The sequence below is a fragment of the Atractosteus spatula genome, chromosome 3, assembly GCF_055471065.1.
Source record: "Atractosteus spatula isolate fAtrSpa1 chromosome 3, fAtrSpa1.hap1, whole genome shotgun sequence".
Lineage (NCBI taxonomy): Eukaryota > Metazoa > Chordata > Actinopteri > Semionotiformes > Lepisosteidae > Atractosteus > Atractosteus spatula.
In genome coordinates this window covers 52,650,389-52,938,746 of record NC_142708.1, presented here as the reverse complement: position 1 = coordinate 52,938,746, position 288,358 = coordinate 52,650,389, and the positions used below count along the sequence as shown (strand labels likewise).

Genomic DNA, 288,358 nt, shown 5'->3' with positions numbered 1-288,358 from the left:
TAAAAATGTCAACAATTACTCCTTTGTAACAATACAAATCATAAAGTGTAAACGCCATTTTATTTCCATTCCTTACCTGATCTGACAATGGATACTTAGGCCTCATTTTTTAAAGTTTTACACAATAAGGTTAACAAACAGGTTTACACAATAAGGTCTAAAATATGTATCCTTACATACTTGTGTGGGGCACTGCATTTATTCATGTAAAACTGTGGCCGCTTAACCCTTAAGTCACTAACAATGATAATAGTTTTCCAAATCCTATGGCTAACTATCCCTTGAATTGTCACTGTGTTGTAATAAATGGCGGCATTATAAATATAATATGCAATTTCATCCGGTTACAAATCTGACTAGACACCACTTTTCACTTTTTATAAGGCCGAAAATACTAAATATATCTTTAGTATCTTGTATTGTCATTAGATCGAGCCTGAAGATTTCTTTAACACAGTAAAGAAGTGAGTGCAGACGAGGACATCCGCATTGTAATTTACGTAATACTGAATTTAAAAACCATACAGAGCCGATAAGCTGCACCAATATATTTCACAATTGCACCCGATTAACAAACGTTACTTACTGTACAACACTAGCATTAGGTTTTCTAGTTGTACTTTAATATTCGGCTACCCACAAATAAAAACAAATCAGCTGGATTGACTACTGAAAAAATAGTTTGAAATAGATTTTCCAAAGTTTCTGATTGTTTCTAATTATGTTATGCACACTTTTTCGATTTACACTGAAACCTGATTCTCCGCTGTGATTTTGAAGAACCTCTATAACAGGATATTAATTGTACTGTATATGCCACACCTAGACGTTCGTAGTTAAGACCGAGCACGAAATCACTCAGAATTTTAAGATTTTTGAAGACACAATAGAGGGAGATCTTAAAACACTTCAGATCGTTAAATGTCATTTAAAATATATGTGAATATGGCATGCAAATAAATGCAGCATATTGTCTTTGAAAATGTAAACTGTCATAATGTTTAGTAATTTGCGTTCATGTTTATTTATTTTTTTATTTAGAATTTTTGGGCCCTATGTATTTATCGAATAATTGTGCACAATACCATTTGATATTAAAAAATATGATATGGGGATAAGTTGTAGCTTTTCAATGAGACTTCTAATTACTTAGCATTATTTTAACTTAGCATTATTTTATGAGTCAATTCTCCAAGCCAATTCTGTGCATTTTGTTTAAAACAATATTTATTTTGATGGCAAAATGTGTAAAAATATCACACTCCGTTAGTACAATATTCGCCAAGAATTTTACAATGTTTTATTATTGGAAAAGTACACACTGCATATAAACTTATAACTTTCACTTTATAGTGTCTTTTCAATACAAAATCACGAATTCAAACAATAATAAAAACAAACATGTTTCATTCTCTTCACCCTAGAAAAAATGATTTGACACAAAAGTGAAACAGGACTTTGAGACACGTGACACAACTCATTCCTTAAGCTCTGTTAGCCGTCTCCTGATCCTGAGAATCCCTACACGGTGATTTATACGGATCACTTCTTATTAGGTACAAATGGAGTTAAAAAATGTGGGGAGATTGATTTACACTAAAAATGCATACATAAATGTATATTAATATATTTCACAGCATGAATTTAGGCACGAATTCTTAGTTTTTTAAAATGTCCGTAATTCAGCTGCATGTAACAAAAACGTACAAAAATAATCCTACCTTCAACGAGGAGCGTTTGTTTTGTTTTTAAAACTTTTTTTTAGTTTGTTTACAATTAACAGCCACTAGTACCATTGGAAATCCTGTTAGGAAAGTTCTCAACGGTGTGTAAGGCAGTCCCTCGGTGCACGCTCGGAAGAGCTGGCTGGGGTGTGAGAGACGAGGGTAAGACTGGTACGACTGCAGAGGTCCGAGAGGCGCAGTTAGTCGCTGGACTCAGGGATCCCCCTATGATACTCTCAATGGAAAAGGGGGACCGCTGTGCGGGAGAGCTTGATTTGGTAGCAGTCTGTAATGAAGAAGGAAGGTTTGGGCTGAGCTGGGGGTAGAAACGAGTCCTTGACAGGTCAGTGGTTGTAGGCATTAAGGAAGGTGCGGAGATAATAGTTCCCGTATGCGAGTGTCTGGACTGCTGCTGCTGAAATGCGAAAAGCGCTGAATGTGTGTGGTAGGGCTGTAGCTGAATCCCATATCCGCAGCCGTAGGGTCCAAAGCCATATGCAGCAGCCGGGATAAAACTGCCGTGATCCCTAAGCAGGTCTGGTGTTTGCTGTCGTTTAAAGCGTTTCCTCCTCCTCAAAAAGCTGCCGTTGTCAAACATGTCTGCGGATTCCGGGTCCAATGTCCAATAGTTGCCCTTTCCGGGGTTCCCGGGCTCCCTGGGTATCTTTACGAAGCAGTCGTTTAAGGACAAGTTGTGCCTGATAGAGTTCTGCCAAGCCGGGAACTTCTCTCTGTAATAAGGGAAGCGGTTGCTGATAAAATCGCAGATCTCGCTCAGCGTGAGTCTCTTTTTTGGGCTTTGGAGGATGGCCATTGTAATTAAGGCAATGTAGGAGTAAGGGGGTTTAACTAAGGTATTTTTGCTAGCTGGCTTGTATGGGTCCCGAGATGAGGAGCTATCCACGCATTGCGGGGATTCGGCCAAAAGGATATCGTCATGCATCTGAGCCACTTCGTCCACATAGGACCGTCTCTGGCTGTCCCCATCCTCTCCCTCGCCGACCACATCTATATCAGTTTCTTCCGAAATGATGGAGGCATCGGACATCTCTGAGCTCAGAGTCATGACTCGCTGCTGACAGATCCCGAGGCTTCGGAGCACATAGAATTTCTACACTGCCTTCTTTTCGAAGAAGTCATAAGGAACCAAAGGTAAAAAAAAAAACAGGTAGTGAAAAAAGCTCAAGGTCCTCCTTTTTCCGGTATTTTTCATAAGTTTTAAAAATGTTTTTGAAGATTAGTAACATGTCATTATACACCATTCGAACAGAAATGGTATTTTAAAGTATGAAAAGATCTTTAAAAGGCCAGATCTGAATCCAAAAGAGGGCGGACCTTTTCTCGCTCTATATACCAGCTCGAAGATCACATGGGCTAGAAACGTCACCAGAGCGATTGGGTAAAAAATCTCTGCTATTTTTTCAGAAGCAAGCAAAGAATTGGTGAAGATAAAAAAGTTTATCTTCACCATAAAGACAAATGGATTAATCTGTTACATACACACGTTTAGTTACATTCCATGCCAATTTAACCCGTGAAAACGCTGAACTCAAGTGGTCTACAGCGAAAAAAGAATGAAGTGTGTGTTAAAATGCTTTTGGTCTCGTATTTTAGACGGAATTACTGTTACTTTCGAACAAGCGAAAGAATGAGACTAAAGATAATTCACTTACATATAAATTTTAAATAAATATACTTACAGGAACACAGTGCAATTATACTGATCTCGCTGGAAAAAAGGGGAAATGCTGTTACAGAATGTTCATTCTGCATTCGAAATACACGATCATCCCAAAACATCACAAGAAGGGTCAATCGGCACACTGTATATTACGTGTATTACTGTATACTGTATTTTCGTAACATATCTGGAGTGGACCAATTTAAATTCACTTAGAATTGCGCGCAATCTACTGTTCGCTCTCATCACTCATAAAACGTCAATGCTAGAAGTAAAGGTGCAGGTTAAGGATTTCAATTAGTTGAAATCCTTAACGTGCATAAAGGCATGTAGTCACGCCTATTTATTCCAAAATAAGCAAAATAAGTAAATGGTCTGTAATATTATTATATATGAAAACCTTGATCACTTCGGAAGTTGAAAACCAGTTAAACCGTTTTGATTATTATTATTATTATTATTATTATTGCTGTTGTTGTTGTTATTGTTGTGGTTGTGGTTGTGGTTGTTGTTGTTGTTGTTGTTGCTGTTGTTATTCGACGAAATCTTCGTGCTGAAATTTATACAGTACAAGTTTATCGTTTCTATTGTTATTTTATTCGACTAAATCCATTCTGGAAAAAATAACATTTCACCATTTCTTCCCAGGTGCTTTTTTATCATTGATTTAGAAACGTAATTGAAATCAATCAAAAAACTTTTTTTTCATAGAAAACGTTTAGTTCTCCTAATCGCACACACTTTATGTAGTTCTATGGTACAAAGGATACTGAACGGTTCATTTAAGAACACATTTTACATTCATTGCATGCTGTCTTGCTTAAATTTCTTCACTGAACCACACCGTTTCTTTATGGCTAAAGCAGGCTTTGGTCTCAATGGATGCATTTTCTGCAAAACGTTCAGAACATAGTCTTTCTTAGTTAATATAATACTCAAGAATGCAGCAACGAAAAACGAAGAGTGAAGAATTTCATTATTTCATTTTCTTATCAAATAAAGCAAAAGGAGTGTGTAGACGTGAATTGCTTGTTTTATTTTCAGGGTGTTTTCTTTTCAAAAAGTGATTATATTTCCATATGGATGTAATTAAACCGATTTCCAACTGATTGTTTAAAGAAATAACTATTCCTCAGAGTACTGCAGTTCTCAATGTGGTTTCTTAAATCTCCCTTTTCATATAGAAATACAGTCCAAGTTCAAGTTTAGGAAGTACGTTTTGTACCCTTGTAACGTAAAGCATAATTACAGGACTCCAAGTGGATCGTTTCCAGTTTCACACTGGTTTGCCTCTCTCTTATTTTGATTTAATATTCTCACTGAATTACTGTTTATCCGAAACTAGTTTCTGACGTTTTCAATATTTTCATTGGTACCAAGTAATATAAATTGTTAAATTAAAACTAGTAAAGCAACATGCAACACTTAACAACACTTTATAATTAACAATTTTGGAACAATGCAGTTACTTTTGTAGTCGTGTTGTATATCCTTATTGAGCACGATCTGTCCGAGCACTGTCTGGCGCTTCAAAAGAGTAACAAATTAAAAAGAAAACTAAACTAAAACAAATTATCCTATTTCGTTACACCGAGGCATACGGAGTAAATGTATGATACATATCTCCGATCAACAGTCTTTAATGTTGTCATACAATTCTAATGTTCATTTTGCTATTCCCATCGCGTAAAAAGGACTTCAAATAACTACTTAATACTGAACATAACACTTCATGTGTTATAGTAACCATGGCACACTAAGTTGTTACTTTACTCGCGAATTTTACATAAAGAGAATAGTTCAATAACGTCATATTTCTCCTTTTGGGTTTTAATACCCCCTTGTTACACCTCACGAGAAACTGAACTGGGGTATTCTATACAAGTCCATAATAAGTCATCTATATTTTCTTCTCGATAAGTTTAATTAAAAATAAAGTAATACAATACTTTTTGGACTGTCTGGCTGTTTTAGCCACAGTACTTCACTTGCTTTCCGCACTTTTCAAATCTGACAACAAACTTTTAGTTTGTTGTATTGCCGTTTGTAGACTAAAGCACCACCTCGCGGTGGTTTTGGAAAAAAACAACAGTCTAAAACTGTCTACGTTCGACATGATTTCCCACATTTATTAACAGGCATTTCTGCCGTTGTGCGACTGCTAATCTTTTTTATTCAAATTAGTATACATGCGGCATATGATCAACAATTAACGTTTGTTATGTAAGTATTTATACTAAAATACTCTCAAGGACGTTTGTCAACCGAAAACCCCACGACGCTGAATGGTAAAAAACAGAAGAGTAAGGTCTAATGAGAACGCTATTTTCAACTCTTCCCCCCTTCCATACAGACTACAATCTATTTTTTATTGGGATCTTCAGGAGATATTAAATTTAAATGTGACTTTTAATTGATTATTTGAAGGAAAATATGATTAAGAGGCTTAAAGCGTTTTCTTTGACAAGTTGTTGCACATGATAATTATAGCAGCTGTTCATGATCTTTTTCTGACAGGTATTCTGGTTTTGTGGCTGGAATTAATGAGGTATAAAGAAGAATTTAAATGAAGACTTGTTGATTATGATGTATAAAAATAATATATTTTGTAGTAGGTATATGAATTTAAACCGATATACATTTTATATTTTAGAAGCATTACACATAAAAGCTTGCAATAAAAATGCTGCAGCCGTGCGAACTTCAAGGTTGGCGTTATATATTATTAAATCGGAATGTGTTGTAAGCAATGCATCCTAGTCATAACTTCATAACATCCTTAATCAAGGAATTTCTGCAACTTTCAAGTTTTATTCATTCTAAAGCATCCCACGCAAAGCAGTAAATAAGCTATGTCCACATTTATGAAGACATCTACCCAGAAGTTTCACAAGTTTGTGAAACTGTGAGTTCAATGAATCCACTGTTCATATAAAATATGCCACAGAAATAAACATAACAATATTTTAAAACGGAATCTAAGTAAATGCCCTTGTAATAAAAGACAGTTGTGTTTAAAACAACAGCGAGAACACTCGTGGTTTCCTGCCAAGTCAAAAAGAGGAAGAGCAGGCGAAATGCAAACCTGGTAAAATGTCTCTTCACATGCCAGGTTATTTAGAGTCCTTTGATTATTAAACATTATCAAAATATTTAAAAATAAAACATTCAAAAGTAAGACAACACTTATAGAAATCCCTGATACCTAAATACCCTTTAGTCGTCTTCCTCAGTTTTTGACTGTAGTAATTGGATCAGACTAAATGAAAATTTGTAGGGACATCTTAACTATTCTTCAGCAGGCTATAATACTATCACAGCGGAATAAGTATAATTTCGTCACGTTAACAGCCTACAGGTGGAATTAATACAATTATATGAGTGTTAAATGTTTGCTTTGTCTTCTCAACTTACAAACTTAAGACAGTGATTTTACTTTTTTTAAAAGTTATTATCATGTTTCTTTTTTGCGGCGTTCGTTTGTCTTGTACTTCTGAAATGGCAAGGCAAATGCATCTGTGTGAGGTAAACGTAAAGAAGACTTTCACAATTAGGAAAGCTGTTTAGCCCAAATTCATAGGATGCTATTTAGCAAAATCCAAACAATGACAGAGCAATCTGCACTATTGAACTCAAATATTTGTCTTTGCCTTTGAAATACATCGACATGTTCAGTAAATATTACTTTTTGGAAACTGAAAACATTACAAAAAGTAAAAACAAACAGCTGGTGCACAATTTTAAAAATTAATGATGTATAAATTATCGGTTATGTTAAAGTAAGTTACAATATTAACGTTTTAACTTCACAATATTCTAAGAATTGTAGAAACAAACAATAGCAACAACAAACGAGAATACAGACATTAACGAATACAAATACAGGGAAATTACTGAAACAGATATTACACCTATTTGGCCTGTTTGTAGCTGTTAGACTTGAATAACTAAAAAAGATTAACATCAAATCTATGAAACTGACAAATAAGCTTATATGTGTAATAGAACATTATGATTACACAGAAGGAAACTATAAGTCTTGTTCTTCTGTCTTGTCTGTGGTTATTGTTGTTATAATTTTACATTGAATATTTTATACTTTATAATATTTACTTATGTATTAAGCACAATACCTCATTGACCAGAAATACCAAATAATGATTAACAGTTAATTTTGATGCTTAATTATTGATATAAGAAATCATTGTGATCTATTTTATAAAGATAAAGCACGTCTTCAAATGCCAGTTACGTGGTAATTTATCTGACTGTTCAATATTGAAAGAGAGTGGTTTACCACAGTACCTTAAGTACCGAAAGCAACTGAAGTATTGAGATCTCAGAGCTGACCTAGAATATACAAGATTAAGATTTTCAAATTAAGGTTAATAAATGTAAAACACTTAAGCAAACGAGACAGAAACACGGAGAAGCAATCTGATGTAGCACCGTCTAGTGGAAGTTAAAAAAAAGCATCCACCAATTTTCTTTGTATCCTTGATGAGTTTAAGCAACCGAGCGCTCGACTGTGCATAACATAAATATTTTAGTTGATATCCAACAATGCTGTTGAAGTCGTTTGTTTTGCTTTATACAAACATAAAATAATTTTAAAGTTAATACTATATAAAGTATCATATAGTATTGTAAATCGTAACTAATACACGCTATTTATACTTCAAGATACGCTTTAAGAACGTTTGAAAATACTGTAGCTCGCACCACACACCAAGCAATGACCGATCATAAATGACATCCTTTTAAATTCTTAAAAGACTATGACTGATAATGTGCCATTTTCTGTTTTATTCTTAACTTTCTTTGATTCTAGCTTTGATCACTATGGAAGGAGATTTATCTGTGCTTAGGTCCTGAATGAAATTCAGACGTTTTAGAAATTCATTAAGTTATCATTACAATCTTTTCTGTAGCTTACATTTTATTGAACAGACATGACATACAGTAAATAAAGTATTGTGCTTAATATTTGACATCAACTGGGGTGATCAACAGGGTTTCTACTATGAATGTCACAGACTAGTAGAACTGTATATGTGAGCACCATCAAGAGCAATATAAACTGTACAGCTGTGACAAATGCTTGCCACAGGACTTAATCCATATAGCACCGTGTAGTCAGGTTGCGATCGTCCACTGCAAATGGAGATATTAGCAATTAGAAACTCAAGCTCAGACTGTTACACTTTAACCTCAGCACTGATGTTGGTGATCTTGACTCATGGTCTCCCTGATCATAACCAGACCTTTGGACAGACTGTGAATGACTGTAAAGTCTTGCCAGGTTAGAAATTGCTCGTAACAGTCTAATAGAGAGATTACTGTAGTATGACATGAATGATCATTTAATCAAATGCAAAAAACATTTAAACAATGCCCAAATTCCACACACTTCCATTTCTCCACAATATACATAGAGTGAACCATTTCTTTTGATGTTCGATAAATGTGTTGTATATAGTGCTTTGAAAAATTATTCAGACCCTTGCAATGGTGTCTTATTTTGTGAAATTATAAAATGAGGCACATACATTTTTTATAAACTTAATAGTTTATTCAAAGGTTGAATTCTCACACTGAAGACCTCTAATGTTAAGATACGTTACAGTACATGGCAGCAAAAATAAAAGAGAAAAAAATGAAAAATGTGGATTGCATAAGTATTCAGACCCATGAACTCAGTATTTGGTGGAGGCACGTGTGGCATCTACCACAGCCACAAGTCTTTTTGAGCAAGTCTGCCAACTTTGAACACTGGCTTGGTGCAATTTTTGCCCATTCCTCTTAGCCAGTTTGCTCAAGATTTGCATGGGGATGATTTGCAGTTTTCAAGTCATTCCACACGCTTTGAATAGGATTCAAGTCAGGACTTTGGGACACTCAAGGAAATAAAATTCCTAAGTATTAAGCCACTTTAGCGAAGTTTTGGCTTTATTCTTGGGGTCATTGTCCTTCTGAAAGATGAAAGCAGAACTATAACCTTATGCTGCCGCCATGATGTTTTACTTTAAGGGTGGTGTTAACTGAGTGATACACAATGCTGGGTTTGCTTTAGATGTGCTGCTTTGCATTTGGACTAAAAAGCTCCAGTTTGTCTTTTTTGACCGCAAAATCTTTTCTTCACATCACTTAGATGTTTTGATGCAAACTGCATGCGGGATTTTAAATCTTATTTTGTTTTCTCATAAAAGGGATATTAAGGCTCTTTGAAATATACTCCTCTCCTGATTTGTTCCTTTATTTAAAGTATTTATTTGCCTTGCCAGCAGCTATATCACCCTGCAACTCACAACTGGCAACCCACTGAAGCTAAGTATGTATGAGCCGGGTCAGTACCTGGATGTGAAACCTCCTGGGAAAAATTAAGGTTTCTGCTGGAAGAGATGTTAGTGGGGCCAGCAGGGGGTGCCCACCCTGTAGTCTATGTGGGTCTTTATGCCCCAGTATAGTGACTTTGAGTGGAGTGTCCAGAAAAGCACTATATTAGTGTAAGCAATTATTATTTATACAACTTTATCCCTGAGTTATTTTGTAAGAGTCTTGGTTGAAACTTTGCTTTAAATTTACTCAACTATAGGACCTCACAGAGGCAGATGTACTCATTCTGAAATCATGTGATCACCTACTATTTTATTGGACGCAGACAGAAGCCTCTCAAGTGATTGTCTGGCTCGTTACGGTATTTCACATGCTTTCGATGCAAAGATAAACTTTGACAAAAAAATGTCAGAACAACCTAGATTTAGATACATTTTTATAGAGTAAAAACTTAAAAGGATGTCATTGGAATGAGGGTTACAAAAAGAATAGCACACAAAAGAAGCTATTTTGGTGGAAGCATGTGCCACATGCAAGTTATAGCTGCTGTTCTGAGCCTGTCCTACAGGAACACTGACTGTGAAGAGGCATTGAGCATGATGACAAAAATTGAAGACTATGAACGGGAAATCGATGCTTCCAGACATCTTCACAGCATTCCCATTGTGCACAATAAACCTAGATACAGACTGCGTCAATCACATTGAGCTGTCAGATCATTCTTCTGATGATACTAACCGTGCATCTCAGGATTACAATTTGTCACTCAATTTGGATGTTTAAACCATGATTTATAAGTTACAAAATAATAGAGCATTTTGAATATGATATGATGCCCCCCATAATTTTACCATCATGTAGTTTGTGTTTAAAGTATGCATTGTTACATTTTTTTGTTAAAGCTTAAGATCATAAGGATTTCCAGCTGTGAAATACAGCTGGGCACCAGTTTTGATTGACAGGTATATCCTCTTCTTCTTAGTTATTTGTGGTCTTCTGTTATCCAGTCCAGTATTTTCACAGTCAGACAAACCAAGCCCTTCTTGTAACGCAGGGTACATCTGGTTAATGGATGATATGGGCAACTGCCCAGAGTGCCAGGGTCAGGGTGAGGCAGGTTAAGTGACGGGCATATGTGAAAATAATTTTGGAGCAGAGCTATTTGAACGTGTGCTGTGTTTAAGTTGAAAAATCATTTTGCTTAAACTATGTGATGTAAAGTTGACATATTTCAGAACCTCAACGTCAGCACACAGCCCACAGCTCCAGTCCCTTTGTGTTAGCAGAAGGAAACACATGGGCGCCAATTTCACTAAAATGGGCCCAGTTGTTACATGTCTGGTTAATGTCAGTTGAATCACTTCACTCCCCACAGTAAAGTAACCTTCTCTTGTATGTGCTCCAGCCCATTTATACATGTCTCTTCTTTCTATTACTGACATACACCTTTCCTTGCATCTCTGTTGTGTCTGTGGTTTGTTTCATAATTTAATTCAGTGTACAAGGTTTCATATCCATATTTTAACACAAGCAACACATATAGGGTGAAGGCTTTCCTTTAAATGAACAGTGACAGGATCTCATTAAGAATTATTCTTAGTCTTCCAAAATCATTACAATAGAGTTTTTCCTTATTTATGTTACACATGTGGTTATGTACTGGTGCACTCTTAGCTTAGTAAGATTATTCATGGAAATTCTCTTAAATTTCTTCCATTAGAGGAAGCAACCACTTCTTGACCTGCAACTTTTTAGTTTGTACTCAGTTTAAAATGATAAGCCACTTGAAATTAGCTCACAGATTTTTATCTTCGGTGCAATCCAACTCTCAATCAATAATGTACCGCATACAGTGAAGTAATATATGAATACTAACATAAAATAAGTTCCAAGCTAAAGGAGACCATTCATGCTACTGTAGCTAACACATTAGAAACTGCCTGTCTAACACATTACACTGTACACATTAATGGAGAGTAATAGATAACATCCAGTCATTTCTTGAATACGTTAAGGTTATCAGCTCTAGCAACATGGTTAGATAGCTTGTTCCGTTCTTCCACATCCCTATGTTAAAAAGTGACTCCTGTTATCCGTTTTACAGGCATTTTACAGTAGTTTCTGCTTGTGTCATGTTTTAGTCTTGATTCTGAATGTCTGTTGGGTTAACAGACATACAAAAAATGTCAGTTGGTTTCCCTCTTTCCCTCACACCTGAAAAATGCTCCACAGCCAAAACGTTGTGTCTCTTTCCTTTTTCTTTCAGAATGGAATAAACCTTTACCTGTTCCATTGCAGACGATGGATGCTGACGCAGCTACCTACTTGGAACTTCTTGAATAACTTTATCAATGCCTTTGAAGGTATTTATTGTCTTTCAGCCTTTCCCAGTATTATTAACATTCACTCTTGACGTTAAAAATGGTAGAGCTGAGGAGGATTTGCTTTTTGAACCTTGTAAGCATAATTTAATTTCGTAATGGAGCAAATAGTTATTTAAAACGTTTGCAGCTTTAAAGTCCAAAATAAGAGGTAGCCCCATTTTCACCTGCTAGCACCCGCATTTCAGTGGAACTTAATTTTTTGGTAATGTGATTTACGACGACACAAACACTGATGAAATGCTTCGGCCGATCTTGATTTGCTGCATCATCACCGCTGTTCAACTAAAAACTGACAGGCCACACCAACATTTTCCTCGGAAGAGATGAACAGACCCCTCCCGCTACGCTGCGGCGCGTCAGTGCATTTGTATCCCTTCGTCATTTCCTTTCCTCCCTCTGGCTTCCATCTTGCTCCCCGCGTGTGTGTGCTGCAAGTGTGCAGGTCAGTTCGGAGCCCCTTAAACCTCCTCTTTCCTGCATTATCACACCAAAGTTGGACTGGATAAGGTAACTAGAATCCGGTAATGATAATCGGCACGCAAATGGGAAAGCAGAACCAACAAAATCAGTGGTAAATGAAGACGTGGTTTCGCTGAAATGGGCTGAGCCGCAGTGGCAGGCCCGATTAGCCTTGCACAGGCAGAGGGAGTGGAGGGTCTGAGTTCTGTGAGTAGCGCAAGGTTTAAGCGAAGACATTTGCCTTTAAAGTAGGCACACTTTGCCTACATAAGAATAACGCTTGGGGTTGAGTATAAGTATTTGATATTGATTGTAATGGTGCGTCAGAAGAGCATGGAACTCGTGCGTGGTTTCGGCTTATTTCAACGAGTTGATGTTGAACAAAATGATCTTGGGTGTTCGGATGTAGCACGCTTGCAAAGTTCGAGAGAGAGAAAAGCTGTCCCACGTGTAATAAATGAGTAGGTCTTTTTTAATTGCTGATCGCATTGGTATGCTTGTTTTTAGTGCAGTACTAGAAAAATTAAACATGAAACAAAATCGTTCAAGGAAGGTGAATTTCGCTAGGCCCCGGATAAAAAATACCCAACCTGTCGTTCTTGGTGATTTGTGTTGAAGAATCTGGACAGAAATGTGAGAATTGGTGATGGGAATACGTACAATAATGTTTGATCATAAAGCTGAAGATCTGGGGATAGAATACAAGTGTAACAAATGGTCTTTATTGCATATATGATGTTGGAAAAAGGAGCGTATTAAGACCTATCCTCATATGGATGCCGAAATTACTTGGCGGTGTCATTGTATCAGGGTGTGAATTGTGGAGAGTCGATTTGTGTTACAATTCTGATTAGTTATTTCCTCAGCTTTTTAATGGCAAAATTGTATGCAGCGTATTAAAAAAGGCTGGGTTGAGAAATTTTGTGTCTTTTTCCAGCTCGTTGTGTATGTTAGTGACAGTCCTTCTATGGTGTGGTCACTGACGGGGTCCAGTGATTGAAAGCTCGCAGCTGCCTGTCCCTGCATCGTCCCAAGTTTGAACTTTTATGCAGTGTCAGTTAAATATTATTTTAGTTACAAATGAATGATTTTAGGTATGTACTCATATTTCCTGTGATAGCCAGTTTTAAACGATTCGGTGAATAATTGTACCAAGCTAGTAATGTTAAGTCCTCAGTACCGTTTTTACTAGTTACAAGTCCCGATATGGGTAATGCAGATTCTCCTCATGGTGTGCTTAGATGTAACGTTTTGTGTCTGAACAAAGTTGATTGAAAATACATTGTTTCTGCAACTGAACGTGAAAGTTTACTTCCACTATTTCAGAGGACTATTCATGATGTATTAGTTTCAAAAGACAGCAGTACACTGTGTCAGAGACTGCGTTTTTTTTAACTAACAAGGTCTCGTGGGGTTTTTCTTTCCAGATGAAAGAAACAATCATGAATCAAGAGAAACTAGCTAAGCTGCAGGCACAAGTCCGCATTGGTGGCAAGGTAAGGCATCGACATGGACCACACCCAGCTCAGTCATGTTACTTCCAAAAGTGCAATGAGTGTTTCTGGTCAGTTTGCGTGGTCTGAAGTCTTCCAAAAGTTTCTTTGAAATGGCATCTTTTTTCTTCATTTCATATTGAAGCACTGTCCTAGCTGCAGTGCATAAATGCAATGTCTGAAACTCATCACAGCTATTAAAATAACGAAGTTGCATTGCACTGTTAAATAACTTTGGAGTACATTTAGTCCAACCTTGACAAAAACTTGAATGGAAATTGAGATGACATCTAACGGCTGACTTATTTTTCCTTTTTCTCCTTTTTATCAGGGGACAGCTCGCAGAAAGAAGAAGGTTGTCCACAGAACAGCAACTGCAGATGACAAAAAACTTCAGTTCTCTTTGAAGAAATTGGGGGTCAACAATATATCTGGTATTGAGGAGGTACAAAATTGTTTAAAAGCTCTCGTGTGGTCTCCTATAAAAACGAATGCCTCTCCATTCAAGAAACACAGCTTAATTGCTTTGAAAGAACTTGAAATGTTTCAAAATGACAAGAACAGCCCATCTAGTTCGTGGGCTTTTTCAGTAGCTACTTGATTCAAGGATCTCATTCAGCCATTTCTTGAAAATGAAAGCAGATTATCAGTTTTTTGACAGTATGGGGACTCAACAGTGTGTTACACTTTACTGTAACTCTCTATGCAAAGAAGTCTCTTCTGTTTCCATTGTGTAATACAGTATATAATTGTATATGTTAAGCAAATTGGTTCTGCAGGCATTTGCCAGACTCTTAGTGCAGTGCTTAAGATGTAGAACTATAAATACTATTTGTGTATCAGATTCAAGCTTTTCATGTTTGCTACTCTGAATGGAGCTCTAGTTTGCCAGTACCACAAGTAAATGAGGTTGCCTGTCCATCTAGGCATCATGACACATCTGAAGTATCGCACAATTCTGATTGTGAGAGAAGGGAGAGCACAGAATTTCTAGTATGTGGTGTATATTTAAAATGGTCCAAGTTGCTGTGACATGTACAGGGGAGGTTGTTAGTTTGAGTACTTGCAATGGGGTGAAAACTGAGGGTTGGTAGCTTTGTGTAGGTTGAATACCTCACTGTACCTTAAGGTTTTTGTGAGGGAAATTTTTTTATATTGATTGCTTTTTTCTATTTTTCTAAGGTTTTACAATAACACCGTTTTCTTCCCGTAGGTGAACATGTTCACAAACCAGGGGACTGTCATCCATTTCAACAACCCGAAAGTGCAGGCATCTCTGGCTGCCAACACCTTCACCATCACAGGGCATGCTGAGACTAAACAGCTGACAGAGATGCTGCCTAGCATCCTGAACCAGCTGGGTGCAGACAGCTTGACTAGCCTGAGGAGACTGGCTGAGGCTCTGCCCAAGCAATGTAAGTATGAGGAAGGGTAATAAACTGTTGTAACAGAATCTTGCAGAACGCTTGATGCCTTGCTTGAATGTTGCTTTGAGGCTCCTAAGAGTACTTGCAGGATTCTCGTCAGCTCATCCACAGAGCAGTGGTCTGCTTTGGGTTGATTTCTGGCAGCATTGCAGGGCCATCTGTTGTCCTGGCGATTTTGAACTTTAGTTTTGAAAATTAAACTCTCCTCATGCACAGTAATGACATCCTTTTACCACCAAAGCTCAAGAAATTGCCAGAATGGATGGCTCTGCTATGCTACCTGAAATGGCAGAACAGATCACTGCTCTGCCATTTGTATTCAGCCATTCGTAATGTGTAATGGGACAAGGAAAGCACTGCCCCAGTCGATGGCGTCTCTTTCAAATGTGCACTAGTGAAATGGAGATGAACAGGTGCACTACTTCTGCATATACTTTGCAGATGGCTGACGGTTAGACTGTTAATACAGTTATAGTGAGTGTATAATAGTGTACAATAGAAAAGAGAAAAGCTATAGAGCTCTGTGGTCCAAGTTGTATTGTTTGCAATGAACTCTTGTAGTCCTAACCATAGAGGGACACAAAATGGTTTCCAGTTTACTGATTGTTTAGATAGCAGAAGTTTGGTTCTTATAGCAAGGCTTCACAGCTGGGGGCTCATGCTTCTTTGTGTGGTTCACATACTAACATGCTGATGTGGTTGATTAGAAGCTTTCCAGAAACAAGAATTTAACTATGGAGTGGGGTCGTAGTTGATATCTTATTTCTTTTGGGAAACAAACCCAATTTGCTTCTTCAGATTGTTAAGCCTCCAGAAACGAGTTAATTTTTTTTTTGTGTTGCAGCTGTGGACGGGAAAGCACCACTAGCTGCTGGTGAGGAAGATGATGACGAAGTTCCAGGTGAGATGTCGTCTTTATTTTATTTCTTTGTACTATGAATTTAGACCAAAATCTTGTGAAGTGAAATGTTTTGAAAGATGGATTATGGAGTATGATGTGTGCTTTAAATTTGAACACTTCTTACATGTTCTTGCTGCTATTCGTACATTACTATGAGGGTTGCTTAATGAAATAACTTTTTCCCTATATATTTCTTTTACGTGAAACATAACTATTTTGGAACTTTGCATTAAAGCATGTATTGCTTTATCTGGGCAGACTTGTTATAAAATTGGATGAAATGTGAAAATGCTCATTTGTGGGGCAACTCTGTGGACACAGGAATATGGAAAATCTTCATTTGCATTACAGCAGCTGTTCTAGAGTCAATTTAACCTTCTTTCACCCACCAAACTTCACCTTGAGGTATTACTACCCCTTAACCTGAAATTTGTCGAATGCATAAAGCCCACAACAGCTCTCTTTTGTCATTATTCTTTTTTAAACCTCCTTAATTATGAGGAACAGTCATGGCCATCCGCACAGAACGTTTATACATTCCACAGTGTTTGTAATTAGTTATGCGCAGGTGTATTCTTGTGTTAAGCTGGGCAGTTTTATCTGAAAGTGATTTAGCCCAAGCCTGGAGCACATGTGTAAAGTTCAGTGTGGAAAAGTTCTTTCCATGTTTATCATCATCCTGGTTTTTTGGGGTTTTATTCTAATAATTCCTTAGTCAAACTAATTCCATGGAAGTTTGCGATCTTGAAACCATCCGTTCTGGGTGTCATGTCAGTTACCATGTTTTGGAGCTGAAAGATGTTTCTGCATGTTACACATTGTGATAGACCAATATGGAGCCATTAAGTGTGACAGTTGTAACTGACTTGAATTTAAGAGCAAACTGTTGTATACGAGTATCATTTGTGCAAGTGCATAGTTACCTAAATCAATTTATCAAACAGTAAATTTGTCAATAGTATGTATGTCCTTAATACTGGTGGAAAGAATATCTCTTATTTTTACAAATGATTTATCTACCACGATTCTGGTATCAAGGAAATGTTTTTGATGATTGATTAGTTTGGTAGCAATTAATTAAAACATTAGCATATATGTGTAAAACATGTATGTGAAAACTAATTTTACAGTACTGTTTTATTGTGAGCATTGACAGGGATATAGCAGTCAACTGTTTAGCAGTTGACAGTGTTGTTTATCTGCTACATTATTTGTATTGATAGGAAGAATAACTGAAACATTAGAATTAAAGTAGACATGAATCTGTAATGTCTTATGTCACTTAATTTGAAACTATTTTGATGCTTAATGGTTATTTTGAATTACAGGACTGAAAGCCAGTATATATTGATAGGTGGTATGGTTACAATGACAAAAATGTGGTCTAATTTTAAAATACAAGATTTTGTAAAGAACTGAGCTCTTTCCAAATTCTTGGCTTACGAATGAACTGCAATAATCTGACCATTTTTTTCCTGTAGCCTATCAACACTAACTGGTTAAGAGTTGTATGTGATCTAGTAATCAGTGCTTTTCTTGCATTATATGGGAGTGATTATACTGTAGACTTTTAGAGATATTTGAAACATTTGTATTCTATTTGTAATTATTTTGAACTCTAAATATTGAGATTTATTTTTTATGAAACTTGTACAATTTCAGATTTAGCGTACATCATTTTAGTACAGTGTACACCTGTAACATTTTAAATCTTTTTTCACTTCTGGCAAAACCCCATGTAGAAGGAAGATGGGAAGAGCAACAGAATAAGTATGCTTGGAATACCGAACAGTTTGGCATTTCTCAACTACAACATCTGTTAAAACCAAGATTCTTCTCAAACTATGGTCACATTTTCCACCAGCTCTCAAGCCTGGTTATATCCAAAGTTTTTTTTTTTAAGACCTGTTCATTATTAGATGACGGCTTTTCACAATTGTGAAATTTGCCCTCCAGATTTCCATGTGTTTTGACACTTACTTGCCTGCCATGCCTGTTCTTGCACACTTTTGTTCTTTTTTTCCCATCTCTCGGCACCCTTTCCATCTTCCTTGCTCCTTAACTAATGTTTTTTTCTCCTTTACAGTGCAGAATTTACCTCTACTTCTTCTGTTAAAACCGTTACATCACAGATTGCAAGGGGTTATTAAATGGTTAATGCTGAATACGGATCATTGAAGCACTAACTTGGAGTTACCTTCTCTTTCAGACCTTGTGGAGAATTTTGACGAGGCATCAAAGGATGAAGCAAACTAAAGGTCACCCTGAAATGAGATTCCCAACTTGAATTGGCTGTGTGAACTGCTGTTTTGTATTTGTGACCTTATTTTGTAAATGTTTTTTTTTCTACTGTTCCCATATTCCAATCAAGAATGAAATACCCGTATACTACTAATAGTATGAGATCACACACTAGTCAGTCTTTGGGGTCCTCCATTTTGCTGCTTCCCATGCATTATTGAAGCAAAAATCTTTTGCAGCCTGGTTAAAATGAACATGTCTGGAATAAAAGTTTGCATTTATGAAATGCTTATTAAAAATATGAATGTGGTTTTTGAGTTTTTCTTGGGGTGAAACCATAACTTTGACTTAAAAACACCACAAACATTGACAATAATGCTTTGGCATTTCTTGGCTTTGGCACTTGTTTTCCCAGTTCAATTGCCTAAAGGAACCGTAATGATAAGGGATGTTTATTAAGTACTTTCATTAAGTACAGTAAACAGAGGATGTATATATGTTGTGAATAAGAGTTTGTGGGGGAAAAAGGCACATGAACTGGTATCTGGTGAAAATGTGAAAGACCAATTCTAGTTTAAAACTTTTAGAATAAAACATTTCTCTTAAGGTTTTACTAACATAGGCATATGAGTCTGCTCCTTCAAACGTTATATTGCATTGTAAAAAATCTGATCTGTTTTTTGCAGCTGGTGCTTTTTATAGAAGAAAAAACTAAGCTGAAATCTGCAGAAAGAAATGTTTTGTGGCTGCTGAATATAGTTCACTCGATATTTCTGAGTAGCAGTAGAATAATAAACATTATACACTAGTGCGTTTAACCACTACAGTTTTTAAAGAAATTCTTAAGTTTTGTATGGAAAACACATTTGTAGTCCCTTTTAAACGGTTGTGACTACTTTCGTGTCAATAGCAATAGTGCTTCAGAGGTTTTGCATTTACAGAAGCATGTGGTGTTTTAGGGTCCCAGAGGGAATTGTAAACTCTTGAACAAACATAAACTATGAGAGCAAAACAGTACACAAGCGTTTAAGTAGTGGGAAAGCTATGAAAGTCATTAACAGAATTTCAGGTTTTAATGATATTCACATTCTTTTAGTTATTGACACTAGTGAGGAAATGATTTTGTTTGAAATAATACAACCACTTTACAGAAGATAATTGTATTCTTTAAGTTTAAGGTGAAACTACGTCTTTGTCTGGAATTTTCTTTTAGAATCGCCAGTTATTTTTTGTAGTTGGAAATGGCAAATTGTTTTTCACATCTAAACTTGTTTTACAGAAAAATAAAACACCTGCAGTACTCTAGATAGACTTCAAGATGCAAATTACTTAAGCAATAAAGGAAACATTGATTCATTTCTAAAGGAGCTATGGAGTGAATGCAAGGTGTAAATGAGAGTTTTTGAGATTATAATTCCTTGTGTTTATATAGCAGATTATGATCATTTTAATGGCCATCTACAATTTCTTGTATTAGGAATTTGTCTTTTTGCATACCCCAACTTGCTCTCCATGTCTGTGCAGGGGCTCTTGGGCTAAGGATCTGCACCTTGGCAGAAGTTGCTGGAAGGTTGCCGGTTTGTATCCCGGAGCCTGCAGAGGAATCCTACTCTGTTGGGCCCCTGAGCAAGGCCCTTAATCCCAGCTGGTCCAGGGGTGCCGTATAAACGGCTGACTGTGAGCTCTGATTCCAAGCTTCTCTCCCTCTCTGTGTGTCTTATGGAGAGCAAGTTAAGGTATGCAAAAAGACAAATTCCTAATACAAGAAATTGTATGTGGCCAATAAAGTGACCTTATTCTTATTCACCTGCTTCTAATCTACAGTACAGTAGCTCCGTGCAAACAATTTTCCTAGAAGCCAATTTGCCTATTGGACTATGGGAGGAAATCCATGCAAATGCAGGGAGAACATACAAACTCCATGCAGACAGCACTCCAGGTGTGGAACTGAATCCAGGACCCCAGTGCTGTGAGTCACTGTTGCCCCTTCTTCCTTGAAATCAGATTTAACATGGAAAGTTCAGTTGGCCATCATGTAACAAAGAACAACCACACACAGTTTAAATTGATACTGTTTTATAAAATACAACATAAAAGCAGCTTCCCTGCTTTTGCTGCAGTGGTAAAGCAATTTCACTTCTGGTTGCACCATACTGTACATATCTAAAATAATACAGACATAAAACAGGCTGAGACTGAAGCCTACACCTTACATATCTGATTTACAAACACGGTCAATACAAAAACAGTCAATAAATTAAACAGTAACTAGAAAAGAAAGTCACTTAAACCACCAAAATAAAATTATTTTGAACTACTATCATTTATAAAATTGGGAAGAATTGTGAAATGATTTTAAAACATATAAAGTAGGAAATGTAAAAGCTGTATTAATCTTGTATCCTAGCTCACATATCTCGGTGGTACTCTAGCTGAAGTTTAAAATATAATAATTAAATCATTCTGGAAGTAAAAGGTATTTGGAGTAATAAATATTGATTAATCATGTTCATTTATGTAAAACTTCCATTTTCTTCATAGATTTCTTGTCTCACTGTTAAAATATCTTTGAGTGCAGCTATACTATTTGATATACAGTACAATACCACACAAGAAGCACAATAATCTAGTTAATGGTTGCTTTAGGGAACAGATGACAGATTGTGATTTTTACATTAGGTACAATTGGCATAGTTAAAGCAAAACATGCAAAACATCTTCAACGCCATTACCCATTTCACGCTTAAGTATTTTAATAACAGTTGAAGTAATCTCTGTAGTCATCTTTATTCTCTTACGTCACTCCTTGATTCCTTGAAGAAGCTTTAACAGGTGAGTTTCCATTACCTGTTGTACTGAAAAAAAAACCAAAACAAAAAAAGGCACTCAGAATAACATCACAGTTTACATGGTAAAATGTCTGAATGGAACAATGAAAACAAAATAATATTGTATGAAAATGACAAACGTAACAAATGTCGTATAAAACAAAAGCTACAGTACATAGAAATCAAGTTTGACTGTTATTTAAAAAAAAAGAAAATGCTGATAAATACACCAATTACAAAATATGCTACCCTTTTCAAAATCTGGATCACTGTTTCAATATATATATGCACATTTTCAATACATCTACCCATCCATTTTCTAGACACTTAACTCAATACAGGGTTGCAGGGGAGTCGGACTATCCCAGCAAGCAAGTTGCGCAATATATGGTACATCTTGAAGGGGATGTAGTGTCCAACACAGGTCAGCCAGACATACACAAACCGTCACACACTCACACCAGGATCAATTTCTCCAGAAGCCAATTAACCTACCAGTATGTTCTGGGACTATGGGAGGAAACAGGAACATCTGGCAGAATCCCATGCAAACACAATGAGAACATACAAACCCCATGCAGACATCACCCTAGGTCAGTTATTAAACCCAGGGCCCCAGTGCTACAAGGCAGCAAATACTAATCTCTTTACCAGCATGCCTCCCCATTTTCAATCCACTATGCATTTTATTTTAATGAGAAAGGACTTATTAAAACTAGTAAGTATAAAAAATAATCTGAAGCATAACTAATCTAAAGTATACTAATCTAAAAATAAAAATAAGTATTTTTTTTTATTTCTCTTTCATACCTAGCCTATTCCTAAAGAACTCTTCTTTGCATGTAAAGAAACCTAAGCTTGGGATGTGCTGAGATGCAAGAACGGGTCTTACAAAATGATGCACTTTCCCTCCAGCTGAAGAAAAAAACACTTCAACAGATTTCTTCAGCTGAGACAAGGTTGCATTTTTTCCATGAACCTGTGATTAAAATGTTGTACATATTTTATACATATTTTAATAATTGAGGATCTAATTTTCCAGAGGATGAACTGAACATGCTGCAGCAATGACGTGATGGCAGTGTTTAATTCATGAGGTTCACAAATGATGATTCTACACTGACTACATCTGAGCACTGGCATTTTAAGCACTCACATGCACAGTTTGACTCTGAACGGACTTAGTATGTGCCAATAGGTTCTGGTATATAAAGCCAAAATGTTTGATAAAACATTAAAAATGCTTCCTGAATGACTTCACATAATTACAGCTGCTGTGCACAGACTCAGACTCGGGCTACTCAATGTAAAACTGGCACACTGCATAATGGTACATGGACATTCCTGGTTTGTTTCTTAGTCTTGTATTTGTCAAGTATTTCTCTGGGAATCAAAAATCAGCAGCAGTCAGACTGGGACAGGGACAGAAAACATGGCCCAGGTTTGAACATACAGTATGTCCACAGTATTGATAATATCTGTGGATAAATTAAATAACTAATCTTTTCATGAAGAAAAAAAGTCTGCCATTTTTGGCATGCCCATTTGAAGTGTCACATCACCGCTTAGATCAATTCATGTCAATCCAGTCAGTGAATGCAGATGTTTAACTATAAGACACACCAATCTTTCTCTATAATTCTTTATTGCATTTTGGAGCCGAGTTTGTCTTTGGCGGACGTCTTGCCAGAACCACAAAAATAGTCCATGTTCGAATGGATGTTCTCCCTGTGCTCCGATTTCCTCCCACAGTCCAAAAACATACTGGCAGGTTAATTGGCTTCTGGAAAAACTGCCCCTGAAGTGAGTGTGTGCGAGTGTGTGTCTGTGTTTGTTGTGAGCGCAGCAGTTCCATCCAGAGAGTATCCTGCGTTGCGTACATTGCTTATTGGGATAGGATCTGGCTCCCCTGTGACCCTGAATTTGATGAAGCAGTTAGAGAATGAATGGGCCACAAATGCTGTGGTGTTATCAAAAAAGGCACTGCCAGATGAGCTTCGCAGGGAGGGTGAGACTGCTGGAACTATTGATAAGACTAACTTTACAAATTACATCAGATTTTGCAGGAGCAAACTCCTTGCATAGGGGATTCTGATTAAGCCAAATGCTGAAAACAATATACTCACACAGTTTCTGGGTTATTACAACAACTGAAATTGCCTTGGGTTTTATACTTTGGATCCGAAGTTCCTAATGACTTCAACAATGAATTCAACTAGCTGAACTGGAATTAAAACCTGCTTGCACAGTGGTCCTCCAGAATCATAGTTGGGCAACCCTCCTTTAGATCAAGTTTGCATGTTTAGTTCTATAATGTCAGTATTAAAACCTACAAAGAAGAAATGTATTATAACAGATATTTACCATTCCTATGGCCCATAGCTACAGCCATATCCATGGCATTGAAGCCTGAGTCAGTTTCAATTGTTGGGTCTGCTCCACTGTCTAAACAGAAAAGAAAGCAAAGGTGAGCCATTCAAAAACATACAGACAGCACATCAGATTCAAAATATTTTAATTATCATTACCATTGTAATTTAATTGCTACAAACCTTTTCCTATGCAAGTACCTACCATGTTACTGTATTAATTCTGTTTATTGGAAGAAATTGCTCCTTTTTGTTATTCAGAATGCAGTTATACCTGCATTTAAATTGAACTGTAATTCTAAAGGTGTTGTAACACTGTCCCATTGACATAAACACATCTCCATATGAAAACCAAACCCAAGAGCACCAAAGCTAATTAAACGTGCAAAAATATACATCTAATCAAAACTCGTCACAAATTTCAGTTTTATCTAGAAATATATCTATATCTCGCTATCTTTGAAACACATTTTTAAATAAAGCAGTTTAGTATAGCTCATGTAGAGAATCAGCACACACAGGCAGCATTGGCTACTGTCCATAACCATTCTTGTCCACTTCAGTTCGAAAATCTCTAATGTGGCTCTCTCACTTGTGAAGAGAGATTCATCCAAGACTCATTTTCTGTGCCTGGTGTCCTCTTAATTGGTGCAGCTGGAACTAGTTCAGTGTTTTCGAGTGGTTAGTGCAAATATGCCCAGCAGTTTAAGATCCTGCACTTCAAAAGCCCATTGTGTGAGAAGAAATAAAAAAAACAAATATTACCCCTAGAGTTTATCAGAAAGCGTTTCCATCTATCTGTGGTCAGAATGTAATGCCATGCATTTTTTAAGGGCTGTCCTTTTTGTGCTTACCCAGGAGAATTTCCGCACAGCGTACATGATTCCCATGCACAGCATACAGCAAAGGAGTGCCCCCATTCTGAAATAAATCAAGCATGCTTTTCTTAGAATGGAAGATCATAACAGTGAATCCACGTCACAGAGATGAGCAATGGAACATTTGTTTTTCATTCCGTCATCAGTACTGCAAGCTTCACAATGTGTTCCTAAAACAGCAAATATATAAACAAAATACCTATCTTTAGCTGGACAAAGAGACTTAGATCTACATTTTCTCTGATAAAGACAAAAAGGATTTAGAGTCAATGATTCCAGTTGTCCTCTGAATTATACATAATTCTGTGAAAAATATATAAGTATTATATAATAAAATAATAGTAATTCAGATTCAATCTACCCCAAACATGTTGTTTTAATTTGCTTATCTGAATCTGTTCATCATATGAGTACAAAGAACAAGGTTTAGATGCATGAAGACTCGCAAATTAAATATTTTTAAAAAACATTAACCCTCTCTTTCTGCCCTATTTCTCTCACTTTATTTGATTTTTCAAGGCAGCTTTAAATGCCGTGATCAAACCAAGCACTCTTGCATCATCAAACACTCAAAATATGCAAAATATAATTGTCAAATATCATTTTAAATGGAGAAGTTCCCCAGCCTGTGGTCACAACAAGACAGCAATTAGACAGAATGCACATAAAACCATTTATTACAAAACGTGAGAGTTTTCATTACAGTATTTTGTGCATAGCAAAACTCTAAAACTTGAGAAGTACTAAATTTATACAACACTATCAGATGAAAGAAAGAGAAGGGGGGATTTTTCAGATGCCTAAACAATGGCTGCAATCGCCCACCTGAACAGGAAAAAAACAGAAAAGATTTGAAAGGCAGACTTACCCAGTCATACTCATTGACATCCACTCCACAGTCTATGAGCATCTTCACAATGTCAGTATATCCTTTACTGCAGGCTAATGACAGAGCACTTTCTCTTCCTTTTGCAAGGATATTGGGATCTGCTCCCTACACAGAAGGAAAGGTAAGGAAAACCCAAATTTAATATCTTTTGGAGCACAATGTCTTTTATTTTTAAACATTATTTCCTACTTAGAATCAACTGCACTTTTTGGGGGTTATGAAACATGCATTTGAATGTGTATCATTAGATTAAATTGGTGGTCAAAAGTAGTTCCAAAACATTCCAAATAAGAGGCAAAAAATGCATGCAAAATACAAATCTAACCAGGAGACGGGAGGTCTGTTGAAGAAAAGAAAAAAATTGAAAAAGCTGCAGAAGTTGTTGCCTAAGAGGCGGTGCAGCACAGGGACTGGCAACACTCATTTTTAGAAACCTTAAATTATCCACAGGATTCAAAATGGTAATTTAAGAAAATGAATAATCAAAAGTCACTTTGTTAAACTAGGTGTCTATCAAAACATGTCAACAAGTCTGTATTGCTTCCAGATCCAACAACAGATTACATGTTGTGGCTATGAAAAGATTTCTTAATACTTGTTTTAAAAAAACTCACAAATACATACATTCTGTTATTTTTTCATTATACTCTCAATTTGTAAATGGTGTAATCTCTAATACATTATTTAAATAAAGCAATAATATAGCTGCATAATTGTTCACATTTCTACAAGAGCTACGTAATGTTTTACTACATGTCGAAAGACCAGACCGACCTCCTTGATAAAGTCTTGCCTAAGGAGTATATATACACATCATGTTTTCTCTTTCCTAATGTTCGTCTAAAAACACTACCTGCTGGAAGGCAGCACGGTGGTGTAGTGGTTAGCACCGCACAGCACTGATTCAATTTTTGTATACTCTCCTCATGTTTGAGCAGGTCGCCTTTGAGTGCTCTGGTTTCCTCCAGAAAATTAAGGAGTTTTAATGTAGAAAGCACAATGCTGACTTTTTTTTTATAAGAGTTTTATTCAGAGCATTCTAACCTTTCATATTCAGACCTGGGAAGGTGCCTTGTCCTTGCAGAACAAAAACAACTTGAACAAAGTGATCAAAGCTGGTAGCAAGATTACCAGCACATCCATGGACTCAATATCACTTCTAACATAGACATATTATAAATCTGGCACGTAAAAAATCCTAGATGACCCCTTTCATCCACTCTTCTTAGACTTACTTTCCTACCCCCTGGAAGGACTTACCAGATCCTCTGTATGAACACTTTATATCTAAAAGCATTCAACTGTTGAAAAATTTAAAAAAAATATTTGCAGGTGGGCATTGTATGCTGTTAAATGTTGTTTTGTACCATGGTATTGTACAGTTGTTTTATTTTATTATTATCGTATATGTTATTTGTTTATGCACTCTTGATGTGCAAGATAAATTCCCTTAGGGGCAAAAAAGGTTCATTCAAAGTCAATTCAAGCCCACAATCCTTCTCCGGATTTGAGTGTGTGTGTGTTTGTGTCTGTGTGTGCCCTGCGATGGACTGGCGTCCTGTCCAGGCTGTGTCCTGCCTTGTACCCCTTTCTTGCCAATAGAGGAGCCGACTCTCTCACAGCCCAGAACTGGACAAAGCAGTCTGAAAATGGGTGGTGCAGGAGCTCAGACACATTTGATTAAAAGCAAGATCTGCATTCCAGCAACAAACTTGCATGTTTCCCATATTCTGCACATGTTCCTTCAGTGCTAAGAGCAATGGACACCCCCTGTCCTGGTGCAGCACTGTAGAGCTTTGAGTTAGATTCATTCTAAAGCTGTGGTTCTTAACCTGGGGTGCCAGATGCCCTCTCTGGAGGTATGAGGCATGCCAGATTTTTTAAAGATAAATCAACAAAAACACAAATGAAGCACAGGCACATAATGACAACTTTTTTGTTTCATCAAACCTAGGTATTATAAGGTAACCTTCAAAAAAATGTGCATTTTTTCATTTATTCTTAATTTTACTACAAAATTAAAAGATTTCTCTCTCTTTCAATCTGTAGTTCTGATGTATGTTAGATTTACAGGACTGCCTTACTTCAACACATTTTGTTGAGGGGCACAAGAACATATTATGAGACCCAAAGGGGTGCAGGCTCCAGTAAAGATTAAGAGCCACTGCCCTAAGGTTCTTACGTTCTGAAGCAGGAACTCCACAACAGCAATCTGGCCATGAGCTGCTGCCCACATCAGAGGAGTGAAGCCTTCTTCGTCCTGAAGGTTAATTACCGTTTCTAGGTAGACAATTTAAAATTTAAAATCACTAATAAATACTAAACCAAAAGGAAGCAATTGAGTGAAAAAGAAAATCAATGACTTCTAACAATAGAACATTACGGAGTACCCCCTACAATGGCACAATACAAGCCTCACACAACTTAGATAACACCTAAACACATCATAATACTATAACATGTATTAAGGCATTAAGCCATTATATGCAAGAAAAGCCTTTAAATTATTTTTAATAATCCACAACAATTATTCATGGGTTTATGCGAGTCAAGAGCCTGTAATGAACTTGCCCACAATTTGCTTCAGTTGCTATAGAAACCGAGCAAAACAGATGTCAGCCAAAGCTTCTTGTATTCTACGATTTCTCTATCTGATAACACTGAAGAGTACCATGTTAAAAAGGACATGAGTGAGTGAAAAAATCTCGCCACACACCTTGCTCAATCCTGCTTGCCAGGAACACCATTTCTCCTTGAGCTGCAAGCTGGTGAATGGACAATGCTAGAACACAACAGCATATTCAGAGCTTCAGTTAATAAGGGTATTTGAAAATATTGCATGTTTAAAACATTTCTTAATCAATTTAAGCAGTACTTGTTTTTTGTTTCACACAACTTCAGCTTTTTTTTTTTGGTTTGTTTTGATGGGATGGCAAGTATGTACCACCGGTGAACTATCATAAATTGTATATTGATTATAGCACTGATAAACTGAACCTGCTCTATATTTCTTGTAAAATGGTTTATTTACAGTCATAATCTTATCAGAGAAAAGTACTTGAGACTACACTCGCTTATACACCAAGCAAAACTGAATTTTAATTTCACATATAATTTAATATCAGGGAGGCAGAGTGATTAGCATTGCTGCCTCACACAGCTGGAATCCTGGGTTTAATTCCAGATCTGGGATGCTATCTGTGTGGAATTATTATGTTCTTTCCATGTTCGCGTAGCTTTCCTTTGAGTACCCGGGTTTCCTGCCACAGTCCAGAAACATACTAGTAGGTTGATTTTTTTTCTGGGAAAATTGGCCCTAGGTGTGAGATTGTGTATCTGTTTCCATCTGCCCTGAGATGGACTGGTGTCCTATCCAGGGCGCAGCCTGCCTTGGTTCCCCTGCTTGTCCAGGGAAGCTCCCTGAATTGAAAGAAGGAGTTAGAAAATGGATGGATTCATTTAATATCTTCACTTCGTGCTGCACAAATCATATAATCTGGCATTGATAGTACAGGATGTATTCAACACTGTCAGGCCCCCAGTCATGTGATAAAAACGCAGGATACTCACAGTGCACCAGCAAAGGAGTGGAGGAGACTTCATTCCCACGGTGCTTGTTAGTGAGAGTCGTGGATTGCTTAATGGGAGAGAAGTGTTTGGTGGTGGACGGCGTGTACACGTGTCGCACCTGGATTCCAGGTGATGGCGACGTTTGAATGTTGCACTCCGCTGGGAAGAGAAAAAATAAGGTTAGTGATGCAGCTGACATAACCACATTACATTAATCATTCCGCAGTGTGCCACTAGAGCACATTCTTCAATACTACAGAGGAATTTGGCCAGCAGCCATAATACCCTGCGACTCATAGCTGGCAGCCCAGTGAAGTTAAGCAGATATGAGCCTGGTCATTTACTGTATGAGAGACCTCCTGGGGAAAAACTAAGGTTGCTGCTGGAAGAGGTGTTAGTGGGGCCAGTGGGGGGCGCTCACCCTGCAGTCTGTGTGGGTCCTAATGCTCCAGTAGAGTGACAGGGACCCTATACTGTTAAAAGCTGCCGTCTTTCGGATGAGACGCAAAACCGAGGTCCTGACTCGGTCCTGGCCAAATTTCCCATTGGCCTTTACCAATCATGGCCTCCTAATATTCCCCATCTATGAATTGACTTCACACTCTGTTCTCCTCCCCACTGACAGTGGTGTGGTGAGCGTACTGGCGCACCTCATCCAGGTGGGGCTGCAGATTGGTGGTGGTGGAGGGGAGTCCACATTATCTGTAAAGCGCTTTGAGTGGAGTGTCCAGAAAAGTGCTATATATGTGTAAGGATTTTTATTTTATTTTAATTGAGGCACTACATGACGAGAAAAGAGAGAAAGGAATGATTTGTAGGATAGTACAGTTGACCCGGAAAGGGAATCTCTCTGGGGAATCTCGTTACAGATGTCAGAAGATTGAATGGCGGAGACGTACCTTTAAATAAGACCGATGCCACCTCCAGATCCGAGTTCACCTGGTCCTGGATGTTCTTACTGTCCTCCTCGTTCAGGGACTTGACAAAGCGCGAGCAGACGTTCATGTCAAAGCGGTTGGGCAGAATGAACTTTATCCCCATGGCAACATTCTGCGAGCCCTCCTCCTCTCCACCTCCGCCCCCCTGGTGCTCCCCTTTGATGCTGCTCATGTCCTGCAGGATGCAGATGTCCTCCATCTCCTCTGTGACCAGCTGGCACTCTGCACTCTGATCCTCCATTGAATTAATCGTCCTTTACATAGTCCTCTCAGACACAACTGAGCCCCACCCCCCGACCTGCATTACAGAGCTCAGGGTTCCGCTGACAAGACTGGAAGCCTGATGAAAAACCAAACATAAATCAGAGGTTAATGCCAGTGAATACAAGACAGATCTGGTGGTGTTACATAGGAAAAGATTCACATATTCGAAATCTGTTTGTACCTCTTTAATAAATCTAAATGACACCGTGACTCCTAGTCCAGTACTTGGTAGCACAGACATTTCAATGGTTCGCAGTGTAGCCAAATATCTTTAAAAAACTGCACAGAGGTAATAAATTGGCAACTGAAAACAATGAAAGGGTCTTTGAAAATGGATACTTGGCTGCTGTGGAGCACCGTGGCCTTCTTTTTCATTTTATTTTTGTTTTCACAATTAGCAAAAGAAGAAAAAAATCATCTTAGATGTACATACACGTTTATGTAAACTTGTGCTGAGGGGACGAAATGTTGTGGAATAGAACCAAAGACACTCCATTACCAAACATGCATTACAAAACCTCCCAATCAGCCATATCTCCCTGCTAATCACAACGGGCAGCCCACTGAAGCTAAGCAGGTATGAGCCTGGTCAGTACCTGGATGGGAGACCTCCTGGGAAAAACTAATGTTGCTGCTGGAAGAGGTGTTAGTGGGGCCAGCAGGGGGTACTCACCCTGCGGTCTATGTGGGTCCTAATGCCCCAGTATAGTGCTGGGACGCTGTACTGTAAACAGGCGCTGTCCTTTGGATGAGATGTAAAACTGAGGTCCTGACTCTCTGTGGTCATTAAAAATCCCAGGGTGTTTCTTGGAAAGAGTAGGGGGGTAGCCCTGGTGTCCTGGCCAAATTTCCCATTTGGCTCTTACCAATCATGGCCTCCTAATAATCCCCATCTTGGCTTCATTACTCTGCTCTCCTCCCCACTGATAGCTGATGTGTGGTGAGCGTTCTGGCGCACTATGGCTGCCGTTGCATCATCCAGGTGGGGCTGCACATTGGTGGTGGTGGAGGGGAGTCCCCATTACCTGTAAATCGCTTTGAGTGGAGTGTCTAGAAAAGTGCTATATAAGTGTAAGCAATTATTATAATAATAATAATAAGTATGAGCACATTTGCAAAACAATAGAGATTTAAACACCCTATGTTTTATTTATTATTACTGTTATTATCAGTTGAATACACTGAAAAAAAAAGGTTCCGTTAAAAGGGTTAAATTGGAAAGTTGCCGAATGCAACCTGGTGCAAAAGCGTTTTATCACAGAAGGAGCAGGAATTAGTGAAAGAAGTAAATTGATTGGCTGTGGCCTAATTAAAGGACATTTAGGGTACTGATGCTTAGCGTTTAGAAACCTCTCTTTATTTAATGTGGAAATGCCAGAGTTTATTTAACACGAACCTCCAGAAGCATAGACGGAATCTCGATAATGCCTTTTTCACTTTTAGTTACAGTGCATAGTTAAATGCTTCACACTAGACCCGTTTCTGTCTCTTATGATTTTACACTGTTTAGTCCTGTTGCTGTACAGGGAACATGGTGAATTACAAAACATATATATATGTACTATAAACTTCACCAATGTCACAACTTCTATATTCTATTTACAGCAAGTAACAGTATCGCATTCTTGTTTACTCTCCGTTCTTTCTTTGGAGGTGTCAATCTCCTGTCTTGGACACCGGCAACAAGTTTGAATACACATCAGACGGCCTTATGAGAGTAAGCACAGCTATTTAGATTTTATAACAACAACGCTGTATGAATGTGATCGTACGCGTAGCCCCGGAAAAGCAAAATGAAACCAACGAATATTCATTGCATTTATAATCGTACACCTCTGAAAAAAAGCCCGAAGCAGACTACGGAGAAAATAAACACCCCAGCAAATTCTCCACAATATAAATAACTAGAGATACGGCATTTAAACCCCGAAAAACAATAAATGCATATTTGTAAATTCTAATCGGCACCATCAACCTACCAGTGCTCTTCAATGTAACATTTTCATAAATTACGCTCTCTCGTCTTTGTTGTTACAGGAAAACCGAAGCTGTTTGTGTCACAACCATACATTCAGAGCGCAAAGCTTATTGTAACGCTTGACACCTCCGTGCAATCAATAAAGTTTATTGAAGGTTGAAACAGGAAGTGTACTTCATCCAAAATGGCTGCCCCCTGTCGACACCGTAACAACGTGATTGCTTCTTGATGTTCAACAAATTTATTAATTTTAACGATCTGCTTCATCAAATATTTACCTTCGCTTTTTGGAATAAAATATCTTAAGACGCTTGGCCACTTTTCCTTCCTAAACGTAGAAAGTGAGGTAAGGACCTTTTTGAGGTAGGATAACTAGACTGCTGCCGCTTGTTAGGTGAACACGCTTGGATTAAATGATCCCTGTGAGGTGTAAAGCATTTGTAAATTTTTACTTTAAAAAGTAAGAGGTTGATATGTGCTTGAAATATATGGTAAAACGTAGGAAAAAACGGGAGCGAAATTATTGTAAAGATCTACTTCACGTATTACATCCTATTTGTTTCCAGTGCAGACTTTTTAAAATTTTGTTTTAATAATTTTCTCAGTATCGATCACGCCATCCATTTTATATACACTGATAATGAGTAGTACATTGTCTACCGTTTTGTTGTAAAATACATAGTACGGTAATTGCAATTACGGTGATCTGTTCTGTGATTCAAATTAATTAAGGGATCATTTTTGTAACTATCATGTATTTTGGTCTCTGTACACTTCACATCTCGTTCAAAGCTTATAAATGTACAGTATGTCTTACACATGTTAAGCATAGTTTAGGTTTAGATTGTTTTCGGCACATTGCTTCATAGTTGTGATGTCACGCTAATTTTTGTATATCGCATCATGACAGGGGGTTTATATCTGATATGTGGAATATACAGTATACATGCCATATACATGAAGTCTCAGCACTGCTGGCTTTTGTAAAAAAGCACGTTGCAGAACATGAAGATGAAGGAAAAACATTTGTAAGAATAAACATGTTTGCAAGAATACAAATTCAGACTGACAGCATCGTTAATCCTTTCAAGTCTACAGTTCTAGTTTTGTTTTGCAGGTTAGTCCTGGGAATTTTGAGGATTTCAGCACAGAGTAAACCATGTCCTCTTTTAAACCTACACGAATTCAATCCTACCCCAAGCTTGGAGAGAAAGTCACCCAAGACACGTTATATTGGAAGAATTACAAGGTATAAATCTGATAGAAAAAGCTTACTAAAACACTTTAAACTGTATTTAGATGGTAGACTTTTGCAGATGCTGTAAATCTCTTTTACTGATCCAGCAATGTTACAGTTTGTTTATGTGTAATTCAATACGTTTAGTTGTACTTGCCTAGAGTTTCTTGGTTGTTACAGAGAGAAGGTAGGAGTCATTTTAATCTCTTTTGTAGACCATGTTTCTGATGTGAAGGCTGCAAATACTAAATAGTCAGCAATGATAAGGAGTAAAATGATACATTAATGCCCCATTTATTTTTTCAAAAATCTTCTGTCTACCCATGGTCATTATATCTTAGAACATAGTATCCTAGTTTTCCATCTTGTGTAGATGCCCTAAATTACAAGGAGATCGGAGCTTGGGATTTTCCAGAATTTCCAAAGATAAGTCCTTAGGTTCATTGTGTTGCAGTATCGAGAATCACAATCTTTTGTCAATATATGGCTTTCTTTGTGGAAATGATTAAATGAAATATATTTAAATTGAATGACAGACATATCTGTTGCTTTTCCCTTTGTTTATATTTGGAAACAAAATTCAGCAGCTGACAATTTGAACATATGGATTTCTTCTCTCCAGTATTCCCCAATGGAATATTGTGCTTGCATTTGATGGAATTTTCCAAGATTTTGAGCAGCTTTTCCTGGAACCTGTGCTAGCACTTCAGAATTGTAGTGGCTAGTAGTTTTGTTTTTTCAGTTTGTTTTATTTTATTGTCTTTTGGCACTAGTGAAATGCAGTTTTAAATTGTTGTTGTCATATCTCACTCCTTCTGCTGGTCACAGTTTCAACATATAACCTATAAAAGCAGATTTGTGTGAAATATTTTCTGTAATTTTCTGTAATGTTTTAAAACCCTATTCCTAGAGAAAGAATCCTATTCACTTTTGTTCTCTCTAACAAATTGTGTTGCAGACTCCTGTTCAGTTAAAGGAATTTGGGGCAATTACAAAGATAGATTTCTCTCCTCTGTCCCCATACAATTATGCTGTCACAGCATCTACAAGAGTAAGTGCTTCGTGTTGAAGGTGTATTAATGGCACTAACATTACCCTGATCGTTTTGAATATTGCCTGTCAGCATTTTTTCATCCCTCAGTTACATTTTTTAATTTAATAATCACATTATAGATGGAACATGAGTGCTATAAGTAGGTAATTCAGTGTTTAAAGTCTCATTACCTGATAATGAGAAATACTTTTTTTCCTAGTGTTATATCAATTATAGTGGATATGTTTACTTAATTTAAGACTTACATTACTCATGCTCTTATGATCAAACAGTGTACGCTTGAGATGAATACTGTAGTAGGTAGAGCGGATTTTATTATTGCTATTATAAATATTGTGCATGACATATTTGATATAACGGATAAATATGTTTGTTTTAAAGCACCCACAAAGAAGTGGTAGATGTGACTTATTATCTCTTTTAATTTGTAGATCCACATTTACGGGCAGTACTCACAGGAGCCTATCAAAACCTTCTCGCGGTTTAAAGACACAGCCTACGGTGGTACATACCGATCAGATGGGCAGCTGCTTGTGGCAGGGAGTGAAGACTCGGTAGTGAGACTCTTTGATATCAGTGGCAGAGTCGCACTCAGGCAGTTTTCCGGGCACTCCAAGTAAGTATCTGTGTGTTTGTTTTGGTTGTTTGCTATTTTGTGGCACATTGACTTAAAAAATAATGAACTTCATTGGAATGTGTGATAACTGAACTGTTTTAGCAACTCTAATTGCTGGTTCTTTAGATTTGTGGGCTCTAATGCATTAAGTGATTCTGTTGTTGGTGTGCTGTTAAAAGCTTATTTATCCGCAGATAACATGCATGAGCCATTTCAGTCTAGGTTCAGACTGATGTATGGCCCAGAAACAGCTTTTGCTAGGGCAACTAATGATTTCCTGGTGATTGCTGACCCTGGTTTTTTCTCCATTCTTGCCTTGCTGGATCTCAGTGATGCCTTGGATATTGTTGCCTGTACAGTCTTGCTGAATAGCTTTGCGAGATGTTTTTGGTTTTACCGGAACTGCTTTGTCATGGCTTGACGTGATCAATCACTATCTGCCTTATCACACAGCTTAGATGATGTTGAAAAATTGATACAGGAAAACTCATGATATGAACTTTGAAGAGGACAGTGTTAAATGAAAAGAGCAAAGTTCTGCTTTATTGTCCTTCATTGTTAGCTTTGGAGCTCTGTCAACTTTGGTTTGACTATTGATGGTATTCGAATCAACGTTAGTACTTGTTGAATCATGGTGATTCAAGCCTTACATTTGAAACCTCTGTTTGCACTGTTTTTTTCATCATTATAGCATTGCACACATCCATTTGTGTGTCTCACTCTGATGCAGATATGCTAATATATTTTTTAGTCTTTTGTATGCTTGAGTGTACAGTGCTTGCTGATGGACATGTTCTTAAGTTGCAAAATGTTAACTTCAGTTGCTGGGTCTTACATAATACTAGATGTACAAATATATATCTGCTGTTTTGACCTCTTGGCACTGGCTCCCTATGGTTTTAGAATAAAGTTTCATAAATCTACTACTCACCTTTAAAGGCTCAAATTGTCTAGCTTCTGACTGCATCAGTAATCTCTTATTTCCCTAGACACCTACATGTCATTTGTGCTGTTTGAATGCTGGCACTCAAATAATGCTCTGAGCCCTGGGAGACTTTACATTCTTTTCTGTTACTCTAAAGCTATGAAATGATTTCCAAGTCCATATCATTTTATGTAAAACATTTATTTTTTAAATTTTAAAAATGTTATATACTTTCTCTTAATTTTGTTATATGTGTGGCATTAATGTCTGCTTATATGTGTCTCAGTTGATTTTATCTGTGCTTTGTTTTGTTGTAAAACACTTAAAAGGGTATGTAAAAAAATATTATTATTTTTTATCACTCATGTTAGGGGATTATAGGAGTATGCAAAGTAATGTGCAGTCTCATTGTGTGGAAGACATAGATCAAAATGAAAGGAACTGGAGGAGATAATTCTGGTAAGAAATGTGAAAAGAACTTGAGGGCTGGAGGTCTGCAGGGTTATGCCATTCTTTCATATTTTGCTAGAGATGGATAAATTCATGTCCTAGAGTGTATGTCTTTTGCAGAGCTATGCATTTTAATACTTAGATCTGATGCTAACTTTATTAGATTTGTGGCAGACAAATTTCTAAGCTCCTAAGGTTTAGCTTAGAAGTACAGTTTTAATACAATAATCTAGTAAAGACTATCGCGTCTGTGTGCTTTTATTTTGCAGGTCAGTTCACGTAACAGACTTCACATCAGACAAGTTTAGAATATTATCAGGATCAGATGACTACACTTGCCGATTGTGGGACATACCAAACTCAACAGAACTGATCTCCTACAAGGAACATACTGACTATGTGCGCTGTGGGACAACAAGTAAACTGAACCCAGACCTTTTTATCACAGGTAAGACCAATTCCATTGTAACCACAAGAAAAAGGGGGAAACAAATTTCAAGTAATTCTTGATTCATGCTTAATTTATGCATTTGTGGTTTAAATCTAAAAAACCTAATTCAGTGCAAAGAATTACAAATTCAATATTGTTAATTTAAAGAGGGGAGTTGTGTCAGTTTGCATTGGCTTTAAGGAAACAAGTAAAGGTTAATTCCACACTGAAAAGTAGAAAGTAAAAACATATTTCAGCTGTTAAGCTTTCTTAAGGTGTTAAAGATGGCTTAACCGTCAATGTTTTTTCTTTGTTTTTCCTTTTTGTTTTGTTTTCAAGAATGAACAACCAAAAATAAACAAAACACAAAAATAAATTAGATAATGAGAGCTTACAGACAAAGTAAGTGAAAAGTGGGGCAACATAAGCATATTTTAAAGACATTTGACATTTCACAGATTTTGTGTTAGTAAAAAACTAGCCATATTTCCTCAAAAGTACAGTTTCTTGAAATGAATACAACCCAGTGCGATCTAATGCTAAGTCTGCACTGCTTCTGACACCCATAAGCACTGATTTCTATGAAGCTATTAACTTTCCCATATTCCCTCTGGATTAGTTGTTTATTAGCATACACTGTGATGCCTTCTGTAGTTGGACACAGGACTGTAGTTGTGTTGTGTTGTACTAGTTGCAAAGTATCACGTCTGCCCCATATCAAGCAAGAAATAAAAATCTGGTGTCTTTATTTAGCGCTTGCATGTTATTTGTGAGACTCAAAGAGCTCTGCAAAAAGTCACATCAAGAATGGGCAAGGAAAAAAGTTTTGTAACGCTAAGTTAAAAATACTTGTTACTTTTATAAAATGTCTGAAGTTGATGTGTTACTAATGCATGCTTAAAGGACTTTACTACACTTCAAGAATCTCTGAGTAGTAAAGAAGATATGTGCGATTGCTCAGAAGCAGAGCCTCTTGATTTTTTGTTATAGCTAATGTCTTCCTTGTGTTCTCAGGTTCTTACGATCACACGGTGAAGGTGTTTGATGCACGGACCAACAAGAGTGTCATGACCATGGATCACAGTCAGCCAGTAGAGAGCGTCTTACTCTTCCCCTCTGGGGGCCTGCTGGTATCGGCAGGTAACTATGAAAGTGTGAAATGTACTGCCTTAGAATTTCAGCTGCAGCGCAAGGCACTTGACAGGAAGGCCAGTCTGGTCTTGTCATTTTATTTGAGATTTACCCCTCAAAAGCAATGTACCACAAGTATCAGGGTTCCTTTCAAGAGGAAAGTCTCTGTCTGCGTCCTTTCTTCTGTCTTTGTTTTGCACGAGGGATACAACTCAGTTTCTGATTGCTGTTGGCAAGCTTAAATGTTGGTAAGTTACTGAACTAATGAAAACATGTATCAGATTCTGTATGGTTGATTTTTTCAAACTTGCTCTTAACAAGTCCAGACCATGTTCCATTGGTTCCACTGGTCCAGACCATGACATTTCTCTGGTTATATTCTTAATTGAACAAACTAGAGCGCTGCACAGGCTTCTTTTTTACCTGCTTCATCTTGTCCAAGTTAGTCTTGCTTTAGTACATGATTTCAGTGGAGGGTTAGACGAGACCTGTGTGGCTCACTGACTTTTGGGGGAAGAGTTTTGATGCTATGAAACACATAGCCACCACCTATTATGGAAAGTGATTGTCTGGTAGTCTTGATCAAACTCCATTATGTGCTTCTTGATTAATTAAGTTACTGAAATAAGCAACTCATTTATCGTAATCTCGTAAGAAAATATTATCTGTTTGTAATTGCCTTTTTAAAATTCAGCTCTGGAACCCCAGCCTTTCAATTGAGATGATTATAGCGATGCTGTATTTTATTTGTAGGTGGGCGATATGTGAAGGTCTGGGACATGCTGAAAGGAGGACAGCAGCTTGTCTCATTGAAGAATCATCATAAAACGGTAACCTGCCTGTGCCTGAGCTCCTCAGGACAGAGGCTGCTCTCGGGATCACTGGACAGGTGGGTGTGTATGGGTTGTTGTGGCATTCTTAACTATGTACAGGAAATAAACTTTATTATTTATATCCCATTTTTTATTTGTTGCATTTAGTTTCCATGAACTTTTTTGTGAAGTGACTGCAGTTTTCGTTAACATCCAGCAGATGGTGCAGATGACGCTGCGTTTTCCCCAACTGCATGAGTGTCAGTTTAAAACTGGACATAATAGCAGATACAGAAACCTAAACAAATGTGTTGTGCCTGAATGGACCCGTCACTTCATTCCTGAAATGCAGCATGTACATACATTATTTTTGCAATGTTAATGACCATTTCCTGCGTGTCATTCTAAGGTCCACTCAAAAATGTCTTTGCTGGCTTGTGCTTTGTTTAGTGTTTTATGTCCCTGCTGTTGGGTTGCAAGACACTGTCCTTTGACAAGCAAGAACATTTTTGAAGCCAAGGCGTTCAGTGCAAATCTTATTTTATTTTGTCTGTTGGTTCCACTGCTTAGCTTTATGTAGCTAGTCCATTCAAAATGATTTGCTGCTTTTATTTATTTAAGAGGCCAGACGGTGTTTTTCCTTTAAATTATTTATTTGTATAGTGGTAAAATCAGTTGCTCCTGACATTACGGAATGTGAATTTGAATTTCACATTTACTAGAGTCTTTAGGTTTTGGGCTGTCGGTAATTTGAAAAGTGAACTTTTTGTTAAAAATAAACAATAGATCATCAAAACTCAGTAGAGGATCATTTAAACGTTATTAAGACTTCACATGAACATTTCATAAATCTGTTAAGAATGTTCTGGAGTCAGTAAGACATTACCAAGAGCCAAACCAAAGGGCTTCCTCCTATGAATTTTTGTGTAAATACAGTCCATCAAATTATCCTTAATGCCCATATCTATTAAATAATAATTTTCCTGTTAATTTTAATGAAAGAAACACATTTAATAGACATCAAGTTAAAGTGAAAAAGAAGTAATATTATAATAGCATCATATAGCTGACATTTATGTAATGCTCATTATATAGGGTAAAGAAAAGCATACAGTAAATCTGCTGTAACATATACTGTCGTTTGTGACAAAAATGGTTCTACAGGGAGTATGTGTCCTTTTTTCCAGGCATGTGAAAGTGTACAGCACAGCAACCTACAAAGCAGTGCACAGTTTTGACTACGCTGCTTCCGTTCTTAGCGTCGCCCTGGCAGTAAGTATATGTACCAACTCAAGACAGAAGGGATTTTTATTTTATTTTTTATTTAAAAAGGCCATTGCTCTTCAGATAAGTCTAAATAAAAAAAAAATGCATTGAGAAATTCAATAGCACTCGCATTGGCCATTTTTCTAGATGGTTTTATATTATCTGAATACCATAATCATCCTCCTAACTGAAGAAGGTGGCTTGGCACTCTCTCTGTTCTGTGTTTAAGATTTTGAAATGTTAGTATTTTTAAGTTCACGCAGTTGCCATTTGTATACCAGTGTCTATAGTCGTCTCATGTCACTCTTGGTATTGTACTTGCTCCCAGCCTGAAGATGAAGCGATTGTTGTTGGGATGACCAATGGAGTGTTGAATGTGAAACACAGGAAGCACCCAGAGGAGAAACAGGAAGCAGCCAGTCGGAAGAGGCGACGGCCAACATATCGTTTCTTTGTCAAGGGGAAGAATTACATGCCAAAGCAGGTTCTCTGACAATTGCCTAAAAGTTGACTGAATGGCTTTTCTGAATCCGACTTGTTATTTTGAAAGAAAAGGATATTTTTTAATGGAAGGTGTCCTCACATCTGCATAAGCAGGATCTGTGAACTTTCCTAATTAGAAAATGCTCCCAACTGAAATAAATACACATTGGAATGTGTTTTAAGCTGGTTAGCAACAAAATAATGTCCATTATTACTTGTTTTTAATTTAAAATTAAACAGCAATACATCACCTTTTCACACTACAGTTTGTCCTTTTTCCCCATTCCATAACTGAGTGTTTGTTCATTAAAGAGGTTGTTACTTTAATTGTCTCATTTGTTAGGTTCTTAGTCAAAACGTCTTGTCATCTTTTTTTAGGACGATTTCTTGGTCAGCAAACCAGTCAAAATGCACTTGAAAAAGTATGACCAGCAACTGAAGAGCTTCCAGGTTTCAAAGGCTCTTGACACTGTTTTGGAGGTAAGTGGTCTTACATTTGTCTCATTTGTGTAGGGCAGACCTTAAGAGATCAATGGCAGTATTGAAAAGGAGAACAAGGTCAGATACTGTCTTCTCTGTTGGTTGTGTTTTTTTTACTTTGTTGTATTGTTGTATTGGACTGAGCCATAAAACCAGTTTCCCCCAGGGGGTAATAAAGTGTGAATGGAAATGATTTGTCTCTTTGGATGGAGAAATTAAAGCGAACAAAACAGAATCATTGTGTGGTGTGATGGAAATAATATATTGTGTACAAGGCCACATGAGTCAGATTCTCATGCTTTTCCTGTTGAGCACCATGGACTGCACAGTCAACACTGTGTATAAATACAAATCGCCTACTTTCTGTCTGTTCTGCTTACAAAAAGAATGTGCAGTGTGTTATTAAAATACTTATCAATCATTCAGTAAAGTCTTCAGAAGGCACACAAAATTAAATTATAGGCAGGCCCCTGAATTGTTTACTGAGAAACACTGTGAGTTGTTTATTAAATTGGCACTTGGCAATGATTAACGCACCTCTTGTTTCTGTCTGTGTGTGTTGTGTTCAGCGAAGGGTTCATATGAAGAGACCAGAGGTAACGGTGGCTGTGATTCAGGAGCTGAACCGCAGAGGCACTCTGAAAAATGCCCTCGCAGGCCGAGATGAGAAGAGCCTTACAAACCTACTCAACTTCTTGATCAGGTACAGGTTTTTCAATGGGACAGTGTGAGTGGAGTCATTACAGCATCATACTTCCACCCTTACAGACTATTTTTATCTCTGTGACTCCTTTTGCATCACTCCACTATTTGTAGTATCTGCTCTGCTCAATTCCGACGGATAATACAGCAGTATTCTGCCTCGTTCTAGGCAGGCAGCGTTGTTGTAAATACCGGATACAGCATGTAAGATGGCTTACTGTGGCCATGTACCAGTGAAAGGAGAGGCCATGGTGTCTGTATTCACTTAGTCTTCTTTGTTTCATTTTCTGTTCGATTGCCATCTTCCAGCCTTGCTCATGCTGTTAGACATTATCCCCTAACAGATTGCCTTCCCCTCTTGCATCCAAAAAAGACTAAATGTGAAGTGGACTTTAATGAGAAATGAGAGGAACAGATGTGCCTACTGCTGTTAATGCTGTTAGTGACTGAACAGACAGTCTTTAGTAAACTCTTTCCAATACGTGGTTGTGTGCCATTAACCAAGTGGTGGCACATTATTGTCTGAAGGACACTGGGATTAGGGGAGACTGAGTCAGGGTGTCTTGGGGTTGGAGTGTTGTTGGGGTTGGAGCACCGTCAATCCATGCTAAGAACCTCAGCTGTAGATGTGGTGGAGTGCACCAAATGAAGTGCAATAGAAAAGCACTTATTTGTCTCAAAAGAAGCTATCCACAGTTCTGTGTCCAAACAATAAGTATTGATTCCAAATTCAAAACCGGTACTAAGTCTTTCTCATCATTTATTTGAGTTTTGTTACCATCAGTTCTGTACTCCCTCAACCTATTCAAGTATGGGCCTTTAAAAGTAATGTTTTCTATATGTCATGTTTTATTTTACAGATATATGGTTGATCCAAGGTTTACCCCAGTTTTAGTGGATGCCGCAGAAATGGTTTTGGGTGAGTTTTTCACATGGTCTTTATTTGTACTATTAAAATTTAATGATTTGTTTCAGTTTCTGTACATGAGGTGTTTGTAATATTGATGCTGCTCCCTTGATAAAGATGTGGTTCACTGTAAATCTTTCATGCAGATGGATGCAATTTGTTAACCCCTTCAGGGAAGGCACCATCTCCAGAGCTTTATAATTTGTCTTATTTAAGTAAGACTATTATTATTTAAAATAATGGGCATATTACGTGAAGTACAGAGACTGTTAAAATCTTACTATGCAGTTTCAGGCATTAAAACATTGTTAGTGTGTTTTTATTTTTATTCAGCTATACGTTTTCAAAAAGGGGAAACTTGCTTCAGCTTTACTAAAATACTTATCTTTTAATTCTTGTAAAATTGTTAATATTGCATACATTGCATACTCAGTTTAGTCCTCATTATCTTATATTGTGCACTACCTTTTCCATGTACATCCATATGGATGTGTATTTACAGTAAACGATATTCACGTACAACATGCGTACAACAACATAGACGCTTGCCTGATTTCAACCAATATGATTAGAACAAACTGTGCCCTTATTATACTTAATAGAATATTGTCTTACAAGAAATGTACTTAAAGAATGTATACATCTATAAATGTATGTAAATATATAAATATATATTATAAATATATAAAGAACATATATTATCTACTGAATTATAATAATTTCACACCTTGCATCTGATGGTGCAATATATGACGACAAATGAAGACATTAAAAATAAAAGGCTGGAAAATCAGAATATATAAGTAAATCGTAATTACTTTTTTAAGAAAGACAGTATTAAAAGAAACAAGGGCATGGGAGTGATCACAACACTTCAGAATCTCTGTTTTTTTCTAGTTCTTACAGCAGCCTGTTGTAAAGTTGGGAAAACTGCATTGGAATGAAAAGAAATGTGTATCAGCTCAAAGAGAAATGTATGTAGAAAGAAAGATGTAGGCATAAGGTTAAGAAAACAAGTGGTGAGATTTAGTTGAAGTATTAAACCAGCCACCTCTGATGGAGTGTTTTTTTCAAACCTTGAAAGTGAAATCTTTAAAGAGAGGAATGTTCAACAGGCTCCAATGATGTTGCTTGTGTTTTCAGAAACATATTTATAACCTAATGAGAGAAATTCTAAGCTTCAAACATGAAGAAATTTCACATTTCATTCCTGTTGTTCCTTTAATATCATGAGCAGATTTAGAAGGATACTGACACAAGCTATTTATGGTCTAAAATATTTTGGATTATGCGTTTCAGCTACAAATTAGCTTGGAGTAGTGTGCATTTCTGGCATTCCTTAAAGCAGCTTCATATCATGGCTCGATAAAAAGCACAATCTCCACATTGTTTGGAAATTTCCATTTTGTATCAGCACCTTATTTCTTCTAATCACATAGAACGTTTTTGAATCTCACCTTGAAGAAAGACATTTCATGTTCTGATGAACTCTAGTTAGCATGAAAAAGCGTGTAATTGCAGTCCATGAACCTGACAGTGATGTTCTAGAATGTAAATCACAATTTTTCAGAACAAGCACATTAATCCATTGACTACCAAAAGTCTTCAGTGTTGCATTGGAAGGTGCATTTAGAAGCATTGGGATTGTAATTTAGTCATTTAAAAAAGTAATTAAACATGGATGTATTGTCCACTAAAATTACAGAGTAGTACTGGTCAAGGATCTTATGATGTCTGGCAAATGTTTCTGTGGTTCTCTGACCACTATGTAAATCTTTGCAAAGATGTGTTAATTTTGAGCAAACACTCCTGGGCAGTAACTTCTCTTCACAGCTTTCAGCTGTCCAATTAATGGCAGGCACTGTATAGTCTATGTTTCTCATTTTATGAGATTGTAAACGGTTGTTTCTTGCACATCAAAAAGTCTTACAATGTGCAGAACCGAAGAACCTGCTAGTAGATGTGCAAGGATTAGATTCCTTACAGCTTCCACTAACCGACATTGTGATGATGCAACTAGACTAGTCTGTAGACTAGTAATGATTCATGAAGGAAAGCAAATGCTGTTTCCATAATCTTTGCTTGGATTATGTTTTTCGACTGTGGAGAGTTGTTCTTCACGTGTTTAAGTATCTTAAAAGTATTGCTGTGGTTTATTTTCTGTACTGGCTGAAATGGATAACACTAATAATTTAAAGACTTTAGGAGTTTAAAATACTATTGATTTTAATGAGCTCTTGAAAGATAAATTTGTAAAAAGTGAACTCTCAATTGCCTGTTTTGATATTAGATTCCTCTGCTGTTCCAATGCATCTTAATTTCTTCAAAATAAATATGTAAGTCAGTTCATTCAATGATAGCTTTGTCTTTTTCACAAAAGATGTAGAGGATGCACTAAAATGTTTTCGTATTAGTGCTTGGTGCAAGATGTATTGGTCTTGATTGACATTTCAGGATTTAAATACTGCTGGTCGAAAACTGCCAATCTTAAATGCTGACAATCAAAATGTTTTTTTGTATTGTGTTTAGAAAGTGTATATTTACCTATGGAGTTTTTAGTAGCGTGTATAATGTGTGATCGGTGGCTCTGTGGCTAAGGATCTGCGCCTGTGGCTGGAAGGTTGTTGGTTCAAATCCTGCAGCCGGCAGAGAAACACTACTCCGTTGGGCTCCTGAGCAAGGCCCTTAACCCCAGCTGCTTCAGGGGCGCTGTACAATGGCTGACCCGGTGCTCTGACCCCAAGCTTCTCTCCCTGTCTGTGTGTCTCATGGAGGGAAAGCTGGGGTATGCGAAAAGATGAATTCCTAATGCAAGAAATTGTATATTACTAATCAAGTGATCTTATCTTATCAAGGTACCTCGATGTACTTGTGGTGCTTCTGAAGGACCAGTGTAGATTTAGAACTAGTCTAGAAATTTTGTAAGGTCCAGTTTTAACCTCCCTTTTTTCCCTGTTTGCTTAGAAATTTACAGGCATGTTGTGGGGCAGTCAGCACTGATAGACAAACAGTTCGTGAGGCTGCAGGAGACAATAGAGAAAGAGATTGACTACCAGGAGGAACTGGTGGAAGTCCTGGGAATGATTGACACCCTCGTTGCAGCAACAACCACCAGGAAAGAGGCAGCAACCTCCGGAATAAGAGCCGGGAACGTTCTGCATGGAGTGGAAAACAGTGGAAAGGTGGCGGCAGTTTGAAATCCAGAAGAAAACAATTACAGTTGAGTCTGCAGATACAAAATGATCCCCAACTGGACAATGCATCAGCTCCAGCCATTGCACTTAGTGGTTTTCTGGAGGTTTGCAGAGTTTCTCAGAATCATCCCATGCAAAATATCTTAATCTTGAACAGTATGGAAGAAGGTAGCACATGCTGATCATGATGATACATCTTTAAATACTTTAAAGATTGGTTCTTTGAAGTGAACCCTCCCTGTAGTCAAAACCAAGAATTAAAGGGCTGGATTTTGAATGAAAGATCTGCCTAGACCTTTATCAAACACTGGGAATAATGAAGAACTGTCCCATGTTTTTATACCTTGGAATTTTCTGCAGCCCAAATACACTTGATCAAACATTTGTCCACCCAAAGTCTAGCTTCTACAGTGCCTTTCAGGTTTAGTGTGCATTCCGTTACAGAATGCAAATGTCTGTCTTCCATAAAATGTTTGTGAAAGTAAAGGTTTATATTAAAATTTCAAATAAATTTGTGTTGTGTTTTTAAGACTTTCGTTTCTTAACATAGGTAAGGTGTTGTACATAACAGCACACAAAAGGGGTGGTGTCATGATGTGCTGAGATGGAGATATTCTTAGTTTACATATCTTAAAGTGGGGGCAAAACCTGGTCTTGGAGAGCCACAGTCCAGTCGGTCTTGTAGATTGCACTTAAGGTATATCATCAATATCATAACACATGATGTTTGATTAATCAGTTAACCTAACAGGGTGTGCATTCTGCAATGGTGTCCTGCCTTCTACCTTAAGTTTCCACATTAGGCTCCAGATTGATTCAGTTCTTATCAAGAATATGACGAATTCTGGATATGTATAAATATCTCACCTGTACAGAAAATAATTTATTTCTGAAGTCTGCATGTTGAAATGCACCAGTTCTTGATTACGGTAGTTTTTGTGAGTTTCATATACAGTACAAAGTATCATTTTACTGTATATTCTGTCAAAAGTCCTCTATTTTATTAGAAAGGTTATATTCATGTTGTTTCTAAGAGGAGACAAGTAGGTTTGAATTTCCTTTACTTGGGTTCCTGTGAATCATGGAGTATAGAACTGTTAGTCACGATAAATGTCATGGGAAAAAAGGCCTGGGCATTAGAACAATACATAAAAAGATTCAATATGAGGAATGTGAAAAGGGTTTTGAACAGTTGTTGAGTAACAATACAACTGACCAACAGATTCAGGTAAAACTGTTGAATCCACATATTTCCTGCAGTCTGTGAATTTGTGTTTGTTTTACAAAGATTGGAATATCAAGCACAAAAATTGGAAGGTTTTGGTAGTACAATTGCAGGTCAACAAGTTAATATTTCACTATATTAACTTGTATAGCATTGTTTCTGAAACTATCTTTTTATTTTCTATTGTCGAACGGTGAAGTGAAATTTGTCAGTATAGTTGTGTACTAATGAAATTTGTATTTCAGACTGGAAGATTAATATGGGATAGAATTATAGAATTTAAGCATTTATTTCTCGGTAATATTTTGTGTACATATTTATCATTTTAGAACAATCAAGCTGTGTTCAGTTCCCTTCAGATTTTTTTTGTGATTATGACTTCTGTAGAAGAATTAACTTGTCTATCAGTATTTAAGAATGAAACATCACAAAAACATGATTTAACATGTAAAACGTAGAATAAGCAGGGGGCTGAAAATTGTCAGATAAATGAGTACAATGCAATTATGGCACACATAAAAATACATTCTGCTGACGTAAATGGTCTTTTCATTGTTAACTACAGTGGAAATGTTATATTTCTCCAGCAGATGTCAATGTTGTACTCGGAATGAATGATTCACTTTTTAAGATTGGATTCCCTGCAGTGCAAATGCATTCTCATATTGCCAGGTTAATACGCTTAGTTTTTTCAAGCCCTCCAGAAAAATATTGAGTGCAGTCAAGCCACAGGGGCCTAAGTGGTTTAGAAGGTGAGGTCAGAGCTGGTATCTTCTGCTATTAATACTAATGTGATGAAAAATATGCATCTTAAAAACAGTTTTAAAATTATTCACTTAAATGCTATTTAATCTTTCAAAGCCCATATGTTTCCAAGGAGACCAGGTATGTGTGTTCAATATACAAGTACATAATACATAGAGTAGAGTTGGGGTGCTGATCTATGACAGACACTCATAAACCAGGACAATCTCTGGTCAGCAGGTTAAATACCAGGGAAGACTGAAACTATACAAACTTATTACAACAAGCTCTATACCCTCCAAATTATGCGTATTTCTAAACACTTTATCAAAGATTGTCAATCACGTTTATTAGACAACTGGTAAACTGTCAAATTTGATTGGATAAAATATTAATGTTAATATCCCTTTTTAAAAAATACTAATTGTAATAAAAGAAGCCTTTGAGTCAAATGTTAGGTTAAGAGAGGACGATAACAGGATTTACAGCACATCTGCTCTTGAAGCTTTTAAGAGACAAACTACCCTGCTGTTGTATTGCCACTTGCAGCGCTGTAAGAACTGCTTTCTTTTCAAATTTTGATGATGCTTCAATTATTTTAACAGGCAATCATGCTCATTCTGACAGCAACTGAACACATCTGAGAAACACTCTAGTATTGAACAGTGGAAGACGGCCAAATAAGAGAGGAATAATTATTCAAGACTTTTTATAGAGAAAAGATATCAATCACTCAAATACTAATCTTTCTCCAGTAACATTGTCAGTGAAAATAGTGTTGAGAATTTGTGAATTTAATTCAGCCCTGTACATGTTTTATAATTTGTTCGCTGTTAACATAGGTATATAATGCACTGAATACAATACACCGCAATATGAGTCACCATTTTCAGTGCAGCACAATTTGAAATAATAGCAACTTTTTATGCTGCTGTGAAGAACCGGTGACTCATGTGTCTATTCATGCAACTTAATGCTTATGGTAGTTAGGAGAAATCTGACAGGACTGATTCTTACACTGCAGGCTTAGACTGAGACCATTAAACATAAGCTTGGGGAGGATGTGCAAAATAGATAAGAGAGGAATTTTGAATACTTCTAGGGGTGAAATCTTCATGGTTGGCAATATAGGAAACGTAGAAGTGTGAAGGAGTGACTGACCTTGGTCACAGGTGAAAAGATCTGAAGAAAGCGTTCTCATGGCATACATTTAATTTTTATGCAATTTGTCATACTCAAAAATAAGATCTATACAGTTGTATAAACCTAAAAAGTCCTACAGAAACTATAGTTTGAAGATGTTAGTGTTGTCAAAACCTTACAACCAAAGAGGGTTGTCTGTAATCTCTCCAAGTGTAAGAAAGGCACCTGCACAAGAAAGTGAAGCATGATGCCTGATGATTTGGTTAAAATGGTTAAAGATTTGTTTGAAAAGAAAGCATGGATTTCGTACATTTTAATTCTACTCATTTTATCTTTTTTTAATACTTGACACCAGTAATTTATTAAAACTGCTCAATCTCAGGAACATGCAGCAAAAAGTGAAGACACATCTGGACAGTGAAGTGAAATATGTTGTTCTTGCTGTGTACAAATGAAATCTGTATTTAAGATCAGATGATTAACATGAGGCAAAAGTGTTGATTTTCAACCTTTGGTTTCTGGGTATCATTTTGCATACACGTTTAGCTACGTTAGAACAATGTCATTTGACATTTAACTTAAAGTTGTCCCGCACAACGTCACAGTGGTTAGCATTGCTGCCTCTCAGGGCTGGACCCTGGGTTCAATTTTAGATCTGGGGTGCTGTCTGGAGTTTGTTTGTTCTCCCTGTGTTCACTTGAGGTTCCTCCATGTTTACCAGTTTCCTTCCACAGTCCAAAGACATACTGGCAGGTTAATATGCTGGGTAAATTGGTCCTGAGTTGGTGACTTTGTGTCTTTCTTTGCGCAGTGCAATAGTCTGCGAGGGCACATAGTCCAGGGTGTACCCCAGCTTGCACCTGTTGCTTGCCAGGATAGGTTCCAGCTCCCTTGCATCCCTGAATTTGAAAACATGGTTAAAAAATAGATGGTTGGATAACTTAAAGTAAATTAACCTGTGTAATTTGGTTAAGCGTAAGTGTAAAGTTGCATACCACTTATATGCAAGGACTGCTTCAGATCAACATCACTGGACTCTGGATATGTTGCTTTGAGATGCTTCGCCAAGCCTGCAGCCACTTTCAGTTGTTGATTGTGCAGTTTTCTGACTTTAGTTTCCTCTTCAACATGTAAAATGCATGCTCAATCGGATCATATCAGGAGATTGGCTTGTCCAGTTCAAAAACACATGCTCTTAGTGGCATGTTCTCAAAATTAACTAAATATGCTAAAACAATATTAAGCTACTTGAAATATCACTAGGCAACCTTTTATGGGTTGTTCAGTGTGAGAGGGCAGTTAGAAAAGCTACTGCTGCAGTAGTGAGTACTGTTTTAGCCCTGAAGCTACTGTACATTCATAGTGCAGTGGTTAATGAGGAATTCTTTATAAAGGCTTCAATTGCAGTCATTTCATAAAGCTCTTATCAGACTTTTAATTTCATTGGTTCATTTCCTTTTTTTTAGTGAATTAGCTAAACAAATGGCCAGTTTATATTATAACTGTCAAAATACAGTATGTTACTGTACGTAAGTGTTTATTCTCCAAAGATATAACAAGTGGTATTAATAATACACACATTATTAACAGGCTACAGCAAACGTGCTAGGTGAGAGGTGTTTTAAAGGAACAATAACAACTAAAGGAAGAGATATTGAAAGGAAAGAGAAGAAAAGAAGGTACGACAAGTTGCTTGCTATTTTTGTAACTGTTGACAAAATGGGCTCTCGGCATGCAGGCATCGCAATTACTTTGATGCAGAATTCCCCAAATAGTGCGAACAAGATAAGGACCCGATAAAATGACACATTAGCAATGAAATAATACTTGTAATCCAGTGTGAAAAGTACTTCAGCAAGTCAAGTCATCCCCATCCTTGTCTTAATTCAAACCTATTTCTATGCAAATGCATAAGATTTAAGAACAGGAAACACTGCAAATGAGAATTAGCCATTCATTTTACATGTTTGACAGTATAGATTCAAAGATGTCACCTAGCCTTTTTCTTTTTAAGAATTCCAGGGAATCCTTCCACCATATTCTTCACGACAACAATTCTTTGTATAAGTAAATGTCTTTTGCTCTATAACCTAGATGCACATCCTCTTTTCCTCCACTTGTAGCTTTGGGTTTTTTGTGAAACAGTTCTCTGGTTTGCAATTGCCAATGCCTTTTAGCATTTCAAATACCAGTTTCAGGTTCCCTGCAATCCACTCTGTTCACACTAAATCCACTCTTTTCACACTAAACTCATTGGTGAAGCTCTAGGTATTGCAACTGGTGCAGTCCTTACCATACACTCACAGCCCCCTACATATCTAAGTATCACCCTGCGGTCCATGTGGGTCCTAATGCCCCAGTATAGTGATGGAGACACTATATTGTAAACAGGCGCCGTCCTTCGGATGAGACATAAAACCGATCCTGGCTCTCTGTGGTCATGGCCTCCTAATAATCCCCATCTATGAATTGGCTTCATTACTCTGTTCTCCTCCCCACTAATAGCTGGTGAGCGTTCTGGCGCACTATGGCTGCAGTTGCATCAACCAGGTGGATGCTGCACATTGGTGGTGGTGGAGGGGAGTCCCCATTACCTGTAAAGCGCTTTGAGTGGAGTGTCCAGAAAAGCACTATATAAGTGTAAGCAATTATTATTATTATTATTATTATTATTATTATAAGTATGAGCACATTTGCAAAACATGGCATCACACATAGAGATTTAAACACCCTATGTTTTAGAAAAAGTCAATGTTTTTCTAATGATTGTGATTCACTTGTATCTATACTACTGGTACTGAAAGTACTGTTTCTAAGTTACAGAACTTTCTAAAAGTTCTCACATATAATTTGCTTCATGACAAAAGAATTTCGTTTAGGCCAGGTTAAGATCTGGGGTTAGGAGCATGGATATCAAATATAATTTAACCCCTTTTCACCTTATTTAATTGACAAAATTTACATGAAAGACTACAGAGCAAAAGTCTGTGGGAAATATATTGATTGTTGTATTTAAATATGCTAGTTAGACAGTATGATTCTATGTGGAAAACGACAGGAAGTACAAAATCAAATGTTGGTAATTTTTTAGACAATAATTATCAAGAGGTCATCACCACACTACCCAATGTATTAACCAAGTCAGTAAAGCATTAAGGTCCTCTCAAAAGAAATGAGAGAGGTGTGATGCAGCAACAAAATGCACTAAAATAGAGATTTCTGGGCCACACCAAAAAAAAGATGGAGCATGAAGCCTACATTAACTCTAGCTCGCCACTGAGTGAGTATTATGGTGATATAGCACACATCAGTCCTGTGGAGACTGGGGAGGAAATGTTACAGTACTGAGCAGTGATGAGGAATTCACCCACCAGTATTCTGCAGCAACTCCACAGGCAGAGAAGTGGAGTCAGGTAATGTTTATTTTGACAGACAGAGGATATTTTACTGGAAATATAACCTACGGACAAGTGGTTCAGCACATCAAAGGGCTCTTGTAAGCTCCTGGGCCTCTCCTGAGAGACATTCCCTAGACAATTGCTGTCTTGCCCAGACAGGTGAGTAGGCTATTTTATTTTATAATGGTGCTGCTAGTGTGCGGTGTCAATGTAAAAGAGGGGGAGAACAAGAGGGAGCCTTAAAATCTTTGCACAGGGACCCACACTAGTCAGGTTCTGCCGCTGCCGAAGTTTGTTCAGTGTGTTGTTGTATTACATTCATTCCAAAGCAGAAATGCCCTTTCAGTAACTGGATGATCAAAACTGCTATCAAAAATCTAAGTAAAATCTTAACAGTCATGACTAAATGGAATGAAGAAAGACAAAAACAGTAGAGATAAGAAGTGAAACATTCCCTACACAATACTAAATTGAATATTTCATGACACAATTGAATAAGCAAGTTTACACACATACTGTAGAAATGCCAAAACTATATGCAGAGGGTCTAGAACAAAATCAGAGCATACAAGAGCCTCGTCAGTGAGATGGCTGTTGGAGACTGAGAAGAATATATGTAGATTGATTAGCGCATTCAACATGGAGGAGATAGAGGAGAGACCAACAAGTTTACACAACCACTAGTAAAACTGTACAACACAGTTTGGCACAGCACACTACCATAATCTGAGGAGGCTAGGCTGTCCCAAAATGTATTGTATGGTCTTAACATCCTTTTATGTCAATTTTACACCTTTCTTCACGACACAATTCTCCACTAATGTTATAGTATGTTGGCCTACTGTATTATTCTTGCTTCTCCACATTGTTTAGCTGAAGATGTTGATAAAATGTCTTTAATACACTGAGCATCCAAAACATCATCACCCTATTCATGAAACTATTGTTTTAGAAAGGAGACATAGATTAAATGTTTTAGTATCATTTTAATTATTTGATCATTCATGACTAACTGTAATGTTACAGTTGAATAACTGTTGCATAAGCACTAAATCACCTCATTAGGGACACAGTAAATTAAGAGATAATGAGACCATTTAACTTGTTCAATATCAAGCCAAGGGAAGATCATGAATGAAAAACACAGAAAGGAACCAAAATGTTGCTGTATATGAAGAGAACAATGCCCTTGTGCCCTTGGTAAACTGGAGATTGAATGAAGTCAACCCACAGTCTGAGGTGTCTGCACCCAGTAATTTCTTATCTGGAAAACGTTACAGCCACATACAGCCTCGGAATGATAGGTCATAATTTGGGAGAACATGAGTCATGACACCTTCCATAAGCAACATATCATCATCCAAAAGTGAATGTCTGTGCAGTTGTGACTAGTTGGCGCAGAAGTCCTCATTATTCCACCAGGACAACACATTTCTCTTCCTTGAGAGATGAGAATATGACAGGTTTGCCACAGATGCCATACTCACCAAACTTGAACATTTGAAAGATGAGCTACAGTACAATGACAAATGGCACCTAGGGCTCAGAGAGCAGTTAACAGGGCTGTGTTCATCCGGGCACTAGGAGAAGAATAGAAAAGAGTCCCACAAGAAAGCTTCTTCAAGCTGGTGCAAAATATGCGTCACAGAAGGACAGCATGTATTGTTTCCAACAGTTGCCACACATGCTACTAGCCTGGGATCTTCAAAGTAGACCTCCTGATGATTATAATGTTAATCAGCATAAAATGGCTATTTCATGTCTGTTCAGTAAAATGCCATTGCATCTGCTATAGAAAACGTTTTAATTTGTTGCAGTTGTGTGTGATAAGTTTCTGTTGATGCTCTTACTGTATAATAATAAGTTCCTTTATGAAGACCAAGCCTCAGATGTTGTATCAAGAATCACCTGTATTTTACCTGTATTTTTATTCTCTAAGACTAACTAAGGTTAAACCTGTTTGCTTACTTGTTACCTACACAGCTGACAGGCTAACTCACTACACCACAAGCCAGATCATCAGTGTTAATCAGAGAGAAGTCTAAAATAGATCTTTGTGGTACTGCACAAATGACATTATCCGGGTTTGGATTCTTTACTTTATGTTTACCCTCTGTTTTCTATTCATCATACATTCACATATAGTAGCTCTAATAGGTCCACAAAAGTTACATATTTTCCAGGTTTTATCTAAAAGAAATAAAAAAGGCCTCATAATTGTATGCATTTTTTTTTCTGTTACTAAACGAATCAAATACGAGGCCCAGGAACATTAAAATACAGTAAGTTCAGTGTAACTTGCATGCATTATTTCCTCACTAGAAGAAAGAATAACTACCCTCCCACTGACCATATGCATCAGGCCCTGTATGACCATTAAACCAAGCTAGCCCATAAGGATCAGTTTCTTTCTCTTGTTTATTTTAATGTAGCATTTAACTTTCTTTGATTATGGTAACAACATTGTTTATTTTCAAAAAATGTTTGACATCACAATTTTTTTAGAGGAGCATAAAAAATAGAAATACTCAGATACTGTATGCCATTTTGGGTTCTGTGCTTGGGTTATTCCTTTCAAAGAAGCAGGAAAGGGTGGTTGCATAATGAACCATTCTGTTGTTTCCTGTCTTGCAGCAGTTTCTGTGGATATTTGGCCTTTTATAGGTATGTGAGCAGTGGATGGCAAGATATATTGCCAACCTGTGTTTTCAATGAATATTTTAAAAGCTCTTCTCAGTCGCATAGCAGGGTTTAAGAAAGCTTAACACCGAGAACAACTGTTAAATCCATCATCTGAGCAGTGCAGAGAAAGCAGTAAATATCAAGTTAGAGGTTTCAACACTGTCTAGGCATTTGTTTGAAAGCCATGACTTACAGCAGGGCAGATATGTAATTCTAATATATTAACAGGGAGACATGAAGGTTTTATAATGACTATGTTGTTTTTTCTTTTAAATATTTAAAAGAATATTTTATCTATAGGATATAAACTCCCTAGAACTCAAATGTTCTAGTGTACATCTGTAAGAAACATACATCTAAAAAAGACTGTTTCAAACACAACTTATTTTTTTATTAATTATGCTTCTTTAAAATTGCAGTAAGATAATATAGGCATACATATTAACATTATATAATTGTCTCACTAGTACACATACATTGCCTTTTTCAAAATGATCTTCATGATTGTCTCAATTTAAGGGAGAAAAAATAAAATTATACCTACAAGTCTGAATTTAAACTGTTGGATTGTTTTCTCTTTAAAAGTGACACACGCTAGGATTACTTTGAATGTGATGTTATACTGTTTTGTTGGTCACACTTCACTTTTATATTTGGAAATTACACTTTATAAATGTATCATTTATTATTTATAATAAACAAGCTGATAGTGCCTTTACAAAGTATTATATGAAACAAACTATCTTTTGCAAAAAACCCTAGTTTTAGTGATTTCTGATTATCATATTTTTTGTTAGTAACACTACATCCCTATCTACAGTTGTAGCTGGTTTTTATCATAATCGTTCCGCTGTATTAATACTTTAGTGATAAATTCCATTCATGAAGCAATTATAAAGGGCATTTGTAATCCCTAGTCTCTAGTGTTACAACTTAATTTAACCAAACATCCTTCTAATGAAGAGGAGCAGCTGACTCATCTCAGAATATGAAATGCTGAAGCTCTTCATACAGCGAAATAATGTCCTCTTATGAACAAGCCGACATCCTTAAAGCAGTACAATTACTTCATTACTAATCTTGTAATCAATGCTTGGAACGTACTGTTGTTATCATTCTGTATGATTCCCAGTTTTGTCTTCTCTTTTTTTGTATTGTCTTTTGATATTTCAAATGTTTTGACAAAAGCAATGAAACATCTGATAAAACATATCTCTTGCAGTTTGTTGCAGAGGGAAAGAGATTTGTGCCAATCTGTGATTATGTAACAATTATTTAATTCCTCCATCTTTCTCTTGTCATACAGTTCCCATAAGTCTTTTCAGAAAAACTTTTTCTGCAACACTTGTCTGTTAGTGTTTGACATAAATTGTAGACACCAAAGGATATCGGACTAGCCAAGAAACTAAATTTCAGGAACACGGTGAAGATATAATCTAATTCTCTTAATTTAGGGTCAATTTAAGATTCAGAAGTAATAACTAATGTTGTGTATACATTAACCCACACAAAACATTCTGTAGTCAGTGTTGCTGTAACATAATGTAACTTCTTTCAAGCACTTCCAGTTTTCTGAGTTTGTGATTTGTTAAATAGGCATAACGTGTTATTTCAAAGTGATGGATAAACAGAGTTGAGTTTATTTATAGTGTATACAACATATACGATTTTAACTGAGAAGCCTAAGGACCATGATACTGAGGAAGTCACAAAACTGAACATACAGTACAAAGCTTAGGTAGTGGGAGATACAGTATACAGTATGACAACATCTATTCTTCCATCCAGTGTCTACCTACTTCCTCAAATTTAGGGCTGAAGTGTAGCCAGAACCTAACCCGGCAAACAATGGGTGCAAGTTCGGACAGTAGTACAACATGTTCTCACCTAAATTAATTTGCAGATACTGTATGGTATGTTGCAAAAGCATGAGAATAGATTCATGGATACATACATAATTTAAAAAAATATGAAAAATAGAACTAACAAAATGAGAAAATTAAGTATTATCCTTAAGCCTCTACATTTGTTATTTAATGGTTACTGTACCACAGAAACATTCAGAAGAAAATCTACTGTTTTCTTTGAAAGGGTAATCTAATACCTCAGAAATGACTGTGGAAAGCTTACCTGTCAGCTTTCATTTCAGCTTCTAGTAAAGAAATACAATTGGGAATAAACTGTACCCTGTTGAAGAAAGGTGGAATTCCACCAAACTGTTGCTCAACTTTAGTTTACTGGGGAAACAGCTTTCCTTACATGATCAAAAGATTTCTCCTGTGAAACACAGCTTTGAAGCAGTGTTTGGATGCAGGGGTCTAACAGAAATGCTCGCAGAAGGTAATATAAACACTAGAAAGAATCTCATAAGTTAAAAGGGAGTAAATGGGGAGTAAAAAATATTTTGTTATTAATAAGAGACAGAATCAGGCTTAGCAAGTTTATAATTTTCTCAGTACAAATATATGAACACGATCAATATGTTTAAAACTTTAAAAATAAACAAAAGTCCATGGTGACATATACTGTACAATGCAGAAAGAAGCTTTTTTACATCATTTTGTATGTTTAAGTTGTTGGCACAGGATCAATTGAGATTCGTTTTTTAAAATTTTGTAAGTTTGGTAAATATGAGAAACAAATATAGAAATAAACAACACAAGCACTAACATCATCCTCAACGACTTTAATTAATAAACCAATAGTACTTACAGTATTTATTTTTATGAAGAAAGACTTTTTAGATGTAAATTTAGAGGTATTTAAGCAATAGGTTACTTTGGGGGGGATACCCAAGATTCCTTACAATATAAATAAAAAATGTCAAGCAACATCCTTATAATCAACCTGTTGTTCTTTGAATTTCACTTTACAGCTTCTTTTACTCTGGTGTTTTTTGCTGCTAAGATTAAGAAAAATATTATGAACAATAAAATTCAAGAACATGAATCTCCTTTAAAAAAACAACTCCAACATCCATGAAGTTACTTTTATAACAATATTAATTATAATTATAATTGTTAATTAATTATATTCTGTTCAACATGCTGTGTGCTGTAGCTATAGCCAAACAAAATTTGCTGACAAGACTTTATGGAAATTAAATGACTTTTCATTGTGTAGTGTAGTTTCCCTGTTTTAACAAATACCGTATGTAGGTATAAAAATACAGTGTATCAGAATCAAACTTTTTATTAAAAACTGTTTCTTCAAATCTCACTGTCAAAGGGCTCTCTCATTTTATGTTTTCTTTTAAAAACAACGAATGGTGTTCTAGGATTTACTTTTACTTAAAAGATGTTGCTAACACATTTTTGTTGTGTGTAGTGTACAGGTGTGCACTGACATCATTTTTTTTCTGATTGTTGTTTCATTTCATTGCAGTCTTCTTGGAACTATTTCTTTAAAAGTTTCTGTTGTTTCATGTGTGGAGTTGGATTATATTTGAAAAATATGAAGTAAACTTAATACAAAACCATTTGAAACCTTATATTCATAATAGTGGAGAAATATTAGGGTTAGGTTTTTAGTTGAAGTCTGCTTAACAGTACAGACAAATTTAAGTTTATTTATGTAAAATAATTCAGTCTTTCTAAGCCATTTGCCTGTCAAGCCATATGCCATATGTTAGTATAACCTGTAAGAAATCTGAAAGTAAAGGTCCTTAACACTCCTCAGAATGATGATGGATTAGCTAAATTTCCAGTTGCTACAATATCTAAACTACTTCTTTTCAATTTAAGCAAACATGAAATTGTATCATTTCCTTTACACATGTACTATGTATTACGATTTTCTGATTTTAAAAAATTGTGAGCCATAATTTAGAAAATGTGTCTAATATGGGGTTTTGCATACATTGCTTTAGTGAGGCACAGCACCTGGAATTTCTCATGCAAAGACTGTGTCCAGTTCAAAGAACCAGTTAAAAGAAAAATAAATTTAGTAAAATGTATGAAGAAGGCCTTCAATATTTACTTAACTACAAGACTTTAGAACATCTTTCATTATATCAGACTTAAGGATTTCCAAAATATCATTATCATGATAGCCAGAAAGCTCTATTCCAAACCAGGAGCAAAAAACCTTTAAACACACACTTAAAACTGTGGGTGTTTTGGACTATACGTCATTCAGAACAAACAGAGGTTAATTCTATGCTGGGAAGTAAAAAGAGAAAATGAAAAAAAACACTATATTTTGGCTGGGGAGCTTTCTTCAAATGTACAAAATCAAATATTAAATTAAGAAGTCATGTTTATTTTGAATGAATCTTTTCCTTTTTGATGGGTATTTTCTGCATTAGCATAAACTATAATCTTTACAATAGTTTAGCCTGCCAACGATTAAAGGTTTTAAAATAAGCTGGCGTGGTTGATGCCAAACTAGTTGTTTTTCAATGTATGCCTTTTGGAAGAATTAGTTTTACATTTCAGAGCCCTCGGAATTAGTTTTACATTTCAGAGCCACCAGAAGCCACCAAAAGCTGGAAGCCTCAAGCACTTGTAACAGTTTTTCTTTTCTTCATTAGGTTGTTTAGGCAGTTGGCTTTGATTTTGGAAAGCATCATCCTTAGCTAAACAGTTTTCAGATGGAAACAAGATAGAAAGAAATGCATTACTGTGTAAACCAAAGCTGCTTCATCAAAAGAACTTTCAAAATCTTGTTGGGAATGAATGAAGTGATTGATTTGAAATTTGGCTCCCTTCAAATTTGAAAAGAATAAGCTGGAATAAAACATTTTTAAATCGAATTGTCCATTGCCAGCTAATTATAACTGATCAAAACATAGCCCCAACTTCACACTGCTTCCATTTAAAAACTGTTTATCTAATCAAAACCAACCTTATCAGGCATCATCCCTGGAAAAACAGATATGAAAAAAATGTCTGTGTAAATCAAGCTTATCTGCCGTTCTCACCTGTTTTTGTCTTCTTAAATTTCAAACTTCTGTCCAATTACCTCTATACCTGGCCTACAGTATATTGCTTATAGCACAGTTGAACTAGGAAATTAAGCTTTAATTGAGCTAACCAAGATGGTTATCTGATTGATTGGCTTTCTTTATTGATCAATATTTATTTTATTAAATATTGTTTTATTAAATATATAATGTCATATGTTTTTTTTCAAACACCGTACAACAAATAAACAAGACTATAATATTTCTTATACCCTGTATAAAATCCCATCAACTCTCTAAGAAGTACTCTATTCAATGTTTCTGCATAGTGACTGCTAACATTTGGACAAACAACTTTAACAAAACCCCCACAGTGCTTGCTTAACCATTCCGTCATTGACAACACAGAATCTAGCAGTCACAAATCTCCATAAATGATATCCAGATATACCAGGAGAGGGAATATGGAGGCCTCCAGTACAGCACCGGCAAGTTTTTAGTTCTGACCAGACTGGCCAACCACATCCATTTCTGTCTCTGTGAGAAGCCTAAATGAAAATCATTACCTCATGCAAGTATTATGAACAGGCAATATCCCTATTTATGAATAATGGGCAAACAAAAAGGGGCCTCTTTTATGAAGGAACTTCCTTCATGTAATACCATCTATGAGGGGTCAAATACAACCTTGAAGGTAATTTAAGCAAAAATGCAATGGAGGTAGAACACTTATTAATCTAAATATTGTACCAGAAAACGTCTTCACTTGAGACAGTCAACCTCTTAGGGCTTATACTTATGAAAACAGCAATAGAAAAAAAACACAAACAAAGGAAGCCAATCTCTGTGTTTCACTCCTGAGGTCAAACAGATTATGCAATGGCTATGGAGCCCAATTTGTTCCCAAGAGGGTGCTACAGGTATGCAAGAAGTAAAAAAAAGAAAGAAGAGCCTGGAAACTTGGAAGGCGGTTGCAAGTCCGACAACTATCAATTATCGTTCTCATTGTAAAGATCTGTTTGAATATGATTCCCTTTCCCACTCCAATGTAGAAAAAAAGAGAATTGTCTCTAAGGAGTTTATGATTGTGAATAATAAGGGAACAGGAATGCATATCTTGAGTGCCTTTGTGAGTCTTTCTACTGGATGGCAAGTCATAATTAATTGAATAATGTAATTATTAGTACAAACTATTTACAATATCTATGAGGTAACCCCAGTATAAATAACATCTTGATATCTACTGTATATGACAATAACTTTATTTAAGTGGACACCAAGATGCAGGAGTGTCAGAGTTAAACCATAATTAAATTCATGCAAAACAACAGTGTAGAACTAAAATTGAAAGTTGGGTATTATTAATGAAAGGTAGATCTTTCTTTATCTTTTGGTCTTCAATTACAATGGTAAAAAAGTGAAGACAGTGATTTTTTATAATGCCTGAAAAAATGCTTAGTGACAGTTATCCAGCTTTTGATCATTACTCTAATACAAAATTGTCCTTTAATTATTTTACAGATTCGCTCACACAAATTAATAAAGTTAGTGTTTCTAATTAGATCTGATACAGTTCCCAGCACCATCTTAGTGAATTTAATCCTTGGCTGCACTCAGATCCACTGTTCATTAACCATGTCATTAACCAAGAGAGCCCTCTGCTATAGAATAAGCTTAATCCCTTTTAACCATTGTAGAGAATTCTGCAACTGCATTTTGTACAGTTTCATGCTCATGTAGTTAGTCTAGCTACTGGGAGCCACAAAAGCCCTATTAATTCAGGGGCAGGGGTGTCTGTCTTGAAGTAATTGGTGTTTCATAGGAGGGGGGAGGGCTCATTCCCTCTTGTCTGTGTACGAGGGTTGAATGTCGTAATGAGGGTGAAATTCCCCCTACATTCCTTCTCAAATTGAGCACAGGCTGCTTGTAAAAATCCAATTTACTTGTCTGTTGGCTCGGTCCATATTGAATTGCCGTATTTATGCACCATTTCATATCAGAATGGTGAATCTGCATTAAAGTAGCATATATGACTGTAATTGTGATTACCTTTGAGCCTGTTTTGAAAAAATCAATGACAACCAAACACTCTTCAGCAGTGCTTGTAGTGTTTAGTAGTACTAAATACTCTTTAGTACTGGAGTTGAAACCCTTTCCAGGAGCTGTAAAGAAATGGATGGATAAGATTCTGCAAACAATAAGCTATTAACAGCCACAGACTTGTTGGGGAAATTTTTCTGCTTCCCCTTAAAAGACAGTCAGGAGTCCGTCTCAGAAGATAAAAGCAGTTTTTATTTAATGCACATGGGAGTGAACACACAGAGATGCTTGGTGTTTTTCTCATACTGTAGATGACATTCTCTTATTTAGATTTTTATACTCACAGGGTGCTTCTTTTTAAAATCCATTAGTATTAATAATGCTCTGCTTCTTTGACCAAATAAGACACAGAATGAATGCCTCTCAGCATACTGACCAACTGTTGGACAAGAAAAGTCTCTCGTTTCCACAGAACTTCTTAAGCCAGAAATCCAGCCTTCTGATTGTAAAAAGTGTTCATTCAGTGCTTTGTTGTTAATCACCAGGGAACAAGGAAGAAAATGGGATGTCTGACAATGAAGGAGGTGTAAGCACACTCAAGTGGTACCTCTCTTTCGATAATGTCAATACTTCTTTAGATTCTTCTACAGTTGTGTTACAGTACATCCTTAAAGTCTTTTTCCGATCTTAAATGCTTACAGCTTGGCACTTCACATTCCTGTAATACTTTTGCTGTTTTTGAACTACTTTCTTTGCCCCTTACACTCTCATACGGTATGTGTTTAAAATGTATACATACATTTAATCAAGTAATATGCTTGTGTACTTTCTGCTGAAGCATGGAACATGCCTGGAACGTGAAAGTCTTTTCTCAATACCTCTGAGAGAACCACTTTGTGATTTATTTTGTAATTGGAGCTATACTAAAATGTGAATTCCTCACCAGGTTTTGAAAGTAGGTATTCTTATAAAATGCTACAGTAAAACCATTCTTCAGATTCGACAATGTGACATACAATGAGCCTCAAAACAAACTATCAATCTTAAATATCCCATTCATGCCAAGGTATATAGGAAAGAAGCAGCAACCAGCTTTCAACATCAATTTAAAAACTGCAGTACTGGAGGAATGTCTGTCTAGTTATGGTTCCAGATGTAGTTTAGATTACAAACTGACCTCTCTCCTGTTAGTAATGTTGTAAGTATACCAGTTTTAGTCTTATGAGGTCTTACTATTGTCTCGCCACCAAAGATCATTGTAGGAACCCTTGAATCAGGTTGGCATTATGTATCAATCCATCTTAGATTTGTTCTGTCATTCTCAATCCTCATCACAAGAAAATTGCACCTGAGACTTGTACAGCTCACTTTGAAGTTTCACAAGTCTATTGCTAAGTCTTTTATTATTTTAACATATTTAATATTTCTCCTTTTATAACTTTGCACATACATAATTGAGTTCCAATATACTAAGATTATTTTTTTTTTCAGAAAGGGCATTAATGGTGATGTACTGTACAAGTGTGTGAAGGTATACACACAGTACATACTAAGTGTACCCTGAGAAAGCTATGCTTTTCCACATGAAAGCAGAAAAAAGTTCAGATGGAGACCCCCTGTCCAGAGAAAAACTGCATACCATGTGAAATATTTTGTGGCCTCTGCTCAGGTGGTGGTCTCATTATTGCCACAGTGCTTTTGTGAAATTCACTCATAGTGGCAAATAGGTTAAAATATTACAGAAGTTCCGAATTGTAATTGGTGGGTTGTAAAACTCATACTATAGTTTCCTTTCTATTAATATTTTTTTCAGCCCTTTCTCAGTCACTGTAACTGTTAAGTATCTGAAGATTTTTAGGAACCCTAAATCTTATTTTGAAGCCCACTTCATTTCTTTTGTTTAGATTTCCCTTTGATCGTCTAAGCAGCATTCTGAAATTAAAGCCTTAGCTATTGTAGAAAGATGATATGTTGGTGTATGCCTTAATTAGTTCCAGACTAGACTACTGTACAGCTCTGTTTACTAACCTTAACTTCTATTTTTTTGAATTACTGTACAGTAGCTGGAGTCCCCGTTCTTCGTAGCCACTCTATGCATAATAGCGGTCTAAAACAGATTTATTATTACAATAGGAAAGCCTGTACAGTAAACGTTTTAAATGCTCAATTACACATGTAACTACAGTATTTCAAAACATTATACACCATAGGAATGTCATGCAAGATTTAAAACACATATAAGAAAGGATAAATAAAAAGTATAAGGTACTGCAGGCAGCAGTTTGGACTAGTGGTTAGGTTTCTGGACCGACTGTATAACTTGATATTTGGGGGTTCAAATCCAAATTATGACACTGACGTACGCTTGAACAAGATGCTTCACTTGAATTGCGCCATAAATTACTCCGTGTGAATGGATGCAAATGAAAGTTGCTTTGGAAACAAAGCGTCAGCTAGAGTACCATTGACAGACAGGCATAGACCTTGTGCAAACATCAGACCATAGGGATATTCCTTCATTCAATTTGTACACTTATTTTAATAGTGGATAATGAAGTTTCTATGAAAGTAGAGTATAAACATTTAATCTATGAATAGATATTTTTCATGTGGATAGGGCAAAAAAATGTTTCTACCCTGAAATCCGTGTTTTTTTTGCTAATACTGGCTGGCTATGCTGGGATTCTAAAAGCTTTGATATCTTAATCATTTAGATTTCAGTTTGAGCAAAACAGCGCTGTTTTTTTTGTTGAAAATCCAAGTCAAATTCTCTGTCACCTCTGTGTTATGATCATTGGACTGGTTACCTGTAAAATACAAAACAGCTTTAAGATCTCAGTGGAAAGTTAATAAGCCTCACACACAAGTACGTACTCAGTAGCGGTTTCACAATTTTTTACTCGCTTTATTTGTGCAGTCTATTTAGCATCAGCTGTTTCTATCACTAACCACGCTGAGAACTAAGGATGAGCTTTACTCTATGCACCTAAACTGTGGAGCTAGTAAATACTTTTTAAAAACGTGGTTAAAGCTGACCTCTCTGTACTACTATTGTAAGTAATTATAGTCTTTTATTTAACTAAATTTGTGTGCTTTTTATTTTTAGCTTTTAATGTTTCTATGGGATTTTGTACTGCGCGGCACCTGAGGTGCTAGGCATGAGACAAACAAAACACGATTTGACTGAACAGTTGTATTTCCGTGTCCGCACTTTTTCGCACTTGCACATTCTCCTTTTGCCGGGCACACCTGCAGAAGTCAAGGAGTTAACCTGCTGTCGTTGCCTTTCTGCTGTACAAAGCCAGGTTTCTATGCGAACACGTGACGCTGTTCGTCTGCGGCTTTCCATGTGACCTGCCAGTTGCCTTGTGTGGCTGGGTAGACTCCCCAGTTCATTCGCAGCGCCTGGGATCCGGAGGGGGGCGAGAGCCGCAGAACAGGACTAAGGGAACCTCTGAGAACATACAGGCACTGCCCGCACTCAATGGGTAGACATTCTGCACTTTTAATGCTCCCGTGCATTTTACTCAAAATACACCAATACGACGGGGATACAGTATTTTACTGTCAAAGTTTATTTTTTTAAACAACTTTAAGGCTTTTTTTTTGTATTTGTACCTGCCAAAGAGACAAGGATGCTGGAGCCCTGATTCCGATGCTCCGTCGTAACGCGAACAGGTTTCATTGGCTCTTGGATTTGAGGTAATGTGCCGTTTTTTTAATTTTTGGTTTAGTTTGCAACGCTGTAATGAGGGCAGAGTAGGAAAAGCGTTGTGAGCGCTTCATCTGAGTTTGCACGCATTGTACACGGCTTGTTCAGACTGTTCAGTGAAAAATGAAGTAACTAACGAGAAGGGGAAACTAATTGTATCTTTAAAGTACAGTACATGACAGCTACAATACAGAATGTAGTTTGATAGTACTTTTTCGAGCGTTAAACATATTTTCAGGAAGACGAGAGCACAGCTTGACTTTATAATGATTTGAGACACCAAACTAACTGCAAAAAGAGCACTATATTATAGACACTGAAAAAAGAGACACTGTATATTATAGAGTGTATTTTATCCTGCTTGGCGCAGATTATAAGCAAAACCATAAGATTAGCAAAGCAAACCTCAATCTTAATGTGTTTCTATAACGAGTATTAATGATGTATTTCTTAAGTCCTTCACACATAAAGGATCCCATTTTGGAAAATGCATCCATTTTATAGATAAATGTTAATATACTGAGATTAAGAGATGAGATGTCTTTGGTAGCCCTTTCTCCAAAAAAGTCTTGCTGATTGCAGTAACAATATACTGTACCAGCCAACACTATATATATTTGAATAAATATTGAACTGGAGAGCAGTGAGTGTTCTGCTTCACGTATTTAAAAAAATAATTATTTGGTGACAAGCATGTAAAAAAATAAATGTGATGGATTGTGAATTGTAGCCTTAAATCGGTCCCTATAGTAAACATTTCTAGAAAACTTTAGTTTGAGAAGTGCGTTTATTAATTGCAATTGGCTCAAAAAGGATGGAATGGCTACTTTGCATTTTGATGTTGTATCACGTGATCTGTAAAATCAATAGCTGACAGTACTGATCACTCTATTGCATTTTATTGAACTTTTTGGAGCACTACAATACCCCAGAAAATAGTTGTATGGAGCTCATTCTTGTTTAGTGGAGTTAGTTATAAATTCCTCTGTGGAGAGGTAATGTAGCTTTATTAAAATATGAATAGTGATTTATTTTGAAATCTACACTAGTTTATAATTGTGAAATTTCTTGTCAGTGTGTGATTTTATTTGTGGCTAACCATCACTCTCCTTGATTGTAAACTCAATCATTTGCTCTCTACATACTGTGCTAATAATGTGGCCTGTAGCAGCTCATCTAGAAAATCTAAGCTAATTGCACTTTGATGATGACCTTTGGGACAGAGAAGGCTAATGGATCCTCAATCTATTAGGGTTTCCTAAGCTTTTCCTTAGTATTTAACACGTCTTAAAAATGATCTAAAAATGAACTGCACCTGTACTAAGCCTGGAATCTGTGAATCTTGGCCTGGTTTAACCTATCTTTTCTCCTTATGTTATCTCTTTGAGACAATATCATGTATCTGAATAGGTTTATACAAAATTGCAATTGAAAAGTAGTTCCTGTATTAGCCTTTGCAGATAATGCTTTTACTGCGAGGCTGTTGTTTAACAAATTAATTGCTTTCAGAAGCTAAATATGATAGTTCAACTGTAAATTAATCTTATTAAAAATGATTAGTGACAAAAAAATCTTAATCCTCAACCTGCAGTGAAGAAATAGATGTGTGAATGAAGCATTTTGAGGATGAAAACAGAAAAACAATCAGTGGAAATAAAAAAAAGTGTAAATGAAGATGACCATATTGAAGATTGTTACATACATATCTAATTTTGAAAATCTAAATTTTAAGTATGGATGAAATTCAGCAGAACTGAAGGGGAAGATTATCTTCTGAAGTCAGTTTGAGCTGTGAAGAGGAGGAGAAAAAAATGATCATGTTTATGCTTATTGTTCTATGTTGTGAAATGCTCTTGTTGTAACCTATACAGTGCTGCTTTGTATAAGAACACAGGAAATTCCATCTGCCCAGCATCATTTACATGAACTAAGGAAGCTTATTTCCATTTCATTTCAAGCAAATAAGAAAAATGTGCTGCCATGAATCCAGCAGTAAAAGTTGGTACTTTAATCAAACTGGAATAACTAGTGGAAAATGATGGAATAAAGCTGTGCTGGAATTAGATTTGTGCTACTGATTAAGTGTGAAGTATTAAAAGCCATTTGTTGCTGAGAGGAAATGCAGCAATGAGCAGGTGGATTTGAGACCATAATACACTTCATGGCAAACACATTGAAATTATTATAAAAAGCGCAGGGTTCATTCCAAACTTAACAAAGAGGTGTCTGCCATGTAAAAGGTTGTATAAAATGCTAAGTGGAGATACAGTACAATAGGCCTCTGCATTCAGCTATTTCATGTCTGGAAATATTTCCTTTTTGGACGGTGAAAATGGTAGCTAGTGAGTTACTGTAATGGAATGTCGAAAGAGTGACTCCGGCATGATGAAGTGAAGGAAATAAGGGGGTGTGGTGTGGTGGTGGGGGCTGTCAAGTGCAGATCCAAATGGATTGTGCCAGTCAACACTGGGGAGTACCCCGTCTGTTGTTTCTGGTTAGAAAATGTGGGCATCGTAAATTATATCACAGGTTGAATGATGGCCTGGAGTGACAGTGCAGTATAGGGTGTGATCTTGTTCTGCACATAACAGTGACGGAGTGAGAGCATCGCAAATGCAGTGTTTTCATTATACTGTAGATGGGGTCTCAGTTCCTCAGTGGAGCCCTTAATTGGTACTAACTCCCTCAGCCAACTCCTCGAGTGTTTTATATCTGCTGTCATCTGAAATGTTCATTTTTATGTGGTTTGGTCTAGACTGAGGTCTAACAGGAGCACCAATGTCAGTTTTAGATGACTCTGGCAACTAATAATATAATACAAAAATAAGCGTGTAGAAATGAACTTGGTTGTTTTTTCAGATTATCTAAAAATTTATTATTTTCATGAGAAACAGAATCATTGTTCATGTTAATACTACTGTATGTACCTGAGAAGAAATGTGTTTGAATTTGTGGACTTCATTACACTTTGTTGTAATATTATAAATAATGCAAGTCATACACATTAACACTCATAGTTATGTGGCATGAGACGTAATCCTGTTTTAGAGAATGCCTATATTATGAACTAGACTGCACAGGGTTAAGATTATGCTACATTATGCTATGCCTCGTGGCCATCTGTGAACAGTTTTCTTTTAATACCACATTTTTGTTCATTTCCTTTTGAAATACAGAAGCAAGAATACTTTGTTATGTTTTACACAGTACTTGTTGCACAGGGATATGTATCTTAATGTGTAATTTTATGTAGTATCAATACTGACAAAACATTCAAAAAAACTTTACATGGAATTCCAGATTTGAAGTATATTGTCACTATTGGAACCATGTTTTGACAGGAAAGCTGATGTGTAAATGACTGGGATACCGTTTACAGGCAAAATACAGATTTAAATAGTTTGCATTATAAACAGTTGGTATAAATTGCATACTCTTCAAAGACATCTTGTAAACAAAAGAATCATAACAATGTTGGACTGGGGCAATTTTATTTCAATTAATTCAAGAATTTTAAAGATGTGTAGCTTGCTTTAACAGAATATCATGTGTAACGTGACTAAAACAAATCAAAATAGAAAGCTGGAAATCCTATATGTTGTCTTGTATTTACTTTCTTGCTTTTTATTAAATAAGTTTAAAAAAGTTATTTATTTGCATTATGGAAAGCTGTTCGCACAAGGCAGTACTGTACCAATTATTTTTGTATTTTTTATACATGTATTTTGTATTATTTTGCCTTTATTTAGAGTGAATCTGAATCCCTTTAATATGTACAACTTGTTTTCACCATTCATTATTAATTTTATTAATTAATTTTCATGTATTCATTATTCATAAAGGATATATGTATTACATGTACTGTATGTACAGCATCTTCATATTTTCAAAACCTTCACAATTTCTTTATTGTTTAAATATGTGCAAAAAGTCAATATTTACTGGTAACTATCAAGATATTTACTGTCAAGACTAATATTTACTAAAATGCTGGTAACTCTTTTCTTAAAGCATCTATAATCACAAATGGTTTCAGTACATTCTAGGAGGTTTAATGTTCTAAAACTAAGGACATACTGATGAAGACAGCAATAAAATAAAGCGGGCTGGATGACAGCAGAAGAATAGAGACTCCACTTTTATTCTGAGTCAACATGTCTCTGTAATGCAGCTTGATGAAGAATGTTGATGTTACTGTGTTCCTGCAGGAAGTGAGGGCTGATCAATTAAGGCCTCCATTGGATACAGGAAGACTAGGTCTGGCAATGGGTAATAGCAGTGGAGTTGTTTACAGAAAACATCGGGAACTTGTTTTTCTTTTTCGTGTCCTGATTTTCTTTGTGACAAGGTCATCGGGCCTATTCTGTTGTTTACAAACGTCATTATTTATAGAATAATCAAGATAGAATCTGAGCTATAAAAACGACAACACTTTTGTTACATAATGTTCTCTGTGCTACAGAAGAAAGAAGATCAGTTCTTCAAGTGAAGTATTGTTTTATCCTGATGTCAAAAACATTGATAGATATCACATTTATAAATGCCATTAATACTATAATACTATCTATTAAACACCTGGAGGCACACAGGGTATTAAGAGATAAATATTCCTTTTAATGGAACACCCTGAAATTATTTCTTAAAATAGATTTGTCTCGAGAAAAAATATTACTTTACCCATGCAAAGTACTAAGTGACAGCAGTTTTGTATTCACTGCCTCATAAAAATGAATAGGCCTTAAATGGTAACTAATCCCTTGTTTTTCATCACATGTTCCCGATATGTGCAAAATTGTGTCTTTTGTCTCTTGTTTAGAGGTGAAATAGGCGAGCTTATGACAAATCAAATGCCTATTCATGAAACAGGAAACAGTTTGAAGTCTGCTGTGTGAAGCAAATAGCAGTAAAAATAATAAAGGAAAATTGGAACAGACCAAAGCTTTTGAGGATAGCATTTCGTATTAAACAATCCATCCTTTTACCCACTCTCCTCGACATGCTAGCCTTTCAGAATTTTGTTCAAATGATTATATACTGTACATTACAAAGCAAATAGGGTATGCAGAGAAGTGGTGGCCTGAGTCTGTTTTTGGCTACATATGTACAGTATCTTATGAATCTTAGGGCGTGTTAGCAACAGGATCTTCATAAAAGGCTGATCAGAACATGCTGTTTGCTGCCTTTTTTCAGCTGTGGAGCTACAGTATCTCTCCTTTCCAGTTTGTAAAATCAAAACATTTAGGGTAGGTTTATCAATAAGACAGATCAGAAACACAGCAAAATGAATTATTTAAGCTTTCTTCTCTAGTCAAGGGCTCACTCTGCAGTACAATATAAATACTACTGTGCAGGTTCACTTTGCTTTTATTTAAGGTGCAAGCATTTATTTTTGGAAATCGTTATACAAGTTATACAAGTTATGTTTCTTGTAGCCTTTTTTTCACTTCCAGTAGGAACAAATACTGAAGCTGGAAGTGTTGTTCATTAAAGTTAATATGTTTACAGCAGTTGTAGTCTGTAAGTTGCAGAGAAATCACAACAACAGTTTTGTGTGTTGCTTCCTCTCCTACTTCACAGCAATGCCAATGTTGCAGCTTGGATACATTTTCTTTATACAATTGACAGTCACTTAAAGCAACAGTATACCCAGACCACCAAAGTTGTACGCGGTTAGGTTTAAAAGCTGGTTTAGAAACATGAGAGGGTAGTTTAGTGACCAACTGCATCATTTTGCTTATCTCCTTAAGTTAAAACAACTGTGGAACAAAAAGTTCACTGACCATTTGCATACCATTTTCTTAATCTCTTTAGCACAGAGTGTTGAATGAACAGTGTGCTCAATATGGAAAGAAACAGTTTGTTTTAGAAAAACGGATAGAAAATGATAACTCAGTTCTAATAAACATGTCGTGTTTCAGCTTGCTTGAGAACGGATCATTAAGCTGTCTGTCATCTTCAGGGCTTTGTGTTATTGGCAGAGTTTTGACGTAAAACTATGTTGAGCAAGTTTTTTAACAACAGATGAAAATGCTGACAAAGTGAGACTGCTGATATTCATAAGACCCCTTAAGCAAATCTTCTTTCTTTTTTTTAATGATCAGAACCATTTTTTTAATCTAAAGCTCCACTGCACCCTGTTCTTTTAGATGTTTTAGACACTTATATTCCTAAAAAATGAATTAATTTATCATTGACTTGTAGTACATTCTGCTCTACATTGTTATACTGTATATTAAGCGACATGAAACAGAAATACAAGGATTGTGGAACTACGAGAGTAAGAGGCTGTTGTTAAAACTGCCATACCTTGATTTCCAAGCTTTATTTTACAGTTAGATAAAATATTTACCAAGAGACTTTTTATTGTTCTTTTTATTTGCTTCTAAAAATAAGTTGAAAGTTTGCAGCGTATCCGTCTTTCAAAATACAGAAGCATCATATCCATTTATAAAAAAGAAAAGAAAATACACACTCATATGTTATGGGATGAAGGGAGAGAACTGTACAGCGTACCAGTACAAATCCAGTGATGAAGTGAATTAAATGGGTTAGGAGGGACATTCAAAGATCAGGTGGCCAGACCTTCCAGAATTGATTAAAATCTTATGTGCAGATTGTATGTTTTCTGAGGGAAAAAAAACAAGTTACTTTTTAAAGTAGATGATAAATTTATCATTTTTTAAATCCTTATCAAAGAGAGTTTTACTTTTTATAAAGAATGATCAAATGTGATTGGATTTTGTTTGTTTGCAAAGAAATTACTGTCCTGCCCTGTTGCTTTATTGCAACCTACAGCAGTGGCAAACCTTACTTCTCTTTTGTCATTAGATTGAGTGTGTACTCCTTCCTTGTCTTTACAGATGCTGAAAGAATGGAGCTGAGCTGCAAAGAAGTGCCTCTTTATGTAAGTAGCGCCTCATCTAGTCAGCCACAGGTTTAGAAATTAATTGAGTCACAGGTGAAACCCAAGAACACAGAGCTTTGTTTCCTAATTCCCTGGGGAACTTCATTTCATTACACCCGCTTTCCAGATGACGAACCTCATTGAAATCCTGGCTGTCAGAGAACTTGTGTAGCTTGTGTGTGAAAAAAAGGAGAGGGATGAAAAGAAAGAAAATAATTGCTTGTTTGTTGTGTTTATGAAAGGACAGTTCTTTGACAAAAGAATATATTTATTATGTGTAATATGCAAAGGGTTGTGGGAGTGTGTAACAAGTCATGCTGTTGAAGCCAGTACCCTGGTAACTTTCAAGAAAAGGTCGGATGTGATGCTTTGCTGCAAACTACTGGACAGACTAGATGGCTCCTCATTTGTAACCTTTCTTTTATGGAGTCTTAGTGCAGTAAATGGAATGTACAGTAGGTGCACAGAGAATAACATAGTATCCATTTGATTTGCGTTTCATGGAACTTTGTCTTATGTGCCTGAAATTTTGTTTTTTACGTTTTTAAAAAGCTTATGATCCCCAGCTGACAGGACTTTTTTCTGTCTTTATGCTCTAGTCAACTCTATCTTTGACACAATTTTGAAAATTGTTAAATGTCATCTTAGAATTTGACCCACATCAGCCTACTACCCTGCCTATATTTCACGAGGCCCTGCTAATCTTAAAAGTTTAGAATATTTCTCAGAAGTCCTCATTAAGAAAGAAGAGTAAGAACATTTTTCAAAATAGCAGGATCCATATTTGGTACATTATGGAAATTTGCTAATCAACAATTAATTTTTTAGACCCAATCTGTAGTGTAACTGATGTGGTACATTAGCCTTGGGAGACATGGGATTACATAGTTTTTATTTTCATTCTTTCTTAGCAATAAGATCATAATAAACAGCACATATAGTAAGAGGAAGCTGTTCCCTAATTATACTTAATTTGATTAAATAGCCAGAAATAAGGGGAGTTGTATAATCAATTTAGAATTTGCCATTCAGAAAGGTTATTTTCATTATGTCCTTCTTAATACAATACTGTAAATTATTTTCATTTCCATGTTATTTTTTGCAATGCTAAAAAGTATTCAAGTATTGCAGATCATGGCATTTTTATTAAGATTATTCACTGAGTTTTTAAAAGGATTTTTACAAGAAATGAAACAAATTCAGCTTTGCAGGAATTCTTTGTGTTTGATAGCATTGCACAACAATTGAAGCAGCACAAGAGAGCTGCTCAAAGCACATTTCACAGGATACAAAACACGTTAGACAAAACAATAACAGGAAAACATGCATTACAACTTAACTGTTGTCATGGAATTTCTCATTTGAGCATGTGTAATGTTCTGCAGGGAGACATTGTACAACTGATTGTCAGCTGTGTTGTTTATCGAGTGGAGTGACGCAGAAGAGCTTTATACTTTCAGAAATGTCTGCTTCTTCCATTGGGTACAGAGCAACAGAACCACTGTTCTCATCTAGATTTAATTAGGTGGGGCACTCAGTTCCCTTCCACTCTGGCGCTGGGACCAGAAAGGGTGTGAAGCACTGCACCTGGTACTCACGCCACCTGACCCACTCAGTCATGTTGAGTTTATGCCAGAGGTTTTGGAGGAAGGTATACGTCCACTTGCCTATGTATATTAGCCTCACATCCCTCGCGTACCTCTCTTGCATCCCTCCTGCTTCCCCATCTACAGGCAACAACTCCCTAATTCACAGCTAGGCCTCTGTTCCTTCAGCTAGGTGAGTCATGCCAAATAATCTAGACATATTTCATCCCTCCATCACATTCATTAAAGATCTAAGCAAATTACAGAGAAAAGTAATGTGGCATCAGTAAAAAAGTTTAGAAATTCCACATACCACATTTTTCCTTTCCAACTTAAGTTTAAGTTAAGTTAAATTCCTTAAATAGAATCCAGTCTTGCTTGTGTGATGTTCACTGAGACTGCCTTGGGAATTTTCATTGACTGAAAGTACCTCATCACCTGGCTACAGATTTGTCCCAGATTTCAGATAACATGAAAAGAAAGCATGAGACACTTGAGTTTTGTACCTCCTGTAAGTTATCTTTTAAAGTTTACCACTGTGGCACAGGTCTCCATAATTTCAATATCTTGAATCTTGTTCTCCTGCACTTAAAGTTTTTTTTTCTGATTGAATAAACCAAAACACAACTACTGTTCTCTTAGAATGAAAAAGTGTCTTAAACATAAGGGCCTGGCTTATATTACAAACATTTACATTAGGAATGCAAAACATCTGATTGTACTGTGTTCATAGGTACTGCTGGTTTAAAATTACTGTTCTTCATCTTATGAAAATGGGTATTTACTCTACCTAGATTGGTTAATTTTTATGTTTTAGAGTCATTTTATTCTCTTCTTTGATATATACAGAGCTGCATGGATTTAATTCATTAAAAGACAAACCAAGACACAGGTTTCAAGACACAACTTTCTCTCAATTGATTCTTCTTTTATTATCAGGCCAGGTAGCAATCAGTAGATTCTTTTAAAGCAGTGCTCTCTAATTTCTTCAATTTGCCTTTTTATTATTTCTGTGGTATTTTGTTAAATGTATTTGTTTTGGGAAATATGTCATATACTACACAGGTATTAAAACATACAGACATGTAGGGAGTAGGATGGTCCATAATGCCCTCAGCTTGTTTTTTGTCAAACGTGATATCACTACACAGTATAATGTTGATAACATTTTAAGATTTGTGCTCCACCCACTATTAAGCACTAACCAAAGCTATTGTATTTAGTGAACAATGCCCCTGGTAGTCTTGCCATGTACTTGGTGTTCTTGTTTGTGCTAATTGTAGACACAAAAGCTATGGATCATTTAGGTAGGGCTGTTCGACTTGAATTTGCAATGTAAAGTATGCTGTACCTATTTTTTAATCCTTGTTAGACACTTAATAACATAATAACAGTGCAATGGTATGCATAAAAAAACAAATATCAGTAGCAAAAAAAACAGCAAAAATTCAGGATTAAGCTACAGTAACTTCATTCTGGACACTGTTTATCCTAGTTACATTTATAAAGTTAGTTGTACATACACATCTACAAAGTGCAGCCTATGAGTTTCTGTTGAAGTACAGATTAGTCTGACACTACTTTATCCCACATATATTTATGTGAAAAAGAAAAAAGGTATACTACATAGTTTTACTGACTGGTACACAGAACTTGCATTCAATTTGTAATAGCTAATTACAGGCTTTTCAGCATCACAGTTTCATCCCATTAAAATCTCAAAATGTTAAAATGTTCTATGGATAAATCACCTTGGTTGGTATGTCTTTTTTCTACTTGGTAAAATTTCAGTGTTACTAGCAATAAAAAATATTCTTTTTGCAATAAAGATCTTTAAAATAAGTCTAGATTTTGTCACAGTATTGGTACAGGGTGAGAGATACTTATATCGACATCTTCTGGACTACCTTATGTAGTATATTTATGTTTATTTATATATTGTAGAGTTAGTACAGAGAGCTGCAGATCACAAAGGAAATATGGACTGTTATTTGTTTGTTTTTACTAGATTAAGTTACTTAGTTATTTGCACTCACATCTTTTCTACACAGAAAGTAAATTAGTGACTTAATACTAACTACTGGATTTTCAGAACCCTTCTGATTATGAAACCTAAGAAATGTCTGCATGTTAGAAGAATGCTCACATGCTTTAACAGCTGCTTGCTGTTAATTTGCCATGCACCACACCTTAGTATACTGATAATTGCACAAAATTGCTAACCAAGGAAACTGTATACTTGAACTATTCCCACAGTGTCACCTCTAACTTGATACAGGAAATTGCAGGGGTGTGCAACAGCGTGTAATAGTCACTTTCAGACTTGCACTGTTACAGTAATGTGTCTGAATTCTTTTCAAAACAAAAGACTAGAAGAAATGTTCAAAATAACCAGGGCGTTGTATTTGTCACGCAAAACCTACTAGTTCAGGTATAGAATGTTACCCAGGAAGACCAATTTAAAATTTAATAAAAAGTTATGTGTGAACATTACAGTAAAGTTAAGGATATAATATTTCTCATTGAACTTGAACTTGAACTTTATTGCCATATGTAACTGGGACATGTACTGGTACAATGGAATTCTTACAGAAAGTCTCTCGGTTGTTAAAAAATCTCCATCTCTCCATCCTCAGAGAATAGAATATGTGGTTAATCCTCTTGCCTCTGTTGACAAGGTTTTCTTGTCTACCTGTTGGTTTTAAACATTACTGCATGGCTTTTAGAAAACATTTTTTCTAGTTTTCCCATCAAGAGCCAGTATATAATATCAGGGTTGTATTTTTCACTTTTTCAGGTTGCAGGTATAGAAAATACATCCAACATGTGTTCTTGAGTGTGTATGGAATTATTTAACACTCTGAAGTACTTGTGTTCCAAACTGGGTGCAAATTGGTTCAGAAAGAACAACGGTATGACCATTAATACCCACATTTTTCCAAATAAAAAGCATGTGCCATATTCTGTGGATGCTACTGACTAGTTAATATTAAAGACAGGAAGAATCTAAAATATTATTGGGAAATAGCTTTCCAATGACTACAGTTTCTCATTTAGTATTGCACTTGCAGGAATTTTGCTCAAAACCTGGCTCAAAAACAGGCATGCTATGCTCATGGATGTGCACAGATCCAAAAATTTATTTTGTAAATGTTAATCTGTATCATAGAAAAAACACATGTGCAAACAGATGTTTGGTTTTATATAAAAGAACTGTTTTATCCACAGTATGTGCTTGTCCACTTCACCATATTTTTTTTTTCGCTTAAAAACATCTTTCTGTAATTGATAAGCTGTAAACAACTTACACTGCCTGAAATAATTATTTCACATATAGTGCTGCATAAACAGGTACTTTTAGTGCAGATAGAATACATCTACTGTATTTGCCATAGGTATTCATGGAATTCCCTTACTATTTCTCCTCCTGTTAATTGTACACTGTGAGGTATCTGAATTATCGTATAATATCCATTTTCCTTTCTCTATAGTTTCATTTTTCTTTCTTTTTCATCCCCAATTTGTAATATGTCCTTCCATTTAGCTCAATGTGAGCATTTGTGATTAGTCATTTTCTAATTGTGTTGTGCAGCAAATCTGGTAAATTTTCTGAGATGAGGCCCTTCTTTAACAGACTCATTCTGAGCTCACTGATCACCTCCTTAGGTTTGGCTGTACCGAAGGCAGTCTGTCACAGCAGGTATTCTTTTCCTTACTCAGCAGCGGTGGCATTTACTTCTTATTTATTTACCCTTAATCACGACTTCCCTGATAGAACTGTGAGTTGCTTTGCTTCAACCCAGCCTTAGCTAAGTGTCAATTAAATAGATGTATTTAAGCATCATGTACCACTTGTGTAAGTTACATTTTTCCTGGACTGAATATTGGACTGCTCTGCAAACAATCGTTGAAAGATTAAGAATGGTGTGCTCTCTTAAAGCAAAAGCTGGCAGGAGAAAAGGATGCTTGCTAAAGATATAAATTGCTAACCTCAAACAATAAAAGAAGATACAGAGCAAAACTTTAATTTTTATGAATTTCTTAGTAAAGCCACTTGTATTTTTTATTACATTGGGCAAGTATAACAAATACCGGAATATTTATGCTTTTAAGCACACTGTACTCCTTTTTCTTTGCAGTTTATTTAGTTTAAAACCTGTGAGAAGAAACTGTCTACAGTTTATTACATCTGCCACAGTGAGAGGTCTTTAAAGCACTCCTGGTATAAGGCTGGAATTAGTCAGCCAGAGCTCTCTTGGCTTTTTCTTGTTTCTCTCTTTGGTTTTGCAAAGAGCAACTCCTCTGACTTTCTGGGTACCAGTGAGTAAATACTTCTGTAATCGGGGCTCAATCTCCTATTAGGCACTATGGAGCTTGCAGTGTGTCAAATGATAAATAGTTTTGAAGGTGAGTATGTTCACGGCCCATGAGCAGTATAGATTCCAAATTTTAAACCATATTTTTTTGGTTATCCATTAGTGAAAACCTTTATGCTCTAAAAGCATTTGAGTGAGGTGGTACGTCGCTGTCCCACTATTTAATCTGCTTACTCAGAAATACTTATTTCAGGATAAAGCTGCTAAAAGAGTGGCCTTGCAAGGAAGGAGAACAACTTTGTGAAGCTTAAAATGTAATGTCTCCTGAGCTCTCTGATAATAGCTTAGTGGTCTGCCCTCACAATGGGTACTTGATGACCAGCGTCTAAATTTTAGTCGTGATCTCATCTTCTTCAACAGAAAATGAACTGTTTGTTTTTTTTTCTTGGTTGTGATTCTCTGTAATTTTTATTGTGTTGCATTCTCATCTGTGAGGTTTTGTAACCTGCTTTATCACTGTTTGGTTGTGGCTATCATTTCAGATGGATTGAAAATAGAACTCGTCTCTGTTTAGCTTGGCTGTCTGTCAAAGAAAACATTCTAGAATGACATAACCTGTTTACCGTTTTCCTTTTGATATTTTTAACATCTGCATTCACCTGCCAAATGCTTTTCACCAGCGATGGCTTCTTTCATCATCTTTTGTATAAAATAGTTCAAACTCTTACTTGATAGTAACTAACATTAGTAATCATGTTTAAAGGTTGTGTTTTTCCTCAACCTTTCACCTGTCAGTGTATCAGATGAATGCTAATGGTTTTTTTTTAATCAATTTTGCTTGTGCTGCTTGTTCAATTCTGAAAGACTGCTCTGCCTGAACCCAACTTTTGGCTTTCGGGTAGACACGTCCCTTTAACAAAAAAGAAAAGGACAAATTTACTCTAACAAAGTAAATACTGGTAGCTGTGTTCTCTGTCCTAAATCAAAACGCACCCCACAGTTTTATTTGTTTAGAAAAGCAAACCATTTTAAGATTTTTATGCTCTGTTGCCCTGGCTGACAGAAGGTTTAGATCTAGGATATCCCAAGAGAGAAGGGCAAAATGAAAAATATATTGCAGCCTTGTTGTTTTGCACTGTGAGCCCCTGAATGGAAAAAGAAACATTACTGTATCATGTTGGATGGCTGTGATGTGCTAAATGCCCCCAGGTGTTGCAATTGGAGAGAGGAAGTGCTAGTCTGTTGTTAGCCCTCTTTAAAGTGTCTATCCCTGGGATGGCTTGGGTATTTGTACAGTATGCTGATAATGTTCAATTTTAGCCACGTCCCCTGCATTAAAACCTAAAGTTCAACAGACAACACTCCTGTCATCCACTTTTTTTTAGATCGGGTCATGTGTAGGTCATCATGGCCACCACATGTTGGGTTGCTAATGAGACCAATTTAGTAGTCTGTCTCTTTTATCAATCTACAGCAGTTGTGGCATAAATACTTGACTAAAACTTTCTTTCCACATCTTTCCACATCTTGGAATTGAATTACAGCTATAATTTGTTCCCACCCATTTCTTTCCTTGTAACTTCAAAAGATACTAATTATGGGAAGAAATTAAACACCACTGTTGCACAGATTTGGATGGAGTTGAGGAGGGATCACTGTTATTCATTTCTAATCCTGAAAAGCAGTACTCAAGATGTGCTTTACCTGGAGCAGAGAATGTATGAAATAAGTAGATCCCCCAGATAAAACAGTCATGGAGTTTTCTGCACTGCATTACCAGATTTTGCACTTTTTGAAATGCAAGAAATGTAAATGTAAAAGGAGGTAAGGAACTTTCTCTGAGAGGAATTGACAAATTTAATGTAAATGTGAATTTCAGGTCAAAAGCTATGAAACTGTAGATTTTCTTGTAGGCTATACACAAGCAATTTCTTTTTTCTTTAATGTGTTGCAACATTTTTAGATTGATTATATGGAATTAATGCATCTATTCTAACCCATTTTTTGTAAATATTTTTATTGATACAGTTTAAAGTCAAATCTCCCTGCTTTTACTGATCGTTTCTAAGTTGTAAAGTCTTGGGAGTACCTTGCTCTCATCAAATTGAGTGGTGTGTATTTTTCATTCTACAGTACATCATTTGATTAGTTTTCCATTGTCGCTAGGTTATTTAAGGAATTTTGCATATTTTACACATTTTCCAGAAGCTTGGGAGATTATTAATATTCAGGAACAGTTTAGGTTTTTGTACTTTGCAAAATGAGATGAGCATAATTGAGATGAGAGAGATTTTTTTGCATGATTTTAAAAGAATGGATTATATCTTCTTTTATTCGATATTCCTTTATTATTTTCTTTTACCTGTTGACTCATGCTAATATGGCTAATTGCCTCCTGAGGTGCTGGATAAAACAAAAACTTATCATAAAGACCATATTAGGGTTCAAAATATTGTTCAGATGTGTACTTGGTTATGTACTGCATTCCCTTACGTTCACAGATATCTTTTTTACATCTTTTTCATGAAAAGTGATAATATGGGCACAAACAACTGTAGAGTCAGGGGTTAACACAAAATATAATGTAAATATGAAATAAGTGCTCAATGCTCATAAATGCTCATAATGATGAATGATCAAATTCAAGTTATCAAGTTCATATATATTACCACAGAATTGTGTTCTAGCCACAATTCTCTTCATGAGAAGCAGAATTAAAGCTTCTTTATTGGTTGAAAAAATGTTTTTTTTATTATTGAGGAAAATAACAGAATATTGTCTTTCTTTTTTGACAAATAGTGGTGATGACACACACGTGAGCATAGGAAATGCCTATTTTCATAGGTCATCTTATCTATTATCAATTAGCCCTTATTTTATATGATGCCTTTAAAAGCAGTCATTTAAAAGCAAGTAGTTTACAGTACATTAGGAGCACATAACACAATACAAATGAAATATCCAAACTGAGTATAATAACAAAAGCTAACACAGAAAATAAAAAAGTAAAAACATACAATTTTAGGCTAGATTACAAATCATTCAATGTGGCTGAGTCCCTGAATTCTTTTGGGTTGGTGTTCCAGGGCTTGGAGGCATAACAACCAAAGGCCTTGTCACCCTAAATTGTAGACTAACAGTTGGGACACATATTAAACCAGAATCAGAAGAGAGAGGGTTATGTGGAGAGAAGTAAACAGGCAGCCTTTTGGCTAGATACTTAAGACCCATACTAGGTAGAACCTTAAATATAAGAATATAAGAATGAGGATTTTAAAATCAAAATCAAAACGTGACAGGGGCCATTGCAAGACTCCAAGACGGGAGTGATATGATAAATTGCATGTGAGCTGGGCAGGATTTAAGCTGCAGAATTCTGCACATATTTTGTCTTAAATGTACACCTACAAGTAGGGCATTACAATAATCCTTGAAAAAACAATACCTAAACCAGTTTTTCCACTGCCAATGCAGCGTAGGAGACAGACTAGCACTTTTCTAAGATTTACAATATTCTGCTGTGATTTTTAAAAGTCACATCAATATCGAAAATGTACCCCAGCTCAAATGTCATATGACAAGGTTACAGCATCGGTTTTATTACACTAATGAGAGCAGCACAATAACATGACCCCAGACTTATTATTAGATGGAAAAAGTGAGTGTTTTTGAAACTTTTATATCAGAGGCAATCAGATCATACAGAAACCGTTATCTTGATATCAGGTTTAGTGTGAACATAGATTTGAGTATCACCTACATAGAAATTCGAATTCATACCATGTAATTTTAGTATTTGACCAAGGGGAAACATACAGTATAAATATTAAGTAATAGGGGACCCAATATTAGCCATGTGGAACCCCACATGTAATGAAAACAACTTTACAAACCCCCTAAGAGAAGTAAAATGTAGATGCAAGGTAAAACGTTAACCATTTATGTGCAGAAATGCCAGACATTATCTAACAAAGTCAAAAGGTTTTTATGATTTGTGGTATCAAAAGCAGTACTGAGATGTAACAGAATTAAAGTGTGTAGTCCACCCTGATGCCATGTGGAAATCACTAGCAACTTTGCTGGCATCTTTACTAAGAGTTTCAGTGCTATTTAATAGCCATCTTGGAAAGGTTTAATATGGTTATTTACAGTGAGAAGACTTATGAATGTTAGATTAAAAAAGTTAGATTAGGTCTGAAAAGTATTCCGACTATCCAAAGACTAGAAAAAACTGTTTTTTTGCATCACTGGTGTAACTCCAACAGTTATAAAAATGTCCGATATTGGGAAGTCATTTGTTAAGCATGTACCAAGAGACAAAGGGCAGAGAAACAGGAAACATAAAACAAAAGGCATGGGATCCAACAAACAGGAGGTGGGTTTCATCTGTGATACCAATTCACTGAGACATGCACAAGTGAGTTGTTTAAAGAGACCAATAATCAGCAAAGTCCCATAACGAGAAGTGTTATAGAAGCATGCTGTAGAAGGGCAGATGGAATAATCTTTATAAACATATAAGCTAAAAAGTCTCAGAAACAGGATTTACGAGATGAAACAGGTAAGGCAATAGGGTGATTAGGCTTTAGTGATTGGAAAAAAGATATTGAGGAATGTATTTATTATTCTCACAAATGTGAGAATAGCAGCTGGATTTAGCAGTTGTCCAAGAAAAACGAGCCACGTACTCCTTCCGTGACTGAAGCTACTCTCAAGCCAAAAAGTCACCACCTACACTCCAGTTACTGTAAAATTGTCTCAGTGCAAATGGTCAGTATACCATGGAGCATGGCAAGTGCAGAGAACAGAGTTTTTACAGAGGCTAAGCAGTCAGTAGCATTAGGGAGCAATGGAACAGCTGCACTACATCTTCCAAAGTATCTAGACTGGGAAAGTGAAGACAGAGATGGATCAGAACAAACATATCTTATTGTACTCAGTACTTGTACTTGTATGTCTGGACCTTAGGGTGTACACACGACACTATAATCATGGGAGTTGAAATAGTATTGTATCACAATATACTGCCACTAAGTGAAAGATTGTGAGACGACGGATTATACTGGACAACTTAAAGTGAACAGCATAGCTGTAAGAAATCTTAAAAATCATTATTTTCTACTCTGTAATTTCTGAAATCTTTGTTGTACGATATATGCTCAGATTAAAAAATATCTGTTAAAATATTTGTGATTAGAACTGTTTTAGCTTAGTTCTATTAGTCTTAAGTATTCATTATTTACTTAGAATTGACTTATTATCTATTTACTTAGAAAATAGACATTTTCAATTTTAATTTGATTACAGCTCAAGTGTTCAGTAATTCTAGTGTAACAAATACAACCTTATATTTAATTTTAGATAAGGAATCAAAATACAGAACACTACGGTCTACCTTTTGCATGTTCAAACCCTGTTAGACCTATTAGAGCTTTTTTAAGATCTCGGTATTGTACACAGTAAGGTGCAGGTTCCATACATAGTGTAAAAGGCTGAGATGGGGTGCTTTGTGTGTGAACTGCAAACTATCAAATACAAATAAATTCCATACTGAGAAGTCAAAAGCAATAATACAACTTCTTCAGATGACTTTCTTACATTCGGTTGAGACACCTGTTAAAATAACTTTTCATCACGATATCAACCTAGCTGTTTCATTTATTCATAGAACATGTTCTTTGCATGTTAAGACGAAAAACATTCAGATGCTTTTTTATAACACATTTGTATTACAAAAGATTTTGGTTGCTTTTAGACAATTGTGTTCTTTTCTCATGAAGAAAACGGTGCTAATTTAGCTTGATGGTTGAAGTATTATGAATGCCATTCCATGTATGTATAAGATAAACATCAGGCTAAAATGTATGCTTCTAGCTAAAGATGTGTTGGAGAACCAAAGGTTTTAAAAGATTTTTTTATGACCTTCTTCTGAAAAAGTTTTATAACTGCGAAGTTTTCCACAGCAGTGGTTCAAACTTAGTGTATAATAGCATGTGTTTGAAGATACAGAATATGACAAACTAACTGCTTTGCAGTAACCTCTGTTGAATATTCAGGCTATTCACAAGACACTTAGCATGGCTGTTCAGTTCTTTTAATGATCTTGTATAAAATTGTTTCTTGTGTCTTTAAAAAAAAATCTGTACCAATTTTTTAGTAATACTATAAACTAATTTGTAAAAATAGGAAGTTTGGAAAACCTACATATGTATATGTAATATTATTTTATTTTCAATAAAATACATCATTTTATTTGTACTACCGTCTCAGATTTTCAGATTTTTGTGACATAACCACACTGCTATACAATTTGCAATTACTGTATATTTTAGGTAGATAAAGGTTTAGAACACCCTTATATTCAGATGAAAAGAAAGACACTCAGGATAATTGGTCACACATCTCACTGAATGAAGGGTTACATGATGAGTTTCTTTGCATTCAGCCAGTGGAAAATGCATTAGGACGATGGATAATAAGAAAACAATTAGCAGCCTTTCACATAAAATGCCATCTGGAAGGGTAAAACCTGCTGTAGCTCAGCCTAAAGTTACGCTTACTGTATGAATTTTATTGCAAGAGGTGAAAAATCCTGTGCTCAACAAGAAAATCAATTCATTAAAGTGTTATAAAATATGGAACCGTTGGAAAGCCTGTTTGTACAGGCACATCTACATCCTTTTTGTGCAGCAAAGAGCAATGTGCCAAGAATAATCTATCACACAATGCCTTTAAAAGAGACAGGAAGCTGTGCTGGAAAGTAGCAAGCAAATAAGAGCGACTCAACAGAAGGTGGAAACTTGACCAGTGCTAGACTTCCTTAACACAAGGGACATCTTGTCATGGTCTGGTTCTGTTACCACAGTAACCGATAATGATCCCTTAAGTGGGAGAGTCCAGAAACAACCCCTCCCCCCCCCCCACCCGCCATCCCTCCACCTCCTGCCCAGTCTATTTTAAGAAGAGGGGAGTTTCCTTGTGTCCCGAACAAGTACAAACACCTGGATTAGGAAGACATTAATGCCTCGATTTTTACTCACATGGGCACTGTTTCACACAAAATTAGATCAAGCACCTCAAGGTCTAAACCATCGTTTAGAATTATGAACTCTTCTCAGCAACTTGGAGTGGATCATGGTTCTGCATCTGGTTATGTCTGCAAGTTAAACACGCACAGTTTGTGGATTTGTGCATACATTTCAGGTTTAAGCTGACAAGACTGTTCATAATTCTTCTGTTTTTGACAAAGACTGTTAAACAACTATTCTTCTGTTGAAATAGTTCTCACTCTTTTAACTGGAGAGACAGACTTTTCCTTCATTGACAGACTGTGTTAAGGAACTGAAATGTTTTTATTCAGATGTTTGTTGTGGGGAAAAACACTAAGCTAATTTCTGCATACAGTATCAGTGTTTTGATTTCTGAGTCTGTAAGTTCCCTTCAATGTCAGTGAAGTTACTGTATTCTTGTTCAGTTTTTATTTATAGGCAGCTTTCAATTAATCTTTTGTCTCTTTGTTTTTTCTTATTATTTTAAAGATATTCAAAATCTAATAGACAGATAGACACACATTATGCAACAAGCACTTCACTTAGGCCAAACGTATTGTGCTCTTTTTTGTAAATCAGTAATCCTAAAGCATTTATAAACAGTTTTCAAAAGTGTTACAGGGTTGACACAAAAGGTCATATTGTTAATATGTTTCTTCTTGTTTGGACTGTGGAATATCAAGGAGATTCATTCCCAGACATCATTAATGAAAGTTAACAGAGTGAGAGATCCTTCAGGCCTCTGGAACAATCTGATTATGTATACTTTACATTAAAAATCAATATGCTATTCATAGAGCATACTTTATTATTTGGTACAGTGATTCAAAATTTAATATTTGAAATACCTGGAAATTGTAGAGGATATTGCCTTGAATAAATAAGATCTGTGCTTTTATATTTCTATTTATCAAGCTGTGGTTGAAAGGTTGCTTTCATAATGCAGCATGGATTCAAGAAAAATACAGCGGATTCAGATAAAATATATTTCTCAGCTTGTATAATCCATTAAACAGGGATGTGGTTCAAGAACCACAGGGGATGGATAATGGATAAAAACAATGTCAGGAAGAATAAACTGTCAAGCAATTGTAAATATTCACAGCTCTCACTTTCTTTAACACATTTTTTGTAAAATTAAAGGACCATAAAAGGCATTATCGAGATATTTCAAGTTTCTAATGTTTAAAAGTCCCAAACTGTAATATTATCCAATTGTTTGAAATGAACTTTCTTGCAGTTGGAAAAACACTTTTTATACACTACATTCATTTTGATATCCTTATTGTTTTCTGTGTTTTAAGTTAACAAGCTCTTTGTGTTTTCTTTTGTGTTCTGTTATTGACTTTTTAAAAAAAGTATCTTTTACTAAGTGTCGTGAGACCTGTGTTATGAAAGATGCTGTAAAATGTTACTTTGTTATCACTTTGTTACTTATGTTATATAAATATGCCTGTCAAGTCCAAACATGCATTCCTCCTGCTTATCTAATGATCCATTTATATCTACAATGCTCAGCTGTCTATTTTAGGTTTGGCTAAAATGTAACTTGCCTGTAAAATTGACTTTTCAAAGAATAGGCTGTACTCTGAGTTTGTGAAATGTTTTTAATTCAAGCCAGTTGTTCTTGTAGTTGACATTTTAGGTTACACAGTCCTTGCCTTGAATGTCCTAACAGTACATACAACTGGTGTTCTTCCTTAAAGTGTGACACTAAAACTTTTTTTGCCTGTTCTTGAACTAAAAACTTTTAATTGTCTGTCTTTTTGCTCCAGGGGCAGGTGACAGTTTCGGCAGTGTTGACCACAGTAGAATCTTTCCCTGACGAGGCTGAGTTCTTTTTGGTGTTCCGAGGTTCCAGCCTAGAGCACATCACAGAGGCACAGAAAAGCTGCTTTGTAAATACGCTTCACTTTGTTGTGCCAGGTGAGTCTGATTTTTTAAATGTACATTTTGCATTTAGATGTGGGTTGTTTATTCTCTAATTCTTTTTCCTTTGGAGCTAAAAGTAATTATGTTAGAGACTTCTGGTGAAATTTAAGGCTTTCTCCATTTTGTGTTAATCTAGTTCTGTTCTTCATGCTGTGTTGTTAAAACAGTCTACGCATTTTCAGGATTGAACTCTGTAGGCCAATTTCAAGCTACTAAATCTATAATGCTAGGAAGAAAAGATGCTAAGGAAAAGTTTTGTATTAATAATCTTGGAAGTGATATAAATTTAAAAGGGAAACCAAGTGAGATTTAGTTGTCTGAAGAAAAGTATTTCTTAAGATTGCATGACTGGATGTTCTGGAAGTTATGGATGAAGTACTATATAAAATTAAAAAGTTATATTTTTAAAGGAACAAGTAAAGGAACACTGATGAGTAGAAAGAATAAATGCAATGTTTCAGTTGTTCAGCCTGCCTCATGTGTGGTCTTCAGGGTCTTCACGTTCTTCATCTAAGAAAGACTGCACAGTCGACATGTTTTTTTCTTTCTACTTTTCAGAGTGAAATTGACCTTTACTTGTTCCTTTGTTGACGTAGCACCCCACTCGATATTTTTTTAACATTTAGTTTAAATATCCTAAAGGGTCACGACAAACTTCTGCATTGCTATTAGACGTTTCCTGCAATTCAAGAGTGTGACTGGATGTACAGCCTTAATCTCTTGTAACTATATTTTTTGGCACATTAAATTGCAAAAAATGTAGTCTTTCTCATTTAAGGTGAAAACAAATCAGCAAGTTTCTGACATCTGAGACCGAATTTTTTAGACATTTTTCATTGCACCAGAGTTTTAAAAGGTTAAAAAAGTGCCCCACAAAGAGAATCAAATTTAAGACTTATTAATTGCTGTTTCTTTAAAATAGAAGCTATGGAAATCTTGTTTTTAAAGGAGCTAATTACAGTACATTTGGCCATTTCATGTAGTGGCAAACTGCTGGGTGAGCAGTATATTATGTAACAAAAACATTTATTCCTTGTTTAGATTAAAACTGCAGAATGAAAGAGTTTAAATGATCTTTTGGCCAGACTCCTAGTGGAGCACAAATATAAGTCTTTAGTTTTAACTTAACAAGGGAACATCACGTTTTGGTGTGGTAGTGAGTGCTCCCCGTCTACTGTAGGTGAAAGTGGTCATTTGTTTCTGAACTCTGTGGCTCCATGATATATTGTGACTTGCCTTCTCTCACTAGGATAATTGGCTTTCTGAATGTGGCTGGATAAACACCAAGTGTTAGTAAAGTGATTTCTTTCTTCCTATACTGTACATATTGCTTGGTTAAACTTGCTTGAAGTAATAATTTGGTAAATTTAGTTTCCTTCACAATAACAAAGGATGTTCAGTTCCCGGAAATGTAGTGTGACCTGCTCCCAGAAAGCTTTTAATACCTTGCTGTTTTTGTTATGAAGTTATTCGAGAACATTACAAAGTGAATTGGTCTGTTAGTTATCCTAGTTAATAACATTGCTACAGTATATATTGCTACAGTATAGTACACACTGAATACTTATGCTACCTGACATTTTAGAAGTTCACCCTGTGTCGTGTTTACTATGTCAGTAATATCAGCCATAGGAACACCCATAGTTTTTTAGAGGAACACACACCCAAGGATATTCTGATGTGTTGTATTTCTAGTTTTCTGTAAGAGTAGAGAGACATTTAATAAACAATATGCTTTTTTAGGGATTTTGAATAAAAGCTGTCAATTGATTTTGTGTTTCCAGCATCTGAAATGACTATAGAACTTATAGTGCTTGAAAGAAACTTTTGTCTCTGTGAAATAAGACACTTGCAGAATTATCAGGGACAGATCCCACTAGTGGCGCAGGGCACAGGATTTAATTCATCCGATGTTTTAAACAAACGTGAATCTCTCAAAATAGACAGAATGTGTGCCATGAATGCAGTTTCAGAGATCTGCCAGTTACAGTTAAGAGTGGTGCCGCATAGCACAGCAAAGAGTTAGTACTTGGAGAAAGTGCAGTACCGCTGTTAAAACAAAATGATGAGTGATAAGTGTGCTTTTCTTTTGCTGCCTTGAGCTGCTGTGCTTTGAGATTATTAAAAGGAACCATTTGCTGTGGTTTGCACTTTGAAGTGCTTGTTTTTTATCCTGCTGGGGTTTAGAAAACTAGGCAGTGTGGCTATATAACAAGCTCTGTGACCTCAGAAGATTAGTACTAAGAATCTGTTGTGTCTAAAAGAGAGGTTTGGAAAAATGTTTGATCTTATCGTAGAGTTTCAATTTTGTAGGAAAAAAAATATTCTAATGGAAACAGGGCCACCCCTGTTAAGCTGACCAGACTGGGATTCTGAATAGTGCAGAATTGCCCACTACTGTGTTCCTGGTGATTTCATGTTGAAGAATTAAACTAGAATCCAGGTTTTTAGTCTGTATTTGTCTAGGATGAAGTCACAGTACATTTTGCAACAGGTGTTAAGAATTAGGGTATTTTAATTTAAGGAGTTGCCAAGGTGCTATCTGATACTACCACTGGAGATCCATTCTTTGAGTCCTATGTAGTGTAGTATTGCTGAATGTAATAGAATATGCTGTCAGCTAATAGGATACTTTTAACTGATACTTTTGGCAAAATACTGTCGACGAGAACATTTTCATTCCATAGAAAAAGATTAAATACCTTCAATGGACTGATTCAAGATGTACACTGCCTTGTGCCCATTGCTTGCTGGGATAGACTGGCTTCCCCCAACCCTGATGTGGAAGAAGTGGCTAGAAATGGATAGATGGATCGATGGATGTCAAAATGCTACATCTTTGAAAATGTGAAAGTCATACAAGCAATTTTTCATTCTTTTTCTGTTTGTAGTGAAACAAAGGATTTTGTCTTTCAAAGCCAGGTTAATACTAAGATTAATTTGGTCGTCATACAGTAACTTAATCTTTAATAACAAATAAAGTGTCTTTTATAATGGACAGACTTTATTATCCCTTTAGTTTCACATTTCCAGTGGTTCAGTTTTGTAATGACATTGTCAACGAACAGATCTTCTTCATAGAAAAAGAAGACATGCTGTAGATGTCTGTGTGGAGGTTGTATATTCTCTCATGTTCATAAGGGTTTTCACTGGGTGCTCAGGGTCACTGTCCAGACATGCTGTCTAGGTGTGATTGGCTCTTATGAACTGATATTCTGTCCAGAGGGTTAGCTATTGTGTATCCCACAATGCATTCTGTTCTTCATGTCTAAGCACTGTCATGTTGCAATGCTCATTAATCACTGTAAATGTTAATTGTGCTAAGAGTATAAAATACAAAAATGCTCATTTTTGGGTTAGACTTTTTTTTACAATATTGTGTGTATGAATGTATTATAGTAGTCATTGTTACAGTACTACTGTGTATGTTATATGATTTAATTTTCAATGCTTTGTGTTAAAAAATCATCCATTTGAAATCTGAAAGTGTTTAAACTCATTTGTCTCCAAAACCTTCTTGCCAGCAGCGAATTACAGAGTCAATATTTAATTTTTGTTTTCCATTGGAATGAGTAAGATGCATCTAGGAAACAAAGAGCACTGAGAAGTGCCGAGTTTCTAATTTGTAGTCAGTAGATCCAAGGTTTTTATTAAATTTGTGCCTTACTTTTATTATGACTTTGTTTAAAGCATCAGGAAAAAAATAAAAGAAGGCTTAATATGTTGAAATGCCAGATTTAAACCTTTTACTTCTTTTCCCATTCTTGTCTTTTTATCTCCAGGCCACAATATGTTGGAGGATGTCTCCATTACTGCTTATATCTACACTGAAGGGAACCCGGTCTCACCTGTAGGGAAAGCTTCTCTTCTGTATGTTGAGGATGAAGCTCATGAACTTGCTCAGTTTCTGGTTGAGCACTCTCACTGCTTGAGCAGAACTAGCCACCAAGAAGTTATTGCTAGGTTTGGATTACTCGAAGAAAACAGGAGAAGAAAGACAGATGAGAAAGTCACGATGGCTATGGCCAACTTTGAGTTCCCCTACACATGGAATATTCTAGGAAGCCAAGCAGGAGAAGGTGAGTGTTTTTGGATGTTTTAAACACACTGTATTAGTGTTGTGGTGAGTAAGTCTCTGATACGTTGCGTGACAGTTTATGTGTTCAGTTCACCGCTGCAGATGCTACTATTGTGATTTGAGCAGAGAACCAGAGTATGTTGGTAGTAAGTAGAATCTGTGATGTACTGCCATCCTATATGGGGTAGTAACTTACTTTTTGTTTACTCTACGCCAGAGAAACCAGGAGAACCTCTGGCCTGGTGAGACATTCTGTTTTTTAATATAGAGAATAACCCTACCTAGTGGTGTTCTAGACTTAAAACTGGTACACAAGGAGTACGAAACTACACATCAAAATCTTTGTATAGTACATGTTGTGTATACCGAAAAGTCCCATTCACAGGCAGAATAAATAACATTTGATAAAACTACAAGTGTATAAAAAACAAACCATGTTTTGAATAATTGCACAATGTAAATATCTTGGGTTTGATGTTTTCATGGTCTTCATGTTGTCTTCTTGCGAACCTCCTGAATGTGTCTTATCATTAGCCATTATTATTGCTATTTTATTGTCTTGGTAGTGTATGGATGTATTGTCTTTGTGACATATGAAGCTGAGAAGATCTCTGATATTTCTATAGGCATATCACAGCCTCTAATAATTCCTTTCTCTAACAGATAAACTTTCAATATGGCTGAATCCAAAATAACAGGTGTGTGAATGGCACTTATTAAAATCACCCATTGGGATGAGTATATCACACTCCGAGTTCAATTTAACACATACTGAACAGAGTATATTGATTTCTGTGTGAGTTTATTTAATTTTTGTATGAACCAAAAACCAAGTGTCACATCGACCAATAACAGCAATTGGCTGACCAATAGCACCAATAACAATAACAGTCTATGTGTGTGATGTTCTTTCTGACGCATTGCTTTAAGGATTTTTTAATATTATTCCACCTTGTGTGCACAAAGTTCAATAAAACGTATTTTTCATACATTTATCTAATATATGTAATATTATCCCCCAAAATTGTGAATTTCTGAGTTCAAAGGTAGGCGGGAACAGAGAACAGAAATAATTTGAAAGCTGGTAGCTCTGCTTTATTTTTTATGAAAGCATGAAGCACAAATAATCAGTTTTGAAGTTCAGTCAAATTATATTTATCAAGAATAGCAGCATAAAATTGAAAAGGCCAGATCGTGTCTGACTGCGTAGGAACTATAATTCTCTATATCTGAGAGCAACGGCAGTTAAAAAATGCCGCTCAGCTCTCATCTCTTCATCTGAAAACCTGATATGCTGACACAGCAGCCGATTAATACAGTTCATTAATGGGTGATATTGCCAGGTCAAAACAAAAGTGTTTCATATTTAATTGGTTAGTTTTTTTAAACCAATGTAATAGAATTGAAATAGATGCATTTTTCTAATTAATTGAAAACTAGCCTTTTATATCTTGGATATGTACTGTATAGGATTTTATTTTATGAAAGGAAACATTTATTGAAGAGATTTCTAACAGTAAAAATTGACCTGAAATCCAGTATAGAAAATCGGGAGTTACTATAAAAGACCTCAGCTGGTGAAATTCATGTTGCTGAGCAGCAATGAGGAGTGAGGGCTTTGCATGAAAAACACTGGAGCCCTGGACCTGTGCCAGCAGGAATAATGAAAAGGTGCTGTAGTACAAAAGAAAAACATCAGATCACATGCTCTTGAGAAGCAGCAGAGCAAAGAAAATACATTTTCAAAGATTGGGCAATTATAGCCATTAGCAGAGAGAAGATTGATAGACAAGAGTTTCTGCAAAGGTCTCTTAATTGTCATGCCATGTGTGAGGTTGTGCTCTTAGAGTGAGCCATAGCTTTTACATTTGCCCATGCTTGATCAGTATTAATAAAATAATAGGTTTGAGAGATTGAATGTCCTTTAATTACTCTCAAAACTCTATACTTCTGAGTTTTTTTTTTAGTAATGAGCTCCTCAAACATTCAGTAGTCCAATATACTTCTGCTTTTGATCCTCCAAGACTTTTTAAGAGAAGTTATTTCATTGTTAGGAATAAACATACTGTATGTACATATTAAAGCTAAAAGCATTCTCAGGAATCCTTACAATCTTTATGTGATTCACAGGGATTTATTTGATTAATGACGTTAAATCACACCCAGTTTGCTCCAAATGTGGCTGCATTATAATAGAAAACTACTGTGGTTAGATCACACTGTGTTTAATTTGACACGCATTACAACTAAAAAGTGCCAGTGGTTTAGATTAACAAAAGTAATTTTGAGCAGAAAGTGGCATCAAGGAGCATAGAGGGTTTAAAGAAGTAAGTCCTCAATGTGAAACACTCGCACTTGTCCATCTTTATACCAATAGAAATTATAATTTCGTTAATAACCTTGGTGTAAAATATGCCAGAAAACTGAATTCTGTACACCTTTCCATAGGGTCTTCACAGCTATATGAAGCATTCCTCACTGGTGTTCTGCTTTTGTAAGAGACTGACTTATTGTTCTGCAGGGTCTAATTTTAGACCATTGAGTTTAGAACAAATCTTATCAGGACACAGGTCAAACACATTCTATAAAATAAATAAATCATACATGACCAGAAAGTTTATGCAATTGTTAATGGAGATATTGTGAGGGATGGCTCAGCAGTTATTAGCTGAATTTGCAGTTTGGTATGCTGGGACTAAGCAGATTTTTTAACCTGGTAAAAATGCTCACACCCACACTCCATAGCCCTAAGCCAAGGTCACTTAGGTCAGGTCAAATTGGATTACTTGGTCTTTTTACACCTGGGGTTTAATTAGTATCAAATTTTCATAGTTTATGTGATGAATTTGGGTGACATGTTGGTGCAGTGGTTTGCATTGCTGCCTTACAGTGCTGGGGCCCTGGGTGCAATCTGCATGGAGTTTGTACTTTTTCCCCATGTTCGCATGGGTTTCCTCTGGGTGCTCTGGTTTCCTTCCACAGTCCAAAGGCATACTTGTGTTTGTGTGCCCTGTGAGTGGTTTTCCCTTCCTGGCACCTGTTTCCAGCTGCCCTGCAACCCTGTATTGGATAACACATTTAGATAATGGATGATGGATGTGATGAATTGTGATAGAGAGGGCATTAAAGAATTGAAACACTGAGGATTGATGGTTAAAAAAGAAAAACATTTAAAAAATAGAAGCAAATAATTAGAAAAAATGCATTTTGTGAAAAAAAAACTGCATTATGTACAGTATTTAAAATATGTGTTGTATAACCAATTCATTAGATAACAGAAGAAAATATTACGTTCACATTATTTCATATACTGCATCCAGATTCATCCATATAACAAGAAATAGACTTGATGATGAGACCTGTATAATGTATTATACAATGCATTCAATGCCTGATCATGCTTCATTGTGCTGTGTTGTGAATTTTGTTTCAGTGTAATTTAGCGGTGAGATTTTGATCTTTATTAAACTACATATTATATTACATAGTATGCAGTAAGCTGAGTAGTTCTCAATGAAATTCTTTTAAGAACGCAAGAACTCAATACATATTTGTATCCACATGGAATAAAACAGAGGTCAGAATGATATAATGTGTATTGTACTACAGTATGTCTCTGGTGCATTCCCCAATAAATTAGTGGTACGTAGCTGATAAAGTGCTAAAATACTCCACAAAATAAGCAAGGAAGAGTATGAAACAATAAAATTGAGAATGCTCCAGACTAAATAACTCCAAAACATTATGAAATATCCTATGCTTTTTCCTAATGAGTCAGCAGAAAGATTAGATAAAGCCCTCTTCCAAATTCAGGTGTTTGCTACTATGTTCCTGTGTAAGCAATTCAGCTTTATCTGCACTGTTTCCTTTGAATTTCCGAAGCAGTTGGAAAGTAAGTAAGGATTTTGTACAGCAGTAATGGACAAGATACTATTATTTAGGATTGTAGAAACTGGTCAAGGGGGAGCTCCAGCCTGATAGATTAACTTTCATGTTCTTTCCTGCAAATTATCTTGGAATTCCTTAGTGGATATTCCTTTTTTCTGCCTAAGTAAAACCTTAGGCTTAATGACCTCTGTGGGTGTGTTTTTCTTCTATTTACAGTCTAATTCCCTAGATAAGGAATTCTATGGATAAAATGACTTTCAAGATTATTTTTTTGTAGAAATAATAGAAAAGATACTTCTAATTATCCTACAATATAAGTTAAAGGATCTTATTTCACACAAATATGATTTTTGGAAAGTCTTCCAATTGAAAACGTTAAAAATGAAGAAAAAAACGGTCTTCTGGGACAATTGTATTTATATTAACATATTCAATTTTCAGGTGTGCCGTTAAAGAAAGGGGGAACATTTTAGGTCTTCAATATACTCGTTAGAGTATAATGATTTTGTCATGTCTGTCTCATTTTTAAACAAAAAATGCTTATCTGGTAAGGGAGGCTGAGACATTTAACAAGTAAAGGTATCAGGGAGGAATTATACATTATTTAATGTCAGTGTTGGCTTTACCAGACTTTTTTACTGCAGTTGTTGTGGATCATGAAGTTTGATATTGCCAAGAGCTTATGAAAACATTTCAAAAGACATCAATTTAGACAGGAAATGTAGTAGAGGGATGGGATAGATAAATTACCTTTATTGAATGTACTCTCATGTACTGTATAAGTGTGCCTTTAACTGTACTTGTCCATTGATACTGCACAGATCAGCAAATTTAAAGAGCCTTGTGCCATTTATTTGCTTAAGGTTACTGGCCTTGAGCTGTATTATCAAATCAACTGCAAAGAAAGGAAATAGGAGAGTACGGTACACTGCATTTAAATACATTTGTCCTTGGACCGTGGTGTCTGCAAGGTGAATAATAAGAATTTAACAAAGCCAAATCCTTTTAAAGAAAAAAAAACCATAGAAAAATGTGAATGAACTTCACAATAAATCAGTCTTGCTGGGGTAAAATACTACAGATAGCTGAAGTTCATCCAAAATGTCTTACATAATGGAAGGATTGTTCATGCTAAATTGTGCATCATAATTTTTGCTGGTGACTGAGGTTATGAATTGGCCTGCACAGTGTTGTGTCAGTTTGAATTAGCATAGGGGTACTTCATTTGTTTCATTTTCTCTTTGTGTATCTGACAATGCACTCCTGTTGAAGCTGATAGCTTTTTTCACTCGAATAAAAGCTTTTAATATTGCCAAATACATGTAATGCTTTTTAAGACTTCAAAAAGACTTATACGGTGTGAATCTTATTAGCACATATAAATACTGTATAAAATATTATTTACTGATCTGGAGGCCTGCTGGTTTTAATGTCACTTTTTAATTCCTAAATTGCATTTTCTACAGATGAGTTTCTACCGCTGAATGATTCTGAAAACGATGTAAAATGTCATCAGCTGACTTTCTAATGCTGATATGCTCGAGGTGTCCAATTGAAGGAATGATGAACAAACCACATTTAAAATGTTTCCCATAAACATAAATCCATTACATTGTAGGATAAATAATCATTTTATCAATGTATGATTAACAGACACAATTGAAAATGACAATGAGTTAACAATCCAAATAGATGTGTTCTGTTTTTTTATTCTGCTTCCAGCTGGTTAAATTTTGGTTCACACATCTGAATGAGGGTGGTTTCTGAAACTCAGGAAACATCATGTTGATACTAATTACAAACCCAATACAGCATTTTAAGAGTTAAAAGAAAATTTTAAAAGGTGTCTAAAATTGAAATCAATGTGCCTGTGATTCAGGAGTATGCTGGACCAACCAGAAGTGGTCCCATGGGGTGATGTTCTAGACACTAATTTAACATACCAAGTGCTTCTGCATATGACTGCCTCTTTATAAGCATCTGCAAGAAAAAAAATATTGGTTCTTTAAAGTGGTTGTGTAGTAATGTATGGGTCAGTACATTAATATTTGCATCACTAAGTGTTTCCAAAAATGCTTTCCTGAGATATTATTCAAAGTGTGCCAATTTTTCATTATTCATTTTCAAAATGTTGACTTTTTTAAAGTTTCTCTGTTTTTGGAAAGAGAGAAAAAATTGCACTAGAACAACCTAACATCCACTCATGGAATTAAATGCACGAGATTGAGTTATTCTGAAGGATGTTTGTTTCTTTGGTTGTAAGAATTACCATTTGATAAAATTGTGTTTCCATTGTTCCATTACTATGGGAAATGGTAAAAAAATAGCTGGAAATAATTTATAAATGACACAATTTGAGTAGAAGGCTTTTATGAATCTCTTTATTTTCTTGATGTGTGACATTCTTTTCATTCTGCAGCATGAATGTGACTGTGATGCAATAAAACAGTATTTAATAAATAAACTGAAGGCAGTGAGTTTCAGACAGGAGTGTAGAGTTAGGATTCTGTTTGTGACCAGTACACGGCCTAAAATTAACAGGGCCAGAATTCAGAATGACAGTAGCATCATTAAGACCAAGTAGTTTCTGTGAAAGGCTTAGAAGGAATCAGCACTGATGAGTGCATTTCAAACCACAGTAAAAGTAAAATGTACAAAGTAACTTTTATATCAATTTATATCACGAAATAGACTAAATTTCCTGGTATGCAGTGCCATATTTCCATTATTGTCTGCATTTAAGAATGAGACAACAGAACATCCTGGTGAGGTGTAGTGGCCCTGTTATGTTGTAAACAAGGAGGCTTGTGAACACATCTCTTTATCTCTTTAAATACATACAATAAAAATCAATGATGACAAGCTGTCCAGGTCCTGAGGCAGACAAGCAGCTCCAAATCATGATACTGCCCCCACCATGCATGATGGTCATGATGATGTTGTTCTCTTGCAAGACATCATTTGATTTTTGCCACACAAGTCATTCTCGTTCTGACCTAAAAGGTTCCAACTTTTGACTGGTCTGTCCAGAGCACCTTCTTCCACTAGTCTTGTGGATCATCCAGGTGCTCTTTGGTGAACTTGGGTGCCAATGTTCTTTTTAGGGAACAAAGGTTTCTTTGTGGCTGTCATTCCATGAAAACATTCCCGTTCTGTCTTTTCCTCATGGTTAAGGCATGAACACTAGCCGTAGTGAGAGAGACCTGGCTTTGTAACCATCAACAGATGAGCATCGGCTGCTCTTTTTATGGGATCCTCTGAAAACCCTTTTTATTGTGGCATGAAGACCAAACTCACAATGTTTCTGTCCATTCTACAGCATAGGACATGTCTCCAGAATCTCAGTCTTTGTTTCATGTATTATTTCACATACACTAATTCTTAATTATTCATTTTTCTTCTTCATACACCATTGCATCACAGAAAACATTGAATTTTTATTAAGAAAAGAAATGTAATATGTAAGAAAAGAGATTGTAATTCCCATAATTATATTGGCACTGTACCTTCCTAATCTAATCATATAGTCAGCATCTTGTTCCCATGTCTGGTTTTTCTTCCTTGAAGTTTATCAGACCTATTCTGAAAAAGTTTAAATCAACTCATCATCTGTGCACTATAAACTCTCACACTAATAAAGAAAGTACTTGCAGCAAAGTCACTTGAGTGTGCTAATCATGAATTATTTAGCTTTTAATTTATCTTCCTAAATCTGTATACTTAAGTTTTCTAAACGTAGAGGTAGAAATACATTTCTTTTGACTCTCTGTATATATTATTAAGGGTAAGTTAGAAGATGACATACAATTGGTTTAGACATTACAGGTGTAACATGCTATAGCTCCAGTACTAAACTGTAGTATATTTCACTTGCCTGTGAAATGATGTTGCACGTATACTTCTGTCTTATAAAAACACAGGATTTCCCTTTTATTACACTATTCCTGTATCTAGTATACCTGGATACCTGACAGGACAAGCCAGTCCTAGATAATGCAGTAATAAACACTGGGATTTAGAAGCATTCTCTATAATATAGTATACACTTGTTAATTGACTTGCTAGAGAGCATAATCACTAGGTCTATCTTTTTAAGCTTTCCTTGTATGTCTCTTCAATGTACAGTGCCTATAGAAAGTCTACAACCCCCTTGGACTTTTTCACATTTTATAGTGTTACAGCATGGAACCATGATGTTAAACCATGATGACTGAGAATTTTTGCCACTCATCAACACAAAGTACTCTATAATGTCAAAGTAAAAAAAAATCCAGACATTTTACTAAATTCACTTGACATTATAGAGTACTTTGTGTTGATGAGTGGCAAAAATTCTCAGTTAAATATATCATAGTTGCATGCTATAACACAATATAATGTGAAAAAGTCCAAGGGGGTGTAGACTTTCTATAGGCACTGTACTGTATTCGTCTGGCAGAACTGGTTTTGACATACTGACACAAAATTCCTTTTTGCTTTGCTTTTCTAAGAAAATGTTCAGTCTTGTGTAGCTCAGCAATTTTTGTATCTTAAATTTTAAGGGGAATTGGTATTGTTGCTTATTGAATAGGTTGTAAACCCATGTGCATCCATAGAAATGTTCTGTGGATGACTTAATTGTCTTGTGCATTATTGTATAGTGGAACAGTCCTCCAAATTTATATATGCTTGTTTTTACATGTGCAGCACTGTATACATAGTTTTTTTTGTTGATTTAATTTAACTAAAAAGTTTCTGAATGATGGTAAAATATATTTCATTATTTGTGTATTTTTGTTTTTTACGAGGTTCCTTCTTTCATGATATAAAGTATATTTGCAGTTACAGTATTTATACAGTAAAGCAAGGGAATGTCACTACATTACATGCCTTATGTGATTAGCTCCAAATTACCAGTTTAGCAGTTTAACAGGTTAGAGAAGATTATTATAGTTTTCTGAAAAATCAAGGAACAACTATTTCAGATTTTCTTCAGAGGCTTGAGACATCATCCTCCTTTAGAAAACAAGGAAATATACACTAAATATCAGCAAATAGAGGGTTCATTATTTTAACATTACATTTTCAGTCAATATGGTTTGATATGTACACAAAAACAATCTTTTCCTATCTCCATGTTCTTCTTGTTCTGGTTGAGTACTGTACATGTGTTGCATTAGCCTCTTGACCTTATTGTACAGACTAGTACATTAACAACGAAGGAAAATCTAAACAATGTAATATATAATTGCACTAAAGAAAAGGGTGACCTTTCAATGTTCATTCTGTTTTTATCTGCTCATAAAGGACACAGGTTGTGTGACAGCTTTTAATAATTGCCTGCATAAACCTCAAAATGATAAGCGCGACAAAATCTCTTAGAAAAAAACTGCTTGCTTTTGTAATCTCTCTCTCATGCTGTTTCAGAGCTTCTGGTTCCAAATCTGTTGAGTGGCTCGGCACTGGGTTTGTTTATGTGCTCGTGCACTGTTCCTTGAGTGCCTTAGAAGTTGTTTAAATGTACAGTATGAACACAGAAGAGTGTGTTCCCGTATATTTCCAAAAATATATTGTAACGATGGATAGAAGAAACCAGAAAACTGCAAACAACACCAACAGAAATATTGTGTGCATTGTGTTTCTGCACGCAATTACATTCAATTAATGCTTACATTAATGTTTCTACAAATCTATGTTGTACACCAGATTTTGTTTTTTGACATTTTTTTTCTTTTCTGTCTTTCTTTTCTCGTAACTTAACAATGACATTAAATCATATAATGTTGATTGAAGTTTATTAATCCTTGTTTCTGATTTAAAATGCAATCCAATATACTTTATATATGGTACGGTATTTATATATTTATCAAGTGAAAAGAGAGGCTATTATTGTCACATCACTCCTCAGAGCTCTCTGGAGCCATTCACACAGAATGGAGAGTGTCTTTTGATGTGATGGTGTAGGGTTTACACTGGTGTAGGGTTTGCCACCTGTGCATTTTGAGGTTCCTAATATTAATTAAACCAGTGGCCCAGCCACACACACTAGTCATTCTAAAAGCAACCTTCACTTAAGGTTTTTGTTCAACTGAAGTTAATCATAACCCTGTTAGTAAAAAAAAATACTACTATTATTAATATTGCTGTTGATCTTGCTGTAGTGAGTGCTAGAGGTGGTAGATTCAGTTTGATACTGTATTGTCTGAGCCTCCACAAGTTTAATCTAAAAAGGAAAGCTCTGATATAAAGTGTAGTTATAAGTTATAATATACAATAGCTATGCTTATCTAAAATAAATTAAAAAAAATTCTGCATGCTGCACAGACTACAAAAGTAAGTGATTTCCCAGAATGAGTTATTTGTTTTTTAAAGAAAGCTGTTGAGAGAGCTTTGGCACTGCTGGTAAGAAAGGTCTGTTAAAGACTAATATGCAAAAAAGAAGCTAGCAATGCACAGCGGATTAAGCTTTGCATTACATTTTGGCCTTGGTCCTTAACCTGTTGATTAGATAGAAAATGTTTTTATATTTAATATACCAAGGCTTGTTATCTGGCCTGTGAGCTGTAGGCCCAGTAACAAGTAGCTAATACTAAAGTATTTCCTCTGAAAGAGTGTCCTAGGGCGCACTTATTTATAGATAACAAAGCAGCATTTCTATACAGTTTACTTAAATCTACCTTATTATAAGGCATAGATTTCAATTTACAACTTTATGTTTTCTGTCACAGTGCATAGGTGGAGTATGGCACACAATAATATTCCCAGCCAGTTTAACATTATTATATCGAAAGGAAAAAGAAATATCACTTCTCTTGTAACCAGAGCTCAGGTCCATTCATTTGTGACTTCTGACATTTCTTTTTGCTGTGTGTTGTTCCCCAGGCTGATCAGAATGACAGTTTTGGGTGTGTTTGCTGCACAGCCTGCTTTGTTTCGCGCACAATGTAATTTTCTTTCATCTCCGGTCATGTTTTTCTTGCAGAGCCCAAACCCAGGGAGTCCTTGCTCCATCTAGCAGTGAGACTGGGCTTGATCAGCCTCTCTCAATTTTTGCTGTGCCAGCCTGGAGGCCTAATGGCTCTGTCCTTACCAAATGAAGAAGGTGTTACTCCTCTGCAACTGGCCAAGCAGTCTGGGCACCAAGCTCTTGTTGAACTACTAACAAAGTAAGTCATACTTTTAACTGGATTTTTTAAACCTCTTTATGTAGGGGTATCTCTATTGGTATCTACAGGTGTGGTGTGTGTAGGTGTCACTAAAACTAGATGAAATCCTTTCCAATCAGAAATCTTACAAGTTAAACACAGACAGCTGTGCTATAAGGATTTTGAATTTCCCTCTTTGTGTGAAAATGAGCAAATTACAAAACAATATTTAAGTGTGTACTTAGTTACCTAAATGTTAATTTTAACTGCTTAAGATTTAAAAAAAAATCTTTGTTAAAGCCATATCCCTTGCAATTGGTCAATAACAGGCATGCAATTTTTAATTTGTTACATTTTATTAATTACAAATAACCTGCAGGTATTTATGAGTCAGTTTTCTTCCTTTCTTAATATAATATAATTATATTATAGGACACAGGTCTTGCTATTTTGAGTCGTGTCAGAATTTTCTGGACTATTCCAGCATAAACTAATTTAAGCAGGATAACAGAACGGCTAGAAATTAATGAAGGGCGTTTGGCCCATAATTTGAATTGGGAAGAAGCACTGCAGAATCCTATAAATGCTTTATCATCACAACATTTAAAACAATAACAACAGTAATTTATTTTTATTTATGTGTTGTCTTTCATGCCATTCACAAAGTGCTTTAAAAAAGAATAATTCATTCCAAATGATTTAAAAAGCATAATGAAGCAAATAATCTAGAAGATTATTCACGTTTGGACAAGAAACCAGATCAGAAAAAAGTTGTATTACAGTATACAAATGTGCTTTTAAATGAGATTTAAAACATTTAATGAGATATGAATTGTGATTGAAAAATTTAATTCATGGAGACTCTCTAATGCAAGGAGGGTAAAGAGTTCAACAGTCTGGGGGCATTGTAACTAACAGCTACCCCTCCCCTCCTAATGCGATTCACTCTTGGAGTGTAAAGCAAGACAGAACGAGCACAATCTTCAGGCTGATAAAATATGAGCATTTCACAAGTATTAATATTAGCACTGTAGGTATTTCACAAATCATGTGCCAGACTATTCAGTGCTTCACATACAAGTAAAATATTTTTTTAATTAGTTATTGACCAACAGTCAATGCAGTAATGCTTAAGGAGAACAGGTACTCGGGGACATTTAATAATAAAGGGCACTATTAATAATTTGTTATTTATGTTCTGAAAGTTCACATTGTTAAAAAGGAAATGTGAACCTGACAGCCTAACTTTAAATTTTTTATCCTTAAAGGTATCAAAGATTAAGAGGTTGTGACATGAGGAAGGCGACATGGACGAGCCTAATTGTCACAAAAGGCCTTGAGCATATTAGGCTTAGAAAAACATATTTGTGAATGTTGAAGAAAAAATGTAATTATACAGTATATATATTTTTAAGGAGAAAGATTTTATTCATAAAATTAATTCAATAGAATAGCATACAAAACGCATTAAGACTGAAGCTGAATAATTTTTTATTTTCAAAGGCTTGTTTCAAGTAAGATATAGAGAAAGAACTGTGAATCAGTTAAATTGTTTTATAATCAGTATAATGGTACTGATTGAGATAAAGAACAAAAACAGAGAAATTTCATAGACTGGCCATCTTAACTATAGAAATGTGTTATTGCAGTATTTATTATGAGTGGTTAAAGCGGTCATGTTTTAAAAGATAGAACTATATTTAAGGCAACTCCTATGGCAGTGCATAACACAGTAAACACGTAAATTTGTGCGTCTCAAACTACAGAGAACAACAGTTTCAACCAGAAGAGAAATTGAGCAATTTCACTAAAAGGAGTCCATTAGAGCCCCAGGTGAACCTAATAACCTATGAAAAGAAGAAAAAAAAATGCAACTAATCTGAAAGAAAATGTTACATGACCTTGTTACATTCATTACTGTATGACATAGTTATTGCATGGGTTTCCTTTGGTTCTGTCAGCAGGAGATTTTTTTATCAGTTTTTGAGAAAGGATGGTGAGTGTACACATCTAAATGCATGATTATAAGAGAGGAGCAGTCATTTCTTCCTATTAAATACACTTGTCTTCATAGATGCTTAGAAACAGATGATGTAGTCTTTGTGAAGTTAAAGCCCTGACCTTTACGGATTTTTTTTACATGTCCATTATTGTATTTGGGCAACAGACTGGTGTGGTAAATGTTTTAACTAACCATGTTAAAAAAAATATTGTTATTCTTAAGAGATGGATTACCAAATGAAGTGAGCTTCCAGCTTTTGACTGGTAATGATGGGTCTAAAAGAGTTAAAAGTTTTGGCCTTGTATGAGAGCAACTGTTTCTCAGAGTTGTCTGTGTTGGTTTCAACTGTGGGAGTGTGGCATACAGACCAATTAGAGAATGAAAAAGTGCAGGCATTCGCATGAGGCAAAGAGTAAGATCTGTGGCTGTGATCAAACATTTTCTATTTATGAAAAGGCTCAGAACACAGGGCTAATGGCCTAATCGACTAATTGTGAAGACAGACTCGTCTGAGAGTTTCGGTTAGACTGCAGAAATGTGCATTAAAGGGAGAAACAGATTTACTTTGTCATTGGTTTAAAAAGGGAAAAACAAGTTTTGCTTTCCCATACAGGAACCTCTACGATGAGGTTTAAGGTTATGTTTATAGGGGAATCCGGTGAGACAAATTCAGATTAGGGACCAAGTCAGGGTCCTTTCGGTGGGAAGGTTTTGATGCCAGGGTTGGTCTAATCTTAGTCCCTCTTTCACAGTTCCTCAATGTTTGCAATGACGGCTTTTTCAGGTTACACCAAATAGAGTGCCAGTACCCAATAACAGGCTTATTTGTAGATCTTCTAATGTTATGTTAAAATGGTTAGTGGGTTCTGCTCCTGTCCAATTACTTTTTATACTATTAGTAGGTTACTCTTTCAGTAGTATTCCTGCAGTAGTATTCTTCTGAAATGGTTTAACTAGTTGAGCATAATGGCCTATTAACTAGTTAAAGCATATTCCTCATGTACAGTTTCCATGGCAAATTTTGAAAGCTTACCGATTAAGGAGTTTCAGACTTGAGAGAGATTAGATCTGTGGTGAGGCCCTTCAGTCAAGGATTTTGACAGTTGTTTATTTCATTATTTGAACTACAAAGGTGCAATTCTATAGGAAGGTTAGAACCCTGTGATTATTTTCAGCCCTATGTAATTAAACTTCTACCATTTCTAATTCTGTTGCTCTTTCTCATATTACTACTAGTTGTTCTGATAGTTTGTATTTTAAACATAGTTTTTCTTCTTTTAGAAGAAGTAGTTGTTCTTAACAAGATGACTTTTGTAATCATTTCATTCCATAAAACTTAAATTAAGAGGTCTATAGAAGTAAAGCACAACTTTAATCACACCAGAATGTGTTTCAGAATGAGACTCATGCCCGTCAACTTTTTTTGGTGGTTTCTTGCTGTATCTTTCTGGTTACATGTAGGGAAGAGAGAGAAAGAGAGCAAAGCTTATACTGTACATTTATAAAATTTAAAAATGAATAATTTAAAGGCAGCAGAAAATTAATCTGCAGAAGGGTAGGTATAGAAAACATGGCAAATGTAACTTTGAATTTTCTGTACTGAAAATAAACTGTGCATTTCTACAATATTAATGTTTGATTGTATTGCCCATGGCAAAAAGAAACTTGATGATGTAATTTCTAAATTACCCAAAGTAAGCACCTCAATAACTATCATTATAGCTGGTCTAATGTACAGTTAGTGCTTATGGAAATGGAATATCATCAGATTTCCTTAAGTACTTCACAACGTAGAGTTATCAAGTTCACCTCAGCTTTGTCTTTTTGTGTGGTTTATTGACAGTGGAAGATCAGATTCCATTAAGGTCAACTTAACCTGACCTCGACAACAATGGTTTTCTACATTTACTTCATTCACATGTACTGTATGTTTGTTAGCTCAATGCTTCAAAGCAGAGATCTGTAGGATTAAAAAACCAACCCAGTTCTCATTGTTGTGAAAATTCCAAGTCAGCTCAGGAAGAAGCTGGACCTCTCTCTTGTGCCACAGATAGTGTTGTACTTGTCTGATTGAGCACCCATTGAAATCACTGACAGTGTTTGAATGATGGCAGTTATTGCTATCACGTTATTTTAACAAAGAGCATTGCCTATTTTTGAATGTTCTAGGCCATCCACACCTCATTTTGGCCTTGATTAATCAGAAACGTATTTCCTTTACTTGGTTCAATCAATCAACCTGATGAACATTACAAAAACATGAAGGGGTAGTGGACATAGTAGCAGAAAGTTTGTAGTACTGTATATAAGGTGTTTCATACCGTAGATATTTTTGAAGACATTTTTTTTAAGCTTTAGCCATAGATTTATGTTTTCGCTTCATAAAAATGTTACCACTTGCTTGATTTCTGTGTAGATAAACAGTGTTCCTTGAATCATTATTAGACTGTTTTTTATTAAGATGTCAATATGCTGTTTTATAAAGAAATATGTGTCTGGTCAACATAAATCTGTATAAATATGTATGAATAAAGAATTTGTTGTCCAGTGTGAAATATTTCTGTGATGTTTACTTTATTTTCTAAAAGCAGCAAAAGCTGTAAATACTCCTTTCTTGATTATATCCTTTATTGCTGAGGTTATCACCCCCGGCCAGTTATTTAATCGTATCTTGTTGTTAGCAGTGTTTGTGCTTGGCCAGACATGTCCAGACTCTGTGCTGTTAGCAGCTGTAAGGGAAGGGGTTGATAGCAAGGTCATTAAAAGAGACTGTCGTTTAATCTTGTTTTCGCAGCCCTCCAAATCCACTGGTCACTCCCTTGGCTGGCATTTCTCAGATCCAGGCTGACGGCTCTCGCTTGCTGAAGTTCTGTCATTTGTCAGAGACCTTGACTCTGACAGTCAGGCCAGACCCAGAGCGGACACTGGAGTCAGACATTCTGCTCCTGCGGAAACGCTTAAAGGATAATAACTTCCTCAGAGAGGTGAGTGCGGGGCATTCCCCCACATGATAGTGGCACAACAGAGTTTGACAACATGACTTGCTGGGGATTTTAACTCTTTCTAGGAAATGACAGTTTAGGTGACAATTTACAGTTATTTGCAGGTAAATAAAACACGTGCAGCATACAAATAATGGACTTCACATTTGGCAATAACTAATGTCCTTCACCAGCAGACAACAGTGGAAGGTACTTTTAACACTTTAAAAAAAGCCATTAGAGAAGTCTATTCTGAGTTTTATTGTGTTTTTATTAGGCTATATAGACAAATAAATGTCGGTTTATTTAATTATTCAATTACAATTCAACTGTTCAATGTAATTAATGTAATTCAAACCCCTCCTTAATTAGAAACATATAAGAATGACAAGAAAATGAACGGAGGAACCATACCACCCAACTCATTTGGTTGTGGTTACCAAGTAATCCAAGTATTTCATCTTGCTGTTTCTTGAAAGAAAGAAAAGTATCAGCTTCAACAACATGACTTTGTTATAGTAGAGTGTTCTATGCTCTGTCAATTCTGTGTGAAGAAGTGTCTCCATCTCTCAGTTTTCATTCGTGTCCCCTGATTCCTGTTTCACTATTGGTTTTGAAGAAGCCAACAGGGTTGGAAAAAAAAGTTGGTGAAAAATCTATGAAGAAAATGTCAAAAGGCTCAGTCAGGTCTTAACAATAATTCCCACATGAAACCATAGGTCGGAAAAAGCCATAAGCAGTGTCATTGTGTTTCAATGAAATGCGCTATTAAACATTTAATTTAAAAAGCACATAATTGTTGGTCTTAAGAAATAAATAAAATTATACCTGAAAAGTTGTAGCAAAAATGCAAAAATATTTTTTCTCCTCTCAGCTGTCTTACCTCAGGCAGTCAGCCAGGTGGTGGTTTGTTCAGAAGTTCAGGGTTAATCCAGAACAATAATGTTAATTTTGCCTGTAGCTACTTTAAGCGTGTCTTTAAATTTTAAATACGTGTAGCTTGGCAGCAACATCTGGTTTTACCTTTGTTTAACTTTTCAAGAAACCTGGTGTGTTGTTTTATTGTTGTTGTTGGTGGTGGTGCAGTTGCCCCAAGTACAATCAATAAACAATGATTACACTGCATTTGATTTAACTACTCCTGTTTGAATAGTTCAGCCTCTGTTTTGACTTTTAAATCACTCTGAAATGCTCAGTGACACAAACTGCATTCCTTAACACAAAAGCACAAGTATCAGTTTGCAAACTGAAATGGTATTTAAGGAATACACTTACAGCTGTTGAAAGGCAAAGTATTTTAGGTAATTACATGTTTGCAAAAAGTGTAAGAGTCTACAAAGTATTTTATTTGTGTGATCGAAAAAGATTTTATCTTCTGTAGCTCTAACCTATGAATGAGATATCGAGTTAAAATAGTAAAAACCAATGTAATAATAAGATAGAAAAATAGCCATATTTATAGCAATATAGCATATATAGTTATAGCAACTCTTGCTTAGCTCTCAGGATGTGTTCTGGTGAAAGTGCTGTGTGAATCAGCGCTAATAGTGGCAATTATACCCTGGGCTCAATAGGGATGTGTTCCCAGGAGTGCTATTTTGTACATTATGAGTGACACATGAGAGCTTTATAGGAGCATCAGTAATGATATTACTGGTATTTGTACCACAGTACATAATTTAAATAATCCATTTATACGAAAAAGAGTTTATTTTTAAATACTAGTTAAAGATTTAAGATTTGGCTGCATTCAGATGGAACTTAACCACTCTTCCAATTTGGCAACAGCTGGAAAAGTTACATGTTCCAGAAAAGGCAAAACCTAGGGAGCTCGAGATCTCTTTTTGATTAAAGTGATTACAAATGGCACTGGCTGTACAGTAACTATATGTACAGTATAATGCCACACTCTCTTTTGCTGAGAGCTTGCAAGACCTTTTTCATTGCATTTGGCCTTTAACACAAATCGAAGTAGGATGCTCAACTACAGCCTGCGCTGAGTGTATTTCCACCTGGCACATCATACACACACAAACAGACATTCCGCTTTTATGCTGATGCTTTTAATTGGAGTAATGGCCAGGACAGAGTTCTGTAGTGAATCAGACCTAATAGACGCAGCAATCAGTGAGGCATTGCTGTGATTTGTAAAAAACCCTACTGGTCTGTGTTATTCCGTACAGTAAAAGAAATCAAAATGTAATTTGCTTTTATGGTGGTGTCCCATCATGGATTAAGATGTATTATGTCTTGCCTGCCAAGAACCTGAAGTGTTTAGAAGATAATGATCATTTCAGAAGCTCTGCTCTGATGTGGAATAGTATTTATATGGACATCAGTTTTCCGTCTGTGACCTTAGCTTAATCTATGATACATTAAACAAAAACACCAATTTCTCTTAAGATTAATGCATTTGAAGTACTTTCTATGCAAAAAATAAATTATCATTACCTGACTTTTTTATCTAACTTTTTTTTATTTTTTCTTTCTTAGGTCAAAGCTCTTGGTCTAGAAGGAGAATATGAGTGGACCGAAGACAGCAAAGGTAGTTTTTTTAGTGATCCATGTGGTAATTTTTTTACTTTCAAAAAGAAGGTGTACATTTTCACATTTATATAAAAATGTTTAACACATCCTTTGTCTTGGTATTTCACACTGAGAAAATCATTTGAACTCATCAATAGTCTATGTGGTCTTCAGAAAGTTCTGTGGCAAAAATGATAAAAATATATACTGTACGTTAAGTGATTTTGATTATTCAAAATGTTTGTCTTATGATAAAATCCACAATACCTAACAAAGCATTTAAAATTAATATGAGAAAGAAATTGCTTTGGAAAGATATATGAAAGAATCACTTGCACCTTTAGAAAATCTTAAGAAAATATAGGCCAAGTTAAACACAATTCTTATTGGTAGTCCTACCCTACTAAATTTAACATAAACCTCAATTTCTTTTCTGGTCTTGTAAGTCTTCTGCTTACTAAAGAAGAATAAAGACAAATTGAAAACCCTGTAGACATATTTCAGCTGAAGTAAAATAAGCAGAGTACTAGTAAAAAAAGGAACACAGATTTTTTAGGGAAAAGGTAATCAGTGGGAGACACTGCTTATTTGACTTGAACTAGAAATCTTTCTTTACATGTGTAAAAAAAAACTAAATACTGAGCTATCCCAGCCACTCAATTTAAGAAAACAAACATGCATAATGTAGATTCTTTCAGCATAAATAAACCCGAAATCAACCCCATAGTGCACATTGCAGACATTGGATGTTTAACATTTTTTGCTTAATTCAATATTTCTTCATTTCTGTGAATGAATTCTGTATTTTTAAAAACAAATCATGATAGTGTGAATATCAAGAAGGTCAACCTCTTTCCAAGGACAAAATGTGAAATCAGACTGAAATAAATTGATTCCCGTGTACTGCCCTCTGCTGGGTTTTTTCTTGCATGACATTTAGGGAAATAAAATCAACCTTGATGAAATAACTAGGCAGCTAACAAAGACGAAGAATATACAGTTTTCTTTTACAGCTCTTTTATTCTCACTTTTATTCTCCAAACCAGGCTTTCAGTTCAGTTCTACCTTATTTTAAATAACATCTGGCCATACAGATGTACAGTATGCTGCTGAATTCTATCAATGTGTATGTACAGTATGTGAACTTCAATAGGAACAGAAAACATGGGAAATCCTAGATTCATAAGTACTGTCACTTACTGTACTGTCACAGTGTGTATCATTGTGTTCCTCTCCATGTACCACAGTAGAGTGAGCTCTGTAGTGTCTCATTCTGGGTTTCTAGCTTTCATTTACAGAATGACACTATAACAAAGACACTGGGTATGACTGTTAACCATAGTTTCTCTCCTAGTATTTGTAGCACATTTATATACTTTACAGACTCCTACACTAAGAGTAATAATTGTTGGCAATGTCTGCACATCTATATTTGGCGGTATCCTGTGACTGTCACGACTATAGTCCCCCCTCCTTAAGGGTGCTCCAGCCCTTTCACTAAGACTTTATTCTCTGCACCTGTTCCCTATTCCCAGCCCACCTTAAAAGCCAGGCGCTGACGCTCATCCGGGCTCCGCATCTGATTTCCATATCATGCGAGTCCGGGACCAGGAAGCGCCTGGTCCCGTTAAGGTTTTAACCTCTGTTCCCGTTCCTGTTCCCCGTCCGCCGGTTCCGACCCGGCCTTCGTGGTTTTTATCTTGTTCTGATGGATCTCCTGGTTTTGGACTTACCCTTGCGTTTTGGATTATCCCTAAGGACTACTCTCTCGGATTGTTCGCCTCGGCCACACCTTCCCCCGTGCACCAGCGCACCTTGGACACGCCCCCCTGTCTTCAGCCCCGTATTCCTGCATGACGTTTCCCTAGTGTTCCCCCACTTCTTCAGATTGTGTCGTCCGCATAGGGTCCGGAAAGAACTGTTTGTTACAGTGACTAGTGTTTGACTTGATTTGCGGTATTTTAGAACATTTTCCTGAATATCAAATGACACTTCTATAAAAATAATGTCATCCCTTCTTGTTTCTTTTGACTTAATGGAATGTACAATAAGAAAATGAGACTTACAGAACAAGGGTTTACACATATCTGTTTTTGACTGCCCTCATCCAAAAGGTTAAAGCTTCAACCTGATGCATTGGCTATAAACTGATTTTTTGTGCCAAGAGATCGTTTTGGCCTTTTAAGGTCTCTTAGAATCTGTTATTTGATGTTTATATTACCTTGATGTTCAATAAATTAAATGTACTGTATATATAGAAATAACATTTTTTTACTGTGTTATATTGCTTATTTTGTGTAATTGGTGGAGGGGAAGGTGTATATTGTGTTTTTTACTATACTCAGTTGATTTAAGGTAAACAAATGGATATTTCTAAAGATTTCTTACAAAACTTTTCAGTGAAATGGTTCAGAGATACTGGCCTTTCTTTCTGTGCAAATTATCAGATCTTGAAAAGTTGGATGCCAGTAAATCAGGATGTCAATTGCATTATGAAAGGATACAGAAAGTGCTTTGTGAAATCTTGGTCCTGTTTCCAAAACATCTCAAGTCTGAAATGAAACGCATTTACTCACTCTTGGGTGGGCCTAAATCAAGTTTATCAGCGGTGCCTGCAGTTGTTTTCGGTTACGGATATTGGTTCCTGTTGCAGGTAACCTTAGCAACAGGAGGTTTCATTGCAGCTCATTAGCTCCAGTGCGTGAGGCTACTGTAAGGAGATCTGCTATCTTCTGTGTCTCTGATTGTAGAATAGTCATTGGTAGAGAGCTGACAAACTCTCAACTATCTTAATGAGCGATTGCTCAGTTAAAAATCCCATGTTTTGGGTTTTTATTATTCCTAAACAAAATCGTCTAAATGTCTTGCTTGTTAGGTGTTTTTGTTACCATTGAATTAATGATGTACAGTATTAATTAGTGCTGTCACCTTACACTTAAGGTGTAGGTCATGCAATTTTGTTTAGTCTGCAGCTCTTGTGAACAATATTTTATGGTTTAGGTTATAACACTAATACAAACTACTGCACAGTCATTAATATTCCTTTTTCAATTTGTTTTCTGAGAAAAGGAGATGAATTATAGTATTCAGCACAGTACAGCCTTTTTACCTTGCATAAAAATTGTTTATATGTCTGAACAGTGGTAATTGTTTAGACATATAAAGAAATCTGCTGGCGAGGCATTTGATTTTGTGCTTTATTTTCATCTTTATTATGTTTGTTTTGGTACTTCAGCTGCCTTTTTCAATAGTTTTTGTGATTGTTCTCTGGTTACCTGTGGTTTCGTCCCCAATAAAATGAGTGTGACAGGTCGCTCTTAAGTGGTATGTGGTGTTGCAGAACCCATACATTAACTTCCTGAACAACAGGGAATCTCGAACCTGAGGCTGAGCCTGGAGCAACCCTGGTGAAATAAATTATTGTCCCTGACTAATTTAGTCGCAACCTGATTTTCCTGTCCAGTTCCCCCCTTTTATCTTAATCTTTATGTTGGGAGACTGAACTGTGCTTCTCCCTTACAACCTCTGATACATTTAGAGGATGGAACTGTGCTTCTTCTTTCTAACCTCTGATATGAATGGGACAGCAAACCAAGCATATCGCTCTATTAATTTCGGATCCATATTCACATTCACGTATGAATTCCTGCACTTACTTTCTCTCTTAGCTGCTCAAATCGATAAGGACTCAGAGACCCAGCTGCTCTGCTACAATGAGACACATGTTCACAAACCTTATCTGTACTAATTCGTATAGTTCATTTGATTTTCTTTTCTACAGAATCACACAAGAACTTCTGTGGAGGAGACCGTACACTGATAGACAGTGTGAGTACTGTATGAGTTGTTAAATCACTGGGGAAAGAATGAATTGTACCAGAACTTTCAGTGGAACCTGAGGTACACTCTGCAAATTATAGGGTATAGGTCAACTTCTTGGGGGTTCTAGGTGTCTAGACAGAGTTGACAGAAATACTGAATTTGAAAATACAGTAAAGTGTATTAATTATCCTCATATTCTATTGTGACATTAAGCTATTTCATGGGTAGAAGGTGCCATATCTTGATAATCAGTTTTAGTTTTCAGTTTAGAAATTCTAAAGAGCTTAAATCAGCTTTAGAAAATTTCCACTCTTAAAATGTTCATTTTTAATTCCAAATGAAAACTTGAATTTTGTTAGGAACATTCTATTCTGGTGATGGAGGTGGGGGAGGGGGGGGGTGAGGAGACATATGCAGCATCACAAGCTAAGCAGGTCTGTGCAAGAGCTTCAGCAGTGTTTGGAGGAAAGGCACATACCTCATCTGTAGCACTGCAAGCCTGCAGCACCCTGGGAAGTGCCATGAGACAGAACCAGGTGACTAGTGCCAACCGTACCCTCAGTGGCGCTCAGACACTGGTGTCCAGTTTTTCTCTGACTTGTGATCCTTTGACCATAGAGCTCAACCTGAACTCTGGAGAGTGCCTTTGGCAGTAGTTACTCGCTAGCCAAAATAGCCAACTTGGATGTAAAACAATGTGGGATATCATGTCAAGTGTGATGTGAACAATGTGAAAAACTGGAAATGGTGTACAGTTATAGAATAGTTGCAAAATTAAACTGGAATGCAGGGTCCAGTGCACTGTTGTAGAACCCTCCAATATTTCTTCTTAAAATACAAACCCTTACTATGTTGTAGAAGACGTGAGATGTGAATAGGGAGATTTATTGGGGTAACTCGCCTGGGTGAAAGTGGCAACCTGTTTTTAACATCCCCCTCCTTTAATAAAGAATGAGCCAGGGAGCCACTACAATGGTGAATGTAATGTGCAAACAAGCAAGCAAGAAGTGTGATATTTATACATAGGTAGGCAGAAGTGGGCGAGATTAGGGTTTGACCTCCCAAACATTTCCACTGATAGGTGATACACCTGTTGGTTCTGAAATATGGTAAAACCTGACTAAAAGAAGCATGTTTTTCACTTTCAGGTTTTTGAAGAGCCACTAGTCCTCTCAGTAGACGATGATGAAGAACACAAAGACCCCCCAGGTAGGATCTGTTAGATTCACTTTCCTATTGTTCAATGTTGGTACTGTTCCACAACTGTTTTTAAATAATGCTCATGTCAAGGCTCACCCCAGAGAATTGTTGAGTGTCTTAAAGAGAGATGAGTTCTGCAGTGTGCTTGTGTTCCTTTCAGGGAGTAGTAGAACCATCTCATACCCTGTTCTTCTGGGTGAGGCTTGACTCTTACCTGGAATAAATGGCTTCCTGACAATGTTATATGTTAACAATGACAATGGATGAATGTTTTAAAACGATGTTAAAAATCTGTTGGTGGCCTCAGCATGTACTGTGTAATGAAAATCCTGCTACATATGAGCTGATTGAAGAAACTGGAAATGACATCTGAGGTTAGAGCCCCTGTCACTGGCCCTTTTTTGCCTTTTTTCTTTGTCCCACTGTGGTTATTTTTGGTGAGTGTTTGAAATGGCAGGGCCCTGAATTCCTGAACTCCTTTCCCCCTTCCCCTTCCATGTGAGAAGACATTGGTACTATGGAAGTAATGAAAATGCTTTGCCTGCTACAGCAGTGTATGGATTAACAAATGCAGCTTGTGAAAAATGAGAGAGCAGTGATGACCTTGTTAGTTGTAGCATTTGCTGAGAATTTCAGCACCCAAACGACAGCTATTCAGCAAGTGCTGTCTGCATGGGATTGTATGGGGTCAATGATGTTGTAGCTTTGGCGGAGACAACTGGAGGGGCTAGGATGGGAAGAGAAGCAGCCCTTTAACATAATGCTGCCATCACCGTGCATGAGAGTATTGATAGTGTTGGTTGGGTGGTGTGTTGGGTTAGTGCCAGGCATAACATAACATATTGTTCCACTTTTGTCTTGCCTGACCACAAAACCTCTTGACACATTTTTGAAGTATCACTTAAATGCCTTGTTGCAAACTCCATGTGGGATTTGAGATGCTTTTATCCAGAAATGGCTTCCTTCTTGCCACTCGGCCATGCAGGCCAGCTTTGTGGAGTGACCAGATTGTCTCATAGACATTTTCTCCCATCTTAGCCTCTCTGTATCTCTTTCAAAGTTGCCATAGGCCACATGGTAGCATTCCTCACCAGTTTCCTCCTTGCTTGGCAGCACAGATTGGAGGGACGGCCTGATCTAGTCAGGTCCCGTTGGTGTAATCAGCTTTGCAGTTCTTAATGATCAAATTCACAATGCTCAAATGGTATTCAGTATTTTAGGAATTTGTCTTCCTCTCCTCGTTTGTGTCTTTCTGCAACTTTTCCCCTGTTGGTGGAGTTGTTTGGAAAGTTCCTTGATCTTCATAGTTGAATCCTTGACTGAAATTCACTACCTGACTGAAGCACCTTACAGAGGTGTATTTATTCTGTAATCATGTAAGCCACTATTATTGTACACGGGAGACCATTCAATTAATTGTATGACTTGCCAAAATAATTCTTTGCAATTAACTTCTTTAGGGTTGCAATTGAAAGTGGGTTAATAGTTGTACAAAATATTTTACTTTTTTATTTTTAATTGTTGTTGTTGCTGACATGTCTTTTCTTTCACAGTTGAAAGTGTTCAGTTTGACCATTTAAGTCTCAATTAAAACATCCCTTTAAAAAAATGTGTATTTATTATTTTTAATTCAGCAAATTAGGACATCATTGGATGGTGATGAATACTTTTGAAGGGCACTGGTTGCTAGATTTTGTTATGACTTTATCTAGTACAGTTCCTCTTTAAAGCCTTTGTTTAGAGCACTGGAATCCTCTGTCCTGTAGTTTTGTATCCCTACTTAATGTCAGACATTGGTCTGGATACCTTCCTGCAAATAATCCAAATTAATGGTTAAGTAAGTTAAAAATTAGTGCATTGCATAGGCTGTTCCAGTAGGCAATATGTAGATTTAGCATAGCCTTTGTGCTCAGCTCAAGTTGTACTACTGTATATTAATTTCTTACAGTGTCTTCACACTGCTTCTTGGAACTGATCTGAGGGGTCTTCCTCAGTGATCATAACCAGGTTTGGCTCATTAAGGCAAACACATTAGCAGTAGAATCAATTGTGATGCTCCAGCCTGTAGTCTCTACCACAATGACCTTCAGCTGTGAATAGTCCTGGCCATAAAGTAAAGGCATGTGGTGTCTTCAGTTCCACAGGTTCACTGCACAGGCTACTGTCCTCATTGCTTTAGCATCCAAAGCATCTACACCCCTGGACTCAGTACATTAATCAGTAATCTATTGCTCTGTTTAAAAGCATACCTAACAGGAAACTGGATCTTATTTTTTTATTTTATTGATCTTGTTCTGGCACTCATAATTTGTTTGGGAAAAAATGCTCAGAAATAATTTGCTTTTAAGTTTTAATTATTCTCTTTGTGAGCCTTTTGTCTGGTTCAAAATGTTCTGGCCTTTAAGTAAGATTGATTGCATCATAGAACCTACTGAATAAACCCTTAAAAAGGTCACACGAGGGTCTGGACATGATGAGACTCCGTGTTCTGCTTTCAGATGATGTGCTATTTGTGTTCCAAAAGAAAAAAAAAGTCTCATTTGCAGAAAGACTGACAGGTTCAATTCTGTTTGTAGACATGGTCTGTGGTTCTATAGTCTTCATTAAAATAACCATGAATTTAAGACTTGCAATGGGCTTTTTTTGTTTAAGCAAAAATACATTTATTAACATACCTAATGCATTAAGCTTGTTAAAACAGGAACGCAGTTCTCTCCTTCAGTACATTCTATCAAATGTTGCTTGGCTCATTAAAAATCTTTTCATGGTTAGGTTTTCAAGTATAACACTTGGAAATACAGAGTGCAAGCCTTCATACTTTCAGAAAGAGAAATGTACCAAATTAATAATAACAAAATATATATTTTTGCTGAACAAATGATTTCAGCCATATACTACTACCATATAATACTTAAGGGGAGCATAAACATCTTGTTTTCATTTCATCTAGGTGAACTGCATGATTAATTAATTATTTTTACTTTTTACTTTCAGTGTCATTTAAGAGTGTTAAGATGTTAAGATGTTGAGATGTTTTGCATTGTTTGCATTGTGCCTAGAACTACATAATTTAGTTTAACTTGAGGTCCCAGCCTGCTTGGAAAAAAAGAAAATAAAAAAAATGAAACAGATGCTTTGATTTAGTAATTTAATCTCATTGAGGTTGCCAAAACAATGCGTTACACAACCCTTTGTATTTGGCAGTGTCTTCAACTTTTATGTAATTCTCTTTCAAGAATCTACTTAAAGAATATTTATATATATTTATCATAAAAATAATACTTAATTGAAAACTTAAGTAGAAAAGTAGAAACCATAAGTAGAAAACACACATCTGTGTCTCATTGGAGGACAAAAATGTTGTAGTCACATCTAATTTAAAGAATTTAAAGCACATTCTTTTCTCATTTGCTGTATTATTTTAGAAAACTTTCATCTCACTAGGCCTCATTGATCAAGAGGAATTAGACAATTGGCAGCTCGTTAATTTTAAACTGATAGAAATCATTCAAATCAAGGGAGAACCTGTTAATGGCTTGTTACTTCCAAATAAGAGTGTCTGCCATCTGATTTCAGTTTATGCCTTGCTTTCAGTACTGTTCCTGTCACTGGGAATCAGAAACATTGGACTTTTCAATGTGATTTATTATCTTATTTTTTAACAAGTATTGGTTTAGGCAGTGTTAGCAGTTGCTCTCTGCTTTAAGTGAATCATTGAGTTTGAAAAATAGCTAGAAGAGTAATATTTGGAAATCTGTATATAACAGCTGTGTCAAAAGGTTATGAGGCACCAATGATCTTGACTTTGGCTGGGTTTTAATGCAGAGCTTTAGGTTTTTGTAACACATTGTGTTTTTGTACACACTACACAGGTGTAATATCTGTTCTGTATAATAACATTATGCCTGTTTTAATTTTTAAAATTTTAAGTGTTCTAAACAAACTATTTTAGAACTGTATACCGTATATTTTCTAATTTTATTTTGGGACTTGGGGGGTGCTGTAACACAATTGGAACATCTGCTTGTTAATTTTTTAACGACAGTAGCTCGGGGAGATTCATTCCTTGATGTTGGAATGCTGTGGTTGCAAGTTCAGTCTGGAGAAAGTTGTACTCTTGGTAAATGCCATATGCTAGTATAATATTTTGTTGCAGAAGCGAGTCTTTCTGTTTTAGCTATTTTTATTTTTAACTGCTTTTCTGTCTTTGTTGTTTAATGGCTTTAGCCTCAATAAAAACTGTTTCCTTAGGATCATATTCTGAAGCCATAGAGCTGCTCTATGTGTGATTTAATTGAAACAGTCTTATGTTAGTTAGCTTTTACTGAATTTAATCATTTTTAGGGTTGCTACAGTATATCAGAACAAAGGGAATAAAACAGACTTGTTACATTGTTTTCAAAATACAATATTCCCATTTGAGACAATATGTGGCTGAAACTAAAGCTAAGCTTGTTAAGTGACTTTATGATGTTTCTTATTCTGACAATAAAGAGTAATGAAGGTAATTAAAATCAAGAATTACAAAAGAACAACAAAAATGTACATCTTGTGACTATAATTCCTATTTTTTCTTTTGCTTAAGTTGCTTATATAAAAATACAGCCTGGCGACATTGTACATTAGGCTTTTGGAAGAACTTTTTCATAAACCAAAAGTGAGCAAGGAAAGTAAGGTATCATTCAACTTATGTTCTTTCCATCCCACCTACCCTCTCTTCTTGTCTCCTGTCTTCAAAAGACACAGTTCTCTTTTCATGCAGGGTGTTTTTATCTTTGTAATAAATATTTTCTGTAGTCAAACATTTACCACCTCTTTTACCACCTGCTTTGCTGTGAGGGGATTCAGTCCTCACTATGTTTAATATCATTATGCCTTGGTCACAATCAGATTATTGTTGTTTTTCTTGTTGGGCATAAATTTGATCTAGTATCAGTCTTCTTACTCTGCTTTGCTAATTATGTTCCAAGTATCAAGTGTGTTGTCATGTTTTCTGCATTAGTGTATGTGTGTGTTGGGGCTACTTCAATCATTTTTACCTCTTCCCTTGGCCAGGAAGGCAATCCTCAAACTTACATCTTATCAATAAATGCTCTGCCTCTTTCGCATCCAAATTGGAGTTTTTCTGAATCGATACTAACAACAGTTTCTCAAATCTTGCAATTTGTCAAGGCATCACTTTGTCTCTGAAATTCTCCATTAGGACATCTCTTGCCCTGAAAAAAAATATTTGGGTTATTGCAAGTAAATATGATCATATTAAAATATAGATATTGCTGCCTTTGGGCCATTGCCCATTTTGTGCAACATTTAAATCTATTTTCTTGGCTGGTGTCCGTCATGCTGACACTCACAATGGTGACAATTATAACTGATTTTAATGTGATAGGTTGAAATCTGCTTTACAATTCAAAACTTAATCTACAACACCATTAAGAGAAAGCAAGAAAAGATAAAAGCTTATAAGTTGTCAGCATCCATGTTACTTTCCACATTTAAGCTTCCTGAAATACAGGTTTGGAAGATGTTTGCACGATAAGGTGTTAATACAGGACTGAAAAAGTTAGTCATGGCCTCCATTTAAGCAGATTGGTATAGCTGTATAGTGAATGTTAAATTTCTCATAGAGTTGACAGATACCCTCTTAGGCACCTCTGCTGGTGGAGAATTTTTACAGCTAAAGCTGTGTTCCCCCCTGGGGGTCTTCACCAGATGGAAAACTAATTCAAACACAAACAGTCTCTTTCGCTGGTAATTTAACTATATGCTCACTTTCTATTTAAAATGTGTAGCTATATCTTAACTTTTCAGGGCCTGATTTTGTGTTTTTTGTGCAAAAATTAAAAGTACTCATCCATTATGAGCCTCTTTTCACATTTTGCTCTCTGGGAGATATGCCATCTTGATTCTGAGGTTAATGTCATTGCTCACTTAAAATCTTCCCTTTCTCCTATTTAAAGCCCAAATTCTTGGAACTTTTTCTACCGAGATGACTTTCAAGTCTTGACAGGCCATAAAGGGTTAAAGCCGAAAAACAAAAGCTTTACCTACAGGTAATAAATTTGCCTTTAACTGAGTTTAAAGAGACTCTTCAGTTTACAGCTCTGGGGTCTTTAATGGAGAACTTGAAATACTAGTGTTTTCCCTGGAAAGCTCTACAGTATATTGATGCCTGGGTTGTTTGAACTTGTATTGTCAGCAGTGTGGAGTGGTGGAAGGGTGTGTGTTCAGATGTCAGGTGGCACACTGCTGTTACACCCTTGGGCAAGGTACTTCACTCCACTCAGTTCAGTGACACTCCCAGCTGTATAAATGGGTACAAATAGAAGTAGTTGTGGATAAAGGTGTCAGTCAAATTCATTAATAGTAAGCATTAAGTCCCGCACCTGTCCATATTTATTTTTTTTCTCCCTAGAAACAGTTGGTGAGAATTTAGATTGCTCATTTGCATGATCCAGTTTGCTTTTCATCATACAGTACATGTTTATTTCATGTGTTAAGCAGCTTAGTACAGTGATTTTTCAAGCATCTGTGGCTTTTCAAGAAATTATTACAAAGCAATCTTCTTCTATGTCATATGCAAATACATTTTAGTTCTTCACATATACCACATACTGTATAGTATTTGTCTTATTATCAACCAAGGGAATTTGGCATCTTTGCAAAATAAATGTCCTATTTTGCTGTAATCAAACAAGGTTACCAATATTGAAGTAATAATATTTTAGTTTATGGAGGGGCTACACAGATTATTAAGTTAATTTAATATGATAGACTTTTACAGTATATACTGTATACAGGTGTCATATTCATTAGTTTAGTTATTTCGGTTAGTCCATTTGTTAAATACAGTGAAAAATTAATTTTCAGGAAAATATGTTAACAGGAGAATGATAAACTGAAAAATGGATCATAAAAGACAGTTCTGATTTACAATGAAACAAAGAGAATTTAAAAAAATTCTTTGCCATATAAGCAATTTTGTGCTGTATGGGGAAGCTAGCGATTAAAAACTTTTATTCATAGCATTGTTTTTCTTCAATTGGAGTTTTTTTTGCTTCTATTCTATGTCCTCAGTATGACCCATCAGCTAGAGCTACAGTATAAGAATCTGCACTGTCAGGAATAAATAATTTTAAAAAAACCCTAGAAATGATTTCATATACTGTACTGAGGAGCTACTCTAGGCTTCATCTGTTTGAACAGTAATTGAAATGAAGTGAGGAATGTTAACAAGCTCAAATGTCATAGTCTTACCAAAGCTGACATTTAAGATGAGCTACACTTGGGCTCTTGTCTCTCTCTCTCTTTCTAACTCCCTCCCCTTATGTCTCTGTGTTTTCTCTCGCTTACTGCCGACCCCCCCCTCCCATCCTATCCCACCCCAGCCAGCAAAGACACACATCACATTGCGAAGGGAGGCCAACAGAAAAGTTTAATGTGAGTTTAGCGAACAAACAGCAAGCATGCTCTTTCTGTGCTGTGTCTGCAGCGAGCACACACGGTTACTCGAAGAAAGAAGTTTTGTGTGCTCGGAAGATGATGGGGGGAGGGGCTGCCAAGGCCAGGCTGAATGCTAATTGCCAGTGAGTTGTTCGGGGAGACTGTGTAAGAATGGAAGATTTGTTGTAAAACAGTCACTAGTTCTGTTGTGCTGAGTTGAGAGGTTACCCTAGCCTTGTAAAGGTGCCAGACATATGCACAGCTAAAAGAAGGAACTTACCGGAGTTTCTGACATGGTGGATGATCTAGGGACCATAGAAAATTGACAAATCAGATTTATTTAGCAGCACAGAACTCCAAAGAGCTCCAAAGAGCTCCTTAAAGGAACCTGCAAGCAGTCCATGTAGTACCTCTTTTTCTTTTTCCTCTTCAGTGTGCTCAGAGATGTAAGTATGTGGACAATGCAGGGTTTCACATTTCTCTAGAAGGTCATACCATCTCGGCTGCCAGATTGGACTAGGTGTTTAATTTGCTGGCTGACGGAGAACGTAAAGTGAAGGGATCGATGGAATTAAAGCTCAGCATCTCTCCCTGAGGCCCTCCGAGATTTGTCAGTGTGCATGGAAAACGTTTCACCAGCATTGTGAAGGATAAGCCAAGGAGTACATGTTTTTTTTTTACCCATGCTCACCCCCAGGTACACCCGTGGGTGCTGTACCTGTCTTGTTGGTGAGCCCTAATTAACATTCTGTACCTACTGTACATGCTTTGGTTTGTCTTTTTTTTTTTGTTCCTCTGTGGAGTAACCTTCTCCTCACTCTTGATAGCTTGGCCTCAGCAGTTTGATTTGCATAGAAATGAAAAGGTGAGTTAATGATTCATTGGCTCAGGCTGACCTTCCAAATTCTTCTCAACATTGAAGCAGCTCTGCGGTTCAGTTTCTTTTGTTTCCTGCCGTTTTGAGGACTGTCGTCTGGCTGTCTTGCCCCAGCGATGTGCGTGTCTGATTGCTTGGATAGCCCTGTGTGTTTTAGTGTAATTCCCTCCCTGGATTATTAAGCAGTATGATTCCAGCATTGCTGTTTCCTTACTGTAAATCACGCCTGGAGTAGGGACACCTCTGAACACAGCAGAGTTTGGCATTCTATCATGTTTCAGCTGACTGCTCTCACTGATGTGTTTGTTTGAAACACATCAGAAAAAGAAATGGATTCCGACTCGGATTCTCCATTTAATTACTCTTGGCCTTCCTTTCCCAAAATGAGGATTCGACGGAGATCTTCAAAGCAAGGTAAAACAAAACATGCTATCATTTTTTTCTTGTTTTGACTATTTGACGGCACAATAACTTTCCTCTTAAAGCCTGATATTTTTGTTTCATAAATGTTCACTGCACTTGTGCCAAAACTTTAGTTGATGCTGTCATCTGTAAAGAATCTGGAAACAAAAGTCTTTTTCGTTCAATGTTAAATGTATGGCAAGAAATGAACTACTCTTTAAGCGTATCCATTTAAAGATGGATATAAACTATCTTTCAGTGATTCTGTCAAGGATTATAAGAAAGTTGCCCGTTCATTTTCAGATTTCTGGGGGGTCGTTTTAAATGATAACATATTTTGAGCAAGTATTTGCTGTTTTATTGCTATGACTGTTGTCTGTTCCAGTCGAAATAAACTGTCATTATGTACATATGGTTTGGCAAAACTGATGTCCTTCACTACTAAAGTGGGTATAAATTGCATTTTTAAAAATTAAATTTCCCTTCCTTTTGATGGGAGTGATCTGTATAGCACCCAGGTCGCCTTTGTACACAATTCTTTTCATCAGGGGATGCTCTCTTTCTTAGGACCTAAACAGCCACAGGAAGCTATAGTGTCTGCAAAGGCAATCATAGTTCTTTGCAATAAATTACATGCTGGCTGTATTCAGGCTAAAAATAAAGAAGAGCATTCTTGGTGCTTCTCTTTGGCACTACAAATCAAGTTTGAAAAACAAGCTATAAATATAAAAGCCATTTTTCAGTTAAACAACTACAGTGATACTTTTGTTTTGTCCTCAAACATTCATTAATTCTGTTCCACTGAGAATGCTCAACAGGGTGACTGTTAAATCGGTCTTTTAAGAAAGTACCTGAGTTAGAAATACCATAGCAAATTAGCACAAACAAGTTCAAAGGCTTACAGTTGATTAATCAATAAAAATCAATATGTCTGGATCTCTTTTCACATGCTTCTATTTCTATGCACTTTTTATGTATAGCAGGTAATTGGTTCTTTGAAATGTAAAGGTAATGAAAGAGTAAGAATTACTTTGTATTATGCACTTTTACTGTTGTATAAATTACCACATGTTGCATAAATTACAAAATGTACCAATTATTAAAAATGCTAAAAGAATGTGTAGTCAAAGAAACTATGGCAGATGCACAGCTAAATGTAAGTGTTAGACTCATGTCAGAAATTTAGTTACCTAAATGATTTGGCACATTTGCATTTGGCAGTTTTATGGACTGTTTTCAAGCATAATCCATAGGTTTTGTATAATTAAATAGATGCAGAGCATTCGCTGAATGGTACAGGAAATCCCAGCAATAGTACCAGTGCAGTTTTATGCACTGCAGATCCAAACTGCACAGTGCAATCAACCAAGCATTAACACATTATGTTCTGAATGTGCATTGTCCAGGGGCTATTCTGTCTATTCACTTGCTAAACAGATTGTTTTTTTATGATGTTAGCACAATAGCCAGACTGCGCATAGACACTGTGTTTCCTCTTAAGATACGTTTCAGGCTGCTGACGTAGATGAATGAGGACAGTCAGATGATGTCACCTTCCCAAGGCCATGGGCTGAGGATATGGGCCGAGCGTTGCTTTGCTCCCAGAATCTTTCCACCTGTTGGTCTTCTCCAAGAGCCTTTTTACCAAGATAAAATGTAAAAGTGCTTTTGGCCATGGCGTCGTGTGACTCTTTAATTTCTATGACAAACTAGAATGATAGAAATAAAATTAATCTCGGAAACCATATTAAAGGAGTAAAAGTAAAAGAAAACTGCTTCGGGTATTATTTTTCAAAGGCCGATTGCACCAACAAGGATTAACAACTTATCCATATTTGATGAAGGTTTATCTTTTAATCACATTCCACTGGATTCAGAAACAGATTTGATATTTAATTCTTGTTTCTAAGATTAAATATTTTTATATCCTAAATATCCTAGTTTATGTTTTAGTGGTGCAATGTACAGTAACAGTGATTTCAGTAGGTCTGGACTAACGCAGTGATATTCAGTGCATTAGAAGGTGAACAGTTTGATAGAGAATGATAGCCAGGCACTGAGGACAAAGCTGTTAGAGCTCTGGCTATGGAGAATGAGTGATTGAGCCGCTGGAAGGGTGGTTATGCGGAGGAGAGAAGGATGTGAAATAACAAGTGTTGACCTCAAGAAAATCTAATTCTGAATGATCTAATCCTAGTTTAATACTAAATTGAGTTTATTTTTATCTAGATTTCTTGTAGTCAGCACTGAATATCCCGTATACTGTAGAGAAAAGTGTTAAAAAGGAGAATCTAAATACAATACCTATTTTAGACATATAAATAATATTTTTGGGGGTATGTTTCTACATTTGAAGTTTGCCATGTGCATAAATATTGGCAGATTTGCACTTGACTGTTGCATGTAATCATTGGCCAGACTGAAGTGTGCTGTAGTCATATTTTATTGTAAAGACCGTGTGTATTGTATGTAAAGATTGTGACCTGAATTGGATGAAGCAGTTAGAAAATGGGTGGATAGATGTAAAGACAATGTGATAGGTACTGAGCATTTGAAAAATCAGTACGTCCTGGAATTTGAGACAACACAGCATTTTATTAAACATGCCAAATTATGTTGTGCTTTTGGGTGGTATTGGATTTTGACGACAGAGTGCAGAGTATAAATCCTATTTTTCAACATTCAGTGCCTTGCAAAAGTATTCAGATCTTTAATATGCTGTCCCATTTTGTGAAATCATGAAATGATACATACACTGTTTTAAAACTTAAAAATGTATTAAAACCTGAAAAAACTGAAGACTTTTAAGGGTAAGATAAGTTACCATAAATGTCAGCAAACACTAAGGAGAAAAAACTGAAATACAGTATGTTGGCTGCATAAATATTCAGACCTATGAACTCAGTATTTGGTGGAAGCATCTTTGGCAGCAATTATAGGCGCAAGTTTTTTTGGGTGAGACTTTGCTCACCGGGTTGTTGTAATTTTTGCAACTTTGCTTCTTAGGGTTTTTGCTCAAGCTCTTCTGTCTTGATTGTAGATCACTCATTTTTTTTCTGAGTGTTTATGTATACTTGGCTTCGTCATTTTTCCTTCAGTCAGTTTCATTCCCAGTCCCTGCTGATGGGAAATGTCCCCTTAAGATGTTGTTGCCACCGGAATGCCTGACGGGGGATGGTTTTAACTGGGAGTTGTGCTGTGTTGGGTCTGTGCCAAACATAACACTTGACATTTAGACCAATTTGGTCTCATCTGACTACAATACATTTTGCCACGTGTTCAAAGGAAAATTCAGGGGCTTTGGTGCAAATTCCATGCCAGATTTGAGATGGCTTATTTGTGTTCTAGAAATTGTTGACACATGCTCTTTTTCTCCCATTTCAACCACTGAACTCTGTAGCACTTTCAAGGCTGCTGGTGGTCTTACATTGGCATCCATCACCAGTTTCCTTCTTGCCTGGCTGCCCAGTTTGGAGGAATGGTTTTGGAGGAATGGTTTCGTCTAGGCGGTACTTAGATACACCATCGAATTCTTGACAATTGAGTATACTGTGCTCGCGGGGATATTCTTTGACTGTTCTTTGACTGATATACTTTGTACCCTTATGCTGTTCTGTGATTTTCATTGGCTCTGACTGACAGGCTTTGAAAACTCTTAAATAAGGAAAGGATTGTTTCCTTTTCAGTCCCTGCTGAGGAGATGCATCCCCTTTGCATGATGTTGTCATTGGCATGTTTGACTGTAGCATAGCGTTTTATTTCTGAAATAATGACAACCGTGATTATTCTGAAATCATGAGTTGCATGATTTCAGAATAATCACGGCAGAGGCAGAGGCTACTCAATTGTGGGGCTAGTCTAGGTAATTTTGTGCAGCTACACTAAAGGTTACCACAGCAAGTGGTTTGAATGCTTATGCAATCATGACTTTTCTGTTTTTCTTTCATATTGTCTGTTTACTTGTTCCTGGTTGTTTTTATACTTTGAATGTGTAGAATAGGTTGTGCATATACAGTAACAAATATTAATTGGTACTTTTAAGTATTCTAATTGCAATCTTTAAAGTAAAAACTAAGTGAAAACTGTGCAGGATTCTGAATATTTTTGTAAAGCACTGTATGTTATTAAGAAAATAACCATAACATACATTTCCTAATTCTGAATTTTTTAACCCTGTTTCTATTTGTAAGAACAACAGTAAAACCTTGGCAGTTACTCACATCCGAGTGCTATTCGACTCCTGTGCCTTGCAGATTTAAGTTGACTCAAGGGCTTGTTTCATTTTAAATGTCCTTGTTAAGCAACCCTGGCTATGAGTGGCTTCTTTGTCTCACTTCATTGAATGGTTTTGGTAGAGTATTTAAAAGTGGTTTTCTAAACCATAGATCAGCGTCTCCCAAGGAGACTGCCTTGATGAAATTTTAAATAATCCAGATTGGGCCGTAGATCGGTCTTCCAAATAATGGAGACAGGGGCAGTTTCTTTCAGCTGTAAGCAGTGTGGTGATGGCAAAGCATGAACCCAGCAGCACTTTGTGATTAAACAGCATTTTGGCTTAATCATTTCCGTTTGCTCCATGCTGTGATTTTCAGCAAATTATAATGCTTTAGTCAAAATATAAACTGAAAAGATGTGCTCACTTCATAAAATCATTACGTGATGTCATTTTATTGGTTCCCTGGGAAGGACTGGGTTCATTTAAAAACCTTTGAAATGTTATTCTTGTCATCTGATGTGCCAGTTGCATCTATTACTTTTTAAGGCAACTTGGAATCTAATTTCCTTCAGTCCAAATCTGTTGTTGTGAGAGCAACTGTGCTTTGTTAATATGCTGTTGTGGAGGTCATTCCTTAATGCCATGAAACAATGAGATGAATAAACAATCATGGAACATGGAAGTCCATGGCAAGTAATTTAACATTTTAATCGATATGTCTGAAGGATACTTTTGGTATATTGTAGTGAAAATTGAACGTAAGTATGAAATCACATGACTAATATGCAGTATTTCAGTGTAAGTTTGTTTATCTTATTTCCAGTTTCCTTCCACAGTCCAAAGACATACTGGCAGGTTAATTGGCTTCTGAGAAAATTGGTCCTGGTGTGTGTGTGTTAGTGTGTGTGTCCTGTGATGGACTGGTGTCCTGTCCAGGGTGTACCATGCCCTTGTGTTGCTTGCTGGGATAGGCTGAGGCATCCCCACATTCCTGAATTAGATGAGGCAGTTAGATAATGAATGGATAGATTATGAATACTTCTGTTTAATAAGTCAATTATCTGAAGAATTACACATTTTTTAATAGATCTCACTGTCTTGGGGTATACTGTGAAAGATATTCCTAAATGCCGGTTTTCCATTTCATGTTAAACCAATGCTCTGATGCTGGGAAGATTGAAATATTCCAATAATAACAGTAAAGGCTGTTTGAACAGTTAGCTGTTGTTTAAGGATTTCACATCTAGGAAGATCAAGGCACTGAAACAGCACCTTCTCCAGACATTATTGGTTTTAAATTCTCCTTAAGTGTGTCGTCGAATTAGCATGCATATGTCTTTGAGCATGTGATGTATTGCTTGCAACCTGTACATCTAGGCCAACTAGTTTCTTAAGTATTTTTCCATTTTAAATCAAAATAAATTGCTGCCCTTTTATTTTGTAATTTTGTAGTTTGTTGTAAAGGTTGTAAATTATAAATCAATATAGAGTAGGTGTATCCAAAGATCAGCTAGTTAATTAGATGCTGTAAACCGGCACTACCTTAGACTCAGTCTAGTTAGTTATTTACAAAGCATTAATCTGGTGGGAATTATAGTGGAACTGCATAACATTACCTGTGCCATCAAATTTGTGTTTTAAGCAAGATAATGTTGTCACAATGTTCCTAACAGCTGTTTGTACTTATTTATTTTCACTTGAGCTTTGGATGGAGGCATATGATTGAGAATAGCTTTAAATTGGCTTTAGAAATGATGGCTTTAGTCCCCCTTTCTCTTGAATGAGTTGGCACTGTAGCATGAAGTGAGCTGGCTCAATTTCACTTTTCCTTCTCACAGAATAGTTGTTCCTGCTGTGTGTAATTAAATCTGGAAGTTTGCCTTATCTCTAGGGTAAGTTCAAATCCCATGAAATTAATAAAACACTTCTTTATGTCATTTTAACTGGACTTGTTATTTAAATGTTCATCAAACCAATGAGAAATCATTTTGAGGAAGTTATTAAAGATTTATCTGAATGTGAGTTTTTTTTAAAACTATGTCCTGTATACTAGATTGTGCTTGTCACAAAAATCATTTGGTGCTTCAATGTTGCATGTTTAATTTAATTCATTTTTTAAAAGTACGTCTCATGAATACTGACAGATACATTAAGATACATTGTACTGTTGGGTCACAGTTTGAATTAATCTGATGAATATAACAGTTTGCATTTTCTCCTAATCAAATCAGTAATCAGTAATAATAAATTAAAGCACCAGCAAGAAAGAAAAGCTCACTTAAACTGAAAACTATTAAAAAACCTAAATATTAGTTAGATATTTTCTCCTTCATGTGCTGGTTTTCTGAAATAATTCTTAGTTTGTCTAGATTAATACCATCTTTCTTCAGATTCCTAACAATGCTTCTCAGATGGTATGCCTACATCTGTGCTGGTTATGCAACTGTGAGACATAAAAACATTTACAATTAATACAATGATATACTGTACAAAGAATTCAGGATGGGTCCACAACAAACAGTTTGTATCTAGTTGAGGTGGGTAGCTCCGTCAGCATGTGTAGGCTGCAAAGGAACAAGTAATAGATTTATTCCATGCTGAAAAGAGAAGAAAGAAACACAACCCCAAAACGTTGTGTTTCCTTTCTTCTCCCCTTTCAGTCTGTATCTAGTGCACAGACCAAGCCTACATTCTGCATCCATTCTCTTCTGATGTCACAGCTTTGCAGTTTTCAGAAAAAGTCAAGTACCGTAAAGTTGCTACGGTATTTAGATGTCTCATGACACTTAATACGATGATTTTATCTGATTTGTTGTTTTCACCTCATATATGACACGGTTCTGTTCTGGTCAACTGATAGCATCAAATATAGCTTAATAGCTACAGTGCCATGCTGTGGTAAAAAATATCAAAGTAAGACTTTTATAAAGCATTTTGATGACAACTTAATAAGTAATAGGAATAAAATTTGATATTTCCCATATTAAAGGGGAATTTTATAGTTACTCTAGAATAAAAGTAATTCTGTTCCAGTAATAGTACAGTACATTGTTTTCTGGATGGCAATATTTACAGGATCAGCTTTTCTCACATCTTGGAGATATACATCAATCCCATTTACCGGTTGGTTGTTGATGTTGTTAGGGCAAGAAAGCATGTTCTCTTTGTATTTCCTGGTCAGCTGTGTGGAGTGGTGAGCTCTGGACTTACAGTATAACAAGAAGCTTGTGGGTTCAGCAGTGTTGAGAAAGTTCTTCCACCAGTGAATAGTGCAGAGTAATGAAATGTACAGTTTGTATAATTTTGTTAAAAAGGTCGTTGGAATTTATGAACCGTACCGTATATTTTTAAGTGTATGCCTTTTGGTGTTTTTATTTACTCTGATTATAGGTCTTTGAAATGTTTTTTCATTCATTATTACTTAATTTCTCTCACCTATATAAAGTTGAATGTTTCCTTTCTTTCTCTATCTCATGGACATCAAGCTGCTGATAGATTCTCTCTCTTGTTCTCTACCAACCCCCCACTGTGATACCTGTTAAACATTAAAGGAAAATAAATGCTGGTGAACCTGCAGTTCTGCTCTCCTGTCCTCCTTGTTCACTACTACAAAACAGCAAAGGCAAATAAGAGAGAATCACAACAATATCATGAATGGCAATTCTCTATGTGTGTTCACACAATGGCTAAGAAAGGGCAGTTCAGACTTATATAAGAGAAACCTAACTTGTACAAAGCTCTTGAAGTAGGTGTATCTGGTGTAACAGTTTGAAAGCGGGAGGTGCCCGGCGAGCACTGGTAAAAGTCGATGCCCCATGTGAGGGGGCGGAGGCACTGGTGTGAGGTTAGCAAAACACGAAAATAACATAAAAAAGAGGAGGGGAGGGGGAACCAAACCAAAAAGGAAAAAGGAAAATGCGCTGGGAAAAAGAATCGCTTGCAACAGCGGTATCCAGACTGGACTTAAACTATTTAACGGGATCCAATCTGGGAGAGCAGGGAGCGCAAGGCCAAAACAAACCTCTCAACCTGTGCTCATGAGAGATGCACAGTGGGACAGAGAAAAAAGGAAATGAAATGAAGGAAAAACGACGGCATTTCGCCCGGTCACAATCCGGGACTGTCAGTGGAATTTCCTCCCCTTCCGAGGGTACCCTGCTCGTCCCTCCGGGGAGGTGTTCAGTGTGTCTTTAAGTCCTCACAGCTGTGGCTTGTCCCTGATCAGCCAGTACAGCTGTGGTTACAAAGGCAATGAATCACGCTTCATCCAGGGCTCAGCCTCCACACTGAAAATGCCCTCACTGCGTAGTGCCACATTGGGTTATCATTTTGTATGTGATTCTGTTCTCAAATGGCATACATAGTTAAAGGTTTCTTCTTGTTGTTCTTCTTATTTTTCTTATGAAAGTGTAGCATGGATCTGTATAATAGCAATAAGGGACCAAAGAGCAGTAGTGGGGATAAGGGCTTCATAAAATTTACTGGTGGGCAGGAGTGGTCATAGTCCATTTTACAGCCATTATTCAAAATGAAATGAACTATATTAATTGCATATCAGGAAAATAATGCATTACAGTTTATTTTACTCACCTGAACTGGCAAACATTTGTCATGGAAGACTCCTTTTTCCCATTTTGTAAAAAAAGATAACTAAAGATAAGACAAAATGAACCCCATCAGCTTTCAAATAAAATTGTCAAGAATATTCCCCTCTGGGACCACAAAAGTCAACCCTCCCCTGCCTTTTTCATAAATGATATCTCCAGGATAAGGCTTTTCCACATGATTCATGAGGATTAAAGTCTGTATAATTTAATACATGAGTCATTACATTATAAACATTTTTCATGTATGGGTGTATATAACAGTGTTCTTCCCAGTACAGCGATATAGCTTTAAACAGCTGATTAATGGCAAATATGACAATGCAATGCAATCACTACATATCAATGATATTAGATTTGATACAACAAGCTGTAGTTTTAACTTGTACATGCTTTGTCTGTTTTTGTAAATTAAAACAAAATACAGTCTCTCTCTCTCTTTCCTAGTGTTAATCCCGCAACAGCAGGGTCCGCTTGTAGGCACACCAGTCTCCATTTGGTGGTTTGAACCAAATCTTTGAGCTGACGTTGCCATTAACTGCGACCGAGAAATACTCCAACCGACGCGTCGTTCCGCCTGCTGTCGGAGTGGGAGGGGGAGAGAGGAGAACAAAGTAATGTCGCCAATTCATAGAGGGGGATTATTAGGAGGCATGGGAAATTTGGCCAGGACGCCGGGGTTACACCCCTACTCTTTTCGAGAGACACCCTGGGATTTTTAATGACCACAGAGAGTCAGGACCTCGGTTTTACATCTCATCCGAAGGACGGCGCTTATTTACAGTATAGTGTCCCCGTTACTATACTGGGGCATTAGGACCCACCTGGACCGCAGGGTGAGCGCCCCCTGCTGGCCTCACTAACACCTCTTCCAGCAGCAACCTTAGTTTTTCCCAGGAGGTCTCCCATCTAGGTACTGACCAGGCTCACACTTGCTTAGCGTCAGTGGGTTTAAAACAAAATACAGTACATCTTTGTTTTTCGATTTCTCACAACCACAGCACTGAAGGACAATGTCACAAGACCACATGAGAACATAGCAAAATGCAAACATTAGAAAGTTTACAAGTGAGTGGAGGTCATTCATAATATCTGCAGTAGCTTGTTTGGTTGCTAGATGCTGATTGATCTGAGGATCTCACCCAACCATTTTTAGTAATAAGCTAAAGTGTCAGCTTCGACAAAATGTAAGGTAGTTTGTTTCATACTCCCCCAACCCTTTGGATAAAGAAGTCCATCCCTGTTCCCAGTTTTAAAAGCAGCCTGGTGTAGTTTCCACACGATTCCTCTGCCTCATGTTTTACTTTTCATTCTGAAGTCCAGTATTTTGACTTTGAGGATTCATAATACGTGAATCTTATTATAGTCCTCTCTGTTCCATTTCCGTTTCTTCTACCTGTCAGTACAGGACATTCTGTTAAGCTCCAGAATGTATCTGGTTGCTCTTCTCTGCACTGTTTCTTTTTTTGTAACATGATAAAAAAATTTACACAATATTCTAAATGAGGTTTCACTTTGTGCATCGTACAATTTTGACATAAGATTCCTCAATGTAAATTAATTGCCTTAAATACCTAAGCCTTTTTAATAAGTGGCTTCTTCAAATCTCAGTGTTTCCTATTTAGATGTACTGTATTATGTTTCTTCTACCTGCACATAACACACCATTAGATACTATGTACCAAGTGTTTGTCTAGTCTTGAATTTTGTCTACATCTTTTCGCTTTTCTTTTGCAACCTCTGCAGTGTTTGCAAATGTTGCTGTTTTGGTATCATGGGTTAGCTTCACTATTTAGCAACACCAAGAATCTAGATCACTGATATTATTTAACAAAAGCAGTGTCCCTATTATAGACCCCTGTGGTAATTCCGTTAATTGCAAACTCCACAACTTGAGCACTCTCCCTGTGTTTCTCCCCGTTTTCTATCTCTTAACCAGTTCTCAGTCCAAACACATACATTACGTTTAATAATTACTGCCTGCAATATAAGAATAAAGCTTTTATGAGGAACTTTAAAAGCCTTCTGAAAATCTAAATAAACAGTATGTATGTTCTGTGCATGCCCATTACTGTTGTTTTGACTTCAAAGAACTCTAACATGTTAATTCTACAATACCTACCCTTTGTTAATCCATGCTAACTATCCCCTTGGATCCCATTTCCCTATAGAAAATCCTCTAGTTTACGTGTAATTATAGTTTCCATAATCTTACATGTAATAGGTCAGTTTGTGTTGGTACAATTTTAGGTACACAAGGGGGCATGTTTGAGGGCTGAGAAGGATGTCCAGATGTTTATATGATGTCCATGTGTCTTTTCACTGGAGTTTTTTTTAAACATATGATTACTTAGAATGAGCAGTGAATAAGCAAAGTCTGAATAGCAGGGTAGGATACTGTATGTATTCATTTCAGTGTACTCCCTATGTGGCATTCTTGTTAGAGACTGAGAGGCTTGTAGCAAAGTTTATTCAATATATACTGTATATAGTATGTGAACTGCCGTGCTCTATGCTTTGATAAGTGTTTTATTACAGTCAAGGCATGTTTAATTCTGTAATAAATGTATAATGAGGTGTTAATCAGAGTATTAATATTGTATTTGCATTCTTATGTATAATATTTAATATAACTTTTTCTTAAAAGGCTACAATTATAGTGAAAAGTGTAGGATCTGTATGACAAAAAGGAATTAAAAATAATGAAATTTAAAATGTGCTAATATATCTTTCTTGATGGTAGTTCCAGAATGAGGGGTTGATATTTGGATTTTGCTACCAACAGTTAAAAACTGTATCAAAATTGGTCCCAGGCACAAGAATTTCTCTTGGGTTGTATGTTTTGTTGAGGTTTCAAAAAGACAGCCCTGCATGCAGATTTGTAAGCAGGAAAAAATCCATGTTTAAGAAGGAGAACATTTGTTTTCAATTTCCCTGAGACATACTGGTTTCAGTTTACATTGATGATCATATTTGCTTTTAGTTCATACATTTGACTGGTTCACTTGTGAACTAGAGTTGAAAATGTGAAATAATTACATGTTGGTCTTTACTTGAGAATAGGCATAGCTTTGTGAACGTGTAATAATTTACTGTAGGAGGCTTTCTCATATTGTAGTTCATTAAGGCTGATGGTCATATTTAAATGGCTAACGGAGATTTGGTGATTTGCTAATTATCTGCTTTGTTACTATACATGGTTCCACAAAATAAGAAAACCAGTTAGTCAGGACATAAGCTCAGATTTACTGAAAATGTTGACCTACAGTACATGCTAGATGGGAATTTCAAACCTATGTTGTTTATGTTGCTTTTATATTCTATTTATATTTAATATAAAATGTAATATATTACAGTATACATTATATGTTATATATATATATTTATATTATAAGGAGATGCATCTGGAAGTTTGTAAAAGTACTGTAGATGGGTCAAAGCTCTGATATACTTATTGTCTGAGTTCTCATCAGGAATGGGCTACGTTTATGCTTAGCTTCAGATGTGAAGTGTCACGGACGTCCAAAGGGACTAACCGTGGGGAGCAGGAGAGCGGAAAAAGACCCATATGCGTAGCGGCGAGACAGGAAAAAGGCCCGGGCTCATAGTGCAAAGAGTTCAGGAATGCCGTATAGAAACCTATGCCCTCAGGGAGCGGACGTGGGGCGCCCTGGTGCTAGGCGGGTCTCAGGACATCCGAACGTCAATGCTGAGCGAGGACAGAGTGCAAGACCCGGAAATATATAGCCCAAGGGAAAGAGAGGGACAGGAAGGACAGCAGACCAGAAACTAGGGACAGGACAGAGAAGGAGCGCCCTCTGGCTGCAGAGGGCGTGACATGAAGTAAAAGCCCTATATCTTAAAATCGTTAATGTGCCTGATTTGTTACATTATATTATTTGACATCTAGGCCTTGCATCCTTCAACAGTTTTCCCTATCTTTGTACACTGCTGTGTGTTTAGGAGGGTTGTCTGCATATAGTATATCTAATTGCTTTTCACAGTTAGGGCATTGCTGAAATCCGCACCATTTTTAAATGTCAAATCTCTGTAGTCTCTAAACATGTCTCCAGATTGCTTTGTGGTATTATATTGGAAATACTCGGATATACTGTTATAGAGAAACATGTACTAACCATTTAAATTTCATAATCGCAGCAATAACGAAATGACAATTTCTTTGACAATACATTACAATTTTACAACAATACATGGCAATTTGTAAAAATCACTTTTCTTCTAATTTTATGATGACCTTTTTTGAACTGAATTGCAAATTTCAGATTTGATACTTATTTCCACCTATAAGTTTAAATTAGAGTACCTCTTACAAGTCATAGAGGCAGAACTGGTGTTTTTTTAACTGATTCAAATGTGAAATTCAGAGCTCTGACAAAAGTGAACCGGAAATTAAAAAATAGCAACACATCAAATATAAAAAGACATTGAGAAGTCATTATTCTTTTATGGGTTTCAGATGTCCTTTTACTTTTGAGCAGAGAAAGGAATTGTATAGTATAATAAAAGCTTGCAATAAGGTGGAGAAAACAGTATTTGCTTGCCTTGATGGGAAATAGAGATGTCACGCAAAGTTGTTTTGGGATATTTCAAACACCTGTGTAGGTGCTTCTGCTTTTAACTTGCAGTATTGACAGTACTCATGAGAAAAGCAAATATTGGCCAGGTCCCAGTCACAGTTTTGTATTTGAATTAACTCTATTCCTCAATCAATAACAGTAGAAGTAACTAATGCATAATACTCTACATAGAAACGGTAACTTACTACGTAGAAATACTGTAACTGTTGACTTTTAAAATTTTTTTTGATGATCTCTTTCACAAGCTTGGCTGTAAGGGATTACTTTTAAAAGTAATTTTCCCCAACGCTACACATAATATGTTCTATTGTTCATTACTGTAAACTGCTGTAAAGATGGCAAACCTACCTACTGTAACAGTCCTTTGATTGTAATATATTACATTAGAGAAGCCAACATTAACAAAAAATCGTGGTTACTGTAAGTTGGAAATGTAACAAAAGGAAAGTTCTCCTTGGCTCTTCTTTATGATTGTATATAGTATTCCATTGTTATTAGCGAGTTTACAGCTTATCGTATTGCAGTACTTTTCAAAATTATTATTTCATGGATCACATATAAGACTTATGTAGAATAATTAATACTAATAGTACAGAAGCCTATTACCACTACGGAGAAAAAAATCTTTTTTTATCTGTTTGCACAGATATGAACGTAAAAGGATACTGGAATGCCAAAACAGTTCCAGGATGGCACAAAGGCCGTAGCCAACAGAGTAATACATTTATGAAGAGAGTCGTGGTGCTGGCGATATTAGCAGCACTATTGTGTTTAAATGCAAAAGTGTCTAATTGAAACGAAATATTATCTTGTTCAATGGCAAAAAAAAAAAAAATTTCTTCATGGCATAAATGGCTGTTTATGGAAGCCATGGCATCAGTGGGCTTCCATAAATATTGCAAGATAAAATATGTTTTTTTAAATGAAACCAACTTTAATTTTAAGGATGAAAGTTTGACTTCACTTTTTTGAATGGGTTTTCAAGGCGAGTTTGTTTCAATGAGCATAGCTTGATTGAATGCAAGAGGTACCTGAAGCTACTGTTACACCCTTTTAAAACATGATCCATTCTGGTTCCATGGCAAACAGTGTGGGAAGCACTGGTGTGTAGTGTATTAATATATATTTAGGGAACTGAAATGAATTGCTGTCCATCAGTGATCCCCAGCTAACTTGACAAAGCTTGAGTTTGCAAAGAAGAATGGGACAAAACGTGCACCATCCCTGTGTGCACAGCTGTTCAAGAATTACCCCAAACAATTTACAACCTTGTTCTTTTAACCAGGCACTGATTTAGGAGGGTGAATAGTTCTATAATCAACACACTATATTAGCACTTCATTTTTTATGTTACTTTTGCTTTTAACTTCTTTACCCCTAAGTGTTGAGTTAGAGCATTCAAGTTTTGATGATAAATATTCACTTTAAATGTGTAAGCGTCATTTGTGATTGAAGTAATGAGACATTATTGGATGGGGTCAATACTTATGCAGTGCCCTATATTTTAGTTTGTAGTCACTGCCTTGCTCACAGATCAAAATGTGTGCTAGATTATGTAGTGTACCTGCAAAAAACAGAGCATACTGTTTTATGATAGATTGTTATAGCTGAGCACATGATCTCAGGCAACTGCTTTGATAATCTTAGTGATCATTAATAGAACTGTTTGTAATCAGTGAAGACCTATTTCAACATGGATTTATACAAGTTTTACTCAGTTAATGTAATGTGTATTAATTGAATTTTACTAAATTCCTAATTCAGAAACATGCTGTATATGTTATACAGTATGTGTTATGTAGATTAATAACAATTTTAAAATGATAAATTATCTTACTTCAGCAGTATTGGGTCACATACAGTAGGATTTTCTCATATCCAATACTGTACAATTCTTGTCAATAAGCCCCATACAGAAATTATAGTATTTTTAAAAAATGTATTAAAAGGGTACTGCAACTCTATTTTTGTATTTCGGGTTAGAAAGAATCAGTATTGATGTCTGCATTTCAAATCACAATAAAAGTAAAATCTACACAGTAACTTGTAAAACCCCTAATTGACATGACAAAATAGATTAAATTTCCAGGTATGCTCAGCGCCATGTTCTGTGGTTCAGAGTAAAGGACAACAAAACTTCCAGTAACGTGAAGAAGCCCTATTACATTGTAAACAAGCAGGCTTATGAATACATCTCTTTTAATCCAGTAGAAGTATTGTTCTCGATTTTGTGACGGTTTTGCCGACAAATACTACTTACTTTTTAACTCTGCATGCAGATCATGATGGAACATTTCTGCGGTGAAATATCTGCTGTACAACCTGTTCTAATCCACTCGTACATCATATTACATTAGTCATTACAGTGACAAGCGAGCAGGAAGGGCCACAACACATCACAATTCATGGGAATTCTCACTCTCGCCTGTGGTAAGACCAGGGCTTTGCGACAACATGGTGACTTAAGGTACTTTCACAAAGTTCACGATTTTGTGCTTAATTTGAAATTTGTAAAATTTTTCTATCCCGTCAGTGAATTAAGTTTTTTACTGAGATTTATTAAACGGTGTAAGAATTTGGGCCTGCAGTACCCCTTTAAATACTGAAGTAATTTTGAAGTAATTTCAAAAGTGTATCAGAAAGACAACAGGCTGGGTTCATTGCTTCTTGAATGTTTTGTAGGTGAAAATGAGGCAGTGGTAACCTGTAATCCAACAATATCTAGCCAGATAAGCACATAAAATAAAGTATTTTAAAGCATATCAGAAAAGAAAACTGTATGTTGTACTGCAGTAACTCAGAGTTCTTTGATGTGCTTTCATGTTGTCATTTTGTGGCCACAGGTGTTCTTTGACTTTTTTTTCAGATCAAAAAATGAAAAATGCTGTCAGTGTGTTGACATGTTTGGTAGAGTGCACTCAGCTTCCATATTGCTGTGGGGATCATTTGTGAGAATGAAAAGAATGCAGACTCACCAACAAAGTATTTTTTGCACTTTGAATTTTTTTAGAGAAAGTGAAAAGCTATTCACATACTTGCAGTTGGATCAGTGAAAGCTCTCACAATAATGTTACTTAACACAAGGGAGAGTATGATACAAATTGTATGTCTATTTATTGTTAATAATATCATAATCACTGAACAAATACATAAAATATAATCTGTTTTTTTTTTACTGTACATTGGTCCTGTTGTTTAATGGAAGTGTATAATGTAATAATGTCATGCAATTACTAACTGACATAATAAAATCTAAAAATGATTAATTTGTATGGAAATGGAAAATAAGCAAAATAATTATCAGTGTTCAGATCACTAAATACGCATCTCACAGTTGTGTTTATGACAACAATATCACCTTGCTCCTGAATCTAATCTGAAAATAGATGTTAATCTTGTGTAGATCATCTGTAGAGTATGTAGAGTATATGAATATTGCTGGAGACAACTTACAGTACAATTTGCATGGCTGGGTCTTGTACAGTGTAGGTGAAGGAGACAAGCATGAAAAAATAGCATCATCTGTGAGAGAATGACGATGTGCAAAGGTTCAAGAATTCAGATGTTTTCCCAATAGTTATAGAAAATGAAATTATTTTAATTTTTTTTTTTTCAGAAAAAAATCACTCTCCTTCTTTTAAGAAACCTCAGATACACTCCACATTCACTGCAGCTTCCAGACTCTCGGCAGTGCTGAATGGGAAGGATGAAATTTATGCCAACTCCATGCTTGTAGATAAGGTATTATATGGAAGCGTTAGCTTCTTAATGGCGTTCTGGTTTAGGTGTTAATGATTTGAAATCATTTTCTGTTTTATTAATACTGATTCTTGATGTGGTCTACTGACCAGTTTTTATACCTGAACTGTAATGTATCCCATGTCCATCACTTTCCTCTGTGGAAGAACAATACACATTAATGTAAGCAATAAAAAAACGAGTTAATTTGAACATTTTCTTCTTTGTTTTGTAAATATGAAATTATAGAAATAATTTCAGCTGATAGTTCTGTAAGTCTTTGGATTTTTTTTCCGACCAACTGAATAAAAGTTGTGAATCAAGCAAAGACAAATCTAAATAATTTGTGGACAAAATATTACAGTTCAATTCACTTTTCTTCAGATACATCTTGTTTGCTGGTGTTGCTTGATATGACTTCCTCATCAGCTATCTATACATTTAAAGAAAAGCATCTGTGATGATATTTTTTTTTATTCTGTTACTTCTGAATTCTCCCTGAATTGAAAGAAACAGTTAGAAAGTGGATGGATGGATGGACTCTTGAATTCTTGATTCCATTATAGGTGGATGACCTGGATATAAAATACAGCATTGATGGGGTCACCACTGAAAGCACACAGACAGACAGCTGTGCATCAGATCTGAGACAGGGAAGACTCTCTCACTCTGGAGTTCACTTCCCAGAGGAAGCAGGTTCATCCGCCTGCTGTAATCACATTTCCGAACATTGTGGTGACGAAAGGCATACAAGCAACAATGCAGGAGACAGAGAACAATTTCCTTCAGTTTCCCTTGCCAACTTGGCACTGGCTAGACTGAATCAACCACACCGGCCTCATGTCTTCAATAAAGAAGGAAGTCCACCGCAGAACAGCACATGCACACTGAGGTAAGAAATCTTAGGGCAACTTATTTATGTCTCAGGCAGAATAAGCCTAATAGTGATTACAGCTATGGCATGCTATTTCATTCTTTAGTACAGTGGACTTTACTACTGGATGTTCTTCAATGGTGTTTGTTATTTATTTACTGTACTGTAAATAAGGGAAGAATTAATAACATAACAATAACAAGGGAAGAAAAGCTACATGCTTGCACCTAATCCATCAAAATATAATTGTTGTATGGGTAATCTTTTATTCAGAGTGCAAAGCATAAGTGTGATAAAACATCTTCAAAATCATTGATCTGTCTTCCGAATCATTGATCCATGTAACTTGTTCAGAATGAAAGATCAGCTTCTGAAACTGACATTATTACTGAATTAACAAGAATAGTAACAGCAACATAAGTTGTAGTTCATTAGTCTATACCTTAAAATAATAGGTTGAGTTCCAGAATGACATTTGGCCAACAATATATTAGTGATAATGAATAAATATTGCTACAGTAAGTTATCCTTGGAGCATTTGAGGTTGATTCATACAGTTTAAGCAAGAATTCATTTTTTTTATTTACACATTTCTTTGTGGATAAACTGCAATTTTTGTTGCGTAGTCACCTAATTTGGAATCTTCTGTTGTGATCAATCTACATCTCGACTCAGTTACACCCCTTGTACCCATAAGAGGACAGTCTCCTCCAACCTGCTCCCCATCCAAGCTACTAATCTTTTGACATGCGAGTAGCTCTACAGTGTCACACAGGTGGTTCAGTGCCAATTGAAGAAGAGACGTGACTTAACTCCAATGTTGCAGGTGGAATTTGCAGGGGCTACTATTCTGCTGGAGGTTGAGAAAATGCTTGTGATCTAACCCACAACTGATCTGCTGAAACAGTTTCTGCTTCAGGGAATCTGTTGAGTCGCAGCTGTCTAGTGATATAGCCATGGCTTGATCTGTGAATTTCCTCATTTAAGCTAGAAAGTGTTACTACTTATTGTATATACAGTAGCTTCATACAGTACATCTACCAGGATGTAAAAATAATTTCCTTTTCACTTGCTTGAATCTAAATTTATACTGCACTTTGTACTTTTGATTAAACAGATTGCTTGTGAAGTTATTTAGTTGCATTTTGATAAGATGACAAAATATGTCATTATTGTGATGTGTGTTGAAGTCAATGCATACATTTTCTAACCACTTTATTCAAGGTTATTGGGGATCTGGAGCCTATCCCAGCAAGTAGCGGGCACAAGGCAGATTGTGATAAAGTCATTCCTAAGTCTGTCCTAAGTGGACATAATAGGATTTGGACTTGAAGCCTGCGTTTTTACTTTACGAAACACTTTCTCATTTTATTACAGCCCCAATTTGGTCGCTCTTGAAGTAGACAGTGAAGATGACGATACATTAGACAAATCTCCTCTATCCCAAGCTTCTACATCCCCCCAGTCCATTGCAGCTCTGCAGCCAAGCAGTGCGGACGAGCAAGACTCCTTTGACACTTCCCCTGAGCTCAGCTCCAGCAGGGCCAGATCCTCGTCTTCACATACCAGCACCCTCTCAAAGGTACACTGCCCGCAGCTCATTCAGGTGGAGGTAGACTGTCAAAAGGTTGTTTCAATCTGAAGTTTATTAGTAATGTATTTAGAGGATCAACATCTGTCCATTTACTCACTTGGTTGTAAATTTACAGGTCTTAATCTGAGCCTTTAACATTTTATATAGATATTCAAATAACAAACACATGAAACCATTCAAATGATGTTTTCAACATTTTTTTCTGAAATGCCAGAGTTAAAACGTAGTGCTCTTTTTTAATAGTTAAATAGAGTTTTTGGTTGTTTTTGTCAGACGTTACCAAGGAGTAAAAAAGAAAACAAAAAACAAAGCAAAGAAAGTGCTGCTTTATACTAAACACTCAGCGTATGCTTCAGTTTTGATTATTCTACCTTTAAAGATCCAGACTAGACTTAAAACAGAATATGTGATTACATAAGTAAACCAATATAAATTCTCTTGACAATCCTTGGACTGCCAAAAACAATCAACAAATTATGACCTTTACTCACATGTGCCTGAAATAAGTTTATGTTGGGAAATTGTGTTATTTGAAAGGTTGTAGTGTTTGGAAGTGTCTTGTCTGAGTCTTTCATGTCATTACGCAGTGGTAATATAGCACAATCCACATAATGTCTGTTCTTGTAAATCTCAAGGCCTATGAAGTTCACAGTCCGCAGGAGTCAGGGGACCCTGGGATCCGGCTGCGCTCCTACTCCTACTCCTCCCCCAAGATTAGCCTCTCCAGGCCACGATTCTCTCGGGACACCAACATCTCAGATCTCACTGAAGGTCAGTGTCTTTCCCACCTGGAGAAAGCATATAAAACTCCCGTAACAACAACAAAATATTTAAAACTACGACAGCTGTAAGGGACATTGCTAATAGAAAATGGAGCAGAAATGTGTTCTATATGGCCTTCGGATGCTTGTTGGATAACTTAACTTTGATGAGACTTGGGACCTCATTGTATAGTAGCATGTTTAGAAAAGGTTGCAAGTGATATCAGTACTACAATATTTAATACATGAAATGTACATGGAATTAAACTATTTTTGGATTTGAGGGTAATCAGGTCCCGATTATTTTATTTGATTAAATTGATCAGGTTGGAAAACAGACTTTTTTTATCCATTGGTTTTAGAGTTGTTTGTGGCCCAAGAAAATCAAGGAAGTCATTAAAATTACTTTTCACTGTGCATGAAAATATTTGAAATCTAACCTCCATTTTGTCTGTTTGCACAAAGCATGTGAATTTCACTATCTCAGTAGGATTAAAAAACGTGACAGTTTCTAAACCACTCTCTTTCCAGTTGCAATTGGGGTGGGAACATGTTATGTCTTCTGAAGTGACTAAGTTCATTTTCTGAAAGGAAATGTAATCAAATAAAACACAAATTCTAACAGAAGTAAGCATGAACCGCACTGCATGTATGAGAATTGATGTCAAAAGCAAGCAATGTCACCAGTTTAATCAAGCCTTCTTCATTCATATGACTTCTGATTGTTGAGGTATGAGTCAGAGGATAGGAAAGGGACGATTTTAAGCACTGCTTACACAATGCTCATATTTTAATGTTCACATTTCTGGATGTAAATGAAGCAGAAGGAGTAATATAATTCCCATGTACTCTGCAAGTGCTTCATTCTAGTTTAGATGCAAGTGCTCACAAAGAGCATTGTGGAGTAGTTTCTTAAGTACCATGGAACTATAGGGATAGATAAATTGCATGTGTGTTTTCTACAAGCTTAAAAAAAGAAGTAAAACAGAAAACACAAACAAGGAGTTCCAAAAGGGATACAACAAGAAAGTGCTCAACTGGACAGCAGGTTGAGCAGTATAGTTCAGACATCACTGGTTTATGTCAGTAGCTAGCTGTGGTTGGAATTCCTAAAAGAGCAGCACACTGTTGTGATTGGGTGTGTTTAAAATACCCCATACCCTCTATATCCATATGACTTGCCAGGCAAGTATGAGAATGCAGTTTTGGCACTAAGAGCTGCATCATCAAGTTTACCATTCCTTGTCATGCTCCAGTTAGGTGCATAATGGCTCTGATAAGAGTACCTTTCAGAGAACAGTGTGCTGGGTCATTATTCTTGTCTTCTAAAGCAAGGGCCTCAGCAGTGAGCCAGGTTGATTAATAATTAGCAATGCCAAATTGGCAGGGTATAAAAAATACAAACAATTTCCCAGTGAGCCATGTGTCCTTGCTCTGTAGATGGTGTGTTCAACAGCAGCGGCCGATCCCTCCTTCAGGCTCTGTCTCTATCTAAATCAATGTCTCTTCTCAACCCTGTTAGTAAGTACATACCAGACAATCAAATGCTATGCCAACCAAATTAACCGCATGAAAATCAGATGCCTATTCACTGATTCTAGGCCTAAAGCATCTCATAATCATGTAACCAACATTGCTTGTTGTAATAGAAGGTAATCTCTCATGTACAAATACTCATATTTCATATTTGTCTGTGGCAACTGCATTGCTGGGTAAATCAATGGTCTGGTGATGGATGCTACAAAGTGCATGATCTAATCTAATCTTATACAAGTCGACTAACTATATGTTTTTTCTGCAGAAAGTTTGGAAATGTTCTAGTTTAATACAAAGGGCATGCATTTTGTAGCTTGAGACTGCTGGTGCTGGTCTAAGCCATGGTGGTGTCTACATGGGAAGTGCAGTGTCATTAAAAGCCATTGTTTCATTGTTTCTTTGTCTTCTCAAATGTGCCTTGTCAGTCTGCTGAAGCATCTGTTTTCAACACAGTTTTTCTTCAAAAGGAAAAAAAGCATTGGGCCTAGGACACAAACAGCAATTTAAATCGCAGCTTTCAAGTTTGTTGTGACTAGGTCAAAAGTATTGTTTACATCTCTTAATTATTTATTTCACCACAATGTACAGTAGTTTCTTACACAGGAAGAACCCAGCCTCTCAGACTGTTTGGAATTTAATTTCTTTTTCATCTTAATTGAACTGAAGGTCCTTTAAATTGGACTCTTTAAATCTGTGTAAAAATACTTTGGTCACAATGAATTTTAATCTGGATCTGAAGCTGTTTTAGTGCTGAAAAAAGAGATTGAACTCTGTTGATTTAGATGTAAACAGGTTGAAGTTGTTTGTCTTCTCAATCATTATCAATACCTGATAAAAATGTGTGTTTTTGTACTTAAGACATTTTTACTGTGTTACTTTTTCAGAGCAGCGTGCTTTCAGCTTGCCTGAACACCCAAGAGAGAAAAGGTATTTACAAAGACTGATGGGTTAAAGATGTCAGAGAAATTTATAATGTAGAAGTTTTCTGTTGGTGTTACATTTCAGTGTCTTAGACTTTTATTCTCTTTTTGAGGTTTACAGAACCATATACTGTAGGCTTCAGTGTTCTTTTTTCTTTGAGTAAAAAAAAAGGATTATTATTTTCCTGTCTTATTATTATGGCTAAAGATTGCTGGCTTTCAATCCAGTTTTCACCCCTTTTCAAGTCCCAATTTTACTTTTTTTATACAAGAAACCTACTAAGTTCAGTGCTGTTGGCATTTTTTCAGATGCTCAGTCATTAAAAAGTTCAGTAGTGGAAGTTGTTCAGTTGTTGTTGAGTTCTTTACCCAGTGAAAACATTTGGCACAATATTTAGGGCTTATGCATGCAGTATGTTTACAGTATACAGTATGCATAAATTGAACATAAAGCTTTTCTTATATAATGTGTTCAAGTTAATTAAAGTAGCTATTGCTACAGCAATTTCATATTCAGTAGGTTATATATACAAGCATATTGTGCCTGTACCTATGCAGAAAATATCAGTTTATGTTTGATATTCTGAAGCTTTATCAGGCAGTGTGCTGAAGAACACTAATCCTTACAAAGTACATGATAAGGACTATTAAAAGCAAAAAGGTCTGCCTATGAACTGACTGTACCCTAACTATTGCACTTACGAGCTCTGTGGATACTTTCTAAAGTCTGGGCCATTTGCCTGATTGTGGTCATATAATTTTTTTTTGTATTTTAGTTTAACAGTCGAGGAGTTCTGAAAATTATAGCTGTTGGCAAATACCAGCCTCTGAAGTTTAACAGCAATAATACTGATGTTCAGGTTTCTTTGAAGATTAAACTATTTAAAAAAATAAATCTTTTTGTTAATCTTTTCCCCATCTTTTTGTGACATATGTAAAGATTTCTTTATAATGTCATGCTTGCAATTCTTTGTCCTGCAAAGCATGAGCTGTATATTCTGCTAAAAGAGGTACCAAGAATACATCTGTTGAGAAAGAAATTTGACTGGCAATGAACAAATCCTGAAAGATGTGAGCAAATGCAAGCTTGACTTTAATATTCAATGTTTCAGAGTTACTGTTGCCACATCTATATAGTTTTATTTATTTATTATTTATTTTGGGGTTTTTGGAAAAATGTTCTGTGATGTTGATTGAGTGAAAAACAGACATTAATTGAACACAAAGCTTTCCAAAAAGCATGAACTCCTTGGAGTATAAAATTAAATCCAAAAATAGGTATTTCAATTGACTTCATATTTAATTTTCAAACCCTATTTAAGTCAGTATTCAATCAATTAAAATTAAATTTTTAATAAGAATTTATTTGAAAAAGTTTTAAGAATGTAAAACACAGAGTACTCATTTTTTTTCTTTTTAGTTTTAAAGTATGTTTTCTAACAACTGTCATATACTATAGCTACAGGCAACTGTTACTGCTGAAGTACTGAATTGCTCAATCAACATCATTTAACCTCAAACAGTGGAATCAAAACTATTCAGCAGTTTTTATTTCCCCAAGCAAATTTCAAAATACAGTACATTTTATGGAAAACTACAGAATTAACATTATTTAAATACATTTCATTTCATTTGTTAACTCTTATAACTGATATTACCACCAACATTTCTGTGTCCATTCAGCTAACAAGTGTGAAATATAATAAGTTTAACTATTTCATGTTTTAATTCTTAACACAATCTGTTAACATAAAGGTTTATAATCAGTTTGATAATAATAACAACAACAATAATAGTAAAAATAAATACATTAAATGATTTAATGTAATAGTAAAACTCAATAAAATTCTCAGCATTATCACAATTTTACTACTGTACCCATGACTTACATTACATTCAGTTTTCAGATGAGTAGTCAGTTTTTTCCATTGCATTCATCTTTTGTTAGTGGTGTAAATTCAAGTCATTAAATTAATATTATAATGGTGTAAACCTGCTGCATTGTAAAGTGTACACAGCACATAGTACATACAATTCAGAAATGCTAATTGCATTATTTAGTTCATATACTGTATACACTGAGTGATTGATTTGGCAGATTCCAGGAGTGGACATTGATGGTAAAAGCTGTTGTTATTACCATTTTAGATTCAGACTGCCTACACCATCCATTTTCTTTTTTAGCTCTTCTTGTTACAGTGTTCTTTAATTTTTCTACTTAAGATAAGATCACTTTATTAGCCATATACAATTTCTTGCATTAGGAATTAATCTTTTCACATACCCCAGCTTGCTCTCCATGAGACATACTGTAGACAGGGAGAGAAGCTTGGGGTCAGAGCGCAGGGTCAGCCATTGTACAGTGCCCCTGGAGCAGTTGGGGTTAAGGGCCTTACTCAGGGGCCCAGCGGAGTAGGATTCCTCTACCAGCCACGGAATTTGAACCGACAACCTTCCAGCCACAGGCGCAGATCCTTAGCCACAGTGCCACCGCTCTGCCCCCTACTTATCTTAAATACAAATACAAATCAGGTGATTTATGAAGGGAAGACAAATACTGGTAGAGAAAAAAGCTAACAAAACGGTGCTTATGTTTTTGGAATACTGATTATTGGGACAACTTTTTTTCCAAGCAGTTAAGGCTTGGAAAAACTTACTAAGTTAAATTTTAGTGAAAATGCAGCACTCTCCTTTAATGTAGTAATATATAACTAGAAAACTGCTTAGGCTTTCAAGCAAGTCCCAACCTGCTATCTCTAACCACATATAACTGAGAAGAAACTAGAATGACACCTTCCTGGACTGGAGTTTATTGTTTGACCAATGTATGGTCAGTTAAGGGTGCAAGATGTGTTTTCCCAACCAGATAATGTCCCATTATGGGAGTAAAAAGTGTGTCTGAAAGACGTTTTGTTGTGATGAAACCTTCCAAGTTTTTTTTTTTATGTCAGTCAATGTAGAGGTTCCTATGACAGTGGTAGTTTTAGGCTTAAGAAAAAAAATGGTGGCCTATCAGTCTTCTTGGTTGGGGCAGGAGCCTCCTTTAAACATATGTTAATTACAGTAAAATAATATTGACAAGAGAACAAAATAGAAGACAGACAGACACCTTGTTTCACCAAGCAGTTCATAATCCACCAAGGATGAGAAATAATGACAGCTACAGTATACTGTAGGTTTCCAAGTAGTGGAAATTTCAACAATCACTATGGATTTTACTACTTGTAAGGCTAATGGCAGGAGTATGATACCCATCAGTGAAAACAAGTTACTAAATGTTAGTATACAGTAGGCATTTGCATAAGCATAGTCAGTTTGCTAACACACACATTTTGTTTTGTACAAATACTCTACAAACTGTACAAAACTTCACAAAAAATATTTTCCATTTACAGTAGGTAGGTGTAGGTGATCCCTCTGTTACGACCCTGTTGAGAAGCAATTTACAAAGCAGGTTGGGGTTCAGTTACACTCAGCCGACTTGTTTCGGAGTCCATCCTGCTTTTCTTTTGCATGGTCAGGAACGTTAGGAAATGTGTTGTTTCCTGTAGGGAGTTAAGTTTCCGTAAAAGGGCTCAATCAGCCGAGGACGAGGGCAGCGCCGAGCTGGCAGACTCCCTTCAGCACCTCACTCTCTCCGAGTTCCTCAAGGAGTACGTCCCAGTCCTCTTCTACAACACAGTGCATGTGTAGTAGCCATCAGCCATTAACTTCCATTAATAAAACCTTGCAAGTTATAACCCCATTAACTAAACTAAACCAACCCTGCATTAAGTGCCCACTAATTAAAGAGCTCCTACTACAGCTATTCAAGCATTATGCAAAACGTCTTCTGGGATCTTCAAATTCAAGTTAACCTTGAATTTTTAATTTGGAGTGTCTTAGCTATTCCATGTATTTTTATAAATTGAGAAAATGGTGGTTGGATATGGCTCAGTGGGAGTTTTTCTTCTGTGGTTTTGCTTTGTATTGTACTTGTGCCATTCCAAAAGTGATCCACGCACTTTTAGCTGTTAAAACAAGTTAACTGCCTGGACTAACCCATAGCATTGTGTCTGTTTCATTACAAACAACTGCATTCAAGAACTGCTGTGTATTTTGAATGCAATGCAAGATTATACTATTTTCAATCCAGTGAAAAATGCCAAGTGGTGAAACCAGATAACTGCTTTTCTGGAAGACTGCACCACTGCATGAGATTAATTTCCGTATTTAAAAATAACAATATGGCTGTCTTGTACAGTGTTGCTTCATTTAGAAATAAAATATGTAGTCAAATACACAACTGACTGTATGGTGGGGTTGAGAAGTAAGGCTGTATTAAGTTTTAAGTTAATTGTTTGGTTATGCCTGCCTCAAGCATGTTGTTTTTGCAAAAACGTGTTTATATACCAATAGAATTGAAGAGGAAGAATGGGATAAATACATAATTCCTTCAAAGTCTGAATCAGAAAAGTACAAAGTGAGCCGCACCTTCAGTTTCCTGAAAAGCAGGATGTCCAGCACACGGAGCAAGAACAAGGTAAAAACTGAAGCCTGTTGTTCACATGACATGGCCAGTGAAGAATCCTCATACCATTGATGGAATGCTGGCTGAAATTTCCACTTCTGCATTTTCTGCTTTCATATAACATGATACAAGCTTACTTTGCATTTATGGCAGTTCCAACCATTTACCAATTACCAACACCAATGCATCTTTTCCACTTCTGTTTTGATTTAGTTTTTTTTTTTCTGCAGTTCAATATTGGCAAAAGTGGACAACACAATCTTTACATTTCAATTAAAAAAGACATTGGCCGGATAAAGAGAAGCTATTGTTCTGGTCTCTGTCATTTCTCATGTCTTTTTGTCATCATCACATTAATTTCAATAACCACTTATTCAGTTCAGGTCAGTGAGTATTGTGTGCAACTCCAGTTCATAGCAGGGCAAACACACAGACGCTGACACTAACATGCACACCCAGTCTAATTTGTCTGAAGCCAATTAACCTACCAGTATGTCTTTGGACTCTGAGAAGAAATCACAGTACCTGGTGGAAACCCAAGCAAATACAGGGAGAATATACAAACTCCACACAGATAATACCCCAGGTCTAGAATTGAACCTAGGGCACCAGTGCTGTAAGGCAACAATGCTAACCACTGCACCACTGTTATACCCGACTTTGTGCGATGTAAAAGTAAATTCAATGATTTGACGTTAAGGAATAATACATCTCAGATAATTAAGGAAAACAGAATATATTTACTTCAGCCTTTAACTAACATTATGAAATGTAGAATAATGCATATTCCATTCTATAGCACATACATTGTACAACATACTATATAAATTACCTTCAGAAATTCTTGACTATCCTGCCCACTCCCACTACTTCATACTGTCACCGACTAAGAGGTTTGGAAGCTTTTTATTTATTTTTTCTATTTAGAAAAAAAAGACATCTTCTTGGTTTGGGTTCCATACTGTATATAGCCATTAATGAATTAACATGTGGGGAAACTGTAGTTTTATGACTTGTTTATGTTGCTGTATTATTCAGTTGCTGGGTAAGAAAGAACTGAATGTCAAATGAATAGGGCATACAGTACAACTTGACAAACATAACTTTTAGTGAAGTATTGTCAGTTTTAGCATATTCCATGAGCTTTTTGCTGATTGACAGAACTTACATAACCATCAAATCAAAGATGATTTATTACTTCATTTAGTGGTTTTAGAGCTGTTATCTATGAACAGCATTTTGTAATCAGCAAAAAACACAATTAAAGCAACAATACAATCCATTTTCAAGCAAAAAAGAAAATGCTTGGATTTTGTAGTCACAGGTTGTTTTAAAAAGAATACCTTAGCAGCTTGTAACAGAAAACTGTTTCCCAATCTTTTTGTTCCAGGAGCAACAATCCACTTTACTTATATAATCATTAACCCTCTTCTCTTAGCTGGCAACCATGAAAACAAAAACAACACTCATGTGGTCTATAATGTTTATGCATCACATTATTATAATTGTAGGACAGACAAACCTTCCTGTTCAAATCTGAAAAGGGCTTTTGTTTCTCTACTAGTACTCTGTTTTAAAAGTCTCTATATACCAGTTTTGCCGTGTACATATTCAAATATTCATATGTTTTCATACATATTCAAATGTATTATTTTTATTGTGATTTTTCAAGGGGAAAAACAAGGATAAAGAAGGAAAGGAAAAGTTGGTCAATGGACACCAGTTTCTTGCTGGTTCTTGCTCTGGGCTGACATTGTGTTTGGTCTGTGACAAACCTGCCATCGGAAAAGAGCTCCTACAGTGTTCCAGTGAGTATTGTTTAAAATGAATCTGAGCTTTTAGTTCAAGCTAGCATATTCTCAAACTTGCATCAGAAATACACTAAACGGAAACAACGCACATGATCTGCGTGATACAATAAAAAAAAAAGTTTCTAAGCTGAGAGCATTCAGTTTGTCAAGTTTTTCAAGTATTGACTAATAAATTTTAATTGGTCCACAGCAGCTCAATTTTTAGTACAGTGTGGAAACAATTGTTTTATCCAAGTAATGAACAAAAAACAGCCTGTGGTCAATTGAAATCAGTTTCCAAAGGTTATCAGTTTAGTACTATAAATATAATATGTTTAATAAATATAATATGTTTTGCTTTTCTTTGTCAGATTGCACTATCAATGTACACAAAGGCTGTCGAGATTCTTGCACTCCATGCCTTAAGGTAATATCCGATTTTTTAGGTAGTGCATATAGAGCAGTTACTGGCAGAATAGTTTAGAAATGAAGGGAAAACTAGCCACAAAACTTTAGCACAATTAGCAGATTTGCGGAGAGTACTAACATAGGGATAGTATACAGTATGAGTTCGGAGGATTTAAGGTACTTTCTATTCACTCGGGTGATATGAGGAGTTCTTGCCTTTATGATTTAGCAGAGATGTTATTTTCTGGGTATGGCTTTGGGCATTTTTATTGGTGTGGCTAATTTCATTGCCTTAATGTAATTAAGGAAGTGTATGAGCATGTAATAAGATATTACTTAGCTCAAAAGACTAACAGCAGTTTTTTAAGAATAACAAATTCCAACATCAGTGTAAAAGCAGAAGAGTAATAATGAGAACAAACCCATTAATAAGAACACTAGCTGTAATGGTACAGCTGGGACTGAGACAGAATGGTTGTGGATATTAGCAGTATTAGTAGTATTAGCAGGTCAGCTCTTTGGCTAGAGCTGAGACAGCCTGGCCAGGAGGATGAGGCAGTCTGAACCCTCTTTATTCATGTGTCCACTGCTGCATTAGTGGTGGAGAAGAGTAGTGTTAGTGTGATGAACACTGATAGAGTTGACTAGAGCCTTTTCATTCTCCACAATTGCTCTTCAGTGGAGAAATGAACCCATAGAATTCAGGACTGCTCAAGCCCTGACCTCCTTATGGCACCAGCTCATTTCTCTGTTATGACCAACTCGCCAGTACTTCCTTCAAGTGCTCCTTACTTTGTTGCATTAATGGTTTTTATTCTTAAACTGGTAATGTAACTTGTTGTAAACATGCAAGATGTGCCAACAGGATGTTTATATCCCTGGTCTGTATCCACACTTGACTGTTTTAGTTCATTCAGTTTTGTTTGCATTACACATCCAGTTTGTTCTAGCCTTATTGTCATTGTATTCATTTAATTTGACCTTACTGAACCTGTTCAGTCTTTTTCAAATACTTATGTGTTTACCATTGATATACTGTAATAAAGTCTTTTTACGTGCATTATACAGTATACTGTAGTTCTTTTGTGTAAAATTCACAGGTGAATGAATGATACAGATTTTAAAAATAGTGAAAAATTTTATTAAAAACAATTTATTCCATCACCAGAACTCGTTTTGTGTTAATTTGCAGTATTTCTTTTCCATAGAAGCTGCAAGATAAGTATGGAGTAACAGTAAAGTCTAAGACGGCATCTCTCCCACTGAGTAAGTTTAGCACTCTTATTTACAATTACTCTTTCATCAAAAAGCCCTATTTTTCTAACATATGGTTAGGCTAACCTACCATATGAGGAGTAGCACATCCTGTATTAGGAGACAAAGGGAAAGAGAATAGTTACATTATTCTTCTGCTTTTTGAATGCTATATTCTCTCTGTAAGAAACCCTCTTTTGTGCACATCTTAGTTTATAAATACATTGGGACTGTATTGTTTTAAGATACCCCTGAGACGTCTTGTTATAATGTACATCCTCTTTATCCCTTTGGCCTGAGTTGCCTTTTCTATTTGCAGTTCTGCTTGTTGTCTAGCAATTATCAAGTTTATTGTAAGTTAAATAAAAGGGCAGGATTGTATTAAGAAACTCTCAAAGGATAATGACTACAGCACTTGATGCTTTATGGATTTCTTCAAAATTCCTTCATAATTCTGTCAGAAGGCCTTGTAAAGTTCACATCCAAAGTGTGAGCTGAATCATACAATTTTTTTCTTAGCATTGACCTCAATAAATCAGTTGGTCTTCCATATTTATTTCTATAATTCTAAAATAAAGCTTAATGCAAAGTAATTTTACATGTTTATTTCTATGTGCACTGCCACATCTATTGTGAGCTTTAAGGAATTGGTCGTTTCGCTCGTACAGCTTCATCAACAAGAGAAATCCCTCATTATTCTGGTTCACTGAACACTTCGTCTCCATCCCTACCTGTGATGATGGCCAAGGATACGAAGAGAGAACAGTCCTACCAGGCACATCCTCTGTCCAAGAGCGCATCTGCTGTTACTGAGCGGTAAGCAGGTTCCACATAGAGACCCTGAATATATTTAATCAGATTCTGCAAAGAGGGATAAACACAGGCGATTAAAATTAATAGTATAGCGCAAGGGTGAACAATTCTGGATGTTTTAAATCGTCACATTTTAAACACATGGAACAATTCACAAACCTAAACTTGTGAATTGTTCAATTCAGTATCAATCATAAAGACGTGATTTGAAGTGAAAATGCCACCATTTTAAACCTAACCCATGTAGAATTTCCAGTGCTGCACACCTGATTTAATTGAACCTATTAACTTACTACATGAATCTAATCTTACATGTGTTCCAAGTCTTTTCAAGTAGAGGCACAGGGAGATAATTTCAATCCTAAGTAACTTTTTTGAAGTGGATTACATTAATCATTTGTGATTTTTAAACTGGATTTTTCAATACTTATTAATTTAAGGATTATTCTTTTTATTCCTTTTTCAGTTGTACTTTATATACTGGACTTGTTAAGGTCAAAGAAGAGTGCTTTTTTTGTATTCTTTCCTGATTACCCCTGTTTTATGCTTTATCAGTTACTAAGCATTTGAATTATGACAATGTGAGCCACAGAGGTGATGATGAGAATCAACTCTGATATTATTCTATCCCAGGAGGCTGAGTGAGGGTATGGAGGCTGATGGAGACAGCAGTGGCTGGAGGGGCAGGTCTCAATCAGAGGAGATCCTGCAGGTGATGGGGACATCACCCTCCACGGACAGTTTTGTAATAGAAGGTGAGGAGGCATTTTCAACACTGTTTAGATGGCGGTACTGAATAGTCCAGCACAGCACGCAAAGGACATATGGGAAATATAGTACCAAGGACAGGCTGGACAAAACACAGTAAAGGAAGAGAAAAGAGAAATGTCACTATGATTTCACAGCAATAAATGACTTAAAAGAAATCCACTGGTGACATGTAATTGTTCATTTGACATATGATAAATGAATAAAAAGAGTTCACACTGCTCACATGCCGCAAAAGAACATTTTAATTTATATCTCCAATATAAGTGACTCCCAAAATGAAACAGACTTGGCAGAATGAGAAGCAGTGCAATTTCAGCTTTCACAAGCCAAACTGCTACAGTATATTAGGACTTGCTTATTCAACAGTCTTTCAGCGTGTGATTTCAGCAGTTTATTTGGTGATGTTTGGTGCTTTATCTATAAAATATGTCTGGTAACACACAGTGTGTCATATGTCTAGCTGTGTGCTTACATTCTGTACAGTAAATTATGTCTCATTATTCACAGAAAGTGATATTTCTACAGTACCTCATGTGTACTGTAGAAACTGTTGAAAATATACAATTATGAAAACAAACAAATGCCTTTTTATTATGGGAGATTCATCAGTCTGGGTGCTATATTGGCTAAAGAATTGTTGTATGACAGTATTGTTTATAGAATATACAGTAGTTAGAATATTGTGGTTATGCAGTTTGGTGTGTAAAAACAGCTTTGCCTTGTTTTTTAACCATCAGACACAGTGGATGTCCCTTTGCGCAGTGACTTCAGTGCTGATTTGCTAGACTATGAAGCAGAGTCCTGGAGTCTGTATGTAGACCCCAAGTTCTGCAGCAAACAAGAGAAGCGCATTATCAAGAGGCAGGATGTTATCTATGGTGAGTTCTTCATTGCTTTCAAAGAACTGAAATCATCTTTCTAGTTACCACAGTTCAGAATACCATTTCTTTTCACATATAACCAATATTATAATTTAAAAAATTCAATAATTAAAATGAACAAACTTTACGCTCACCAGACAGATGATCTGACATATTCTGCAGAAGCAAAGGCGTATCTGGAACATCTGTCTGTTCATAAATATAAGGAGATATATGAGAAGATACTCTCAGCTCTGAAGTCTGACCAAGTGCACTAAACCTGGCCAGCAGTCAGGAAACAGAGCTGTTTTGTCACACAGTAATGTGTGTGATGATATTGTAAACCATGCCATTGTAGACACCCCTTTTCACCTTTTAAATATATATAATATATTATATAAATATATAAAATATATTATATAAATTATTTGAGTAAATATATATATAAATTTATATATAATTACTCAAAGAATTCTCCTAAAACATTGGAATTTTTATCAAAACATTAATTTTATGATATGTAGGTGTTTCAGCTAAAACAATTGTGGAAACTTTGATTGGTTTATTATTTGCTCTATTTTTTGTCTCATCTTTTGCCCAAAAAAGTTTCAGCCTGATATGATGTACATATACTGTAAATGTGAAAGGACTACTACTGACAGGAACAGTATATCCAGCAAAGATGTTAACTCCTTAATTCTTGCTGTTCAAAAACATATCTGAGTCTAAATTACTGAGAATGAAAAAGCAGAATGGTCTGTATTTGTTCCACATGCAAATAAAGATTTCAGAATTACAGCTAAATTTAAACCAAGACTTTTATCGATCGGCCAACTTCAGTACACATTGAAAACCCAGTACTTAATATCCAGATTTCTGTTGGGTTAAAACCATGAGTCCTCTTCCAAAAGTGAAACCACTGTCTGGCAGTATGTTTAGAAATTTCCAATTTGCTGGGTAGATCCAAGTTTTGATTTAATCTGTTAAAATTACAAAAAAGTATATTTATTTTATATGTAAAAAAATACCTGGATTGATTTCTGTTTTCTTTTTTAAGTTGTACGATTTCCTTCCGGAAATAGGACGTAGGTTTTGCTGTGTGGGAAAAAAGAAACACTTTGCAAACTAAGCTGTAAAGATATTCACTGCTCCGGCCTTTTTCACAGAGCTAATGCAGACGGAGATGCATCACATCCAGACACTGACCATCATGTCTGAGATCTTCAGAAGAGGCATGAAGGAGCAGCTACAGTTGGACCATTACACTGTGGACAAGATCTTCCCCTGTCTAGACGAGCTCTTTGATATCCACAAGAGCTTCTTTAGTGCAATGAAGGAGCGACGCCAGCACGGCACAGAGGAGAACAATGACAGGAACTTCCTTATTGACAGAATAGGAGATGTCCTTGTGCAGCAAGTGAGCCCTGCTTTGATTTTGTCAAATGCTTAGATTGTAAAATAGTCGGGGTGCAGATTCCCGATAATCTTTCTATTCCTTCCTGATAAATCAGCATGCACCACCTTTTATTATTTTGTTTACATATTACATTTCTGTATATAATTAAAAACAATCAAAGTTTTTTGAATATGTATTCAGTTAAAAAAGCGATGTAGATTAAAATATAATGATGGCTCTAAAAAATGTTTAAATCGAAATTCTTTACAGTTATCAATATACTGTACTTCTAATGTTAATGCATAGTTTTTCACTGTCTGAAGAAAAATGGAAAATAGTTAGTCCCCTTTTCAATTTTGAAACTGATAGTGGGCTCCCACATACAGTACTATTAGTTTTGTTGTTTTAACTGATTCTGTGAGTTATGAAAATGTAAATTAAAACAAAGAAATATGTACTCAGAAAACAGGTAATGTAGAACCTTAGAATTAGAACCTTAAATTTTTATTCATACCTGAAATTAATTTGCAGTTTGGCAGCCCATCTATATGAAGGTATGTAGATTGAGCAAATTCATGAGATGGCTGGTGCTGTTGCTGACTTCAAAGATGGGTTGTCAGGTTGGGGTAATGACAGCTTTAGTTTTAAATCTGACTCTGCATCACATTTTAATTTTCAACAGACAACCAGATGTGCACAGACCATCATTTGGGTACCACTGCAGTAGTGTATACAGTACCTACTGTAGTAGTGCTTATTACTGTATATTGTAACAATTTCACACTAATGTTATCTCTGTTTGGTTTAGTTTTCTGATGAAAATGCAATGAAAATGAAACAGGTGTATGGGGAATTTTGCAGCCACCACACAGAAGCTGTGAACTTTTTCAAAGAGCTGCAGCAACAGAATAAGAAATTTCAAGCATTTATTAAAGTAAGTTATTTCTGCCATTTAATTGTTTTTTTTTCATATTAGGGAAACAAGCTATTTGTTAAAGTTAAGTAGCTGATCAAGAATGATAAATCCATTTAGTATGACATCAACATTTTGCTAAAGATAACTAAAATTTATCTTGACACTCCCTTCCAGAGACATGCTAAGGAAATTAGAGTATATTCATTATTTTGTGTTGTGGAAGTGCTACATTAACGTGCCATTTGTTTAACCTGTAATAATTCTCGCATATTCTCACAATTTTTTTGTTTTTCAGCAACAAAGTAATAACTCTTTGGTTCGAAGGAGAGAAATCCCAGAATGCATCCTTTTGGTGACACAGCGCATAACCAAGTACCCAGTCTTGGTGGAGCGAATTCTTCAACACTCAAAGGGTTAGTTGACCTGACTGTAGCTGTTGGTGGAATAGAGGAAACTTTACACCAGAACACATTCCAGGTTTTCCATTAAGACTCCAATAATTACAATTTGTCGTTTTGTGTGATCCAGCTGTTTTCATTCAAGATACCTGGAAAATAGGAAAAAAATGACATTTTAGAATGAAAGATGTGTTTTCTTAAAAACACTATACGTATGCAGAGTGCTGGTAAAATATTTAATGTATTAAATTTGCGATGGCACGGTGACCCTAAGTTCAATTTCTGGAATGCTCTTTGTGTGGAGTTTGCATGTTCTCCCCATGTTTGCATGGGTTCCCTCCAAGTGCTCTGGTTTCCTTACACAATCCAAAGACTTACCAGCAGGTTAATTGGCTAATTGGTTAATTGGTTAATTGACAAATTGACATTGACATTGGTGTGAATGTGTATGTGTTTATGTCTGTGTACACTGCAGTGGACTTGCGTCACGTCTAGGGTGTGTCCCGCCTTGTGCCTATTGCTTGCTGGGATAGACTCTGGCAACTCTGTTATCCTGTATGGGATAAAGCAGTTATTGAAAGTTAAGGTAATGATTTGGAGTTCTAATATACTATTATGTTAATGTTTGGCTTGATTGGTGACAGAGGGCACAGAGGAACACGCAGACCTGATTCGTGCACTATCATTGATCCGGGAGGTGATCGCTGCCGTGGACCTGAAGGTCAGCGAGTACGAGAAGGAGCAGAAGTTAGTGGAGATCCTGAACCGGATTGAGAATAAGACCTTTGCCAAGCTGAAGAATGGGCACACCTTCCGCAAGCAGGACCTAATGAGCCAAGGCAGGACCCTGCAGCACGATGGCCTAGTGTACTGGAAGACAGCCACAGGGAGGCTGAAAGGTGAAGTAGTTGTTCTGTTTTTCTGAGGCTGGTTTTGGCTGTTCACTTCACACCTTGCAAGGCAGTTACTCACAGCCAAACTCCTACAGTATGACATGATTTTTTAAAGGAAATAGTCTGGTCCTAACACAAACTGTTTTCACCACATGTTATCTCAGAATGGTAAACAATATAATCAGACCAAATAAGGCCAAAACCACCCTGCAAATTCAGTTTTGTTTTTTCTTATTTGTGGGAGAAGATTTAGGTGTGTAAAAGCCTGGACTCTGAATTCAAACAAAACTTTTACTCCACAGCCATAACACTCATAAACGCCACCTCTTAAATCTTCCTACCCCCACATATACCCCTCTGTTTTGCACTGAACTGAAAATACTGCCACTGCTGAATTTTGCACACAGCTGCTATCTAAATGCTGGTTAAATTATTGCTGCTACCCTGTTCCTGTCTCCAAGAACTGTGATGTCATTTGTTATGTCATTTTCTATCTTAAAGTTATGTCATCTTTTATGTCATCTGTTAATTCATTTGTCATGTGAGGAAAACGCGCAAGTAAGCATTTCATTGTACTCAGGTACATATAACTATATACTTGAACTTGAATTTAGCATAGCTGAAACTAAACTAAAAACAGACATGCTTAATATACACTAGTATATGCACTAGTATATAGTTTCATGAAAGAATGCAGTAAACAAGTGGAATTCAAAACACTTCACAAGATGTCCCTTATTTTTCTCAGGAATTTTCCAATGTGTTATACTTGGGTATCAGATGTCATGTTACATGTTATCATGTGTTACATGACCCTTTGAGACTCTTCAGTTTTTCTAACCTCAGGCCTAATGCTTATGAATTGCTTTCTTGTTGTCTTGTCTTTGTCCTTGCAGATATCATGGCACTGCTTCTTACTGATGTTCTCATATTTCTTCAGGAAAAAGACCAAAAATATATCTTCGCAACTGTGGTATGTCTGAAAGTTCACTATACTGATACAGATTAGAAAAATAAGATGTCCTAGCAGATAAATATCATCAATAGGATGATTATAAACAACATTACCAATAATAAAGACAATTTAAATTTCATTTTACCTATAGATTCTTGTTTCCTTAACAAATGAAACCTTTGAATTCTCCATTAAATATTAAAACTCCTGCATTTTTATGGTATTGTCACAATTTCACAATAGGATCAGAAGCCTCCAGTGATCTCTCTGCAGAAACTGATTGTAAGAGAGGTGGCCAATGAGGAGAGAGGGATGTTTCTTATCAGTGCATCCTCAGCGGGTCCTGAGATGTATGAAATCCACACAGCATCCAAGGAAGAGCGTAACAACTGGATGAGACTGATCCGAGAGGCAGTGGAAAGGTGAAGAAGGCTTTTTCTTCAAGATTTGCAATAAGGAGTATAACTTCATCACATTAAAAGAACACTTAATTGGGTAGCATTGTGATTTGTTTTGTTTTCCAAGAAAGAGTGGGTTACTTCATATTACAAAGTACGAATTACATTATTACAGTTCTTCCTTCGGGTGCTCTGGTTTGTTTAAATACCAAATACTGTTTAGTTGGTGTCTCGACATTGTTCCTGTGTGCTTGTGTTTGTGTGTGTTCTGCGATGCACTGATATCAACTCGCTGCTTCCAGGATAGAGACTCGAGGTTGACAAAACCCTTACAAGGAAATTAACACCTTTCTCACAATGGCAGGAAAATCCATATCAAATAAAAAATGGCAATGTAATATTACCCCGAAAATATTAGATGTTTTCCATGATATTTTTGAGAAGGGCTTGTCCTGCTTCATAGATCTATAATCTGTTAAAACAGTGCTGGTACCCATGTTCCCCCATAGCTGTCCTGAAGAGGAGGAAGAGCGCACTAGCGAAACTGAGGAGGACAGGCGAGCTGCTGAAGCCAGAGCTCAGAAGATTCAAAAATTTCAGGGTAAGAAGGAGAATTAGGTTGATATGCTTCAACATCACCTTTTTCCTTTTCGGTATATCACCTGATGTTGAATTATTAGAGCCAATCGAGAACAGGATAATCTAACATGCTGACGGTCCAAAAGTATTTTTAAAGAAATAACTTCACAGGGGAACACCTAATCTTCTGTCAGCAGTCTCACCACTTACCTGTACCAGAATCATGTATATTGTAAACTGTTTGAAATTGTCCACAGAATAATAGATCAAACAATTGTTAAATGTTTTTTTATTCATCTCAAACTTGTGCTTATGTGACCAAATGCTGAAGTGTGCAATGGAGCAAGAGCTCTGAAACCATTCATAAAAACCCATTGAAATCCAACAGCAGAAGCATTACTTGCATTGACGGATGTAGATGTGCCTCAAGAAATATTATGCCTTCTTCACAGAAACTCTGATTAACCAGGACCAGCAGATCTGTAACAGTCTAGAGGAGAAGCTCAGGATCTATGCCGAGCTGACGGGAATGAGTGTCAATGAGGAGTCTGCTCCTGATCCTCATCTTCTGATCCGGCCAGACCCAGAGGAGGTACCCCAAGCAGCAGTCCTCCTGGCAGCTGCGCTCAGAGAAGGTGAGGCTAGCTAGACCCACTGTTGTCTTCTGTTTGTCTTTCTCATTATAGAGCTGACCTTCAAAAAATGGTATTTAGATCTGTGTACCGCTTCATCATAATTTCTTTGATGTTGCTGGTCTGTCTACTCTTTCCTCATGTAATCTAATTTAGATTTTTTTTGCCCATGATGAATACATTCTTACTATTAATCCACCCATTTAGTTTTTTTTCTAGTAATATCAGTACTAATTCCATGTGCTTTAAACTGGAAGGAATATTTGTGTATTGAAGTGTAACACTGACAAAATCCATAATCTACATACAGCATAAATACAGTAGCATTTATTGAATTAATGTATGAATCTCTTTCTTTAGCTGAAAAACTAACTGCTGCACTGACATCTCAGTCATGGTCCTCTGACAGCCAATCACAGGAGAGTGTTGCAGAACCCAGCTCGCCAGGGAAACTAAAAGACTTTGGAAGTTTTAGTAGCATTCCAGAGTCTCCAACTGAATGTAAGTACAAGTACTGTATTTCTTATCAGCCCCTTGAGGTACAGCGGCTTCCAAATTCATTAATACCCTTGAAGAACTGTAATTACAGTAAAAGCTGATTTAGCATGAAAATTTGCTTGATGTTTTTGATGACTATATCAATAAAGTATAATTATTATTTACGAAAAAAATCAAAAACTAAAGACTATAATAATTTATGTAATATAATTTTCAGTTTTGTGTGTTTAAATATTGAAAGTATTTCTAAATGCATGATACTCAGCTTTATTTATGTCCCAGCAATCCTTATATTGTGATGTCTCCTTTGATGGATAAGCTTGAAGAAGTACTTTCTGTACCATTAATATGCTCTTAAACTACTCGTTAGGAGGATATTTCACCATTACTCCATGCACACTCTCTCCAAATCCTTCAGGTTGCACGGCCTGTCCACATGAGCTGTTTTCTTCAGATAATGAACCAATCAACAGATTGGTTAATTAACCAATTAAAACGTATCTTTTATGTTCTGTTGACTTTTTTTCACTCGATTTTGATGCCTGCTTTTTAAATGTAGTCTATTATAAAATACATTTACCAAGCATGAGCCTAACAGCAGAAGGCTTTCCGTTTTGGCTAAAATGTCCCGGTAAACACTATAATCTTATCTATTCCTCAATTTGACCTTGGACACCAGGACCAGAGGATACAAAACTACTTTAAAGTAGAACAGATCCATTTCAATTCTTTAAAGATGGGATGGCATTCATTTTCAACATGAGCTTCACTTTTCAATACTAATCATACACCTGACAACTCATGCTTATTTTATTTTTCAGAGAAACGTTACCTATTCTACATTCACAGTTAATTTACTTTTAGTTTCCAGATTCAGTCCCATGTCCTTGTTTCATTACTGAGTGTGATGTAGTTCCTCATCATCACTATCTTTACCCCTTAATATTTTATATAAATCAAATCCCCTCTCATCTCCTTTGTCCTAGACTGGAGAGATGTGACCTGTCTATACAGTATATGACAACCCCTGCTGTATATTTCCTGAAAAATCATTATCTTGATCTTGTTTGACCTCTTTCACAGACTTGACTTTTTGTGGATGCTGCAAAAACTGTATATAATACATTATCTAGGGTTTTAGTAGAGCATTTTTAATTTTAAAATTCAGCACTTTTGCTGGATATCCATCTGCTTCCCCACATTTTGTTGATGATCAACACAGAGCATTCTACACAAAGAAATCCTTCCATACATGCTATTGCTTTCTGCATCTCAAAATTACCCTGTGATAATCAGAAGATATAGAATATATTTTTTTATTACTACTGTACCTGTGTAAATGTTAAATTTCATTTGTAAAGTGTCTGCCCAATCCATGGGTTTAAGTTATTTGGTAATTCTCTTGCTCCTGTTTTTGTTTTTCCATTCTTCCTATTTTTGTATCCACTAGTTTGCTGACTATATTAGGATCCAAACCATTTATATAGAACAGGAAGAGCAACAGGCCTAAAATAGATCCCTGTGGGACATCGGTGCTTATTGTCCAATTTGAGATTAGTTGCTGATTGTTGTGCAACTAGTTCTTGTTCCATGTCCAAACTGTACTTTACCTTGTATTTACTGTATATGGCTTAAGTGTAGCTTCAAGTCATTGAAGAAGGTACTTGGTGAGTTTTTAAAGATTCATAATTGTTGCTTTAGGTGAGATTTAGCCTTCCAAACCACTTTTCGGATGTTCTGATGATACATTTGGGTGTCTTCCTACATCCTCTTCCTGGTGGGATAGCAACTATCACTTTATTTGTGTTGTTGAAGGACACCACATTTGAAACTATGACATCTTGTGGATTTTTTCTAGACTACACTAGAGTAATTCCATACAGGGGAGAGCTGCTCCTTTTACAAAGTTGGACAGAAACTTTCACTAGAGGCCTCTAATTTTTTACAGAGCCAGATTTCGTACAATCAGTGCCCACTGAGACGTGGCTGACTCAGAAACTCAATTCCTCTCCCCAGTGTGTTATAAGTATGAGTGGTTCAGCTGACTCCGAGTGGAAAAGAAAGATTTAAATAGTCAACCACAGCAGATTGTTCCCCAAGGACCTCACATCTTTCACTAGACAAGTCTAGCTTCCTTTAGAATAAAGATTTTCTCCAGAGAGATGCTAAATCTGTGATCTCTGCAATGTCTTTCATCTGTTAAAATTATTATGTGCCGCATTTCTTCTGACATAATGATCTTTATCCCTTAAAGAGCCCAATTTCTCAGGTTTTACAGATGCCATCTACTGTATCTGTCTTGAAATATTGTGTTATCGTAAATTAATAGTTTTTCTCAAGTAACTGAGTGTTCAACTAAACTAATATCCAGATGAACGTGAAGCTATATTGGACCAACACTGCACCGATCTAAAACATACAGTTAGCTCTGTTGCATGATGCAGTCAGAAGTATTTTGTTAAAATCAAGTGATTAATATTATGCCTTTCAATATCACATTTACTTCATTACTGTACCTTTTGGAAATGCCATCTACTGTATGTTGATATTGATTTGTTCTTTTTCTGCTTTGTCTTCAGCAGATAACCCGAACACTCAAAGTTCGAGCTCTGTGTCTCTGACTTCAGACTCTGAAATGAGAGAAGGAGAGTGGTCTGGGGACATTTATCAATCCCCGACTGAAGTCAGAAGAGGGGATGCCACCAATATTAACCTAAAGGTATACACCATATTTAATAACCAGACTTTTGTATAAATGTTAAAGATGCCACCTTTAATAATCAAAACAGAATGGTGCTGAGGTTTTTAGTTTAATTGCCATATTTTCTTCTTAATATACTATAGTAATTTAGTCCCATCAGTTTTAGCTTGGTTTATTAAGTGAATAAGGTATCTAATCACAGTTACTGTATAATGTTTCTCATCCAGTGTACTTTTTATGCTTTTTGTTTTAGGTTGGGTTGCTGTATTAAATTAAACTTCCTGCTTTTACGTTTGTCTTTGCATGGGTATTTTGCTCTTTGAGACTTTGTTTATAATGGGGATCCCATTATTTTTCTTTCAGATATTTTGTGGTATGGGCTCCTAAGTGTAAGATTAATACTCTCATATTTTTTGAACTATGGTAAATATCACTATATTGTACATTCATGGAAGTGAGATGATAGTGAATACTGATTAGCTATAAAACCAGGACAAAATAATCAGAAACTGTTTTCTTTTTATGTAGTTCTTATTTTAGGACCTCTACAGCCACAGTAAATGGATTTACTTGAGATGTAGATGTATGTGGCCTTCAATCATACATAGTTTATTACAATTTAAAATTGGTTAAATTGGAGAGGAAATCTACAAAAGTCTGGCCAATATCGAGCATACAGTAATTATGTTAGAGATAAACTACAGCTCCATTTTACACAAACAGGTTTCTGAGAAAGAAAGCAGAACACAAACGGCCAAGCTATTTGCTTTTAGACCCACACCGTAGCTTGAAAATGAACATTGATATAAATCAGGGGAGATAATTTGCTTTTCATGATAGTTTATCTCATTTATAGTTAACATTTGGTGAGGATGTGTTTGGGACCTTCTTCTGCAGCTGTAGTATAGAAATATTTGTTTGGAAACCTTAATTTATTTTCTTTTTTGACTTACAACACACCATGTAAAATGTTATATACAGAGTGTTAGAAAATATAATGTTTTCTTTGTGTTGATATGATACCATTTAAATGTACTAATTACACAATTTCCAAAGAACAGCTGGAGGTCAGTGTAGACATCATTGTAGTATACAAAAAGTCTTATTTAACATTTGCAGAAGAACAGAACATTTACGTTTGCATTTCATAACAGTGTTTTATAAACATATCTGCAAGTTAAATAATTCACAGTGAAGAATATTTTCATATTTGGTGAAAAGTGAATTATACTTTCAGCTGACCTTTTTTACAGTAATGCCTTACAAAACACCTGTTTTTTAGACTGAAGAACAAATGGAATAAGCTCTGAAGTAACTTATACAGCTTCATATCAGGTGTAACCCATCAGTATATCCTGATTTTGAAGAGCATAAAGAGAATATTGTTTAATTTGAAAACCCCTTTCTGGTAAAGGAAAGTGACAACATATTTTTAGAGTTTGTATTTCTCATATATTTATTGTAGACATTTATAGTATATTATTCAGGGTTTTTAGGATGTTTTTAGGGTTATGTAGTGTATCCATAACGTACGAAGAGACCTTTTAAATGCAACAAATGCTAATGGTTCCACAATACGTGTTTGTTTAATTTTGCTGAATTTCAGTAGAAATCAAATGTAAATATGTAAATATATATTTATTAAATATATATCCAATAAAGAAGCAATGGAACTGCTATTTGAATGTCAGAATCAAGATCTCTTTGCGGTCATTATGGTCTATGAGTGATTTATCTGTTAAATGTACATTCAGATTTAGAAGCAGCCAACTGTTTCAAGTGATGGAGGCCAAAGAGCAGCTATACATTAATAAACCACAAGGTGGCAGCCTGCACACACAAAACACATGTTAGACATGCTAGAAAAGTTTGATTAAGCACCAAAAATCACTGCTGAGTAATTATGTACTAATACTGACAAAAGAATAACTATATTTCTCAAATATACTATATTTACATTATTTTTTACATAATATTTAGTAATAAATTATATTACTTTATATTATATTTTATTTTAACACTGTTTTAGTAGTATTTTTCACCATGTAATTTTTATTTATTAATTGTAAGACTGTGGAAGACAAGACATATTCCCTGTACTTATTTATTGTACTTTCAATGCCTCTCAGTGAATTAAAAGTGAAGAACACTTTTTTTGAATGTATCCAACCACAAACATGCACAAGAATACATCCAATGCTGTATGTAATATGATGTTCTTGAATACATATTTTGTTTTCCAGGTGGTGCAGAGTGTTCAGAGCTTGACACAGTTACTTTACAGCCTACAGGTGAGAACATTCACTAACTGTGATGTTAATCTCTAGGAGAATACTGTTTTATCTATGAGTTGTTCTGTGAAATAATATCTGTCTACTAAGAAAATTATTTTTTGTCCTAATGGTTTTTCTTGGGTATTCTGAGCTCTTCATTTATTAATCCTCTGAATGTAATAAAAAATCTGCAATCACAAACATTAGTAGGTATCCTTCACTACTTGTTTCATCAGGTTCAGGTACTGTTTAATATAATTTATTGAATTACTTTTGAGAAACTGCAATGCCTCATTCAGTATTGTGTTCAGTATTGTTGCTTTAATGCATTTTTTTCCACTGAGCAAGAAGGGGTGTATTCTCAGGAAATGTCAAGGCTCATTCGCAATCAGGATAAGCTGTTGAAGAGACTATTGACCCTCCTGGAGTATATTAAGTTCAGAAATGTGTTACTTGAATAAACCTTAATGAGAGCTGTATAGTTGTGATCTTTATTCACATTTCAAAATAGACTCTCTCACAGCATTTATTAGTATAAATGGATTTCTACAGATTTGGGAAGAAAAGCTTGTAAATCCATATTATTATTATTAAGCTGCTAACAATGCATTCAATTAAGTGATTTAAAAAGATTGTGTGTACAGTATGTTTAAAATCCAAGTGCATATTACATGTGGGAGTATTACATTTATGTAGAGATCTAAATTACAGTTACTACTCCAGAATGAAGGTGTTCTCAACAAAGTAATAAGGTATGACTCACCGCACTGGTAATGCAAGGTTGGTGAGTTGGAACTGACAGATCAAACCCCATGTGAGTTGTGTAGAATGCTCTATATATAGAGATGCATAATGCACACTGTTGTAGTGTCTTTTCTAGATGTTGCATTATGCTACTCTTCACACAACATTTAGCCTTCTTTGTGCACAAACAGTTCTGTGGAGATCTACAGAAATGTAACTATTTTGTGTTAAGGTAACTTATTTCTGATAGATCTGTGTTTTTTTTACTAGAAATAGAGCTTTTTAGCTTCAACTATTTGTAGAGGGAAGCAATGTTAATGTTAAGGATAACCTGTCAGTTAGATTTGAATAGTAAATATGATCAATTAATTGCTGAAACACTTCATATCGCTTGCTTATGTATAGTTTCTTATTTTTATTGTTTGGTAAATGGAAAGTTTGGTTTACTCACGTCCAAACTTAGTTGCATTAATAACAAAGTGGAAATGATAGTAGAAAACACTAGTGGAGGTTTTGAGTAAATTGTTGATGTTTATAACATCCATACTGTGTATTGTAACTGCCAACTGTGTCTAAGACATCTGTGCCTGTTGCATAGTAATGTGTATGTTTATTAAATTAGACAGAAATTTACAGTGCATTTAAGTCATGACTGTGTTGTGTGGTGTACATCTTTGTTTTAGGCTGCAGTGACCATTCAGGACAGCTGCTATGAAGTCCAGAAGCTAATCCTACAGGAAAACGAGCGCTTGCCCCGTCTTCCCAGTTCCCGTGGCAACCTGCTGCAAGAACAGGAGAAGCAGCGCAACCTGGAAAAGCAACGGGAGGAGCTGGCCGGGGCGCAGCGACTGCAGAACCAGCTCAGACAGGAGCAGCAGCGCTGGGAGCGCGAGTGTGAGCTCCGCCAGCGCCAGCAGGGGGAGAAGGAGAGCCAGCTGGAGCACCGCGAGCGAGACTGCCACCTGCAGGCTGAGCAGCTCCAGCACGACCGGGAGGAGCTGGAGGCCCAGCTCCGCGAGTACCAGCACAGCCTGGAGCGGCTACGGGAGGGCCAGCAGCTGGTGGAGAAAGAGAGGGAGAAGCTGGAGACCCAGCAGAGACTCCTGCAGGGCTGGAGGCACAACCGCCAGAGAAGCCTGCCAGTCATGATGATCCCACTGGACAGCAACCAGGTGCTTGTGGGATTGTAGCTATCCATCCATCTGTCACTAACATGACCCTCACCCTCAGCCTGCTTATAGTGCCTGGCAATATCTCCTGTTTCTTTTCTATTAATTGATTAGCCTTTCTTTTTTGTGTGTTTACCAATAGTAGATATCTACCAGTTTATCTAGTAATTGTCCAATAGTATGAAATCCCAGATAACTATTGCTTACTGGCAAGAAACCAAATAAAAGTGTAAAATGGGAAACAGATGGAAAATGTTTACATTTCTAACATATCAGAAACTTGCCATGACAATTAAAACTTATGTGCTATTGAAGCAAATTGTTCACTCAGTTAATAGATGATATTGTCAAAATGTTGGAACTAACATATTTGCTTGACTTGTTTTCTTCAGTTGGCAAAATATGTAAGTTTATCTCAGAGGTCAGCTGTGTTAAATCACCTCTTTTAATTTAATGGAATTAAAATATCAAAGGAATTCTGGGTATACTCATATCAGCGTGGTTTCTACTAGAAAAGAGGATTTTCCCCCTAGGACATTTATTCCAGTATAACAGTGTTTTTCCTGAAGTGCGTGGTAGTTAGTATGTCTTCATAAATCATTGTTCTGCTTCCTTCATTATGCCATATGGAAAGGTTTTAAAAAAGCTAAAATACTGTAGCCCCAAGTATGTATTGCTTATCATTTAATTACAAGCTTAAGCTTGACTTTGACTGAGATACAACTCTTTATAGGGTTATATTTATGTCTGACTGTTTAACAGTTCTGTTATACTGTACTGTAAAGTTGGGCAAAGGACCAGTTTACCTCAGTGCCTCTTTACCTCAGTACCACACACATTCATACAGGCTGAAAAGTAAGAAAAAATACATAAGGTGTAGAGACAGTGAAATATGATATTTAAATATTCTGATAATTAAAAAATAAGAGATAGATACAACAATTTGTAATAAGGCTTTCAAATCCCCATAGCTGGTAAAAGATGTGTGGTAGTCTGGAGTCAATTGATTTTAACATCTTGATTGAAATCAATCACAAATTCACTGCAAATGCATTTTGCAACAGACCACGTGTCAGTATTTCATTTTTTCTTACCTTTTGCTGAAGCACTCCCTTTACAGTGCTTCTCAGTGAATAGCTTAATTAAACTTTTGATGCGTGCAGGATAATATGAGTGTAATTTTAAAATCAGCAGTCTTAATGCCAAGCAATCAACCTTCTAATAAAGAAGTTAATGACTGATGATAATTAAGTTTTCTGAAAGAAATGCTGACAAAATAATTACAGCGACATTGGTAGTAGAGTAAAATCAATTCACCAATAGCCCAGAAAAGCAGATTTAATTATGTCATGCGAATTTATTCACCTTTGCATTTAAGGGACTGTGTCTTCATTTTCCCAAAGTCAACAAAAGAAAATGACCGTAAATATTATTCATACCACTCACAAAAGGAGCAATAACAGACAGAGGATCTGATCAAAACTAAGAGTTATAGTTCTTGGTGCTGACTCATTTTGTTGCTATTCATGTTGAAGAGCTGATGCAGGTTAAGAAATAGAATTGTTTTTTCTGCAAAAATTAGAGCTGTACAGGCATTTTTCATTTCCTGTTTACAACCTAAACATTCCATTTCATGCTTAGGCATTTTTTTATCTTCAGGTGCTTTCACAAAAGTATCTTAGGTGAACGCCCAAAATGCCTATGGTATTTCTATTCAGGTTTCAGATCAAAAACATGGATTCTGACGTCTGTATGTAGTGAGAGTGTTGACATGGGTGTCAATATTGGTCATCTAAATATATTATTAGTAGTATTTATTAAATTAGTTGATACTTTTTTCCAAGATGATTTACAGGGGGTTAAAGAGAATTTCATTATTATATTATACACTGGGGAGTAATTTAATCAATGGTTCTTGATCCCATTCCTGGAGTATCCCTGTTTCAGTCGGTTTATGTTCCAAATGGGCCCTTAAGTATCAGTGCAGTCTGAAATTGCAAGCAACAGAAGGCATGCAGATGTAAACAACAGTGAAATCCTAGTATTCTTGAGTACCTAGTTCAACCAGAGGTGAGCGAAGGATGGCGGTACTGTAGATAAAACACATGAAGGCTGGTCACCCAGCAAATGTGGTGTGGAGGAGCCAAGAGACGATATAAAGAGAGACAAATGATTGTAGGTAGGAAAGGACAGAGCAAAGGAAAAGTCAGGCCAAAGATCTTGAACTGAACTCAAGTTGGAATGGAAAGGCGAAGAGTGAGAGTGTGGACTGGAGCAATAACATGATGTACATAGAAAATACTTTCTGTTTTAATCTGGGTCTGGGTCTTTGAAAATGAAAATAAAGTTTACAGCAATAGCAAAGAAAAGAGTACATCAAGGGAAAGAGATGTTAGAAGAGTGTGTTCTCCTCCAGTGCTGTCTCTCATGAGTTCTTCAACAGGTCTCTTTTACTCTCATTGAGCGATCTTGGTTGAAATCCAGTCTCATAATGCAGGTTGTCCAGAACAAAAGTAAGACAGTGAAAGATTATGAAGAAGAAGCTGCATTTCCAAAGGAAAATAATTATAATGGAAGGACTAACGTGTTAAGACAAATACATGAATGTGCTTATTATGCTCTCATTTTAAAAGAAAAAAAAGATAGAAAAAGATATTGGTCATAGAGGTAATAATCTGTATTTGTAGTTCTTTTACACTTTTACCATGACTGTGTCAGCAACAGGGTGTGGAAAACAGCTGTTAAACTGCTGTCAAGTGACTGAGAAGCTTAAAATTGGTCTCTCTTTGTTGCCAGGGTACAAGTCACAGCCGCTCGGAAAGTTTTGATGGAGATGGCTCTGTGTTTGTCAACGAGGCAGCCTTGCAGATGTCTCTGAACAACCACCACCGGACAAGCTCTCTGGTGTACACGAATAATCCCAGTGCACACAACAATCTGAACTCAGTGATTGCAAGGACAAATGACAAACAGAGCAACCAGGGAACTGACTTTTCGTACAATCCATTGGGCTCCAGTCAAAGCAGAAGAACGACAACCGCACGACAACAAATTCCATTGTATACTGGGAGCAGCACTGGAGGACACGGCGACAGAGCAAATAACGGTAAGATACAATAATAATTGATTTTAAAAGCTACAAAATACAGTTATGATTGCTTCTACAATGTTAGCTACTTGGGATGAGCAAGAGATTTCTCTTTGTAATAGTTGTCCTTAAATGTTTTGCACAATATTTAACATTTTCTCTTAAAGTTGCATTTGGAGAGAGGTTTTTTTTATAAAACAGAGACAATGATATAAATGTAATATAGTGGATATAAAAACATCAATTTCAATTGGTCTGGGGTTATCACATCTACGGTTTATAGGCTGAACTTTTTTTTTTTAATCCACAGCATAGAAAATGCTTTCATTGGAAAATATCACTCTTCATCATCCTTTTTTATGTGAAAAGTATGTGCTATTACAAGGTCAGATGAACATGTTCATACATATTCAGAAGAAAAAAGCACACCTGTGGGTTGAAAACAATTCACCTTTTGCTTGTTCTATCAAAGTCTGACAGCTGAAAGCCAGTTTAAGGAAAGTTTCAGATATAAAAGTTAATGCCCCAAAATTAACTAATCCCACCTTATTTTTACTTCTGGAACCTAAACTTTAGTAAGCCTGACATTTATACTCTTACAGTGTATAAACTGTATAAACGTTTGATATAACAGGATGTCTAAGCTTCCTTCATTGCTCTCTCATGACAAATGGCACTTGTCTGACTTGGCCGAAACTTTTCATGACTATAAAATTGTAACCAAATACTTTTTTCCATAGTTGGGATAAAATCCCTTTTCCAACGGTAAGTAAAATAAAAAATACATTCACTTAAATGTGTATTAATGTCTGAAAAGTGATCTTTCCAATCTCTAGGCAGTACATTTTTATTAGAAATTTACCTTGACCTTGTGAGATTTACCTCTGAGCACCTGTGGATAGAAGACAAGGAATTTGCATAGAATAATGGAAGACATTTCCATAGTTGTAAATGTTGTCAGTTTCCTCATAACTTTGCTTTTACTAAATAATGGACACTCTTACAGTAAATACCATGTTATTTTAAAAAATACTGTTGAACATCTGACTACAAAAATAATATCAACAATATTTTTTCAAGGTGTTTTTTTTCTGTCAGTGGACTTATTTCGTCCTTCAGTACAACTTAATCAGTGTTCCTTGACATAATAATGGTCTTCATTCTCACCTTGAAATCAATCAGTGCATTTATCGAGCACTTGGAGGACAGCACTGTGCAATTCATTTGGAAAGCATGATTGCTGATTGATTGAAAATCTTTAGCAAACTCATTACGGTGTGGGTAGTCATTTGAGGGAGATTGGCTCTAGCTGGAAAAATATTACTTCACATTTTATGAGCCAAAGTGTCGTATATTGTTAGTTCATCAGTTGTCAGCTTTTCCATCATGAAGGATGGAAAACTTTTTCCCGTTTTGTCTTTCCAGTGAAAACAGATGAAACATGGATACTGTACTATATACTGTATGCAGTCTTTTCTGTGTTATGTAACAGTAACCACTGTACTCAGACGTGCAGACATCAAAAACTTTTTGATTCTGACCTTCAAATTGATACTGTAATGTAAATTTAACACGTAATCCCAAATTTACACAGAAAGGCTAAACCATATTTGTCAGTGAAAACAGACAACAATAACAGTTCTGTGAATGCTGAAAGAAGGGTTTCCTCATATGGTAACACATCACTGGCAATCAATGAAATTGATTGAAAGAAGAGTGCGTAAAACCACTCCACTGGTGATTAAAATTACCAGCAGTATATAACATTAAATTACACAAACGGTGTAATTTACTTTAAAAACAGACCGTTTATTATTATTTAAGTATTTATTTTATCTTTTTGGACAAAGCAAAACTATACTGTTAACATATTACACACAGTACATGTTCCTGCTTATTGGTCAGTTGTGTGTGATAGGATAAAATGGATGTGTGGTCTATTGCTATAAATCTCTATGTATGAAAGTTGTAGTAAATGACTAAGATAATTATGGGACTGCATAGGGGTGGTTGTTTAATACTGTATGTGGCTTCTATCTGTGTGGACCTCTTAATGTTGGAGAAATGAAACACAAGTTGAGTCAAGAAAAACTCCAGGCCACAGTTATAGGCATCAGTAATTTACTCAAAAGCCTCAGAGCTGCAATTAGGAGATTAGATACCTGGCGAAATATGGCCTGTCACGCTAATTCCTCTTCTACAAAAAGTTTTTAGCTAATTTTCTCCAAACGTCTAGTCTGTACTATCACTACCAGAAGAATGAATACAGATACATGTGAAAATGTAATGATAATTCTTTTGCTCCGTTCTTGGAGATGTGGCTGTTTAAAAAACATGGCTGGTGTCTTTCAGGCCGATAAGATCTCAGCAGATTTAAGGGAACACACAAAGGTGCCTCCAATTTGTACCTCATTCCTTGCTTTGATTGTTTAAGATCACCAACTGCTTGCTGAAATATGGCCTCCCACATTGTTTGCTCCTGCCCAAAGACTAGTTAACTAAACTTGGTATCAATCTGGTGATAGGACACATGGCAACATGGTGCTTCTATTGAACCACAATGGCCAACTTGCCACCATTGTGTTTGACCACCACTGTCGTATAACCTCTGCACTGATGTGAAACTTAGGGTAGTAGTAGCTCTATTGTAAACTGCCCTTTTGTTAGAATCAAGAAATAGCTGTCTCTGTTATCTCTTGACTTTGAATCTTAATTTGGAGGTGTGGTCCTTAGGGAAGGAGAAAAAAATTAAACAGGCAGTAGTCTTATTCTCATAGCACAGGGATTTGTTCCTGTTTTATCATCATTACAATCAGGCTTGTATCAGAGGGACTTTACTATTATTGTACAGAAGGGATTGCATTTGCTGTAGGTAGAGAAACACTTCTTGTCCACACTGTGCTGTATAGCAGAGAAAAGATAACAACACTTGGTGAAAGAGTTTTTCATGTATTTGATTTCACTCACACTGTTAAAGTTGAGCAGGATTTCATTTCCATATTTGCCATTATCTTTCATTCTTATTGTACAACTCAATAGCTCTCATTCTAGTTTCCTCTCAATTTACTTGATGTTCAATCACGCTATGAGAATGGACTTCCTGGAAGCTTTCAAAGCTGCTTGCAGTTGTCAAGTTCCTTTTACTTGTAGCTGTTTTTTTTTTAATTTCATGTAACTGTGCTACCTGTATATATCCACCACCTGTTCAGTATAAAAACATTCCAGGTATCACTGTGGTTTGGCAAAATGCTGTGCTGCACAGTAAAAATTCCCCTAATAATACTAGCAATTAAGGGCACTTTGTTTAGTGATTTTGATTAATATACCTCTTTTAGTAGTGTGCTCCTTGAGGCAAAAAAGAGCATTTTTTTATAATAAGACAGTAGCATGGTTATTGTGCATGCTGACTCGAAAAGAGCCTTATTCATGGGCTAGACCTCAGGGCAAGTTCCCACAAAGCTTCAAATTGGCACACCTTATGGAACATGAGAGAATTGCAAGGTATGTGCCAAACCTTGTTTAATCTATCACGTTATGACAGTGGAATTAACATAAACTACCTGAAGTGGTTTGTTGCTGACATTCTCTGCATTATTTCCGTGTCCCAGAGTGAAAAATTGTAAATGTGTTTTTTAGATCACACAACAAAAAATGTAGATATTTATATGTTAGAACACGCAGTTCCCACTCTAAAAAAATACAGCCTGCAATTTGTGATGCATGTGTAATATTTGTTTTTCTGGGTTACAATTTACACAGTAAAAACATAGTGTTTATTTTAATTATGTTTGATTATTAATTGAAATAGCAGTTAGCTAGTATTTGACTTTTTTAATAGAGAAGCATTCAAAATTAAGTGCATTGAGTCTGTTTTCCATTGGTACTTAACCAAGAATTTGCAGAATAATACAGAGAATAGAATACAGTAGCATATGCTATCTCTAATCACTTATTTTTAATTTGTGTGTTGTATGTCCTAATAAAACACAGACTGTCATTTGTCCCAGACTGACTACAATAACAAAATAGCTCATAAATAAAATAGTATTTCCAGATAGTTCACAAAGGGTAAAGAATAACATTTAGGCTTATTAGACCTGTTGGTAGAATTTTAAGTACATGTGCATTTCTTGCAGGCATAACATTTTCCTTTAACGTGCCATCCCACACTGAGACGTCTCTTTGGAAGCATTTCTTGTTTTTGTATTTTAAAGATGATTTAGTGAACTTTCCACATGTGAGCTGAACACCGTTCAGAGCACATTTAATAGGATATTAACCCCATAAACCATGTCTAATTTGTGATGTTTTTAAAGTGCACATCTGCATATTTATTGCATAGAATCACATTTTTATGGTGAAATAAGTTAAACGACATTTTGAAAATAGGCAGCTAAGTCAATACGTTTTCATACATGACTCATTTTAATAAAGTCCATGACAAACAAATGAAAAAAACATCAGAAATTGCTTCCAAAGATACAGACTATACATGTGAATGGAGAATTCTGTGTTGTTTCCTTAGTATCATTGATTAAAACTAAACAAGACAGGTCATTTCCAAGTGAACTAATCAAAGTGGCATGTTATTAATCACCTAAAACACGTTCTCCTAAAAAGTTACAATGGAGCAATTCATACATAAGTTGATGATTAGAGATCCTGAAGGGTCAACCTTTTTTACACACATTCCTGGCCCCAGAACCAGTAATATTTGTTCCAAAAGCACATGGAGCCTTATACGACAGGATTCGGACTGCGTTAACTTATCCAAATAATAAAATGTCTTCCTGTAGTTTTGATACATGGTAAGAAATTTGCTTGTGTAATTGGCTACAATCATTTTTGTTTATTACACAAGAGGACCCAGCAGATGTCACTGGCAGGACCTGCACTGATCCATGCTACTCTTTAAAGAACAGTGTGCAAGGAGCCTTTATTGAGGATATACAGTATTCAATCTTGTACTGTAGTTCATAAAGCATTCTGTTCAAAGTTTTTATTCAGTTACTGTGTAAACAAAACATTATTGTGTGGGCACAAGTTGTAAAATAAACTCAGAACAAAACCAAGTTAAGTGTTATTATGAAAGATACCATAATTTACTGTGAGGCCTTGAGTCATTTGCTGGTAAAGGGACCTTTGGCAGCAAATACTGCTGTGAGGCTTTTTGTATAGGCCTCTACCAACTTTGCTCACTGCAATGAGGCAGTTTTCTCCCATTCTTCTTTACAATTTCACTCAAGCTCTGTCAGGTTGGTTGAGAATCATCGATGGACAGCAGTGTTCAAATCTTGTTCAGATTCTCTGTCAGATTCAAGTCAGGACTGTGATTGAGCCACTCAAGGACATTCACTTTCTTCTTTTTAAGCCTTTTGCTTTGAGTCACTGTCTTGCTGAAATGGGAATTTCCATCACACTTTTAGTTTTTAGAAACCTTAAGCAGGTTTTCCTCTAAGATTTCCCTCTACTTTGCTCCATCATTTTACACCATAATCTTGACAAACATCTCGGCCCATGCTGATGAGAAGCAATTCCATACCGTCATTCCGTAACATAATGCTGAACCACTATTCTTGATTATAGGAATGCTGATGATTGGTAATTCATTGTGTTGGGCTTGTGCCACATGTAACTCCTTGCATTAAAACCAAAAACCAGTGAGGTTTCCCATAGCAAAGGGAAAACTTTAACAGTCAACATTTTTTAGTGTTTTGGTTTTTCTTTGCAGTTTTTGTTGTAACTTCTTTCACATATCAAAACGTTCAGTACGAGCATTCAAGTTATGATTATTAAATCTTTATGTTATAAAATGTGTATATTTCATGTATACTGTAATTCAGCAAAATGGTACAGTACATTAGACAGGGGTGAACACTGAATTTATTTGTTTTTAAATCATTTAAGAACACACTCTCATTTACACTGAAACCGTAGGGAGTTACTGTACACTTTAATGCAACCGCTAATTTACTGGAATCCCTCCCCACAAGGGATACAGTAAATGCCCAAAAAGCATTGTGGCAGGTTTTCTTTAACATTTTAACATCTTATAGAAGCCTGCCTTCATTCTGTAAATGACCCTTTTTTATTGGAAAATCCTTCCAAAATAAAGAGAACCAGCTAGTTCCATTGCTAATACCTTGTGTGTACAAGACTATAATTTGGAGTGAACTGAATGGGGAGTGGGTAGCATGGTGGAGCAGTGCTTAGCACTGCTGCATCACAGAGCTGGGGTCCAGGGTTCAGTTCCTGGGGTGCTATCTGTGTGGAGTTTGTATGTTCTCCCTGTGTTAATGTGGGTTTCCTCTGGGTACTCTCATGTGCTCCCACAATTCTAGGTCATACTGGGAGGTTAATTAGCTTGTGGCAAAATTGACCCTAGTGTGAGTGTGTGCGTGTTTACGTCTATGTGTGCTCTGTAATGGATGGGAACCTTTCCACGGCGTATCCTGCCTCGTGCCTGTTGCTTGCCAGGATAGACTCTGGCTCCTCCATAGCCTTGTATTGGATAAAGAATTAAGGAAATGGACAGATCTATTCTGTGCTTTATTTGTGTTAGTCTGAAAGCCAAACCAGAGATTGGGTGTTGCATCTTGAGGTCTTGAGTGTGTTCGTGTATGTTTTTTCTACTATATCCTAAAAGGAGTTAAGTTAATGTTTTTTCCTTCAGTATTTAAAGCATTCATTTGGCAAGATAAAGTCTTTTCTGAAGTACATTAGTGTGCTTAAGTAATTTATAGGCCAACATTCATCAGTGCATGCAATTCAGCAGTGTGGATTTGAAAAGAGAATAGGTTAGAGAGTAAGTTATTAGACGAACCTGTAATAAAAAAGGATTAGCGGATTACTGTATGTAAGTAGTCTCTAAAACATTATTTAGCCACTTGTATCAGAATCAATTCTCAGCTAGTTGAGCAGCTGCTTCATCTAACCATATTGCACTCTGCAGAGTTGTTAATTGGGCTGAATTGCAGCTACTGTTTATATTAGTACCAGGAAAGGAATGTGATAGTGTTTGGGTGAAGCTGATATACATAATACATTACATATTGCATGTGAATTATAAATGTAAATACATTAGAAAAAGTTTTTAAATGAAGTAAACGAACTAAAGAAGTGATTAGGTAATGCAGTAGACAGGAAGCATCCACTATATCAAATATTCAAAACACAAAGCTCAGGAGTCTTCATAAAAGGTCAGCAGCAGATGTTAAAAATGATCAATCTAATTTCTTGAGCAGAGCTAGCTGCCACTGTGGTTCATCTGGGGCCATATTTTTACTCTGAAATGATCTGTGAAAATCCCTCATAAGCTTGATTTGTCTTCTCTTGCCACACAAAACTGTTCAGCGATGCTGTTTCTCTATCCCCAGTGTGAATTTAAAATACTATTTTTACATTTTTAGGAATAGCACAGCAGTTTCAGTAGCTATACTTCTTAGGTTAAGCTGCTAAATCCTTTCTTGAAAACCCTTTGTAACACGTCTCAAGGTCAGTATATTTTGTGGTTCATGAAAGGCTGCCATGCTTCTGCTCTGAATAGCATAGGATAACCTTCATACATAGACACGTGGTTTGGCTTGGTATAATAGAACATCTTGACATGTTTCCTGCTCTTTAAATGCTAATGAAGTTAGGGTCAGATCATAATCTCACACTTCCTCTGCATAAATATCTTACCTGCTGAATGCCCTCTGCACATACCTTTCCTTGCATCCAGTTGAACCTTGCAACCACTCCCTGGTTCATTCCTTGCAAGTGATGGGGTTTCGTCAGCCTTGACATTATAGCACATTAACGGCAAACATTAGCATATTAGGTACGCTGTGCCTTTATATTTTGAGCTAGTAAAATAGATTGTTGCAAAAGGCATGCTAATGCATAGTTAATGTGAAAAAAATATTCCATCCATCCATAAAGGTGGAGCGGTGGCTCTGTGGCTAAGGATCTGCGCCTGTGGCTGGAAGGTTGCTGGTTCAAATCCCGTGGCCGGCAGAGGAATCCTACTCTGTTGGGCTCCAGGGGTGCTGTGCAATGGCTGACCATGCACTCTGACCTCAAGCTTCTCTCCCTGTCTGTGTGTGTCATGGAGAGCAAGCTGGGGTATGCGAAAAAGATGAATTCCTAATGCAAGACATTGTATATGGCTAATAAAGTGATCTTATCTTATCTTATTTTCACACTGTTTTATCCAAAGAGTCACATGTATCCAAAGTGTCACGGGGGAACCGGATCCTATCACAGCAAGCAGTGGTCAAAAGGCAGGACAGACCCAGGGCAAACACAGACACAGAGGCAAACACACAAACTCACACCAGGACCAATTTTCCCAGAAACCAATTAACCTATCAATTAAAATAACCTTGTCTTTGGACTGTGGGTGGCAACTAGAGCACCCGGAGGAAACTCGCATGAACATGGGGAAAATGTACAAACTCCCCACAGACAGCACCCCATGAAATGAACCCAGGGCCCCAGTGGTGCAAGGCAGCAAAGCTAACCTTCTTCTTTAGAAGAGCCTTTACTTAACTGGTTCCATTCTTTACCCCTCTGCTTCAGCTTTTCTTAGTACCACCATCCACAGTCTCCTCTGTATATTGTAATTGTGTTTTATCTTGTGTATTCTTTTTATTTATTGTTGTTGTCATTCTGTAAAGCGCTTTAAGAAGCCACCTTTAAAGGCGCTATATAAAATAAAGTTTATTGTATTATTATTAACCACTGTGCCACCTAGAAGAAATTGTTTTATTATGAAAAACAATTCTCAACAGTGAGTGTTTGGAAGAAAAAGATGAGAAACATAAGAGTGTTTTTATCAAGTGCAAAGGGGCATTGCACAATAGCATATGATAAGCGTTCTTCCTTTTGTTCTCCTCTGTAATGAAAAGAGCAGTAAGAATAATTGTATTCAGACTAGAAGGACACCAGTTACCATAGAAACATACAGTATGTCATCCTTAAACGTGTATTTCCTGTATTGCTTTATTTAATTCTCAAGCATTATAAAATATAGTAGATCTTCCTAAGTCCAGATCCCTGTCATGGGTTGTTAATGTAGTGCCCATCTGAAAAAGAGACACAAAACTGAAGGGTTACTGAACCAACTAATTATAGATCATGTTCTATTATTCTTTTACATATAAGGTTATGGAAACAATTATTAAAGAAAACCAGAGGACCCGACTAGAAGACCATCTATATGTAAATAAGCTCCTAGAGAATAATCAACATGGGTTTCATAAAGGCGGGCCTTGCTGAATCAACTTGTAAGAGTGATTAGAACGAGCAACAACATTAAAGGATACATACAGCATGTCTAATCTCAAATTACAGGTGGTAGAATTTCTGGGAAAAGTATTTGGATCCAGAGTTGTTTAACGCATACAAAACAGACGTTACAGATAAGGGATGAATCCTCACATGGAAGTGGTTTAATTTGTGTAGGTCCACAGGTATCTGTACTAGGACAACTGTTCTTCATAATTAACGTAAATAATCTACATTCTGGTATAGTTAGCAAACTAGACAAGTTTACAGATAATAATAGAATAATTGAACACCAAAGCAAATTCAATTTAAAAAGTTTTAGATGAAATTTCAGACTGGAAAAACACCAGGCAAATGATTTTCAATGTACTGCAGAAAAGCCTTCCTGAAGGGTTTTGCGTGAAGGTAGTAAAAACAAACTATAAACACAAAATAGGAACACAGACCTAGTAGAAACTTCTTTAAAAAAAAAGACTAAGCTGTGAATTTGACACATTAGTGCATTTTCTAGACAAAAGGGAAAGTAATTAAAAAGGCAAACTAAATATTAGGATATAGAGTATACTGTAGTTAAAAGTATAGAAAGTATATAGGTATATAAAATTATAGAATTTGAAATCAAGAGGTGGTATATCAAAATTATATAATGCAGTAAAGCCTGACTTAGTGTATTGCATACAGTCTTGGTCACCTCATTACAGAAAATGTATTGTTGCTCTGTAATCAGTCTGGACAACCAGATACTTAAGGGACCAATGATACCAAGATTAAGGTAATATCCTCCACTGACAGACTAAAGAAACTAAATTATATTAGTCATGAACTTAGAGGGCTAAGAATAAAAGTACATTTAATACCAAGAACATGAGACATCTGTATTCAAAGGGTTTAGGACTTTGAAACAAGCTACTAAGCCATGTCTCTCCCCCGCAACACTGAAGTGGAAGAAACAGTTAGAAAATGGATGGATGAAATGTATTGAGTCTTGCAGCGTCTGAGACCTATTGCAGGTTCAGTTCCTAGAGTGCTATCTGCATGGAGTTTGTATGGTACAGTATGTTCTCCCTGTGATTGCATGGGTTTCCTCCGACTGCTCAGTTTTCCTCCACTAGTCCAAAGACATGCTGTTAGGTTAATTGGCTTCATTGGTATGAGTGTGTGTGTGTGTATGTTTGTGTCTGTGTGTGCCTTGCGATGGACTGGCGTCCTGCCCAGGGCGTATATTGTACCCTATATTGGCCAGGATAGGGTCTGGGCCATTGTGACCCTGAATTGAATAAGTAAGTTATTGGAAGTAATGAATGAATGTGATGTGAATATATTGCGTAATAATATATTACTCCTTGTTTTAATACAGATATCAACACACATCATTATAGCACTGACAGACCACCTCCAGAACAGGGGATGAGTGGATCCAGTTTCTATCATGGATACTCACAGTCACCTCCAGGCAATCTGCTGACGAATCCACAGACCTACATCTCTCTGGAACCTGAGAATGGAGAAGATGACGGCGAAGAGAATATAGTGTACCTCTGAGTCGATCTGCACAGCAGTGCTTCGGCCTCAAGGAAGTGTTGTATATTTTCTCACTTAAACACTCAGAGATTAAAAAGCTGTTAAGATGGTTTCATGTATACCTGTGTGTATATATTACAAATACAGGTTAGAATATGTATTATATACTGTGTGCACATACAGTACTTGTTATTAGTGCTTAAACTGTAAAAGCACATACATAACATCTGTGTATTTCATATCCATCTGTATAATTTTTTCTGTTCATGTATTTTATTGCTTTAATGAGCAAAAAAACGTGCCTTGGGTCATGCATAAACCTTCAAATTGAGTCCTTTGTTTGGAGTACAACACTGTGCCTTCATATTCAAAATAGCTACTTAAAAATATTTAACCTCAAATGCTCTCCTTTCTGCTTGTGCTCGTGGTAAGAATTATTAGGCACCGTTTGCTCTGTGTTTCACACAGCATTTTATGCCAGAAGAGCTTGGCTGTCAAACCTGTCAGCACGTACTTCTCCCTTTTATTCGAGTGTCGGAGAACATGAGTAGCTACAATTGCGTACTTCATTATTTCATCCGAGACAGCCCTTTCCCCTAGCAGGTGTCTGGCTCTCCTACTAGTTTTTCAAATAGCCTATCCGTTTTGCTTACCATCATTTCTCCGTAGCTGCTATTACTGCACAACCTTTTATTTTCTTTTTATATGTCTTGTTTTAAGTTTAGAGATTCAAGAATTGAAGCTTGCCACCTCTTGTGACAGAATCAGGTTGCTCAATTCCCGTGCACTATTTATAATGGCTGTTACAATGATCAGAGCAGAGAAATCTGGAAAAATGCCTGGTAGCGCAGAAACTGGTTTGTCACTTGATTGTCTTGGATGGGGGGGGAGGGGAAATGCCACATGCAGCCATGCATCAGACAGGTTCTATTTATAAAATTTATGGACTTGAAGAAATGCATTAATAATGAATAAATTGGTTAAGTCTGGTTCTTCAAACAGGGACCTGAGAACTGCGCAATAAACGGTGTATAACACCACATTATCAGTTTCATTTTTAAGATGTTAAGGTTCTTATTTTCAAATATTTGTCTTCTGTTTTTGTCATTTGTACACTGTCAGAGGATTCATTTGTATTCCCTTTCTTTGGGAATTAACTCTGAACATGCTATTTGCAATTTGGAGAATATAAGTTCTAATTATTATACACCAGATTACATTGTGGGTTCTGGTTGATACATTGATATTAAAAAATGATATGAAAAGCCTGAAAATTATAATGCCTTTGATCAAATTCTCCATAATTCCATGCAGGAAATGTTTTTTTTTATTATGAATTGCTCCAGCCACCTATTGGTTTAACCATAAATGTGGTCATGATTTAAAAATGCAAATAGTAAAATGAACAGCACAGAATTAATTGTTGGCACTAGTGCTGTAACATGTAATTGAATTTAGACTAAGACTGAGAAATTCTGAAAATACTGTTATCTTCTAAGAACAATCAAGTATTGGATGCAGTGCCAATTATTGTACCCTGTCAGTTTAGCTCACATGAGAGATTACTTTTATAAGATTTTTCAGCATGATTGTTTCACCAAATGTTTACATCAGTGTTTTATTACCAAGTTTATTTTCTGTTTTGTTTGAGTGTGACAATCTCATTATGCATTTCTTGGAAAACTGCAAAAATGTACTCTTTCTGGAAGTAATGTCTCTGTGTTTTTACATGGTAACATGAGTTCTAATGTCAGGAAAGTTCAATTAATGTATATTAGCAGTGCAAACAATGAGTAAAAGCAGTGAAGCAGGGGGGTGATCACACATCTCTCAAGCTCTCAAATTTATTTTAAAAATCTTTATTTACACAAAATTATCCTCCGAAGATGATTGAAATCTATAATAACCATCTGGAGTAACGAGCTTTTACATTGGTGTCTAGCACCTTCTTCTGGCAGTCTCACTTCATTTAAGTGCATTGCTCTGGAAATGCTCCTCCAGCTCTTGATTGTGACTGGCAGCTTCTCTTGAATCACACTTGTCAGAATGAGGAATGGAAAAGATGACGGCTGTATTATTTATGATACGAAGCCAAATTCAATTGGTGTTTCTTGATCCAGGGCTATTGTGATATTATTACAGTAGGACCTATAAATAAATAGCAAAAGGGATGAATTATGGCACTTGGAAGCACTTGACAAATATATGCAACAGCCACGTTTTCTTAGAAATAGCTGATGTTTCAGTAATTCTACAGTAGGTTTAGCAGTCCACTGTTAAGACCTCAACATTCTGTCATTCTTAAAGAGTCAAATTGTCACAAATGTAAACAAATGCAAAGCTATAAATCTAACAAGTGAGCTTAGTAGTTTTCAGAATGCTGATTGCTTATGATAACATTTCGTAATAGTATAGCTGTTCAGATTGCTATGTAATGTACTGTACCACATTTTAAGGTGTATTTACAGTACATCATATCCTGCTGTTCACAGAATTCTATAGCTTCATAAAGCCACTCTCAGATCCATGGGTAATTTCCATAACCGAGTCACATCAGCTCAGAACTTATCTTGGTTTCTGTGGCACTAAGCCAGTCCATCACAGGATCGACTCCCAGATATGCTGGTCTTCGTTTATACAACTAAGTGGACTGGAGCAACTGGGTTAAAGCGCCTCGCTCAAGATACTGTACAAAAGCAGTATCTGCAGCAGGGACTTGAACCTACAACTAACTAGTTATGAGTCCCGAGATTTAACCGACTACTTAAAGGACTTAACCTGCCACCCTTTACTCAGATTAATACAAGAATAAAAATGTAATACTGAGCATCTTAGCCATCTGCAGTTCAGAAAATGGACTAAAACTATTTTTGTTTTATTGGGATATTGCTTTTCTGAAATATTATGTGCACTTGCATTTAACTGAACTATAGGTTTTAGGAATATAATGTCCAAAATTTGTTATTTATTTATTGTGTGCAAACTTCACAGTAAGTGTATGTAATTATAGAAGAGGACTAATTGTGCACAAAGAAAAACTATATGTGTTTGACTGCAGCCTTGTGCACTGAAAAACAAAAAACATGAAAGAATAAAAAAGGCTTGTTATAAACCAAATGTCACTGTATATTTTCTTGTTTATCAGAACTACTTATGTCATTATGAATCTTACAAATTGTAATGGTAATGTACAGTCATAGTGAAGTGAAGAAAAGAATGTAGCTTTTTCAAAACCATCTATGTCCGTTATGTTTTACAAAATATATTGGTATTATTTATTGCTTTTTTCTTGTGTGCTGCATAATGAATGTGTCAAAATGTACTCCTTTCATTGTTTTTTGTATTCATTGTCTTGTACTAAGGCTCTATGATACATGTCCATGTTAGCAAATTAGTCAGAAATATGTATTGAACTGTACCATAAAGTTATATAAAGCTTTCAAAAAGGATCATTTTGTGTATTTATATGTATTTTTTAAGTTCTTTTAGGACATCCTTTTGTTTTTATGTTCTTTTCAAAACAACTTTTTTTTGTACAATATTGATTACCTGAAGGTAGACAGAATCATTTTTTTTAACCAAAAGCAGCACATACAAGAAACTCGCAGTGTTTGTATTAGTAAGGCAAGAAGGCTCTTAAAGGACACTTCCAAACTGTCTCTATGAATTTTCTTAGTGGTGCAGTGAGCACAGTGCTTCACTTTGGGTTTAAAGATGGTGGGAAATCAGATAAATCAGAATGTATGTGCCTGTTTTGATCTTTAAAAAATCCTTATAAAGCCTTATTAAATGTGATTAGCACCCAAAGAACTTACTTTCTTTGAATCTAAAGGTACACTGTACACAGTACATGGGGATTCACATATGTTTCAATGGAATTGTGATAATACTGAATAGGGCAGAAGGAGAAATGAAATGTTACAATCACACACTGATTAATTTCATTTTCAAAGGATCTTATTTTATTACCCTGGTCAGAGTTCTCGTTTTTAAACAAAACTTCCCTGTTTTCATATGCTGAGCCTCAGGCTAAGGCATTCAGGCCTAAGGCACTGAAACCTGTATTGCTCCATATAATTGCTTTAGTGTGAAAGGTGGAACATTTAAAAAGCAAAAGATAAAAATTATTTTCTTCTCTGCAGTTGTTTCCTTCTCTCAATGCCACTAAAGATCTGTAAGTCAGGTAACCAAAGCGGCATATTTCCATGCTCAGAATCCCTTAAGAAAGGTTTCAGCCATGTTTCTGGAATATTCACCAATGAATTTGTTTTTATGGTGACCTTAATGTCACATTGCAATGGTTATGAAAGGTTAGTATTTTTGTCCCTCTACTGTTTCTGACTTTTCCAGTGCTGCATCTGTAAAAAAATGATCACTTTACATCAAATGAAATATACTTTTTGTTATGTTCAGTTCTAAGCACTGTGAATTAACAGTCAGCAGCAAGACTTAACTGTGTCTGAAATGGAGGTGTAGTCAATTTGCACATGATATACTGTAATGGCAGGTTTTCGTGGGCACACATATACATAAAGGTCTTGCATTCTGCTGTTGCCATGGTGACAGACTGAGAAGGCAAGCTTAATAAAATCTGAACAGATGTTGAAGTGTGGGCTTTGTGTACTTTGTGTTTTGTAATTAAGGTGTATGACAGTGTGACATGCACTGCAGCATACAAATCAGTCTTTCTGCAAGGATGAGGCTGACATGGAAACCCTTTTCAAATGTCAGCACTCATGGTTTCATTAATTTGAAGGTGTGCTGCCTGGATTGTTTTTCATATATAGGAAGAACTACTTTTTCTCTTAAGATAAAATATGTAATTGTTTTCATCCATTTGAATTATGTGCATACATGATTAGTAAAATTATGTTTACTGCATTAAATAATTGCCCATTTTCTTCACATTATTCAGGCTGCTTCATTATTCTTCAGCTTCACACCTGAAACTCCTTAACAGCCAAAAAGTTGTGTCTGTTCTTTCTACTTTCCAACAACAAATCAACCTTTATTTGTACTTCATATTATTATGACTATTCTTACTTTTAGTATTAGTATTTCAAAATGATCCATGTACTGTATATGTAAGAATCAGCATCGCTTTGGGCTTTTTTCTGCATTTCTTATAAACAACAGAGTTTATGCTTCTAGGAGATTTATGTCTGGATTCCAGCCTTTGTAAAAATGCTACACATACTAAACTATGCTGTGCTTGTGGCTCAAAGATAGTGAAATTGGCAAAATAAAACATGTGGCCTCAAAACAGGAAATACAGAACATCATTACAGTCAAATGCATGACAGATTAGGTATGTAAAAATAATCTAAAAAGGTCAAATTACTTCTGAGATTCTGTGGAGGTTTGGAAAAGTTTTGATCTGCAATTATCCACTAAAGTGCTAGAAAAGTATTAACTAAAGGGCAACAGGGCAGCTATTCGTATTAGTACATACTAACAGTAGCTAGACCAAAATATGGTGAAGGACAATATACAACTAAGTAAGTTTGTGATCAGTCTGTGACACATGCATATTTTAGTCCCACAGTTCATGCTACATTTTACAATTGAATACTTAATCACTAGTCACTAGAGCCTTGGCAGCTGTGTTACCCTTTAAAAATTGATTTTCCTTTCACGTCAGCTCGTTCTTGACAAGTCAACCAATTTACCAACTTACTCCTTTTTCTTCAGGTGCTGCTGCTTTAAAGAGACCTTGAAAAACTGCAGACACATTGATCCTCCAGGACAGGTGTTGAGTCACCTGTACGGTTTCAACATAACCTCTCTTGTTCTCCAATTCTCCACTCTTTCATTTGTAGCCAAACATTCTTAATTCTTAAAAGCAAACTTTTAATTTGCTTCTTTGCATTACCTAGAACCCAAGATCCTTTCTTCACTGTGTGCTTTCTAATTCCACACCTCAGATGGCATTGTGAGGTTTTAGACACCTATCCATATATAATTTGAAATTTTGCTTTAGTTGAATTTGATTTGCCATGTAACTGCCTACTTTTCCAAACCATACTTATCTTCTTTTATTGACGTACAGTAACTGTATCTTGATTATCAGATGTTATTAGGTCATTCCCTAATCTGTTACTGACATCTTCATCAATATCATATATCCTATACTGTACTGTATATACAAGGAACCAGTGATCCCAGCACTGAGCACTGTTTAACGTCACTGCTCTTGGGGATCCTTTCAAAGGTTTTCCAGAAATGTTATGTTATGAAGAATTATTTCTCTCATAATTACAAAAGCCTATTAGGAGATACATGTAATTAGAAAGACCCACTTTAATTATGGTAGCACCATCACCAAGCAGAGCATGAAAGTACAAAATCTTTAAAGGAGCTCAAATGAGCAGTGGAATATTTATGCTAGAAACCATAGGCTATTGGTTTTGCCTCAATGTGAAAAACTGTTGCAGACACTTCTGACATTATGATCATAGGCTAAACACTTCCCTAGATGATTAATCTATCCCAGGAGCACTTTTTCATTTATTCATTACCCTTTTTTGTAAAGCAATGTTTGCATAATGAGACAGCAGCTGAGTATTTAACGATAAACAACCTTTATGGTACTAAATCCAGCTGCCTTGTGGGGACTGCTATGAAATCATTTATTTACCCTACTGGCTCAGCAGAAGCTAAGGGCAATGTCTTTTATATCAACAACCCTGCAGACAGGGCTGACTTCACTGTTTATTTTGAGGTGGGTGGTACAAATGCCGTAATTTGTATGGAATCAGAATGGAGGCAATTGTTTACGAAACTCCATATTTAATATTGATCAATGACCAGGAATAAATGCCTCAAACACAGACAAATAGCACTGCTATTTTATTTCACAGAGCACAACTAAAACCACAATTAAATAAAGCATCAGCCCAAAGCAAGCACCAATTGTATATTCTAAGTACTAAGTACAAGACTACAAGGCTTCTTTGCGCCTGATCATGAAAGGAATAAAATAGTTTATTATATTAGTCCTATCCTATTCCTACTTTTACTGTGTATTATTCCTATTATTATGATATTATTCCTATCTAGTTTTTAAATATTAATGCCATTGCATGTCCATGCTTACCATTTTTTTACTAGGCCCCTCAGTTATTCACACTTATGAAAAAATTGACATTATCAAATTACTAATTCCCATACCATATATTGTAACTCACTTTAATATACAGTAAAATCATTTTAATTTTATCCTGCTAGTTCCAGGCATGTAGAGATTTAAATATGTGGTGAACACTGTTGTTCAAGGAAAGGACATTTCATAGGCCTTGAGGTATTGTGGCACTTCTGATGGGTTGTATAGTGATAATTCCAGTGAACTTCATCCACTGTTGATGTGCTGTACCCCCCTAGGACATGAAGGATATCCATTGTGCTCCTGTAGCCCCAACACGTCAGTTTAGGTAGAGACAGGGGAGTTACTTCACCTGATGGACTTTTAACCAAACATTTGGTAGGTGGTCAAAACCTAATCCTGCCTGCTTCCGTCTTGCTATGTATAAATATCATGCATAGAACTGTAAGGTAGTTGGAGCCTATCCCGGCAAGCAACAGGCACAAGGCTGGATACAACACGACAAGGACGCCATGTGTCAATTACAGAGCACTTCCAGAAGTACACACATACGGTACTCTCACACCAGGCCCAATTTTCCCAGAAGCCAATTACTGTGAGAGCACTCACGGGAAACCAACACAAACGGCAAAAACCTACAAACTCCGTACCAATAGCACCCAGATCCAGATTTGAGCCCAGAGCCCAAGGAAGCAGTGCTAACCACTGTGCCACTATGCATTGAAAACAAGAACAGGGGGCATTTATTTGCCCGAAAGTTTGTAAGAATATAGAACAAGCTGCCATCCATTGAAACTGAAATCAGGTCGGACAAAATTCTTGGGTCAATTAGCTATTGAAAAAAGGTTGATGGTCTGATTTGCTTTATCTTATTTGCAACCATTCTTTTGATCTCAAGTAAGGAACAACTATTTTTTAAGAAAGTATTTTTAGAAAGAGAAGAAAAACCAAATCTGAACCTGAAGCTGATGATACCCTAAGCCCCTGTGATGATTGGAGTGACCCAAGTAAATCTCCAAGTGCTGGTCTGAAAATTGACAATTATGTGAGGAATTGACCACCTTACTGAACCTGAATGATGGCCTTTGGGTTCCATTTATAGCGAGTGTTTCAATCAATTGCTCTGCAAAGCAAGATTTCTTTTCATCTCCAAATATGGATTTGTTTATTATATTTTGATCTTTCTGACAGTCGGACTAGGTGTGGCATTCTACTTATTGTTTAAATACAGTTTTTTTTTAACAAGAGGAAGTCTAAAATCTGTTGTCTAAGCACATTAAAAAAAAAATTATATCCTCATACCATAGGCAAATATTCAGGATATAAGCCTATGGGTTGTGGAGGGGTTTTTGCAGACAGGTCCAGGTACTTCTTCTCTTTGTTTTGTTGACAACACTTCAAGGAGATCATTACTGCGTGTATTTGAAAATCACAAAAGTCTAGGTTTAAACAAACACCCATGTTATCCTCTGATGTTTTGTTTTTGTGTTCAGTCCTTTGACACTTTACTTATCACTGTGGGTCAAACAGATTAATAGTTAACTAGTCAAGTCCCTACAAGTATATATTATCCCAAGCCATGCTTCATTTCCTGGTATTTACAGTTCAGGGGTTAAGCATTTCTTCAGATAAGACTCACTGTATCTTTTGGGGCTCTGTTGTGCTTTTCTGAAGCTTCATTCTGTTTTCTTCAATTGTTTTCTTGTGAAATAAAGTGGTAGATTTGTACCAGTACAAACATGCCCCAGTGGAAAATAAGAAAAGCAGATGCACAAGCTTCAAAGCAAGCCTGTTGTTTTAAAGAGAGAAATGCTTTTGTACAATTTCTGACATGACATGGTTTCTTAGTATCATTGTGTCACAGTGAATCTATAAGTCCAAAAGCTCATGCATACAGTAAGCTCTTAGAAAAAAAATGGCTAAATGAGTCACGAGTAATCATAACTGACATCACTTTCTATGCTGATGGACAGCTTAACTTGATATTTATTTTTTCTAACCATTGTAGTCTAATTTCTGCCCTGCCCCTAACTTGCCTGAAGATTTGCATTGATTTCTGGCCTCATATGGCTTCCTTTCAATGGAGTTCATAACGCACGTTTGGAAGGAATGACAACGACCACGTTCAATCGTACTCAGCTGTCAGTAATTAGTAATCGCTCCCGTCATGCTTCCTCCACCAAACGCTATAAATACCAATGTGATTTCCTACTCTCCCTTGCGTGCGACTTTCACATGCCACCAACTCCACCTCTGCAGCGACCCCTTGGTTACCCTGCATGGGGGTCCTTGCCTCCTCGTCCTATGGCCAGGAGGTCGGCCCTCAGCCAAGCGGGTTAAGCCAATATCCACTCCATGATACTTTCATCACTCTTTAATCTTGGGCGTTGTCATTCCTAGTGAATTTATTGTTTTCTCAGAGCGATGAACAAGAACAACAACAAAGCAATGAATCATATTGAAGTCCACATTTTCATGCGGACTTTTATCCAAACATTTTTGATGTTTAACTTATGAACCAAAATACTGTAGTTTAAAGAGGTTGGAGTTTGGACCAAGAAGGCCAAGATGATTTCTAAGTGCATGTTGTGATTTAGAAGTACTTTCTTTTAAAACAGAATTTAAAGCAGGCTCCTTGGCTCAATATGAACATGGCATGCTGACAATGTTCACAACAGTCACAATATTCACAAAAGAAGAAATCTTACAGTATGTGTAATTTTCAAAACTTAAACCTACTATTGTACTTTTTCACCATATTGCAGAATAAGGGTTAAGATCCGTTTAGAAGTCTTCTGACAGTATGTGTAGATTTAATTAATATACATATGTAATAATAAAAACTTGGTTTTGGAAGTGGGCTACACAATAGATATCTACTTATCTAGTATTACTAATCTAGTAACTGTTTGTACTAGCGGTCATGGACATTAATAAAACAATGGTCCTGATAACATTTTTTCTAAAACCTTCTAATTGGCTAATTGCTTTTGTCCACTTGAGGGTGCAAATTTCAGATGAAAGCCTTCCAATGTATGGTTTGGCATCTCCTTCTATAATTGAATTACTTTTGACTATTTCTTGAATTAAACAAATTCAATTAAATATGGTGCTATTGTGAACAAGAGACCTGTCTGACCACTCTAAAAATAAAATTACTTGTAATTTCCAATGTCATGGAGTTTTAGAGCATTTAAAGAAGTTTACAGTAATTCCTGAGATCTGCAGATGAAGCTTTTCAACAAATAAAAATGCTATAGAGTAAGAAAGACAATTTCCTACAGTATATTGAACTTAGACCTTTTCATTTAAAACAATGGCTGAATATAGGCTTTGAAGTATACTTTAAAGTATAAAATTTTATTTTGACAATTGTCAAGGTGATAAAGATGCTTAGTAGAAAATGCTTCCTGAAAAGACTCCTGATATGCTCAACTTAGTGAAAGGTATGATTTTACAAATTTCTCAACTTTAAAAACTGTTTCTTGTTCTGCTGTTATTTGCAATTATTATTTTCGGTTATACTAGAATAATAATATACCTTTTGTCAATGGACTTTAAGACCTTTATAGTGTAAATGTTAATTGTTATAACCATTGTATGGGCTCCATGCTCTTCCCCATCTCTCATGACTCTTCAGGGAAAGAAAAACATGTTTCAGGATTAAATAAGTGTAGAATTCACCCCTTGCATACCCAAATAACCTAGATTCCTGACTCTTCTGTTTCACTCCATTGTTTATTTACATTTACCTGAACACCTTATATAGTACATGTAATCTATTTGTTTACTGTACAGTATCTGTATAGACCAAAGTGTGTTATACTGTATATTGCAATTTATACTGATGGAATTACACATTATACAGTATATTGATAATGGAAACATGTTAAGGTGATAAGTATGGTGGGTGTTTTTCTTGTATTACTGGTAAAATGCATATCTACAGTCTGCTAAAATGCTTATTGTTTGTTAAAACTGTATTATGAGCTGATGTGCTCATAAATGTATGTCAGTAGCAGGTTTTGAGTTCTGACATGACAAGAAATATTCATCAGTCCTGAGAGCAGAACCTGAAATCCTACTATCAAACATACGGTGTTGTACTTCATGTATACAAAAGACAGAACACATGCTCCTTTAGATTATTTTTCCAAAAAGAGGACTGTGACAATATTCTACTGTTGTTAAAGTCAATGCTACTTTGCATGTGACAATATTATTACATATACTGTATAATGCAATATATTAATATAGTAGGCAACATTATTCACAAATTAAAACGTAATAATTTTCTCATTTAAATGCAATACTTTTCTTGTATAAACGCAATACTATCTCATATAAACGAGATTTTTTTTTGCTCTGTGGCTCCAAAAAGCTTATATAGGTTTACCTTTATATTCAAAATATAAATTAGAGTGCTTTGGTGGTACTTAGAATGGCTTTTTTCCCTGTATATGGTTATTTAGAACTTGAAAACTAATGTGTTTATTTTCAAAAACACAAATAAAAGCTTTACTTTTATACATTAATAGCAAGCTATATGGTAAACTACTGTATAATAAGGCTAAGATTATTTGAAAACCTTGGCATGAAAGGTGTTGCAGTTCACATTATCTAAATAATTAATTTGGAAATAAACTTTTCACTGTTTTATTATCTTATAAGAAGCTGTTGTTGAAACAAAATGTGATTATTTTCAGTTAACTAAATTAAATGTATAGCTGTTCAAATATAGTTATATACATTACTCAAACCGCTATTTTTTCTGTGTATTCCAGAAAGAAAATAATCTTGGCATTGTGAATTCACTCTCACATCCTTGGTTGCACTTGCAAGCACACTGTTGGAATTAAAAAAGGTCAGACCCAGTTGCATGGTGAATTAAGAGTTTTTCACTTTGGCAAGACAGGTGTTGCATCACATTTTATCGGAGGAGGACACTCTGACCATACTCCTCCATGAAGATACACTAAATCATAACTGGCTCATACATGGTAAGGCTGATAAATCACATTACCTTTCCATGGTGAAATGTATATGGTAGGCCTCCCATTTCGGACATAACTACGTTGTCAAGTTAGGCACATTGTGTATCCCAGTGCGAAAGCCAGCAAAATATAAGTTCCAATGGCCACCTAAACATTTTGAATTACCTTAATTAGAAACGTTGTTTTGTTTAGGGGAAATGAAGAAATCGAACGGCGGCTGAATAGACGATTTTCTTGTTTCATTTTTCTGTCACTCTTCTTTTGAATTTTCTTTTAAATTGTGGTTGTTTCTTTACATCTACAGATTTGGTCATGAGAACAGAACAATACACAAGTCAGCTGCTGTTTGAACACCAGATGTCCTGTTGACTGATGGGAGTTTAACCATATCGTATGTATTGTAATTCAACTTTGCAAAGCTTTCGTCAAGAGCAATACTTGTGAAGGAACAATTGGATTAGAATGTTTGCATCTACTCTGCAATTTTGACAATAGATTGCAAACCACAATCTATTGTAAAGAACAGTATTATTAAAGACTAATGCTAATGTCTCATAATGACAGCCGTATTCCTGGACAGCAGTCACAGACTAGGGTACCCTAATTAAACTGCTCACAAGCTGAAGAGTATAACAGTTTTTGTCATCTAAATCCTGGAGTTGACGGTGTCAATTTTTGTTTTCAAGAGGTTAGCTGCAACATTCAGACGTTATTAGGAGAATCTGAAAATGTTTTAAAGCGCAAATCTATCAAGGAACACTGCATGTGCTTACAACAGGAATAAATTCTCAGTAAAAATTATTTAATTCACAGTTTTGCAGTTGCAGATAAGTTTAAATTTGGAATGATGATTTAGCATCCTAAAAATAAGACAAGCAAAACAACTATTAAAAGTCTACATTGAAGGACCTTTGTTAAAAAAGTATTTAGGCATTTTTCATATAGCTTGGTGCTATATTTTCTTTGGTGCTGAAGAAAAAGATTGGTTTTTCAGTGTCAGCAGTGTTCCATACGAGTTTCCATGGGAAGTCTTATGGCTCAAATTATTCCTTCCAGAGACTTCTAGAGACATACTTAAAAATAATTCTTAAGAGATTTTAAAATTTATCATAATAATAATACAATTTATAATAATAATAATAATAGCAGGTGGTTTATTTCCAGGAAAAGCTGTTCTATTCTATATTCTATATTTTATATTGAGATTATGTTTTCTAGTGTTCCACTTCTCACTGCACCAGGGCACTTTTTGGCAATCTGAGATAAACAAGGGTGACTGCTGTCTCAACAGTGCGACTTACTAAAACAAATGAATTTTATGTGACGAAGATCGTTTCTCATAACTATATACCAGCAAGGTCCTTCAATCTTGACCTTACATTCTCTGAATCACACTAGGGTCTTCATCAGTTGTGACACATAAACTGAATTGTAATTGAAGAGTAGATTTGATACGTGTCTTTAATGCCTATTGAGAATTAAGGTGACATCACTGAAATGACCCAGTTCACATTTGAACTTGATGATCTTCTTACAATAACACTTGAGGTTTTGTCGAATTTAATGGACTTGCAAGGATCAGCATGTCTCATGCATGACACATTTGCTGTTCGGGAACAATGATTTTTTAAATGGATACAGTACATGCTGGCCGTGGGTGGTCGTGGGGTTAACTTTTTGATAAACAACTTTTTTCTTCATTATCTGATTAATCTACTTTGCTTCTTCCTGTCCAGCTGTAACAATAGTATATGTCTTTATTTTTACACCTACACATCAGTCTCCTTTTTATTTTATCCACAATCTTCCATTCTTTTTATATAATAAAACATTTTGTCTTACTGTTCTGTGTAAGGATCATATGAATAGTTTTACCCCTGTTGCCATATGTTGTGCTAATATTTTACATATAAACAAGATTAAAACTGAAATCGTTCTCAGATATCAGGCAGCTCCATTTATTTGGATGCCCTTTGTAAAACATAATGAATTGTGTGATAAATTAAGGTAATTCTACTCAGAGAGTCCAAGACTCTTTTTAGGTCACAGTGTCCTGTGTGTTTCTGCAGCAAAGCTCAATAATTTGGCACCTTGCCCATGGTGCTAATCCTCCACCCTTTCACTACTCATTTCAAGAACATGAATGGGTAATGATATTTAGCTCTTTATTTACACTGAATTATTTAAATGACACACAAAGCTATACTGTGACGTGCATGCAATTAATATATGCATTTCACATGAACCCTACAAGAGCATAAAAAAACAGCCCTGATACAAAGACTTGCCTGGACTGCCTACCTTCATCTGTCCTTGATCATACTGGATGAACCTCATGTTTGTCCTGAGCTTTACTACATCCATGGTTTAGGTGATGAAGATCCCCAAAATATTAGCCTCCAAGAATATTGGTTATGGCTTCTAATATGCAGTTTCAATGTAATCACTATTACTGCTTGTACCACAACAGGTGTTATACTATAGTATACAGTTATACTATACCACCTACTATGTAATTTATAGTTTCAACAAGCTAGGCAAGTTTAATTTGAGGTTCACTATCCGCAGAAATCTCTATTATCTCTTTCAGTTGTCACTGTTTCCATTTCTAATCTGTTTTTAAACTCTTACATAACTACATGATTTGCTTGTTTTGTTTTGATAATTATGTATAATGTGATCCTCGGAGACTGATTTTAATGTTTGTGCTCAGCCAGTAGAAGATGGGACTGCAGTTGCATTTAAACCTGCCCCTAGACCACCAAATGACTTCTACTCCTTGTAAATAGACACTGTGGGTGTTATTTTGGTAACTGATTAGATAAGTGGAAGGGTAGGACGGTGGTGGTTAGCATTGTTGCCTCACAGTTCAATTCCTGGAATACTGTCTATGTGGAATTTGTCTGTTCTCTATATGTTTGCATGGGTTTCTTCAAGATGTTCTGGTTTCTTCCTATATACTGCACATACTGGTAGGTCAATTAGCCCCTTGGAAAACTGTCACGAAGCATTCTTTCAGGACCCTATGCACACAACATAATCTGGGGATGAGTGAGGAAAACACGGGGAAAAAAGCATGCAAAGGTTGGAAGGAAAACAGGGGGTGTGTCCATGGTGCGCTGGTGTTCGGGGGAGGTGTGGCCAAGGCAAACAGTCCAAAGGAGTCCGAGGCAAATCCATGAGTATAGCAGAAGTCCAAGACCGGGTAATCCATCCTGACAGACAAACAAAGTTAAAAGCCGGAGTGGGATCTGGAGGAGGGACGGGGGAATAAAAGAGGAGTCACGGGACCAGACGCTCCCTAATCCTGGACTCAGAAGGTCAGGACGCCGTGATGAAGCCTGGGCCGTCGAGTCGCTCCTGGACTCGCAGATAGGCGGGCTTCCGGGTGTCCATCTTCCAAAGCTGAGCCCAGATTGCCAGGAATGCCTGGCTTTTGTAGGATGGGGGCAGGAAGCGGAGGCAGGTGCAGGGAATAAAGAATAAAACTAGGAAAAGCTGGAGCGTCCTTAAGAGGAGGGGTTTAAGAGCATGCCAAAAACTGGCCCTGATGTGAGCATGTGCATTTTTTTTTCTGTGAGTTCCCTGTGATGAACTAACCTCTTATCCAGGGTGTATCCTGCCTTGTGCCTATTGCTTGCTAGGCTCCATCTCCCACGTGACTATTGGGTATAGCTGTTAGAAAATGGAAGGACAGATAGCTTTGTGCTGAAGGGTGTTTTTTTAACATTGACAAAAGTGTTTAATTAGGGTTTTATTTTGCATTAAAAAAGTCATGCATGGATTTTTGAAGATCCTCTTGATTTTGAGTCTTGCAAAAGACTACAATAATGCCTCCCTGACTGTGCAGGCCCTCAAAGTATTTTTATGGTTGAACATCCTTGGGACTCTCCTGGCTGAGAGTAGGGTCTATCATATTGTTTGCTGATTTTTTACCATGCTAGTTAACCATTCCTACTTAAAAACAGCTACTCATACTTTACCTCAGACCTAAAACCTGTTGCTCAAACATTATTGTGGTCATAAAGCAAATAAGCAGCACATACTGTAACTCACCAATCAGTTATTAAAAATGCAGCAAAGCAAATTATTGCCAATTTCATTCATTTACAACATTCTGGGTTTGTGTTTTTGAGATGCACTTGCTATTTTGTAAGTTATAATGGTTCTAACAAGAACAGGTTGTGTTTTTAACAAAATACATCTTAGTCACAGATTTACAAATATGCTGATATGAAACAGTATTTTTGAAGGAGCTCTCTGAATACATCTGGCTCATTTGCTTTGGTCTTAACAGGACAATGCTTGCCCTGCACAGAGATGGCATTTGTGAACCAGACTGTTATCTGAATATTGTATGCTAATCAGAAATTACCCTTGGTGGAGTTAATTTACATATCACTGCAAACTGAACTCCAGTGAACAGTGAATCATGCCGCTAATGATAAATTATTTTAAGTGACCAAAGGACCTCCAGCACTCACAAAGCAAAAATGAAGGATAGAAACATAGAATAAGTGACTCACAAAAAAAGACAGGACACTAAGACAAGGGGGTAGATTTTGTGAAGGAGCTCCATGATAATTTTTTCTAAATGACTGGGTCCAACATTTATGGTATTTTTTTAGAATTACTACTTTTCATTCATAAATTGCTCAGATTTAAAACCCTTGGGAAATATTAAATTCAGCTCCGTTTGATGTCAGATTAATCTCTTGACAGGTCATTTATCTACCAGCTAGTATCAGGCAAAGCGGCATTTATAGTGATCTCACTCTGAAAGTTGAAGCCTTTCATCTTAAAATTATTAGGAGACAAACGCTGTCACCAAGACATTCAGCCAAAACCAGATATATTCAACAGCTGTATTAGGTGATATTTAAAGAAATCACTTTTTTGGCAAACTATACTGTATGTTTTTAGAAACTAATAGCCCATGCAAAATATATAAAGCTTTGCATTACATAATGATGTAGAGTAAAATCTAAGTTTTAGAATAATACACTGCTCCTTCTTTCTGACACTGCCTGTATGTCCATCAAACTTTTTTCTTTTTGCCTTCACCAAAGATTTGATTTTGTAAGTGTGGAAGTTCTTTCAGAAACTTTTATTTAAATTAAGCAAAAGAAAGAATGTGTTCAAACTAAATTATAAGAGGAGTAGAAAGGCATACCTGCTCATCAGCAGGTAATGATGTTGCTCTCCTACTTTGGTTTGTGACTCACGCCGCCCCAACTACCTGAATTTGTTATTTAACCCTGCCTAGGGTTGGACTTGCTTCTACAGTCCTGAACTCTGTAAACCTCAATAATTTGTATTTCTTTGCTCATCCTCTTGTTGCCACCAGAATGTGACATCTAAACTTCTCTTGCTGTCTCTTGCCCTTACTAATTCCTTTTGGAGTTGTAGCTTTTTCTGTGCACTTCAGGAGAAATTGAGATGCACCTGGCTCTCAGCAGCATTTCTCTCTCTGGTACTGAGAACCTCTAACATATGTCTGGATCCATGAAGTACTGGTATCTGAACCAGCAGTGTTCTTGTATCCTGGTGTTATTTTGTGGGCAACTTCTATGCCGCTTAAACTTCATTCTATCCTCTCAGTAGTCTCTATGACAGTGCTGATTGAGTATCTGGCAGCTTCTGCTCCTACCTTTCTGTTAACTGTGGTTCAGGGAATTTCTACTCCTTTTTAGGAAGTGCATTCCTCCTTCAGTGCTGACTCAGGGTGAGGCCATTTCTTGTCAGGTAATACCATTCAGTACTTTTTCAGCATTTTAGTGAGGCTAATCAATCCTATGGACTATTCTCAAGTTCAATGACATAGGAATGCCAAAGTGATTCTGTGCGCAATGATCCCAAGAATGGCACATGGGGTTAAAGTGAACCAATTTATTTCAATTAAAGTCAGTGAGGCAGAGAATCATTGTTCCTAAACTACTACATTCATAAAGTCTTGATGAAGGTTCTTGCTTTGCTGTGGTCCCGCTTGTGGTGATACAAGTTAGAAAGTCTCAGAATCAAACAAAACTAACTCTTTAGCAAAATGATTCCCGTTGAGACAAGATTTCTAATGTATCTATATTTCTAATGTTCTCTCGAAAGATTGTTTCAACTTCCAAGCTGTTTGCTTCCATTTGGCAATGATAATGATAACTTTATACTGGGAATATAACACACCCTGTTCCTCTGTATTTGTTGTATTGTAGCTATCATGATATCATTCATATTTCATTACCAGTCAAGAGAAAAAACTAGGCGTTTGTATTTTTTCCCTTTGAAGAGTTTTTGCTGCAATGATCATTTCTGGACTTACATGCACTGTAAACAGCTCTGTGTTCTTCAATGACGCATGTGAACCTATACTTTCAGTCAGAAATAATCATGTGATTGTAATGAATTTCCCTAGAGAGTTGTCCACCCACATTGTATCATTCTCAAACCATGTGAAGCTGCACCACAGCTCCAGGGACACCACAATATACTGTATACAAGTCTCTCCTGCTTTTTTTGATAAAGACAAAAAGAGACTACAGAACAATAAATATGATTAAAAGAATGTTGCAGTAACTGCATGGGGGGATGAATTGCACCATTGTAATATACATGTCTAAATGTACTTCATAGTTAATAGCAATGCTTCTGTGCAGAAAAAAAGAGATACTGTATGAACACCAAACATCTATAGTCATTACATTTTCATTTACATTTGAGCTCTAACTGAAAGGTTTTCAACATTGGCATTACCCTTCCATTGTGAGTTTTTGATCCTGTTTATCTGTTAATGTTGAAATTATGAGTTAATTTAAGTAATTAAAGACCAGGTCAATAATAAGTGCATTGCAAGGTTACAAGTCCTGGAGTGGTCTGGGATGCCTGCAAAGGATGACTACACATTACCTAGGCCCAGACCAAGCTCTTCAGACCAATTAGCTGCTATTCTAAATAAGATATTTTTGAGTTCTGTACATATTTCAATACCAGAAAAAAAAGAATGAAAACTGAATGAATAAGTGCAACAGTTTGGTTTTGCCCGTTTTAGGTACCCTTGCTCTCAAGGTAAGCTTTGATGTTTCAATTGCTTGATCAAATACTTGATTCAGTAATTCAGTAGTTACGATAATAACAATGAAACAAGCCATCAAATATAAAGGGATAATGTACTTAACACTTAGGCATTAGCTTTCCTAGCTGAGGAAATGACGCCTCTGTCCGAAGATCAGGTCTGTCACAAAACTCTCTCATTTATGATGAATGAGCCAGGGAGGCAGCAACAAAGGTGAGGCTGGGGTGGAGAGTGGCTCTAGAAAAGATGTGCACAGAGTTGCATGCAGCCAGCAAGTATTTATACATAAGATAGTGGAAATGCAAGTAAAGAATTTGATCTTTACCAGAATGTCTGTTAAATAACATCATTAGTGGGCAGTGTGCTGCAAATCTGCCTGTCCGTTGAAGCCAAAACAACAAGTTGAAGCTGAGGAAGAGGAAGTGAATTTAGCTGCACAACAAAAGTTATTGCTTCACATCATTTTATAATTTCTTTTTTTATTACTGTTCACACTGTCAATAAGCCATAAACATGAATGTGTAGCATGAGAAGTATTCATGTCTGAACTGATAACTGGTAAGGTTTTCAAAGATCTAAGTGCATCAAAACGTAAAAAAAGGTTAAATTTGCTTCCCAGCCTTCATGTTGTGTTTCATACTGTCAAAGGTTGGATTTTTAGTATTAACTGGTTTTCTAAACGTTTCAAAAAAGTGTGTTGATTAATTAACAGCAGTAATTTATAACACTTTCTGTTGAACAGCATTAATCATACAGTACATTAATTCACAATAGGCTTTAACAAATGAATAATCCTTAGATTCCCCTTAACCAACCATTCAGATCAATATAGATTTTACACAACTATTTGAGGGAGGGAACATTCAAAAGGAGAGGAAAGATAAATCAATAGTGAAAAATTGATTTTCTTTCTTTTTAACAAATTACTGCTGAGATTCAAACAGTACCATGCAATGTATGTTATCTTAGTTTAAGACGTCCTCCCTATTTTGTATCTACAGAAACTGGAAATGAACTACAGAAATTAATCTTTAAGTTAAGGTTCCATTGTATGCTGTAATGCTCCTAAAAAAATCAGGCATTCAAAAGTAAGGTCCCTGAGACTAAACTAAATGCTTACCAGGATATAATGGCTAGATTATTATTTTATTAGAGTTTAACTTTTTTGTAAATATAATTTGCACAGTACATTTCTACTGTTCACTGTTTGTGGACAATGAATATTAAAGAAACAGGTTCAGTCATTCTATTGCCTTTTGGGTCTATTGTTCTTCCTTTCTATTAACAATAATGAGGTTATTACTTTTATTGTTATCACCTTACTGTTAATGAGCTGCAATTGGGCGTTTACATCTGTTGGCAGTTTTCAGTGTCTGCTTTGCCGCAAAAGCAGGTGCTGTTTTCTCTACCACATCAAGATACATTACACTTGAATTGCCTACCTCTGAAGTTATGGAAAATTACTGGATCTACCAAGCAGCCTGAATGCCATATAGTACTTGTCACGAACATGGACTGAAATCCGTGTCAGGTCTTGTAGTAGACCCTATGCGATGCGGTAAGAGCTGGGGAAAACAGGAGGCGTAGTAAAATGAAACACACAGGGGTTTAATAGTGCACAAAATAATAGTGACAGTCCGTGAGACAGTGAACGGGGAAGACAAAGAACGGCATCCAAATCCAAACGGGTCCAAAGGCAGGTCAGGGTACAGTCCGAGAGTCCATCAACGAGAAATCCATCCTGGGACACAACAAGGTTAAAATCCCCGGAAGGGGGAACACACGGAGAGACAAGACATGGAGGTCCAAGGGTGACGGGGCGAGATCCTCCAGACCCCGGGCTCAGGAAGCAGGAGGTGTCAGGAATGAGGCCTATGCCCTCAGGAGACGGACATAGGGTTTCCTGGTGCCAGGTGGGCCTCGTGACATCTTTACCCTAATGATGAGCCCCGAGGACTGGAGGAGCTAGTCTATAAATAATAAAGCTAAGAGGGTACACCTGGGGAGCATAACAATCACAAGGACAATAATGGGAGCAGTGGAGCGCCCTCTAGGGAGGGATGTCAGGCGTGACAGTACTTGCATATTGCATATATAATATAGTAGTACTGTATATACTACATATACAATACCAGGCATAAACTCAGTAAATGTTCCACTATACTATGTTTGATATCTATTTCTGGTTGGTTGGATGCTCAAATTATATGGACTGACTTGCTTACATTTCCTCTTCTTATTCACGGATTTTTCACTGGGTCCTTCATTCTACTCTCACCTCTCAAGCACATGCAGGTTAGTTCTGATTATCTGCTCTACTATATATTGTTACAGTAAAGGAGGGGTTTAATGGTAATTCACACTTATAGTGAAATGAGTGGTGGAAGGGTAGTATTAATAATTAGAACTGAATGTAAATATGTCTGATGATCTGAATAGACTTATTTGTGGCCATTTGTTTTCTGGTAAGAATGTTTTATTCCTTGGTTTGGCAAACAAAAGTAATATATTCATACAGTATATAGTATTTGCACATTAATAATTAAGGTAATTATTTTTCATTTACTTCAGATCATATAAACGAATTAGTCTAGACAGGGAGTACAGTAAGTCATATTGCTTTATTTTTAATCAACTAGCAGGATATCACAGATATGCTAATTCTAGACAATATATTAAGATATTATAATCACCATGTTCACATTTAGAAAGCAAATGTGCAGACATTATAAAATTTGTAAATCTACAACATAATAAAAACAAAATTTATCTTTACATGCGCAAAATAAATTGTTCACAGTACCTTTTATTTTTCTACTTCAATCCAAAATTGGGTCAAGTAACGTAACTTGCAATTTGTCACCAATAAACCCTTCTTCTATATTTTTTTCACTATAGTCATTATTCAATAGCAAATTAATAAATGTGTGCTAATACATTTGCAGCACCCATCTGAAACAAAAACAGTATAATGTCCTCGAGCATTATGAATGTGCTCTGTGGGTTTAAGTTCAACACATTCCCCAAACAGTGTGGCCTATGAAAAAAAGAACATTGTTGTTCTTTGTTCCAGACAGAGGATTGGTAGAATGCCAAAGTATATACAGTATTGATAGTAAGTATTTTGCTGATTGAACATTACTTTTAGTACTATGGAACTGGACAATATTATATCCTTCAGTTTTATAGATGCTGGGTTCTTTGAATTATTCTGGTAGATTCCTACACCTAAAATTAATTTACTTAATTTAGGTGAAGACCTTAAAGTAATATTTATAAATCATCTGGTATCGCCAAAATATAATTTACAACGGTGATAAAAATACTCATGGCTTTATTGTCTAAAAGCAGTTCAGTAAATGTCCATTGTTACTTCCTTGTCGTGGAAACATGACTAACACAAAAATGTTGTAAATACATTCCCGAAAATTGCTGGGTGCCCGTGGTTTGGTTATGCAAGACACTTTTCAGGCTTTTACAAAATAACCACAAAAGTACAGTTTGGTTATGTCAGATATTCAGACATAATGTTAAATTTAGAGACATTATGAATATTTGAGTTCATGGAATCTATCAATTTGCATTTTCACAACAGTTCAATTGCAGCTTTTTTGTGATATTGGTTAGGGGGGAAACCAGAGTGCATGGAAAAATTATTCCACCCATACTCACTAGGGTAATAACATAATGTGCATAATTCATGTGTACTAAATATGTATTTTGCTTATAGCCACTGTGCAAGAAATCAGCATACTGTAGGACACACAGACAACAAAAAGAGCAATGGAAGAAAATGTATGGGTGAGTAAACAGTTGTAGCACTGAATAATGGTGTCTCTACCAACCTCTATTGAGGATGGGAGATACAGCAACCCACTATTTCTACACTATGCTTCAGCAACCTAATCACCTGGAGACTTGGAGCACCTGGAGTCAGTTTGCGACCACAGATGTTCCAGGTGCTCCTTAGAATAAATACTCAGAACTGACAGATCCCTGGGCTCTGTCATTGAGTTTGGACACTGAGTCCCTCTAGCGTCATCTCTGTGTTTATTCCTGTGCTCTAGTTCTAGTTTGTTTTCTGACCCCCTGCTTTGTCTCCCGACTGTGTTTCCAATTTACCCCTCTGCTTTGTTAACTATTTGCTGTGGATTTTGACCCCTGGTTTTGAACTCAGACTGAGCCCTTGACGTATCACTTTGTCTGCCACTATGTCTCCCTCAGTTACAACCCTCATTTCATTTGGACTGTGAACCTGGACTGTGTTTTGCCTCCATCACACTCTGAACTCCCTAGCCAGCCTCAGCACCACATTTGCATGTGTCCACGGCTACTTGGCTCACCTGTCAGCAAGCAGCCCATTCGCTGATGTTACGGAATATAAATGAGGACCCTATGCAGAATAATCAGGACGAACTTCAGAGGAGTAGTCGATTAAACAGTCAGAGGTCCGAAAGCCGAAGGAAAAAAAAACTATGCAAAAGTACAAAATCAGAAGCAGAGTCGTAAGCTGTGAAGAAGCCGAGAGTCAAAGCCAGAACAATAATCAAAGTACCAAAACAAAACCAGGAGACATAGTCAGATAAAAAAACAGGGTCAGGAAGCCAAAAACCAAGACGTAACTAATCGCAGGAAGACGGGGTAGCTCTAACCAGGAAAACCTAATATTGAGCACAGGTGAGAGTGTGAAGCAGCATTAAATAGGCTAGAGTAAAAGGCTAATTGGGAACCGTGCGGGAATGCCGAGTCCTCGGGGGGCGTGGCGTAACAGCTAATCCCTCCAATCTCAGTAACAGGCATCTCTGGGCATCCCCTGTGTGCTGTTTGCAGGCTCCCCACCTCGGCCACCTGTTCATCCAGCAATTGGACTTTTTAACACGATTGTGCTGGAAGTCCCACCTCAGGAGCGTGTTATTACAGTGTATAAATGGCTCTAAATGTTCTATGTTCATGTTAATCACATGTTCCTATTATTGCTCTGTTTTAATGATCTGTAACTTGTAAGGTTAAGGACATTTTAAAGATACAAACTACAAACCATTTTCAAAACAATGGTAGTTTAAGAGCTCAAATAGATGTAGAAAGAAGAGACCAGAACACATCAATTCATGAACACTGACTGGTTTCAGTATTCTGTAGTCTTACCATACACTGAGACATACTGTGTGGTGAATTTTGCACTCTTTAGTGAATTCAGTTTGTAACACATCTCTTCGGGAAGTATTTAGTGATACCATTTATTAACGTAATTATCTGTAAATGGGTTAAGCATGGACTACATGATACATTTAACATTAGGCTAGCAGGGCTACTTATTAGTGTACTCAACACAATTTTAAGGTGCTTGACACATACTGTACACAAGTGATGTTTAGTGTAGACTTAAAATTTGAGCATCAATTAAAGTGCCTATAGGAATTTCTAAAGTTGAGTATTGTTAATTCTCAAGACCTACAGTTAAAATGTTTGATCAGTTCATGTCCTAAACAGTTTACTAGAGAACTTTCTAATAATTTAATCAACTCTTTCTGGGTCTTAAATGGGATGTCTCTGGAACTTAAATGGGTTCTAAAGCAGTGATACTTACTGCTTGTCTTGGAGCTCTAAAGGGCTGAAACTGTGGTTATTTAGACCAAATAAGCAAATACTCTAATTAAATCAGTAAGGTCAATGTGGGCAAACTCAATAGCTCTCTAAGACTAGGAGAGAAAATCAGTGTACCAGAGGAATGCAACCCTTTGTGTATATATTATTTAATTACATTAACCTGCTCACCAGGTCATTATTATTCAATATTCAACTTAGATTAACTAATAATAATAATAATATATTACTATTTAATTTTGTCTACATATTTTTTATAACTAGTACTTACTGTAATATATTTTTAGAATTTTCAAAAAATCTCATTATAGATCTTTTTTTAAATTTAAATTTCACATCATGTATATAAAAAGTATGTATCTGCATCAGAGTAAAGATGTTTCAATCTACCTGAAGCAGGAATGTAAAATATCCTTACCTCATAAAGAATGAACAGTCATTAGGAAGTTAACTTGTCTGTCATCTGGTATAATCACAGGCAAATCTCTAGCTGGACAGTGGCCAGCTACCACCTGCCAGCAAAGAGAAACATTGGAGATCATTATTTCACTATTATATGCAATTATGGTCCATTTGTTCTGGCTGAATAAATGATAATGCTTAAAATGTTAATAGGCTTGATGCTATGCTATTTTTTTTTACTGAAGAAGGGAATAGATAGTTAGCTTAATGTTCTCTTCCATCTCTGAATTTCCAGAACACTTACACAGAAGTATCTAACATTGTTCCTGACATTTGTGGGGGCCACCTGGCTTCAGAAGATACTCATACTATTAGTGCACAACCACTATGTACTCAAATTCACACTACTTACTGTGGAGACTAACAATGAATAAGTACCTTGACTTGTTCTTCTTGTTAATATAAAGACTTTCTTGTGGCAAACACATGAGTCATTTCTCATCAAACTATACACTGTAGTTATAGGTAATAGGATTCCCTATATTTAAGTTCAATATGGTACACAACTTAAGTATAACATAAGTTAGTATAAAGGTGATTGTGCTGAATGCAGTAATCAGTGTAGAAGAACTTCAATGCTTCATTTCCAATGATATAGGAAAAACAGATTTTTAATTATTATACTAAAGCCCATGTTTCAAAGGGACACTTTCCTCATTATAACTAAAAATGTACGTAGAAATTTTTGGTGGCCTGCGTCTTAATGAGAGAATACACTTCCCACTTCACTCCCAAGTAAAAGCCTTGTTAAGCACGAGGGCTACCCTGGAAGTCTTTCATTTAGGTGACAAGGCCTTGTTATTTCTTGTGAGACAGTGATGATTGATCTGTTGGAACATACCCAGTGCTTTCTGGACATGTTTTCGCATTGAAGTTACAGACAGCTTTTTGACTTCTCTGCTGAATTTTAATTACAGACTTACAGTATATTGCCTCTGAGGTGCAATTTTTAAAACCAGTCTACTAATTACTGTACTTTATTGCTAGGCTTGGAAACCAATTTAAATGGATGTGGAATTAAAATTCATCTGCAGACTCATGTCACACTCTAGGTATATTAGGACCAGCAAGGGATCATCAGAACACCTTCAGATTCCCCTTGTGAACTTTACTGCACCAGTCAGCCATAAGACTACAGACATGCTATACTTCACACTATAGATCTAATTGTAATGAACACCATCTGCACAATTTTAGATAGGTTTTGTATGCTTGGTGAAAAGAATCACACCCAAGGCATTTCTTACCTACTCTGTATCGTTACTAGGTCCTCTTGATGATATCTTAGATTACCTTATACTGAGGAGTCTACTTATGTACCATCAATCACTTTAATAAGAACTGAAAATTCAGCAGGACACACAGAGTACAGTGAATTTAATGCTGTTTAAGGGAGGGGTGTATTTATTTATTGAATAAATAGTTGCATTCCATAGATACTATATTCTAAAAAAGAAATTATTTTATTCCATAAAACGTGGACAGTACAATATGTCAGGGTTTTGAGTAGAGCTCTTAAAACCAATGTATCTGTAACTTATTCAAAGCAACTGCTTACAGGAAACGTAGCCTACCCACCTGTCTGGTAGCCATAAGCACATCAGAAATATAAAAAAAACACATAAAATGGCTTGTATCACTACATACAAAGAAAATTAGTAAATGCTACATTGCTTTACAATTTGACCTTATTACATATATAAATGATATGAGATGTTATTTCACACAAATGTCTATGAGTAAATTATATTGTTTGTACATTATTTCATATTGAAAGTACAGTATACTGTTCAATGGCAGACAAAGGCACCCGGTTATCTTTTCTTTGTGGTTTTAAACTTATGCTTGCTAGGACTTACCCCGTTCAAGAAGGTTTTCATTTCCTTTGAGGTGAACTAGGTACTGTATGTGGGGTTTAGCCTGAAGGTAAAAGGTTTAAGGTTTCCACAGTACCACCAATTCCTGTGCATTTATACTCTCAACAATTCTTCCTACAAAGGTGGGTAAAAGCACATAAGCACATGGCACTTTCTTTTCACAATAGGGAGGCTTACACTACTTTTTACTTTTGCACTCAGATGGTAATGAAGTGCAAAGAGGTCAAGAGGCTTACCTGAAGTAATGGAAAATAAGCAGCCCAACCGATCAAATCAGGAGTGCTTTAAAAGAAGCCCAGCGATACATACAGACGTGTACAATACAGTATAGCAAGATAATACTAAAAAGCTTTCAACAGCATTCTAAGAATTTTTCAAGTGTCCTCAGTCAAAAACGACCACTGGATACTATCATGGAACACTTGACATGATTCTGTTAATATGATTCTGTACTTAACAAGTCTTGGATGTTTTGCTAAGAGTGTGAGGAATTAGAACAGCCCTATTCATTTAAACATGCAGCAGTTGCTTTATAGCTTTACTTAGAATGCATTTTTGTTTCCACAAGTACACTTCGCAGAATTCCGTGACTAATCCTATAGCTGAAAGAACTTAGATAATGGGGACTCATCTACCACTGCAGTATTTACACAGTGGGAATGGCTGCCACTTACCTTTCCAAAATACATATGTGGAAAGGCAGGAAAAGACAAAATGGATTAAACCTGGATCAGGGGATTATAGCAAAATAAATCCTTTCTTTCCTTATTTGTGTTTTTCTCATACTGTAGGTTTTATTTAAAAAATACAGAATGAAATTCATGTCTTTGAAGTTAAGTAAATTAATTATTCCTAGATGTATTCCTTATACTGTATTTATTTATTCAGAGCAAAGAACACAGTTATGGACTGCTGCAGATGTGCACAGTTGGAAAACATTTTTATTCATGTTTTTCATATACATGTAGCAGTTTTAGAAGCCTTTGTCTTTTTCAAGAGCATTTTAAGAAAACAAATACTCTTAGTACAATAAAGTATCTACTCCTTCCAGTCTCCACATAGCCTGGAGATGTTTCATGATGTGGTGTGTCTGACAAAAAATGTGTTTTAGAAATATATTCATTTCTTTGTGTTAATAATACATTGGTATTTGACATTGAAAAATTAACAGCAGAGTTGTTTTTTTTTTCAGAATGACATATTGAGCCAGTAACAGACTAATGTAACCTTGAGATTAATAGTGATGTTTATGGATCAAACTGTAAGGTAGTAGGCTTGTATATGGGTAAACATCAATCTATAACAACATTCTTTAAAAATTAGTAATCTTAACTAGGAATCTATGAATATGCACACTTTAACACATGAATGAAAAATTGATCAAATGAGGAAGTATTCCGTGAGAGCTTTGATAGTCATCTCTATCAAAACTCCTTGATGAAAACTTCCTTGACAAGAAAAGAACCATCCCTTATTGAAGTTTAGAATAAAAGAAAAATTTTACTTTTCAAATTTCTTCATTTTGTGTTTTCTCAGTTGTGTGTCTGAGAATGTGCAGTTCTAGTGAATGCTGATTGCGAGACCTTAAGGGGCTTGGTGAAGAGGTATAAATTGATTTAAGCCTACTCATATAAAAGCCATTTGAGTCAGCATAATCTTTGGATCATGAGGAAAATCTTCCTGGGGGGTAAAGAGTGTATTGATCTCCTTTTTGTAATTTGAATAATTTAATGTTATTGACTCCACAACGTTTTTGAAATATACAAGACTTATACGACAGTATCTTTCTTTCTCTAAAATCAGATTAATATTTGAGTATTTTGTAACCTAGAGTAATCAGATCTTCATTGAAGTAAACATCACAGAAGCCTTATAAAGGGATCTTACAAAATGATCATAACTCCAACAAAAATTCCATATTCTCTGCTATTTTATAAAGAGTAAAAGAAAACAATAATGGCTTAAAATACAATAGTAGAAAGAACAAAAAACAAATACATAATCATATCACACTAATGATGAGAAATTTTTGTTCTTGTTCTATAGCACAGATGTTCAGTAGCAATATCCCCTTAGGTATTTTTTTCTCTTTCTCAAGGCTTTGGACAGGCTATATTTTTTATATTGTTCACATATGTTTTAATATTGTTTATATTTTTAATATTGTTTATAGACATTTTTTCTACTGAAGACTTGAGGATGGTTGTTGTAAAACATTGCTTGCCCCATTTTGACTTGAAAGGTTCTTCTGTAAGTATTTGTTTATGGTGGAAATCCATTTATACAGTAGGTAGCTCAATAGCTCAATAGCTTCAAATCCACCTTTGAGTCAGAAAATAGAGACACCGACTGAGATTCCTCATAAGGATTCACAAAAGGCAATCTAAATAAAAAGACCAAAGTCTTTTGCTGTTTTGTAGGTGAAGACTTGTTATGACAAAAAAGAGTCTGGACAATATACCATTTTTCCTGTGTTGCTTTATGTAGTTACTGTACATGTTATATGTACAATTATATACTTACGTAGTTAAAAAATTTGGTTTGATTAACCATCCACTTACTGTAAGTGACCAATATTTCAAAAATTGTTTAATTAATGAATTAACGAAGCTTGGTTCCAGTAACGGTGAAGGCCAGCTTTCAAAATAAAGCTGGGATATTTTTTTTAACATTTTTTCTTATCAAGTCTAAAAAAAAACATTAGTATCAAAAGAAATTGTGAAGTGAAATGCTAATGACACCACATTGCAAAGAGGACTTGATCATTGCTTCAAAGCACAGAAAATTATGCAAGGTTAGAAAGGAATTTTCTGTGTGATTGACAAATCCAAGCCTCGCCCACAGACAAAAATCAAAGCAGGCTGAATTATAAAAAAACGTGGTTCATAATTATCAATGTGGTAGAAAAACTGACGCACATTCTTCTTTGAAGTAGACATTGACGTCTTTTGATTTTTAGTAGCCTGCGTTTACTGTTGCTTTTCCTCTAAGGGGGAGTGTATGTGTGGGAGTGTGTTTTTAAACAATCGGGAAGAACACTTTCTGCAGGAGTGTTAGCAGGTTCGAGAGCTGCTGTTTCTCGCCAAAGCACAGACAGCTGCACGATTGGAGACACATCCTTGAAAAGCTACACAAATCCTGCAATCAAGGCAACAAAATAATGGTCCTTCACCAGGGGAGCTCAAGCCATTAAGAATGACAAGACGGTTTTTAAATCTAATTTATTTTCCCGTGTTCCTTTGTTTCTGACCTCAGAGATTGCCAAAGGCTGCCTGAAAGGCAGAGGCCTCCTATATTAATTGCTGCTCCCAGTACTATTTCCTTCAGTCATTCATTAAAGTAGCTGAAAAACAGTAATCAGTCTGTAGTAATAAGGGTGATTGGTATTGAATACATGGAGGGGCATGTGTCACCCATTGAAGCCTCCAGGCTTAGTGTTTGTCTTTTCTAGTCTACTAATCCGTGCAGAGGAAAGGAGGCTCCCTTTAATTCTTGACTGCAGGTACAGTGGTGATCTAAAGAGACCTGTCACCCTATGACTAATTTAGTGACCATCACACAAAACAATGCATAATGCAGCACAAATTGCTATCTACTGTATATGTTTGCAATATCCTGAGAGACAAAGAAAAATAATCTTTTCCATAAAAAATAAAATTGATTTTGAATTGCCAGCTCTCATTGAATTCATTCACAAATCCATTGGTAAGTACCAACTTTTTAAAGTTGTGCAAATAATACTTCATGCAGGTTTTGACATCACATGACACCACTATGTTATTTATCCTTGACACTGTCCACACAACAACAAGGGAGGTGAGAGTGAGTTTTACTGGCAATCCGTCTTCACCATTGGATTCAAGGAACTGAATCTTATCAGGTATTGGGAACTAAAGAGAACTAAACTAAATTCAGGGAAACATATTTTACCTTGGTGGAAGTATATAAGCTTCTGTTTTTAGTCTACAAGGTAGAGTTGTTGTTTATTTGGATGATTTTTTTAGGGACCAAATATTGTCTCCTTTCAAGTATAAACTTAAGAGGCTGGCTCATATGACCCCTTCTAAGTGAATTAGGGTAGTGGATGTAAAAGACCTATTGAGAATGGGCTGGACAGAAGACCTCAGACTCCAAGAGCTCTCTCCTGTAGTGAATAATAGCTTGTAAATAATATTTTTGTGTGTATTTTGCATCATTGTCTTGTAAACTAGTGTCTGTTTACACTCTTATCTACAACACAGGGTTCTCTGAAAAATGTGTGATTGTTTTACTTTAATTAATTGCCTTTATTCAACCTCTTGTTAGTATTTAATTATTTTTAACCAAACATTTAATTGAAAAGACTTTCAGTTCTTTCTGATTTTTTTCCCTTTCCTTCTACCTTAAAATACCAAGATTAATTGATTAAGGAAAGAATACAATGCCTTACAGTACCTTTCATCAAAACATGAATACTGAACCAGGTTATGGGTAAAAGAAATTAAATGTCTCAAAAGCTGCAAAGAAAAATACAAATTTAAAATATGTTGATTGAAAAAGTACAACGATCTACCCCTTTCTTATGGCAAATCCAAGTTACTGTAGTTCAGGTGCACAAAATGACTTTGACAAGTCACGCAATTAGGTGAATGGCCTCGGTATGCAGTAGTTGTGGTTCATATGATTTCAGAATAAATTCACCTGTCTCTAAGAAGTGCTTCACACAGGCAATGCTTTTTTTGACAGTCAAAGATTGAACCATAAAACAGAGGATCTTTCAAAAACAACCCATGGAGTAAGTTGTATAAATCACAGATGAGGAGAAAGGTATAAAAATTATGATGAGGTTGGTCATTAAGAAATTGGAAGGTCTATTATACCACTAAAGCACTGCATAGATTAGGCTGTCACTCAGAATTGTGCAGCCATGCAAGCAGGAAATATTATGGATGCTGCTGTGAGGTCAATCGTACCTTTAAAAGGACCATAAAGTTCAGCAGTTGGCGTGTATGCCAGAACCGCATACCCATCTGAAATGGCATGTGGAGTTTGCAATAATAAGTAATAAGCAGTAATAAGTAATACTGCAAACATGGCAAAAGGTTTTGTGGTCAGACGAGACAAAAAAAGGAACTTTGTGGTGTTAATGCAGTGTCTTTCTGAATCTTGAACAAACCTGATTGAATGATGATGAATGTAAACCACAGAATGATGTAGAATTGATAGATTTATTATCAACTCATCATTTATGTGGATGGTGTTATAGCAGTATTAGAGCAGAAAGAAAAATAAATACATATAAATAGTTGAATGGCCGAAAATAATGTCATGAGTTTTAAGAACATAATCCCCAAAACATTATAGGACACATAACATATATACAGTAGTAATGGTTGTGCTCTTTCTTTGCATTTCCATTTCTTTATTAATTTTACATTTACAGACTGTATCAACAAGTGTGTAGCATGGTGGAGCAGTGGTTAACATTACTGCCTTACAGTTCTGGGACCCTGGGTTCTATTCTAGAACTGGTGTGCTATCTGTGTGGAGTTTATATGTTATCCTCTGGGTGCTCTGGTTTCCTCCCGAGAGATTGACCCTGGTGTGAGTTTGTGCCTGGGTGTGGTCAGCATTGGATTGGCATTCTGTTGTGATTAGGGGATGGATATCTTTATTCTTCAGACACAAAGAATTCACCTGAGATTTATACAGTGATTTATACAAGAAAGTTTTAAATACAATGTAAAACACAAGATATGTTTTAAGAATGAAAGTCATGAAGACGTTTTGGGGAAAATCAAGATCCAAAATGGAAAAAAAAGCAGCAAGTTGGTAAAGAAATTAAATTTTACTGAGTACATCTTTACGAGTAAAAGATAAGGTTTGTTAATTCAGTTTTACATTCCAAGGTGAGGGTTTATGCAAGATGAGTTTTTTCACTTACCATAACTGACTTTTAATTCCCAACACAGACACGTCATCATTAAGAAATGATTCCTTATGCGCTTAGTATGTACTTTAGTGGGATTTTATTAAGGGAAATCTTTTGGAAATTGCAACTATTTTCATGGACTTGCCAATACCACTACTTATGATAGATATAAATAATAATCATAGAAATAAGAAATAATAGAACTTGGGAGGGGAAAATTAATCTTTGAAGCCAGAAGTACACTCAACAACTAAAGAACTATAATTCTGATTGAACAGTGAAGCACAAACCAGAGGACACAGGCTCATGGAAGTGCATTTAAAACTACCCTGCTATCATTGAAGTTCACATTCTTGCAAGAATACTGTATTATGTTTTTAGATTCTTTGATCAACTAACTAACTAATCAATGGGCTAGATGGGTCTAATGGACTCCTCTCATTTGTAACCCATCTTGCTTTATGTTTTCGTAGGGCAGGGGCTTCCACAAGTGGCAGCTAAGAAAGGGCTGAAAAGTGAGGAACAACTGAGCCAACAAGTGTGCCCCCAGAAGGCAAACACCATTGTCCCATTCTTCTTTTTTCAGCATGGACCAAACTTTTACTTGTTCCTTTGTAACCATTCCATCTGCTTATTATCCATCTTTTTGATAAAAAACAATCTGTCAAAAGACAGTAGGATTTTTACAAAATATGTGCCACAAAACAGTATCATGATGTTCTGTATGTCTGCAAGGTTCATTTGTAGACGAGCTAGAAAGCTTTTTGAGATGACAGAAAATGTGACAGCTACTCCAAAGAAAGAAAGATTCACTCTTAGATTGGAATACAATTGAGTGCTATTAGTAACTTGAAATTTATGGAACAGACTTGTCTGATGAGCTGAAAGCAGCTAGTAATTTCTTCATCATTTTTGTTAGCTTTGTTCCTAAATAATCTGACAAAAGGAAATCTGCGTTTTTTTTCAGTTAATGCAATAGGTTAATTTATTACAGGAATTTTGTATTTGTTAAATTGTATTATATTGAAATCTGTTACAAACACCATCTTGAATCAAAACAAAAATATTAAATAAGCTTTGTTTATATGTTGTTGGACATTTGTCTATGAAATCAAATAGCACCAAATCAATAATGTTTGAGCCTTCATTATTTTTTTTTTAATTGCTTATACTGTAAGCCATTCTCAGTATAATGTACAGCCTGTGCTGTGATTTTCAGGAGCCTCGTCATCTCTTTTTTTTATTTCTGCCTCTGATGCAGCATCAGTGAAAAACACACTGTTTCCATTATTTTCCACCACCAGATGTTGCTGGAAAGGTCTGAACGTGAAGCTGCATCTTAATCAACGCCAATGAAAGTGCTGAAGGTCATGATAAAAAGCATTATGCGCTGGGATGCAGAGAGCCTGGGAGTTAAGTGTTGGCAGGAAAGATAGAGCCTTTTCAAAAACAAAACAAAGAAAAACAAACAAAAAAGCCCTACACTTTCCTTGATCTTGCGGAAACGATTAGAACAAGAGGGAGTTAATCTAAGCCTCTCTGAAAAGCCTCCTATGTGTGCTCACAAGAGGAACGATGTGTCTGTGCCCAGCTGCCAAGGAAGAGCGGTCAAATACCACAATCTCCTTTTCACTTTCACTGAATTGGAATTTTCATAGATAATACCGAAACACTGGGCCTTTTATTTCCTGCAGATTAATACTCAAACGGTGAACTTGTCTTCTCTTTCAAGTGCCAACAAAAAATGCCTAATGCATGTTGTTTTTTGTTTAAGATTTTTTAAAAAATAACTTGGACCTTCAAAACTAATTCCTTTCTGCAATGAAAATTGCTCTAAAACAAATCATTACAAAATAATGCATTTTACTTTGGCCTTCTATCAATTAAAGTAAGTTACTTTTAAAATGATAAGTATTCAAAAACTAAAACTTAAGTTTTTGAAATCTTATTATGTGTATGCAATTCTTCTTTGAGAAAGAGTCAATATTATGTCTTGAACAGAAAAAAAGGATGCTCAATGACTCTCCTGAATAAAAAGAAAGGTCTGCATTGTACCATGTGCATTATGAACCAATGGATTGGAGACCAGCAAGTAGTCCTTAATTCTGACTTCCAACTGAGTATGGTATTTTGGCCATGGATTCACTTTCTTGTACGTATCCATATGCAGACACTGGAACAGGACAAAATTGGAATTTACTAATTTTTTAGAACCCAAAAACAAACAATTATTCAAAGGTCCCTCTGCTAGTCCATGACATTCATAATTAACATCTTAAGAACGTACAGTAACTGTTACGGCTGAATGGAGGCTTACAGATATCCCTCCTACAAGATCTCATTATGCAACTGGAAGAACAAATGACTACTTATTACCCTTCCTGAAGGATAATTGCCCATAACCATTAAAAAGCCAATTTTTGCCAAATCATCTGTACCTGCTCATATGCCATCTGTGTGGCAGCTCAGTAAAGAAAATTTGCAGGCAAATTTGCAGACAAGTATGACAAATTTGCTATCACTTGATTAACACATAAAGTACAGGATAATGTACTATCCAATGTAGTATCTCATAATAACAAAAAAATAACATTTTCTCCTAATTACTTTTTTTCCCTTGATGGCAGTAATCATCAACATCAAATATCTATTGGGTTATTTTAAATCCAAAGAAAAAAATGTACAGTATAGTACAGTGACAGAAGTGAACATAACAGAAAGCCGTATAGTTTTAAATCAGTTCAAGTACTAGAGGTAGCTGAGACAGCATGCAAAGGCTGCAAAGAAACGAGTAACATTTTATTCCATTCTGAACTGAAAAAAAAGACACAATGTTTCGGCTGTAGAGCCTTCTTCAGTTGTGCCTTCAGCCCCTTTTCAGATCAAATTTTAAATCAAATGTCAACCCTCAGCTAAAAAATTATACCATTTGCAAAGTTAGTACAATTCATGGTAAATGTAATAACAGAGGCATAAGCAACCTGTAATATCAAAGACACACAAAATGTTTTCAGCTACACAATCAAAGCACAAACCAATGAATTGGAAGTCAATGTTTGGGTTGCTTGCTGGAGGAGCAACTTCATAAGCTTGAACATCATGACCTTGCTGGTCTTATAAAATAAGACTTATAGAGTAAGCAGTTTCTCTAGATTTCCCCGGGTTGTATACTGTACTGTACATAGTGTATGTACACATGTAAGCTATTACATGACTTTCTTGGGGAGGAGAGGGGGGAAAGAGGCTGTTCTGTATGCAGCCCAATGAAGACGTTCCCTGAGTCCGTATTATTTGAGTGTATTCACTCAACTTAAAATTGAAAGTGAGATGTATTCAAGAAAATTTCTAATTTCCTGTTGGATGAGTTACTTTATATACTGTATACAGTATATCACCTTCTCAGCTGGCTGGCAGTGACCTGTATATTAGCTGCACTGATATCACAGACATCATGAGACATGACTATTTAGCACTGCTACCCCCTCAATGTCAAGCTACATCCAAATAACTCCCAATACCGATTTGTCTGAAAATGTCATGCAAAGTACCTTGCCTGAAATTATGCTATATATTAAGAGAACAAAACACAAATCAGTGCACAAAAACAAAGCACTGCAAAGTAAATTCAAAAGTTAAAACAAGACACAAAATTCCAACAGAAAACTACTATGACATGATATCAAGGTGGTAATGAACACTATGCAAACACACAGCTTATGAGTCTTCTTTTTTTCCTTTACCCTTTTGTCCAAGGATCAAAGAAACCATGGTCTTTAGTGATGAATGAGACTAAAGTCAAATCCATAAGTCACCAATTTCAGGATAAGTGTCTCCTATTAATCAGTATCTGACAAGAGGTAAAATATTGGGGTGGATTTATCTTTGTCTAGAAGTCAGTGCTCAGTGTGCACCATTTTCTAAAATAATAATAAATCAAGCTGATAAGGTACAAAATAAAAAAAAAAGTTGAAAAGTTGCGATAACACTGTCCTTGCCTGACCCTTATTTCTATTTCTTTATTACAGCATTAGTATATTCGAAAATGTAAGTATTCCAGGAAAAGGAAGGAACATAATGAAGTAAGAATATTATTTAATATGCGTAATAAATTCTCACAGTGAAAATGTAATACAGCCTGGAATACAGTTATACAGCAATATGTTCTATTATATACTCCATAACACTTACTCCACACTATGGCCCATTTGCACATTACTAGTTTATTTCCAGTTTACCTGTTTATCATGGAATAAATGTTAATGAACACATTTTATAATATCAATATATTGTAGTTCACCAAGTCAGTCTTGGGCAATGCATTTCTCTCATTGCACTGATGCTTAATGGGGTACAAAGCAAAGGTCTGCAGAAAAGATTTAGCTTAACAACAATTACCATGTATTCAATTCGTTCATTTTTAACTTTAATCTGTATAATATGGCAGGGACAAATAATTTGAACACAATTGCTCATACATTTCTTTTAAACAAACGTTTTAATGAATTCTGAAAAACTGGATGCTTGATCAAGGACACCTATAATAATAATAATAATAATAATAATAATAATAATAATAATAATAATAATAATTGTATTATTTTTATGAGAATGATAATGGAGATGAATTGATTTGCTTATCACCAAGATCTTCTTATTCTACATACAAAATTCATAGCACATACATTTTACAGTAGGTAGAAATGAAACAGTAGATACTGTATAAGTTTAAACTTGTTCAATAAAGTTAATTATTGTGAATGACAAAGAGGCACTATAATCTGGAAGTGTAAAATCAATTACTAAACAAACATGGCAACAAATAATTTAAATGAATAACACCTTTTGTGAAAAAGCAGGACTGACTGATCTGGCTTCATACCTGGAGTAGAGTGAACTTTGCTAGTGTAAAAAAAGCAATAATGTTTACATTTCTTGGTTTTCTGACTGAAGGACAAGCAGTACACTACCTTGAATTTTTTATTTGCCTCAGAGTTTGTTGACCTCCAAGTATATCACAGGTATGTAAATTAATGAGGATACAGAAGCATCAGCTATAATCAAGACATATCCTGCTCTCAAATACAGTCTTTTGACAAGCAGGTTCCCTGATTGATAGTAAGCTATAAAGATGAAGAGGAAAGCACAAAACAAGAGGGCTGTTCAAAAATAAAATAGGTTTTTATTTTACACTCATATACAGTGCGGTACTTTGCAGTTGCATAAAAATACAACCAGGATTCGATTAGTTAACACAAGATATTTCATACTGTATGTCAAACATTTAAAATGATATTAACCAAGGACGTGTTATAATTACCCTGGAATTGCTCCATACTCTTGATCTGGTTCATTGCTAAAACTGTGTCACTGTGCAAAGTCAGTAGCACACAAGGCCATAAAAGCAGTCTCTTTAATTACACACATGGAAAGATGAAGGTTAATTGGAAATGCTGATCCAGAATGTTTAGACTAGCCTGAAGGAAACTTCACAAGAATTTCTGTACAATTTCCCTTTTATAAAGTGTTGTGTGGCAAGTGCTGAGCTGTAGCTGCATAGATGGCTGTGTTTCCAAGCAAGAAAGGTAAATTACCAACTTAACCAGGCTATGTTCCCAGCTGAAGTCAGAATCAACTCACATGCTTAATCACTTTGATTTCCCCATGTTCAAGAAAAGGCACGTCAGAAATCTGGAATGATGTCAAAGCTTAATCTGAATTCTAAATGAACTTTATCTATCACCTTCACCTTCTTTTCCAGGAGCATTGGAAAAGATCAACTTCTTAAAATAAAAGCCCTTGGATATTTTTTTTTCTGAAAACTTTCTTTTCAGTATTCAGTATGTATTTTCCAAGGTATCAAAGCACGTGATAGTGGAAACATAAGAAAGAGAAAATAATGCATAATTATAGAAAGGGATTTAAAAAATGCCTGTCAAGTCAAACCATTCCAGAAGATGTTTTTCCGAGGTTGAGAACCAAGCCTTCTGGCATTGGTTTGAGCTAAGCAACAGTATCAGCTGTTAAATTGGTCTGTCTGCCCGATTAACAGGATGAATTTAGTAATTCCCTAGAGAATAAAAAAGCTCTGTAGATGCAATAGTCAACTCACACTTTTCATTTTCTCAAACAAAACATTACACAAAATGCTGTTACAGTATATATATATACTGTTTAACTTCAGATCATGGTCACTGGTGTGATAGATAGATAATACTTTATTAATCCCATAGGGAAATGGATGTGTTACAGCAGTCCAGCCCAAGACAAGCAAAAACAGACATCAGAATAGTTATAAAACAAAAGACAACAAAATAAATAAAAAATAAATACATAGGTGTGTGCAAAAAGTGATGATCATAGTCACTGTAAAAACAATAAAATATGTGCAAAATGTGCATAGGTTTATACAGACTGTTTGTCCAAAAAGTACAATGGTGCAAACATGCTGTCCATAGACGAGAAAATGAGGGGCTAACAGTCCTAGCCTAGGGCAACGTTACACACCCTGACAGCCGCCGGTAGGAAAGACCTGCGGAAACATTCCCTTGAACACCGTAGCTGTAGCAGTCTGTTGCTAAAAGTGCTCTGCTGCCCAGTAACAGTCCCATGAAGTGGATGAGAGGTGTTGTTCATGATGGCTGTGAGCTTGGTCAGTATTCTCCTCTCAGCCACCACCTCCACCACACAGAGCCAGCCTTCTTGATAAGTTTATTGAGCCTATTTGCATCTTTTGTCATGATGCTGCTGCCCCAGCACACAACAGCATAGAAGATAGAAGCCGCCACCACTGATTTATAAAAAATGTGTAGCAGTGTTCCACACACGACAAAGGACCTGAGCCTCCTAAGAAAATAGAGTTGGCTCTGACCTTTCTTGTAAAGGGCGTCAGTGTTACCAGACCACTCCAGCTTATCATCCAGGTGTACCCGTAAGTACTTGTAGGAATGTACGCCCTCTTTGTCCTCACCCTGGATGGAAACAGGGTTCAGCGGAGACTTATTCCTTCGAAAGTCCAAGATCATTTCTTTGGTCTTGCTGGTGTTAAGCTGGAGATGGTTAAGATGACACCACTCCACAAAGTTGGTAATCAAGCTCCTATATTCCTCCTCCCTCCCCTCTCTAATACACCCCACAATTGCAGAGTCATCTGAAAACTTCTGCAGATGACATGTCTCAGAGTTGTACCTGAAGTCAGAGGTGTAAAAGGTGAACAGGAATGGAGCAAGGACAGTCCCCTGTGGAGCCCCAGTACTGCTAACAACCTGTTCGGACACACAGCTCTGTAGCCGTACATACTGTGGCCTGCAGGTCAGATAGTCTATAATCCAGGACACCAGGGGAGTGTCCACCTGCGCCGCCCTTAGTTTATCTCTCAGTAAAGGTGGATGGATGGTGTTAAAGGCACTGGAGAAGTCAAAGAACATAACTCTCACAATGCTCCCCGTCTTCTCCAGGTGAGAGTTAGCTCTGTGTACCAGATAGATGACTGCATCTTCCACTCCCAAGTGTGACCGGTAGGCGAACTGCAGGGGGTCCAGTGCTGTACTCACCAGGGTTCTGAGGTGGTCCAGTACAAGCCTTTCCAGAGTTTTCATTAGGTGTGATGTAAGTACCACTGGTCTGTAGTCATTCAAGACTTTAGAGTGCCCCTATTTGGGTACTGGCACCAGGCAAGATGTCTTCCAGAGCATCGGAACCTTTTCTAATCTCAGGCTGAGGTTGAAGATGTACTACAGTACTGAACCCAGTTGGTCCGCACAGATCTTTAGCACCCTGGAGCTGACACCGTCAGGACCCGCTGCCTTCCCTGCATGGAGTCTCCTTAACTCCCTTCTGACCTGGTCAGCTGTGATGGATAGGCCGTGGAGGGCAGGGGGAGATGGAGTAGGAGTAGGAGGGATCAAATGATGGGGTGACTGAGGACATGAAGATTGTATCTGGGGTGAAGGCCTGTGAGGTGAATGGACAGTGGACCCTGTATCGAATCTGTTAAAGAAAAGATTCAGCTCATTGGCCCTCTCCAGGCCTCCCTCACTCTGTTGGCCGCCGGACAACTTGTATCCGGAGATCTTCCTCATGCCATTCCACACTTCTCTCACATTGCTCTCCCTCAGCCTGTCCTCCATTTTCCTCCCATAAGCCACCTTTCTCTCCCTAACTCTCACCTTCAGCTCTTTCTGAAGAGCTGTGTGGTCATTGCAGAAAGAATGTGCACATTTATTTTAAACGCTGCAGTGATTTTAAACTCTGTTTAAATATCTGCTTTTTCAGCCTCACTCTTTTCTGCTAACTTGGATTTCATAACTCGATTGGAAGACAATACTGTCGTAGACATGGGCATCTTTAATCAATTTCCAAATGATGTGTTGTATGGGTATTTTTAATTTTTGATGAAATGCATAGTTTCTTGGACTTCTCTAATCACCTTTTAAAAATTAAATACACCTTTTCAGAAATTCAGCCAGAGAATCTTCTTCCATAAATCTTAAGCACACAAAACAGAGTCAATACAAATAGGTGCCATATTAAAACAGAAATTAAACAAGTCTGTTAATCTCTCTCAATGACTTGACCATTCAGCCTTCACCTCTATTCTTCTTACTGTATTGAAAACATTTAATTTGATAAACTTTCATATACAAAGAAAACATTTTTATCACAAAGATCACATAAAATCATTTCATGAAAGCTTTGCCATTTAATTCTGCCAAAGGTTCATTCTCTGCAGGTCTCCGAGTCAAACAGTACAAATAGAATTTCATGCAGTTTATTCAACCAGTCACAATCCGGTTAATTTTATTTTATTGGTACTGAAAGAAAATCCAACTACTGCACATACAGTACTACTAAAACTTCCATCCATTCATTTTCTAACTGCTTCATCCAAGTCAGGGATATAGGGAAGCCAGAGCCCATCACATCTAAAATGTTAAATGTGTATATTTCATAACATAAACAGAGGCATAACTATTCTGAACAACAAACTACAGAAGGATTCCGTCCCCTTTTTATAGTTAAATTACTATATATAAGGAACAGCACAAAATGGCAGCACGACTTGTCTGAAAACACCTTATTCTTTCACTTCCCTACTGCCATATAAATTAAGATGGCCAAGTCAATGGAATAATTCATAGAATAAGTATCCTGTGCTTTCCCAGCCCTTTTTGTTACTTCAAATATATTTATGGTTAAGATAGAAACTACGGAATTTGTCTTAGATATGGTTAATTACTTGTTGACTTATTGTGTACCATTGACTGTCTTGCATTCCATTGTAATCAATGGTTCATTGTTTTTTCCCCCATCAAATTTTCTGGGCATATTCAATTATTATCTAACAGCCCACAAATGTGTTTATTTTATTTCAAAATTAAACAATTTGCAATCTTATATTGGATATTATTATTATTATTATTATTATTATTATTATACCAAAAATATTAAATCCATATTGCCTATTTTAAGTTTGCGTACTTCTAAGTTTCTGTTTAGTACTTTCTGAATTTCCGAGCACCTTTTGATAAATGGAACATAACACTGACTCGATTTTCTGGCATCATGCCTAAACCAGTGGTATTTTTCCTGGAACACTCGACTCCAGGAACACTGTAAGTTCAAATGCCCTTGAGGGCCAAGACCACTTGATTCTATCACCAGAAACTTAGACCACACTCAGACCACACATATTGTGCTTGGCATGCAAATAGTTTCCGGTACCCATCTGTTCGTAAGAAATAATGTCAACCTAAAGAATAAAAAGATGTGTTTCTGTCTTTCCAATTTAAAAGCAACCATATATGAATGATGCATGTTAAAATAAATGATTCTCTTCATCATTGTGAATTGTTTTCTGTAGCAATTAATGAGGAATGTCTTTCATGACTTGTTCCTGTTTCACCCAGACAGTAGTTTTGGGTTACCTTGGCCTTGTTACATTTATCAAAGGTTAAGATCTGCTTCCAGACAATGGGGGTTCTAGAATACTAATTAGGGTAAGAAAATTGCAAAGCCAAGGCATTTTAATGACACTGTTTATCCAGGAGACATGAGGCATTTTGGTAATTGTGTTTACTAGCAGGATGTTACAATGATATTACATTCAGTGTGCTTAACTGCAGATAAGGAATGTCCTTCATAGCAATCAGGGGGGCAGAAATGTAAAGAACTGTATGTAAATATACTGTAGACTGCTGAGAGTAGGGTGGGTGTATTGCACCTGAAATAAAAGCTCTTTGTACAAGAGCTACACTGATTTAAATAACTGTTTTTCATATTATACAAACTAGTATTGGCGGAAATTCTCCCAAGACTTTCTGGCTGGAGTACCATTTTCCTTTATTTATATCTGTATTTCATTTTTGATTATATTGATTCTGATAAATGCAAGGCGACTAATTAAAATGACAAGAGTGACAAGACAATGAAAAAAAAACACTTAGACAAAGTCATGGATTAGGCAGAGACCTGGAAAAATAAAGTTTGCTTTAATGTGTGCAAAGTGATCCACAACGGATGAAGAAATATGCAGTATATACTATAAATTGCTTGGGTGACTCAGAGCTACAAGAATTAACACAAAGAAAGGATCCTAAACAGCAAGAATGATTACTGTTCTTTAGGGAAATATACAGAACAGGTTAAGGGAGAACAAAGAAGATTGAGAGTAGATTTGGTTCCTCTTGTACTGTATGTAAAATCTAAAGTGGCATAGCTAGGGTTAATGAGTTTATTTCACACTTGAGGTCATGATTGCAAACTATAAGGTAATTAATTTAATAAGGAGGATAGTGAATAATTTATTACACAAAATGATGTAGGTATCTTGAATAGGCTTCCCAGCAAGTTGGTTAAAGGCCTAAAGTCTGGACACTTTTCATTCAACTATAGTACTAAACTACCAAATGAGCAAGTTGGACAAATGGGCAAAGATGTCTTATATTCTTGATAACATTGCTTCTATGGGTATACAGTACATACAGTATATATACCAGATATATCGGTATACTCTGGATTCAAAGCACAAAGTCTGCTAAAAGTTTGTTGGTAAAATTAGGACATTTCCCACAATAGCTGGGAAGTGCACAAATAAAAGTAAAAAAGTAAAAATAAATGCTACATAGGCTACAAAGGAACAATAGACGCCATACACGCAGCCCGCCTACTGATGGAAAGGCACCACGAGAAGAGGAAAACGATCCACATGGCATTTCTCGACCTGGAAAAGGCATTCGACAGGGTACTGCACGATCTCATCTGGCTAGCGCTGCGACAGCACCACGTCCCCGAAGCCTATGTATGCTGGACAAAGCTCCTGTACCAAAAGGCCACTAGCTCAGTACATTGCGCAGCTGGAACCTCAGACACCTTCCCGATCAATGTTGGCGTCCACCAAGGCTCAGCCTTGTCTCCTCTGCTATTCATACTTTGCATGGATACAGTGACCAAGGATATCCAAACGAGGGATCCATGGCAATATTGTATGCCGACGATGTTATGATAGCAAGTGAAATGCGATATGGTCTTGAACAGCAAGTACAGGAGTGGAAGACGCACCTTGAATGATTTGGGATGAAATTGAACATCAAGAAGACGGAGTACCTGGAATTTGGTGATCAAACAGATGGCACAATTGCAGCTGGTGGGGTCCAACTGAACAAAGTGACCCAGTTCAAGTACCTAGGCTCATGTGTCAACTCTGACTGCACTACCCTCCAAGACGCCAAGACGCGAGTCAGCGTCGCTTGGATGAAATGGTCACTGGAAGATCCCTTTGTGCCTAAAATCCAAAGTCTACCGCTCAGTGGTCAGACCAGGGGCCCTATACAGAACTGAATGTTGGACAATGACAAAGAAACATGAACAGGCACTCCATGCCTTGACAAGACTAGACCATGTCATGAATGAAGAGGTGCGAAAAACACTCAAAGTCGCCCCAATCACTGAGAAAATGAAGGAATCGCGCCTGCGATGGTATGGACACGTGCTTCGGAGCAATGACACATCAATGGCAAAGACCACCCTCGAATTGAATGTGGAAGGCCGCAGGCCCCATGGACGACCATTTACGTACTGGCTGGATTGGCTGAAAGACGACATGCGCCTCACAAACGTCACCTGCTAAGATGCCGCAGACCGTACGAAGTGGAAAAATCGGTGCAAACAAGCAGACCCCACATAAGTAGAATGCAAAGAAGAAGAAGGTTTAGAATTCAGGAATACAAATGGTGCCCTACAGGGGTAGATCAATTGCTTATGATGAGTATTGTTTGTGTTTCATATATTTTAGGGAATTGTATACAGTATATTTATGACACATGAAATAACATATATTTATGATAGAAAAGGTACAGGACAATACAGGAACAATATTTATTGACTATGTTGATTGTAATTGTTAAAATAAGGCAAAAGATCCAGAAAGCATACATTATATACAGTATATGCATAATTTCTTACATAATTGTGTTCTTGGGTTGAAAAAAAAATTGGGTTTAAAGTGACATTCAGATTTACTGTAATTCATTATATACTGTATAAGACTAACAAATTACAGAAAAATACTAAAACTCCAAAAAATAAAGACTCCAACTTCAAAAATAAAGTAAAATTATATGGGCATCTTCTTATAAATCTTTATGCTTAAACTTAAAAATCTGAATTTTGACAAAATACCAGCAGTATTTGGCACATTTACAACAGTATGTCACGTAATTTTAGAAAAGTTTATGCCAAATGGTCCAATGTAAGGATAATATTCAAATTATCTAATTTTGGAATTTAGCTGTTACATAAGCAGAGGAGAAATCAGAAACTATACATTGTTAGAGTATTTATATAAACAAGATAAATATTAGAAATGAGATGCAAATAATGTTTTTAAGTGCATTTATTTCAAATCATGGGATTGTTCAACCACATAAGTATTAGAATTGAAAATAATAAAATGACAAATAGGAAATACAATATTTTAAGGATTACAAGCATATAAAGTACAATATTTCACTTTAAATTATGAAATACTGTAAGTGTATTGTAAGATTCTGGAGGAATGTACTTAGGAATTTTGTCATTGTGTCATGCACTATAAAAGAAAATAAAGTAATTGAATATGTTAGGTCTAGTGACCACTTACAGTATGGAATGTACTGTACTGTATATACTTTTGTCTGTTGATTCATCTTCCTGACAATGTGCAACTTTTTCAATTAATGTTGTATGGAATATGTGCAAAAGCACTTAAAAATAGTGCTGAATCTTCTTTTATTCTCCAACATTTTCTCACTGATCCTGCCTGCACAATGCAAAAGTTAACAGCTACAAAATTCCAATCCTTGAATACAACCCATAGCTGAGGAGGACAGGGTCACCTGGTGACACACCTGAAGAAGGCTCTACGGCTGAAACGTTGTGTTTTCTTTCTTTTCTATTCAGCATGGAATAAACCTATTACTTGTTCCTTAATATTTTTTAGATGGGCAACACATGTCTTGGAGCAAGGCAAATGAAAAAAATATAGAAAATAAGCATTAAGAGACATTCAGCAACAGTGATTATAATATGGCATGCTTTGAAGTATTGTACTTTAGATTTTAAACTGTAGATACAGTGTTCAAAACAAAGGTTTAGAATTGCTGAAAGAGGCTGTAGTGGAATCAGACATAGAGAAGCAGAATAGGGTAAGACAGATATGAAGTCATTAGTGAATGGATGGCAACAATTTAGAGATATTGTGCTTCAAAGACAGAATACAGAAGCAGTGATCCAAATTAAGGGCAGTATAAGAATAAAAATAAGCTTTTCATCAAATGGTTAAAATGGTACAGCATTCATTTAAAGCAAAGGAGTACAATGCATAGCAAGCTCATGTAAAAAGAGATTGAAAAGATCATCAAGAACATAGAAACAAAAATAAGTGTCTCAGAATCTTTTAGAAGATGAAAAGTAAATGCTGATACATTAAATTAATATTTCTCTAAGGTGCCTCAGGCTAAGGAAAACAAAGTTGTAGATTATAAAAATAATAAAAACAAGACTTACAGCACAGAATAGGCAAAAAGGATAAAGGTACTACAGTACATGCACTTAGATAAACTCATTTACAGGTCCTAATGGTCCTCTAACCAATTTTATAAAATGTTTAAAAAATGAGATATTCACAGGTATATAATATTCACAGGCCATGAACAAAACTGCCACCAGTCACTCAAAACAGTACCCATTGAATGAAAAATTGTTAACATAGTACTTGTCAATTGAAAAGGATGAGAAAAATGGCCATAGAAATCAAAGCACTAAGTCTGACTCCTATTATAAATAAGTTTATGGGAACATTAACTGGGACTAAAGCAGCATTTGTGTGAAAACAGGACACTAAGGAACAATACAAAATTAGAGATGATAGGTGTCATGGGAGCCGGAGGCTAGCCGTGGAGAGACCAGCGGGAGGAGAAGACCCTATGCGAAGTGGCAGGAATGGAGCAAACCCCCGTGTTTGGGGGTATCGGGCAGAGTCAGGGACAAGACAGAAAGGTGGAGCGCCCTCTAGGGGTAGGAGGAGGGTCGTGACAATAGGTCTTCCTAAACTATGGTGCTCTCTAAATGTTTTCAGAGAACAAGCTAAAAAACTTATTTATCCTTTACAGCCAAGCAATTTGTATTTGTGATCATGAGATTAATATTAATGACAAGGACAATATAATATGGATTTTATTTTTTGTGTAATTCCATGCATACATTTGGATATCTTAGAACAAAACATTGTGTTTACAACTCAACTCAAACATCTGAATTGGCACACAATCACTTTATTGTATTAAATAAGCCCTTTATTTATTATTCTCTGTATTCGGTTATATGTAACCTTTAGGCATGAACTGCAACCTGTGGAACTCTTTGTGTAATCAGCTGAGTTGCTTTGCTGCAGCCATTTAATTTCATGCCTATTCTTGGGAGTAACTGGACTTACTTGTACTTTTACAGCATGCAAAATGCATACAGTATGAATTGGAGTTAAATCTAAAGATTGACTTAACCATCATCAGATTTGACTAACTCCTTGTTGTATTGTCTGTATGTTTTGGGTTATTGTCGTGATGCACGATAAAGTGTCACCCAATATAACCATTGTCTTCTATACAAACAAAATGTGTCTGTAAATCATTACCCTGCGGCAATCATAAGTTACACCATGAATAAAGTCAGGTTAGCCAGTACCACAGGTATTTTTGTGTCAGTCCATGCTTCACAGAGGAGGTGGTGTTCTTCTGAGTTTTTTCTCTGCTCTTTTACCATTCTATCTTTCAATCACTTTGGTAAAGTTTTTTTTTGCCTCTTCATAAAACCTTGTTTGCTACTGGCTCATCTTTGTACTTGCTAGCTAATTCTGAAGGATGGTGGAAGTTATAGTATTATTAAAAGTGTGCATATTGTTATAAGTTGTTAAAAACTTATATCAAGGGATGTTATACAGTAACTGTTTAAACTTCACTTTGAATATTCTGTACTTTTTCTCTAAACAATAATCAGGAGTTAAGAAATAAAAATGTAACTACTCAAGGGGTCTGTGCTTTTGTCCCTGTACCAGCCATTTCTAGCTGTTTCAATTTAGTTTCTGAGTTTGGGATTAATTATTAAACAGGGCCTTGGGGAGCCGTGATCCAGGAATTTGGAGCTTGTTCCCATGCACATTGGCTCAAAGTAGAAAGGTGAAAACTAATCCCAGTGGGAACTATTGGAAATAACACAGGCAAACCCATATAACATCAAGGCTTTAGCTAAATGCAAAAAAGCTTATAAAACAGAAAGACTAGGTCTCCACTTATTTAGCTGCCTTTATTACAAAGCCCTGGAGCCTTACCAGTACTTCCTCTAACCTTTTTAGGATGAATACTATTTTTTAGGAAACAACTCTGATGGAATTTCATCTCCTACAAAGTGCTTTAACAAGCCATGTAACTGAAAGTTAAGAGAGGCAGAATAATTTACTAGGAAGGTACTACAGTCTTTTCAACATGCTCCATTTTATAATATCATATTAAGAGAGGTTATTAACCTCCAGGATACAAACACCTGGGTTGGGACAGTAACTGAAATTCAAATCTCTTTGTCTGGTTTACATCTGTGGCCACTCATGAAAAACAGACTTTCAAACCGGCTTACAAATAAAAAACACATTTCTTTAAAAAGGATCAAACAAACAGACTCATAATTTGATACATGTCAGGTTACCATAAAGTACTACATCCACAGACCATTTTGTAACTCCATTTGTCAATACACTGGATTGACAACACCTACCTTGAGGAATTACATAAGTTGTTGTGTGCTACATTTCTGCACAAATTAGAGATGGGGGCATTAAGAAAAGTAAAGTATTTTAATTTTCATTTTCAAGGGTGTGTTCTCATTTTTTTATAAATATGTTGTTTTTCAAATTTCCCACTAGACTTCAGTGTGCTTGTAAATGTTAATTCAGAGATGAACGATCAGAAGAAAATTAAGATATAGCTTTAAATAAACCACACTATAATAATTTAAATGTTACTTTAAAGAACTTGACTGTGGTAGTGTGAAATAAAACATTTTGATTGTACTTTGAAATGAAACAATACAAAAAAAATGATCTACTATGATTTCCCACACATCTATGCAAAGTAATATGAACAAAGTTGTTTATTTTTAACTGTAGGCACTGTATATACAATAAGATTTTTTTTACATAATCTAGTAAAGGTGACTGGTGTCCTGTCGAGGGTGTATCCTGCATTGTGTCTGTTGCTTGCTGGGATAGGCTCCAGCTCCCCCAAGCATTTAGAAGGATAGTAAAGGTGTGGTTCAAATAGTGAACTCGCTTAAATCTTTTGCATGCAGACAACAACAATCCTACATACTGTACTTTACAGATTACAGTTCCACACTTACTCTTATATAACAACATCAGTACATCAGAAAGCTAAAAAATGTGAAAAGGCTGTTTGGCCCACAATGCTCAACTGGTTCTATTTCTCTTCATTCCCCTAGACAATACCTCAAAACAAACATTTGGGAGGTCAAACCCTAATCTTACCCACTACTGCCAAACTACGTATGAATGTCACACTTTGAACCTCCCAGAAAAGGGACAATTCAAACATAACCTGCATGTCTTTGGAAGGTGAGAGGAAACTGGAGCCCATATAGAAAATCCCCTCAAGTGTAGGGGGAATACTGTACTTTCAGCTCACTACCTAATACTCATTCAATAATTAATGAATAGCCAAAACCAACGAACGGCAAGAAATTATGTTTAAAAATCACTCTATCCATGTGTCTGATTTTGTTGCTACCTTCTCAGCTTCTGCCTGCTCTTTTGGCTTCATTTGACAGGGAAGGCAGAAGCAAGCTGTGCACTGTCCATGACTAATGATCAGGCAAACTAACCTTTAGCTGGAGAATGAAACTGTTTTGAAGTGCAAGACAAAGCCCACGATGCAAGAATGAACTAATCCTGTGAGTTTTTCTGACCAGACATCAGCTGAAAATGATAATCCATTCCTTAACCATCACAATGTAGATTTTTTTTGCAAAAACTGTAAGCTCACCAACTTCTACCTATCTGTGTATAAATGTCACAAGTCTTGATTATTTAGTTGCGTGCATTTTGCTTTTGCATACCTGTTTTCATTCCACTTTCACTCTTGCAGCTGTCCCTGGCTCTTCTTTCAGGAAAGGGGCAGGTCCTACAAGACCCAAATTTACGGAGGGGTTGTCATTCTCCAGGCAAATTACCCCAATAAAGGTCACTACTTGAATTACTGTATGCCTCTTCCATCCATCAATTTTCTAACTGCTTCTTCGAATTCAGGGATGCAGAGATGCCAATCCAATACAGAGCACACACAGACACAAACACACACACCAGGGCCAATTTCCCATACAGTACTTCACCTTCTTTACTAAGACACGCCTAAATAGGCTCTGATGCAACCAAATGTCTTTAGAAGTCAGATAATGTGTTGAATGGAGTCCACCTGTGTCTCCGGGAGATCCCATGGTTGATTAGTACAGCTCCCATCAAAAACTACATCATGAAGACAAGGGAACTTTCAAAGTAAATCTGGGACAGGTTTAAGGACAAGGCATTAAAATCCATTATAAAAAAAAATAGAGAATAATTTTTTTCTCTATTCTTCACAGCTGTGAAACTGTGAAGAACAGGGTGTACTCAGAACTGAGTTTCCAAGCAAGATATGCACTAGTCAGGGAGGCCACCAAGAGGCCCGTGACAAGCTAAACAAATTACAGTCTTTTATGGTTGAGATTGGAGAAACTGTGCATATGACAATTGCCTGGGTGCTTAACATATTTTGGCTTCATGGGAGAGTGACAAAAAACTCACATCAAATCTTGACCTATACTTTGCGAGAGGGCATGTGGGAGACTGTAAGACAAAGTGGAAGTCTGACAAGACCAGAATTGACCTTTCTGGCCTCAACAGTAAGTGTTATGTTTGGTGCAGGGATAACAGTGAACATCATCCTGAGAAAACGATGGGGAAGCTTCGCTGCATCAGGGCCTGGAAGACTTGTGAAGATGGAACGAAAAACGGATGAAGCCAAAGTACACAAAATCTGCCGTAGTGTGCAAGAGACATGGGATTTGGAAGAAGATTCATCTTACAGTAGGATAATGATCCAAAACATACAGACAAAGCCACATTGGAGTGGAATAAAAAGTTTAAAAAGTCAATGGTCTGCAATGGTCCAGTCAAACCCCGGCGCTCAATCCTATTTAGAGTCTTTGCCAGGAATTGAAAATTGTTGCTCACCAACTTTTCCCACGCAGCCTGAGGGAGTTTGAGCAATTTTGCAAAGAAGAATGGGCAAAAACTGCATTGTCCAAATGTACAAAGCTGGTGGAAACTTATCTAAGAAGACTCATGGCTGTAATTTCTACTAAACTTGCCTGTACCAGATATTGTCTCAAATGGGGTGAAACCTTATGCAGAAAGTTATTTTCTGTTTTATATTTATAATTAATTTAAGTGGATCTGCAGAATTTTGTTTTTACTTTGACATGTTAGAGTGTTTTCTGTCAATCAATTGCAAAAACTACCAGTTAAATACATTATAAGTCCATATTGCAACACAATTAAATAAAAAAAAGTCCAAGGGGGGCAAATACCTTTAATAGCCACTGTAGGTGGTGGTCTTGTGCCTCCAGGGTCTCTGGGTGCTGGTTGCATGTCTATCTTCAGAGCTGTTCATTTGTTTTCTGTCCTGCTGGTTACAGTAAAAAGTACACTTGCTATTAATTGAATCCATACTCGCAGCAAACAGAGATTGTCAGTTTCATCACAGTACTGTATCCAAAGGAGTCCTTTGCGATTCAGAGCTATGTGCATTCATTACTTCAGTCATGTAAATGATATATATTACATTTGAATCACATGTATATGTTTAATCGAAGTAAAGGAATGGGGAATCATATAATACTGAGCAGTACTGTGTAACAAAGGGTTAAGTACTCCATTGATTTCACAGAACATTCGCTCATGTATTCCTCACAGTAGGTGGTACTCCATTGTGAGATCTAGCTACTGATTGCCTCCAGCCCAAACTCTCTGCCCAATTGGATTAGTTACTAAGCCAATGATTTAAACCAGTGACATCAGACAAATAGGAACACATCTCTGAAAAGACCCCAAATTAATAAAATCTGTTATTAAACTGCCTCCAGTTCAGATCACCAGAGTAAATCAAAGCAGAGCACATGGTTTCAGTAAATACCACAGAGAAACTCGGTTTTTGTCTCCAGGTCCAAGTTTAAAAAATGTGCCCACATAGGGTGGGTATAGTTATTGAATAAGTCATGGGAAGCAAATTTTTAATGAAAACATGCCTATGGCCATATCTTTTTTCAGAAATGTATGTCTAGGGAGTATAGGGAAAATTGGATAAAATAAACAATTATACAAAGTGTAATGGAATTCTACCTTCTATTTTTTTTGCTTTGTTGGAATAATTCCCATACTTGTTATTTACATATTTACATACATGTATCTCTCTTTTTATGAGATGCTGGCAGTCATATTGTCCAGTCTACTGCATATCTCCTTGACATGATTTGCTGTGAAGCATATTCTGCTGACACATTTTCTAATATTCTAAAATGAATGCTCAGTGCATGTTCATTTTGAAACCATTGAAGCTGAATAAAAAAACAGCCAGCAACTGTGCACTTGAAGTCCGATTAAACGGGAACTGCAGTCCCAATTTCTCAGACCGAAATCTCGGTAACAAAATAAATTGTCAGAATAGCAAAATTTTACAAATTTCGAATTAGGTGAAAAATTGTGAACTTTGTGGTTGCTGTGTTTTCGCAGGCAGACGAGAAATCCCTGGTCTTTCCATGGTCAAGAGCAAGAGTTTGTGAAAATTGTGATGTAAAAGCGTCACTGTAATCAAATGAGAAGCACGGTTTCCTAACAACATTAATTATTATAAGTGTATCTTAGTTGGATGGCAGGTTGCTCTTTTTTGCAATACAATAAAACATGTTGCCTTGTATGAGTCAGTTTCATGAAAATATTTACTATTAATATACAGTGGTAGTAAAATCTGCCTTGGTATAAAGCATGTTTACAATGGGCACACTGTTACATCATTGAAGTTTTGTGACTTCATTGAAGACAATGACAGCAAAATGGTGCTACACATACAGCACATTTAAATTTTGTCTCTTTTGTGATGTGACTTGGAGGTTATATAAGTTACTCTGGTAGTTTCATTGTGGTTTGAAATGCAATCATCATTGCCGATTCAATATAACCCCAAAATGTAAAAATAGTGTTGCAGTCCCACTTTAGTGATCAAGAATGTATTTTCCAAGGTGAAAAGCATGAAAATATTTTCTGTAAATTTGTTGCAATTCCACATTCATATGCCTCTTGTGGTGTATAACAATGCACTCATTATGTGTTAAAGAGATTAACTTCAAATACCCTTATTTGTAATTCTGTATTATATTCCGTATTCTTAAAGGTGTATGGAATTTGTATTTCTGTACAGTTTTAAGACAACAGGTGACCAAATGTATGATCCTTATAAAAGGTACAATGTTCAGGAAGCCCTGACCTATTTGAGGTCATAGTGTCAGCAACTGGTTGAATGAAAATTGTAGGTTTTTATCAAAGTCATAAGATTTCTTCAATCACTTTTTAGACCATTTTTATATGTGGTATGTGTGCTCACCTGTAATTTAAAAATTCTCACCAATGATTATATTCATTCATATGTTCAAATATCAGTATGCACAAAAAGTAGCAGGAAACCACAAATGAGATATTCATTATATACACAAAACAATGGATGCATTTCAAAATGAATAGCTTTATTTACAGTATGAGAAGGACTGTACTGTGGACTGTAGTATACTGTTATTTCATGTGGCCTCTCTTCTCTTAAATTAAATTTGCTAATCTGCACAGTTATTTCAAAACATCTCTTGACTTGGATTACATTTTAAATTGAAAAGGATTAACCACATTGCTCACTTAGTAACCTAACATAACACCTAGCATTATATGTAGTAGTTTGAAATCCTGACTCACCACAGACAAAATCAGATCACTGATTTATTTACGGCCCAATACACTGATTCCTTGATAAGAACATCATCTCCTGCTCAAGGTTTCCTTTCAATCTCATATATCAGACAGAGGCTGTGCAGGTAGCACAAGGCCTTCTATTGACCCACATGTGACCTTCCTTCAAATGGTGCCCTGCTAGAGTAATTATGGCTGCTTGGAATCTGTCGGGTGGGGCTCTCCAGTGCCTTTGAAGCTTAGCAGAGACAGATGAAAGATTTATGGCTTTAATTCATATACTGCACTTGCTTTTGACAGGTTAATTCTGTTTCTGGAGAAAAAATACACTCAACAGTTCAAAAAATATATAGTTTGATACATTCAAGTTTGATGAATTCCTCTGGAATATTTTAGAGGAAACTAACTCATTTTCTTTCATTTAAAAAAACCTGAAAATCCTTTCTAAATCCTGTACAGGGTATGTGTCATACTCCTAATGTTAAACATGAAAATGTGTGACTGGAGGAATGATATGAGTTTAGGATTTAGAAATGATTTGAGCAATTTTAGGCAAAGCAAAATTAATTTGGGACTTTGCCTGCAAGATAGGTTGGATAAGAACATGGAAGAAGATACAGTTGAAACCTTTATTTACAGTGGACCAAGACAGAAACCTATTGTATTTAGTTTCTGGAACCTTTAATCATGAACATTTACATTATCTGAAATCTTAATATTTTCTCATATTCATATTTTATGATGTAATGAAATCACATTTAATTGAGTCTGATATTTATGAAACTGTTTTGTATCTTTGGAATTGCTTGGGACAAAATCTATTATGAACTATTGCAGTTTCAGGAACCCAGGTTTTATGTTAATCATTAAGAATATATACAAATGTATAAAAATAGTTAAGGCAATTTCAGAACTTTTTAAAATGTACAGTATATTCAGCACAAGGCTTTTTAACATAGGGGTAAGAAAGATCATCTGTGTATTTCTTGCTTGTTTGATTTAATAAAAAAACAGTTCAAGCTGTAATTTTTCAGCACCCCAAGGTAACCTATACCAAAATAATGGATGTCCCAAATTTCTGTCTGCAACTGAGTGGAAACTGCCAGCTCTCAATGACATATAGACACATACTGTATATGTGGTTTTCTAAGGGCGAAGAAAAAGAAAGTTATTCAGTGTTCAAGAAATCATAGTTTCCAAAAGGGTATATTTTCAAAGTGAAGTTTAGGTGAACTAGCATCTCCATTTGTCTTAATTTACTGAAATTCTCCTGAAAGCACCATTGGTAGATTGCTATAATGAGGATTAATTATCTCTGAAATCCCCAAATGACAGGCTGTTCTCACACAGGGGCTTTTCATTCCCAACCCATACCATGGCTGTGTCTGTGCTGCAGTATTTGCATGGATTCTATTGCTTTAGAAAATAAATTAAAATCTAGAGTTCTTGAATGATTTTTTTGTTTAATTTTCTTTCCATTAGAAATTTAATTCCACCTTTGGGCATGAACATTGGTAAATTTCCAATTATAATACTTCTTAATACATGAGGCAAAGCAAAACTTGGAAGTTGGCATAGTCCAGATTTCATAAATACCCTCCATATTCTGCAGTCAGATGAGTAAAACCAGTAACAGATGTAATTCCTCCTTCCACGATCTTGCCATAAACCACTCTTACTCAAAATTATACCAAAAAGTTTGGGCACTATGATGCTGTTTGATGCCAATGATGTCAATAGTTGATCTGTGTCTATGTAATTTGTGTCTATTAATCATTGTTTTGTTTTATTTTTATAACAAGCTCATTAGGAGAGTGTTATGTAAAATAAGGACACAGAGCCTTTTCATAGTTTCAGGCTGTAAAAGTTGTTTCTTGGTATATGAACGCTAGTTCAGTCATGTTGTGTTTTGAGAACGCTAGCACTTTCTTTCCTTCACTTTCTCTGTCCTTCAACAAAGCATCAGTGTCTTCCCCTCAGGACAGTCTGCAGTGATGTAGGAACAGTTTCAATTGAACATGCTGGATGGTTGAAGAGCCCCAGAGCAGGGCAAGTGGACATTGTCCATCAGGTGACACTCTGTATGGCAGCAGTCAGACTTTCCTGTGACTGTTTGCATGCACTGAAACCCATTGCATGAGGCTGACCCAAGCCCACTGATGATCTTTAGTTGGCTTAACCATTGAGTCTGTAGCTTGTTCTTACACCGAGGCAGACAGATGCTCACATTTCTACTCGAGGATCTATGTTTTTTTTTAGCTGAAATGGGTTAAACCTTTTCTTTATCCACAGCTGCGGGGTGGCAACCTACAAATGAGCTCCTGCCCACTGGAGAAGGCCATAGTAGTTGATATCCTGAGCCACTGCCATTGGTGGTACTGTATGTGTGTATTGTGAAGGCTCTGCCATAGACATACAGTCTAGATGGTAGTGCTCACATGCCCTAATGCAGGCTAGAGTGCAGCTGGTCCTTGATGGACTGTAAAGCATGTTGGAAAACCCTGGACCACCCTTGGGAGGGTGTGGAAGACTGCAACCATGCAACAGCTTAGGCATGATGTTACGATCCCTGCCTCCCGGCAACGGAAGAGGCAGAAGAAGGCGTAGCCTTACTCCATCAGTTTACCTATCAGTTTTCTTATTCACCACCACATCCCCGTCTCATCCTGTACTTAAACACCTGTCTTTTCCTACCTCCTCGCTCAGTACTGGTTTTCCTTTCGAGCTTCCTAGTTGCGCTACTCCTTCTTCTGCTTTGTGTCATTCTTGGTTTTCGGTTTACAGTTTTTCCCCCTTTGACGACGGTTTTTTGATCACGGCTTGCTTCGGTACTCACGCTCTGTTTTGGATCTCTGGCTTCCCCTGGACTCTCGGATTGCTCTATTGTCTACGGTTTCGGATCACGCTTTGGCTTCGGTAACTCGTTCCCTATTTGGATCTCTGGCTTCCCCTGGACTCTCAGCTCGTTTCTTCGACTACGGCTTTCTTTGGATCACGGCTAGGCTTTATCAGCTCCTGCAAGTGGGTTCATTCACTGGTTTCGGTTTCTCTTACCGAATCCGTAACACATGATGCCTTTACTTGAGAGCATTTACCCCAGTACCTCTAAAATACATTATAGCTCAGCAATAAACTGGTTAAAGTAGAAGAAAGGCACCATAGGAGCTGAATCACCTGAGCTGAAGCCAACTTGGCATTTGGTGAACAAAACTAAGGCTGCCCCATAGGCCTTCCACAAGATTGAGACCTGTAGGATGTCCAAACTAATAGATGAAAGAAATTGGCTGAGACCTGGCATCTGCCACCATCACATCCTCAAATCAAATCATATCCCCCAAAAAGGCAAAGGTATAGGTTTTTTACCCCAATGAAAGGCAGACAGTGCTAATCACAATAAGCTTTCTAGTCATAAACTAAAAGAGTCACAGAAACCTAGTGCAGAGGAATGGGTGAAAAAAATGTAGTCTTTAAAAGTGGGAAAAAGACTTTTGTTCTCGTAGAAGCCACAAGTTTTCAATGAAATGGCTGGCTAGGACACTGAATTAAATACTATCAGACTGTTGTGACTTGAGTAGTGGTTGGTAGCCTGGATATTGAGAAGCACCAATGCCTCAACAATTATTCTTGTATATTGTTCAGCAGTGGATAATGAGGTGTATTATTGTTTAATTGATTATAATATCTTAATTCTTGAAGGGGCTTTAACATGTAAGGTTGTTTCCCTTTAGGGAGCTGGATTAGGAGTTCAGAGAGAACAGGCTGGTGATGAAGAGGCAACTGTGGCTATAAGTCTTGTTTGTTTTAGGTAGGACTTTTGTTTGGTCACAGAAGACTTTGTTTTGTTTCTTTCCATAAAGTTAAAAAAAACACAAACTCTGGGTGGGCCTAAGAAACATCTACGTTTGGAGTACTGTTTATGTGCCAAGGTTCCAGGAGCTGTGCTACCACAAGCACAGCTCTTTCACTACCTTTAATTCCATTGAAATACCCAAAGATGGCAGTGTTGAGGTGCTTGCGGCTTTATACGCCCATTCCAATACAGCCTCTACAGTACTTGCTTCCCCCCAGGGCTGTGTCATTGGTTGCCTCATTGTATTCCAATAACACTCAACACCAGCTCCACTCAAGACATTTTCTCTATTACCTGATACCTTGTGAATTCATCCTGCTGCGCACTGAATGTGCAGTGCTCAGTGCAGAAACTGAACTGTCTGATTGGCTCATCTTGCTTGCCCAATCACAATTTCTGTGAGCATGTAAAACTCTAGAAACAGTTCTAGAAACAGTATTTATTGTGATTGCTAAGAATTAAGACAAAATGTTCATTCAGAATTTAGTTTAATTGTTCTGTCTTATTGGTCAAAATTAACATCTGACTGTGCCTGATGCCTCTTAAATATGTATAGGTAACATAGTTCTCTTTATTTTACAGTGTGAGAGAAACAAATCAACAGCCAACAAAACAAAACCCTAGCTTTGTCTGAACTTTTGCAAAACTTATTCACAGGTTCCCTCTCTATAAACAACGGCGCTGTACTTTGATCAACACCTTCCCAAAATCTCTTCTCATAAATAATCCCTTCCTTGAAAAAAGTTTCTCCAAAACTGTTCTAAAAGTCTGTATCCAAGACTAAAGTCTCCCTGAAACTTTGCCAAAATAAATTCAGCAATCCCAAGCTATGTACTGTAGGTGGTCAGATAGATGCTTCCTTCTCCCTCTGACTCAGCACAACTCTTTGACACAGACCAGTCCCTGGAGATCTTCCTTCCTGGTTTTAAATGTCACCCAATCAATTGCCATCTGTTCAGGTGGCTGAGGACAGCAAGTCATTCCCCCATTGCTTTCTGGGGAATGTTGTTTCAGACAACAACCTCTATCTTATCTAAACCTGCTGAAAAATATAGGGCTTTGAGTAGCTAAAGGCTGCTTGTATCTGTCAGATAGTTAATATATGGATTAATTTTATCCAATTTAATGTAAGACAATTGATGTGCTGTCTTAAACTGTCGTTTTCTGTGTTTGGTACTGATGTTTATGGTAGGGTTTTGAACAATTTCAAATTTTTATCTGTAAAATTGATATCCAGCTCTTGCTTACTGTATGTTATCTGAAGAAAGGTATAATAAGGGTTCTATGGGAATGATCCTCTTAGAATAACCTAGACACCTGCAATGGAGAAGGTTTTTTCTAATAGGACTTGTTAGTGTGACAAAGAGATGTAATACCCCATTAGAATTTGTTATTGTTCTAATGAGGTTTTGTATGTCCAAAATCGACATGTGCCCTGTACTGGATAAAGTGGTTTTGGAAATGGATGGATGTCCAAAATGCAGATTTGATTTGAAGTGCGTGCAAAAGTGTGGTAATATCACATTATTGAGCCGTTACATTTGGTATTTAATGTTAGTATTAAAATATTTTAGAGATATCTGTTGTAATAGTCTTGCTATGATGCCTCTATCAACTGACAGTAAGAATAATGTAAATTTTTTTAATTTATTCATTTTTGGAAATGTGTGCTGTATTGTTGTTATTAATGGAGACTAATACAAAGGAATCTGTTTTGACTAAAAAGAAATTGCTTATCAGAAAAATATAGCTCTCAAATCAACAATGAAACCCTTATTCTTTTGAAATAGGTTTACATAATGCTATTTAAACAGCCGTAAAAGCTTCCCAGGATGGATAACTTTGAACAATAGAAAGCTTTCATCTTTTGGACAGCTGCAATTTAGGTATTGATGATAAGCTGAAGTACATCACAGAAATAGCAGCAATGGCATGAGGCTGTATAGATACTAATGAATAACATGTATAATACCTCACTGAAGCTTTGTCTTACAAACAGTGAGTTAAAGATCACAGCAAAAGAAGACAGCTTTTCAATGAGAATTTGATCATCTCATCACCTTGGAATGTATCAATAAGGAAAGGGGTGCAGAAAGTGCTGGAAAACACAAAGCTTGCTCTGCTGACAGAGCAAAGTGTGTGTAGTCAAAATGAACACACCTGGGCAGATGCAGTTCTGCTGGTAGTAGGTTCTTTTTAACTTTTTGTTTTGCCTTGTTAGTCTTGCTTTGCAATATTTATTATATTATCAAATAGGCATTATTATTTTCAAATAGAAAACTCAACAAGTTCAGAAATCTTTGACATACTGAGCTATGCTGGTGAATTGCAGAACACAAGATTTTCATTATTTTTATTATTAACAGCCCTTTTGCTTGGCATTTTTGCTTGGAATTGAAACAGAAACAAAGAAATTCGATTTTAAGATCAAAGTCAATGGTAAAAATATAAGAAATTAAGATACACTTTGAGAAAATAGACGTACAGTAGCTGACTTTCACAGACATGACAAGTCATTGTTCTTTTTGTTTCAAAACCATGGAAAGTCTTGAATATTTTCCCTTGGTCCACAAGTCTAAAAGTGGCATAACACATATGCACATGACAACCTATTGTACTATATTCAATATCTTTTCCTTTTAGAATGGATTTCTCTGTCTGTCTACTTGTTCTCCTTCCGGCTTTAACAATTCACCCTCCTGGCTCATGAGAAACTCTTCTGCTCACCCCATATTCTCTCATTCCTCTTCTTACGGTCTCGTACCCTCTCTCCTCATCCACTGATATCTGTCTGGCGTTACCTCACTGTTCTGTCTCTCATACCAACTTAATCTGTTCTGTAGTGGAACTAGCCGCAGTTTGACATCAGCACTGCTGAATTGCTGACCCCCTTCAGCACCTTGTCAGACTTCCCTTCATATGGCCCATATGTTTCCAACAATCCCTGAATTCATTATCTGCACTGCACAAGAGAGCTCTTGTCTATAATTCATGTTTTTCTGTAAATTCTTAAGACGTGACTCATTTTTTTGTTCATATTACCCTTTTCTCTTTCTGTACCTTGCATTTGGTTATATTTCTTATGGCAACTAGTGATGTGTTCCTAACTTCATATTAATCAACTTACTGAATTGTGGAATATGCTTTTAGAGCCTTATTAAATATTGCATATTACTAATCAAAGTAAATAGTTTTGGTTACAAATCTCATATACAGTTTGAATGCCCAAGTTCCTTCAGTACAAAATAGAATTTGAAGTCCAGGTTCAAATCAGCAACTGCAAACAAACACAAAACACTCCTTTACCTCATGGCTCTAAGACTTAGTTAAATAAAAGAGTTTAACATCAAAACTCAGTTTGTGGTTAACCCCTTTGCACCTTTCACAGCTTTCTTGAGAAACATGATGAATTATACTGTAGGCATTTAACTAGCTGACAGAAAAAAAAATCAAAAGACCAATTTAAGGCTAATGGATAAATTGCAGTATTATTTCGAGGGCTTTCAGAACTCTCCACCATTTCCTGAGGTTATGTGGAGGATGTGAAATTACCAACATTTCCAGATGCTAAACATTCAACATATTCAAAAGACAAAAAGAGTTTTGATTAGTCAAAAGAGCTCAATTAGATACTGTATATTTAGTGAGCAATAAATATTAATATTAAGCTTTAAAATGTTCCAGCTTTTTGTATTACATAGTATATGATTATATTATTATACTGTATTGTTTTATTATTGGAGTAGTAGTCGTAATAGTAATAGCAGTAGTAGTATTTTTGCTGCTTGTGCTGGTTTGGTTTTGTTTTGACATTACTGGTGCTCCTACACGTATAACCTCAGAAGAATATTGTAACTGTAATAATAGAGTTTAAGTTTCCAGTTGTCATCGGTCAATGGTTTAGATTTTGCTACTTTAATAAGTTTGCTTATTTAAATTTTTCATCACATTTTTCCTGAAAATCTTTGGCTCAGTTTGAAGTTTACCATAGCATGTATTATATGCTATGTGATGCTGTTTCTCAGACTTCTGTGGTCCTTTCTTGTTCCGACTACTGCCTGATACAAATCTCTGCATCTGAGCGATTAATCCTAACGAGGCTGATTTTCTACCTCCCTCCCTCACTTATGCTATTCTTAACTGCGATTCCACTGAAGAATGGACCCATTCTGCAGTCTTGAACCTGCAGGTTTTTGTTGAATCACTGGAAGTAAGTTCAGTTGAGATTACTGATTGATTACCATCTCAAATGTTGCATTTTTAATACAACATGAAAGCATTTTTTTTCTGACCTAAACGCTGTAGTTTATATGTTTGGCATACTGGACAGGGGTTCTGCTCACAACTATAATTAGGTAGTTTGGTGAGCTCATACAATTAGACATAAACATAAGATACAACATAAAGTCAACAATAAACATTATACACCCAACACATACAGTACCATGCTTGACACATACCAATAATAAAATAAATAACAGTGAGTGATAGAATAACAATGAGCTGGGCAAAAATGTCAAAATAAAGAGTCATTATTGTTGATGAAGAAGGAGTCTCCTGACGTTTTTAGAACAGTAAAACATCTGGGCATTGCCATGAAAACACACGTTAAAAATACAAGGAACACCAAGGGCGCAGAGACTGCAGTTTGGCCCATAAAGATGCTCATTTCATGAGTCAAATAGGATCTATAGCAGATTTTCCATGTAATTAACTGGTGATTAGGGTTCTTAATATGCTATTACACTCCTAAACCATTTGGTTTATTAACTATATTCAAATCTCTTCTCCATAATACTGCCATATATATATATTTGTGTAAATATATTTTAGAAATTATCCCCTTCGAGGAATGCCTTATTGTAACTAAAAAAATGAACTCAGTTCCTGGAAGCTGAGAACACCATACCTGTCATTTGATGTGTTGAAAATAATGTTTCAAAGAGAGGTTTTTATAATGCTAGATAGAGGAATGTAAATGCATTTAGTTTCCCATTTAGTTTAGTATTCTCATTCCCAGTTTGCAACCAAATAAACTGCAATGAAACACAAATGAAGTGTCTTTTAGTCTGTTCTGGGATACCAACGGTTTTCTCTCCATGTAAACAGGTACTAAATGTATTAAAAGGTAACTGGCATTTGGGTAGAAAATTTCAGTGAAATAGCTCACAAAATTAGTGATTTATTAGGATCTGGAATTGTTTCCTAGGCCATTTATCTTGCAGTTTTTTTAATGCAAAGCATAGATTTAGTCAACTCAGTATTTACTTGCTGATATCTGACAAAGGTCTTACAATGGGTCGTTGCTATTAGACAAGAACTATTGCAAATGAGCTTTACAAACTATCTCTTAAGGATTCTAATGATTTACTGAGGACAGATACTGTATCTGGTTTTTTTATAATTTCTTGTCCTGCTGGACCTCAGTGATAGTGCCAAATTTACCATCTTTATTAATAGATTAGAGAAGGCTGTTGCTTATACTGGAACCTTGTCTTACCTTAAAACTTATCTGACTGATACAAAATCTGGAAAATGTTCAAACTTAATAAAGATGGTTAGATTTGAAGTCCCACAGAGCTCTGTTCTTGTTTTAATTTATTTTCTAGGTATATAAATAACACACCTGAGAAAGCTCTATAGGCACAACATTGTGTTTCTCCTTTCTATTTTCCAGCATGGAATTAACCTTTACATGTTTCTTTGAAACTCTCCACATGGACATAATATATAAATAGCAGGTATTGTACTCCCTTCAGGATTGCATTTAATATCGTGGGAACCTCGCTTGAGGTCAAGGAATCACAGATCTAGAGGAACCAAGAGTTTCGGAATATATTGTAACAAAGTTGCATAAGCCTAGTAACGTTTCTCCAAATAGATTCATCAAGATTCATGAAGGTGATGCTTCAATAAAAGATTATAACATTGCCCTTTTCTCTTTCAGATGTTTAATTGAATTCATCAGCTCATTAGTGTTTCCACTTAAGAGATGTCTCACCTTCCTGGAGAGAGGAAAACCAGAGACATCGGATGTTGAGTTTAGGATACCAAAGAGGGTTCTTTTTAAATCCCAGTTCATCTTTAGATTACAATAAGAGTGCTTATTTCTATTATCTACAATTTATGCACCATTCGGCTTTCCCGCTTCCTATACACCTACAGTATATGTTTCTTGCACTTTTTGGATTTTGGCCTTCTATCACTTCGTAAAATATTCTGAATAGAAGAATTGGAGACTGTGTCTTCTGTTTTAATGCTCCAAGCCTGTAGAAAACAAAGTGAAATTGATCGAATTTACAGTATTTAGCACACATAGGTGCTCCATTAAATGATTATGTACCTGTTGTAAAAAGCACCTTCTGGTATCGGAATCACAGTTAGAACTGGATATCAAGCTGATAATATTTTTTTGGGTTGTAGATATTTTATTTTTGTTGAATTACGTAAAGAATCGTGCAGTAATTGTGATGAAAACCATTGAAAACTTTCTTCTTTTACCGCCTTTTGTATTTTTTCAGTTTCTTGTTACGATTTATTTTAACAACACAATTCAGAAGAAGTGCGTGCTAGCCTTTACTACGTATATAACAGCATGTCTAGTTTTACACAGTAAATGTTTATTTGGCAGGCACTAACATGATAAATTAACCACATCATACTATACTGGCAACTCATAACGACTTCCACCACCTTTACAGTCTACAAAAATTTAACTGTTCCTTTACTCATTGACAATAACAATGAAGGAGATTAACAATAAGAAACAATGTTTTTGATTAACATTAGTTGAGTTGTTCTAAATTCCTAACACATGAAACTACAATGATCTTTTTTGATCAACCGGGCTGGTTGTTCTGATAATGCTGGCTGAATTCCTCTCAAGCAAATATCTCTACTATACCGGGTAATTTCAAAGCTAGTCAGTTCAATGTCTTGCTACTTACCTCATTAATGTTGTCTCTCAGCTATTTTTTGTATCTTTGAACTTTGAGGTTGACCCATTTCAGTCCTTCCATATCCCTCCATGATGGCTTTTAAATTTTTAAGAAACTTGCCTGGGGTCCAGGAGTTTTCAATATCAAGAATGATCAGGACATTACTTTTAAATGTGCTTGGTACATACCTATTAATTTCATTGATGATCTAAGGAAGTAGGTCACCTGAAAGGAGTTTCTGAAAAATAATCTAAAAAATTAGAGGTGATTCATTGTAGGATACGAAGATATACAGTATAGGAGAAATCCATTGCACTTCTGTATTCTTATTTTGAGCACACAATTTCAGGTTGGGAATTCAGTTCTTCTAGGATATAAGGTAATGTGTAGGAGACTGAATTTGTGAGTTTACCTTCTGTGCCTGGTGAGGTTAGGGTTAGGGTTAGGGTGTCCTATTTTCCATTCAATCCAATTCAACAGAATAACTTAATCAAAAACAGTATAGTTTTTAAATTAAAAAAATCAAACACCTTGTTTCATCTGTAGCGCATATATTAAATGCGCAAGTAATTAATCTGGTATTAGGTTGCTAGGTCTACTGCTGCAGCTAGTGAGTCACTGTGCACACAGGAATGTAATTTATAAATACATTGATTAAAACTGAAACCAATAAACTGGCATATGTAAACAACTCCTGGGAATTTTCCATCTTGGCAGGAAAGCAATTTTATAGATTTATTGCATTGTGACTTCTACCTTAGCATCAATCTTCCCTTCTTTAACACCCAACTACCACATAAATGAATACAATTCACTAAACAAAATTTAATTTCTGCAACTGTTTCTACAAAAAGTCTGTTGTAATGTAAACAAGGCTTGCAGGACTCCAAAGGACATTCAATAAATATACTATAGAGAATCTGTTACCTACACATTTTAACAGGTTTAAAAAAGGAAGAAAATGTAGAGCATTTTCCAACTATGCAATCCATCACTTGTATGGTATCTAATTCTACATGCTGTACATTACTAACAAATTAATAAGAACAAATATAAAATATTCTAACAAACTCTAGCAGCTCTGACATAGGATTTTATGTTACCTTGCACAAAGTACATGGTAGCCAAACTTTATTCTTTTTTCTCTATCACATAAAAATACAAGGTTGGGCATTTCTTTTGCATCTGCAAACTATTCATTGTTTTTTATTACATACCCACCCAATTCAACTGGTGACTTGCAATCACAGTCTTTTATGCATACATGTACAGTATACAGTAGATAGATTATGGTGTGATGAATTTCAGTCTGACTACACTAATAGATCCAACCATTCAGCAATTAACCTCTTTGACATATGAAAGGGACATCTAACAGGTTTAGTGCTGACAGGAGAGAGATGCATCCCTCTCTGATGATGTCACAAGATTTGGGTTTCATGTTCTGCTGGGAGTCATGAAAGTCTCCACCAACAATTCTAGCCTTGACAGAAATGAGCCAAACTTCTGCCACCACTTAGGGAAAAACTGGCTCAAACTGTTAATATTTTGTATTTTTAAAAGCTGAATATGTATATACACGGTCATGTAGGGTCAAAGGCAACTATGAATTTGACCAACTGAGATTTTTTAGCAAAAAGAGTTTTTAAGGCACATTTAGCACTTTCAAACAGTGCAGCTACTTTTTTGCCAGGTTTCATACTCTAGACACGAGACAAGCCAAGAAAGATCATGTGCTGAACACATGTTCATGACAATGTTGTCGAGAAACTGAGCTGGGTACCATCTGTGATGCCTGGAGCAGAGTCTGGGAGATTTCCACAGTTACAAATAGGGCCTTGAAACTGCTGAAATCTTAGATTATTCCAACTTGGCTCTTATTTATTTATAATTTTATTCACCAGCTGAGATAAACTGAGTAACAGTTTAAAAATCCCCTAGACACAGAACAATATCAGTCATACACAGGAGCTATAAAATAACTGGGTCACACACAATTCAGACTTCACTTTCTTAGGCAAGCATTCAGTGTTTTATGTCAGTACAATTTATGACTTAGTAGTTTTGTCCTCATGAAAATAAGGAATTATGGTGCTAGTAACCAAAAATTAAAAAAAAAACTAATTTCCTCTCATTTTGCAAGCTTTCTTTCAAATGTTTTAATTAATTTATATTAGTCACCATGACCAGATTTGACTAAATGTTTTTGTGCTCCCCAAAAAATAAGATAAGATCACTTTATTAGCCATATACAATTTCTTGCATTAGGAATTCATCTTTTTGCATACCCCAACTTGCACTCCATGAGACACAGACAGGGAGAAACGCTTGGGGTTAGAGCACAGGGTCAGCCATTATACAGCACCCCTGGAGCAGTTGGGGGTTAAGGGCCTTGCTCAGGGGCCCAACAGAGCAGGATTCCTCTGCCACCCAGGGGATTTGAACCAGCAACCTTCCAGCCACAGGTGCAGATCCTTAGCCACAGTGCCACCACTCCACCCATGTAGTAAACCTTTACTATATCCCTGAAAAACTAACAGCACAGTAGTTCACTGTTTTATAATATTGTTGATACACCTGAAAGTGATAACATTTATTGGAAAAAATTATTAAACTGGTAAGAAATCCTAAGAGGAAATGTTGTGTTACTTGAAGCAATGAATACTATTTTAATGGTTTGATATGAAACATAATGGTCTGCTTCAATTCTTTAAGTGTACAGGATAAGAGCAGAGCAGTGACAAGGCACTTAGAACTACTGCACTCTTAGGTCATTCAGTAGGTCCTGACTTAAGGCAAACAATTAATTCCAAACCCAGGGCCAGCATCTGTGTGGAGTGTGCATGTTCTGCCTGTGTTTTCATGGATTTCCTCCAGGTCTACCAGATTTATCCCACCTTCCAAAGATATCTTGGCTAAGTGGCTAAGTTAATTTAGCTAAGTGTCTTTGAATTGTCCCTGTGCATTGTGCCCTAAATTGGACTGGCGACCCAGCCATGGCATAAGGTGTAGGCCTCTGGCCTATGCTTTCAGGATAGGTTCTTAAACGTTGCCATCCTTACCAAGAATAAGTTGCTTTATGACAATATCCGAAAGTAGCAAATGAAAACAATAAAAAATAAGAACGAGAGCAAATCCTGTTTCAACATTTACTGTAAAAAGTGTGGGCTGAAGAAAAAACTAACAACATTCTCACAGGCCTTTTCAGCACACTTTAATATTGCAATCCTGTAAAAAGACATGCCTTGTCTGGTGGTTGCAGAAGCAGCCCACGTTTCAGTCCTTAACAGCCTCTGTGTCAGTAACAGACAACTTTATGGAAGTTATTAACTGAAGTGCAGGATTGATAACAATGACAAGTCAAACAAACACAACTGCACTGTACCTAATCACCATCATTACAAAATTAGACATATACAGTATAGCATATCAAACACAAACACCTCCCTTTGCGTTTATCTTAAGCTTCCCTCCTCTATCCCACTTTGCAGCTACTGTACCTCTTGGTTTGCTCCTTGTGAATGGGGTTTGAACCTCCTGGTCCTATGGCCAGGAGGATGATCTACTTAACCTAGTAGTTTAAGCCAAACCTATCTCACCAACAGTTCCTAAAACCTCAGTTCTTGGATGTTGCTGTTCCCAGTGAAATCACTTTGTTTACAAATCTTGTTCCTCTTTTAAGCCCCTTTTAAGTGAGGCAACATTCAGTCTGCTACATGCTCAAGTATCTGAGTCGCCAAAGACTGCACCTATTACTCTTCATTTGGAAACCTGTCCCAAGCTTCCTGTGTTCAGCCTATTTACATAATGACCTCCCACCAGACTGACTAATGTGACTTAAAGACATAATAAATAGACATAATATGTTTAAAAAGACACAAAATGTATTTTTACCTCACAACAAAACAATAAAAATTATGACAAAAAAATGAAAAAGGAGACAACCAAGAGTGCATACCCGTTCTCCTCTGACACACATTCTTTGCCACCATAAACAACAACAAAGAAAGACCAGCTAAAACAAGCCAGCCCTGGAAAAGCATGTGAGTAATGACACCCCTCAAACTAATTGAGAGATACTCTGTTATTAAGCTCTAAAACGTTCAATGCAAAATACACATTACACAAAAAATATATAAAATAACCTACAAGCTACACCTGCAGATCCTGTGACCTACTGTATCTCTTTGCCTTTCAACCTGTTAAAAGACATGTTAAACTTCCTGTTATCATGGGTAAAGACGCCTGTGGAATCAATCTATGAATCAACTAGTGAATAACTAAATCAATCTAAGAATAATATCAGTAAAATACAGATTTTTAATTTGTTATTCATTTTGGCACTATTAGCTATTTTATATTATCAAAGAAGCCAGTGATATAGCATTACTGTCTTCTAAAAATAAATGTTTACATGCTTGGGTTTAAGCTTACGAAAATTAAGATACTGAAATAAAACATTTGAAAGATTTGCAATAGTGTTTGCAAGTCTGCTCTCACTTTGTATTCCTTTGAGTGAGAGTGAGCCATCTAAAGGTAGCCACTGATAAAAATGTCTCCCAGAGATCCCAAGATACATCAGTGCTACTGTAGGTTTTCTTACAAGGCAGGGAGACCATTAGCAACATGTGCTCTACAGAGGCACTTATACACCACCCCTACATTTCCAATTCATTTATGATATTGTGTATCATTTAGAAAGTTGTGTAAAATTTTGGTCACCATACTATACAAAATATATTGCTGCTCTGTAATCAGTTCAGAGAAGAGAAACCAGATGCATTCTGGAACTTAAAGGGATCCCAGTAAGGCTTACTAAAAGCAAGGTTTGCACCCTCAATAACTTAATTGGTGACACAGTGGTTACTGTCTGGCATTATATCAATTCATGTTGCAGAAGCACTATATCATTAATAATACAGATGGTATCTTTAAAACAACAGATAGTAACATTTTAGTTCAATGTATTCTGACAGTTACTAAATGGAAAGGACATGGCTTTGTTAAAATCAAGAAATGCACAGAAATAAAATCAACCCTTTGGTAAAGTCTGGAGCTTGGGTGATGGCTGTAATGCAGGCACTGACTCATCCAAGCGAAGAGGGACGGCTGCCATATTCACTCATCTTCTTCAGCGTAGCTACAGCAGATCCTTAGAAGGTGGCAGCACATTCTGAGGATGCTGAGATGAAGAACCACCCAGAGACATTGGGGGCAGTGCTCATTTAATCTTTCTTGTGAGTGTTCTGTTCTCCAACACCCTCTATGGCTCTTGGTAAATACAGCAGCCAGAGAGATAGACTGGCACCTTCTGCTGACTGTGAAAGAGTGGCTGTGTGGTGAACAGAGCTCAGGAGCCAGCAATAGAATGCTGCGATAGAATATCAGTTTTGTAGACTTCAGGTACACAATCCTAAGCTTCTGTACTCACCAGGTAAAAATAAAAAAGGACTGAGAACAGAATACAGCTTTATTCCTAGTCTAAATTCAATCTAGAATTTAGGAATAAATTCTTTCTAGGAATAAATTCAACCATATATCAAAATAATATTAAATCTGTTATCTCAGTGTCTTTCAAATGAGCCATTCAGGTATTTATGCCACTTGTTTAACCTGAACATCAGAAATTTTAAACACATTCATTTACTCTTCTTTGTTTTAATAATTATAATCAATCGTTACACACTATTTAAAGCAGTTAGCCACAACAGAGCTTGAAAAAGTTTAAAATACATTTCAATGGAATTATTTTGATGCCTAGACATGGAATCAAGTGTAAATTAACAGACACTGACTATAATTGATTAGAGCTTCAGCTGGAAACATTGATCCGTTAGCATGTCTCAAGGCTGAGGACACAATATGCTTCTGCTTTCCCCACCACTGGGAAAGGCTTTTGGTAAAAGTTATCTGTACAAGTACATTTACAGTACAAGATGGATTACATTAAAATGTAAATAAGAAGGGTACAAGTCAGCTTGGGGCAGGAATCCGTAGAGATATTCAAAAGAATTCAAACTGGCATGAAAGGGCAACAATCAAAAGAAAGGAAGATTCACAGAGAACAAAGTAAAAAAAAAGAAAACATCAGGGAAAACATTAGAAGAGCCTTCATGATGAGAAATGTGACCTAGAGGAATCAAGGGTCTCAGAATATACAGTATATGGATCACACACATAAAAAAAAACATTCACAGGGAAGAAATACGCTATAGACCACCAACTTTCGATACTGGTGATAATGGAGCAGTATATAATAATATTACAAAGTAGATGTAAAAGAAGAAGAGGTTATCTCAGGAGCCAACATCTAAGTGTGGCCCAGCTTTAACTTTTAACTGGTACAAATGCTTGTATATTTTATAAAGATACAGTTATTCTAATATATTAATCAGGACTCACCTGTGTTAATACATACAAATAACATTGAAAACTTTCAATATTCAGTAAAGTTTCTAAATATTCTCCCTCTTTGTTTGATAATGTTTTTCTTGATTTCTTGGTTAAGGACAAGGGATATGGGGTATATGGACATTAAACTTAATTAAAACTTGCTTAATTTAATTATCCAATTGAAGTGATGTGACATGTCATCAGCTACAGCACAAAGGTCTGTGGAAAATATATGGGTTTTGGTATTTAAATATGCTAATTATAAAATGAAGTTGTGTTGGAAAAAGGAAGAACTAAAATGGATGTTGGAGGCTAATTTTATAATTAGCTGTGAGTCATCACCGCAGTACCCAGAGTCATACAATGTTATTTACACCACAGAAGCATGAAAGAATAACTGTAACAGAGGCAGCCAATCTGACTAAGTCCAATAGTTTTATGAGCTGCAAAGGTGCACGTGGGGTGGAGGAGGTTGGAAACCTTAATGTGAAGAAGGAAGTTTTTTCTTATGGAATTGAGTTGAAATAAATGTGTATTTGGCTGCTGTGATCCCCCTAAATTTGTTGTAAACTGCTTTTATTACCATATTGACCTTATTGACCTGTAAGACCTGTTTCTGTAAGACTTTGTGTTTAGAATGAATGGGACATTTTACATCATTACAATGAACATGAATAGCTGACATTTTCCTTATAAGCTTGAAGATATTATTATGAAATAGGTGTAGCATTGCTCTAACTAAACTCTAGGCTTGGTTTAACATTAAATCTTAAAAAAAACATTGTTTTTCTACTTAAATTCTAATACTGCTTGTTTGTAAACCTCATGAAACCTAATCTTAAATATTATATTTCAGGGGGCATCAGTTTTTCAAGAACATGCCTTATTACTTTTTGAGTAAAAAAAAAAATATGTTTTGAATTGTTCGTAAATATGCAAATATCTATGTATGAGCTGTTTCACTACAAGTTGCGTTTAAAGGTGCTCTGCATAAATAGAAAGATTCTCATCTCCAGTATTGATTGCCAGTTAGTTTAAGTTGCTGACACAAAGCCCTGTTGGACAAATTATACACTCTCATGGGCAGTTAATCATGTCATATGATTTCCATTCACCATTCAAAAATATTAAAAGGCAACAAAGAAGGATAGTTCTTTATTAAAATGCATCTTATTATGTGTTCCACCAGAAAGAGTAACATATCATTAGGGATATTGTGATATGATGGCTTTTTAACTCATTATGGGCCAGGTTTCTTCATCCTAACCTTTCTTCAGAAGTCAGGGCAATGTCTGTGTGTTGGGTTTCTGATTTACTGGCACTCAGTCATAACCCCACAGATGGTAGCTTCGTACCACTGGCTCCTCAGGCAAGCACAGATACCAGTTTATGGGTAAATAATTTCTATCAGCATTTTTCCAAAAATCGAAGAATTGTTGTTAAAATGGGAAGGACTGTGCACCTGAGGCATCCAGAAGAGAGATTATCTCATAAGAAAGAGGCACAATCGATACAGAGCATGTATAAAATACAAAAGCAGCCTGTATTGTGTAAGAGAAGTTTCCCAGGCCCTTGAAGTGTGTAATGTGAAGGTTGGGTGTTAATGCCACCCACTCAGTGGAAATACCCAATTAGCCAAAACAGACTCAATTGAATGAAATGACTATAAATAACATCTTGGCAATGACACTGGGAAATACCTACTGTATAAGAATCTTGGGAGCACAGTATACTTAGCATTTTTTGGCAGGTAAATGTTGATACTAAGATTCTTCTTTTCCCCTATAGAAAATCCACTTATTTCATAGTAAATTAAGCAGTAATGCAGGGTGCCCAAAGTGTCCACCAGAAAAGAGCTCTAACAAGAGTTGAGTAAATTTATGTACACAAGTATGTACTGTATAAAGCACATTTGTTTGATGTAACTGAATTCACATACTGGATTATGTACACAGAACAAAACACCAACTGTTGGACTTTTTTTTAATAAATCTGCTTGGTTTCATATCCTGTGTGCTTTTCTTTCCTGGTACTGTACATATAGGAGTTTTTGTATCAACAAGTATTTTCAAGTATTGTCCTGAATTAATGGTAGTATGACAGTATATTAGGATTTCCTGTGTCATTACATGAAAGACTGATTGACGTTGCAAATCAGGACATGACAATATATTAAACCATATATATCAAAATGTAATGTCAAGTCACAACAAAAGGTTACAAAGTCAAATTTCAAAGTCTAAAAGACTGAGCTAAACTCTCTTCCACAGTTAATGACTTTGAGAGGGATTCTACACTGTAGATAAAGGAGACTGTAAAATTCACAGGTCTAAATTCCTAAAAAATATTTATATATTAGACATCATTTCTTTCATCTTTTATTAAGACTTTCATGGATGTCTAATTATGCTTTAGGTCTAAAATATACACTAATGCAGACACACCTAAGGGGCTTTACAGACTTTTTCTTGACACTGTGCTGTATATCGTCTTTAAAGAAACAGCAGTTTAATCCCCCATTTCCTTAATGAATGAGAAACAGCTCGTGTCTTTTAATTTAACACAAGATGTCCTGTTGGATGATCTTCCCCCTCAAAGACAAACAGTTCTCCCGGCTGTGAAAACATTCACATATAGGTGATTCTAACTCATTTTCCTGGTGGGAACACTATGTGGGACAAAAACAATAAACTGCAGGCATCTGTGACCTTTACTGTGCTAAGTCAGCTTAGTAACAACTGTTTACGTTGATTTGGCAAATGTAGTGATTCCTGTACTCAACATTCGCAAAATATATCAACCTTTATTGTATATAGCAATTTATAATTTTATGCTTTTATTTACTGTACTAAGCATTAGTGAAATAAGCACTACATTGTCTATGTATCTTCTTAATTGGTGTTCAATTATCGGTTAATGGCATTTTTTCTAATATGATTATGTTGACGAGATTACAAACTGTGCTTTGTTTTATAAGCAGTCCAGTCTGGTGTTAAAGCATTACTATATATAGCAATTCAAATTTCTTCTGAATACATCAAGACTTCACTGTAAGAGGATTTTGATTGAGTCTTGACTACCCCAAAATGGAGTTTGTACCAACAGTTGGGGAGAAAAACAAATCCCACCTCACAGCAATCACCTGCTCTAAGGTTTAAATACAAGACTACAGTACCTTCCTAGAGACTATTGCTCAAGCACCCAAACAATCACATTGACAATGCAGCAACACCTTGGATTGTTTTATAAACTGACTGATGACCTTATTCCCAAGTAAAACACATACAATCCAAATCTTGCTCTTTAAACTTAATGCCACTAACATGGACACAATATCTTTCAGGGTTTGTCTGAAATTTGAAAATCTGTGCAGGTGTCTCCCTCCCATTTAGAATGAATTAATTTCACCATGAAAACTGCAGTCACTTAATCTGACATTTTATTTCAGCAATTTACTTTTGGCATTCTTGTCTTCAAAGGAGATAGTCCTCATAATCTTTTGACAATCCCCTTACAAGTTAATGAAAACATTTCCTGTTCAGTTGCATACTGTAAACCATATCCAAAAGATGCTGTTTTTCTATTATTCATTTTACTTTCTCAAATAAACATTCCTGACTCACAGTACTGTAATAATAATTTTACACTGGCTTTACATGAAATTGTCATTGAATATTTCCCTCTTTGCAAATGCTTTATAAGAAATGGAATTTCTTAATTGAAGTAGCTCAAGTAGGGAGCTGTGTCAACATGCGTAGGCTGCAAAGGAACAAGTAAAGGTTTATTCCATGCTGAAAAAAGAAGAAAGGAAACACAACGTTTCAGCTGTGGAGTCTTCAGGTGTGTGAGAGAGAGAAAAATGAGCAGCTGATAAAGCATGGGAGAACAAAAGCTGGGAGTGGAGAGGAGGCTGGAGCATGTGAGAAGCAGAGTTGACACTAAGGTGGTGTGAAGTCAAGAGAGGTGAAGAGTGGTGTGAAGTGAAAATCTTGTAAATGAATAGAGAGGATTAGAAGGAAACGAGTCTGTCATTGAGAGAAGTGAGAAGGTGTGATCCTAGCGAATAATTCTGGTTTCGTATGTCTTTCTGTAATAGGAGTTCTGAAACCCCTCTTTGAGAACGCAGACAGAGAGATCAGTATGATCAAGGCCGTTAGAGGTGAAATGGGAAACTATAGACTTAGAGAAATCTTTGATCCTCACAGCCCTGATGTTCCCTGGAACAGTCTCCTAGTCTCCTGTTTCATCAATGTAGATGGCTAGGCATTTCCTGAAAAAGATGCAGTAAATAAGGTGGCTGGAGGTACAAGATGTCATCTGAGTGATCCGGAATTGTCCAGAGGGGCCCTGAATGTGTGCGGTATTGGATATATATTTAGAGGTGAATTCTATAATTCTGTGATTTAGAATTCTGTTGCACAGGACAGTGTGGATGATTGCTGAGAGCTGTCAAGGGGGCTGTGAACAAGAAGGTTACACAGATTAGGTGGTCGGCAATATGAGATGATGGAGTGGGCAGAACAAAGGGTACCAGTGGAGGGATCATCCTGTAAAATGGGGAAGTTGTCATTAATGGTCCTGGTGTTAGAAAGTGTGTTAGGGTGGTAGGGAAGCACCAATGGAATGCGGTTGTGAGGTCCGGAGTTCCTAATTGAGCTGATGATCCAAGGGCTGTTTTTGGCTCCTACTTTCTTTCAATGTTTAATACAACACCTGTGTGAGAAATCATAATGGGAAAAAATTTTTTCTAAATATGGCGGTTTCTTGTTTTTGCTCATTTTCTAGTTCCGGGACATTTGTAATGAATTAATTTAGGTTTTGTTGAGGAATCAGCTGAAAAGCTATGTCCTTCAAACTCGCCCCTGTCTGCATTTCCTGAGCTAGCAGCACTCAATATAGTTCAGAATTAATTTTGTGTAAAACAGCAGTGTTTGAATAGTACTTAATCCATCAGAAAATGTCAGTAACTCAGAGGCTGTTACTGGATGAGGTCATTGGAACTAGAGTAACCAAAACAGAAGTACAGGTATAAATTAATCTAGTATTTGCTATGCAACAGCAGCATAAATTTACAATTAATTAATATGGACCATGGAAAAAGTAAAACTGTCCTATTAGTGGTTAAAATGCTAAGAAACAGCATTTTTGTTAAAGTTAAAAGGTCTTGAAATGCCTTCTAAACCTTTGCAGTTCATACACTGACACAAGCACTCTACCCAAATCTATTTGTTTGTTTCTGTGCAAGAAAAGTGAAATAATCTTCATTTTAAAATGTTGTCCAGTTGTATTAAAATTAAATATTTTAAATGTATTATAACACTTAAGTGATAGAATATCCAAAAATCAAAATCATTCGTTCAAGCACACATGATAAATATGCAATGAACAGAACATGACCAAAAGATTGGATGCATATTTTTTATATTATTATTTATTAAAACAAGAATTATTTATAATTATTGTTTCAAAACATGTGTGAAGAAAAAATGCTAGACTGAAAACATATTTTATACAGTAATACTCAAACTTGCTAACAAGAATAATTCTCTACTTTCTTGATGTTTATTAATTTTGGGGTTTGCTGAAATACAGTATGCTGTATGTTAAAAGGGCTGAATTGTGACTAGAATCTAGAATCTACAGTAAATAACTCTGTATGCGTATGTGAAAAACTGTTGCCACTGCAGAGCCTTCTTGCTTTCACACCTCAAAATTTGCTTCAGCAGGATCCTGAACACACTGCACATTTTCCTTCTTTTATTTTACTGATGAAAGAGCCCTTTATTGGTCTGGTTACAATGAGTGGTGCTTGAGAGTTTCAAATAATACAATCTGCGGTTGTAGTTAATATTAAGGAAACAACGATCTTGCCAGCTGTGTGCTAAACAAGATTCTTCAAATAATATGAGGGAGTGGCTGACACATGATTGCGAGTTTCAAATAGATGTGCCACTTGTTGACACTACTGTGCCTAGTGGAGTTTTAGGATTAGATTGACTTTGTTTTTCCCACACAGACAAGTACATATTCTACTGAGGACCAAGCTCCAAGCACCATGCTTGTTGATGTTCAGCTCTACTCTCTGGAGGTTAAATTATAATTAGCGACTCTGCCACCTGGGACAATATACTGTAAACACCAGCTTAAATGCTTTAAAAATTAGTCAGTATAGCTTTAACTATGTAATACTGTACTTGATGCATCATAGCATTTCATACTGTATATCTTATTTAGAAATGCTATAACGGTGGAATGAGATCATCAGATTAATTAGATAATGTTCTTTAAAGAAACAATCCCTGGTATTCTCAACAGAATAATTGATTGGTGTATGTATTATAGTTATTTTAATTCGAATTTTCCCAGAATTTTCAGGAGTTCTGGGCCCTGGGATCAATTCCTGGGAAATTATTTGTGTGGAGTTCTCCCCACATTCTCGTGGGTTTCCGATTTTCTCCCACAGTTCAAAGACATAGATTGATTGGCTCCTGGGAAAACTGGCTCTGGTGTGCATGTGTGCTTATTTACAGTATTTCCATGTCTGCCTTGCGATGGACAGGAATTCAATCAAATCCAGCATGCATCCTGCCTTGCTCCAATTGCATGCCTGGAAGTGGTTGGAAAATAGATGGATGGGATAGATTATTATTATTTATAAATGGAACTTTATCAGCATCTTGTCTGCTCAACTGGTCCCTGACTAGTCTTGCCATTGCTGTGCATTGAAGTGACTCATTCTGTCACTTCTCCTCATTCTCAGCCTTCGAAGATGTGAAGCACCGACAAAGCAAGAAACATAATGTAGTTCTTTTACAGAACTGTCTTCGCAGTAGTGACATTTCTTTCATGTTGCACATCTTTTTGAATTATACATTTTACAATAAAAAATGCCTTAGAACTTCACAAACTTTAACTGAATACTAAAGTCAAGAATATTTTAGACTTAGGGTAACTTTGTTATTAGATTATGGGTTCAATGTGCTTTAAGGGATGTCTATATAATAATTTAATATAATTATTTTTGCAGAGCTATCATCATTTATTGTATTTACAATTTGCTACTGTAAGTTATTAATTGAATAATCTATTTTCTGTCCTTTTTTCAAAGGGTTTCTCAAACTCTTACCCTACCCTATAACCCTACAATCATATTGTATGAACCCCAACTTTAATCCTTACTATCTTACTCTAAAAATAATAAAAATACACCTGACACCTCTTGGAACCGAAGTCTACACTTAACTCAAATCTTCACTCTATCTTACCACAGCTCCAATCAGCTCCAATGAAACCCACTCCTGCCTCCAAATACAAACTCTTGAACTTGCATTTCTAACATGAAAACCACCTCAGCCTGATTTGACTTCAGTCACAGTCTACCATAACCCAAAACCTACACTAACCTTTGTTTTAAACCTAACCACAAAAAAACACCTAGAGTTAAAGATCTAGCCTCTTTTAATTTTCCAACCCTCCAATTTTTCATCTCCTTTTCTTCACATACAATCCAAATAGACCACAAGGCCAGTGGCAAGAATGTACCAGACCCAGACGGGAAAGATGGTTCCCTGGTTAGGATCTAAACCATCAAGACCAAGCAAATAAGTGTCGAAATCAAGGCATACAAGGCATTATCCTCTGGCATATAAGGACCTTGGGATACACTCCAACCTCAAGACAACCTCAAGACATAACCCTTATGGCTATAGTGAGCCTCCAAAGTCTCAGGAAACCTAAGATACCTGTAAGTGAGATCTGCAGTGTCAAGGCAGCAGAGAGGCAAAAAGAAAAACTAGCAATCAGCTACCACATGAGTTATGTGGCACGGTCCAGCTTTACAGAAAATCAACACGGCAAATTCTTGGCACTCAAAAAAAATTGGCAGGTATGTATTTTGTTCCAGGTCTGAGAGTAAATTATGTTTCAAGGTTAAACCAAGGCTGTTTCAACTACTCGACACAGGTGTAGAGCATGCGTGACAGATTAACAGATTTCAGAAGCAGGGAAATGAATCAGTACAATGTCTGACAATACAGAAAATTATTGTCACCTCGCCGCTGGAAGAGGAATTCAAATGTACAGTATTTTAAACAGTACATCTGGTGCTCAGTAGGCTCCATAGGCTAACGCAGTGTCTTCACTTTGGGTAATCTATCATTGTTTATGTGCATGGGCACCACAATGACTGACTGAAAGATTAAAAAATAGGTCAACAAAGAATTTATACACATGGAGGAATGTGGATATGTTTATAGCAGTGCCTTGCAAAAGTATTTTCTGCTTCAGTTGACAATCCATTTTGTTGAATTACAAATTCAACCAACATAATTAAAAAATATTCTAGTTTTTTGCAGTTTTGTACTGACATTTAACCTCTTTCATCTAAAAAAGGCTTAGAATGAGCATTCAGGTTATGATTAAAAATATTCACTTTAAAATTATGTGCATTCATTTTTTATTCATATACAGTAGAATGTCATTGGAAGGGAGTGAGTGCTTTAGCAAGGCTCTGTATACATATTTATTTCACAGGAATTTCTAGCCATTGGAATTTTAAAAGTAGACCACACTTATATAATATTGAAAACAACAGCAATTGTGTTTTTCATTTTCCATAGGTATGATAATTTCCTTTCAGAGGTTTTATTGAGTTTTGTTAAGCTCCTTCATCATATCAGAACATACAGTGTTATACCTGACAGCAAATGATTTAAAAAGAATTGTCTGGAGGACAATTGCTTGTACAAAATCAATACCTAAAGAAAATCAGATTTCATTTGCATTATAAGGCATACTCTCTCATCCTAGCGTTAATCCCGCATCAGCAGGGTCCGCTTGTCGACACGCCCGTCTCCATTTGGTGGTTTGAACCAAATCTTTGAGCTGACGTTGCCATTAAATGCGACCAAGAATACTCCAACTGGTGCGTCGCTACACCTGCCGTTGGAGTGGGGGGGGTTGGAGAACAAAGTAATGTAGCCAATACATAGAGGGGGATTATTAGGAGGCATAGGAAATTTGGACAGGATGCCGGGGTTACACCCCTACTCTTTTCGAGAAACACCCTGGGATTTTTAATGATCACAGAGAGTCAGGACCTTGGTTTTACATCTCATCCGAAAGATGGCGCTTGTTTATAGTTTAGTGTCCGCCATCACTATACTGGGGCATTAGGACCCACATGGACTGCAGGGTGAGCCTCACTAACACCTCTTCCAGCAGGAACCTTAGTTTTTCCCAGGAGGTCTCCCAACCAGGTACTGACCAGGCTCATAGCTGCTTAGCTTCAGTGGGCTGCCAATTGTAAGTTGCAGGGTGACATAGCTGCTGGCTGCATTATAAGCCATACTGTTATTTTAAATTATACTTTACAGTATACGGTTTCAGTCTGAATGACTTTGTGAAGTTTATAACAGAAGTTAGGGAGGAAGGTTAGATCCTAAATGCACACTTCTGCACACTTATTTACTGTATACTGTATAAGTCTCACATTCCCCTCGCATCTCCCCATCTATACCCTTAAAGCAATCCTCGCAATAGTCAGGGAGAGTTTGAGCAGCCTATCCTCACAACTAGGCTGCCAAGTGAACATAATAAATGTAAAAAAAGGTATCTAAAGAAATAATGATCATAATAAAATAAGTATAACATTGACTCGAAAAATATAAGATAAGCAAATAAGAGAAGAATAAAGAAATACTGGGTTTACCCCATATTTGGTATAAATAATTGTATTTCTTATACTTTACAATGACTTCAGTAGTTTTACATACAGTATGATTTAAAGACACATAGAGCTGCTGTTGGGTTAACAATAAAACAGAAGTGCCCGAGCTAGGGTTAGGGTTAGGTTTTCCTCGCTAGACATTTTTTTAGATGCATTTGCTGTGCTTTATGAAGCATTTGAAATGCAGACAAATTGTTGATTTGTTGTTTCATTGAGAATGAAAATTGGCCTAAAATCAAGAATGGTGGTTAAAGATAAAGCAATGCCAGTCCTCACTCAGGAGCATTCTTCTATTTCATACTGGATGACAGGTTCAGTAGAACTTCATTTAGCCTTTTTGTTATGCAATAACCAGGAACAACCCAGTCTGAGATATCTGAGACTATTGACAAAGACGGTTAGGTTATCTCATTCTGCCTGAGTCCTGCTGAAGCTGAAATTCAAGAACAATAGTAAAGGGCATACTGCACCCTTGAAAAGGCCTGAAAAGTAAGCAAAGACTATAGCACCTAGACTGTTGCATTCTTATTTCATATCTATTGGACATTTGACAAAGCATTCCTGTCTGAATTGTGTTATGTAAGAGGATAAACTAAAGCACAATGTGTTTATTGAAACTGTTTCTGTATTTTATGGACTTAAGTCTCCTAAATTATATTAACAGCCATGATAATAATACAGCATATAAAAAAATTAACTCTTTATTCTACAAAAGCAGCTTAACCATGGGCGGACTGTCTTTCTGTTGGCATAATTATGGAGCAACAAGAAAAGTTTTAGGCAAGTATATTTATAGAAAAATAAAGTATCACATTTTGAATATTAAGTAATTGTTTTAGGCATAATTTTGACTAATTAATTATACACGACTGACTGTGTTACACTTAAGTGACTTTGACTGTCACATGAGAATTAAATCACCTCATTAGTGGAAGAATTGACTGGGCACAGGTGATGAGGTGATTCAACCTGCTGAATGTCAAGTCTGGGGAAAATCAAGAAAGAAAGAGCAAAGGAAGGAATCATTAAGCCCCAATTAACAAGAAACCAACACCTCTTTGCCATCAGTATATGGGAGCCACATCAGAGCTAGACTCGCAATCAGTGGAGTCAATTTCTTTCCACCAGTGTATCTGGTTTTAATGTAATTACCCTTATCTGCACCAGCAGGTGCGGCTAAGATGTGCTGAAGGTTTAGTTGTTGTGTACAACAGTCCAGTCCAAGTAAGGTATTCTTACCATGAGACCAATCTCACTACAAAACTGGTCTAAGAGACATAACTGGCTTCATCTCATCTTGAGAGTCTTCTGTCTTCTTTATCAATTTACTGTATAATGAAACCTAATGAAAGTCAGTTGCATTAGATTCCTCTTTTATAGCCTTTTATGAATGCCTGCACTTATTTTCTCTCCCAAAGTGTCCTCTTATGGCTTAAACTGACTGGGACATCACAAAGAGACAGCTGCTCCATAACAAAAACCTACTTGTCAGACCTGAGGCCCCTTAAACATCTATGGGATGAACTAAGATGATGTATGGCATCTAGGTCTCAGGGAGCAGTGAACAGACACATGCTTGTCAAGGTTATGTTATAGAAATAGGAAAGAATCCCACAAAACAGTATCTTCAACCTGGTGAAAAGAATGCATCAGCAATGTACGACTTACTGTATATTGATTGCAGTGGTGGCCACTCAAGCTGCTAGCCTGTGCCTTTCTCAGTAGACCCCCTTTTAATCAAACCTGTTGATCCATCCATCCATTTTCTAACTGCTTCATCTAATTAATAATTAAACTACTGCTAAAATCAGTTACACAAAAATTCCTTTATTCTTAATTAATTAAATAATTCTAACCACTTTATCCTATACAGGGTCATGGGGGAGCCAGAGCCTATCCCAGCAAGCAATGGGAACAAGGCTGGATACACAGTCCAGGGCACACAGAGACACAAAGACACACTCACACCAGGGCTAATTGTCCCAGAAGCCAATTAACCTACCAGTATGTTTTTGGACTGTGGGAGGAAACTGGTGCATTCAAAGGAAACCCACGAGAGTATAGGGACAACATAAAATCTCCACACAGATAACACCCCAGGTCTGGAATTGAGCCACAGCACTGTGAGGCAGCAATGCTAAACCCTGCACCACCAGGCTTCCCTTCTAACCTGTAGATAACAAATGCTAATCAGCATAATGCACTTACCTGTGTCATAGCTGTTCAATAAAAAGACAAGTGCATCAGCAATTACAAAGATTTCTAATATAATTTTATACATTTGTTGAAGATAAGTGAAATTTGTTACGATGCTCAGTTTGTATATGGCACCTTTGAAAATACTGTCTTTCTGACAATATCTGACATTTTTTAAGCATCTGAAAGATTCTGGACAAATAAATGATATTTTAAGTGTTTTTTAATTTTGTATTTAATGGCACTTCCTAACAGTAATATTACACTACTGCATGTTCTTTCAGCATTTCTTCAGGTGGTAAAATATGAAATCCATTAATATTTATTCTCATATTTTATTATCTGATTAGCAGTGTCTTTGGAATCATTTTTACTTGCTATGACACAGTATGTGTTACATAGTATGTTCATCTACATATTAAAATCAATATCAATATAAATAGTTAATATAGCATATATAGAAACAGCAGATGTTTATCTATGAGGATATATATACTAACCCTGGAAAATAAGAAAAAATAGCAATTCTTTTTCAAATTTCCCAAACCATTCTATACCAGCTCTTCTATTCAACTCTTTCTCCACATATACCATACAGTATACAGTATGTAAAACAAATTATCAAGGCACTTATATATAGCTTGAAGAATTTGTAAATGTAAAAGAATATTTCATTTTCTATGTATTCTTACACTTTCCATTAAATCATTTTTTTCTTTCATTATACATTCTTGACACCTCTCAATATACAGACTATAACCTTGAACTACACAACACAATATCTCCTTGTAATCCATTCAAGCCACCCTCATTCTGCAGGTGTAAGGATGTTCTATATGAGAAAGACCCACTGAAACAACATTGAGCTTTTAATAAGATGACTGGGTTTGAAATATATTAAAAGGTACTAACTGATATTCTTATATAAGGGCCCAATGTTCCTGTGCATAGAATGAAACAAATTAAACAGAGTATCTGAAGCCAAATGCACCTGCAGAGCAGTTTATGACTATTGGTTGAAATATGTCCTGACAATGAACAGCAGAGTACTGAACAAATATTTCTAAGCACTAAATTCCTTTCAGGCTGTTATGCTGTGAGACTGTTTCTGAACCAAGGACATGGGATATAGAAAATCCTAAGAGATAGTTCAGGAATCTCATTAGATTTTTTGCAGCTTCAGCTTGGCATTGTTAGATGTGGAATATTGCAGTACAATCTCCTAATGTTTCTTTTTAGTCTTTTTTATGTTTTGAAATACATCGATACTGAACTTGCGCCAGTGAGTTGCATCATGTCAGTGAAACAATTCAAAGTTTATTTTATTGCAGTTTCTCAGAACAGACTTTTAACTCCTACAGGAAGTATGTTCTAACTAGAATGAATCAGGGTTCTATTATTCAACCCACTAAGCAAATCAGAAACAAGGATGCTCAAGAACAATGTAGAAGCTGATGGAGCACATTGATGCAGTCGAAAATAGCAGCCTTAGAAAAAATCTCTGAAATATGTACGTTGAATACACTAATATACTAATTTCTTTATCATAATAAAACTGACTTACTCCACACCCTTAAATCATATAATTGTTGTAAATGTGGAGTTGCAAGTCACATGTAGGTAAACTCATTGTAATGGCAAAACTACCAAATCACTGCTGCTCAAGAAGGAAAAGTGGTGTACATACTGTTTTTATTATTTATTTTGATCTATTTTTATGATTGCTTTGCTATTTTTTATTGTTAAAACAAGTATAGAACACGAGGGAAACATTTTCTACATAACTATCGTTATCACCACAGTTATCGAGTTTTAATGTCTAAATTTCCATGTCAGCTTTTGAAATTCCGCCTAAAAACTCTTGTAATAGATCCTTTGTTGCTGATTGTAATTATAGAGTTCTGTGTTTGCATCTCCTACTTTCAAGCCTCCTGGGCATCATTAGTGCTCTTATCTAGCTAATTTGGCGGAATGAAAGGACAGCCCAAGAGCTTTGAGTTTAATGTTAAAAAAGATTTCTGATAACATAACTGCTGACATTATGAAAATGTTATGTTTTTTCATTAACTGCTGTTTGAGGACTTACTTGAGTTTCAGATTTTGTAAGTTTGTTTAAGTGTTGTGCTCCTTTTAATTTCAATCTAAACTGATGACATAGTTTTGCTGTTAAACAGAGGGTCTTGTAAAGTTTAGCTTTAGTTGTTATACAGCAGATAAAAAATGTCTAGCAAGTTGTTCACAATATAAAGACTCCTTATTAAGTTTTGTTCTGGTATTTTTCTCACCCTCAAAAGTACTGAGAATATGATTCCTTTAAGGCTTTCATATTTTTATTTTATGTATCACAATTCACCAAGTGCTACCCTCATCTTGTTTTCCTATAACTCTATGAAGAATGCCCTTCAGCTGAAAAACATGATAACATACCTTTATTTATTTGTCATAGGTCAGAAACAAGGCTTTTTATAGACAACCTTTGGAAACCATTATAACCTGTCTTGAAACACACACATTTCACAGGATACATTCATTTAATCTCCTACAATAGATCTGGACTAGTAAATATGATTGTCTACAAAGATTGTAGATGTTCCGATACTGTTATAGTAATATTTTACACAATTGGGTTCCCTTCTTTCTTTAAGACAAAACAAATGGTGAGTTATCTAAGGATTTTAACCTCATGCTTAAACCCTAAACAAAACTAAACACAATTTTTTCACCTCATGCCTTGTTAACCTGCCTCTGATTCTTGGAAATAACACGAAACATTTTATCCCTTAACAATCCATGTTATTTCGAGGCTTTCAGTTATTTTAAGTTATAATATGCAGAAAATCTTCTTTCTGCTTTCTAGAAGCAGGAGTGAACATCAGTATGACCAAAATACCTTGTTTATGTTATTAATGTTGGGGCCTCAATTCTAATTGTTATTGTGCCATGACCTGCCGATATCTATAGAGTGCAAGAATGGAATGTACTCAGAAAAAAAACATAATTAAAATACGGTCCATGGACAAATGCAGGTTACTAGGCGGTTAAAGAAATGACCTTGTGGTTTGCAGCTGTCTTTAGTCTCCCATCTTCAGTTACTACTTGACCTGCTACCTAGAATTGTTGCATTTAGTGTCTGTTGCAGGAACAAAAAGAAGAATTCACAAAAATTGGGTTTCAATCAAAGTTTCAATTATTCAATCAATCATTAAACATGCAATTAATTCATCTTTGACTCCATAAATACTTTGGAGAGGGACCACGTTTTTTATACATATGCCCCACATGAGGTTTACGAATATAAAGCTTTAGCTGAGAATCAACTAATAGTTAAGTTTGATTACAAAAGCTAGAAATCGCAAGGCTGGTTGAATTAATTTAAATGAATTGATAAATGAATCATCAGAATGATTGAAGGAGTATTTAGATTTTCTCCCACAATGTTATATTTATTATATCATATTATATTTAAATCAAAGGAATAGATCTAATTATGTAGTTTAGTTTTTGCCATAAGGTACCTGAAAACACAGATTGTGAATCCTATGTCAATACACCTAGTGTATACATGTTCTGTAAGTATTTCTAAACAAAACCCATTTGGTGAGTCAAAGGAGAATAGTCTTTTAAATGAAATGGTGATGATAATCATAGAATTCTTCCCTTTGTGTAATTTTCTAGGATTTTGGCTTCAGGTCTCTGTTTTTAAATCACTGGTTGCAAAACACATATGCAAACATCTATCCATGAGTCTTTTCTACTCATTTTTGTTATTTTTCAGAAATTCATTTACTTAATTCTCAATAAGAATGAAGGTTATCAATATGGCTTTTGGACAGTAACAAATATTTGTCACGGACGTCCAAAGGGACTAACCTTGGGGAGCAGGAGAGCGGAAAAAGACCCATATGCGTAGCGGCGAGACGGGAAAAAGGCCCGGGCTCATAGTGCAAAGAGTTCAGGAATGCCGTATAGAAACCTATGCCCTCAGGGAGCGGACGTGGGGCGCCCTGGTGCTAGGCGGGTCTCAGGACATCCGAACGTCAATGCTGAGCGAGGACAGAGTGCAAGACCCGGAAATATATAGCCCAAGGGAAAGAGAGGGACAGGAAGGACAGCAGACCAGAAACTAGGGACAGGACAGAGAAGGAGCGCCCTCTGGCTGCAGAGGGCGTGACAATATTTTGAGGCAAAACCCTTTGCAACATATCTGGGGTTTATTTTTTTATAACAATCTTCACTTGGATACTATACCAAAGGAGGGCTTGTAGATAAAATGAAAGCAATGTTTTGGTAACAAATCTTGAGGAGAGAACCAGAGGTCACATATGTGAGTTGAATAAGATACTGTCAAATGTAACCTTTGAAATATAGCAGTAGGAAATTTCTTGATAATGAAGAAAGTGGTATAGCAGTCTGAAAAATATCCTTCCTTTTTTCTTCACCACATGTCTGAGTGTGTTGATATAAGAGATGAATAGCTGTTCAACAGCGATACAAAAGTCCCCAACTTACTTGGGCAAACAGAGACACACATGTTGCTTTGTCTGCAGAGACAACTGTGAGTCAGGTTTGACTGGACAGCAGTGTTCTGTTGTGTGACTGGTGCTCCATGTGCTTGCTCCTGGTTTTCAGACACAGATAAAATACCAACTCATTATCGTTAAGCAAACAAAACCAATCATTCTTAAACCATTACTCATACAGCTTACTTTATTTTAAAGAAAGAAAAGAAATTTGATTTGTTAAATAAATACAAAATAATAGGAAAGGTTATATCCCATTCATTTCTTTCATCGACTTACGGATCTTTTCCAAGTGTGGGGTAGCTCCTGAAGTGAATTTCAAAGAATATTATTCATTTGCTTGAAATGATTACTTAAATAATATTTTGACTTCACTTTCACAGGTGGTTGATTGACAGGGTCGGAGTTGAGAGCAGACATTTTCACTACAGATCAGTCTTTGACTTCCAGTGAGCAACTGCTGGGACAGGGGCTCTTGCAGTTTCTAAATAAAAATAATTCCTTTATTACAAAATCCAGTCATTTGAGGACATCTGCTCAAACCTTACATGCAACATCAGAATACTGTTAAAATGAGAATATAAACCACACTACATAATGTAGCTGGAGTCAATTAACATTATTATTTTACACGTACCAGAATAATTAACTGTTTTTTTTGTCAGTTAATATTTTCTCTACTGTGCTGGTTGGACAATAGTTTTCATTTAGTGCAATATGAGTATCTGCTCAAGCATGATTCACTAATTATAACTATTGAAAAAATTAAGTGTAATGCTCTTTCTGCTGCCTTTGTGTGAACCACACAGGCAGCTTTGCTTAAATCATTTAACTGTGTTATCTGAATAATTTCAATTCATACCCTTGAAAAATTTCCCCTTGCAATGAAACCTACCCATATCTAAAGTGATTAATGATTTTTGAGAACAGTTTTAATTCCAGTGAATTGAAAAAAGTACAGTATGTGCTTTGTGTTAATTCTCCAAAGTTTTTGTAAGCTCAATATAATAGTCAATTTGCTTTTTTCTTCATTTTTATTGACAAGTTTCAAGATGTATTCCCTGACACGTGATTAAAGTAGCTCACAAAGTTAAGTTCATAATGAAATTTCAGTGGAAAGACAACCCCCAACTTTCAGCAATCACCTACTATACATACTATTATACTGTATATTGAACTTCAGACTGTTTCTAGAGGTATTTGCTCAAACGTCACATTACCAAACCTACTGCCATCACTGATGCATCATCCCTTTGGTTCAATTCCTTCTGTCTTGTACAGATGACATGCAGATCCCCTGCAGGCGGTGGCTCTTGAGTGACTGACTGTTTGTGCTACACTGCACTTCTGCTTACTCCCAGTAGAAGTCTTTCCAAACTTACTTTCTGGCACTCAAAATAAACAGTAGTCTAGGTTTTCTGATGCACAATTTGAAAGAAATCTGGTTTACGGACAGCAAATTACAGTGAAAAATGTGATTTGATTTAAATTTTTTTATTTATTTTGTTGTTAAGCAAAGATTGTGCCTAAATTTGTTTTCAAAATCCACAGTGTTTTGGCTTAGCCGAGAACAAAAAAGTCCACATTACTTCTAAACCAAAATTTTAAAAATACCGGCTAACTAAATAGACCCAAGTAATTCATGAAGAGGTAGCCTGATTGTACCAGCCCCAGGCATTGCTACAGCATTAAAGTAAATGTAGAATTTTAATGATGATAAAATTGTGGGGTTTCTAAATACTTAAAAGCATAAAATCTCATGAATTGAAACCTAAATTCTGAAAGTTATGATCATTAACCTTTATGTAACTGCCATGATTTTTTTGTTTTGAGGTTAATCGTTCTATAGAGTACTGATTCATTAAGTGAGTGAATAGATGTGCGTTGGGAATGTGAATTCCAGGAATGTGAGCTATTCTGTTAGAGACTCAGCTTTGATCTGAGCTGGAATTTGCTCGGACGCACCCAGTGATTTTCTCATTGGGGCAAAGTAATTGTAAAGAGGGCAAACTCAACAATAACATATGAAACACAATTGAAGGAGCTCATACTTTGCATTGTGCTTAACATCAGCCGATCCTTCATAATACACCTTTAAAGAGCATGTCATAATTTTTAATCCTTGCATACTTTAGCTGCATACATCACAGGATTTTGGTTTTGCAATTTCAAAAAAGTGTCTGAATCTTGGATATAACATGTAACATTTTATCCCTTAACGATGCTTTTTTTTCCACACGGCAAAAGGAAATTTTAATTTAAAAAATGTGTGCTGAGCTCTGTATTTTACTTAACATTTTAGTGAATAGTTTCAATGTTTTGAAGAGGTACTCTTCCACCCAGCAGTTGCATATCAAAAAGATAAGTACGGTGCTTAGCAATTTACATAACAATTTTTCAATAACAGTAAGTAATATATTAATTTAAAAATAAGTAGAATAAACTAATTATGAAGGTACAACTGGAAAACAACTTGATAACAACTTGATGTGGTATAGTTCTATTTAGGTAAACAACAGCTTACATGTTCAGCAAATTATGTACTGTAACTTATTGTTTATTATGCTACCAGTTTTTGCTTGAGGAGAATGAGTTCACTATACACATCCTGCTGTGCTCTTTCACAAGAAGTTGTTTTGTTGTGTATTTATCCCTTTTAAAACAATGCGCATACACAAGTTTTCATATTTGAAATTCGGATAGGCAAGACTTATGAATTATACTGGGACCGAATACAATTTTATTCAAAAAGTATGAAAATATCTCTTTAAATTTCTATAAAGCCAGTCTGTCTTTTGAAATGCACTTTATCGTTTTTCCCTGTTTCACTTTAGATTTGTGACCAGGTGGATGAGTCAGAAAAAAGGACATTTAAGTACAGATGAGCAATTTACAGAAATATGTCATGGTTCCATAACTTAAGGGGATGAGTCAGAAAAAAAGCCACAGAAAGACATACTGCTGCATTTCTTACATAAATCCTGTAATCTACAGTATATAAGTCACCATGTACACAAGTATACTGTGTCAATTTATGGGGGAGTTTTAACATTTGAGAGACAGAGGCAGACTTTTTACAATTATTTGTAAGGCAAGAACTAGACTAGAAAGTTAGAAAAAGCAGTGGGAAAACAAAATCAGTCTGCACCGTCAGTCAAATTATTTAAATGTAATCTGAGCTATAAAAACATACTTTTTTCAATATATGTGATACATGATAGTCACAGATGACATTATAGTGCTTTCTTCTCTTTTATAGTATACTGTATTGCAGTGCAAACACTTTGGGAAAGTCACCATTAATTGAGCAAATAAATATGACTTCACACAGGCCTTGCCAAGTAGTTGATTACAGGGTTCAAATACCTTGTGTGCAATCAGTAGTGCTTAGATCATTTTGCAACTCTTTTAGAATCATAACAATGGACAGACAAAAACAAAGAAGAGCTGGAAAATGAAATTGAAAGTACATGTAAACGTGCAGAGGCTTGACTAAAGTACCTAAACAATCCCTTTGGCATATTTTCAGATTCAAATTCTGTAATTATTTCCCATGGTTAGCTCAACTCCTTTGATCTTGTTAAAAGACTGCTTGAGGAAATGGTCTTCAAAGGACAACTGAGAATAATAAATACCGTCATTTGTTTTTATGTGTTTCACAAAAATATTGAGTTTTGGAAACATTGTTTTATAGCTTAGAACACTATCAATGCATGTTTCTCTCCGTTAGGTCAAATGGATTGATTTAATATGCTTTAAACTTTTAATTCAATCTAAAAGGCTCATGACTTACAACCTATACCAATAAGTGTTTTTTTAACACAAGTGATGTTTTTAAGTAACCTCCAACACAAACGAATCCTTTCGATACCTTTTACCTCCCACACTTTCTAAATTCTTTAGGTTCTCACTAGTGTAATGTAGAAAATTCTAATTCTAAAGGTTTTCATTAGTGTAGAGAATCTTAATTAACCATGACTCTGGCAGGAGGTGTAGAGAAGTTTAATGGCATTAACTATTTACTTGGGAGACAAGGATCAAACTATTTAAAGAACCTGAGAAAAGGTCTGAACTCACACAAATGCTCCTCTACTACTCTATTCAAAACCCCACCAGAAGTCTAAGTGTTAAGGCTTCTGGATTTTTTTTCCTTTCCAGAGCAATATTTACCTTCATCTCATTTTCCCTGGCCTCTCCTCCAGGAGCCTCGATGTCTTTTTTGCAGAGCTAGAGTTCTAGTGGGCCTGAAAGAGTGTCAAGCTCTTCTAATGGAGCACCACCATCCAGTTACTGTACGGGTTCACAGATAGACCTGATACACCAACTCTGACAATCGTTCTGTGTATGGGTGCTCCCAGGAGATAGGTAGATTTGGGCGCAGCTTCTTGTTCATCCTAGACTAGCACATCCATGCTTGATCATGTGGCACAATATTGCTTCCTGACCTCTCAGATCATATTTCTTCTGATATATTCCAGCAGAAATCAAATGCAAACCTTTACAAACCAATGTCCTCTCTCCTCCACCAGTGCTCTGCCAGATAGTCTGAGTCTGTAGCTTGCACAGTGGATCCCCACTACTGCACCACTGGTTGTTGGGGGTCTGGAGATCCTAGCCCAATATGAGGCCTTTTAGGATGCACATGGAAGGCTCCTGTTCAGCTGTTCTGGTAGGACAGGAGGGCCATGGGATGCTGGCAACCCCAGTCCTCTTAATAGCACACAGTCTTTGTGACAATCTAGGTGGCCATGGGCCATTTGAACCTCCCCATCAAATTCCTGCACAGGGAGGTCTGGGTCTTCCTTTACCCAATAGATGGCATAGCTTGTTTAAAGTTACACTTCTGACTGTCAGGAATCTCCATGGGTTCATCCAACCTAGCCTATGTTCTGTGCAGCAGGACATCAATCACTCATTAAGCAACACCAAAGCCTGTGGCCACTTTTCAAAATTGTCCATGGCCAGTAGGATGTGGTAATATCCTTCATACATGTGTGGTAAGGGACCCAGAACATCCATCTATCTAAGCCTACCCGTATGATAACTACAAGGTCACTGATAACTTCAAGGAAGTGATCTTCAAACAGTTCCCTGTTGTACTCCACAAATTCCAACAACCCAATTTGAGCATTCACCCCTTATCAGTAGTTTGTTTTCTATTAACCAGTACAAACTTCAAACTCATGATTGACTGTTGCAAGGCTTGCAGTTTGTTTTTAATAAATGCAAGTTGGAGATTGTGCATTAAAAATTTATCATGGTGGAGGCAGACCGCTAACACAAGTTAAAAATAGATTTTAATCTAGAGATGGCAGGTGTTCTCATATTTTTCTAGTCATATATTTCTTTTTTGCTTTGAATCTATGCTCATAAATAAGTAGTTTTGTAAAACTCTCACCTTTACCTACAGTGAAAAGAATTTTTCCATTGCTCTCTTTCATGTTTTGTTCATGCTACATCAGGCCCACTCACACTGTCAGGTATCTGTGGAAGCTCTTCTTTCCCTCTAGCAACGCATTCAAGGACTTGCAGAAAGACATCCCCCTTCACCAAATCTTTAGAAGTCAGGACATTTTATTACACTCCTTTGCAAAAATACAAGTTGTAGGAAAATAGAATTTCTTCCTTTGTCAACTGCACTTTAAAATGTTCACACTGCCCACACACTACTGCAGCCTGTGTGCTGCTTTGAACGTTTCAAAATGTATAATCCTACTTTTGTATCTAGCCATCCAAAAAGTGTTTACAATAATGGAATAGGAATGAAAATTGTGTGCCAGAGTATTTTTCTCAACAGTCAGCTGCTAAAGTGATTTCAGTTTTTTTGTTCTTAACAAATTCTAAAAAAACAACATTCTTTGTCTACCAGGATGAATTTATGATTGACAAACAAGTGGTGACTTAATTGTTGCTCATGAAATGTAAATACCCTGCTTACAGCAAATGGCAATGCATTCATCATTCAAAGCCAAGTCATATGCTTCCTTGATTTAAGGATTTTGTTTTATCATTTGGCAGCAATACACTACAGCCTTGTTTTTTAACAGCTGTTGGTGAGCTGCCTAAACATCGTATAGCACTGTTCCACAATTCAACCTGTAAAACGGGGGCTCCACATTAGCTAAAAAATCTTATACACAAGGTAATGAAAAACATTTTTGGAGACACTTTATTGAAGCTGAAATGAGATTTGGTATTTTAACACTTGAACACTTCCACCTGCTTAAAATATGGCCAAAACCTGTAGCAGAATGATACCCATAAATAAGAGATAATGAGCCATTTGAAGTAAGAATACAGAAAACATGAAAATAATTGATCAACAAATGGCCTTGAAATTTTGTGCAGTGTGTTTTTATAGATGTTACAATTTATTTGACCCCTGCACAAGAACTGCTTCTCAATCTGAAATACAACTGACTACAGTACAATGCATCAGCCCCCTTAGCTGGGAATCAGGAATGAAACACTTGTCTTTTGAAGGCAAACACTGCAGTTCTGGAATATCCTCAATGAGAGTTGGCATCTGATAATATGAGGAATTGCTTCACAAGTGCCTTTTAATTGTTTAACCTGACAAGGTCGTTTTTGTGGCTGATTACAGTCCAAAGTATTGCTCAGTATACTGAATTTTACATACTGACCAATACATTTGGTTTAGGCTGTATATTTTACACTTGAAAATGTGATACGTTTTTAGAATTCACACAGCTGTTCTTCAGCAGTCATGACTGAGAATAACTTTCCATTTAATATCAAGTTATTTAGAAAGATTTAGTCAGAGTTCTCATGTAAAAAAAATAGTCTAGCAAACTGAGCCAACACCTACTCTCTAATTTTGGCTTAAAATCTACTCAGCCCACTGAGGCTTGACTCAGTACAATCAGTTTATCATCACCAGGCAAGTTCTCTTTTTCTGATAAGAAATAAAATGAAGCCCCTGTAGCCAACACATGATAATGAATGCAAGTTATATTAAAATAAAAGAACCATCTCTTAGACAGAGTGTCAATGCTGTGACATGGTTAATCTTTTTTATACAGAGTAGGCGCTGTATGAGGTTAGATTATTTTCAGTAAAAATGCCCCATTTCAGAAAACCTGGCTTTTTACTTAATCTTTATTTTTTAGTAAAAACATTACATTTTAAGATTATCCTCAAACAGCCAAATGTTTCAACAGTTCACAGTTGTAGAATGGCACAAGTCCATGACATTCAAAACACTCATTAGAACTTACAGGAATGGAGCTATATAGTTATTCCAAGGTGTAGTATGTCACATTTTCCCTTATAAGATGAATTATAAACTTCTGTTTTTATTGTGGGTGGCGTAGCACTGTTGTCTCTCAGCATGGAGGTCCTGGGTTCAATTACTGGGGTGCCATCTGTGTGAACATACTTATAGGTTAACTGGCTTCTGGGAATATTGGCCTTAGGTATAAATGTGTGCGGCTGTGTTTGTGTCCATCTGCACTGCAATGGGCTGGTGTCCCACCCAGGGTGTTCCCTCCTTTGCGCTCATAGCTTGCTGTGATAGGCTCTGGATCGCTTGTGACCCTGAATTGGAAGAAGTGGATGGATAGATTTCAGTAGTTTGGTCAGATCCCAATAAGTGGGATATAGAGACAAAATGTATTGTAAGTTCTAGTCATGGTCGGCATTCCTCCCCTAGTGGGCTCTCTAATTGGCTAGCCTTCGGACTTTATTATTATCTGGTGTGTCTTGTTTTCGTGCTGTTATTTAACACTGAGCCTTGGGTGTTTCGGGGCTCAGCATTTGGAAGATGGACACCCGGAAGCACGTCTATCAGCTGGTCCAGGAGTGGCCCAACGGCACAGGCTTCAACCCAGCGTCCTGACCACTGAGTCCGGGACTCGGCGTCCCCAGTCCCCTTCCTGTTTCGTGTCTTCGTGTCTGTGTCCTGCTTCCCCCCTTCCAGGGATTTTATCCTGTGTTTGTCTCAGACAGATTACCTGACTTTTTGGATCTTGGACTACCCCCTGACCTGTCTGGACTTGGATGCCTAAGGCTGCTTTCCCCTGTGCACCAGATCACGAACTGTAACGTCCCACTGCCTTTACAATAAATCCTGTGTGTCTTCCCTGAACCCTGTCTGTGGTCCTGTTTCCGGATTTGCCGCCTCGCATAGGGTCTAAACACCACCCTCCATGGAAGGCAGACCTGGCTCCTGTAACAGTTCTATGGCATAGCTTTCTTATCTGAGGGAATGGCAGCCTTACAGTAAGGATGAGGAATGAGCTAGGGAGCTGCTGCAAAGGTGAAATGGGGTGGTGGAAGGGGTGTGAGAGAGATACATAAAGAAGTGGTGAGATATACTGTAAAATGTGTATTTACTGTATATATAGGAGGCCAGAAGAAAGAGAGATTAGGATCTGACCTATCTTCTGAATTTCTAAAACAATAAGTATTATTATTTAACAAAAAATATTATTTTCATAAATATTTTGAAATTGTTGTATGTAAAAAACGCATACACCAATCATAAATAAAAGCTTCATTAAAACTTCAGGAGCAGGCTGAAAGTGTTGCAATAGGAGATTATTCAAAATAACCCATTATTTTGGCAAATAAACATTTTTTAAATATATATATATATAATTGCAGTATTGAGAAAGCTATAACTAGGAAAAGAATAAGCTCCTAGAAAAACTTTGTACTATTGTGCAAAAAAGACATGAGCCCACACTGTGCATAAGTAAACAGACACTGTTAAAAAAACAACTATTTATTGTAGAACCATGCATGACAGTATGAGATTTGGATAGGACAAATACGTTGCAATAAGAAACAATTTTCCGATTTACAGTTTTTCTCATTTCTAACCCGCATGACCCCACTGCCCAAGTGTCCATCTGCACAAACCTTTATTGCAGTGCTGTGGGTGAAGTTTCCTGACCGACTACTCATATATACAGTATAGTAGTACTGTATGTCCTTACTGAAATGGCATAAATGTCAGTTAGTCTCTGTTCACCACTGAAACCTGAACCAGGCACAAGTGGAAACTACACTGAAGTGCATTTAAAACTGAGAACATGAGGCATTTCTTTACCAAAAGGTTTGTGGAAACACAGCATGGAACAAGCTATCCAGCCATGTGGTTCAAGCCAACGACTTGGCTTTTTTTAAAGAAAAAATCAGCAATCAGTTATCAATTAACAAAAGGGCTTAGCCCTCTAACCATTCTTGTGTTCACTTTTGTTTTACTTATATGGCATTTATTTAGCTTGTAAAACAAAATTAATATAAAGATCTACCATTCTGATTACTGTTGATTAACTGTATATGTAATAAGCAAGAAAACCAGAAAAGGTTGTGGAAACAGCATTGAAAGCTGTAATAGAAGCTTGGAGTAATACATACGCTTTAGTTTGCCAGAGGGTCATGAGTTTCCCACAACAGTATTTCTAAGGACCTGGTGAAAGGTGGGGGAAAGGCAGATTTATGGCAATGTAAAACTGAACAAACCTCCATGTTTCAAAGCAGTTGTTAGTGATTTCTTTTTTCATTTTTTTTAGTTTGCAGCACAAGGTCATGTTAAACGAATTGAGACAATTTGGTTAAATACAATGTACAGTAGATCAGTATTTTAGTTATTGGCATCAGCATTAGTCTTCTTATCGCTAAATTGATTTATTTTCAGCAGCTGGTTAGAACATTTCAGATCCACATTCTTTGAGACGACGACTTAACAGCATGTAGACACATGAACTTCATTAAAGTTCAACATTGGTTTTTGTTAAAAACAGTCAATCTCACAATTAATTTGCAGGTGACCAGGGTTTAATAACACCACAGAATGATTTTGAACCTTAGGATTCCACAAATATCCATTTACTCCTATTTAAAACTAACAGTATAGAGCTTTTGACCACAAAAATCTTTACAGTGCAAATATTATGTAGACCTAAAATTACACAGTGGGACAGATAATTAAGTTTCAATATCAACATGCAACATCAAACCTAAATTTGAAGTTAAAATACTTACATTTAAACAAAATAATAACCAAAGACTTTTTCTGAAGGTAATTATTATATCCTGTATAATAAATTAATGCAAGTTATCCATACAGCTCACCTCAGACAAACATGTACATTCACTATAAGTGTTGTATTATTTCATTGCTGAATTGTTTCACAGGTAAAAGTGCCTCAAACATCTCAATTAGTCTGAATTACAGAGTTATTGTGCATTGATGTCCTGGCTAAATTCTACTTTGAGTGTGCAAAATTAAAGATTTTTGCAATTCTGTTCGATTCTTGAAATAATTTCTGTTTTGTACCTGATTTGTTGTGTAGTGTATAGTAGCTTCAGGCACATAAAGGTTACCTTGAGTCACAGAGGTCGGTTTTGCTCTAGGACTCAAGAGTTATGAGGCAGCAACTCTACCCATCAAGTGTCACAAACTTCCTTATTTACTAGGAATAAAGAGGGATGCTGCAAAGTTAAGGGAGAGGTGCTGGAAAAAATTTGCACAGAGTTGAGGGAAGCCAGCGAGTATTTGTATATTGGAGAGCAGAAACAAAAGATTAGAATTTGACCTCCTCCCAAATTTCTGGTGAATGACACCTGATATTCCTGATGAAAACTTAAGGGGATAGAAACTATATCACATCCTACCACATCCCATAGTAGACTACCTATATAACTTTTCCCATATTTTGTCAAATTAGGTAGGCAGAAGTGGGCAAGATTAGGGTTTTGACTTTCATATTAAAGATTTTTGTCTAAAAATTAAATACAACAATTCTGGTTTCCCCCCACGGTCCAAAGACATTTTGGTACTGTAGGTTAATTGGCTTCTGAGAACATTGGCCCTGGTGCAAGTGAGTGGGTGTCTATGTCTGTGTCTGCCTGGCATCCCATCCAAGATGCATCCTGCCTTGTGCTCATTACTTGCAGGGATAAGCTCGGGCTCTCCTGTGACCCTGTATTGGACAAAGAGGTCAGACAATGTGCAGTGTGTTAATGTAATGATGCTATGTTTGGAAGGGAAGATAAGGAAAGAAGCATATTGATCCTCTGGTTGAACTGTTGACAAACTTTAAGCACACTAAACATATTTGTGTTAACAAACATGCATAATGCCAAGTCTTTCTGTGAAAAAAAAAGTCCAGGAAAAGCAGAATCTGGAAGCAGAGAAAACTGCAAAAATTTTACAGTCTGACACAGAATAAATAATTTAAATAACAATACATGTAAACAAGAATGTAGAGTGTGAAAGTTATAATACATACTGTACTGAGTATAAATATGCTGTACAGTCAGAGGAAAAGCAGGAGAGCAACAAGCTGGTCTGATGACAATTTGTAAATAAATATGGAGAGCTTTATGACACTAATAACATTAGTGTAATAGGTAAACACAACACACTATGATTACAATATCACGAGTAATATTGCTTTTGTGTTCTGCTTGGTACTTGTCGCCTGTGCTGTTTACTGCCTGAAATCTTTTCATGCGTCTTCTTTATGGCTCAGTAGTGAGATAACAGGCTCACCTTGCCCTGTTTAAAGAATTGGGAATCAGGCTGTTGGAGATTGCAGGATGTCCTTGCCAGCATTGTGCCCGAGCATGGGATAATGAAAATCAGATATCAATTCAACTCTTTAGCTCATTGATTAGTCAGACCTGCACCTATACGTACTTCAACATGTTGTATGATACAACACACTGTGTCAGTTTCAATTTAATCAAGGAAGATGCTGTAATTTATTTGAAAGAAAACTATAATGTTGTAGTTGTAGTAGTATGTAGTAAAGGGTTGCTTTTGGTCAGAACAACCACTCCCCAAAATGGCAACAGCAGCGTAAAAGAACAACATAGCATGTTTCTACTAAGGCAAGACAATACTTGATTAGAAGACTGAGAGACAGATTGATGCCAGCAAAAACTGTCAAATTTGTTTTTTAGATAGTTAAGACATTTTTGAGTCGGTCTTTAATTTTAATTCCCACAGAATTTCTTTAGGTAGTTTCAAAACAAAGGACAGATTCTTAACACATCATAGGCACTTCTCTTGGGTACACAGAAGTATATAAAAACTATATGCATATTTTATATATAAAAGTATATGTGCTATATAAAAAAGAAGTATACATAACTTTGATGTTTACAGAAGTATATAAAATGCCTTTACCAAGCTGTGTGATATTAACAAAATTCATATAGTTTCAATTTTTATGGTGGTAGTGTTGGTGGAGTGTAATTTCGAATTTTAAATTGCAATGAGGATACATTATATAAATGTTCCCTTTCCAAAACCATTTTAATAAATAGCCTTATGCTGCCCTTGAACAGGGACTCAGTGTGAAAAATGTTCAATCCCTGAATTAGCTTTTTCTCCCAGGGGACTGCTGCGTGTAAGCAGTTGCAAACTAAACATTGATTTTCCTTAATCCCAAGTTAAATGGATATAGAAGAAGACATGTTTTGATTAGAGGAGGAGGGGGGTGATGCATTCCTTGAAGCAGCTGGTACTGACATCAACATACAGTAAGACCCTTATAAAACTTTCCATACATTTGCTCAGAAGATGGTATTTTCTGTGCTGGAAAGCCTTAATTTAGCAAATGTTCTACTTCGTGTACAAGGACCAAAATAAAGGGATTGAAAGTGAATGGAGCATCAGCATCTGCAAAATTTGTTTTAATGAAACCATATTTGTGACTAAATATGTAGTAATTGAGTGCTCTGGTTAAATTGTGTACCAATGCATGAGAGGTAGACAAATCTGGTATTTCACAAGAACTGGGAGTACCCCACTTTGTGCCAGTTCTGGGATCCCCAGAATTGGACTAAGCGATTAGAAAATGTATGGATGGTTTCTCCACCCATCCATCCACTATCAGTAAACCTTAGTAAGGCAAGGGTTGAGTGCAAGGCTGGTCTGAGACCACATGACTGCTCTTGTCCTGGATGGAATGTCATTGCAGGGTCACAGAAGTTGAAATACTTAACTAGTATGTCTTTTGGTGATGTGGGGAGCCCAGAACCATTAGAGAAAACTAACATGAATGAGAACAAGTAAACTCCACTCAATATGTATCCCAATTTCAATTAAACCCACACCCCAAAAATGGTGGAGCAGCAATGCTAACTGCTGTGGTTTTGTGGTGACCCACAACACTGGGGTACCTAGTTATCAATACGTGAAAAATAAAACCAATGTTTAAAATTATTCTTTATAATGTGACAAAACCATAGTTATCAGGATTTTATGTTCATGATTGACTACTTTATATATAGAATGTATATATATTATGAAACCTTAAGTTCTGTAACTTGGATTTTCCTACAATTAAGAATTTAGAAAGCCAGTTAAGTTCATTAAGAATTTTCAAACGCAAAAGTATTTTAAAATATAATCAAAATGAAATGAAAAGAGCATACATACAGAAATGTCCCTGACCTCTAATAAAAGTAGCATCTTGGTAAAACCAGTATAAAACATATTTGTGCAGAATCTCTGCAGCTCAAAATGTATCTATCACTTACAGTACGTACTGTAGCATACTGCTTCCTTGTTTTTTTCTCAGACTTTCAGGAAAGAGATTAAATGCTTTGTACTGTACATAGTGTTGCTCAAGGTGATGAGATTCATTTACGATTTTAGAGAAACATTTCACAGCCTATTTGGAAATAGAGTAAATAAAATTATATTTGTGGCAGCAAATTGTGACTCTGATTTATACAAAACAGCAATGAAATAATTGTAATAAATAAATTGTAATTGTAAGAATAAAGAGCAAGGTTGATGCAGATTAAAGAACACACCATCCAGCATTTATTTCAAACAGTAAAATGGGGCACACACTTCTCATACAGTAATTTTCAAAACTTTTTTTCTGTTGTTGGTGACTCATGTACAGTACATGCAGTGCCAAGTGTGATAGCAGTGTAATTGTTCAAGATAAAAAAAAAACAACTTGAGTTACTATTGGTATCATAAACACAATAATCGAGACCTGTACGAGAGAGAACCTCCTTATCAGTTGCATAACCTCAGTAATTCCAATAGCAATTATGCTGGTGTGCATGGGATATTTTGAGTGAGTGAACTCCTAACCATGGAACACCATTCGTGATGTCAAGACTTATGAAATTCAAAACACTTTTTACAGTAATTTTTAAAACAGGATGATTTTAAGAATATGGCAAAAAAAAATTCATTAGAATTCCAGAAATTTATTTTTCATTTTTTTTATTTGATAATTACTGAGGATCTAAGTAACAATAATAACAAGTTCATTTATAAGTCATGTTGCATAACGTGAATTTTAATGGCATCTTGAGAATTTTCTTTTAATGAAAGATCTTGTTTTCTTATTGGGGAATCTGAATTAATAACTGCTTCCAAATGAACAAACTCACCAGGCAGGGTGAGCTGCCATTTGCCATTTGTTTATTATACATTTTGAGGTCTACACAGGGAAGCAACTGCATGTCAGAAATATTGATCCTGAGTTACTGTTTATTTTTCCAGATTGTGAGAAAATTCTGAACTAACGTCCTTCCCATAACCTTGGCTCATTTGTGTATTTATTTTATGTTGTAGTATTTCTGTGAAGCATCCAGTTAGGTTATGAAAAACACCTTAGAAGTGTTGACACCAGTAGCAGATATTTACATAGAAGTTAACTCTGCTATTATGTTTGTATTTTTTTCTTACCTTTCTATGTGAAAAGCTACTTTTGATCCAATTTGTGTTTCACTAGCAAGAAAGCAGCTGAAAAATTCATTAAAGGAATAAGATCAGATCTACTGTGGACACAGATTATTAATTTTTCAACCCTACACAGACGTGTAATTTCAACAGGAAATCTTCAAAATAAAGTATAAAACTACAGTACAAGATTCTGAAAGTCCAGTAAACAAAAAAAATACTGTTCCACCTGAAGTATATGTATTTAAACAGAAAGCTCAGTGAAGACTTTAAATGTTTACTTTTTTGTGGGAAACAAACTTTAATGCAATATAAAAAATACTGTATGTTCTTGCAAATGCATAAAGCGTACATTGATGTCGAGCTGAAAAACAGAAAACATTTTGATAACAAGTAAATTGTCCATTAGTACTCTTTCCTAGCAACATATTAGTTTCAGCTCCATAGTAAGCATGTCTTTTTATTTATCTGAGGTAAGTTGTTTTTGAAATCATTAATCAGAGGTGTTAAAAGAAGGAAGTGACTTATAATGAAAGTAAAGCTGATGGCAAGATTTTTTTTGAAGCCAGATTTTTAGGGTTTCTTCGTGGTGAGGAAAAGTTGAAGAACAGTGTGTCTTTTTAAAGAAAAGTTATGAGAAATGCTTGTGTCAATGTTTATTCACTCCCACGCATGGTGTTTCTGAGCCAAAACAAGGTTGCTCTCTTTTTCAGTTAAGCATATACTGTACAGTAGGTGGGCGAG

At 36.2% G+C, this 288,358-nt stretch overlaps 5 protein-coding genes across 11 annotated transcripts; 3 read left to right on the top strand and 2 right to left on the bottom strand.

Moving 5' to 3' along the window:
• Nucleotides 1–1,280: 1,280 nt before the first annotated feature.
• Nucleotides 1,281–3,040, bottom strand: foxd1 (forkhead box D1). The gene has a single exon (XM_088911004.1). It carries the CDS (start codon nucleotides 2,788–2,790, stop codon nucleotides 1,777–1,779), a length of 1,014 nt encoding a protein of 337 aa, XP_088767130.1. The 5' UTR covers nucleotides 2,791–3,040; the 3' UTR covers nucleotides 1,281–1,776.
• Nucleotides 3,041–12,485: 9,445 nt separating this feature from the next.
• Nucleotides 12,486–18,945, top strand: btf3 (basic transcription factor 3). Of its 2 annotated transcripts, none has more exons than XM_088910993.1 (6): nucleotides 12,486–12,632; nucleotides 14,012–14,080; nucleotides 14,409–14,522; nucleotides 15,291–15,492; nucleotides 16,349–16,405; nucleotides 18,615–18,945. In XM_088910993.1, exons 2-6 carry the CDS (start codon nucleotides 14,012–14,014, stop codon nucleotides 18,659–18,661), a joined length of 489 nt encoding a protein of 162 aa, XP_088767119.1. In that variant the 5' UTR covers nucleotides 12,486–12,632; the 3' UTR covers nucleotides 18,662–18,945. The 2 variants fall into 2 exon arrangements, with proteins under 2 accessions (XP_088767119.1, XP_088767118.1); XM_088910992.1 differs by having other exon boundaries at nucleotides 12,511–12,567.
• A 1,760-nt stretch (nucleotides 18,946–20,705) lies between these two features.
• On the bottom strand, nucleotides 20,706–32,503 carry ankra2 (ankyrin repeat family A member 2). Its single transcript, XM_088910469.1, has 9 exons — nucleotides 32,362–32,503; nucleotides 30,080–30,458; nucleotides 29,181–29,339; nucleotides 28,327–28,392; nucleotides 27,793–27,890; nucleotides 25,590–25,715; nucleotides 24,698–24,764; nucleotides 23,839–23,919; nucleotides 20,706–21,501 (listed from the first exon to the last, which is right to left on the bottom strand). The coding sequence occupies exons 2-9, from the start codon at nucleotides 30,357–30,359 to the stop codon at nucleotides 21,446–21,448; spliced, it is 933 nt and encodes a 310-aa protein (XP_088766595.1). The 5' UTR covers nucleotides 30,360–30,458; nucleotides 32,362–32,503; the 3' UTR covers nucleotides 20,706–21,445.
• utp15 (UTP15 small subunit processome component) lies at nucleotides 22,415–46,558 on the top strand. Of its 3 annotated transcripts, none has more exons than XM_088910468.1 (13): nucleotides 22,415–22,433; nucleotides 33,478–33,609; nucleotides 34,556–34,648; nucleotides 35,083–35,267; nucleotides 36,912–37,090; nucleotides 38,087–38,212; nucleotides 38,957–39,092; nucleotides 40,203–40,287; nucleotides 40,610–40,765; nucleotides 41,143–41,244; nucleotides 41,814–41,947; nucleotides 42,807–42,865; nucleotides 45,818–46,558. In XM_088910468.1, exons 2-13 carry the CDS (start codon nucleotides 33,520–33,522, stop codon nucleotides 46,048–46,050), a joined length of 1,578 nt encoding a protein of 525 aa, XP_088766594.1. In that variant the 5' UTR covers nucleotides 22,415–22,433; nucleotides 33,478–33,519; the 3' UTR covers nucleotides 46,051–46,558. The 3 variants fall into 3 exon arrangements, with proteins under 3 accessions (XP_088766594.1, XP_088766592.1, XP_088766593.1); XM_088910466.1 differs by lacking the exon at nucleotides 22,415–22,433 and adding an exon at nucleotides 32,530–32,706; XM_088910467.1 differs by lacking the exon at nucleotides 22,415–22,433 and adding an exon at nucleotides 32,532–32,723.
• Nucleotides 46,559–65,580: 19,022 nt separating this feature from the next.
• arhgef28a (Rho guanine nucleotide exchange factor 28a) lies at nucleotides 65,581–188,151 on the top strand. 4 transcript variants are annotated; one of them, XM_088910988.1, is made up of 37 exons: nucleotides 65,581–65,884; nucleotides 72,755–72,798; nucleotides 87,525–87,675; nucleotides 91,464–91,760; nucleotides 102,609–102,792; nucleotides 107,568–107,757; nucleotides 110,248–110,299; nucleotides 114,062–114,108; nucleotides 115,251–115,311; nucleotides 141,059–141,183; nucleotides 141,747–142,072; nucleotides 143,432–143,636; nucleotides 144,284–144,419; nucleotides 145,850–145,930; nucleotides 146,830–146,872; nucleotides 150,417–150,518; nucleotides 151,264–151,387; nucleotides 153,048–153,183; nucleotides 153,537–153,592; nucleotides 154,782–154,839; nucleotides 155,496–155,643; nucleotides 156,274–156,395; nucleotides 157,149–157,289; nucleotides 158,438–158,688; nucleotides 159,476–159,601; nucleotides 159,879–159,996; nucleotides 160,626–160,880; nucleotides 161,771–161,847; nucleotides 162,073–162,251; nucleotides 162,737–162,828; nucleotides 163,259–163,441; nucleotides 163,799–163,939; nucleotides 166,516–166,655; nucleotides 168,881–168,928; nucleotides 170,338–170,826; nucleotides 173,620–173,929; nucleotides 184,539–188,151. In XM_088910988.1, exons 2-37 carry the CDS (start codon nucleotides 72,766–72,768, stop codon nucleotides 184,721–184,723), a joined length of 5,412 nt encoding a protein of 1,803 aa, XP_088767114.1. In that variant the 5' UTR covers nucleotides 65,581–65,884; nucleotides 72,755–72,765; the 3' UTR covers nucleotides 184,724–188,151. The 4 variants fall into 4 exon arrangements, with proteins under 4 accessions (XP_088767114.1, XP_088767115.1, XP_088767116.1 ...); XM_088910989.1 differs by lacking the exon at nucleotides 150,417–150,518; XM_088910990.1 differs by lacking the exons at nucleotides 145,850–145,930; nucleotides 150,417–150,518.
• The last annotated feature ends 100,207 nt before the right edge of the window (nucleotides 188,152–288,358 follow it).

Bases quoted from the DNA above. Each gene is read 5' to 3' on its own strand.
- foxd1 (XM_088911004.1), bottom strand. From the start codon at position 2,790: ATGACTCTGAGCTCAGAGATGTCCGATGCCTCCATCATTTCGGAAGAA.
- btf3 (XM_088910993.1), top strand. From the start codon at position 14,012: ATGAAAGAAACAATCATGAATCAAGAGAAACTAGCTAAGCTGCAGGCA. The intron at 14,523-15,290 runs GTACAAAATTGT...TTCTTCCCGTAG, and splicing joins ATATATCTGGTATTGAGGAG to GTGAACATGTTCACAAACCA. The intron at 15,493-16,348 runs GTAAGTATGAGG...TTTGTGTTGCAG, and splicing joins TGAGGCTCTGCCCAAGCAAT to CTGTGGACGGGAAAGCACCA.
- ankra2 (XM_088910469.1), bottom strand. From the start codon at position 30,359: ATGGAGGATCAGAGTGCAGAGTGCCAGCTGGTCACAGAGGAGATGGAG. The intron at 25,716-27,792 runs GTAAGAACCTTA...CCTTCTGTGTAG, and splicing joins TGGAGTTCCTGCTTCAGAAC to GGAGCAGATCCCAATATCCT. The intron at 24,765-25,589 runs GTAAGTCTGCCT...GATTTATTTCAG, and splicing joins ATGTCAATGAGTATGACTGG to AATGGGGGCACTCCTTTGCT.
- utp15 (XM_088910468.1), top strand. From the start codon at position 33,520: ATGTCCTCTTTTAAACCTACACGAATTCAATCCTACCCCAAGCTTGGA. The intron at 37,091-38,086 runs GTAAGACCAATT...TTGTGTTCTCAG, and splicing joins CCCAGACCTTTTTATCACAG to GTTCTTACGATCACACGGTG. The intron at 41,948-42,806 runs GTACAGGTTTTT...TTTATTTTACAG, and splicing joins CTACTCAACTTCTTGATCAG to ATATATGGTTGATCCAAGGT.
- arhgef28a (XM_088910988.1), top strand. From the start codon at position 72,766: ATGGAGCTGAGCTGCAAAGAAGTGCCTCTTTAT. The intron at 145,931-146,829 runs GTAAGTACATAC...TTACTTTTTCAG, and splicing joins GTCTCTTCTCAACCCTGTTA to AGCAGCGTGCTTTCAGCTTG. The intron at 156,396-157,148 runs GTGAGGAGGCAT...TTTAACCATCAG, and splicing joins GGACAGTTTTGTAATAGAAG to ACACAGTGGATGTCCCTTTG.